The sequence below is a fragment of the Hypanus sabinus genome, chromosome 16, assembly GCF_030144855.1.
Source record: "Hypanus sabinus isolate sHypSab1 chromosome 16, sHypSab1.hap1, whole genome shotgun sequence".
Lineage (NCBI taxonomy): Eukaryota > Metazoa > Chordata > Chondrichthyes > Myliobatiformes > Dasyatidae > Hypanus > Hypanus sabinus.
In genome coordinates, this window is record NC_082721.1 from 1,238,564 (window position 1) to 1,526,921 (window position 288,358).

General features: G+C 45.4%; 1 protein-coding gene across 1 annotated transcript; it reads right to left on the bottom strand.

Annotated features, from left to right (window-relative positions):
* Positions 1-3,026: 3,026 nt before the first annotated feature.
* Positions 3,027-235,158, bottom strand: ncanb (neurocan b). The gene is made up of 14 exons (XM_059992388.1): positions 235,086-235,158; positions 230,034-230,438; positions 201,874-202,048; positions 186,281-186,408; positions 183,702-183,995; positions 142,252-142,914; positions 101,514-103,391; positions 58,101-58,217; positions 48,231-48,344; positions 46,736-46,894; positions 36,454-36,536; positions 25,326-25,470; positions 6,171-6,353; positions 3,027-3,142 (listed from the first exon to the last, which is right to left on the bottom strand). The coding sequence occupies exons 1-14, from the start codon at positions 235,156-235,158 to the stop codon at positions 3,027-3,029; spliced, it is 4,533 nt and encodes a 1,510-aa protein (XP_059848371.1).
* Between the last annotated feature and the right edge of the window lie 53,200 nt (positions 235,159-288,358).

A 288,358-nucleotide genomic window follows, 5' to 3' on the forward strand; every position in this document is an offset into this window, starting at 1 on the left:
GGAAAAGTATCGAGGACTTGATTGAAAGTTACAAGATCCTAAGAGATGTATCCCTTTGAAGAAGAACCTAGAAGTTATTTTCTCAGTAGGCCATGAGTCTTTGAAACTCTCATTCTCAGTGGTAGAAGCAACAGTTCTGAGTATCTTCAAAGAAGAGATGAATAGATACTTAATCAGTGACAGGTGAAAGGTTACTGCAGGTGCAGTTGAATCAGCCATGATCTTGTTGATAGTAGAGCAGGTTAATGAGATAAAGGGTTGAAGTCATGCTTAAGGTCAAAACCAGCAGGCTTAGGACATCAGGAGGGACAGGTTCTGCTGGAAGCTGGTGACCACTGACCAGTGGAGTGTGAGGACACACATCTCCTGCTTTTTTAAAAATCTTTATGTTTTGGCCACATTCAGGTGCTGTCTGGTCAGCGATATATTTTTACCCACACTGATAATTCCTGGTGCCATGGGATAGATTGCATACTTCATAGATACCTGCCATAACCCCAAACCCATGACTTGAATACACCCCTCAATCTCAAAAGCAATATCTCAGACACCAATAATCACAACTCCAATATCTACCTTTCCTTGTGTCGCTGATTGTATCCTCACTGATGTCAATTCAGCTCCCTGTAAGATGGTGCTACCGAAGACATGCGAAAGCTTACTGGTAGTTCGAAAGCAAAGGAATTTTATTTAAAACATTATTAAATTCACACTTTTAAAGTAAATTTTGGGAAACTATCACTGCAAACAATGAAGAGGGGAGCGAGGCAAAGTGAACTTGCAAGGTATGCTCTGCTGGTAGGCTGCAAAATTGACACAATTGGAGTTGGAGCTATGCTGGTTGGACTGAATGATTCAGAGGGGAGAAGATGGAACAGAGGAGTTCTACTGCCCATCCAGCTGGCCCGGGTGTGAGACTGGATCGATCTAAGCACAAAGCCAATTTGGAGAGGTCTTTGGCAGCGAAATCCAGGCTCAAATTGAATCCCTGGGTGGTGTGTTCTTGGCCTGTAGTGAGGTCCAGGTCCTAATGCGAGGTACAATACGCAGTTTGGACAATCTAAACACTGGCCCAGATGGACTGGAAAGCAGGATGTTGAAAGATAAAACTAGATTGGAACCCTCTAGGCATGATTTGTTTTGTGTTTTCTCTCTTTTTCTGTGGGTATCTGGGATTGGTCTTATTTTTTTAATTGGGTTCTTTCCGGTTCCTTGCTTTGTGACTGCCTGTAAGCAAATAAATCTCAAGGCTGTATAATTTATACCTTCATTGATTATAAATGCACATTGAATCTTTGACTCTCATGCCATACCTCAGTAATCCCCTCCCCCAGCACCCTTTCTCACTAACTGTATCCCACTGACATAAATCCAAATCTCTCTCCCACGATCCCTCAATAACCCTTTTCACCCAGCACCCTGTGTAACTGACTGTATCCTCAATGACATTAATCAACTCTTTCACACTGTCATTCAATAGCCTCTCTCCCCCCCAGGCCCTTTGTTTCTGATAGCTCCCTGCAAGTTCCTGTGCTCTCACTGGGGTCACGTAATCAGAGATGTGCATCCCAAAGCCTCAATTAGTACATTATGAACCCTGTAAATCATTTAGCCTCAGTGACTGAGCAGACTATTGTTCATCCTACAATGAAATTTATCAGTCATTCCATGACACCTCTAGACTGAGGAGAGCTTATTGCTTTTGTATAAAGCATTTCAGAAAATTTCCTTCCAATTCCCTTGATAAAAATATGCTCTGACCTGGTAAAGAAGGGAGTTTAACTACCCCTGTCCAAAATGAACGGATACCTCTGACCATTCCTCAGAGACCAGGGACACTTTTTTTCTCTGTGGCTAATAATTCTTTTCTTTCAGGAACCTGGACATTCGTCAGATTAAGTTTATTGGCATGTGTACAGGAAGAGAGTTACAGGTAAAATGATCAGTATTATTGACCATTCCTAACTCTGCTTGAAAGTCTGCTTAGTCTCAGAGTCTCATCCCTAAATGATGTCAATGTATTCACACATCAGCCTTTTCCTGACACTTACAGTCCAGGTTTATGAAATTAATTAAGGGTAAATTCCCTAGTCCCTCCAGTGGGATTTGAATTCCTCTTCCTGGATCATTGTAACACAGCAAAACTCTACAGATGTTGGAAATAAGCAAAAACCCAGAGTTAATATTCCACTGGACCAATGGTCACTGATGTGAAACAGTAACTAGTTGTAACCTGAGTTTCTAGGCACCAGAGTAGTCCAACATTGTGAACTATCACATGACAGGAACCCAGCTGGAATTACCACCGCTCTACTCAATCAGGGAAATCCCTGCACTAGTTCTTGGATTTAGCTGAGTTAGCATACCTGGACAAAGAAAGAGTCCACACAGAGAATCTCACTGAGAAGAAAGTGCTGGGCATTAATTAAGGGTTTGCTTGTAATTCATTCCAATCCAAAGACCGGGAAGCCTTGCTGAACTGTGACAAATTCCTTGGGGCTTCACTGAAACTAAACTGGGCAATGTAACAGGAGCAACACTCATTAAAGGCATTCCCACAATAATGTGTTAACCTGTTTTCAATTAATTGTTTTAATGAGTTCAGAAACAATGCATTAACTCATCTGTTATTGGTAGGACAGGGAATCTGTTAAGGAGTGATATGAGGGGTCTTACAGGAACTAATCAATCCAGCACCTATTTTTAAACCAACCTCATCTATAATCAGTTTTTCAAAATTAATATGTGTGCCTTTTTGAAAGGATTATTGGCTAATCGTTCACCCACGTTGCGTACTGAACACGAGTAGCCCAGGGACATTCGCCTGGGTACTGATTCTCAATCAATACTTTCACCTTTAGGTTCCACAATTATTTTTTTTAGAAAAATACGTGACGTAACTCTTGCAAACTAAAAACAACCCTTCCAGCCGCCCCAAGGGTGGTTTTCAAACAAAACATCTTGCAGGATTTCAGTGTCATGTACTTGTGCTGGGCACCTGCTTTTGCACGACAGGACACCCCTGCTCAGTAGAAACGTTTCATCTCCATCCGAAGTGACTCAAGATGCTTTTTGTGCTTTCGCTTCTCCTTCCTGCTGCCTTTGTGCTGGTGCCTTGGCGACCTGCGATTTCCAGATGCTCCTGGACAGTGAAACAGGCACTATTGTCAACACTTTTGGGCCCCAAATCTCAGAAAGGATATGTCGTCATTGGAGAGTCCAGAGGAGGATCATAGGGATCACTCCGGGAATGACTGGATTAACATATGATGAGTGTTTGGCAGTTTGGGCCTGTACTCAATGGGATTTAGAAGGATGCAGGGAGGGGGGAATCTCTTTGAAACCTACCGAATGTTGAAAGGACTAGGTAGGGTGGATGTGGAGAAGATGTTTCCTTTGGTGGGGTATCCAGAACTAGAGGGCACAGCCTCAAAATTGAGAAGTGATCCTTTAGAACAGAGAGTCATGAAGCTGTGGTATGTTCTGCCTTGAGTATATTCAAGGCAGAAGTTTATCGTTTTCTGATCGGTCAGGGCATCAAAGGATATGGTAAGAAGGCAGGTGCATGGGGTTCAGTGGGATCTGGGATCAGCTATGATGGAATGGTGGAGCAGACTTGATGGGCTGAGTGGCCTAATTTTGCTTCTATGTGTTTTGGTCAAGACAGAAAAAATGAAAAAAAAAGGCAGGGAACCAGTGAGGCTGGAACCATGTGAGGGTGAAAGTTCAACCCCAGAGATGGAGGTACTGGAATCCAGAGCAACACTCACAAAACTGGAGGAACTCAATGAATCAGGCAGCATCTGTGGATGGGGGGGGGGGGGGGGGGGCGGGGATGGACAGTCAACATTTCAACAACAGACTGAGGAGCTCAACACAAAATGTTGAGTGCCATCTCCCCACACAGAGGCTGCCTGACACATTGTTCCTCCAGCAATTTGTGTGTTGGTGTACATTCTCCACAATCTGCCATTTCTAGTGTGTCCATGGATAGAGATCGGTCAATCGGAGGATTGTGGGAGGGTGGTGGGGGGGGTCATTGGTGAGTGTGAGTGTTGGTAGGTTTGGAGTTTGGTCAGTCGACGAAAGTTGGCAAATCAAGGGGTGGGTTAGGACAGGAGCGTACAGAAAGTACGAAGGATCTTCCCCTAGTTTTACCCTCCCTCAATACAACCCTTATCTCTGTACATCCTCTCCCTCAGTGTGACTCTCCCTTACTACCTCCACTCTCCCAGTGTGATTCTCCCTCCTCAGTGGGCTGAGGAGAGCAAGAAGGGGGCATAAGAAGGCCTTGGCGAGTAGGGTAAAGGAAAACCCCAAGGCATTCTTCAATTATGTGAAGACCAAAAGGATGACAGGAGTGAAGATAGGACCGATTAGAGATAAAGGTGGGAAGATGTACCTGGAGGCTGTGGAAGTGAACGAGGTCCTCAATGAATACTTCTCTTCGGTATTCACCAATGAGAAGGAACTTGATGGTGAGGACAATATGAGTGAGGTTGAAGTTCTGGAGCATGTTGATATTAAGGGAGAACAGGTGTTGGAGTTGTTAAAATACATTAGGACAGATAAGTCCCCTGGCCTGACAGAATATTCCCAGGCTGCTGCACGAGGTGAGGGAAGAGATTGCTGAGCCTCTGGCTAGGATCTTTATGTCCTCATTGTCCACAGGAATGGTACCGGAGGATTGGAGCGAGCCAATGGTGTCCCCTTGTTCAAAAAAGGTAGTAGGGATAGTTCGGGTAATTATAGACCAGTGAGCCTTACATCTGTGGTGGGAAAGCTGTTGGAAAAGATTCTTAGAGATAGGATCTATGGGCATTTAGAGAATCATGGTCTGATCAGGGACAGTCAGCATTGCTTTGTGAAGGGCAGATCGTGTCTAACAAGCCTGATAGAGTTCTCTGAGGAGGTGACCAGGCATATAGATGAGGGTAATGCAGTGGATGAGATCTACATGGATTTTAGTAAGGCATTTGATAAGGTTCCACATGGTAGGCTTATTCAGAAAGTCAGAAGGCATGGGATCCAGGAAAGTTTGGCCAGGTGGATTCAGAATTGCCTGCAGAAAGCAGAGGGTTGTGGTGGAGGGAGTACATTCTGATTGGAGGGTTGGAACTAGTGGTGTCCCACACGGATCGGTTCTGGGACCCCTACTTTTCATGCTTTTTATTAATGACCTGGATGTGGGGGTAGAAGGGTGGGTTGGCAAGTTTGCAGATGACACAAAGGTTGGTGGTGTTATGGGTAGTGTTGAGGATTGTCAAAGATTGCAGAGAGACATTGATAGGATGCAGAAGTAGGCTGAGAAGGGGCAGATGGAGTTCAACCCGGAGAAGTGTGAGGTGGTACACTTTGGAAGAACAAACTCCAAGGCAGAGTACAAGGTAAATGGCAGGATACTTGGTAGTGTGGAGGAGCAGAGGGATCTGGGGGTACATGTCTACAGATCCCTGAAAGTTGCCTCACAGGTAGACAGGGTTGTTAAGAAAGCTTATGGGGTGTTAGCTTTCATAAGTTGAGGGATAGAGTTTAAGCGTCATGAGGTAATGATGCAGCTCTATAAAACTCTGGTTAGGCCACACTTGGAGTACTGTGTCCAGTTCTAGTCACCTCACTATAGGAAGGATGTGGAAGCATTGGAAAGTGTACAGAGGAGATTTACCAGGATGCTGCCTGGTTTAGAGAGTATGGATTATGATCAGAGATTAAGGGAGCTAGGGCTTTACTCTTTGGAGAGGAGGAGGATGAGAGAAGACATGATAGAGGTGTACAAGATATTAAGAGGAATAGACAGAGTGGACAGTCAGCACCTCTTCCCCAGGGCACCACTGCTCAATACAGAGGACGTGGCTTTAAGGTAAGGGGTGGGAAGTTCAAGGGGGATATTAGAGGAAGAGAGTGGTTGGTGTGTGGAATGCACTGCCTGAGTCAGTGGTGGAGGCAGATACACTAGTGAAATTTAAGAGAGTACTAGACAGGTATATGGAGGAATTTAAGATGGGGGGTTAAATGGGAGGCAGGGTTTAAGGGTCGGCACAATATTGTGGGCCGAAGGGCCTGTACTGTGCTGTATTATTCTATGTTCTATGTACCCGTCCCTCAGTGTGACCCTCCCTCGGAACCACTCCTCCCTCAGTAACAACCCCTCCCCTCGCACGTGTACTCACGGCTCAGACAGACGACCCTAGGCCGGTCCCACTTGCCACTGCTGTGACACCGGACAGTGGGGATGTGCCTCTGGGTGAAGCCGTCCTGGCATTGGTATCGAACCAGCGAGTGGATCTCGTAGCGGGCCTTCCGGCGCCCCATCACTATGGCGTTTTGCACTGGGGGTGGGGGGCCACACAGGACTGCCGGGGAGGGAGACAATTACTTCAGGTATCCTTAGAGTAGCTGCTGCACGTGTGCCCACCCACCCCCAACCTGAGACCACCCCCACGATAAGAGACCCAGGAACCATCTACCCCCAACCCAGGGCAATCCCCTTCAATCACCCCTAGGGACCCAGGATCATCTTATCTACCACCCCCACCCTCACCTCCACCCCCAGAGAGCTGGCCATCCTGCCCACCTCTCACCCTCACCTCTACCCCAGAACCCAGGACCACCTTGTCTGTCCTCCCCCCCCCATCACAAAACAGACCCCTTTCAATCATTTCCCCCTCCACTGTGTGACCCAGGACCACCCTATCTGTTCTCCCCCCGCCCGGTCACAAAACAGACCACCCCTTTCAATTACCTCCCCCTCCACTGTGTGATCCAGGGCCACCCTGTACACCCATCCCCCTCACAGTCATTCAGGACTACCCTATCTGTCCCAACTCAGAACTACCCCTCTCAATCACCTCCCCTTCCACAGTCTGACCATTAACCACTATGTCCACTTCTCACTGTCTCCTCCACTCCCAAAGACCCAGGACCACCCTGTCTGTCCTACCCCTCCCAAGTCAAGAGTACTCCTCTCATATACAGAGAGACCCAGACCCAGGACTAATACTCCATCAATTCCACCCCAACCCACCCCAGAGATCTAGGAACACATTGTCTGATCTTCACTGCACACTCAAAGTAGTTATTGCTCTGGGAAGACCATTCGGCCCAGACAGACATTCAACATATATCATTCCCTTCCCACCTGACCATGGCAGTATAATCCACTAAGTACAGCTTTAGGTGCCTACGTTATAGTCTACATTGAGAGAATTCATTCCCCATGTGCAGAGGGATCCGTCCCCATGTACAGGTGGATCCGTTCTCGTGTGCAGTGGGATCTGTCCCCGTGTGCAGGTGGATCCATCCCCGTGTGCAGGTGGATCTGTCCCCGTGTGCAGGTGGATCCATCCCTGTGTGCAGGTGGATCCGTCCCCGTGTGCAGGTGGATCTGTCCCCGTGTGCAGGTGGATCCGTCCCTGTGTGCAGGTGGATCTGTTCTCGTGTGCAAGTGGATCCATCCCCGTGTGCAGGTGGATCCGTTCTCGTGTGCAGGTGGATCTGTCCCTGTGTGCAGGTGGATCCGTCCCTGTGTGCAGGTGGATCTGTTCTCGTGTGCAAGTGGATCCATCCCCGTGTGCAGGTGGATCTGTTCTCGTGCGCAGTGGGATCTGTCCCCGTGTGCAGAGGGATCTGTTCCCGTGTACAGGTGGATCTGTTCCCGTGTACAGGTGGATCCATCCCTGTGTGCAGGTGGATCTGTCCGTGTGCAGGTGGATCTGTTCTCGTGTGCAGTGGGATCTGTTCCCGTGTACAGGTGGATCTGACCCCGTGTGCAGGTGGATCCGTCCCCGTGTGCAGGTGGATCCGTCCCCGTGTGCAGAGGGAACTGTTCTCGTGTGCAGAGGGATCCGTCCCCGTGTGCAGAGGGATCCGTCCCCGTGTGCAGTGGGATCTGTCCCTGTGTGCAGGTGGATCTGTCCCCGTGTGCAGGTGGATCCATCCCCGTGTACAGGTGGATCTGTCCCCGTGTGCAAAGGGATCTGTCCCTGTGTGCAGAGCGATCTGCCCCGTGTACAGGTGGATCCGTCCCCGTGTGCAGGTGGATCTGTCCCCGTGTGCAGGTGGATCCGTCCCCGTGTGCAGGTGGATCTGTCCCCGTGTGCAGGTGGATCTGTCCCCGTGTGCAGGTGGATCCATCCCCGTGTACAGGTGGATCTGTCCCCATGTGCAAAGGGATCTGTCCCTGTGTGCAGAGCGATCTGCCCCGTGTGCAGGTGGATCAGTCCCCATGTGCAGGTAGATCCGTTCTCGTGTGCAGTGGGATCTGTCCCCGTGTGCAGTGGGATCTGTCCCCGTGTGCAGTGGGATCTGTCCCCGTGAGCAGGTGGATCCGTCCCTGTGTGCAGGTGGATCTGTTCCCGTGTACAGGTCGATCTGTTCCCTTGTACAAGTGGATCCATCCCTGTGTGCAGGTGGATCTGTCCCCGTGAGCAGGTGGATCCGTCCCTGTGTGCAGGTGGATCTGTTCCCGTGTACAGGTCGATCTGTTCCCTTGTACAAGTGGATCCGTCCCTGTGTGCAGGTGGATCTGTTCCCGTGTACAGGTTGATCTGTTCCCGTGTACAGGTGGATCCATCCGTGTGCAGGTGGATCTGTTCTCGTGTGCAGGTGGATCCGTCCCTGTGTGCAGGTGGATCTGTTTTCGTGTGCAGTGGGATCTGTCCCCATGTGCAGAGGGATCTGTTCCCTTGTACAGGTGGATCCGTCCCTGTGTGCAGGTGGATCCATCCGTGTGCAGGTGGATCTGTTCTCGTGTGCAGATGGATCCGTCCCTGTGTGCAGGTGGATCTGTTCCCGTGTACAGGTCGATCTGTTCCCGTGTACAAGTGGATCCGTCCGTGTGCAGGTGGATCTGTACTCGTGTGCAGGTGGATCCGTCCCCGTGTGCAGGTGGATCTGTCCTCGTGTGCAGTCGGATCTGTTCCCGTGTACAGGTGGATCTGACCCCGTGTGCAGAGGGATCCGTCCCCGTGTGCAGTTGGATCCGTCCCCGTGTGCAGGTGGATCTGTCCCCGTGTGCAGTCGGATCTGTTCCCGTGTACAGGTGGATCTGACCCCGTGTGCAGTCGGATCTGTTCCCGTGTACAGGTGGATCTGACCCCGTGTGCAGAGGGATCCGTCCCCGTGTGCAGTTGGATCCGTCCCCGTGTGCAGGTGGATCTGTCCCCGTGTGCAGGTGGATCTGTCCCCGTGTGCAGGTGGATCCATCCTCGTGTACAGGTGGATCTGTCCCCGTGTGCAAAGGGATCTGTCCCTGTGTGCAGAGCGATCTGCCCCGTGTGCAGGTGGATCCGTCCCCATGTGCAGGTAGATCCGTTCTCGTGTGCAGTGGGATCTGTCCCCACGTACAGGTAGATCTGTTCTCGTGTGCAGGTGGATCTGCCCCGTGTACAGGTGGATCTGTCCCCATGTACCGAGGGATCTGTCCCCGTGTACAGGTGGATCTGTCCCCGTGTGCTGAGCGATCTGCCCCATGTACAGGTGGATCTGTCCTTGTGTGCAGGTGGATCTGCCCTGTGTACAGGTGGATCTGTCCCCGTGTACCGAGGGATCTGTCCCCGTGTACAGGTGGATCTGTCCCCGTGTGCAGAGCGATCTGCCCCGTGTACAGGTGGATCTGTCCTCGTGTACAGAGGGATCTGTCCCCGTGTACCGAGGGATCTGTCCCTGTGTGCAGGTGGATCTGTCCCCATGTACCAAGGGATCTGTCCCCGTGTGCAGGTGGATCTGTCCCCGTGTGCAGTCGGATCTGTTCCCGTGTACAGGTGGATCTGACCCCGTGTGCAGTCGGATCTGTTCCCGTGTACAGGTGGATCTGACCCCGTGTGCAGAGGGATCCGTCCCCGTGTGCAGTTGGATCCGTCCCCGTGTGCAAAGGGATCTGTCCCTGTGTGCAGAGCGATCTGCCCCGTGTGCAGGTGGATCCGTCCCCATGTGCAGGTAGATCCGTTCTCGTGTGCAGTGGGATCTGTCCCCACGTACAGGTAGATCTGTTCTCGTGTGCAGGTGGATCTGCCCCGTGTACAGGTGGATCTGTCCCCATGTACCGAGGGATCTGTCCCCGTGTACAGGTGGATCTGTCCCCGTGTGCTGAGCGATCTGCCCCATGTACAGGTGGATCTGTCCTTGTGTGCAGGTGGATCTGCCCTGTGTACAGGTGGATCTGTCCCCGTGTACCGAGGGATCTGTCCCCGTGTACAGGTGGATCTGTCCCCGTGTGCAGAGCGATCTGCCCCGTGTACAGGTGGATCTGTCCTCGTGTACAGAGGGATCTGTCCCCGTGTACCGAGGGATCTGTCCCTGTGTGCAGGTGGATCTGTCCCCATGTACCAAGGGATCTGTCCCTGTGTGCAGGTGGATCTGTTATCGTGTGCAGTGGGATCTGTCCCCGTGTGCAGGTGGATCCATCCCCGTGTGCAGGTGGATCCGTCCCCGTGTGCAGGTGGATCTGTTCTCGTGTGCAGTGGGATCTGTCCCCCGTGTACAGGTGGATCTGTCCCCGGGTGCAGGTGGATCTGCCCCGTGTACAGGTGGATCTGTCCCCGGGTGCAGGTGGATCTGCCCCGTGTACAGGTGGATCTGTCCCCGTGTACAGATGGATCTGTCCCCGTGTGCAGGTGGATCTGCCCCGTGTACAGGTGGATCTGTCCCCATGTACCGAGGGATCTGTCCCCATGTGCAGAGCGATCTGCCCCTGTGTACAGGTGGATCTGTCCCTGTGTGCAGGTGGATCTGTCCCCATGTACCAAGGGATCTGTCCCCGTGTGCAGGTGGATCCGTCCCCGTGTGCAGGTGGATCTGTTCTCATGTGCAGTGGGATCTGTCCCCCGTGTACAGGTGGATCTGTCCCTGGGTGCAGGTGGATCTGCCCCGTGTACAGGTGGATCTGTCCCCGGGTGCAGGTGGATCTGCCCCGTGTACAGGTGGATCTGTCCCCGTGTACAGATGGATCTGTCCCCGTGTGCAGGTGGATCTGCCCCGTGTACAGGTGGATCTGTCCCCATGTACCGAGGGATCTGTCCCCATGTGCAGAGCGATCTGCCCCATGTACAGGTGGATCTGTCCCTGTGTGCAGGTGGATCTGTCCCCATGTACCAAGGGATCTGTCCCCGTGTACAGGTGGATCTGTCCCCATGTACCGAGGGATCTGTTCTCGTGTACAAAGGGATCTGTCCCCGTGTGCAGGTGGATCTGTCCTTGTGTGCAGGTGGATCTGCCCCGTGTGCAGGTGGATCTGTCCCCATGTGCAAAGGCATCTGTCCCCGTGTGCAGAGCGATCTGCCCCGTGTACAGGTGGATCTGTCCCCGTGTGCAGGTGGATCTGTCCCCGTGTGCAGGTGGATCCGTCCCCATGTGCAGTGGGATCCGTCCCCGTGTACAGGTGGATCTGTCCCTTTGTGCAGGTGGATCTGTCCCCATGTACCAAGGGATCTGTCCCCGTGTACAGGTGGATCTGTCCCCGTATACAGGTGGATCTGTCCCCGTGTACAGGTGGATCTGTCCCTGTGTGCAGGTGGTTCTGTCCCCGTGTACAGGTGGATCTGTCCCCATGTACCAAGGTATCTGTCCCCGTGTACAGGTGGATCTGTCCCCGTCTACAGGTGGATCCATCCCTGTGTGCAGGTGGATCCGTCCCCGTGTGCAGTGGGATGATATTTCTAGATAGTCTGCACTAGGGAATACTTCAGATTTGGGATAATTGGATTCTCTTCCAGGAGCCTTTATAGAGAGACAGTTTGCACCTGAACTGGAAGGAAACTAACATGATAAAGCAGGAGGGATTGAAGGGGGAAGGGTGACATTACTAGTCAAGGAAAACGTCACGGCAGTGCTCAGACAGGACATACCAGAGAGCTCAGCTAGGAAATATGGGTAGAACTGAGGAATAAGAAAGGTATGACCACATTAATGGGATTATATTACAGACCACCTAACAGCCTGTGGGATTTAGAGGAGGAAATATTGTAGACAGATTGCAGACTGTTGCAAGAAACTTAAGGTTGTAATCATGGGTGATCTTGACTGGGACTCACATGCTGTAAATGGGCTGGTTGGAAAATGTGTTCAGGAAAGTTTCCTTAATCCTGATGGGAATTATATACGGAGTGCTAAACAGTAGTAAGGATGTGGTCTACAATTTACAATGGAAGATAGAAAATGCATGCCAAAAGGGCAATGTTACAATATGTTTAAAGGGATTTCAATATGCAGGTAAACTGAGAGAATCAGGTTGGTGCTGGATTCCAGGAATTTATAGAGTGCCTACAAGATGGCTTTTTAGAGCAGCTTGTGGTTGAGCCCACTAGAGGACCAGCCATTCTAAATTGGGTGTTGTGGAATGAACCAGACTTGATTAGAGAGCTTAAGGTAAAAGAACACTGAGGGAAAGTGATCATAACATGATCAAATTCACCATGAAGTTTGAGTAGGTGAAGCTAAATTCAGATGTATCAGTATTACATTGGAGTAAAGGGAATTACAGAGGCATGAGAAAGGATTTAGCCAGCATTGATTGGGAAAAAAACACTGGCAAGGATGACAGCAGAATAGCTATGGATGGAATTTCTGGAAGTAATTGGGAAGGCACAGAATATATACATCCCAAAGAGGAAGAGGTATTCTAAAGACAAGATAACACAACCTTGGCTAACAAGAAAAGTCAAACCCAACATAAAAACCAAAGAGAGGGCATATAATAGAGCAAAAATTCATAGAATTTGGAGGATTGGGAAGCTTTTAAAAACCAACAGAAGGCAACTAAAAAAGTCATTAAGAAGATAAAGATGGAATACAGAATTAAACTAGCCAATAATATTAAAGATAACAAAAGTTTCTTCAGATATCTAAAAGTGTAAAAGAGAGGCGAGAGTGGATATCAGACCACTGGAAAATGATGCTACAGAGGTAGTCATGGGGGACAACGAAACGGTGGGTGAACTGAATAAGCATTTTGGATCAGGTTTCACTGTGGTGGACACTAGGAGTATGGTAAAAGTTCCAGGTGTCAGGGGGCATGAAGTGTGTGAAGTTACCAGAACTAGAGAGAAGGTTCTTGGGAAACTGAACAGTCTGAAGGTAGATAAGTCAGCTGGACCAGACGGTGTACACCCCAGGGTTCTGAAAGAGGTGGCTGAAAGATCATGAAGGCATTAGTAATGATCTTTCAAGAATCACTAGATTCTGGAATGGTTCCAAAATACAGCAAAATTGCAAATGTCCCTCCACTCTTCTGGAAGGGAGAGAGGCAGAAGAAATGAAACTATAGGTCAGTTAGTCTGACCTCAGTGGTTGGGAAGATGTTGGAGTCAATTATTAAGGATGAGGTCTCTAGGGATTGGGAGGCACATGGCAAAATAGGATGTGGTCAGCATGGTTTCCTCAAGGGAAAATCTTGCCTGACAAATATGTTGGAATTTTGTGAAGAAATAACAAGCAGGGACAGACAAGGGAGAATCAGCTGATATTGTGTACTTGGATTTCCAGAAGGCCTTTAACAGATGCCACACATGAGGCTGCTTAACAAGCTATAAACCCATGGTTTTACAGGAAAGATTCTAGTATGGATAAAGCAGTGGCTGATTGGCAGGCAAAGAGCAGGAATGAAGGGAGCCTTTTCTGGCTGACCGGCAGTGACTAGTGGTGTTCTATAGGGGTCTGTGTTGGAACCAATTATATGTCAATGATTTGGATGATGGAATTGATGACTTTGTTGCAAAGTTTGCAGAGGATATGAAGATAGGTGGAGGGCAGGTAGTTTTGAGGATATAGAGAAGATACAGAAGGATTTCGACAAAATAGGAGAATGGACAAAGAAGTGGTAGATGGAATACAGTATTGGGAAGTGTATGGTCATGCACTTTGGTAGAAGAAATGAAAGGGTTGACTAATGGAGAGAAAATACAAGAAAATACAAGGGGCACAAATGGACTTGGGAGTTCTTTTGCAGAACACCCTAAAGTGGTGATTCATTTCAAGTGGACTAGAATCTGAAGGCAAGGATGTAACACTGAGACTTTATAAAGCACTGGTAAGGCTTCACTTGGGATATTGTGAACAGTTTTGGGCTCCTTATCTTAGAAAGGATGTGCTGAAACTAGAAAAGGTTCAAAGGAGGTTCACAAAAACAATTCATATGAAGAGCATTTGATGGCTCTGGGCCTGTATTCGCTTGAGTTCAGAAGAATGAGGAGTCGCTTCATTAAAATCTATCGAATGGTGAAAAGACTTGATAGAGTGGATGTGGTGAGGATTGTTTCCTATGGTGAGAGAGTCTAAGACCAGAGGACACAACCTCAGAATAGTGGGGCATCCTTTTAGAATGCAGAAGAAGAGGAATTTCCTTAGCCAGACAGTAATAAATCTGTGGAATTCTTTGCCACAGGCAGATATGGAGGTCAAGTCTTTTTGAATGTAAAGCCAGCAGAACTTGATAGATTCTTAATTGGTCAGGGCATGAAGAGGTACAGTGAGAAGGCAAGAGATTGGGACTGAGAGGAAAATTGGATCAACCATGTTGAAATGGTATAGACTCGATGGGCTAAATTCTGCTCCTATATCTTATAGTCTTATGGTCTTAATCAGTACATAGAAGTCCCAACTAGAGAGAGTGCAATACTTCATCTCCTATTAGGGAATGAGACAGGGAAAGTGACAGAAAATTTTGCAGGGAGTCATTTTGTATCTAATGATTATAATGCTATCAGTTTTTAAGGTATTTATGGAAAAGGATAGGTCTGGTCCTCAGGTTGAGTGTCTAAATTGGAGAAAGGCTAATTTTGATGGTATCAGAAAGGATATGGCAAGTGTGGACTGGGACAGGTTTTTTTCTGGCAAAGGTGTACTTGGTAAGTGGGAGGCCTTCAAAAGTGAAATTTTGAGAGTACAGAGTTGGTATGTTCCTGTCAGAATAAAAGGCATGGGTAACAAATTGAGAGAACCTTGCTTTTTAAGGTTAAGAAAAAGAAGGTACATAGTAGGTATAAGCAGGCAGGAAAAAATGAGATACTTGAGGAGTATAAGAAATGCAAGTGAACACCTGAGAAGGAAATCAAGAGGGAGAAAAGAAGACATGAGGTTGGTCTAACAGACAACGTAAAGGAGAATATTAATGTCTTCTACAGATACATTAAGAGCGAAAGGATAGCAAGGGATGAAATTGGTCCTCTCGGAAGATCAGAGTCGAAGTCTACACATGGAGCCAAAAGAGACAGTGGAAATCTTCAGTGGATTTTTTTTTCATTTGTATTTACTCATGAGATGGATATGGAGTCTATAGAAGGGAGGCAAAGCAGCAGTGAGGTCATGGACAGATTACAGAGGAGGAGATGTTTGCTGTGCCAAGGCAAATCAGGGTGGATAAATCCCCAGGCAGACAAGGTGTTTCCTTGGATCTGTGAGAGGCTGGTACAGAAATTGCAGGGGACTGAGCAGAGATATTTAAAACATGGGTAAGGTGTTGGAGGATTGGAGGATAGCCAATATTGTTCTGTTATTTAAGAAAGACTAAGAATAAGCCAGGAAATTGTAGCCAGTGAGCCTGACATCAACAGTAGCAAAGTTATTGGAATGTAGTCAAAGGGACTGGATGTAAATATTTGGAGAGAAAGTAACTGATCGGGGATAGTCAGTAACCAATGAATTTATAGAGCAAGGCAGAAAGCTGAGAAGCAGGACTTCCAGGGTAATAATTTCTGCATTGCTGCCTGTGCCACACACCAATGAGGGTAGAAACAGCATGATTTGGCAGATATATGCATGGCTGACAAGCTGGTACAGGGGCAGGGCTACAGATTCTTGGATCATTGGGAGCTCTTCTGGAGGAGGTATGACCTATTCAAAAGTAATGGGCTGCACTTGGACCAAAGGGGGACCAGTATTCTCACAGACAGGTTATTAGTGATGTTGGGGAGCGTTTAAGCTAATTTGGCAGGGGAGTGGGAACCAGAGTGAAGGATAGGATAGATGGTAAAAAGGCAAATATAGTTTGCAGGAAGGGCAGATAAATGATAGGGCAAAATTGCAGCCAGCAGGGTGAGTATCAACGTAATAATGCTGCAGAATCAAAAAGGGTAGCAAATACAATACTCAAAGTGTTGTATTTCAATGCACAAAATATAAAAAATAAGATGGATGATTTTGTTGCACAATTACAGATTGTCAGGTATATTGTGGCCATTGAATCATAGTTGTAGTTGGGAGCTGAATGTGCAAGGTTACATGCTATATCGGAAGGATAGGAAGGTAGGTAGAAGGGGAGGCATGGCTCTACTGGTGAGGATGGCATCAAATTAGTAGAAAGATGTGACATAGGATCAGAAGATGTTGAATCCTTGTGGGTTGCGTTAAGAAACTGCAAGGTTAAAAGGACATTGATGGGCAGTTATATACAGGCCTCTCAGTAGTGGCTGGGATGTGGACCACAGATCACAACAGGAAATAGAAAAGACGAGTCAAAAGGGCAATGTTACGGTAGTCATGGGAGATTTTAACATGCAGGTCGATTGGGAAAATCAGGTTGGTAATGGATCTCAAGAGAATGAGTTCGTTGAATGCTAAGGACATAGCCTTTTAGAGCAGTTTATCATTGAGCCTATGAGGGGATCGGCTATACTGGATTAGGTGTTATATAATGAACTGGGGGTGGTTGAGATGTTTAAGGTAAAAGAACCCTTAGGAGCTAATGATCACAATATAATTGAATTCAGCTTGAAATTTGATATGGAGAAAGTAAAGTCTGACAGAGCAGTATGTCAGTGGAGTAAGGGAAATTGCAGTGGTATGAGAGAGGAGTTGGCCAAAGTAAGTTGGAAGGAGATGCTGGCAGGGATGACGACAGAACAGTAATGGCATGAGTTTCTGGGAAAAATGAAGAAGGTGCAGGAAAGATGTATTCCAAAAGCAAAGAAATACTCAAATGGCAAAATAGTGCAACTGTGGCTAAGGAGAGGGGGCATACAACAAAACAAAAAATAGTAGGAAGACAGAGGATTGGGAAACTTTTACAAACCTACAGAGAACAACTAAAAGAGTCATTGGGGGGGGAAGCTATAATATGAAAGCAAACTAGTGAATAATATTGAAGTGGGGGTGTGGCACTATTGATCAGAGATAGTGTCACGGCTACAGAAAAGGAAAAAATCATCGAGGGGTAGTCTATGGAGTCTCTATGGGTGGAAGTTAGGAACAGGAAGGGGTCAATAACTCTATTGGGTGTTTTTTTATAGACCACTCAATAGTAACATGGACATCGAGGAGCAGGTAGGGAGACAGATTCTGGAAATGAGTAATAATAATAGGGTTGTTGTGGTGGGAGATTTTAATTTCCCAAATATTGATTGGCATCTCCCTAGAGTGAGGGGCTCAGATGGGGTGGAATTCGTTAGGAGTGTTCAGGAAGGTTTCTTAACACAGGATATAGATAAGCCTACAAGAGGAGAAGCTGCACTTGATCTGGTATTGGGAAATGAACCTGGTCAGGTGTCAGGTCTCTCATAGGAGAGCATTTTGGAGATAGTGCTCACAATTCTATCTCCTTCACTATAGCTTTGGAGAGGGATAGGAACAGACAAGTTAGGGAAACATTTAATTGGAGTAAGGGGAACTATGAGTCTATCAGGCAGGAACTTGGAAGCATAAATTGGAATCAGATGTTCTCAGGGAAACATACTGAAGAAATGTGGCAAATGTTCAGGGGATATTTGTGTGGGGTTCTGAGTAGGTACTTTCCTATGAGACATGGAAGGGATGGTAGGGTACAAGATCCATGGTGTACAAAGACTGTTGTAAATCTAGTCAAGAAGAAGAGTTTACAGAAGGTTCAAAAAAACTAGGTAATAATATGAATCTATAAGATTATAAAGCTAGCAAGAATGAAATTTGGAGAGCAAGAAGGGGCCATGAGAAGGCCTTGGCAAACAGGATTAAGGAAAACCCCAAGGCATTCCACAAGTATGTGAACAAGCAAGAGGATAAGGTGTGAGAGAATAGGACCAATCAAGTGTGACAATGGAGAAGTGTGTATGGAACCGGTGGAAATAGCGGAGGTACTTAATGAATACTTTGCTTCAGTATTCACTACCGAAAGGATCTTGGTGATAGTAGTGATGTCTTGCAATGGACTGAAAAGCTTGAGAATGTAGATGTTAAGAAAAAGAATGTGCTGGAACATTTGGAAAGCATCAAGTTGGATAAGTCACCAGGACCGGATGGGACGTACCCCAGGCTACTGTGAGAAGCTAGATAGGAGATTGCTGAGCCTCTGGCAATCATCTTTGTATCATCAATGAGGATGAGAGAAGTTCTGGAGGATTGGTGGGTTGCAGATGTTGCTCCATTATTCAAGAAAGGGAGTAGGGATAGCCCAGGAAATTATAGGCCAGTGAGTCTTACTTCAGTGGTTGGTAAGTTGATGGAGAAGATCCTGAGAGGCAAGATTTATGAACATTTGGAGAGGCATAATATGATTAGGAATAGTAAGCATGGCTTTGTCAAAGGTAGGTCATGCCTTACAAGGCTCAATGAATTTTTTGAGGATGTGACTAAGCTCATTGATGAAGGTAGAGCCGTAGATGTTGTGTATGTGGATTTTAGCAAAGCATTTGATAAGGCACTCCTTGCAAGGCTTATTGAGAAAGTAAGGAGGCATGGGATCCAAGTAGACATTCCTTAGTGGATCCAGAACTGGCTTGCCCACAGTAGGCAAAGAGTGGTTGTAGACGAGTCATATTTCTACTTGGAGGCCAGTAACCAGTGGTGTGCCTCAGAGATCTGTTCTGGAACCCTACTCCTGATTTGAACCCCTGATTTTTATAAATGATCTGGATGAGGAAGTGGAGGGATGGGTTAGTAAATTTGCTGATGACACAAAGGTTGGGGGTGTTGTGGATAGTGTGGAGGGCTGTCAGAGGTTACAATGGAACATTGATAGGATGCAAAACTGGGCTGAGAAGTGGCAGATGGAGTTCAACTCAGATAAGTGTGAGGTGGTTCATTTTGGTAAGTTGAATATGATGGCAGAATATAGCATTAAGGGTAAGATTCTTGGCAGTGTGGAGGATCAGAGGGATCTTGGGGTCCGAGTCCATAGGATACTCAAAGCTGCTACAACAGGTTGACTCTGTGGTTAAGAAGGCATACGGTGCATTGGCCTTCATCAATTGTGGGATTGAGTTTAAGAGCCGAGAGGTAATGTTGCAGCTATATAGGACCCAGGTCAGACCCCACTTGGAATACTGTGCTCAGTTCTGGTCACCTCACTACAAGAAGGACGTGGAAACCATAGAAAGGGTGCAGAGGAGATTTACAAGGATGTTGCCTGTATTGAGGAGCATGCCTTATGAGAATAGGTTGAGTGAACTCGGCCTTTTCTCCTTGGAGTGATGGAGGACGAGAGGTGATCAGAGGCTTTTTCCCAGGGCTGAAATGGCTAACATGAAAGGGCACAGTTTTAAGGTGCTTGGAAGTAGGTACAAAGGAGATGTCAGGGTAAGCTTTTTACGCAGAGAGTGGTGAGTGCATGGAATGGGCTGCCGGCGACAGTGGTCAAGTCAAGTCACTTTTATTGTCATTTCGACCATAACCGCTGGTACAGTACATAGTAAAAATAAGACAACGTTTTTCAGGACCATGATGTTACATGACACAGTACAAAAACTAGACTGAACTACATAAAAAAAACACAGAGAAAGCTACACTAGACTACAGACCTACACAGGACTACATAAAGTACACAAAAATAGTGCAGGCATTACAATAAATAATAAACAGGACAATAGGGCAAGGTGTCAGTCCAGGCTTAGGGTATTGAGGAGTCTGATAGCTTGGGGGAAGAAACTGTTACATAGTCTGGCCGTGAGAGCCCGAATGCTTCAGTGCCTTTTCCCAGACGGCAGGAGGGAGAAGAGATTGTATGAGGGGTGCATGGGGTCCTTCATAATGCTGTTTCCTTTGCGGATGTAGTGTGTAGTGTAAATGTCCGTGATGGCGGGAAGAGAGACCCCTATGATCTTCTCAGCTGACCTCACTATCAGGTGGAGGCAGATATGATAGGGTCTTTTAAGAGACTCCTGGATGGGTACATGGAGCTTAGAAAAATAGAGTGCTATGGCTAAAGCCTAGGTAGTTCTAAGGTAGGCACAGCTTTGTGGGCTGAAGGGCCAGTATTTGCTGTATTTCTATGTTTCTATGGATAACAAAAGCTTTTTCAAGTGTATAAAAAATAAAAAAGAGAGATAAGAGTGGATATAGGACCGTTAGAAAATGAGGCTGGAGAAATAATAATGGGGAACAGGGAGATGGCAGATGAACTAAATGAATATTTTGTATTAGGCTTCACTGTGGAAAACACTAGCAATGTGCCAAATGCTGAAAGGTGTGAGGGAAGAAAAGCAAGTTCAGTTACTATCACAAGGGAGAAAGTGCTCAAAAAGCTGAAAGACCTAAGGGTGCATAAGTCACCCAAACCAGATGAACTATATCCTAGGGTTCTGAAAGACGTGGTGGTAGAGATTGTGGAGACATTAGTAATGATCTTTCAAAATTCATTGGACTCTGACATGGTGTTAGAGGACTGGAAAATTGAAAATATCACTCTACTCTTTAAGAAAGGAAGAAGACAGCAGAAAACAAACTATAGACCAGTTAGCTTGACCTAAAATGGTTGGGAAGGTGTTCAAGTCAATTGTTAGGGATAAGGTGATGGAGTACTTGGTAACACAGGACAAAATAGTACAAAGTTGGCATGGTTTCCTTAAGAAAAGTCCTGCCTGACGAATTTGTTGGAATTCTTTGAGTGAATTACAAGTAGGATAGATAAAGGGGATTCAGTGGATCCCCTTCAGTTCAACTTTCAAAAGACCTTTGACAAGGTGCCACACATTAGGCTGCTTACCAAGTTAAAAGCCCATGGTATTACAGAAAAGTTACTGGCATGGTTAGAGCAATGGCTGATTGGCAGTGAGTGGGAATAAAAAGTTGTGGAGGAGCAGGTAGTGTTGACAAAACAGGTAGGCTGCAGAAGGACTTAGACACATTAGGAGAATGAGCAAGAAAGTGGCAAATGAAATACAATGTTTGAAATGCATGGCCATGGACTTTGGTAGAAGAAATAAATGTACAGATTATTTTCTAAGTGGGAAGAAAATCCAAAAATCTGAGATGCAAAGAGACTGGGAGTCCTTGTGCAGAACAAGCTAAAGATTTACTTGCAGGTAGAGCTGGTGGTGAGGAAGGCAATTGCAATGTTAGAAGTCATTTCAAGCATCCTACAATACAAGAGCAGGGATGTGATGTTGAGGCTTTATCAGGCACTGGTGAGGCTTAACCTTGAATATTGTGAACAGTTTTGGGCTACTCATCTAAGAAAAGATGTGACGGCTTTGCAGAGATTTCAGAGGAGGTTCACAAGGATGACTCTGGGAATGAAAGGGTTATCATACAAGGAATGTTTGATGGCTCTGGGTCTGTACTTGCTGGAACTTAGAAGGATGAGGGAGGATCTCATCGAAAAGTTTCGAATGTTGAAAGGCCTAGACGGAGTAGATGTGGAAAGAATGTTTCCCATGGTGGGGAGTTTAGGACAAGAGGGCACAGCTTCAGGAGAGAGATGAGGAAAATTTCTTTAGCCAGAGGGTGGGGAACTTGTGGGATTTATTATCACAGGCAGCTGTGAAGGTCATTGGGTGTATTTAAGAAAGAATTTAATAGGTTCTTGATTGGACATGGCATCAAAGGTTACAGGGAGAAAGCTGGGGACTAGGGCTAAGCAGCAGGAAAAAGGATCAGCCAAGAGTGAATGTGACAGTGGAAAAGTGTGTATGGAACCGCAGGAGATAGCAGAGGTACTTCATGAGTACTTTGCTTCAGTATTCACTATGGAAAATGATCTTGGCGATTGTAGGGATGACTTACAGTGGATTGAAAAGCTTGAGCATGTCGATGTTAAGGAAGAGGATTTGCTGGAGTTTTTGGAAAGCATCTAGTTGGATGAGTCACCAGCAGCAGACAAGATGTACCCCAGGCTACTGTGGGAGGTGAGGGAGGAGATTGCTGAGCCCTTGGCAATGATCTTTGCATCATTAATGGGGATGGGAGAGGTTCCAGACGATTGGAGGGTTGCGTATGTTGTTCAAGAAAGGGAGTAGAGATAGCCCAGGAAATTATAGACCAGTGAGTCTTACTTCAGTGGTTGATAAGTCGATGGAGAAGATTCTGAGAGGCAGGACTTAAGAACATTTGGAGAGGCATAATATGATTAGGAATAGTCACCAAGGCTTTGTGAAAGGCAGGTAGTGCCTTATGAGCCTGATGGAATTTTTTGAGGATGTGACTAAACACGTTGATGAAGGTAGAGTAGTAGATGTAGTGTATATGAATTTCTGCAAGGCATTTGACAAGGTACCCCATGTAAAGTCTATTGTGAAAGTAAGGAGGCATAGGATCCAAGGGGACATTGCTTTGAGGATCCAGAACTGGCTTGCCCACAGAAGGCAAAGAGTGGTTGTAGACGGGTCATATTCTGCATGAAGGTCAGTCACCAGCGGTGTGCCTCAGGGATTTTTCTGGGACCCCAACTCTTCCTGATTTGTATAAATGACCTGGATGAAGAAGTGGAGAGATGGGTTAGTAAATTTGCTGATGACACAAAGGTTGGGGGTGTTGTGGATAGTGTGGAGGGCTGTCAGAGGTTACAGCGGGACATTGATAGGATGCAAAATTGAGCTGAGAAGTGCCAGATGGAATTCAACCCAGATAAGGGTGAAGTGGTTTGTTTTTGTAGGTCAAATATGATGGTAGAATATAGTATTAATGGTAGGACTCTTGGCAGTGTGGAGGATCAGAGGGGTCTTGGGGTGCGAGTCTTATGATCAACATGCCTTTGAGTGTGGTAAATCATATAACCAATCTTATAGAAATTTTTGAGGAAATTTCTAGGGAAGTTTATGAAGGCAAAGCAGTGGATGTCTACATGGACAACAAGGCCTTGGACAAGGTCCCCCTTAGGAGTTTGGTAAAGAAAGTTCAGTCGCTCAGCATTTAAATGAGGTAGTAAATTGTATTACACACTGGCTTTGTGGGAAAAGACAGAGAGCGGTACTAGTTGGTTGCCTCGCTATCTGGAGACCTGTGACTAGAGGAGGGCCACAGGGATCAGTGCTGGGACTGTTGTCTGTCATCTATATCAATGATCTAGATGATAACAGGGTTATCTGGATCCAAGAATTTGCGGATGACACCAGGGTTGAGGGTGTGCCGGACAGCGAGGAAGACCATCAAAGCTTCCAGAGGGATAAGAGCCAGCTGGAAAAATGGCAATTGGAATTTTAATGTTGAACTTCAGTAGGACTAATCACAATAGGTCTCACACGGTCAGCAGTAGGGCACTAAGAAAAGTGACAGAAAGGAGGGATGTGGGAATACAGATCCATAATTCCTTTAAAGTGTTAGAGTCATAGAGAAAGCTTTTGGCACATTGGGTTTCATAAATCAATTTATTAAGCACAGGAGTTTAAAGGTTGTGTTAAAATTGTATAAGACATTGGTGAGGCATACTTTGGAGTACTGTGTGCAGTTTGCTCATCTACCTACAGGATAGGTGTTAGACCATAAGACCTTGAGACATAGAAGTGGAATCCTATGATAACCCTTTAATTCCTGGAATCATCCTTGTGAACCTCCTTTCAACCCTCTCCAATGACATCTCTTCTTTGATGAAAAGCCCAAAACTGTTCACAATACTTAAGGTGAGGCCTCACCAGTGCCTTATAAAGCCTCAGAATCACATCCCTGCTGTTGTATTCTAGACCTCTTGAAGTGAACACTAACATTGCATTTGCCTTCCTCACCACCAAGTTAACCTTCAGCATGGTCTGTGCAAGGACTCCCAAGTCCCTTTGCATCTCAGATTTTTGGTTTTTCATCCTGTTTAGAAAATATTCTGCATTTTTTTTTATTCTACAACAATGCATTTGCCACTTACTTGCCCGTTCTCTTAATCTGTCTAAGTTCTTCTGAAGCTTTCCTGGTTCCTCAACATTACCTGCCCCTCCACCAATCTTTGTATCATCTGCAGACTAAGCAACAAAGCCATCTATTCTATCATCTAAATTATTGATTTACAGCATAAAAGGAAGTGGTCCCAACACCAATCCTTGCACTAGTCACTGGCAGCCAACCAGAAAAGAATCCTTTTATTCCCACTCGCTACCTCCCATCAATCGGCCAATGCTCTAACCATGCTAGTAACTTTCCTGTAATACCATGGGTTCTTAACTCGATAAACAGCCTTATGTGTGGCACTTTGTCAAAGGCCTTCTGAAAATCCAAATATTCAATATCCACTGCATCCCCCTTATCTATCTTATCTGTAATCTCAAAGAATTCCAATAGGTTTGTAAGGCAAGATTATCCCTTCAGGAAACCATGCTAACTTTGTTTTATCTGTGTCAATATGTGAAGAAAGTTGAAACAGTATGAAAAAAATTACAAGGATGTTGCTGGGACAGGAGGACCTGAGTTATAGGGAAATGTTAAATAGGTTTGGACTTTATTCCCTATAATGCAGTAGATTGAGGTTATATATGATGTAAAATTCTGATGGGTAGAGATAGTGTAATTGCAAGCAGGCTTTTCCCACTGAGGTTGGGTGAGATGACAACAAGAGGTCATGGGTGAAGGGTGAACTGTTTAATGGAAACATGAGGGGAATCAGGTTCAATCTCATCATTTAAGAGAAATTTGGATAGGTACCTGGATGGGAGAGGTATGGAGGGCTATGGTCTATGTGGAGGGGTATGGTTCAGGTGCAGGGCAATGGGACTAGGCAAATTAATGGTTCACCTCTCTGACTCCGTCCACTCAGATGATGACTGCTGTGACAATGGCCACTGTGCTTGCCCATGCGTTCCTTTAATTGGCTCTTTTATCATTTAATTTTCTTTTTTTATCATTTAAGAAGCTGATGGAGAGGTGTGGTGTAAAGGAATATAGCCGAAACTGGGACTGTCTGGCTGGGTACTGTGGGCAGCATGGACTGGCTGAGCTGAAGGGCTTGTACCTATGTCGTATTACTCTATAAATCTATGACCTAATGTGCCCAAGTGTAAGGGGGTCTGTCCCTAATTGAAGAGCGATCTATCACGGTGGCCAATGGATCCAATGTCTAATGTGCTTGCCTGTGTCTACAATGAACAGTCCATTCTCAGAAGATGACATCTTGTTGGTCTAGAGCCTGGACTAGAACTGCAAGGTGCTCTGATTGGTTGATGTGAGTGCGACCCTGTCACCCTGCAGCCAATGAGAAGAGGAAGAGCAACTGCTGACCCCAGGTTTACCTGTGCCTTTCTTACAGATGTAGGGCAGGTTGTAATTACAGGGAACATCATTCCACTTCCCGTTCTCGTGTTTGATGGAGACCACGCAGTCCTCACCTCCTGCGAAGAAGCTGTCAGGTTGGTTTATCCGCCAGTTCTCATATTGCTGAGTGGGAAACAAAAATCAGGGGTTCACACCTTCCCGCTGAACTCCAACAGTAGTTACTGTTGTGTCCCTGTGTCCCATTAGGCAAAAGGTGGTGTCAGAGCTGTCCACATTCAGCTCAGATTCACAGTTACCCTAAGTACATTGAAACATACTGTGAAATGCAATATTTGCATTAGTAACCAACAAACCCAAGAATGTGCTGGGGGCAGCCCGCAAGTGTCACCATAGAGTCCAGCACCAAACACAGTCAGTGTGACTTGTACCACGATCAAAGCCTTGTCCAGACCTCCATCCACAGCATTTCGTGGTCAGGAAGTCCGGAACTGGGATCCCTCATGTTGTTACATGAACACAACACACTTCAGGCCCATCAGCTCACAACATTGTGCCAATCTTTTAACCTACTACAAGATCAAACTAACCTTTCTCAAGTACATAGCCTTCCATTTTCTTTCATTCATGTGCCTAAGAGGCTCTTAAATGCCCCTATATATCTACTTATACCACCACCTGAGCAGTGTGTTCCACAGACTCACCATTCTTAGTGTAGAAAACCTGCCTTTGCCATCCTCCCCCCCATACTTTCCTCCAATCATCTTACAATTATTTATTTTGGATGATCCACACATCAGAATTGCATAAAAAAGGCTAACTTTTAATCAGGAGCAATCAAGATTTTAAAGGCAGAGTTTTGCACCAGTTTCTCTGATTAAGGAGTGACCAATCAGCAAGAGGGATTCATTGGAAAAGGCCAATAAAAATACTCAAGTAGCAATGGAGTAGCCATTCTTTATGCAGTGTGCTAGTCTTTTCACTGGCTTTGGTTCATCAGGCTCAGGTGAGATCTGGCTTGGGTGGGGTAAATTGTCTTGTAGGTTACTTCCTCTCTGTTCACTCCTCATCTATTAGGGCATAGTAGTGTAGTGAAAATGGCTCTGGGAGCAGTGTTTTGTTTCTGTGGGGGATGTGGGAAGTCTGGGAGACCTCCAGTCTCCAGATATACACATCAGCACCAGGTGCACTGAGTTGCAGCTCCTGCAAGAAGGTATTGAGGAACTGGAGCTGCAGCTTGTATGGGAGAACAAGCAGGTAATAGACAGGAGCTACATGGAGGTTGTCACCCCTAGTATGTAGGAGAAAGGTAACTGGGTGACTGTCAGGAGAAGGAGGGGAAATACATAACCAGTACAGTGCATACCTGTGGCCATTCACCTCAATAATAATATGACCTTAGGTACTGGGGTGGGGGGGGGGGTGGTTGACCTAGCAGGTGGGAGCCAAAGTGACCTGCTCTCTGGCATTGAGCCTGGTGCTGTGGCACAGAAGAGCAGAAGGATGAAGAGGAATGCAGCGTTGACAGGAGATTCCTTAGACAAAGGGACACAGATTAGGTAATGTGGGTGTGATAGACACACCCAGATGGTATGTTGCCTCCATGGTGCTAGGATCAGGATGTTTTGGATTGTGAGCATGGAATTCTCGAGGGTGAGGGTGTGCAACCAGAGGTCTTGGTAAATATTGGCACCGATGATGTAGGTAGACAAGGTGATGCGATCCTGAAGAGAGACTTTAAGAACTTGTGTAGAAAGCTGAGAAACGGGACTTCCAGGGTGGTAATCTCTGGATTGCTGCATGCGCCAGTGAGGAAAGAATAGGATGATTTAGCAGATGAAAGTGTGGCTGAGGAACTGGTGCAGAGGTAGGGGTTCAGATTTATGGATCATTAGGATCGTTTTGGGGGAAGGTATGACCCATATAAAAGGGTTGATTTACACCTAAACCCAAGGGTTCCAATATCCTTGTGGGCAGGGTGGCCAGAGTTGTTCAGATGATACTTAAACCATTTTGGCAGGGGTGTGAAAACTGTAGTGATAATGCTGAGGGTGAGGTAAATGGTCTACAAAGAGAAGCAATGTCAGTGAGATTGCTAACAAGGAGGGGCCACTGATAGGAAAAACTTGGAGTCAGCACAATGAGTTGCAACATAAAAGGGGTGAATACAGGACTGAAGGTGTTATACACACAAATGCTGGAAGAACTCAGCAGGTCTGGCAAATCTATGGAATAGAGTACATTCAATATTTCAAGCCGAGACCCTTCGGCAGAATTGGAGCAAAAATGCTGAGGAGTAGATTTAAAAGGGGGGGGAGGGGAGAGAGAACCACAAGGTGATAGGTGAAACCTGGAGGGGGAGGGATGAAGAAAAAGCTGGGAAGTTGATTAGAGAAAGAGACAGAAGACTATGGAAGTAAGAAAAGTGGGGAGGAGAACCAGAGGGAGGCAATAGGCAAGCAAGGAGATAAGGGGATGGGAAATGATGAAGGGGGGGCATTACTGTAAGTTTGAGAAATCGATGTTCATGCCATCAGGCTGGAGGCTACCCAAACGGAATATAAGGTGTTGTTCCTGCAACCTGGGTGTGGCCTCATCATGACAGTGGACATATTGGAATGAGAAGTGGAATTAAAATGGGTGGCTACTGGGAGATCTTACTTTTTTTCCAGCAGACAGCATAGGTACTTCGTAAAGCGGTCTCCCAATCTACCTCAGGTCTCACCAACATACAGGAGGCCACACCAGGAGCACCGAACACAGTATATGAGCTCAACAGACTCTCAGGTGAAATATCAACTCACCTGGAAGGACAGTTTAGGGCCTGGAATGGTAGTGAGGGAGGAGATGTAGAGGCAGATGTAGCACTTGTTCTGCTTGCAAGGATATGTGCCAGGAGGGAGATCAGTGGGGAGAGGTGAATGGCCAAGGGAGTAGCAAAGGGAGCGATCCCTATGGAAAGCAGAAAGTGGAGGGGGGGGGAGAGAGGGAGAGATGTGCTTGGTGGTGGGATCCTGTTGGAGATGGTGGAGGTTTCAGAAAATTATGTGCTAGATGCAGAGGCTGGTGGGGCGGTAAGTGAAGACGAGGAATCCTATCCCTGCTAGAGTGGCAGGAGGATGGGGTAACAGCAGATGTGCATGAAATGGAAGAGATGTGGTGGAGGAAGGGAATCCTCTTTCTTTGAAAAAGGGGAACATCTCCTTTGTTCTAGAATGAAAAGCCTCATCCTGAGCTCAATTCCTCTGTCTCTGCCACATCTCCTCTGAAGATGAGTCTTTTCATTCTAGAATGATGGAGAAGCTCGGTTAATAATAAAAAAAAAATGAAACAATCATTAGAAAGAGGTGACTTCTGGTCGGAAGGTGTTGAATCATTGTGGATAAAGCTAAGGAATTGCAAGAGTAAAAAGACCTTGATGGGAGTTGTATGCAGATCCCCTAACAGTAGTAAGGATGTAGTCTACGAGGTACAACAGAGTTAGAATATGCATGCCAATAGGGCAATGTCACAATAGTCATGGGGGATTTCAATATGAACATAGATTGGGAAAATCGGGTTGGGGGTGAATTCCGGGGGTGGGGGGGGTTTATAGAATGCAGACAAGATGTCTTTTTAGAGCAGCTCATGGTTGTGCCCACTAGAGGATCAGCTATTCTCAACTGGGTGTTGTGGAATGACCAAGAATTGATTAGAGATCTTAAGGAAGAAGAACCCTTAGGGGCAAGTGATCATAATATGTTTGAATTCACACTGAGATTTGAGAAGAAGCTAAAGTCGGATGTGTTAGTATTATAGTGGAGTAAGGAAATTCAAGAGGCTTGAGAGAGGAGATGGCCAAAATAGATTGAAAATGAACACCGGCAGGATTGATGTCAGATCAGCAATGCCTGGAATTTCTGGAAGCATTTTGGAAGGCACAGGACATACACATCCCATAGAGGAAGAAGTATTCTAAAGGCAAGATGATCCAACCATGGCTAACAAGAGAAGTTAAAGCCAACAGGAGGGCATACTATAGAACAAAAATTAGTGGGAACAAAGAGGATTGGGAAGCTTTTAAATACTACAGAAGGAAATTTAAAGTCATTAAGATAAAGATGGAATACAAAAGTAAGCTAACCAATAATTTTAGAGGTGTTACGAATGAGCCACAACTCTGAGGGGCTGGAGGGTACAAAGTCGCCCCCTCCTTTGTGAGAATCGCAAGATCACTATTAATTCGGGTCTGGGACCCAGGAAATGAGAGAGAATCCTCAAGGTTTTGGAATGTGTCCTGTCCTCAGCAAGACAAAGCCACGGATAACAGCCATTGTCTCTTGGAGACGGAATTGTGTATTGAGTACTGTACTATTCATTGAAGCCCCTCAGGGGACGACCAGAGTGGGCTGGTTGAGGGATTGCATCATCCCAACCTGATTGACATCTGAGACCCCGTGAGTAAGGATAAGAGGGTCTGGGAGAACAACCCCTTCAGACGCACCAGGAGAAACACTAGAAATCCTGTGACAGCGTTTAATAGCGACAGCTGGTGGGGGGCTCGCGTGCGGTATTTCCCTTTGCCTGGGATTGGGGCCTTACCACAGAATAATGGCTTAGCTAAGGGAGAGGCCACAAGTGACTGACCACACCAACGGAACTCTCGAAGGATCCAAATCATGAAGGAAAAGCTGGTAAGTTTCTAAAAATCTCTCTTGACTCCAACCAAAGGCTGCAGCCTGAATGAACTGAGTGACTTTTATATTTCCATTGGACAGTACATTATCCCCTAGACAACGATAGAGCTTATTTCTTACTGATTATTATTACACCCGCACTTTTAGATTTAGTATTGACGATGTATATTATCTGTATGTTTGCAAATACATTTTTGTGTATTTTTACTAATAAATACTGTTAAAAATAGTACCATCAGACTTCAACGGACCTCTCTATCTTTGCTGGTAAGTGACCCAGTTACTGGGTTCGTAACAGAGGATACCAAAAGTTTCTTCAGATACAAAGTGTAAAAGAGACGAGTGGACATCAGGCCACTGTAAAACAATGCTGAAGAGGTAGTCATGGCGGAACTGAAGGGGAGCAGACAAACTGAATAAGTATTTTGCATCAGTCTTCACTGGAAGACACTAGCAGTATGATGGACATTACAGGTGTTAGGGGTCATGAAGTGTGTGAAGTTACTATTGCTCGGAAACTGAAAGGTCTGAAGGTGGTTAAGTCACATGGGCCAGATTATGTACACAGGTTTCTGAAAGAGGTGGCTGAAGAGATTATGAAGGCATTAGTAATAATCTTCCAAGAATCACAGATTCCTGAATGGTTCCAGATGACTGGAAATTGCAAATGTCACCCCACTCTTCAAGAAGGTTGAGAAACAGAAGAAGGAAATTATAGGCCAGTTTGACCTCAGTGGTTGGGAAAATGTTGGGGTCAGTTGTTGACTTAGTGGTTTCAGGGTACTTGGAGGTGCATGATAAAATAAGCCATAGTCAGATGGTTTCCTCAAGGGAATATCTTGTCTGATAAATCTATTAGAATTCCTTGAAGAAATAAGCAGGATAGATAAAGGAGAATCAGTGGATTTTGTGTACTTGGATTGTCAGAAGGCCTGTGACAAGGCGCCACATATGAGGCTGCTTAATAAGTTACAAGCCTATAGCATTACAGGAAAGATTCTAGCATGGATAAAACAGAGGCTGATTGGCAGAAGGAAATGAGTGGAAATAAAGGGAGCCTTTTCTAGTTGGCTGCTGGTGACTAGTGGTGTTCCACAGGGATGTGTGTTAGAACTGATTCTTTTTGCATTATATATCAATGATTTGGATGTTGTGATTGATGGATTTGTTGCAAAGTTTGCAGATGATACAAAGATAGGTGGTGGGGCAGGTAGTTTTGAGGAAGTAGAGAGGCTACAGAATGATTTGGAGAATGGGCAAAGAAATGGCAGATGGAATACAGTTTTGGGAATCATATGGTCATGCTTTTTCGGTTGACTACTTTCTAAATAGAGAGAAAATACAAAAATCTAAGGCACAAAGGGACTTGGGAGTCCTTGTGCAGGATTCCCTGAAGGTTAACTTGCAGACTGAGTCTGGTGAGGAAGGCAAATGCAATGTTAACATTCATTTCAAGAGAATGAGAATGTACAATACCTATAAAAAGTATTCACCTACCACCCCCCCAGAATTTTTCATGTTTTATTGTTTTACAGCATTGAATCATGATGGATTTAATTTGGCTTTTTTTGCCACTGATCAAAGAAAAAGACTCTTTCATGTCAGACTGACTTAAATTAATTACAAATATAAAACACAAAATAACTGATTGCATAAGGATTCACCCCTCTTTAATGTGACACACCAAATCATCACTGGTGCAGCCAATTGGTTTTGGAAGTCACATCATTAGTTAAAAAGAGATCATATGTGTACAGTCAAGGTGTTTCAATTGATTGTACTAAAAAAAACCCTAATTTGGAAGATCCAATTGCTGCTGAGTCAGTAACCTGGCAAAAACTACACTCTTAAATTAAGAGAACACTCAAGGGAATTCTGCAAAAAGGTTATTGAAAATCATGTCAGGAGATGGATATGTGAAAATTTCCAAGTCACTGAATATCCCTTGTAGTACAGTTAAGTCAATCATCAAAAAAATGGAAAGAATATGGCACGCTGTAGATCTGCCTAGAGCAGGCTGTTCTCAAAATCTGAATGACCATGCAAGAAGGGGACTAGTGAAGGAAGCTCACCAAAAGACCCATGTCAACTCTGGAGTAGTTACAAGCTTCAGTGACTGAGATGGGAGAGAAAATGCACAAACAACAACTGTTGCCTGTGTGCTTCACCAGTCACAGCTTTATAGGACAGTAACAAAGAGAAAGCTGCTGTTGAAAGAAACTCACATGAAATCTTGGTTAGAGTTTCCCAGAATCTGTGTAAAAGCAGCAATGGAGAGCAAGTCTTATATATATATATACACACACACACACAAGGCAGACTTTAATAGATTCTTGATCAGTCAGGGCATGATGGAATACGGTGTGGTGGGGGGGAAGCATGAGTCTCGGGCTGAGAGGGAAAGTGGATCAGTCATGATGAAATGGTGGAGCAGACAATGGGCTAAATGGCCTAATTTAGCTCCTATTTCTTGTGGTCTTATTTTATCTACAGATACAATGCGGAACAGACCTTTCCAGCGCAATGAGCCATACTGCCCAGCAACCTACCTGTTTAACCTTCACCTAATCACAGGACAATTTACTAGAGCTGTTGGGAGAGGTTTGAACTAATGGCAGAAAGATGAGAACCAGGATAATAGAGCTGAGGATGTACCAGCAGGTTTACAAGTAGATGATGGATGTAACATGAATGTAAGGAAGGATAAGCCAATGATTGAGTACAAATGCAGACAGAACAAAGAGTTAAAATGTACCACAAAGGCAAAATTCAAAAGGGCTGAAGGTGCTGTATTTAAATACATGTAGCATTCAGAATAAGCTGGATGAACTTGTGGTGTAATTATAGATTGATCGGTATGATGTTGTGGGTATCACTGAGTCATGGCTGAAAGGGCATGGATGAGAGCTTATCATCAAAGCCTATACTTTGTATTGAAAAGATAGGCAGGTTGGCATAAGCAGTGCTGTGACTAAGTTGGTAAGAGATGGAATTACATCTTTCAAAAGAGGTGACACAGGGTCAGAATATTGAAGCTTTGTGGGTGGAGCTGAGAAATTGCAAAGGGTAAAGAAACCATTATGGGAATCATGTATAGGCCTCCAAACAGTGGCCATGATGTGGGGTTGAGTTTGCATAGGGACCTGGAAAAGACATGTAATTACACAATTGTAATGGGGGATTTCAACATGCAAGGGATTATTGAGGCAAGAGAGAGGAGCTTGCCCAGGTAGGTTGAAGGAGGAGACTGGTGGGGATGATAGCAGAGCAGAGTTGGCTGAGGTTTCTGGGAATAGTTCACAAGGCACAAAGTAGATATGTACCATAGAAGAAGTAGTTTTCAAATGGCAGGGGTAGGCAACCATGGCTGATGAGGGAAGTTAAGGAATGCATAAAAGCCAAGGAAAGGGCATATAAGGTATATAAAAGTGAGTGGGAAGTTAGATGATTGGGAAGCTTTTAAAATTCAACAAAATGCAAATTAAAAAAGCTATAAGAAGGGAAGAGGTGAAATATGAGGGCAAACTAGCCAATGATATAAAGCAGATTACCAAAAGTTATATTCAGTTATATCAAGAGTAAGAGGGAGGTGAGAGTTGATTTTGGACCGTTGGAAAATGATGCCGGTGAGGTGGTAATTGGGGACAAAGAAATGGTAGATGAACTTGATGGCTACTTAGCTTCAGTCTTTACTGCAGAAGGCACTAGCAGTGTGCCAGAAGTCAGTGAGTGTCAAGGAGCAGGAGTGAGAGCCATTGCTATTACAAAGGAAAAAGTGTGAGGCAAACTCAAAGGTCTTAGGGTGGTTAAGTTGCCTGGGCCAAATGGACTACATCCCAGAGTCCTGAGAGAAGTTGCTGAAGAGATAACAGATGCATTGGCTATGATCTTTCAAGATTCACTTGATTCTGGCATGGTCCCGGAGGACTGGAAATTCCACTCTTTAAGAAGAGAGGAAGGCAAAAGAAAGGTTACAGGACAGTTAGCCTAACCTCAGTGATTAGGAAAGTGTTGGAGTCTATTATTAAGGGAGGTTTCAGGGTATTTGGAGACTAATGATAAAATAGGTCAAACTCAGCATGGTTTCTGTAAAGGGAAATCATGCTTGACAAATCTGTTAGTTCTTTGAGGAAGTAACAAGCAGAGTGGACAAAGGAGAGGCAGTGGATGTCATTTACTAGGATTTTCAGAAGGCATTCGATAAGGTGCCAGGCTGCTTAACAAGATAAATTCCCATGGCATTACAGGAAAGATACGAGCATGGATAGAGGAATGGCTGATAGACAGGAGGCAGTGAGTGGAAATAAAAGGGGCCTTTTCTGATTGGTTGCCAGAGGCTAGTGGTGTTCCTCAGGGGTCAGTATTGGGACTGCTACTTTTCACATTGTTCACCAATGATTTGGTTAATGGAGGGGTAGATAGTGCTAAGGAAGCAGGACTTGAACACATTGGAAGAATGGGCATTACAGTGACAGATAGAGTACCGTGTTGGGGAATGTACGATAATGCATTCTGGTCAAAAGAACAATAGTGTGGACTGTTATCTAAAAGGGGAGATGGTTCAAATGTCAGGGGTGCAGAGGGACTTGGGAGTCCTCAAGCAAGACTCCCAGAAGGTTAATGTACTGGTTAAGTCCGTGGTAAAGAAGGCAAATGTAATGCTGGAATTTGTTTCAAGGAGAATAGAATATAAAAGTAAGGAGATAATGCTGAGGCTTTATGAGACATTAGTCAGGCCACACTTGGAGTATTGTCAACAGTTTTGGGCCCCATATCTCAAAAAGGATATGTTGTTATTGGAGAGAGTCCAGAGGAGGTTCACAAGGATCATTTCAGGAATGAAGGGGCTAACGTACGAGGAATGTTTAGCAGCTTTGGGCCTGTACTCAACGGAATTTAAAAGAATGCGGGGGTGATCTCATTGAAACCTACCGAATATTGAAAGGACTAGATAAGATGGATGTGGTGAAGATGCTTCCTGTGGTGCAAGTGCCCAGAACTAGCATTCAGAGCCTCAAAATTGAAGGCGACCTTTTAAAATGCAGGTAAGGAGGAACTTTTTTAGCCAAAGAGTAGTGAATCTGTGCAATGCTCTGCCACAGATGGTGGTTGAGGCCAAGTCCGTGGGTGTACTTAAGGTGGAAGTTGATCATTTCCTGATCAGTCAGGACATCAAAAGATATGGCGAGAAGGCAGGTGTATGGGGTTGAATGGCATCCGGAATCAGCCATGATGCAATGGCGGAGCAGACTTGATGGGCTTAATGGCCTAATTCTGCTCCTGTGTCTATGGTCTTATGGAGTTATGGACCAATTGAACTAATAACCAGGACACCTATGGAAACCAGAGCAGCTGGGGGAAATTCACATGGCCAAGGGGAGAACGTACAAACTCCTTACCAGTGGTGCTGGAATTGAAATTCAAACTCCAATGCCTGAACTATAATAGTATCACACTAACCACTAAACCACCATGGCAAGCCACAGTATGCCCCCTGGTATTCGCTATTTCTGCACTGCGAAAGTCCCTGGCTGTCCACTCTGCTGTGTCTCTTATCATCTTGTACACCACAATCTAGCCACTTCTCATCCTCCTTCACTCCAAAGAGAGGACCCTTAGCTCACTCAACCTTTCCTCAATAAGATATGTTGTTAACGGACCGATTCTAACAGGTGAACGCGGACTGATAACATTGGCAAATGCTGGCAGCCAGAGAATGGGTGAGGAATGGGTCGGCGGGTTACAGAATGGTTCAGTGGGGTACAGAATGGGCTGGTGGATTATGGAATGGGCCAGCAGGGAACAGAATGGGCCAGCAGGTAGGAAATGGTTACAGAATGGTTCGACGGGTTACGGAATAGTTCGGCAGGTTATGGAATGGTTCAGCGGGTTACAGAATGGGCCAATGGGTTATGAAATGGTTACAGAATGGGCCAGTGGGGTACATAATGGGCCAATGGGTTACGGAATGAGTCAGTGAGTAGGAAATGGTTACAGAACGGGCCAGCATGTATAAAATGGGTCGGTGGGTACTGAATGTCACAGAGCACTCCTTCAGAGTAAAGGAGATCTGACCTTGTATTGTGTCCTGTTGGAAGAAAGGAAGCGGTGGCTGTTCAGGATCTTGGTCCCAGGAGAACATAGAATAATAATATTTCTATTTAATAATGTACTGAGTACAACCTCAGAGCATCTAGAATTTTCTGGATGGGACAGCCTATCCATGCAGAGCAGGATCTTACACACCACAATCAGCAGCTCATTGTGTCTGGGACTTGCTGAGGGGCAGACACAAGATGCCAGGTTCCTGCAGCCTCAAAACCAATGCCCCCCGACCACCACCTCATCATTCACCACAGCTCAGTCCAGACCTCGGGTTTCTTTGGCTGTGCTTGAACAACAAGATGGGATGAATTCTAATTTAAGTCCTTATGGCCACGAAGAATTCATGGACTGCCTGATCCAAACTCACCAAAGGGGTGCCGTCTGTCCACTGGAAGTCATCCTCGATAGTCCTGTCATTCAGACCGATCCAGACGTACTCCCGACTCAGTCCTATTCCCAGAACAAACAGAAGTCGAGCAACCAACATTTCAAATTCCCCAGTTCATCATATGAGTAACTTTTGCTATCATTTCTGACTTCTCTTCCCCTCTCAAGCGCTTGAATGTAGCTCAGACTGGGAGAGTGGGTCAGCATGGACTGGATGGCTGAAAGGCACTCAATGTGGACATGAGAAATGGCAAATAGGCGCATTCCAGGCTGCACAGAATGCCGCCCCACTCACACACCGATAATCCCTTGGTTTGAAAAAGTCTCTTTGACCTGAAACATTTCCTTCTTCAGAGGCTAACTGAGCTGCAGGGCTTTCCTGATTTAATTAATTTATAAATGTAGCGTGGATCCCATCCTGGAGCATCCAGAGGAAATCCACATGCACACAGGAAGAAGTGTACAAATATGCTTACAGAGGATGCCAGAAACAAACTCCAAACTCCAATGACTCCATCTCACTAACCACCATGCTATGATGGTGCCCCATTCTTCTTAGTTCAGATGTTACTCTCCCTCTCTGCTTCTTGCATAGACTAGTCTTCCCTGAATCTGTCCGCAGATGTGAGCACATTGATTCTCACCACTGGCCACATCTGGTGAATCTCTGAAGCAGTGACTCTCCTTATAGCTGCTGTTCTCCCTCAACATCGCAAAAACAAAGGAGCTGGTTGTGGACTACAGGGAGACAGGCTAGCCCCTATTGACATCAATGGATCTGGGGTTCAGCAGGTGAATAGCTTTGAGTTCCTTGGCATAAACGTCACTGAGAATCTCACGAGGTCTGTACATACTGATTGTGTGGTGGAAAAGGGACAACAATGCCACTTTCACCTCAGACAGTTGAGGAAGTTTGGTATGGGCCCCCCATCTTCGAAGAACTTTCTATAGGGGCCCAATTGAGAGCATTCTGACTGGCTGTATCACTGCCTGGTATGGGAACTGTACTTCTCTCAATCATAGGACTCTGCAGAAAGTGGTGTGAACAGCCCAGCGCATCTGCAGATGTGAACTTCCCACTATTCAGGACATTTACAGCAACAGGTGTACTAAAAGGGCCTGAAGGATCATTGGAGACCCAAGTCACCCCAACCATTTGTTGTCACAAGTGGCTGAGGAGGCCAAGTCAGTGAGTGCATTTAAGGCAGAAATAGATAGGTTATTGATTAGCCAGAGTATCAGAGGGCATAGGGAGAAGGCAAGGTAGTGGGGATGACTGATAGAATTGTATCAGACCATGATTGAATGACGGAGCAGACTTGATGGGCTAAGTGGCCTACTTCTGCTCCCATATCTTATGGTCTTCCATCACTACTCTGTATCTCCCCAATAACCACACCCCTCTGTTTCTCTCCCCAATAACCCCACACCCCTCTGTTTCTCTCCCCAATCAATCACCCTGTTTGTCTCTCCCCAATAACTCCACACTCCCTCAGTGTTCCCACTGCCAGGGAGGAGCATCCTCAAGATGCATAACTTCAGCTCCACTATTTCCAGAGCAGGATCGTGTCAGATGGAAGCCAAAGTTCTGGAGAGTTTGGATTAATCAGGAGTCTACCCAGGGCAAGTATTAACAAAGGAGCCAAATGGCCCCCTCCTGCCACAGGTCCCTCACACAGCAAGTTGCAATTTTGTGTGGGAGGTGGGATAGAGGTGGAGTAGTGGTAAGGCTGGTGAGGGGCAGGCAGATGAGTGTATGAATAAAGGTGATGGTTGGGGAGGATGGATGCTGGGGCAGATGTGGTAGGAGTGGTATGAGGGGTTGCTGGATGACAGTAGGAGTGGGTGTTGCAGTGGATGGGGTTATAGGTAGCATGGATGGCAGTTGGGGTGGGGTTGGTGGTTCGGATGATGGGTGGGTGGATGGGGAGGTGTTTGCTTGACTTGGGAAGATAAACTTCCGGAAACAATCAGCATGTCATGCCCCATCCCTATAAACACACACCAAGTGCTGGGGAACTCACCAGATCATGTCCCTATTCCTACAAACACACACCAAGTGCTGGGGAACTCACCAGATCGTGTCCCTATCCCTACAAACACACACCAAGTGCTGGGGAACTCACCAGATCGTGTCCCTATCCCTACAAACACACACCAAGTGCTGGGGAACTCATTAGGTCATGTCCCCGTCTATATAAACACACACCAAGTGCTGAGGAACTCATTAGACAATAGGTGCAGAATTAGACCATTCAGCCCTTCGAGCCTGCACCACCATTCTGAGATCATGGCTGATCACCTACTATCAATACCCGGTTCCTGCCTTGTCCCCATATCCCTTGATTCCCCTATCCATAAGATACCTATCTAGCTCCTTCTTGAAAGCATCCAGAGAATTGGCCTCCACTGCCTTCTGAGGCAGTGCATTCCACACCCCCACAACTCTCTGGGAGAAGAAGTTTTTCCTTAACTCTGTCCTAAATGACCTACCCCTCATTCTTAAACCATGCCCTCTGGTACTGGACTCTCCCAGCATCTGGAACATATTTCCTGCCTCTATCTTGTCCAATCCCTTTATAATCTTAGATGTTGCAATTAGATCCCCTCTCAATCTCCTCAATTCCAGCATGTACAAGCCCAGTCTCTCTAACCTCTCTGCGTAAGACAGTCCGGACATCCCAGGAATTAACCTTGTGAAACTACGCTGCTCTTCCTCTATAGCCAGGATGTCCTTCCTTAACCCTGGAGACCAAAACTGTACACAATACTCCAGGTGTGGTCTCACCAGGGCCCTGTACAAATGCAAAAGGATTTCCTTGCTCTTGTACTCAATTCCCTTTGTAATAAAGGTCAACATTCCATTAGCCTTCTTCACTGCCTGCTGCACTTGCTCATTCACCTTCAGTGACTGATGAACAAGGACTCCTAGATCTCTTTGTATTTCTCCCTTACCTAACTCTACACCATTCAGATAATAATCTGCCTTCCTGTTCTTACTCCCAAAGTGGATAACCTCACACTTATTCACATTAAACGTCATCTGCCAAGTATCTGCCCACTCACCCAGCCTATCCAAGTCACCCTGAATTCTCCTAACATCCTCATCACATGTCACACTGCCATCCAGCTTAATATCATCAGCAAACTTGCTGATGTTATTCTCAATGCCTTCATCTAAATCGTTGATGTAAATCGTAAACAGCTGTGGTCCCAATACCGAGCCCTGTGGCACCCCACTAGTCACCACCTGCCATTCTGAGAAACACCCATTCACCGTTACCCTTTGCTTTCTATCTGCCAACCAGTTTTCTATCCATGTCAATATCTTCCCCCCAATGCCATGAGCTTTGATTTTACCCACCAATCTCCTATGTATGACCTTATCAAATGCCTTCTGAAAATCGAGTTACACTACATCCACTGGATCTCCCTTGTCTAACTTCCTGGTTACATCCTTGAAAAACTCCAATAGATCAGTCAAGCAGAGTGACTTCTGATCCGGGGAGTTCAGTGTCACTGTGATCTGGGGAGTTCAGTGTCACTGTGATCTGGGGAGTTCAGTGTCACTGTGATCTGGGGAGTTCAGTGTCACTGTGATCTGGGGAGTTCAGTGTCACTGTGATCTGGGGAGTTCAGTGTCACTGTGATCTGGGGAGTTCAGTGTCACTGTGATCTGGGGAGTTCAGTGTAACTGTGATCCGGGGAGTCCTGTTAACTGTGATCCGGGGAGTCCTGTTAACTGTGATCCGGGGAGTCCTGTTAACTGTGATCCGGGGAGTCCTGTTAACTGTGATCCGGGGAGTCCTGTTAACTGTGATCCGGGGAGTCCTGTTAACTGTGATCCGGGGAGTCCTGTTAACTGTGATCCGGGGAGTCCTGTTAACTGTGATCCGGGGAGTCCTGTTAACTGTGATCCGGGGAGTCCTGTTAACTGTGATCCGGGGAGTCCTGTTAACTGTGATCCGGGGAGTCCTGTTAACTGTGATCCGGGGAGTCCTGTTAACTGTGATCCGGGGAGTCCTGTTAACTGTGATCCGGGGAGTCCTGTTAACTGTGATCCGGGGAGTCCTGTTAACTGTGATCCGGGGAGTCCTGTTAACTGTGATCCGGGGAGTCCTGTTAACTGTGATCCGGGGAGTCCTGTTAACTGTGATCCGGGGAGTCCTGTTAACTGTGATCCGGGGAGTCCTGTTAACTGTGATCCGGGGAGTTCAGTTAACTGTGATCCGGGGAGTCCTGTTAACTGTGATCCGGGGAGTCCTGTTAACTGTGATCCGGGGAGTCCTGTTAACTGTGATCCGGGGAGTTCAGTGTCACTGTGATCCGGGGAGTCCTTTTAACTGTGATCCAGGGAGTCCTGTTAACTGTGATCCAGGGAGTCCTGTTAACTATGATCCAGGGAGTTCAGTGTCACTGTGATCCGGGGAGTCCTGTTAACTGTGATCCGGGGAGTTCAGTGTCACTGTGATCCGGGGAGTCCTGTTAACTGTGATCCGGGGAGTTCAGTGTCACTGTGATCCGGGGAGTCCTGTTAACTATGATCCGGGGAGTTCAGTGTCACTGTGATCCGGGGAGTCCTGTTAACTGTGATCCGGGGAGTTCAGTGTCACTGTGATCCGGGGAGTTCAGTGTCACTGTGATCCGGGGAGTTCAGTGTCACTGTGATCCGGGGAGTTCAGTGTCACTGTGATCCGGGGAGTTCAGTGTCACTGTGATCCGGGGAGTCCTGTTAACTGTGATCCGGGGAGTCCTGTTAACTGTGATCCGGGGAGTTCAGTGTCACTGTGATCCGGGGAGTTCAGTGTCACTGTGATCCGGGGAGTTCAGTGTCACTGTGATCCGGGGAGTCCTGTTAACTGTGATCCGGGGAGTTCAGTGTCACTGTGATCCGGGGAGTTCAGTGTCACTGTGATCCGGGGAGTTCAGTGTCACTGTGATCCGGGGAGTTCAGTGTCACTGTGATCCGGGGAGTTCAGTGTCACTGTGATCCGGGGAGTCCTGTTAACTGTGATCCGGGGAGTCCTGTTAACTGTGATCCGGGGAGTCCTGTTAACTGTGATCCGGGGAGTCCTGTTAACTGTGATCCGGGGAGTTCAGTGTCACTGTGATCCGGGGAGTTCAGTGTCACTGTGATCCGGGGAGTCCTGTTAACTGTGATCCGGGGAGTTCAGTGTCACTGTGATCCGGGGAGTCCTGTTAACTGTGATCCGGGGAGTCCTGTTAACTGTGATCCGGGGAGTCCTGTTAACTGTGATCCGGGGAGTCCTGTTAACTGTGATCCGGGGAGTCCTGTTAACTGTGATCCGGGGAGTCCTGTTAACTGTGATCCGGGGAGTCCTGTTAACTGTGATCCGGGGAGTCCTGTTAACTGTGATCCGGGGAGTCCTGTTAACTGTGATCCGGGGAGTCCTGTTAACTGTGATCCGGGGAGTCCTGTTAACTGTGATCCGGGGAGTCCTGTTAACTGTGATCCGGGGAGTTCAGTGTAACTGTGATCCGGGGAGTTCAGTGTAACTGTGATCCGGGGAGTTCAGTGTAACTGTGATCCGGGGAGTTCAGTGTCACTGTGATCCGGGGAGTTCAGTGTCACTGTGATCCGGGGAGTTCAGTGTCACTGTGATCCGGGGAGTTCAGTGTGACTCTGTGATCCGGAGAGTGCAGTGTTAATCTGTGATCCGGGGAGGGCAGTGTGACTCTGTGATCCGGGGAGTGCAGTGTTAATCTGTGATCCGGAGAGTGCAGTGTTAATCTGTGATCCGGGGAGGGCAGTGTGACTCTGTGATCCGGGGAGAGCAGTGTGACTCTGTGATCCGGAGGGTGCAGTGTGACTCTGTGATCCGGGGAGTTCAGTGTCACTGTGATCCGGGGAGTTCAGTGTCACTGTGATCCGGGGAGTTCAGTGTCACTGTGATCCGGGGAGTTCAGTGTCACTGTGATCCGGGGAGTCCTGTTAACTGTGATCCGGGGAGTCCTGTTAACTGTGATCCGGGGAGTCCTGTTAACTGTGATCCGGGGAGTTCAGTGTCACTGTGATCCGGGGAGTTCAGTGTCACTGTGATCCGGGGAGTCCTGTTAACTGTGATCCGGGGAGTTCAGTGTCACTGTGATCCGGGGAGTCCTGTTAACTGTGATCCGGGGAGTCCTGTTAACTGTGATCCGGGGAGTCCTGTTAACTGTGATCCGGGGAGTCCTGTTAACTGTGATCCGGGGAGTCCTGTTAACTGTGATCCGGGGAGTCCTGTTAACTGTGATCCGGGGAGTCCTGTTAACTGTGATCCGGGGAGTCCTGTTAACTGTGATCCGGGGAGTCCTGTTAACTGTGATCCGGGGAGTCCTGTTAACTGTGATCCGGGGAGTCCTGTTAACTGTGATCCGGGGAGTCCTGTTAACTGTGATCCGGGGAGTTCAGTGTAACTGTGATCCGGGGAGTTCAGTGTAACTGTGATCCGGGGAGTTCAGTGTCACTGTGATCCGGGGAGTTCAGTGTCACTGTGATCCGGGGAGTTCAGTGTCACTGTGATCCGGGGAGTTCAGTGTCACTGTGATCCGGGGAGTGCAGTGTGACTCTGTGATCCGGAGAGTGCAGTGTTAATCTGTGATCCGGGGAGGGCAGTGTGACTCTGTGATCCGGGGAGTGCAGTGTTAATCTGTGATCCGGAGAGTGCAGTGTTAATCTGTGATCCGGGGAGGGCAGTGTGACTCTGTGATCCGGGGAGAGCAGTGTGACTCTGTGATCCGGAGGGTGCAGTGTGACTCTGTGATCCGGGGAGGGCAGTGTGACTCTGTGATCCGGAGAGTGCAGTGAGACTCTGTGATCCGGGGAGAGCAGTGTGACTCTGTGATCCGGAGAGTGCAGTGTGACTCTGTGATCCGGAGAGTGCAGTGTGACTCTGTGATCCGGAGAGTGCAGTGTGACTCTGTGATCCGGGGAGTGCAGTGTTAATCTGTGATCCGGGGAGGGCAGTGTGACTCTGTGATCCGGGGAGTGCAGTGTTAATCTGTGATCCGGAGAGTGCAGTGTTAATCTGTGATCCGGGGAGGGCAGTGTGACTCTGTGATCCGGGGAGAGCAGTGTGACTCTGTGATCCGGAGAGTGCAGTGTGACTCTGTGATCCGGAGAGTGCAGTGTGACTCTGTGATCCGGAGAGTGCAGTGTGACTCTGTGATCCGGAGAGTGCAGTGTGACTCTGTGATCCGGAGAGTGCAGTGTGACTCTGTGATCCGGAGAGTGCAGTGTGACTCTGTGATCCGGAGAGTGCAGTGTGACTCTGTGATCCGGAGAGTGCAGTGTGACTCTGTGATCCGGAGAGTGCAGTGTGACTCTGTGATCCGGAGAGTGCAGTGTGACTCTGTGATCCGGAGAGTGCAGTGTGACTCTGTGATCCGGAGAGTGCAGTGTGACTCTGTGATCCGGAGAGTGCAGTGTGACTCTGTGATCCGGAGAGTGCAGTGTGACTCTGTGATCCGGAGAGTGCAGTGTGACTCTGTGATCCGGAGAGTGCAGTGTGACTCTGTGATCCGGAGAGTGCAGTGTGACTCTGTGATCCGGAGAGTGCAGTGTGACTCTGTGATCCGGAGAGTGCAGTGTGACTCTGTGATCCGGAGAGTGCAGTGTGACTCTGTGATCCGGAGAGTGCAGTGTGACTCTGTGATCCGGATGTGACTCTGTGATCCGGATGTGACTCTGTGATCCGGATGTGACTCTGTGATCCGGAGAGTGCAGTGTGACTCTGTGATCCGGATGTGACTCTGTGATCCGGATGTGACTCTGTGATCCGGATGTGACTCTGTGATCCGGATGTGACTCTGTGATCCGGATGTGACTCTGTGATCCGGATGTGACTCTGTGATCCGGATGTGACTCTGCGATCCGGAGAGTGCAGTGTGACTCTGCGATCCGGAGAGTGCAGTGTGACTCTGCGATCCGGAGAGTGCAGTGTGACTCTGCGATCCGGAGAGTGCAGTGTGACTCTGCGATCCGGAGGGTGCAGTGTGACTCTGCGATCCGGAGGGTGCAGTGTGACCCTGCGATCCAGGGAGTGCAGTGAGACTCTGCGATCCGGAGAGTGCAGTGTGACTCTGCGATCCGTAGTGTGTGGGCTCTGTGATCCGGAGGGTGCAGTGTGACTCTGTGATCCCTAGAGTGCAGTGTGACTCTCTGATCCGGAGAGTGCAGTGTGACTCTCTGATCCGGAGAGTGCAGTGTGACTCTCTGATCCGGAGAGTGCAGTGTGACTCTCTGATCCGGGGAGGGCAGTGAGACTCTGTGATCCGGAGAGTGCAGTGTGACTCTGTGATCCGTAGTGTGTGGGCTCTGTGATCCGGAGAGTGCAGTGTGACTCTGTGATCCGGAGAGTGCAGTGAGACTCTGTGATCCTGAGAGTGCTGTGTTAATCTGTGATCCGGGGAGTGCAGTGTGACTGTGATCCGGAGAGGGCAGTGTGACTCTGTGATTCGGAGAGTGCAGTGTGACTCTGTGATCCGGAGAGTGCAGACAATAGACAATAGGTGCAGAAGTAGACTATTTGGCCCTTCGAGCCTGCTCTGCCATTCGGAGATCATGGCTGATCATCTACTATCAATACCCGATTCCTGCCTTGTCCCCATATCCCTTGATTCCCCTATCCATCAGATACCTATCTAGCTCCTTCTTGAAAGCATCCAGAGAATTGACCTCCACTGCCTTCCTAGGCAGTGCATTCCAGACCCCCACAACTCTCTGGGAGAAGAAGTTTTTCCTTAACTCTGTCCTAAATGACCTACCCCTTATTCTCAAACCATGCCCTCTGGTACTGGACTCTCCCAGCATCTGGAACATATTTCCTGCCTCTATCTTGTCCAATCCCTTAATAATCTTATATGTTGCACTTAGATCCCCTCTCAATCTCCTCAATTCCAACGTGTACAAGCCCAGTCTCTCTAACCTCTCTGCGTAAGACAGTCCGGACATCCCAGGAATTAACCTCGTGAATCTACGCTGCACTTCCTCTATAGCCAGGATGTCCTTCCTTAACCCTGGAGACCAAAACTGTACACAATACTCCAGGTGTGGTCTCACCAGGGTCCTGTACAAATGCAAAAGAATTTCCTTGCTCTTGTATTCAATTCCCTTTATAATAAAGGTCAACATTCCATTAGCCTTCTTCACTGCCTGTTGCACTTACTCAGTCACGTCAGTGACTGATGAACAAGTACTCCTAGATCTCTTTGTATTTCTCCCTTACCTAACTCTACACAATTCAGATAATAATCTGCCTACCTGTTCTTACTCCCAAAGTGGATAACCTCACACTTATTCACATTAAATGTCATCTGCCAAGTATCTGCCCACTCACTCAGCCTATCCAAGTCACCCTGAATTCTCCTAACATCCTCATCACATGTCACACTGCCACCCAGCTTAGTATCATCAGCAAACTTGCTGATGTTATTCTCAATGCCTTCATCTAAATTGTTTATGTAAATCGTAAACAGCTGTGGTCCCAATACCGCGCCCTGTGGCACCCCACTAGTCACCACCTTCCATTCCAAGAAACACCCATTCACCGCTACCTTTTGCTTTCTATCTGCCAACCAGTTTTCTATCCATGTCAATATCTTCCCCCCAATGCCATGAGCTCTGATTTTACCCACCAATCTCCTATGTGGGACCTTATCAAATGCCTTCTGAAAATCAAGGTACACTACATCCACTGGATCTCCCTTGTCTAACTTAGATTAGTCAAGCATGATTTGCCCTTGGTAAATCCATGCTGGTTCGGCCCAATCCTATCACTGCTATCTAGATATGCCACTATTTCATCTTTAATAATGGACTCTAGCATCTTCCCCACTGCTGATGTTAGGTCATGTCCATGTCTGTATAAACACACACCAAGTGCTGGGGATCTCATTAGGTCATGTCCTCGTCCCTACAAACACACACCAAGTGCTGGGGAACTCACCAGATCATGTCCCCAACCCTCTAGTTGTTGTTCCGAACAACAGAAACCAGGATGTACCCTTTTTCTTTCTGCTCCATTACTCACAAGGGTTATGAACAGACAGACTCCCGTCTGCCCCTCCTGGACCACACTTTGTCATTTGAAGCATTAGAAGTGTGAAGCAGAAACCACCAGCTATATAAAGCAACAACTCATGAGGGTCATGAGAATGAATGATATGGTCTGGGGACAGTGCGTAGTGCTAGCAGGCTGGTGGCCACAATGACAAAAAGTTATCTAATACAACCACAGCAAAGAAACGCTGGGAATTCTCACCATTTAGGAATTCCTTCTCCTCAACAGAGTGAATGCTGACCAGGTGAGCTCCATGACTGCGACAGTCCTTCTCTGCATTTTCCCACAGTCGTCGGTGAGAGAAGTACCGGTAACAATGTCCCAGGAATTTCTGCCAGTTGTGATCACAGCCCTCCGTATCTGGGGGGCAAGGGAGAGTTCAGTTATTCCACTGGGAAAATACATAGATACTTTATTGATCCCGAAGGAAACTACAGTGTCACAATAGCATTACATGTGTACAGATATAAATATTAAAAGAGAAGCAAGATAGAAATAAAAAATAAGTTATTGTAAACAGTCTAACAGGAGGGGTTCATCACTTCCCCGGCTATAGGTTGACTCATTATAAAGCCTAATGACCAAGGGTAAGAATGACCTCATATAGCACTCTTTGGAACAGCGCCGTGTTCTTAGTCTATTACTAAAAGTGCTCTTCTACTCAGCCAAAGTAGCATACAGAGGGTGAGAAACAATATCTAGAATTGCTAGGATTTTCCGTAGGGTCCTTTGTTCTACCACAGCCTCCGGTGTGTCCAATTTGACTCCTATAACAGAGCCAGCCTTTCTAATCAATTTATTGAGCCTGTTGGCATCACCCCTGTTGATGCCATTGCCCCAGCACATCACCACATAGAAGATTGCACTGACAACAACAGACTGGTCGAACATATGCAGTTGAGGCCAGCATACTCCAAAGGACCTCCGTCTCCTCAGGGAGTAGAAGCAACTCTGGCCCTTCTTGTACACAGCTTCTGGGTTGGTGCTCCACTCAAGTCAATCATCCAGGTGCACCCCCAGGTCCTTGTAGGTCCTCACCACATCAATGTCCTAGTAATAGTAACAGGGAGCAGTGAAGGCTTAATCTTCCCAAAGTCCACCACCATCTCTTTTATCTTACAGATGTTGAGCTGCAGATGATTCAGCTTGAACCATTTGACAATGTCCTCCACCAAGGCCCTGTATTCATCCTCCCGTCTTCCCTTTATACACCCAACTATCACTGAGTCATCAGAGTATTTCTGCAGATACCATGACTCAGTGTTGTATCTAAAGACCAAGGTATAGAGGGTAAATGGGAAGGGAGCCAATACAGGCCCCTGTAGAGCCCCAGTGCTGATATAGCCATGTCTTGACACAAAGCCCTAAAACCTTAAACACATGAGGTTCTGCAGATGCTGCTCATCCAGAGCATCACACACAAACTACTGAAGGATGTTCTGAGATGTAATGGGATGTGACGGGATGAGGTGGCATGAGTTGGGATGGACTGCGATGAGTTGGGATGAGTTAGGATGTGCTGTGACTAGGTGAAGTGAGTTGGAGTGTGCTGGTAAGTGTCAGATGAGCTGGGATGTGCTGAGATATGCTGGGTGAACTGGTTGAGTTGTATTGTGCTGGGATGGGGCTGGTGAGCTGGATGAGTTGGAATGTGCTGGGACGTGCTGAGATGGGATAAGGGGATGAGCTCCCTTACCTTCTTCGCACAGGCTGCCAGTATAACTGGGCAAACAGAGGCAGGTGAAGGAATTGGTTCCGTCTACACAGGTCGCTCCATTCTCACACGGGCTGGAGTGGCATTCATCAATATCTGAGGCAGAAATCAATGCAGAATCTTCATCAATCGATCGGTAAAAGACAAAATACATGGCTGTCTAAATCATTCTTTCAGAGAGAAAAGATAAATCAATGCTAGGCTTTCCAACAGATATACAAATACTAGAAGAGAAGTAAGAAAGAATAAAAAAGTAAGTTACCTTCAACAGTCTAACAGGAAGAGCCATCACTTCCCCAGCTGTAGGTTGACTCATTATAGAGCCCCTTAAAGGCCAGACCGTATTTATCACCTCCTTCAGCCCCAGCCCTCCCTGTCCCTGCACTCCCACAATCCCAACCCAGCCATCATCTGTGTTTTCCACTGGTTCACTCCAACAACCAAGCCCTCTGCACGGTCTCTAAAGTTTCCACATCCTCTGTATAATGAGACAAACAAAAGTGAACACAATATTCTAAGTGTGGTCTCGTCAGGATTTTATAGAGCTCCAACATTATCTCGTGATTATTGAACATTTCTTTTGAAGTTTATAGATAGATAGATATTTTATTGATTCCAAAGGAAATTACAGTATCACAGTAGCATTACAAGTACACAGATATAAATATTAGAAGAGAAGTAGAAAGAATAAAAAAATAAGTTATCTCAAACAGTCTAACAGGAGGGGGTCATCACTTCCTGTGCTATAGGTTGACTCATTATAGAGCCTAATGGCCGAGGGTAAGAATGGCCTCATACAGCGCTCTTTGGAGTAGCTCAGTTGTGTTAGTATTCACACCTAATTATAATGCAGTGCAGAATATATAAATAAAAATATGTTATAAGTAGATTATTAACTGAGCCAAGATATAACAGAAAATTATAAATTGACAGTTGGAAAACATTTTCTAATTTAAGGAAGTAAGTAATGTTGGAGATAACAGACAGGTAATGTGTTGTGACTACAGTGTGTGTGACCCGTGACACCACATCTGTACCTCCAGGAATGAGCTGCAGCCTGAGATGGGCACAGCATCAGAGAGGGAGAACATTCCATACACAAGGGCGTGGTTCCAACTGAGGAAGGTACGAGGGAACAGGAGGTAACAATGGCTGTTCTTGTTAATCTGGTCCGAGACTCCTGCAACCAGTGTGCAGAGAGAAGCAGAGACAGCGAGCAAACTGAGCAAGACCCACAGTAGATGGGGAGTGAAAGAGGAAAGCAGAACAAGAGTGGGTCTGGGGTTCAGATGTCTGTCAGTGCCAGGATAATGGACATTTCCTAGGAGCTGGAGAGGAATTTGGAATGGGAGGAAAAAGACCCAACTGGTGTCCACATGAGAACCAGTGATATGGAGAGGACAAACAAGTCTTTGTTAAAGGAGTAATGGTGTCACAGTGCACATTATAAAGCATATCTCATATCTCTATCAATGACTATCAGCTAAACCATGGCTACTGGCATTAGGCCAACAGAATAGACAGCTGAATGTGCTCAGACGTTGGTGTGGGAGAAATTGGCTTCGGTCCATGGGGCAACAGGACAAATGATGGAGAAAGAGGACACTTCAAATGAACAAGCTTCACTTGAATAGTACTGGGACCATTACTGTGGAAAACCAGATGAATAGGGTCTAGAGAGGGCTTTAAACTCAGAGACTGGGGGTAAGAGGGTTCTGGTCAGGAGAAATTCAAAGTTCGAAGTAAATTTATTATCAAAGTACGTATACGTCACCATATACAATCCTGAAATTCATTTTCTTGCAGGCATACTCAATAAATCCAATAATCATGATAGAATCAATGAAACAGCACATCAATAGGGTGGACAACCAGTATGCAAAAGACAACAAACTGTGCAAATACAAATAATAATAATAATAATAATAATAATAAATAAATAAATAATAAATATTGAGATGAGATGAAGAGACCTCAAAATTGCATCTATAGGTTATTGGAACAGCTTGGTGATTTGGCAAGTGAAGTTGAGTGAAGTTATCCGTTTTGGTTCAGGAGCCTGATGTTTGAGCATGAACCTGGTGGTGTGTGTCCTGAGGATCAGGATAGAAGGACCAGGCAAACATGAATATTATGGAGACAGGCAACAGTGTAGCAGGAAAGGACAATGAATTCTCACCAGAAAGAGTCAGAGCAAGGAAGGAGGGGAAATTAAAGGCCCTTTATCCAAATACCCAGAGAATTCAGAAGAAGAGTGCAGAAACAGAATGAGATGGGTTAGAATCAGAGATAAGGTATTGAGGTGACCACATCTGGAGACAAAATATTCCTGGGACATTAACATTTCCTTGTGGAAGGAGAGCCAGGAGAAAAATGGAAATGGAGGTGGGATATCTAAGCCTGGTGGTGTCAGGTTTCGATCTGTGGTGTGGGATTTCAACTTGGGGCATGGGGGCTTGATCTAGGGTGTGGAGTGTTTCTATTATTGCACAATGTGGTCAGCAATGCTGAGTAAAGACCTTGACTCAGAAGGTGGAGACGTCAAAAGACTTGTGTGGTGAAAAAACAGGAAGAGAATTAAATTTCTTGTGGGCAGTGATGAGGGAAATGTCTATTTCACAGTGATGGTGATGTAGGACATGGATGAAGACATGCTGTCCTGTCTCTGTGAATAGTAAAATCATGGGTTCAGAAGGTGCTTTTGGAGTAGCCTGGGCAAGGAACTGCAGTGAATCTTGTAGGTAATGACACTACAGCCATAGTCATAAATGTTCCTGAACCTGGTGCAGTGTGCCCTGAGGGAATGATTGTTCAGGAAGAGTCAGTAAGTCTAAAGGAATGCTTTTTCTCAGTGCTTTGTTCTCCCTGCAAGTTGTTGGAACTGATGCCCTCCAGACCAGCAAAACCAGCAGGTTAATGGGCCAGCTGGTTCTGGGGTGGCAGGTCCCATCCTGAGCAGTCTGCAGTCAGCTTACACTCTGCACTTCCCTTCTGTGATAGTGAGCGTCCCCCACTCCCGTTGCCCTGGTTCCTCACAATTGATATGCTGATACATTGATTGACATAGAGTCAGAATATTACAGTACAGAAACAGGTCTGTCAGCTCCTAGCAATCGGTGGCGAACCCTGTAAATAAACTCCCTGTAGTGGAGGTGAAAGACACAGCAACCTGGGGAGTTGATGAGCTTGTGTGAGAGAATAGTACAGAAACAAAAGGAGAGGGGGAATCAGCCTGATAGAATTGGTCTGCTTGACTCAATGGGCCTAGCAAAAACTCCAATCAACTTAAAGTTATGCACTCCCGTATTTAGCCATTTCCGCCCTGGGAAAAAATCTTCGGCTGTTGATTTATGTCCTTTATCATCATGTACACCTCTAGCAAGTCACGCCTCATCCTCCTTCAGTTCAGAAAAGGCTTAGCTTGCTCAACCCATCCTTATAAGATACGCTCTCTAATCTGGGGAACATCCTGGTAAATCTCCCCTGCACCCTCTCTAAAGCTTTCACATCATGCCTATAATGAGGCAACCTGAAAAGGTCTGAGCAAAAGCTGAATGAAACATTGGTGAGCAGGTTATTGGTGAGTGAATGCTGTTTAAAAGCAGAGTCAATGGCACCTTGCAACTCTTTACTGAAGGATCTTCTGCAAAAGAGTTATCACAACACTGAAGAATTTAATATTGAGTTGAACGTGATAAGGGTCTGAAACTCATATTAAATAAAGCTCATCATTAAGATATGAAGGCAGTTTTGTCTACAGTGATCTGGGAAATCTGATTAACAAAGCACACAGTTGATAAGCACAGGCAGATGTTTCCAAAAGTTTCTCAGAATTCCCAACCAAGGCATGCTATTTCAGAATTAAAAATTCTCCAACCATGGCTATTTACGGATGCTTTATATTGGAAGCCTAGGAACATGTTAAAACTAACAAGGGATTATTAAAAAAATAAAGAGGACACACACACACACACACACACACACACACACACACCTACACCTGAATACCACTCCTCCCTTTGCAATTTTTGCTCATTTTTTCTCAATTCCTGCTAAAACATTGTTTACATTTACATCATTTACTATTATATTGTAATTTGCCCTTACTGTGCCTATTGACTTGTTTATTAATTATTGTACTGTCTTGCACTGTTTTGTGCACTTTATGTAGTCCTGAGTAGGTCTGTAGCCTAATGTAGTTTTGTGTCATTTCACATAGTCTGGTATAGTTTTGTGTTGTACTATACCGTTGTATGTACTGTACCAGCAATTAAGGTTGAAATGACAGTAAAAGCAACTTGACTTGAGAATGTGAGACTTGATAGTGAACATAAAAACAGAGAGCAAGAGTAGGATGCCAAGATAAAAGTTGGTTTCTTGGAGGAAGAGACTGGGGAAGTTGCATTAGCAAATAGGAAATAACAAAGAATTAGAACAAACATTTTAGACCAGAAGACACAGGAAAAGGATTAGGTCATTCAGCCCATTGAGTATACTCTGCCATTCTATCATGGCTGATTTATTATTCCTCTCAACATCATTCTCCTGCCTTCTCCCCATAATCGTTGATGCCTTTATTAATCAAGAATCTATCAACCACCACTTTAAATATACCAAAAAACTTATGACAATGAATTCCACAGATTCACCTTCCTTTGGCTAAAGAAATTCCTCCTCAGCTCTGTTCTAAATGGACATCCTTGTATTTTGTACTTGTCTGCATGGTTAAAAAAAATAGTAAAAGCATCTTCAACAGCAGAAGGTGTGTGGACAATGGGGCATTTAAATGATAGGACATAGAACAAAACAACACAGTACAGGCTTTTCAGCTCCGATGTTGTGCTGACTTTCTAACCTACTCCAAGATCAATCTAATCCTTATAAGCACAGACAGGGTGAAAGCAATGGATGTAAGTACAAGTCCGCAGGCCCTGATGTTTGTCTGCGGGTCACGTGAGAAGAGTCTGCAGAAACACTGGATGCATTTGTTGACTTTGCCCAAAATTCTTCAGGTTCAGGAAGGTGCCAGTAGGATGGAAAACAGTTCAATGGGATAGGAATTATTGATAAAGGATTTAGAGTGTTAGCTCTGTAAGAAGTTATAGAGATGGGAAACTGGGATTTTATCAATTGCGGTGAATAGAAGGGGTTTGTTTTACTGAGATAATGTGAATGAATAATGGGTTTGTCCAGTTAAGTAATGGGAAGGATTGGGAAGAGCATCGGTCCATGGAGTTAATTGGGAATGAATGGGGTGCAGTTTGGGGCACTGGGTTGAACTATAAGTTCAAAGGGTTATGTTTAGGATCAGGGTTCAATAAAAGTTTGGGTTGGAGTTATTATCAGAGTCAGGGTTCAGTAAATACTGGAAACACGAGCCCATCTGTGGAAAGAGAAACAGAATGTTAGAAGTTTAAATTTCTTCTTCAGAATAAGAAGCAGTTAAGTGCACTGGGTTACTGGCGATGAATTGGGGGTGTTGGGTAATTGGCAGTGAATGGGGGTGCACTGGGTAACTGGCAGAGAATGGAGGCACACTGGGTAACTGGCTGTAATTGGGGGTGCACTGGGTAACTGGCTGTAATTGGGGGTACACTGGGTAACTGATGGTGATGGGATGCACTGAGTAACTGGCAGGGAATGGAACGCACTGGGTAACTGGTTGTAAAATGTGGGTGCATTGTGTAACTGGTAGAGAATGAGGGACATTGGTGCACTGTGTAATGGCTATGAATCCCACTTCCCATTCCCATTCTGACATGTTGGTCCATGGCCTCCTCTACTGCCATGATGAAGCCATACTCAGGTTGGAGGAACAACATCTCATATTATTACAACCTGATGGCATGGGTATCTTACAACCTGATGGCATGAACACAGATTTCTCTAACTTACAATAATTTTTCCATCTCCCACTTCTCTTTTCTCCCTCCCGACCCAGCCCCCCCCCCCTTACCCCTTCTCTTCTCCTCACTTGCCCACCACCTCCCTCTGGTTCCCCTTCACCTTCCCTTTCCCCCCTGAGCCACTTTTGTCTCCTATCAGATTCCTGCTTCTGCAACACTTTACCTTTTTCACCAATCAGCTCCCAGCTTCTTACTTCATCCTGCCTCCCCTACCTACCTGGCATCACCTGTCACCTTCCTGTTTCCCCCCACCCACCCCCACTATCTTATTCTGGCTTCTTTTCCCTTCCAGTCTTGACAAAGTGTCTCAGCCCGAAATGTTGGCTGCACCTCTGCAGATGCTTCCTGACCTGTTAAGTTCCTCCAGCATTTTGTGTGTATTGCTCTGGAATTCTAGCATCTTCAAAACCTCTAGTTTGTGATTTTGAGGATCATACCAACAAGACAAGGTCATTTAGCCTCTCAAGCTTATTTTTGCCATTCATAGAAACATAGAAAACCTACAGCACCATACAGGCCCTTCGGCCCAAAAGCTGTGCCGAACATGTACTTACTTTAGAAATTACTAGGGTTACCCAAAGCCCACTATTTTTCTAAGCTCTATCCAAAAGCCTCTTAAAAGACCCTATCGTATCTGCCTCCACCACCATTGCTGGCAGCCCATTCCACGCACACACCACTCTCTGTGTGTGTTAAAAAAAAAAAAAAATACCCCTGACATCTCCTCCGTACCAACTCCCAAGCACCTTAACCCTGTGCCCTCTTGTGGCAGCCATTTCAGCCCTGGGAAAAAGCTTCTGACGATCCACACGATCAATGCCTCTTATTATCTTATACAATAATATCATGATTAATCTTCCAATCCAAATCTGTTCCCATGCACTATCCCCGTGTCCTTCATTCACAGGAACGTAGAAACATAGAAAACCTACAGCACAATACAGGCCCTTCGGCCCACAAAGTTGTGCTGAACATGTCCCTACCTTAGAAATTACTAGGCTTACCCATAGCCCTCTATTTATTTAAGCTCCATGTACCTATCCAAAAGTCTCTTGACAGACCCTAAAAATACAAAATGCTGGCAGAACTCAGCAGGACAGACAGCATCTATGAGAGGAGGTGGTGACGACGTTTCAGGCTGAAACCCTTCATCAGGAGGTTTCGGCCCGAAACGTCATCACTAACTCCTCCTATAGATGCTGCCTGGCCTGCTGAGTTCTGCCAGCATTTTGTGTTTTTATTTATTTCCAGCATCTGCAGATTCACGTGTTGCCTCTTAACAGACCCTCTTGTATCCAGCTCCACCACCATTGCCAGCAGCCTATTCCATGCACTCACTACTCTCTGAGTGAAAGACTTACCCCTGACATTACCCCTGTGCCTACTCCCAGCACCTTAAACCTGTGTCCTCCTGTGGCAACCATTTCAGCCCTGGGAAAAAGCCTCTGACTATCCACATGATCAATGCCTCTCATCATCTTATACACCTCTACCAGGTCAACACTCATTCTCCGTCGCTCAACCTGTTTTCATAAGGCATGGTCCCCAATCCAGGCAACATCCTTGTAAATCTCTTCTGCACCCTTTCTATGGCTTCCACATCCTTCCTGTAGTGAGGTGGCAAGAACTGAACACAGTACTCCAAGTGGGGTCTGACCAGGGTCCTATGTAGCTGCAACATTATTTCTCAGCTCCTAAATTCAATTCCACAATGACCCGCCTACAACCACTCTTTGCCTTCTGTGGGCAAGCCAGTTCTGGATCCACAAAGCAATGTCCCCTTGGATCCCATGCCTCCTTACTTTCTCAATAAGCCTTCCATGGGGTACCTTATCAAATGCTTTGCTGAAATCCATATACATCTACTGCTCTTCCTTCATCAATGTGTTTAGTCATACCCTCAAAAAATACAATCAGGCACTTAAGGCACTACCTGCCCTTGACAAAGCCATGCTGACTCTTCCTAATCACATGATACCTCTCCAAATGTTCATAAATCCTGCCTCTCAGGATCTTCACCATCAACTTAACAACCACTGAAGTAAGACTCACTGGTCTATAATTTTATTAACCCCTTCCTGTTCCTAACCTCCGCCCACAGAGACTCCGTAGACAATCTCTCCATGACGTCCACCTTTCCTGCAGCTGTAACACTATCTCTGATCAACAGTGCCACATCTCCACCTCTTTTGCCTCCCTCCCTGTCCTTTCTGAAACATCTAAAACTAGCACTTAAAGTAACTATTCCTGTCCCTGAGCCATCCAAGTTATTGTAATGGCCACCACATCATAGCTCCAAGTACTGATCCACGCTCTAAGCTCATCAGCTTTGTTCACAAGACTCCTTGTGCTAAAATAGACGCATCTCAAACCGTCCATCTGAGCGCGTCCCTTCTCTATCACCTGCCTATCCTCCCTCACACACTGTCTCCAAGCTTTCTCTATTTGTGAGCCAACCGCCTCTTCCCCAGTCTCTTCAGTTCGGTTCCCACCCCCCAACAATTCTAGTTTAAACTCTCTGAACTAGCCTTAACAAACATCTCTGTCAGGATGTTGGTCCCCCTGGGATTCAAGTGCAACCTGTCCTTCTTGTACAGGTCACACCTGCCCCAAAAGAGGTCCCAATGATGCAGAAATCTGAATCCCTGCCCCCGCTCCAATCCCTCAGCCACGCATTTATCCTCCACCTCACTCTATTCCTACACTCACTGTCACGTGACACAGGCAGTAATCCCAAGATTTTTACCTTTGCGGTCCTACTTCTCAACTCCCTTCCTAACTCCCTGTAGTCTTTTTTCAGGAGCTCTTCCCTTTTCATATGTCATTGGTACCAATATGTATAACGACCTCTGGCTGTTCTCCCTTCCACTGCAGGGTATCTTAGACGTGATTTGAAACATCCCGGATCCTGGCACCTGGGAGGCAAACTACCATCTGAGTTTCTTTCCTGCGTCCACAGAATCACCTGTCTGACCCCCTAACAATAGGATCCCCATATCACTACTGCCTTCCTCTTCCTTTCTCTACCCTCCTGAGCCACAGGGCTGGACTCTGTGCCAGAGGCACAGCCCCGTTGCTTCCCCCAGATAGGCTGTGCCCTCCCCAACAGTACTTAAACAGGAGTACTTATCGTCAAGAGGTACAGCCACAGGGGTACTCTCTAGTACCTGACTCTTCCCCTTCCCCCTCCTGACTGTTAACCACTTGACTGTTTCCCGCAGCCCTGGTGTGACCACCTGCCTATAACTCCTCTCTATCACCTCCTCAGTCTCCCTGAGTAGGCAAAGGTCATCGAGCTGCATCTCCAGTTGCCTAATGTGGTCCCTTAGGAGCTGCAGCTCAACACACTGGGTGCAGATATGGCCATCCAGGATGCTGGGAGACTCCAGGACCTCCTACATCTGACACCGAGCACAGAGAACCGGCCTCACACACATACTACTTCCTTTCTGCAATTAACACAGGTAGACCTACCTCGCATTGTTACCACCTAAGCCCGTTGAGCCAATGCCCTATCACTCTGCTATGCCTCACTCCGCTGCCTGCTGGATATGACAGTCTTTTTAAACTTTTCCTGCTGTACTGGCTGACGTCACAAGCCTGCGCAGTCTTGCCTCTCTTTTACCCTGAGCAGTAAAACTGTCTTCGCTCCAGAAATCCTTAGCTGTTCATCCGCAGCCTTCTTCTTCCAAATCAAAGAACCTGAATACCCATAAATATCTGTCTGGAATGATGCTGCAGACTGAGAATTCCACAGATCCACCAACCACCAAGTGAAGGGTGTTGCTTCACTCAGGTGGGTGATGGGAAGAACCACCAATGATTTTCTAACTTCTTGCATCACATCAAGCTCTTGCGGTGCCTCCACAAATGATGGTTCAGGCAGAAGAGTCAGTAATTCCTGCGATACTGAAGTTGCAAATAATAATCCAGTTTGGCACTTTACCAATTTCACAGTTCTCTCCAGTGAAGCCAGCCGCGCAGTCGCAGGTGTACATGGTGCTGTTAGACAAGCAGGTTCCCTCATGGAGGCAGGGGTTTGTCTGGCAAGGGTCTGGTTCATCTGTACGGAAGCAAACACAGGAAAACTAGACAGTGTAAGGGCCATAAGACCATAAGAAATAGGAGCAGAATTAGGCCATTCATTCTATCAAGTCTGCTCCACCATTGCAACAGGTGTGATGTTATCCCTCTCAACCCCATTGTCCTGTCTTCTCCTTGTAACATTTGACACACTGACTAATCAAGAACCTGTAATGCCTTGGTAAAGGTTTCACTGTTAACATTGTAGGGTATTTCATGTAATAGTCTTTCTGTAGAAGCAGTATTTGGGTTCTGTTTAGAGATAATGGGTGCTTTGGTATGTGAGCCGTCCAATCAGGGGAGCAGAGATTTATTTTGTGCGCCTGATACTGGTGTGAGCTTTTGTCTTTGTTCGGTGGGAGATAAAAAGAGAAGATGCTAGAGATAACCGGTCATAGGACTCGATGGGGACCATGATTTGATGGAACAAGGTGTGGGAGTCTACTGAGGATCGGTGAATATGAATTTTAGAAGAGTTGAGCTCCAACTTGTGCATATTTGACTGTTTAATTATAATGGGCCCTTTTTGTTTTTTCCTTTCTTTTCCTTACTAACCCTTTAGTTAAGTTAATATTCATAAATATACTTCCTTAATTATATGCAGTGTGCAATCTGTTATTTCCTGGCAACGTGGTAACAGGGCAGCAAACCTCACAGCATTCACACAAACTGGGCTTGGGTGAGAGAGACAGCCCAATCTCACGGATTTGATGGGACTGGAGTGTGCATTCCCTAGACGTGCGTGGCTTGAGAACAGTGGGTCTTTTAACGCAGTGTTGGGAGACTGCCAGTGAGGGCTAACAAGCTGTTTCCAGAGACACCCAAGAAGAAAGGGGTTTCATACCTATCATCTTCTGCTTTAAATATACTCAACCTTGACCTTCACAGCCACCTGTGGAACAAATTCTACAGATTCACCACCCTCCAGATAAAGAAATTCCTCCTCATCTCTATTCTAAAAGGACATCAATCCATCCTGACACTGCATCCTCTGGTCCTAAACTCCTCCTCTATCGGAAACATCCTTTCCACATTCACTCTCTCTAGGCCTTTCAATATTCAGTAGGTTTCAATTAGATCCCACCTCATTCTTCTAAACTCCAGTGAGTACAGGCCCAGAGCCATCAAATGCTCCTCATATGTTAACCCTTTCATTTGCAGAAGTCATGGGAAGCTGTAAAACCATAAGAACATAAGGTGTAGGAACAGAATTAGGCTATTGGCCCATCAAGTCTGCTATACCCTTATGCTATAACCCTTCATGCCCCGACCAATCAAGAATCTATCAACCTCTGTTTTTGAATATAGATAAAGACTTGGCCTCCAGAGCTTCCACAGATTCACCACTCTCTGGTTAAACAAATTCCTCCTCATCTCCGTTCTAAAAGGATGTCCCTCTATCCTGAGGCTGCATCCATTAGACTCTTCCATCAAAGGAAACATCCTCTCCACATCCACTCTCTCAAGGCTTTCATCAATCGATAGGTTTCAATAAGTTCAACCCTCATTCTTCTGAATTCTAGTGAAAACATGCCTAGAGCTATCAAACACACTTCATATGACAAGCCATTCAATCCTGGAATCATTTTCATTAACCACCTTTGAATGCCCCCAGTTTCAGCACATCCTTTCTAAGATAAGGGCCTACTACAGCTCACAATACTTCAAAATATTGCAGAATATTAGTAGCTTGGGTTGGCTATTTGGAAGTCTGGTTCATTGCGAAGCGTGGCCACAATGTTTACAAACACTTTGCCAAATTCAGCAATCAACCAAAATTCTAACTCACAATACTCCAAGTGAGGCCTCACCAGTGCTTTATAGTCTTAACATTACATGCTTGCTTTTATATTCTCGTCCTCTTGAAATGAATGCTAACATTGCATCGGCCTTCCTCACCACAGACTCAATCTGCAAATTAACCTTTAGGGAATTCTGCACAAGGGCTGCCAAGTCCCTTTGCACTTCAGTTTTGTGTACTTTCTCTGCATTTAGGAAGTAGTCAACCCTTTCATTTCTTCTACCAAAGAAATCACTTCCAAATTATTGAATGTAACAGAAAATGATTCAGTCCCATCACAGACCCCTATGGAACACAAATAGTCACCAGCAGAAACCAGAAGAGGCTCCATTTATTCCCACTCTTTGACTCCTGCCAATCAGCCACTGCTTTATCCATGCTAAAATTTTTCCTGTAATACCATGTGCTCGTAGCTTGTTAAGTAACCTCATGTATGACACCTTGTCAAAGGCCGTCTGAAAATCCAACCACAAAACATCAAGCAATTCTCCTTTGTCTATCCTGCTTGTTGTGTATTCAAAGAATTCCAACAGATTTTCCCTCGAGGAAACCATGCTGAGTATGGCCTACATTATCTCTGGTTCCCATCCCAATGCAACTTTAATTTAAACCCCACTGTGTAGCATTTACAAACATTCCCACTTGGATATTAGTTCCTCTCCAGGTCATGTGCAAACCGTCCCTTACTGTACAGGTCCACCTTCCCTGGAAGAGAGCCCAATGATCCTCCTAAGAGCCCTTATGCCCTCATCCTACAGCAACTCCTTAGCCATGTATTAAAGTGTATAATTCTCTTAGTTCCAGCCTCACTAGCATATATCATGGGTAGCAATCCTGAGATCACAACCCTAGAAGTCCTGCCCTTTAACTTAGCACCTAACTCCATGAACTCCCTATGCAGAACCTCATCACTCGTCCTATCCACGTCACTGGTATCTACATGGACCACAACTTCTGACTGATCACCCTCCCACTTAAGAATACGGAAGATTTGATCCAAGTGTGTTGCCTTTATGGCATTTGTTTAGTTTATAATATTTTTGCTTTAGTAATTCGTTTATTAGCATTTTCTAGTTAAAGTTAAGATTGTTTAAAGTAAATTCGTTGTCTGTGATGTATCGCGGCATGCGATGACGTCACACCCGGTTTCGCCGCGTCTTGTGGGAAGATACCAGTTTGGAGAAACAGGAAGAAGGGGCTCACATGTGCAAGATCAGCGCAAGAGAAGTTTTCTTTCTACGCACTAGAAACATCAGTGAAGCAACGCCGTAAGTTCATGAGATAATCGATGTGTTGAATTAAAAATGTTAACGCTGATTCTGTTAAAAGTAATGACGGTTGATAAGGTTTATGTTTTCGTTAGTTAAAGAGTTGCGGATAGTTTGTGTTGAAGTGTATTTAAAGCAGTCAATGGCATAGGTAGATTCTGACTGTATGCTGCACTTTAATGTAATGTAGTTGTAGTTTTACTTTTGCAAGTATTTATGATATAAATGTGATATCAAGAAGGAAACAAATACTGTATACATTTTGTATTGTTTTATCAACAGTTTTCACCATAAGTTAATGTGGAAGAGTAAACAGTAAACGGTTAATCTTACTGTGATCCTGTTTTCATTGACTATGGTTTACCTCGGTGTTTAGTTCAGCGTTCTCTTACACCCGAGCAAGAACACTACAGTGAAAAGGCGGCATTATCAGGTGTTTCAAGTGCTGCAATGACAACTCAATCCAGCATCAAGTCGTTGCCATCCAGCGACAGGGGCAGTAGGGCATCATCAAGTAAGGCTGCCCATGCAAGAGCTAAGGCAGAAGCCACCAAGGTGCAAGCGTTCTACGCCGAACAAGAAGCAAAATTGAAAATGGAAGCGGCTGCCAGAGAAGCCGAAAACCGGAAGGAAGTGGCTGCCAGAAAAGCCGAAAATCGGAAGGAAGCGGCTGCCAGTGAAATGGAAGCGGCTGCCAGAGAAGCCAAAAATTGGAAGGAAGCAGCTGCCAGAGAAGCCGAAAACCGGAAGGAAGCGGCTGCCAGAGAAGCCAAAAACCAGTTGGAAAGGGTAAGGATAGCGTCAGAGTTAGAAGTGCTGACGCTACACCGAGAAGCAGAAGCTGCCAGGGTGGAAGCAGAGTTAATAGAAAATGCTGAAGAAATGCATGATTTGGTTGACGTGAAATCTACTTCAGAAAAGATCAGATTGGAACGCACAAGCGACTATGTCTGATCTCAAATAGACCTGAAGATTCGTTCTTCCTCTCCATACTTATACGCTAACGCCCCATTTCATGAGGAGCCTCAGAGAGGCCCAATTGCATCACATTCATCCGAGGAAGACAATTTACCCTTGCAACTCCGCGATGAATTCAAGAATGAAAGGGCTGACAACAAATACTTCTCGACACCAAACTTACCAGATTTGGCGAGAAGAGAGGCAAAGGCTGAATTCAGAACAGCAAATTCCATAACAGAGGTACGCCCTCGGTCATATACCCGCCGACATATTCCCCCAGGCCGCATGCCACTTGCAGTTGAACCCATGGCACAGTATTTAGCATGATGAGATCTCGTCACTTCAGGACTATACCAGTTTGACGATAAACCTGAAAATTACCGTGCATGGTACTCCACATTCACCAACGCTATCCACGGAGTCCAGCTCAGAGCAACCCAAGAGTTAGATCTTATGGCGAAATGGCTGGGAAAAGAATCATGCGAACAAGTGAGACGCATACGTTCAGTGTACATCAACAACCCTGAGCTAGCCTTACACAAAGCATGGCAGAGACTTCGGGAGGGCTATGCGGCCCCCGAAATTATTGAAGCGGCACTATACCGATGTCTGGAAAATTTTCCTAAGGTGTCAGCCAAGGACCACATTAAGTTAAGGGAGCTCGGAGATTTACTCATGGAGATTCAAGGCGCCAAAGAAGATGGCTACTCAACTGGTCTATTATACCTAAATACTCCATACGGGATTAGACAAATCATGGACAAACTTCCATTTGGACTGCAGGAAAGGTGGGTGTCCGTTGGCGCAGAGTACAAGGAAGAGAACAATGGTCGATTTCCTCCCTTTGAGTATTTCACTAGGTTTGTGTGCAAGGAGGCGAAGAAGCGAAAAGACCCTAGCCTCATGGGTCCAGGAAGCAGTACAATTTACACCAAGCCAGATAAATCCACTTCGAATAATTTCAACATTAATAAACCTGTCTCAGTGCTTAAGACTGAAGCCTTAACAACTACCAACGACCCTAGCAAGAATTGTCCATTGCATAACAAACCCCACCCCCTCAAAAAATGCAGAACATCTAGGGAAAAACCCCTTGAAGAAAGGATGGCCCTTCGCTAGGAGAAAAAAAAATGTTTTAAATGCTGTTACTCTACCTCTCACCTTGCTGGAGAGTGTACGATCGCCGTGAAGTGCCCGGAATGTAATAGGACTAATCACGATGGGGCCATGCATCCCGGCCCGTTACCGCAAACCGACAAAGCTCCTTCACCCCCACAACAGGACGGCGGGGAGGGAGAGGCTCACTCCAGGACAACAGTTGTCAGCACGAACTGTACAGAAGTTTGCAGTCAAGCTCAGTCAAACCGTTCTTGTTCAAAGATCTGCCTCACTAAGGTGTACCTTAAGGGAGCCAAAGACAAGGCCATCAAAGCCTATGTAATTCTGGATGATCAGAGCAATCGCTCACTAGTCAGTCCAGAGTTCTTTAACTTGTTCAACATTGAGAGTAATCAGTTCCCATACTAGAACTTGCTCAGACAGCGTGGAAACTTATGGAAGGAAGGCAGAAGGCTTCCAGCTCGAGTCCCTGGATGGTAAAGTCGTCATCTGTCTCCCTCCACTCTTAGAGTGCAATGAAATTTTGAAGAACCGCACTGAGATCCCGACGCCAAGTGCAGTGCTACACCAGCCATATCTCCACCACATCGCCAAACACATCCCAGAACTGGATCCAAAAGCAGAAATACTCCTGCTATTAGGAAGAGATGTTCTCGGGTGCACAAGGTTAGGCAGCAGGTCAATGGACCACACGATGCCCCCTTTGCGCAACGCCTGGATCTGGGCTGGGTGGTGATAGGAGAGGTGTGCTTTGGCAATGTACACAAACCGACGGTTAGCACACTCAAGACCAATGTGCTAGAGAGTGGCCGCCATACAATTTTTCAACCCCGCACAAGTTTCATGTGTATAAAGGAGAACATAAAAGGCAAAAACAAGAAAAAGAAGAAGAAAGGCAAAAGTGCAAAATGTGATAGTGAAATTTCTGGTGAGTGTACCATAGATCTAAGCACATAGGAGAAGTTGGGTAATGCTTTTCATAATGAGTTCCATCATGAGAAAACCAAAGAGTTGCAACTCATTAGAGAAAGATGGTCAATAGCCAGTATGGGTAACACAAATTCTGTCAGAAAATCATTTTTCACAGTCTTCACAAATTCCAACGCCCTGTCTGCCAGACTGTGGAAGAGGAACAAAAACCCTGAAAAGGAAACCGGAGATGCAGCAACGCACCTGATTGACCCACGAGGTACTGTGCACACTAATGGCAGAGGTCACAGCCATTATAAATGCACGACCACTCCTACCTGTGTCTTCTGACCTGGAAAACCCCTTCATACTCTCGCCATCAATGGTCCTTATGCAGAAGGCAGGAGCCCCCCCCCCCTCCACCAGGGGACTTCTCTGATAAGGATTTGTACACAAAGCAATAGAGACAGGTCCAGGCTCTGGCAAATCGGTTCTGGTCTCGTTGGAGACAGAAATATCTACCTTTGTTGCAACACAGATAAAAGTGGACAGAACCCCGCAGGAATCTTCAAGTTGGAGATTTAGTCCTGCTCAGGGACAAGCAAATCACCCGTAACAGCTGGCCAATGGCCAGAATCACCGCCACATTCCCTATTAGGGATGGACATGTCAGGAAGGTTGAGTTGAAAACTACCAACCAAGGTGATGTGAAAATTTACCAAAGGCCAGTTACAGAAGTCATTCTACTTTTACCTAAGGACTGATTTAGAGACTGAAGTTTTCTATTATGTTCATTGTGACATTACGAAGGTCAAGCGGGGAGTGTATTGCCTTTATGGCATTTGTTTAGTTTATAATATTTTCGCTTTAGTAATTCATTTGTTAGCATTTTCTAGTTAAAGTTAAGATTGTTTAAAGTAAATTCGTTGTCTGTGATATATTGCGGCTTGCGATGACGTCACACCCGGTTTTGCCGCGTCTTGTGGGAAAATACCAGTTTGGAGAAACAGGAAGAAGGGGCTCACATGTGCAGGATCAGCACAAGAAAAGTTTTCTTTCTACACACTAGAAACATCAGTGAAGCAACGCCGTAAGTTCATGAGATAATCGATGTGTTGAATTAAAAATGTTAACGCTGATTCTGTTAAAAGTAATGACGGTTGATAAGTTTTATGTTTTCATTAGTTAAAGAGTTGCGGATAGTTTGTGTTGAAGTGTATTTAAAGCAGTCAATGGTGTAGGTAGATTCTGACTGTATGCTGCACTTTAATGTAATGTAGTTGTAGTTTTACTTTTGCAAGTATTTACGATGTAAATGTGATATCAAGAAGGAAACAAATACTGTATACATTTTGTATTGTTTTATCAACAGTTTTCACCATACGTTAATGTGGAAGAGTGAACAGTAAACGGTTAATCTTACTGAGATCCTGTTTTCATTGACTACAGTTTACCTCGGTGTTTAGTTCAGCGTTCTCTTACATCTGAGCGAGAACACTACACCAAGATATCCCGGACCTTGCACCTGGGAAGCAACAAACCACCCCGGCATCTCATTCTTGCCCACTGAATCTCCTATCTGTCCCCCACAGTAACAAATCTCCTATCACCACAGTGTGCCTTTTCTCTCCTCTTCCCTTCTATAATTTTTTTAATGAATTTTCAAATAGGTTACAGAAGGAAAAAAATTATGAAAAAAAATTATCAACCCTTCCTCCCTCCCCCCAACATATCCCTATAGAAAGAGAAAAAAAAGAGAGAAGAAAAAAGAAAGAAAGAATGCCTGGATATCAGAAGATCCCCACATGCTCCATGGAGTTCATAATAGCTTTAGTATATATATTTATTTCTTTCCCCAGATAACCAATAATTTTATCTTCAGAGCACCTATATATTTAATCCTATCTTTTGTAAATAAAGGCGCCAAATTTTCATAAATATTTCATATTTATCTCTTAAATTATAAGTAATTTTTTCAAGTGGAATGCAGCTAAAAATTTCATTCTTCCAACGATCTATACTTAAATATGAATCTGATTTCCAAGTAACTGCAAAAGCTTTTTTGTCTACTGCCAATGCTATTCTTATGAATTCTTTCTGATATTTATTCAGTTTGGATTTCAGTTTTATCCCTTCAATATCGCCTAGTAAAAATAATGTTGGATTATGTGGAAGTTGTGTTCCAATAATTTATTCCAATAAAATTCTTAAATTTGTCCAAAAAGGTTGAATTTTAAAACAAGACCAAGTAGAGTGTAAAAAAGTACCAATTTCTTGATTACATTGGAAACATTGATCAGATAAATTTGGGTTTAATTTATTTATTTTTTGTGGTGTAGTATATAATTGATGTGAAAAATTATACTGCACTAATCTTAACTGGACATTTGTTGTATTTGTCATACTGTCAAGACATAGTCTTGACCAACTTGTTTCTTCAATTTTAATATTCAAATCAGTTTCCCATTTTTGTCTTGACTTATGGATTCCTTGTTTAATTGCCTGTTTTTGAATCAAACTATACATACAAGAAATAATTTTTTTAATTTTTCCTTTTTGAATTAAAGTTTCTATTTCATTAGGTTTCGGCAATAACATTGTTTGACCCAGTTTATCTCTTAAATAAGCCCTTAATTGGAAATAACAAAAAAGAGTGTTGTTTGATATTTTGTATTTATTCTTTAATTGATCAAATGACATTAATATACCTCCTTCAAAACAATCTCCTATATATCTAATCCCTTTTTGAAACCAATTGTATAAAAGTTGGTTATCCATTGTAAAAGGAATAAGTTTATTTTGAATTAAAGGTCTCTTTGCTAATAAAGATTTCTTTATCTCATCATCAACGTTTAACTTATCCCATAAATCAATCAAATGTTTTAATATAGGAGATTCTTTCTTTTCCCGTATCCATTTAGATTCCCACTTATATATAAAATCTTCTGGTATATTTTCTCCCATTTTATCTAATTCTATTCTAATCCATGCCGGTTTATCTTCATCAAAAAAATGCAATAAATCTAAGTTGATTTGCTTTACAATAATTCTTAAAGTTTGGAAGTTGTAACCCCTCCTAGGTCAAATTTCCATGTCAGCTTTTCCAACGATATTTCATGATATCTTACCTTTCCAAAGGAACTTCCTCACACATTTATTTATCTCTTAAAAAAACTTCTGTGGTAATTGTATTGGTCGTGTTTGGAATAAATATTGTAATCTAGGGAATATATTCATTTTTACAGCATTTACTCTGCCTACTAATGTTATTGGTAACATCATCCATTTATCAAGATCTTCTTGAATTTTTTTCAATAATGGTAAATAATTTAATTTATATAAATTCTTTATATCATTATCAACTCTTATACCTAAATATTTATCCCATTTATCAGCCATCTAAATTGAGTTATTAGTTGACATTGACTGTAATCTCCTTTAGTAAGGGGAAGAATTTCACTTTTATCCCAATTTATTTTGTAGCCTGATATTTTCCCATATTCTTCCAATCTAGAAGATAATCTACACAGCAAATACAATGGGTTTGTTAAATAAAGCAAAACATCGTCAGCAAATAAATTAATGTTATATTCTTCCTGGTTAACTCTGAAACCCATAATATCTGGGTCCGTTCTAATTAATTCAGCTAATGGTTCTATCGTCAACACAAATAAAGCAGGTGATAATGGACAACCTTGTCTAGTTGACCTTGCTAACTGAAATGATGTTGAAATTTGACCATTTGTCACTACTTTAGCTTTGGGATTAGTATTTAAGGTTTTAATCCATTTTATAAAAGATACTCCTAATCCATATTTTTCCAATACCTTAAATAAAAAATCCCATTCCATCAAATGCTTTATCTGCATCTAAGGCAACTGCCACACTCATTTCCTCCCTCTTTTGTGCCAAATGAATTATGCTAAGTAACTGAGTTACATTATCTGCCGATTGTCTATCTGAACGGTGTAGAGTTAGGTAAGGGAGAAATACAAAGAGATCTAGGAGTCCTTGTTCATCAGTCACTGAAGGTGAATGAGCAAGTGCAGCAGGCAGAGAAGAAGGCTAATGGAATGTTGGCCTTTATTACAAAGGGAATTGAATACAAGAGCAAGGAAATCCTCTTGCATTTGTACAGAGCCCTGGTGAGACCACACCTGGAGTATTGTGTACAGTTTTGGTCTCCAGGGTTAAGGATGGACATCCTGGCTGTAGAGGAAGTGCAGCATAGATTCACAAGGTTAATTCCTGGGATGTCTGGACTGTCTTATGCAGAGAGGTTAGAGAGACTGGGCTTGTACACGCTGGAATTAAGGAGATTGAGAGAGGATCTGATTGAAACATATAAGATTATTAAGGGATTGGACAAAATAGAGGCAGGAAATATGTTCCAGGTGCTGAGAGAGTCCAGTATCAGAGGGCATGGTTTGAGAATAAGGGGTAGGTCATTTAGGACAGAGTTAAGGAAAAACTTCTTCTCCCAGAGAGTTGTGGGGGTCTGGAATGCACTGCCTCGGAAAGTAGTGGAGGCCAATTCTCTGGATGCTTTCAAGAAGGAGCTAGATAGGTATCTTATGGATTGGGGAATCAAGGGATTATGGGGACAAGGCAGGAACCGGGTATTGATAGTAGATGATCAGCCATGACCTCAAAATGGCAGTGCAGGCTCGAAGGGCCGAATGGTCTACTTCTGCACCTATTGTCTATTGATAAATCCTGTTTGATCCTTATGTATTAATTTTGGTAAGTATTTAGATAATCTATTAGATAAAACTTTTACTATTATTTTATAGTCAGTATTCAACAAAGAAATAGGTCTATATGATGTTGGTTTTAAAAGATCTCTATCTTTTTTGGCAATACTATTAAAATAGCTGTCGAAAAAGATTCTGGAAGTTTATGCGTTCTTTCCGCTTGGTATATTAACTCCATAAAAGGAGGAATTAGTAAATCTTTTTATAAAATTAGTAAAACTTTTTATAAAATTCGGATGGAAAACCATCTTCTCCTGGGGATTTATTACTCTGAAGTGATCCTAGAGCTTCTTCGACCTCTTTTAATGTAAAAGGCATATCTAATCTCTTCTGTTCTTCCGAATTCAATTTTGGAAGAGATATTTGTGATAAAAACCTTTCTATCTCGACATTATCATTTTGTGATTCTGATTGATACAGTTCAGAATAAAAATTCTTAAATTCTTAAAAGATCCAAGATATTCCGGACCTTGCACCTGGGAAGCAACAAACCATCCCGGCATCTCATTCTTGCCCACTAAATCTCCTATCTGTCCCCCATAGTAACAAATCTCCTATCACCAAGTGCGCCTTTTCTCTCCTCTTCCCTTCTGAGTCACAGAGGCAGACTCAGTGCCAGAGGTCATCCCCCGCGACAGTATCAAAGTGATATACCTGTTGTTACGTAGGATGGCCACAAGGGTACTCTGCCCTGGCCCCTTAACCCCAATCCCCTTCCTGACTATCACTCAAGCTTCTGTGCCCTGCACCTTGGGTGTAACTACCTCTCCATATGTCCTACCTATCACCCTTTCAACCTTCCGAATGATCTGGGAGTTCATCCAGTTCCAACACCAACTCCTTAATGTGGATTGTTAGAAGCTGCAGCTGGATGCACTTCTTGAAGCTGTAGTCATTAGGGGTGATCTTGCATGCTTGTGTTGATGGGTGTAGTGGCGATTCATGATGCTTGTGTTGATGGGTGTAGTGGCGATTCATGATGCTTGTGTTGATGGGTGTAGTGGTGATCCATGATGTTTGTGTTGATGGGTGTAGTGGTGATCCATGATGCTTGTGTTGATGGGTGTAGTGGCGATCCATGATGCTTGTGTTGATGGGTGTAGTGGTGATCCATGATGCTTGTGTTGATGGGTGTAGTGGTGATCCATGATGCTTGTGTTGATGGGTGTAGTGGTGATCCATGATGCTTGTGTTGATGGGTGTAGTGGTGATCCATGATGCTTGTGTTGATGGGTGTAGTGGCGATCCATGATGCTTGTGTTGATGGGTGTAGTGGCGATTCATGATGCTTGTGTTGATGGGTGTAGTGGCGATCCATGATGTTTGTGTTGATGGGTGTAGTGGCGATTCATGATGCTTGTGTTGATGGGTGTAGTGGTGATCCATGATGCTTGTGTTGATGGGTGTAGTGGTGATTCATGATGCTTGTGTTGATGGGTGTAGTGGCGATTCATGATGCTTGTGTTGATGGGTGTAGTGGTGATCCATGATGCTTGTGTTGATGGGTGTAGTGGTGATTCATGATGCTTGTGTTGATGGGTGTAGTGGCGATCCATGATGCTTGTGTTGATGGGTGTAGTGGCGATCCATGATGCTTGTGTTGATGGGTGTAGTGGTGATCCATGATGCTTGTGTTGATGGGTGTAGTGGCGATTCATGATGCTTGTGTTGATGGGTGTAGTGGTGATCCATGATGTTTGAGTTGATGGGTGTAGTGGCGATTCATGATGCTTGTGTTGATGGGTGTAGTGGTGATCCATGATGCTTGTGTTGATGGGTGTAGTGGTGATCCATGATGCTTGTGTTGATGGGTGTAGTGGCAATCCATGATGCTTGTGTTGATGGGTGTAGTGGTGATCCATGATGCTTGTGTTGATGGGTGTAGTGGTGATCCATGATGCTTGTGTTGATGGGTGTAGTGGCGATCCATGATGCTTGTGTTGATGGGTGTAGTGGCGATCCATGATGCTTGTGTTGATGGGTGTAGTGGCGATTCATGATGCTTGTGTTGATGGGTGTAGTGGCGATTCATGATGCTTGTGTTGATGGGTGTAGTGGCGATTCATGATGCTTGTGTTGATGGGTGTAGTGGTGATCCATGATGCTTGTGTTGATGGGTGTAGTGGTGATCCATGATGCTTGTGTTGATGGGTGTAGTGGCGATCCATGATGCTTGTGTTGATGGGTGTAGTGGCGATCCATGATGCTTGTGTTGATGGGTGTAGTGGTGATTCATGATGCTTGTGTTGATGGGTGTAGTGGCGATTCATGATGCTTGTGTTGATGGGTGTAGTGGCGATTCATGATGCTTGTGTTGATGGGTGTAGTGGTGATCCATGATGCTTGTGTTGATGGGTGTAGTGGTGATCCATGATGTTTGTGTTGATGGGTGTAGTGGTGATCCATGATGCTTGTGTTGATGGGTGTAGTGGCGATTCATGATGCTTGTGTTGATGGGTGTAGTGGTGATCCATGATGCTTGTGTTGATGGGTGTAGTGGTGATCCATGATGCTTGAGTTGATGGGTGTAGTGGCAATCCATGATGCTTGTGTTGATTGGTGCATAATGCAGATATGAGCTGCTGGAACCAGATCTCAGAGCGAGATGCCAGCTGCTTGGAATTTTCTCCCGGGACCTCACCATCCCACCCCACCCAGGTAATGTTGCAGCTCTATAAAACCCTGGTTAGAACACACTTGAAATATTGTGTTCAGTTCTGGTCGCACAGCTACAGGATGTGATTAAGCTGGAAACAGCAGAGAAAGATGCTGCTGGGACTGGAGAACTTGAGATATGAGGAAGGATTGGACAGGCTGAGACTGTTTTCCCTGGAGTGAAGGAGGCTGAGCGGTGACCTGGTAATTCAATGTGAAAGGGGCCCAGGCAGCAATTTTTTTCCACACAGTGCTGGGGGTATATCATATGTGCAGCCAAAGAAGTGAAGGCAGGTACAATTACAGAGTTTAAATGGCATTTACAGTTACAACATGGGAAACAGAGCAGAGGTTCCCAATCTTTTTTATGCCATGGACCCCTATCGTTAACTGAGACATCCGTGGATTCCCAAGTTGGGAACCCCTGGCTAAGAACAATATAGGCCAAATGCAGGAAAATGGGATTAACATAGGCAATTTGATCACATGGATAAGTTGGACTGTAGAGTTTGTTCCCATGCTATGTGGCTCTGACACAAAGAGGTGGCTGGAGTTGGGAATTTCTCTGCCTGGAGAAAGCAGGCACTCACACAATGTTTGGATGGTCTTAAATTATCAAGCCAAATAGGGGTAAATGGGTTTTGCTCAGCATGGTACAGTAGTTAGCATCGACAGGGTGGCCGAATGGCCTATTTCTGTAATGTCCAATGGTTAGCATTGACAGGGTGGCCAAATGGCCTGTTTCTGTGTTAAGACTGTAAAGCTGCCTGACAGGTGAAATGGCTGCAATGGTCTGGTTTATTTCATAGTTGATTTGCAACTTCACACTCTCTGGGCCTTGTGATACTCCAGGCTGGGTAAGGTTGGGATTGGAAGCTCTGTGTAGGGGAGAGGTCAAGGCCTCCAAAGACTGTTGAGGAAACAGAAGATGAAAGCTGCAGATGTAACAACGGGAAACCAAAGATACTCAGTGACAAATCTGCATAGCGTCTCTGATCAGGAATAAATTCATGAAATAAACACTCAAATGGCCCCAAATGATGTGGAATTTATGCAGCTCAAACATTAATTAATCCAACTGAACACTAAATGATTAAATGTAAAGAATTCAGTATTGATTAAAATAGAAAACAATCAACTGCTGATGAAGAAAACTTCACCAAAGGAACAATTAACCATATTATTATCAGATCATGGCAACTGTAATTAATACCTTGGTACTTTGAACACAGTTAGAAGTTAAACAGAGAGAAGAGGCTTCCTATTCAATGAATTCACCTCATTGAACACACTTCTTTTCTGGAGCTTAATGAATACAAAGTGATCACAGTTTATTTAAAGCCATCATAGCCTCACCCTTACGTGTCTCTGACGTTTTCCAGCCCTACAATCTGTGCTCCACATTCAGATGACTGGTTCCAGGCTCCAGAATTCCTTTGTAATGCCCTCTCCCTTTCCCCTGCTTAATACCTCTGAATGAAGTTTTGGTTAAAGTGCCTTTCTGAGGATCAGATTTGCTGGGCACCATGGCTGCAATGCACTTTGGGACACTGTAATACAGAAATGAACTCTGCTCTTGAAGGGCTCATCTCAAGCAACTTTAGCTTTACCAACCTCCAGCATACAATGTGAGGGACTCTGCTTTTGGGGAGAGATGGTGATTAACTGAGGAGAGACCATGGTAATGTTATTTGTTTCTGTCGGCTGAGTGTAATAAAGCCATCGAGCAATACAGCACGGAATCAGGCCCTTGAGCCAACGGGTTCATGTCGTCCATGGTGCTGGTCTGGTCCCAAGTGAATGCCAGTTGGTCCACATTGCTCCAAAACCCTCCTATCCATGTATTTGCCCAAATATCTTCAGAAATAGAAATGGAAATGGATGATTCACACCATAATTTGTTAAGGTTAGCTTTATTTGTCACATGTACATCGAAATATAGAGTGAAATGCACCACCTTGTGTCAACAATCAACACTAAAGGATGTGCAGTATTCTTCAGGGTCCCTACCACCCATTCCACAATCTCTTTGACACACTACTGTCAGGAGGGAGGTACAGGAGCATCAGGACTAGGGCTATCAGACTGGGTAACAGGTTCTTCCCTCAGACTATGAGACTAATGAAAATCCTGTCACCACTGAGGTCTTGTTATCAAACAGGAAGCTACTTACTGTACTATTTACCTGTGCTGTGTACTACATGCATTTTAAATTATTTCTTGTTACCTTATGTATGGTAATATTTTGGTTTATATGCTGTGTGTGAGTGCATCTTGGTCCGGATGAACATTGTTTCTGTGTATAGTCAGATGACAATAAACTTGAACTTAGCTTGACTTGAACATAGTCAAACTATATGCTGAGGGTAACCCACAAGTATTGTGATGCCTCCAACACACCATGTCCTAACCTGTATGCTTTTGCAGCCTGGGAGGAAACTGGAGCATCTGGAGAAAACCTATGTGGTCATGGGGAGAAGGTACAATGGCCGGAATTGAACCCTGATCTTCCAGTCGGTGCTGTAAAGTAGTGCTACGCTATCGAACCACCTGTCTGAGCAGAACTGGAGGTTCAATCTCTCCTTTTCCACACCAGCACACTCCAACAGCACTTGCAAACCTGTGATTTCTAAATTATGAATGACAAAGGCAGCAAGTGTAGGGGAACACCACCACCTTCAGGTTCACCTTCATCATTACTGGATCTAAATCCCGGAATTCCCTCCTCCGCAGCTCTGCGGGGCAACTTCACTAGAAAGACTTGTATGGTTTAAACCGGCACCTTCTCAAGGGAAGTTAGGAACAGGTGATAAAGCTCACAAGCTGGCTAGGTCCACACCCTAGAAAGACACTTGGAAATTTCTACAGATGTACTGTGGAGAGCTCTGTAACTGGTTACATCACTGCCTGGTATGGAGCCACTACACAGGATCGGGAAAAGCTGCAGAAAGTTGGAGGTGGCAGTGGGGATTCTTTCTGCCCTCTGCCTTCTGCTGCAGTAAGTTTGCCATTTGCATTTGATCTCTCCTTTGGGTTAAGGAGAATCAGCCCTCGGACACCGACACAAGGAGGCCAAAGATGCCATTAGACATTCCACTGAGTGCTTGACATTCAGGGACTTGGGCTAGATTATTATTTATATTTTTGTAACTGAATGTTTCTCTGCCATCGTAATTGTATGATCTATAAGAGCTTTGTGTTGTGTGTCACTGTTGGTTCTGTGTTTTGCAACTTGGCCCAGAGAAGTGCTGTTTCATTTGGTGTATTCATGTGTAATTCAACTTGAACATAAACTTGATTCAGCCAGCAGCCACTGGAATTAGTGAACACCACATATCTGCAGATGTTGGGAATCTGCAATAAAACAGAAAATGCAGGGAGATGGAGACCCTGCGGTTCAGGTAGTATCTGGGCAGAGAGAAATGGAGCTAATGTTTCTGGTTGATGGGCCAATGGTCCAACTCCTCTCCAACAGTATGTCTTCTAGGCTGATGCCGTGAGAGTGATCCCTGTTGTAGATCATTCAGCTGAAATGTTGACTCTCTCTCCATCTCCATAGATACTGCATGACCAGTAAGGCATTCACTGTTTCCATTTCCTAGCCACTGGAATTAGACACACCTCTGATGTCATTTGGAGTTTCTGTGAAGACAGTGTTTTAGCCATATAAATTATTTGAGCAGAGAACTCAGCTATGGACCGTGGGAATCACCAACACTTTTCTGGTTAACACATCGTGGAGGGACAGACCATTGACCTTGGCACTGCGGATAGCTCCAACCCTTCTGTGAAGAGCTTTATGGATCCTTTCAGGTTTAATTGAAGGCTAGACAGAACCTTGATTTAACATCTCACCCAGAAGGCAGCACCTCCAGCAGTTAGCACTCTCACAAACATCAGCCCAGATTGTTTGCTAAAGTCTCAGGAGCCTTTCGAGACTTTTTAGCTGGCTATGATCATAATGATCTCAGCATTTGTCAATGAAAAGAAGTGGGATGTACTGTAAGCTGGTGTTGGAGTGTTCCAGGAACTCTGCAGGCCAGGCAGCATCTGCAGAAAAGAGTATACTCAATGTTTTGGGCCAAGATCCTTCAGCAGGATTTCGGCAAAATAGATTCTTGACTAGTCAGGATGTCAAAGATTATGGGGAGAAGGCAGAAGAATGGGGGTCAGATGGAAAATAAAACAGCCATGATGAAATGGCAGAGCAAACTCAATAGACTGAGAAGCCTAATTCTGCTCCTTTGACTTATGGTCTTATGGAATGGCCAGTGTTGGCGTGGTCATCCTTGGGCTCAACAGGCTTAAGTGAGAACAGGCGCAGACTAGAACTTCAGCTTGGGAAGTATAGCAAGGGAGAGGCATAACAAGTGTAAGTAGGATAGAAGTTCGGGCAGTGAAATGCTCCTTCTATCAGATGTGGGATCTCAGGGTATCTCACAGTCTTCTGACGATTAATCTGCAGGAAGTGAACCCAATTTCAGTTACTGACTGACAAGATCAACGAACTGCAGCTGGAGCTGCATGCACTCAGAACCATCCAGGAGACTGAAAATTGTATAGATGAGACTTTTACTGAGGTGGCCACACCCAGTTAGCAGATGGTGACCACCAGGAGAGGTAAGGGGAGTAAGCACTTTGTGCAGGGTTACCCTGTGGATATTTCCCTCAGCCACAAGTACACTCTTTGCATAAAAGCTGGGGCAACATCGTCTGTCTGGGAAAATAAGCTGGACAGCGTGACCTGTCAGGGTAAGGCAGCAGCAGCCAGGCCCATGGCACTGTGGCCAGCTCTGAGGCTCAACATGGTGTTACGAACGTGCCGCAACTCTGAGGGGCCAAAGGATACAAAGTCGGCCCCACCTTTTTGAGAATCACAAGATCGCTATTAATTCGGGTCTGGGACCCAGGAAATGAGAGAGAGACATGCAGACTCCACAAGGTTTGGAATGTGTCCTGGCCTCAGCAAAAACAAAACCATTGATAACGGCTATTGTCTCTTGGAGACAGAATTGTGTATTGAGTACTGTACTATTCATTGAAGCCCTCGGGGATGACCAGAGTGGGCTGGTTGAGAGATTGCATCATCCCAACCTGATTGACATCTGAGACCCCGTGAGTAAGGATAAAAGAGGGTCTGGGGAACAACCCCTTCAGACGCACCAGGAGAAACGCTAGAAATCCCGTGACAGCGTTTAATAGTGACAGCCGGTGGGGGCTCGTGTGCATCCTTCCCTTGCCTGGGTTTGGCGGGCTCACCACAGAAGAACGGCTTTAGCTAAAGGAGAGGCCACAAGTGAACGGCCACACCAACGAGACTCCGACAGATCGGAATCATAAAAGGAAAAGCGGCAAGTCTTTCTCCCAAAAATCGTTCTCTCTCTCCCACCATTGCAACACAGCAGTCCCCAAAGGCTGCAGCCTGCATGAACTGAGTGAACTTTATATTTCCATTGGACAATACATTATCCCCTATACAACGATAGGGCTTATTTCTTATTGATTATTATTATACCCGCACTTTTAGATTTAGTATTGATGATGTATATTATCTGTATATTTGCATTGCTATTATTTTTGTGTATTTTTACTAATAAATACTGTTAAAAATCGTATCATCAGACTTCAACGGACCTCTCTATCTTTGCTGGTAAGTGACCCAGTTACGGGGTTCGTAACAATAGAAGAGTAAAGTCAGGCAGAGTAATATGAAATGAGACTAGGATAGGAAGAGGTCCTGCACAATATGTATACAAGTTAGGAAAAACCACAAGATAATCAGGGCAGGATGATAGTACAGATGAAACAGTGGCTGAGGAACTGGTGCAGGGGACAGGGTTTCAGATTTCTGGATCATTGAGATCTCTTCTAGGGAATGTATGACCTGTACAAAAAGGACAGGTTACATCTGACCCTGAGGGACACCAATATCCTTGTAGGGAGATTTGTTAGAGCTGTTGGGGAAGGTTTAAACTAACTTGGCAGGGGATTAGAACTGGACTGTTAGGCTGAGGATGGTAATTATTATACATTGCACACAACTGGTTCATGATGCATTCTGTGAGGGTGAACAGGCAGATGAAAGGCCAAAAGTGTAGTCAGTGGGATGAGTTGAAGTATAAAGTGGGGGAAAAATTGAAAAGGGTGATGAATGCAGGAACAAATGTTATATTTGAATGCACACAGTATATGGAATAATGTAGATGATCTTGTAGTGCAATTACACATTAACAGGTATGACATTGTGGGCTTCACTGAATCATGGGCGAAAGAAGATTATAGCTGGGAGCTTAATGTCCAAGGACACACATGGTTTTGAAAGGACAGGCAGGTAGGCAGAGGGGATGAAGTAGCTCTGTTGGCAAAAAATGAAATCAAATCCTTAGAAATAGGTGACATAGGACTGGAAGATGTAAAGTACTTGTGAGAAAAGGTAAGAAACTGCAAGGGTAAAGAAAACCCTGATGGGAATTATAAATGACAAACAACAAAGGGCCCAGCACCAAATGGCACTCCCAGAAAGTGTAAATAAGTTTGAAAGAATATAGAGAAATTTTACCAGAACTTTGCCAGGTCTGGAGGTCCCGAGTTATAAAGGAAAGATTGAATAGCTTAGGACTTTATTCCATGGAACATAGAAGATTGAGAGGAGATTTGATAGAGGATTACAAAATTATAAAGGGTATAGATAGTGTAAATACAAGCAGGCATTTTCCACTGAGATTGGGTGACACTACAACCAGAGGCCATGGGTTAAAGGTGAAAGGTGAAAAGTTTAAGGGAACATGAGGAGAAACTTCTTCATTCAGAGGGTGATAAATTTCTTCATTCAGAGGGTCATGAGAGTGTAGAATGAGCTGTCATCACATTAAGATAGAAACATAGAAAACCTACAGCACAACACAGGCCATTTGGCCCTCAAAGTTGTGCTGCACATGTCCCTAACTTAGAAATTACTAGACTTACCCATAGCCCACTATTTTTCTAAGCTCCATGTACCTAACCAAAAGTCTCTTAAAAGACCCTATTGTATCCGCCTCAACCATCATTGCCTACAGCCCATTCTACGCACTCACCACTCTCTGAGTAAAAAACTTACCCCTGACATCTGCTCTGTACCTACTCTCCAGCACTTTAAGCCTGTGTCCTCTTGTAGCAACCATTTCAGCCCTGGGAAAAAGTCTTTGACTATCCACATGATCAATGCCTCTCATCATCTTATACACCTCTATCAGGTCACCTCTCATCCTCTGTCGCTCCAAGGAGAAAATGCCAAGTTCACTCAACTTATTCTCATAAGACATGCTCCCCAATCCAGGCAACATCCTTGTAAATCTCCTCTGCACCCTTTCTATAGCTTCCACATCCTTCCTGTAGTGAGGCGACAAGAATTGAGCACAGTACTTCAAGTGGGGTCTGACCAGGTTCCTATATAGTTGCAACCTTACCTCTCGGCTCCTAAATTCAATTCCACAATTGATGAAGGCCAATACACTGTACACCTTCTTAACCACAGAGTCAATCTGCACAGCTGCTTTGAGTGTCCTATGGACTTGGTCCCCAAGATCCCTCTGATCCTCCACGCTGCCAAGAGTCTTACCATTAATACTATATTCCGCCACATTGTGCATATAGATTCAATTTCAAAGTATAAGAGAAGTTTGGGTAGGTACATGAATGGTAGGGGTATGGGCTGCTTTGGTCCTGATGCAGGTCAATGGAAGTAGGCAGTTTAAATGGTTCGTCACAGACTATATGGGCCAAAGCACCTGTTTCTATGCTGTACTTTTCTCTGACTGTATGCTTCTAAAGGAGCCATGATGGAACGGTGGATCAGACTCGAATCTCCAATTGGCCCAATTCTGTTCCTATGTCTTATGGTCTTCTGGTAACTTACTCCTTTTGGTGGGCCAGGTCCTTGGCTCTGAGCTGATATTTCAGCAGAGTGGGATATTCATAGACAGGTGTGAAGGGCTTACGGGTTAAAAACAACACAGCAGTTAAAGCGATCCCTGGAGCAAGGTGATGTTAGGGCAGTGAGGGGAGATTCTGTATTCTGTGCCAGGAAGGTGGCATAGATACCAAGGGCTTTAGTCAGCATTTGCCAGTTACTACAGATCCAGTTACAGCAGGAGGAACAAAAGAATATTTTTAAATTTATGAAATGATTTGTTGGCATTTTATTTCAGCAAAGAGATCTGTGCAGTGTGATGATTTATAATTACTGAAGCTTGTGAAGTCATCTCAAGCACCACCATCTGCATTTCATTTTCAGACAATTAGTCACAACTTATTAGTTGGAAATGATTGTGTTACAAAGCCATCTGTTACTCAAGTGACAGGCTGCTCTCGGCAGGCAAGCTCCAAGATCCTTGCAACACCTAGAAATGTTGATCCCGAGGGCTGACCCAGGATTTCACTACCTGCAGAGTGTGGCAGCACACAGGAAGCAACAATTGGCCAGGGGAGAGAAACCAGAGCAATGAGCTGGCGACAACGTTGATATGGTCCATCATTCTCAGTCCATTGTCATGAACACACAGAGGTACAGGCTGGGAGAAAGGAGTTACTTGCACATGAAGACCCAAGATGAATGGGAGGCCAGAGGACTGGGAAACTTTTAAAAAGCAACAGAAGATTACTAAAAAGGCAATACGGGGAGAAAAGATGAGGTATGAAGGTAAGCTAGCCAAGAATATAAAGGAGGATAGTAAAAGCTTCTTTAGGCATGTGAAGAGGAAAAAATTAGTTAAGACCAAAGTTGGGCCCTTGAGGACAGAAACGGGTGAATTTATTATGGCGAACAAGGAAATGGCAGACATGTTGAACAAGTACTTTGGATCTGTCTTCACTAGGGGAGACACAAACAATCTCCCAGATGTAATAGTGGCCAGAGGACCTAGGGTAATGGAGGAACTGAAGGAAATTCACATTAGGCAGAAAATGGTGTTGGGTAGACCGATGGGACTGAAGGCTGATAAGTCCCCAGGGCCTGATGGTCTGCATCCCAGGGTACTTAAGGAGGTGGCTCTAGAAATCGTGGTCACATTGATAATCATTTCCTAATATTCTACAGATTCAGGATCAGTTCCTGAGGATTGGAGGGTAGCGAATGTTATCCCACTTTTTAAGAAAGGAGGGAGAGAGAAAACAGGGAACTATAGACCAGTTAGCCTGACATCAGTGGTGGGGAAGATGCTGGAGTCAATTATAAAAGATGAAATAGCGGCACATTTGGATAGCAGTAACAGGATCGGTCCCAGTCAACATGGATTTACGAAGGGAAAATCATGCTTGACTAATCTTCTGGAATTTTTTGAAGATGTAACTATGAAAATGGACAAGAGAGGGCCAGTAGATGTAGTGTACCTGGGCTCAGAACCCCTTTGATAAGGTGCCACATAGGAGATTAGTGGGCAAAATTAGAGCACATGGTATCGGGGTAGAGTACTGACATGGATAGAAAATTGGTCGGCAGACAGGAAACAAAGAGTAGGGATTAACGGGTCCTTTTCAGAATGGCAGGCAGTGACTATGGGGTACCGCAAGGCTTAGTGCTGGGACCGCAGCTATTCATAATATACATTAATGATTTAGATTTAGATAAAGGGATTAAAAGTAACATTAGCAAATTTGCAGATGACACAAAGCTGAGTGGCAGTGTGAAATGTCAGGAGGATGTTATGAGAATGCAGGGTGACTTGGACAGGTTGGGTGAGTGGGCAGATGCAGTTTAATGTGGATAAATGTGAGGTTATCCACTTTGGTGGCAAGAACAGGAAGGCAGATTACTATCTGAATGATGTCAAGTTAGGAAAAGGGGAAGTACAACGAGATCTGGGTGTCATTGTTCATCAGTCACTGAAAGTAAGCATGCAGGTACAGCAGGCAGTGAAGAAAGCTAATGGCACGTTGGCCTTCATAACAAGGGGAGTTGAGTATAGGAACAAAGAGGACCTTCTGCAGCTGTACAGGGCCCTGGTGAGACCCCACCTGGAGTATTGGGTGCAGTTTAGGTCTCCAAATTTGAGGAAGGACATTCTTGCTGTTGTAGGTTCACGAGGTTAATTCTGAGATGGCGGGACTGTCATATGTTTTAAGATTGGAGCTACTGGGCTTGTATACACTGGAATTTAGAAGGATAAGAGGAGATCTGATTGAAACGCATAAGATTATTAACAGATTGGACATGCTGGAGGCAGGCAACATGTTCTCGATGTTGGGGGAGTTCAGAACCAGAGACCACAGTTTAAGAATAAGGGGTAGGCCATTTAGAATGGAGTTGATGAAAAACTTTTTCACCCAGAGAGTTGTGGATCTATGGAAAGCTCTGCCTCAGAAGTCAGTGGAGGCCAATTCTCTGGATGCCTTCAAGAAAGAGTTAGATAGAGCTCTTAAAGATAGCGGAGTCAAGGCATATAGGGAAAAGGCAGGAACGGGGTACTGATTGGAGATGATCAGCCATGATCACAGTGAATGGCAGTGCTGGTTCAAAGGGCCGAATGAACTACTCCTGCACCTGTTGTCTATTGACTCTGTGATCCGGGAACAGCAGTGTGACTCTCCGATCCAGGGAGGGCAGTGTGACTCTGATCAGGAGAGGGCAGTGTGACTCTGTGATCCGGAGAGTGCAGTGTGACTCTGTGATCCGGGGAGTGCAGTGTTAATCTGTGATCCGGAGATGGCAGTTTGACTCTGTGATCCGGGGAGTGCAGTGTGACTCTGTGATCCGGAGAGTGCAGTGTGACTCTGTGATCTGGAGAGTGCAGTGTGACTCTGTGATCCGGAGAGGGCAGTTTGACTCTGTGATCTGGAGAGTGCAGTGTGGCTCTGTGATCCGGAGAGTGCAGTGTGACTCTGTGATCAGGAGAGGGCAGTGTGACTCTGTGATCCGGGGAGGGCAGTGTTAATCTGCGATCCAGGGAGTGCAGTGAGACTCTGTGATCCGGAGAGTGCAGTGTGATTCTATGATCCGGAGAGTGCAGTGTGACTCTGTGATCCAGAGAGTGCAGTGTGACTCTCCGATCTGGAGAGTGCAGTGTGACTCTGTGATCCGTAGAGTGCAGTGTGACTCTCCGATCTGGAGAGTGCAGTGTGACTCTGTGATCCGTAGAGTGCAGTGTGACTCTCTGATCCGGAGAGTGCAGTATTACTCTGTGATCCGGGGAGGGCAGTGTTAATCTGCGATCCGGAGAGTGCAGTGTTAATCTGTGATCCGGGGAGGGCAGTGTGACTCTGTGATCCGGGGAGAGCAGTGTGACTCTGTGATCCGGAGGGTGCAGTGTGACTCTGTGATCCGGGGAGGGCAGTGTGACTCTGTGATCTGGAGAGTGCAGTGAGACTCTGTGATCCGGGGAGAGCAGTGTGACTCTGTGATCTGGAGAGTGCAGTGTGACTCTGTGATCTGGAGAGTGCAGTGTGACTCTGTGATCCGGGGAGAGCAGTGTGACTCTGTGATCTGGAGAGTGCAGTGTGACTCTGTGATCTGGAGAGTGCAGTGTGACTCTGTGATCCGGAGAGTGCAGTGTGACTCTGTGATCCGGATGTGACTCTGTGATCCGTAGAGTGCAGTGTGACTCTGTGATCCGTAGAGTGCAGTGTGACTCTGTGATCCGGAGAGTGCAGTGTGACTCTGTGATCCGGAGAGTGCAGTGTGACTCTCCGATCCGGAGAGTGCAGTGTGACTCTGTGATCCGTAGTGTGTGGGCTCTGTGATCCGGAGGGTGCAGTGTTACTCTGTCATCCGGAGAGTGCAGTGTGACCCTGTGATCCGGGGAGTGCAGTGTTAATCTGCGATCCAGGGAGTGCAGTGAGACTCTGTGATCCGGAGAGTGCAGTGTGACTCTGTGATCCGTAGTGTGTGGGCTCTGTGATCCGGAGGGTGCAGTGTGACTCTGTGATCCGTAGAGTGCAGTGTGACTCTCTGATCCGGAGAGTGCAGTGTGACTCTCTGATCCGGAGAGTGCAGTGTGACTCTGTGATCCGGGGAGGGCAGTGTTAATCTGCAATCCAGGGAGTGCATTGAGACTCTGTGATCCGGAGAGTGCAGTGTGACTCTGTGATCCGTAGTGTGTGGGCTCTGTGATCCGGAGAGTGCAGTGTGACTCTGTGATCCGGAGAGTGCAGTGTGACTCTGTGATCCGGAGAGTGCAGTGTGACTCTGTGATCTGGAGAGTGCAGTGAGACTCTGTGATCCTGAGAGTGCTGTGTTAATCTGTGATCCGGGGAGTGCAGTGTGACTGTGATCTGGAGAGGGCAGTGTGACTCTGTGATTCGGAGAGTGCAGTGTGACTCTGTGATCCGGAGAGTGCATGTGACTCTGTGATCTGGAGAGTGCAGACAATAGACAATAGGTGCAGAAGTAGACTATTTGGCCCTTCGAGCCTGCTCTGCCATTCGGAGATCATGGCTGATCATCTACTATCAATACCCGATTCCTGCCTTGTCCCCATATCCCTTGATTCCCCTATCCATCAGATACCTATCTAGCTCCTTCTTGAAAGCATCCAGAGAATTGACCTCCACTGCCTTCCTAGGCAGTGCATTCCAGACCCCCACAACTCTCTGGGAGAAGAAGTTTTTCCTTAACTCTGTCCTAAATGACCTACCCCTTATTCTCAAACCATGCCCTCTGGTACTGGACTCTCCCAGCATCTGGAACATATTTCCTGCCTCTATCTTGTCCAATCCCTTAATAATCTTATATGTTGCACTTAGATCCCCTCTCAATCTCCTCAATTCCAACGTGTACAAGCCCAGTCTCTCTAACCTCTCTGCGTAAGACAGTCCGGACATCCCAGGAATTAACCTCGTGAATCTACGCTGCACTTCCTCTATAGCCAGGATGTCCTTCCTTAACCCTGGAGACCAAAACTGTACACAATACTCCAGGTGTGGTCTCACCAGGGCCCTGTACAAATGCAAAAGAATTTCCTTGCTCTTGTATTCAATTCCCTTTATAATAAAGGTCAACATTCCATTAGCCTTCTTCACTGCCTGTTGCACTTACTCAGTCACGTCAGTGACTGATGAACAAGTACTCCTAGATCTCTTTGTATTTCTCCCTTACCTAACTCTACACAATTCAGATAATAATCTGCCTACCTGTTCTTACTCCCAAAGTGGATAACCTCACACTTATTCACATTAAATGTCATCTGCCAAGTATCTGCCCACTCACTCAGCCTATCCAAGTCACCCTGAATTCTCCTAACATCCTCATCACATGTCACACTGCCACCCAGCTTAGTATCATCAGCAAACTTGCTGATGTTATTCTCAATGCCTTCATCTAAATTGTTTATGTAAATCGTAAACAGCTGTGGTCCCAATACCGCGCCCTGTGGCACCCCACTAGTCACTACCTTCCATTCCAAGAAACACCCATTCACCGTTACCCTTTGCTTTCTATCTGCCAACCAGTTTTCTATCCATGTCAATATCTTCCCCCCAATGCCATGAGCTTTGATTTTACCCACCAATCTCCTATGTATGACCTTATCAAATGCCTTCTGAAAATCGAGTTACACTACATCCACTGGATCTCCCTTGTCTAACTTCCTGGTTACATCCTTGAAAAACTCCAATAGATCAGTCAAGCAGAGTGACTTCTGATCCGGGGAGTTCAGTGTCACTGTGATCTGGGGAGTTCAGTGTCACTGTGATCTGGGGAGTTCAGTGTAACTGTGATCCGGGGAGACCTGTTAACTGTGATCCGGGGAGTTCTGTTAACTGTGATCCGGGGAGTTCAGTGTCACTGTGATCCGGGGAGTTCAGTGTAACTGTGATCCGGGGAGTCCTGTTAACTGTGATCCGGGGAGTTCAGTGTCACTGTGATCCGGGGAGTCCTTTTAACTGTGATCCAGGGAGTCCTGTTAACTGTGATCCAGGGAGTCCTGTTAACTATGATCCAGGGAGTTCAGTGTCACTGTGATCCGGGGAGTTCTGTTAACTGTGATCCGGGGAGTTCAGTGTCACTGTGATCCGGGGAGTTCTGTTAACTGTGATCCGGGGAGTTCAGTGTCACTGTGATCCGGGGAGTCCTGTTAACTGTGATCCGGGGAGTTCAGTGTCACTGTGATCCGGGGAGTCCTGTTAACTATGATCCAGGGAGTTCAGTGTCACTGTGATCCAGGGAGTCCTGTTAACTGTGATCCGGGGAGTTCAGTGTCACTGTGATCCAGGGAGTCCTGTTAACTGTGATCCAGGGAGTTCAGTGTCACTGTGATCCGGCGAGTCCTGTTAACTGTGATCCGGGGAGTTCAGTGTCACTGTGATCCGGGGAGTTCAGTGTCACTGTGATCCGGGGAGTCCTGTTAACTGTGATCCGGGGAGTCCTGTTAACTGTGATCCGGGGAGTTCAGTGTAACTGTGATCCGGGGAGTTCAGTGTCACTGTGATCCGGGGAGTCCTTTTAACTGTGATCCAGGGAGTCCTGTTAACTGTGATCCGGGGAGTCCTGTTAACTGTGATCCGGGGAGTTCAGTGTCACTGTGATCCGGGGAGTCCTGTTAACTGTGATCCGGGGAGTCCTGTTAACTGTGATCCGGGGAGTCCTGTTAACTGTGATCCGGGGAGTTCAGTGTAACTGTGATCCGGGGAGTTCAGTGTCACTGTGATCCGGGGAGTTCAGTGTCACTGTGATCCGGGGAGTTCAGTGTCACTGTGATCCGGGGAGTCCTGTTAACTGTGATCCAGGGAGTCCTGTTAACTGTGATCCGGGGAGTCCTGTTAACTGTGATCCGGGGAGTTCTGTTAACTGTGATCCAGGGAGTCCTGTTAACTGTGATCCGGGGAGTCCTGTTAACTGTGATCCGGGGAGTTCAGTGTCACTGTGATCCGGGGAGTCCTGTTAACTGTGATCTGGGGAGTCCTGTTAACTGTGATCCGGGGAGTTCAGTGTCACTGTGATCCGGGGAGTTGTGTGTCACTGTGATCCGGGGAGTGCTGTTATCTGTGATCCGGGGAGTCCTGTTAACTGTGATGCAGTGAATGCTGTACTCTCTGATCCTGCGAGTTCTGGGTAACTCTGTGATCTGGGGTGGACATTGGTGGGCAGAGCAAGTGAAAGTGAGAGAGAGAGAAAGTGTGCTGGAAAGTGGTTAGAATAGCGGACGGAAAGTGGAGGAGGGAAGAGGGCAGAGGGAGAGGTGGTGAGAGAGAGGGAAATGGAGAAGGAGGAGAGTGAGAGAGGTATGCAGAGTAAGAGTGGTAGAAGTAAATATAGAGGTAGAGAGGGAGGGACAGGGGGAGGTAGATGGGGAGGTAGATGGGGAGGGAGAGGGGGAGGTAGATGGGAAGGGGTAGGTGAAGGGGGAGAAGGAGTGGGAGGGGGAGAAGGAGTGGGAGGGACTGAGGGAGCTATTACACTATATATTTTACAACATACAGTCCTTTGTGTCAGGGACAATAGACCTGATTCTGATTAGTGCATGGAACACATTGCCAGGGATGGTGGTAGAAACAAATTCATTAGCGATATTTGGATCGGCACATGGTTGTAATAAAAATGGAGGGTTATGGGCTGTGTAGGAGGGAAGGGTTAGATTAATCATGGAATATTATTGCAGTCGGCAGAACATTGTGAGCTGAAGGGCCTATACTGTGCTGTACTGTTCTATGTTTTATGCTGTAATAAAACTTTTAATCCTCCAGAGCTGTGCTTTAATTTGAGCTTATCTCATCAGTCCAGGGCTCTGACTAATATCCATTGGCAGCTGTGATGCCATCATACACCATGGCACAGGATGTAACAGCAATTGTCCTACACACATGTAAATACACACATCCAGTGAAGGCTCACTGCACACAGCAACGCTCTCCGTAACATTTCCCCAGGACATACAGGCTGTCCCCAGGACAAAAGGGGCTGTTCTGCAGATGTAACCCTCACTTTGTTGTTTGTACATCCAATCTTCTGAGTGTGGCCAATCGGTACACCAATGACTGAATGGCTGGGCACAGCTCAAATGCCACCTGTAAATTTGCCGATGACATGAGTATTGTTGGCAGAATTTCAGATGGTGTCAAGGAGCTGTACTGGAGTGAGATCAATCAGCTGGCTAAGTGGTGTCTCTCAACAACAACCTGACACTCAATGTCAGCAAGACCAAGGAATTGATAGTGATTTTTTTATAATTATGTTTTGTGTACACTATATGTCACAGAGTCATAGAGAAGTACAGCACAGAAACAGGGCTATCAGCCCATCTAATACATGTCAAAACCATTTAAACTGCCTACTTCAATCGACCTGCATCAGAACCATAGCCCTCCATACACCTACTATCCATGTACCTTTTCAAACTTCCCTTAATCACTGAAATCGAGCTCACAGCTCATTCCACAGTCTCAGCACCTCCTGAGTGAAGAGGTTTCCCCCTTGTTGATGCGGTATTTCATTTATTCGATTATGGATTTATTGAGTATGCCTGCAAGAAAATTAATCTCAAGGTTGTATATAATATATGTATTTTGATAATAAATGCACCTTGAACTTTTTTTGCATTGTACTGCTGTTGCAAAACAACAAATTTCATGACATATGCCAGTGATATTAAACCTGATTCTGATTCTAATTCTATAATTCAGATCTGCTTTGTGTTAAACAACTCTCTATGGCTGTCATGAACTTGAATAAAAGTGAAATATCACATCTTTAATAAATCTTTAACATTTCGTAAGGAAAAACAGGATATTTTCGGTAGACTTCCATTCCATATAGTCTTGTTTTGCAAGGTTATGAACATTATATTGAAGCTTGGTTTTATGCTGGTGACATGGTGATCGGCTGATCCGCAGCCATGAAGAGAGAGAGGAATTTCAATCATCCCTAGGAATAGCGAAAAATGTCCCAAACCTCAGCCCTCTCCTCAAATCTACATTCACTGTATAGAGCCAGGGAGCAAGGAGGAGGGGGAGCAAGTACAATGTCCCTTGCTGCTTTCATTCACCATCAGTACCACCCCTCCCACATTACAGAAGGAGCATTAGATTGTGCAAGTGGCAGCCCCAAGGATAAGTCATACTGGGAGGTTCACACTTTTGGAGCCCTTTCTCCTAAAGTTGAAAATTTCACTTTGGAGACTACCAGAAGTCTTTGGGAGTGTGCAGTATCATCTCAGCAGTGGACTGAAACAGCTTCCTTTCCTAGAAGGATTCTGTTCGGTGAAGTTTTTGATCCATGTCTCTTTGGCACTGAGCAGCAGATTGCCAAAGTTTCGAGTCTAACTTTGCTGGGAGCAGGAAAGGATTTATTCCATTTGTAACAGTGGAAAAACTTGTCTTGTTTGGAGTGCCTAGACCAGGGCGGCTGGATGAAGAGGACTTTGGACTGAGTGGCCAACAGAAGAACGGACTGGTTTGGGGAGACACCTTCAATGTTCGAGCCGCACAGATGGCACTGAGATTCTTAACACTGCACAGACTTCCCTAACTATCCACTTCTTTTTCCCCTCCAGCCCCATCTCATCTCTGAATTGTTCCTTTTTGACTGTTTACTGATGTTCTGCTGGGTGTAGACCGTGTAGTTTCCCAGCGGTGGTATTGAACTTCTGAATTCTGACTGCAGGGTGCAGCTCCAAGATGTCCACACTGAAGTCGTATGCAGAAGCTGCAGGCCCAGGAGTTACAGCTCGTTAAGAGGACCACCCATTCAAATGATTGACTTTAAAGAATGCTGTAAAATGTACTGAACCTACTTCAGTCAGTAGGAATGCCACTATAAAAGCCGCAGCAGAGACTGTTGAAGGCCATGAGGGCATTGCTGTGTCAGCAGTTTTGAATGAGAAGACTATTTTCTTTTTGAAGTCAGCAAAGGGTTAGGGTTAGGGTTTTGGCCCTGCGTCAGGGGCTAAGGGTGGAGAGTGTTTTCATGCAGGTGGAGCTGGTGTTGTGTGAATGGTAATACTCAGGCCTCTGCCCCCATATCCCTGACATGGCTCTCTTTCCCTACCTGCTCTCCATAGGCGAGGTGCCACCCAAAATAACCCCAATACGGTACAGTGGTCATCTAGCCAGTCAACACCACCCAGGGCTAACCCTTGGTAAGTGCTCCCACAGAGCTCTGCATGCACCCTCATTGCATGGGTCTTGTGAGAATACAACATCATAAAAGGAATGAACTTCCGCAAAAACTCTCTCTGGATCCACAATGGAAGAGCCGGAAGAGATCAGAAGGGTGAGTCATGGTCCAGATTCTGCGGCATCTTCACTTGGGCACCTGGGGACCTCTCAAGCTGCAGGCACCTCAGCACTTCCTTCTTCCTCTGGTACCCATCCTAGAGGGGCGGATTTCAAATGGTCGGCCCCAGACAGGACTCCAAGTTGATTAGCTCCTTCTCAAGCCAATCAATCCCAGACACCCCCGATTGGTTGACCTATGTGAATACTCCTGGCAGAACTATGGGATGTGAGCCTTGCCCACATCCCACCAGAGCCTTCAAGGAGAGGAAGCTCCCCTGTTCTTCCCGCCAGGTCCTCCAAAAGTGATAGAATCGAGCATCTTCCAGCAGCCAGTTGTTGAAATGCCAGTACGTGGAGCTCACCTGTGCAGGCAGCACATACAGCTCTCCCCACACCAGGTGGTGGTCTGAGCACTCAATCAGCCACATGGAGACTGCCAGCACTAGGGAGATGTGCACCCTGGAGAAGTACATGAGATAAATCAGCAAGTCTCCACCCTCTCCAGACTTTCTTGAGAAAGAGCAGGAGTCAGGGTGAAGATTCTTCCAGATATCAACCAAGTCAAAGGAAACGATTAGCACCCTTTACTTCCATACTGCTGCTCGACTACTCTGGGGACCAGAGTGATCCCCCTCCTCAAGAGTGCAACAGAAGTCATGTCCCAGGATGACGCACTCGCAATGAGCAATGAAACCCAGCAAAGCAAACAGGAGAGCCTGTATTGGGTATGTCTCAGGGGCATACACATTTATAAAATGCATTGGGATGCCATCCTTGCACATGGTGAGGTGAAACAGAAGGCCTGCCACAAATGTTCAATGTCTTTGGCTGGAAAAAAGAAGCCAACAAAATGGCCACCATGCTCAAAATGGAGCTGAAGTAAATCATGTGGACCAACCACCACCACCCCCCCCCCCCCCCACTCACCATTCCAGTATCCAGGTAGATACATCTCCTGAAATAGAGTAGGCGTCCTGCAAGCAACTCACTGCATACCTCCCAACCCTGAAAACTGAGGGATGATAGAATCTGTGGAGAACTCCCCGGCCACCAGTGATGTTAACACTACCAAAGTTTCGTGAAGCGCCTGACAATGACCCCTCACCAGTGTGCAGTATCAGTGTTGGACAGGAGAGTGAGTGTGCAATATCAGTGTCAGAGAGGAGTGAGTGTGTAATATCGGTGTTGGAGAGGAGAATGAGTGTGCTATATCAGTGTCACTGTGAAGGTCGAGTGTGGTATGTCAGTGTCAGGGAGAAGGATGTGTATGCATTATCAATGGGAGGAACTTGATGAAAAAGGAAATACACCAGGGTTCAACGTTTCCCATTCCAGATGTCACATATCCCAGGAAGTGATAGATGTGGGTACGACTACAATGTTTGACAGACATTGAATCATTGGACTATATGACATCGGAGCAGAGTGAGGCCATTCAGTCCATTGGGTCTGCTCGGCCATTCCATCATGGCTGATTTATTATTCTTGTTGACCTCATTTTTCAATCTTCTCCCCATAACCTATCAACCTCCACTTTAAAAAGATTGGATTCCAGTTAATTCGCACATCTTGGCCCAATTAAGCAGCTGCCCCAATTTACCAAAATTTCATGGAAATAGTTAAAAAGGTATAATAAGGCAAATTAGGTAACAAATTATGAATTTAAATTAAATGCTGAACAAATTAGAGCACTGCAAATACTACTGCAGTACTTTAGACTTTGTATTAGTTCTTCATACCTAAGCAATGGAGAAATTCATCACATCACACTCTTTTGACTGTAAATGAACAAATTCATCACAGACACCTAGCGCAGGTAACGGACTGCGTTCATACAATACTGTTGACAACTTCATCCCCCAAATCTTCATTTCTAATGTAACATTCAAGATGTATGTTGACACCTTCAAATTATTTGTAGTTTCTAATTTGTTAAAGTAGTGAAATTGTCTCTTTTCACTCTTGGCCATTTCTGGCAGAAATTGAATTGAATTGAATTAACTTTATTTCTTACATCCTTCACATACATGAGGAGTAAAAATCTTTACGTTGCATCTCTATCTGAATGCGCAATGTGCAATTCATAGTAATTTGTAATAAATAGTATGTACAACAGAATAGTCAATGTACCTTAGAGAATACAATTGCGTCAGGATGATTAATCAGTCTGATGGCCTGGTGGAAGAAGCTGAATCGGAGCCTGTTGATCAAGGCTTTTATGCTGCGGTACTGTTTTCCGAATGGTAGCAGCAGGAACAGTTTGTGGTTGGGGTTACTCGGGTCCCTAGTGATCCTTTGGGTCCTTTTTACACACCTGTCACTGTAAATATCCTGAATTGTGGGGAGTTCACATCCACAGATCCACTGGGCTGTCCACACCGCTCTCTGCAGAATCCTGCAGTTGAGGGAAGTACAGTTCCCATACCAGGCAGTGATACAGCCAGTCTGAATGATCTCAATTATGCCCCTGTAGAAAGTCCTTAGGGTTTGGGGACTCATGCCGAACGTCTTCAACCACCTGAGGTGAAAGAGGCGCTGTTGTGCTTTTTTCACCATACAGCTGGTATGTACAGACCAAATGAGGTCCTTGGTGATGTGTGTAACAAGGAACTTGAAGACGTTCACCCTCTCAACCCCAGATCCTTTGATGTCAATAGGGGTGAGCCTGTCTCCATTCCTCCTGTAATCCACAACCAGCTCCTTTGTTTTTGCAACATTGAAGGAGAGGTTGTTTTCTTGGCACTACTGTGTCAGGGTGATGACTTCTTCCCTGTAGGCTGCCTCATTATTATTTGAGATAAGGCCAATCAATGTAGTGCTGTCAGCAAATTTAATTAGCAGATTGGAACTGTGGGTAGTGACACAGTCATGGGAATACAGAGAGTAAAGGAGGGGGTTTAAGACACAGACCCAAAGAGCTCCTGTGTTGAGGGTCAGAGGGGTGAAGGTGAGGGAGCCCACTCTTACCACTGCCAGCAATCTAACAGGAAATCCAGGATCCATCTACACAAGGCAGGGTGAAGGCCGAGGTCCCTGAGCTTCTTGTCAAGCCTGGAGGGAATTATGGTGTTGAATGCTGAACTGTAGTCCAAGAACAGCATTCTCACATAAGCATCCCTCTCCTCCAGATGTGTAAGGATAATGTGTAAACTCTGGCTATTGCGTCATCTGTCGATCAGTTGTGTCAGTAGGCAAATTGTAGGGGGTCCAGTATGGGTGGTAGCATGCTGCAGATGTAGTCCTTCACTAGCCTTTCAAAACATTTGCTTACTATTGAGGTGAGTGTGACAGGATGCCAGTCATTCAGACATGTTACCTTGGTCTTTTTAGGTACAGGGACGGGGGTGGAGTTTCAAGATGGCGACGTAAACATCTGCCTTTTAGGCGCTCTTCATTTTTTTAACTATAATCACCCTTTAATCAAATCTTTTCGAATTTAATCATATGAGTTGATACTTTCGATTGACTTTTTTTTCCTAAAACTATATTTGATCTAATTCTGTCGAACTTAAAATGGCTACAAGCAAGAAATCGTCTAAGGAGCCTTTATCTATTGACGCAATTTCTAATCTTCTGGATGCTAAACTTGAAAGTTTGGAAAGCAAGCTGGAAAGTAAAATGGAAAGTAAAGCAACAAGTTTGGAAAGTAAATTGGCAAGTTTGGAAAACAAGCTTACCACGAAAATGTCTGAACTTGAAGGAGTTGTTAGATCGCTTGATAATAAGCTTCAATCGCAGGCATCGGATATTCAGTGGCATGAAGATAAGTTTGCGACTCTTGAAAAATTAATTGTTGAAAAAGTACGTACAATTGAAGCATTGGATAAGAAGATACAATCGACTGTTAAAACAGTAGATCAGTATAAGTTTAAAATTACTGATCTCGAAAACCGATCTCGCAGACAGAACTTGCGAATCATCGGGTTTCCCGAAAAAGTTGAGTCCGGTGATTTAACTGAATTTTTCTCTAAATTACTGTGGGAAATTTTTGGTGGTGAAGGTTTACAAACTAAACCTGTTATCGACCGCGCTCATAGAGTTGCGAGGTTTTCGTCTACGACTGGTAAACCACGAGCGGTGATTGTTCGCCTTCATTATCCTCGTGAGAAAGAGCTTTTAATTCAATTAGCTCGTAAAAAAGGTATGATTTCTCACAATGACAACACATTTCGAATTGTTGAGGATTATTCATATGAAGTAATGAGAGCGAGAATCGCTTTTAAACCAGTAATGGCAGAGATTCACTTGATCGGACTTAAACAAGCTTTAATGTATCCAGCGAAGCTTAGAATTACGCTGAACGACAACAGTCAGCAATTTTTCAACACTCCGGAAGAAGCGAAGAAATTTGTTGAAGAATTTCGATCTTCTAGTGCAACTTGAACTATGTGTTATGTTAAAGATTTTTTGGAGAGAGGATACCATTTCACTTTAAGTTTTAACCTATGAAGCTGGGTTATAACTTCTTATCCTGATCTACGAGTCTGGTTTTTTTTACTATCATCATTGTTTATAGATGCTCTTTTTAATTTTTATAATATCTTTTTTTTCTTTTTTTGTTTCGGACATATACGTTTATATTTTGTAATAATGATTTACTTTTTTTTCAAGATGTCGTTTCTTTTTCCCGTAAGATTCTGTTTTCTGTAAGCATTTATTTGTTTGCCTGTACTTAGAAATGGGACGAATGTTTTGGATTTTTTGGTCTTTTTTTATTATATATTGTAATGTTTATTACATCCCTTTTTTAATCCTATTTTGATAACTTTTTTTTATTAAATTTCTTTTAATAGATTGCTGAATTTACATTTGTATTTAGTAATATGGCTTTTTCAAAATGGCGTTTCTTCTTCCCATAAGTCTTTGCTTCTGAAACGTCATCTTTCTTGTATTTGAACATGGAATTTTTTTTAAAGGTATATTACACTTTCAAATTTTAATGTTTATACTTTTTTTTATTAATGATTGTTTGTTTTATTATATTAGTTTTTTCATTCTGATTGATATATATTTTCTTTTTGCAACCCTATATCTTAATCTGGGTGTTATATAGTTCTCTTTTAATCTTTTTATAGAGCTGCCATCTTGAAATGGGGGTAATGTTAGTATTAGATTTTGCGCCTGCCGCTTGGCTTTCTTTCGAAGGGTGGGGGGAGGGGGTAGGGATCTTTTTTCACGCTTTTGCTCTTTATTTTTTTGCTTTTAGTTTATGGGCCGACTTTAAATTATTAATATTGTTGAGGTGTCATGTTCTCCGGTTGCTTCTGAATCAATTTTCCTTCTTCCTGAATTATGGGTTATGTGTCTTTTTAACCTTTTATGATACACACAACTAATATTGGCATGATGGATAAATCTATTAACTTTATCTCTTGGAATACTAATGGTTTAAATCATCCGATTAAACGTAAAAAAATATTTAAAGTATTCCATAGATTGAACGCTAATATTATCTTTGCACAGGAAACCCATATTAGGAGGGAGGATAATCAACATTTTTTTAGGTTCTGGAAGGGTCAACAATTTCACTCGAATTGTACCGCCAAAATCAGGGGTGTGTCTATTTTTATAGACCCCTCAATATCGTTTACACATCATGAAATTACTTCTGATCCACAGGGCAGATTCTTGTTGATAACTGGCTCACTTTTTAATCGAAAAGTTGTTCTAGTTAATATTTATGCTCCAAACGTTGACTGCCCTGAATTTTTTAAACATTTATTTACTTCCCTTCCTAATCTAAATGAATATATGTTGATAATGGGTGGAGATTTTAATTGTTGTTTGAATCCTTCGATGGATAGATCTAAACCTATCCGTACTCTTCCGAATAGATCAGCCCTACTTATTAATTCTTTTATGGTTGATTCGGGAATCACAGAAATATGGCGGTTTTTGAACCCTAAAGATAAAGAATTTTCATTTTTTTCACATGTATATCATAGCTATTCTAGAATTGACTATTTTCTTATTGATCATCGGTTATTAACGGATGTTATTGATTGTAAATATGATTCTATTACTATTTCGGATCATGCACCTTTGAAGTTATCTATTAAGATTTCAGACTTTTCCAATAATATTAGATCTTGGAGACTTAACGCTACTTTGCTTCAAGACCCAGAATTTATCACCTACATAAAACAGCAAATTGACTTGTTTTTCTCAACAAACTACACTGAAGAAATCGACAGAGGAATACTTTGGGACTCTTTTAAGGCTTTTATCTGTGGACAAATTATCTCATATTCAGTTGGTAAAAGAAAACAAAGATATTTAGATATTGCTTTATTAGTGGATAAAATTAAGGAAATTGATAAGATTTATTCCGTGACTCCTACCAAAGAACTTTATAAGAAGAGAGTTGAGCTTCAAATGGAACATAGTTTACTATTATCTTCTTCAATTGAAAATCAATTAATTAGGACCAGGGCTCAATTCTATATTCACAGTGATCGAACTGGTAAACTGTTAGCTAATCAATTAAAAGCTATTTCGACTAAGCGACAAATTATTAAAATTTGTAAACAAGACGGTAATTTAACTACTGATCATAGAGAAATCAATAATACTTTTCAAGATTTTTATAAATCTTTATATCAATCAGAATTTGATGGTGACCTGTTCATGATGGATAATTTTTTTAACAATCTGAATATTCCTAAACTGATAGATGAAGATCATAGCTTGTTAGATGCTCCTATCTCTATGGTCGAAATAGGAGAGGCTATCTCATCAATGAATTCAGGGAAAGCTCCTGGTCCTGATGGTTATATTGTAGAATTTTTTAAAACTTTTTCTTCTTTGCTTTCCCCTTGGTTATGTGAAATTTTTAATGATGCGTTTGCTAAGAAGAGATTACCTCAATCTTTTTATGAAGCTAATATCTCTCTAATTCTTAAAAAAGATAAAGATCCTACTTTATGTGCATCTTATCGCCCTATATCATTATTAAATGTAGATTCTAAGATTCTTACAAAAATTTTAGCCATTAGATTAGAAAAAGTACTATCACAGATTATTTCAGAAGATCAAACTGGTTTCATTAGGAATCGGTATTCCTTTTTTAATGTTAGAAAATTGATTAATATAATTTATACTTCACCACCCACAATCTCAGAATGTGTTATCTCATTAGATGCTGAAAAAGCTTTTGATAGAGTTGAATGGACATACTTATTTAATACATTGAGAAATTTTAATTTTAGTCCCAACTTCATATCATGGATTAAATTAATATATTATAAACCTGTTGCTTCTGTTCTTACAAATAATTATAGATCCTCTTTTTTTCAATTATCTCGTGGTACGAGACAAGGCTGTCCCTTAAGTCCTTTATTATTTAATATCGCATTAGAACCTTTAGCCATTGCTATTTGTGAATCTCCTAATATTTTTGGTATTACCCGTAATGAGAAGTTATACAAATTATCACTTTATGCTGATGACTTGCTGTTATATATTTCTGACTCTGACAGGTCTATTCCCACTATTTTATCCTTGTTGGCTCAATTTGGTAGTTTTTCTGGTTATAAACTAAACTTGGATAAGAGTGAATTATTTCCCTTAAACGCACAAACTTTATTGAATGACAGGATACCATTTAAAGTTGTTACTGATAACTTTACCTATTTAGGTATAAAAATTACCAAGAAATATAAAGATTTATTTAGACTGAATTTTTTACCTATGCTTCATCAAATTCAACAACTTACTACAAGATGGTCTCCCTTATTTTTATCATTAATTGGTCGGATTAATGCTATTAAAATGATGATTTTACCGAAATTTTTATACTTATTTCAAGCCTTACCAATTTTTATTCCTAAATCTTTTTTCGATAACATTGATTCAAAAATTTCCTCATTTGTGTGGCAAAATAAAAACCCTAGGTTAAGTAAAAGGCAATTACAAAAATCTAAAAAAGATGGTGGTTTAGCTTTACCTAACTTTAGATTTTATTATTGGGCAAATAATATTCGTAACTTAATGTATTGGAAATTAGATTTGGATTCACCATTGTGCCCACAGTGGGTAAATTTGGAATGTAATGAGGTAAAGGGATATTCTCTATTCTCTGTTCTTGGTTCTTTTCTTCCTGCTGATTTAGTTAAATTTAATAAACAAATATCTAATCCTGTTATCAAACATACATTACAAATTTGGTTTCAATTTCGTAAGTTTTTTACTCTGAAAAACTTTGTTCTTGATAGCCCTATCTTACTTAATTTTTTTTTCAAACCTTCCTGGACAGATCAAGCTTTTAACATATGGAAAAGGAAAGGTATAAAATGTTTTCGTGATCTTTTTTTTGAAGATACTTTGATGTCCTTTGACCAACTTTCCAACAAATTTAAATTACCTAAATCTAATTTTTTCAGATATCTACAAATCAGAAATTTCTTACATAAAGTTCTACCATCTTTTCCTAATTCAACTTCAGTGGATTTTTCAGATTTGATTTTTACCTTAAACCCTTGTCAGAAGGGATTAGTAGCTTTTATTTATAATATGATTATGAAGATACAACCAGAAATATCAGATAGAATTAAACAAGAATGGGAAAAAGAACTTCGATATAATATTTCAACAGATAAATGGGAAAAAATTTTACAAATGGTTAATTCCTCTTCTATATGTGCTAAACATGCTTTAATACAATTTAAAATTGTACATAGAGCTTATATGTCTAAAGATAAGCTTGCTCGATTTTACTCTTATATTAACCCTTAATGTGACAGGTGTCATCTAGATGTGGCTTCATTGACCCACATGTTTTGGTCATGTCCCACTTTACATAACTATTGGAAGGACATATTTGTTACAATTTCTTCAATTTGGAATATTGATTTACAACCTCATTTTATTACTGCAATTTTTGGTATACCAAATGAGGATGATATTCAGTTTTCCCCTTCAATCAAACGAATGATTGCTTTTGTAACATTAATGGCCAGAAGGTCTATATTACAAAACTGGAAAGAAGTAAATCCTCCTACCATGTCTCAGTGGCTTTCTCAAACTATTTCATATCTAAGTTTGGAAAAAATTAGAAGCACTATTTTTGACTCATCAGTCAAATTTGAGGAAACTTGGGGACCGTTTATTCGGCATTTTCATATGAATTAATCTGACCTTTTCTAGACCTTCTTTCTGCTTATTCTTGTTCAGGTATGGAGTTCCGGAGTTTTTTTTCTGACACTATCACATACTTATAAACTGTTACTATTGCCCATGTTAGTTTAGTTTAGTGTTTTTTTTTATCAACATACATTTTCTTTCACTTATTTTCAATTTTTTTTTCTTTTTTGACGATTATTTTTGTTTTCTTTTCATATATAGTTATATAGACTTGATTGATTAAGGTACTTGTTTCTATTGATGTTTTAATAGGATATTATTATCAATGTAATTTCAAGTCCATTGTATTCATAACCTATTCATTATTATGTTATGTTTTTTTTATATATATGAAACTTAATAAAAAGATTGAAAAAGAAAGAAAGGTACAGGGACAATGATGGATGTTTTGAAACAGGAGGGCACTCTACACTGGGGGGAGAGAGAGAGCTTAAAAATGTCTGCAAACACACCAGCCAGTTGAGCTGCGCACACTCTGAGTATCCGCCCTGGGACGCTGTCCGGTCTCGCAGCCTTGCGGCTGTCCAGTCATTGGAAACACCAGCATACTTCAACCTCAGATGACCAAGGTGCATGTTGCTTCCGTGGCTTTCTTCAGGAGCTGCTCAGTGTTAATGCCATCATAAAAAATTTAGCTCATCTGGGAGAGAGGCAACGATATTGGAAACACCACTGCGTTTAGCTTTGAACTCTGTGATGGTGTGCAGACCATGCCATAAGCTGTGTGTGTTGTTGGTGGAGAGTTGTGTCTGGATCTTGTCCCTGTATTGTTGTTTCACTGCCTCTCCGAGTCTGAGTGCTTGAAACCACAGAGACCAAGACAGTTCTGAATTGTCTAATTGTCACCAACTATCAATAACAAACATCACTGGTTTTTGGACACAAACACATGCAACTGACACTATTTAAAAGTTCTTTGCTCGAAGCCCAGTCTTGTACCTAATGGCCATACAAGTGCATGTGACTAATGCTATTTAGAACCTGTTCAGCAACAGTATTCTGTCCAAATTGAGTGGCATATAATCCCAAATAAAGAAAGTTAATCCTGGCTATCTTCTCGATTTGGTTTGGTTCTTTAAGAGTTGTCCCAAATAAGTGGCTGCCTCAATTAATCAATGGCCCAATTACCTGGAATTCACTGTATACTCAAATGACGGCCTCCAAAGTGGTCTCTGCCAATGAATTACAGAGATCAACCACCCTCTGGCTAAAGAGATTCCTTCTCATCTCTGTTCTAAATGGACGTCCCTCTATTCTGAGGCTGTGCCCTCTGGTCTCGGACTTCCCACACTACAGGAAACATACTCTCCACATACACTCTATGTAGGCCTTTCAGTGAGATTCCACCCCCACTTCCCATAATCTCATTCTTCTAAACTCCATATAACCATATAACAATCACAGCACGGAAACAGGCCATCTCGGCCCTCCTAGTCTGTGTTGAACTCTTAATCTCACCTAGTCCCACCTACCCGCACTCAGCCCATAACCCTCCACTCCTTTCCTGTCCATATACCTATCAAGTGATAGGTATCCAGTGAACACAGACACAGAGCCATCAAACACTCCTCATCTCAAGAATCATCCTCACAAACCATCTCTGAGCCCTCTCTAATGCCAGCACATCTTTTTACTCCATAAGAGGCCCATACCTGAAGTAAATGTTCAGGGTAAATGGGGATAGGAAAGGGTTAATGTGGGGTTATCCTGGCACAGAATCAATGGACCGAATAGTCTATTCACTCACCTCAACACTGAACTGATTCCACAAACTATGTCCTGACAAAGGGTCTCAGCCCAAAACGTCGACAGCGCTTCTTCCTATAGATGCTGCCTGGCCTGCTGTGTTCCACCAGCATTTTGTGTGTGTTGTTTGAATTTCCAGCATCTGCAGATTTCCTCCTGTTTGCTCCACAAACTATGGACTCACTTTCAAGAACTCTTCAACTCATGTTCTCAGTATTAATTAATTGATTGATTGATTGATTGATTGACTAATTAATTAATTGTGGATTTTTTTGTATTTGCAGTTTGTCTTTTGCAATTTGTCAGTCTTTGTGTGCAGTTTTTCGCTGATTCTATTGCATATCTTTGCATTTGCTGTGAATGCTTGCACGAAAGTGGATCTCAGGGTGGAACGCGATGACATATACGCACTTTGTTTAATGAGGGGCTGTCCTGGCACAGATACAATGTGCTGAACGACCTCTTCAGTATGGCACATTGCAGCTACTTTACAAAACCCACACACAATTGCCAATCATTCACCAGTGAGCCCATCTGTGTAGTAAATCCCCATGGATTTATCCCCTTCTCTCTGAAAGGATCCCCATATAGGAAGCCCTGTCCATTGTATAGAATCTGCCCACACTGAACTCCCAAGGCCTGGACACACTTCACACAGTGCAGTGCCAATACCTGTGCCTAGACTTCCAGCCAGGGTCTAATGTGCCCAAACATTAAGCGATCTCATGGTAGCCACTCACCTGGTCCAACATAGAATGAATCCTCATCAGAACCGCTGACATTCGCGTTTCCAGGTGTGACTGTCCAGACCTCTGCAACTTGCCCCGAAGCAGAGTTGAGAAGATCCTTGATGGTCAGTGTCTGTTCTAGCATGGTAGAGCCCTCGCCTGTATCATCTGCTGATACCTGTCTGGCTTCAGAAGTCTGCGCCTGGATCTGCTGTGGTGCTGATCCCACCACAGGCTCTCTGGTTTCATGGTGAGTGGACTCTTGCTGGTAGGATAAGATGGGAAATGGCATAGACGTGAAGATCTCAGGGCCTTCTTGGAAAGCAGAGCCCTCATCAGCAGCATTCAGCCTCCCCACACTTATTAACCCACCCTCCTCTTCCACTGTGCCCAGCCTTGTTGCTACAGGTAATAGCTCTGCTGGATTGACCAACATAGATGGGGATTCTGACTGTGTAGTAATGGGCTCTGTTGTGATTGGCTGATTCATTCCCTTTGCTTCTTTGACAATGTGAGCTTCCAACTTGGCTGCTGGATTCATACCAGAGGTTTCCCCAGTGTCCATTTGCTCCATTACTCCTTCTGCATTTGTCAGGGTTGGCCAAACATTTCTCCTCGTGGCCAAGGTTGGTCCCGGGACTAACAACATAGACCCATTACCTGAAGACAAAGTTAGCAGCTCTGAGGGATCTGTGGGTCCACCAGGGGCTGTGATAAGGTCCTTGGCAAGTTGCTCTGTGTGTGGCAATAATCCTGCATCTGAGCTGCCCGTGGTAGATATTTGACTGCTCCTACCTCTGATAGAGGCTTCAGTCATTACCTGCATGCTTTCAGCTGAAGCCTGCAGTGAGCCCATGTGGGACAAATAACCTGCTTCGTGTTCCATCTCACCCGAAGGGATCGCAACCAGGGACTGAAGGCTGATGGTCGACACATCTGGAATATCCTTCATGTCAGGCTGGCTTCCAGCCAGCTCCTCCAGGGTCTCCGACTCCTGCTCTAACTGCATCAAGTATGTCTGCTCCAATTTCACTCTCACCCTTTGCTGCCTCTCACCTGGTGCTGGGGTAACACCTCCCCCTGAGAACAGAGGACGCAGTATCAAACTCTCAGTCTTCTCCTCTGCTGCCAGTGTGGTGACATGAAGTCCTTCCTCGGAAGCTGGGAGTGGTGCCAGGGTCCTCGTGAAGGTTGACACAACCTCAGCTTGTGAGTGGCTTCCCTCCTGGATAGACAAAGCCTGGCTATGCTCCTCCTGCACACTGCCTCCTTCCTCATCACTTCCACCCAGATCCAGAGTTACTGTGGACACACTTACTGCCTCTGGAGGGTGATGTGTCAATGTAGACTGCCCAGTCGGAGAGAACAAGATGTCAGTGAGCTCCCCACTGGTATAGCTGACACTGTCTGGAGATGGAAGGTAAGACAGAGATAAGATCTTCCTCTCATCATCAGCCGAGCTGTGATTCTCATCACCAAGGTTTGGAAATGGGAACAGACTGGTGCTCTGCCTCTCCACTGCCCCTGTACCAAGGCTGATTGACTGATGAGAACCTTCCCTTCCTTTGTTACTGCCAATCTCAGCTCCCTGGTTTAGTGCTGAAAGATATTCTAGATCCTCTCTGAAAGTTGTCTCCCCGGAAGCTTCCACGCCAATTTCTATGGGTGTACTGGATGTGAGCACTGAGCCACGGTTTTGGGGAGTGACATCGGCACCAGTCAGTGAGACCTCACTCCCAGTGATGGTTCCCACCGTCGCCAGTGACTGTAGTAGCTTTATGCTTCCACCCCTCCAGTCCTCCTCACCGGCCCGTTTAATTTTTGCAGCGTCCATTTTCTCATCACTGGTTTCTTCGTCAGCTTCTGCAGACACGTTCTCCATTCTTCTTGCTGGGGGTGTGGGGAGTGGGAGAGACACAGACCAGAACGTTAGAATCTCAGGGTGAGACAGACATGTCTGACTGCATTAGCTCGGTGTCTGAGACCGCAGCACTGCCAACATCACAACACAGCCAGAAACACCGCAGAAATAGTCAGAAAGCTAATACACTTACCGAGAGCCAGACGACAACCCTTCTAACCCCATCACTGAGCTGTTCACACAAACTATCAACTCACTTTCAAGGACTCTTCATCTCCTGTTGTGGATATTTATTTATTATGATTAGTTCCTTTTGGTTTCTTTTGCATTTGCACATTTTGTTATCTTTTGCATGTTGGCTGTTTGTCCATCCTGCTAGGTGTGGTCTTTCATTCATTCTAGTGTGCTCCTGGATTTACTGTGAATGCCCACAAGAGACTGAATGTCATGGCTGTATATGGTGATATATATGTACTTCTAACTTTGAAGCACCTCCTCACCAGGAAGTGCATCAGCGTCACTCCCCAACGCAATGACAGCATAGCATTACCCTCCACACCCCATCAGTACAGACCATCAGGAGTCAGGAGTCAGCTCCAAATTCCACAGGTTCATGAGAACATCATATAGTGGAGGTAGTGAGAGCTGTGGGGGGTGGGGGGGTGAAGTAGTGAGATCCAGAGGGATGGGAAGAAGTGAGATCTGTGAGGGATGTAGTGAGATTTGGAGAGGGGGTGATCAAAGGGCCACCATTTCCTTACCCAAGACATACATTTTGGGTTCATGATCAATCCATCATTTTACCCCTTACCCCCCCCCCACCCTCACCCTGACATCTAACTGAATCCTATCCTCACTCACCCCCTTCATCCCACCTTCACCCATCTGCTCCCCCAACTCACAGCCAGTATGTCTCTGCAAAGAGGAGTTTTTCCTCAGAGGAAAACCACAAATCCACTTGTGAAAGGACGTCCCAGTTGTACAAGTGTTGCTGCCAGAGACCTCACATACACCAAATTTAGAGAAATCCCATTCCAGATAACATTCTGGCATTCCAAATGAACAGGTAAAAAAGGGGAAAAAGGATGTGATATGTTTATCAGTCAGATTTGTGCTGAGCAGTGATGTGGAGTAAGTTTGGGATTGTTATTTTTGTGTAATTCATTATTAGATTTTATCCTTGCTTTCATAAGTTATCATGTATGTGTGATATGTGTACTACCGTGCTTGACACCCTAATTCAAATAAACATTGTCTGGTTTCTATATACATCATCTGGTTATATACATTATATACACATATGTAGTTAAATGATAATACACTTGACGTCAATGGGTAGGATTAATAAAAGATACTGTGGTTAAGGATCCCTGAGAGAGTAGTCACCACAGGATGCTAGAACATGCTTGGACCTGAACCAGTGTCCTCAGCTTAAATATACACAACAGGACACCATGGAAACCAGCCTCCCCTCCATGGACTATGTGTTTATATCTCACTGCCTCAGTAAAGCAGCTAGTATAATCAAAGACCCCACCGACCCCAGACATTCTCTCTTCTCCCCCTCCTCCTATTGGGCAGAAGCTACAAAACCCTGAAAGCACATACCACCAGGCTCAAAGACATCTTCTACCCCATTTTATGAGATTATGGTGCCCTAGGATGGTCAGTCATAGTCATAGGACACTACAGCACAGAAACAGGCCCTTCGGCCCAGCTAGTCCATGCTGAACCATTAATCTGCCTCATCCAATCGACCTGTACGTGGGCCATAACCCTCCACATCCCCCCCCCCCCATCCATGTACTAATCCAGATTTCTTGTAAGTGTTGAAACTGAATCTGTATCCACCACTTGCACTGGCAATTCATTACACACTCTCACTACGCTCTGATTGACAAAGCTCCCCCTCATGTTCCCCTTCAAAATTTCATCTTTCACTTCTAGTACTAGTCTCACACAACCTCAACACAGGTTAAAAGCATATTTGTATTTAACCTATCTATGCTACTCATAATTTTAGATAACATAACAAATCTCCCCTCATTCTTCTGCACTCTAGGGAATTAAGACCTAACCTATTCAACCTTTCCCTATAACTCTGGTACTCAAGTCCTGATGACATCTTCTAAATTTTCTCTGCACTCTTTCAATCTTATTTACAACTTTCCTATGGGTAGGTGACCAAAATAGTACACAATACTCCAAATTAGGGCTCAGCAACATCTTATACAATTTTAAAATAACACACCAACTCCTTGGCCTCACAATCTAACTTGTCAAGGCCCTTTCCTGCACTCCACTTTCTCTGTAGTTGTGACCCTTTATTCTGCCCTCTTTTACTGTTTTAACTCATACTTTTTCAATGCACCGTGTAATGAAATTATCTGTATGGATGTTATGCAAAGCCACGTTTCTCACTCTTCCTCGGGGCACATGACAATAACCAACCAGTTGACCAGTTACAAAGGTGTGAAGGTGGAGAACTCAGTTCAAGGACAGATCAAAGGCAGATGGCCCATAACATTCAGCAAGAGAGATTCCATGAGAAAGAAGACAATCCGTGGTTAACAAAGAAGGTCCAGGTAAAGTAACATCATGTACAAGAGCATGCAACGTGATCAGGTCTGGAGGTGGACCAGACAACTGGGGAGTTTGACAGACACTGAGACACTACAGAGACTGATGGTAGACACGAAGGTAGATATGACCACCACAGGGACTGGTAGTAGACCAGACAGCTGGAATTTTACCTCAACTAGCAGTAAGAGACTAAAATGTTAATAAGGGACAAAACTGATTATGGGAAAACTGGCAAGTGACATCAAACCAGACAGCGAGGGCTTCTCTGAATCCATGGAAAAGAAGAGGATGGCTACGGCAAATGGTGACTCTGGAGAACAAGGCCAGGGAAATAATAACAGGAAATAAGCAAATGACAGAAATGTTAAATCAATAGCTAAAGACCATAAGACATATGAACCGAATTAGGCCATTTGACAGATTTATTATTCCCCTCAACCCCTTTCTCCTGCCTTCTCTCTGTAACACATAACAACCTTACTAATTTTTCAAACTCCACCTTAAATATACCCAGTGACTTGACTTGCACACTATCTGTAGAAATGAATTCCACAGCTTCGCCACCCTCTGGCTAAATAAATTTTTCTCATCTCTGTTCTGAAGGGACATCCTTGCATTCTGAGGCTATGCCCTCTGGTCTTAGACTCACCCACTAAGGGAATATCTTCTCCACATATAAGCCTTTCAATATTCAATAGGTTTCAATGAGATACCCCCTCATTCTTCTAAACTGCAGCAAATACAAGTGCAGAGCCATCAAACACTCCTCATATGTTAACCTTTTAATTCCTGGGAACATTCTCATAAACCTGCTCTAAATGTACTGCAACACAACACAACTTTTCTTTGATAAGTGGCCCAAAACTGCTCATAATACCCCAAATGTGATCTGACCAATGCCTTATAAAAGCTTAACATTATACCTTTGCTTTTGTATTCTAGTCCTCTCAAAATCAATGCTAACATTGCATTTGCCTTCCTTAGTACTGACTCAATCAGCAAATTAACCTTTAGGGAATAATGCATGAGGGGCCAGCTTTCCTTCATATTTAATCTTTTCTCTCTTTTGCTGCTTTTTAAATGCTTCCAATCCTCAACTTTCCCAATATTTTTTGCTTCATTATATGCCCTGGTTTTCGCTTTTATGCTGTCTTTCACTTCCCTTGTTAGCAATGGTTACCTCATTCTCCCTTCAGAATACTTCTTCATTTTTGGGATATACCTTTCCTGTGTCTTCTGAATTTCTCCCAGGAACTCCAGCCATTGTTGTTCTGCCATCATCCCTGCTAGTGTCCCCTTCCAATCAACTTTGGCTCTTTCATGCCCCTGTAGTTCCCTTTACTCCATTAGCACCTTGTGTCAGTCTTTCCCATGGAAACTGCAAATATCCCAGTGATAGTTTCAAACACAGTGGAAGAACTTGTAACAAACATTATTGTGAGTTTTTATTATTTCAAGATCCTGGGATTATTTCAGAGATTATTTCAACATCTCTAAGGATTCATACTGGGCCCAACATATTGATGCAATTACAAAGAAGGCACAACAGCAGCTACATTTCATTTGGAGGTTGAGGAGACTTGGTATAAAGCCAAAATCTTTTGCAGATTTCTACAGATGTACCATGGAAAGCATTCTTACTGGTTGCATTACCATCTATTATGGAGGGGCCACTACAAAGTACTGATCCAGAGAGTGCAGAGAGTTCTAAACTCAGCCAGCTCCATCATGGGCACTAGCCTTCCAGCATTGAAGACACCTTCAAAAGAATTACTTCCATCGAGGAGGTGGTACAGGAGCCTGAAGATCCACACATTTTAGGAACAGTTTCTTCCCCTCTACCATTAGATTTCGGAATGGACAATGAACTAACCCCTCCCCACCAATTTTTTGCTCTCTTTTTGTACTACTAGTTTAAATTTTTATGTATATATTTTACTTTAATTTATAGTTTTTTTAGTTGTACCGCTCCTGCAAAACAACAAATTTCATGACATATGCCAGTGATATTAAACCTGATTCTGATTGAGGGGCAAGATACTGAAGAAACAAATGGAACTAAAGGCTGACAACTCACCATGTCTCAATGATCTATATCCAAATAAATAAAGAAAAGTGGTTGCAGGGACTATCAAGTTATGGGTTCAGGATTTCAAAAAACAAACCAAGTTTTAGCAATGTACCAGCAAACTAGAAAACCACAAATGTGAACCCATTGTTCAAGAAGGGTGGAAGACAATAGTTGGCGAAGGCAGTAGGCATTTTAGGACAGCTAGCTTATTAGCTACTGTTGGAAATTTGCTGGAATTGGCAATCGGGAAAAAAATAGTCACTTCCAGAAGTTTAATATAATCAAACCAAATCAATGTTGCTTACTTGGAGTAAATCATGTTTGACAAATCTGCTAGAATTCTTCAAGTATATTACAAGCAAAGTTGATCGAGAGGAACCTCTAAGAAACGTGTATTTCCAGAAAGTATTTGACAAGGTGCCACGTAAAACACAGGTGCACAGACAACAGCTCAAACATACAAAGGACAGAAAGAAGGGAGTTGGAATCCAGTGGTTGTTTTCAGGTTGGAAGGACATAACCCATGCCACAGGGGACAGTTGTAGAGGTCATGAAGTTGTACAATACAGAACCAATCCTTACATCCATGCTGAATATTTTGCCCATCCACACAAGTCACTTTTACCCTACCTCTATGCCTTGCCTGCTTGATAGAACGATAGAACCATAGAACACTACAGCACAGAAAACAGGCCATTCGGCCCTTCTAGTCTGTGCCGAAACTTTATTCCGCTAGTCCCATTGACCTGCACCCAAGTCCATAACTCTCCAGACCTCTCCCATCCATGTACCTATCCAATTTATTCTTAAAACTTAAGAGTGAGCGTGCATTTACCACATCAGATGGCAGCTCGTTCCACACTCCCACCACTCTCTGAGTGAAGAAGTTCCCCCTAATGTTCCCCCTAAACCTTTCCCCTTTCACCCTAAAGGCATGTCCTCTTGTATTTATCTCTCCTAATCTAAGTGGAAAAAGCCTACTTGCACTTACTCTGTCTATACCCCTCATATTTTGTAAACCTCTATCAAATCCCCCCTCATTCTTCTACGCTCCGAGGAGTAAAGTCCTAACCTGTTCAATCTTTCCCTGTAACTCAACTCCTGAAGACCCGGCAACATCCTAGTAAATCTTCTCTGCATTCTTTCAATCTTCACCATAACATCCCAACTCCTATACTTAATACTTTGATCTATGAATGCCCAGATGCCAAAAGCCTTCTTTACAACTCTGTCTACCTGTGACACCACTTTCAGGGAATTATGTATCTGAACTCCCAGATCCCTTTGTTCCTCTGCACTACCATTTATGGTGTATGTCCTACTTTGAATTGTCTTTCCAAAATGCAACACCTCACACTTGTCTGCATTAAATTCCATCTGCCATTTTCTGGCCCATTTTTCCAGTTGGTCCAGATCCCTCTGCAAGCTTTGAAAGCCTTCCTTGCTGTCCACAACGCCTCCAATCTTAGTGTCATCAGCAAACTTGCTGATCCAATTTACCATATTATCATCTAGATCATTGATATAGACAACAAACAACAGTGGTCCCAGCACAGATCCCTGAGGCACACCACTAGTCATGGACCTCCAGTCTGGGAAGCAATCATCCACTACCACTCTCTATCTTCCCCCACACAGCCAATTTCTAGTCCAGTTTACAACCTTTCCATGGATACCTAGTGTCTGAACCTTCTGAACTAACCTCCCATGTGGGACCTTGTCAAAGGCTTAACTAAAGTCCACGTAGACAACATCCACAACATCTTCATCTACTTTCTTGGTAACCTCCTCAAAAAACTCTACAAGATTCATTAAACATGATCTACTACTCACAAAGCCATGCTGACTATCCTTAATCAGCCCTTGGCTGTCCAAATACTTGTATATCCGATCTTTCAGAACATCTTCCAATAATTTACTACTACTGATGTCAGGCTCACCTGGTTTACTTTTGGAGCCTTTTTTAAACAACGGAACAACATGAGCTACCCTCCAATCCTCCGGCACCGCACCCGTGGCTAAGGACATTTTAAATATTTCTGCCAGGGCCCCTGTATCTTCCTTTCCAGTCCTGAGAAAGTATCTCAGTCTGAAACGTTAACTGTTTATTCCCCTCCATTGATGCTGCCTGACGTGCTGAGTTGCTCCAGCATTTTGGGTGTTCCTCTCATATGCTTCCTGTTTTCCCTGATCAACCCTTCAATAACCTTTGTTATCCAAGGTTCCCTAAACTTGTTACCTACTTCTGGGACAAAGGGACCCTCCATAGCAGCTGAATGTATAAGGTGTGTCCTCCCCAGCCTAACACTTCACACCAAGTAATTCACACAAAAGAGTTGCAGGGAGCAGCCAATTTTCACAGAATCATAGAATCAACCAGCTCAGAAACTGGCCCAGTAGCCCACCTCGTCCATGCTAACTGAGATGTTTATCTGTGATGCCTATCTGCATGGAATCAGTGACTCAACCAACTCAGAAACGGGTCTAGTGGCCCATCGTGTCCATTCTGAGAAACGCCAATCTGCACTAATCCCATCTGCCCACATTCTTCTACTCCTTTCTGTCCAAGGTCCTTTTCAATGTTGTAATGGTTGTAAAGGACTCATCAAAGAACACTGAGGCTGTCTACAAGAAGGGTCAAAGCCGTCTCTATTTCCTGAGGAGACTGAGGTCCTTTAACATCTGCTGGACGATACTGAGGATGTTCTACTAGCCTGTGGTGGCCAGTGCTATCATGTTTGCTGTTGTGTGCTGGGGCAGCAGGCTGAGGGTAGCAGACACCAACAGAATCAACAAACTCATTCGTAAGGCCAGTGATGTTGTGGGGGTGGAACTGGGCTCTCTGACGGTGGTGTCGGAAAAGAGGATGCTGTCCAAGTTGCATGCCATCTTGGACAATGTCTCCAATCTACTCTTTAATGTACTGGTTAGGCACAGGAGTACATTCAGCCAGAGACTCATTCCACCGAGATGCAACACTGAGTGTCATAGGAAGTCATTCCTGCCTGTAGCCATCAAACTTTACAACTCCTCCCTTGGAGTGTCAGACACCCTGCGCCAATAGGCTGGTCCTGGACTTATTTCTACTTGGCATAATTTACTTATTATTATTATTCAATTATTTATGGTTTTATATTGCTATATTTCTACACTATTCTTGGTTGGTCCGACTGTAACAAAACCCAATTTCCCTCGGGATGAATAAAAGTATGTCTATCTGTCTGTTTCTCATTTCTGAGTTGGCAGGTTGCCATCCCCTGTGGGCAAAATTCTCAGCTCCAGTCTGAGTTATCTTTCAATTATCTTGTTCAAATGAATTCTTCTGACAAAGAATGTCTGTCTGTCATGTGGAAAGGACCCCCTCCTGTAGTCTGGGAAGGTACAAACATCCAATTCCACACATGCCAGTTGTCTGGATGTGTGCTCAGTGTCAACCTGAACTAATTCCACATCTTCAGTCCTGAAGAAGGGTCTCAGCCCAAAACGGCGACTGTTTACTCCCGTCCATTGACACTGCCTGACCTGCTGAGTTCCTCCACAATTTTGAGAGTGTTGCATTGGATTTCCAGCATCTGCAGAACTTCTCATTTTTCTGATTCCACATCACCCTCCAGCCCCTCTATATCACAGCTCCCTGCTCTGCGAGCTGCCCTCTGGAATAATATACAACCAGGAACATGGAGCACCCAATCCCTCCCACTACATCTCTGTCATTGGTATTTACATCACACTCCTATGCCACTGTGCTATTGACTCAGCTCCAGTGTGGAAGGATTGTGTTTGTATACTGCTGTCCTGGTACTAGGGTGTCAGAGGGAGTAGGGGTGCGGTACACAGGTGGATGGATGGTACTGTTTCCCTGTCCTCCCTCTCCCCCACAAGACGACATCCTATTTTGAAATGTAGACTCAGGACAGAGTTAGTTCAATTTCAAGTTTAATTGTCTTTCAACATACAATGAGGTAGGGAGCATACACGAGGAAATCTGCAGGTGCTGGTAATTCAAACAACACACACAAAATGCTGGTGGAACACAGCAGGCCAGGCAGCATCTATAGGAAGAAGCACTGTCAATGAAGGGACTTGGCCCAAGACGTCATCAGTGCTTCTTCCTATAGATGCTGCCTGGCCTGCTGTGTTCCACCAACATTTTGTGAATGAGGTAGGCACATGTTCAGCACAGCTTTGTGGGCCAAAGGGCCTGTATTGTGCTGTAGGTTTTATATGTTTCTATGAATACAGCTAAACAAAATTGTTTGTCTGGGGCCAAGATACAGAACGCATCACCACCACAAAGCCCTGGCTTTGACATAATCGAGGCTGTCTGGGATAATCTGGAGACATAGAAGAAAGCAATACAGTCAAAGTCGAAAGAACTGTGGCAAGTTCTCCAAGATGCATGGAACAACCTACCAGCTGATTTTCTTATAAAACTGCACAACAGTATACCTAAGAAAACTGATGCAGTTTTAAACACAAAGGGTGATCACACCAAATTTTGATTTGATTGTTTTACTGTTTACTACTTCTTATCATAATTTTTTTGATATTTAGAAACTTTTCATTTCATTATTTTTGAAAGCATCTTTACTTTACAGATCTTTTTACGTGTCAAGGATGTTTTGCACAGTATTGTGTGTATGTATTGCCCAAATCCCTGAGTGTCGTGTTCTTAAGTTGATAGTACAGCAGTCCTTAACTGGAGACCAGCACCAGCAGTGAGGAGGAGTTCAGTCCCCAACCCAGCTTGGACTCCAAAACTCTCCCACACCAATTCAGCGTCTCCTTGCTGGGGTGGCTGCAACAGGGAGCCCAGCACCCCGAAGGGGATGTCTGCGCTAAAACCAAGGCCATGTGGCTCCCCCACTGTCAATCTCACCAATGAAACAGTGAAATCAAATTAAAGCATTCTAAATGACAAGTGTCCAAAAGGGTCTTGCAATCACAAGAAATATGTCAAGTCAATCCTTTGCACTATTTGTTGGTTTGCGCAGTCACTACACACCTCCTCTGGGATCTTCCTCCTAGGGTGGGCAACAAATCCAGCTCCACTGCTGTCGAGCAACTCGCCTGTGGGACAGACCTGCAGTACTTGATGCTCTCAATATCCAACAGTGCCTTACAATCCCACAAAAGATGCTAAACAATAATTGTTTTGAACCAGAAGGGTCTGCGACCAAGCATGCTGCCATCCTACTTTAGTAACTGTGACCAGCTCCTGGAACAAACCTCTGCCACATGAGAGAACAAGCTGTTTCAGATCAGTAGTCAGTACAATACCCAGGTGCACACTCACCTCAGAGCCAGACTCACTCAGTGGCCCACACTCACCAACAGCCCCCAAAACACTCTGCCACATTACAGTATAAACTGTCTTAGATCAGTAGTAAACACAACACCCGGGAGCACACTCACCCAGAGGCCACAATCACCCAGGGACAGACACACCCAGGGGCCAAAATCACCCAGGGGACACGCACACCAGGGGGACACACGCACCAGGGACACACTCACCCAGTGGGAAAAACACTCTCAGGGCACACACTCACCCAGCTGGACACTCTCACCTGGTGGGACACACACCCAGGGGACACACTCATGCAAGGGCACCCAGGGACACACACACCCAAGGACACACACTCACCAAGGGACACACACACACCCAGGGGAACACACTCAACCCAGGGACATACTCACTCAGGAGCCACAAACACCCAGGGAATGAACACACACACACAAACATGCACACACACACACACACACACACACACACACACACACACACACACACACACACACACACACACCAGGGACACACCCAGGGGACATGCACACCCAGAGAAAAAACTAACCGAGTGAGACACACTCACACAGGGACAGACACACCTAAAGGCCACAATCACCCAGGGACAGTCTCACCCAGAAGACACTCACCCAGGGACACTCTCACCCAGGGAGAGTCTCACACAGGGACACTCACCCAGGAGACACTCTAACCCAGTAGACACTCTCACGCAGGAGACTCACTCACCCAGGGACAACTCACCCAGGTACATTCTCACCCAGGAGACACTCACACCCAAGGACACGCTCACCCAAGGACACTCTCACTCAGAAGACTCTCACCCAGGGATAGTCTCAACCAGGAGACGCTCACCCTCGATACAATCTCACCCAGGAGACACTCTCGCCCAGGGACATTCACACCCAGGGACACTCTCACCCAGGAGACTCTCACACTCACCCAGGAGACACTCTCACCCAGGGACACTCACACCCAGGGATACTTTCACCCAGGAGACACCCTCACCCAATAGACACTCTCACCCAATAGACACTCTCACCCAGGAGACGCTCACCCAGGAGACGCTCACCCAGGAGACGCTCACCCAGGAGACACTCACACCCAGGGACACTCACACCCAGGGACACTCTCACCCAGGGGCCACTCTCACCCCGGAGTCCCTCATCCAGGGACACTCTCACCCAAGGACATTCTCACCCAGGAGACACTCACCCAGGAGCCACTCTCACCCAGGAGCCACTGTCACCCAGGGACACTGTCACCCAGGAACATTTTCACCCAGTGACACTCACACCCAGGGACAAAATCACCCAGGGACAATCTCACCCAGGAGACATTCACCCAGGAGACACTCACACCCAGGGACACACTCACCCAGGGACACTCACACCCAGGAGCCACTCTCACCCAGAGACACTGTCACCCAGGGACACTCTCACCCAGGGACACTCTCACCCAGGGACACTCTCACCCAGGAAACACTCACCCAGGAGACACTCTCACCCAGGAGACACTCTCACCCAGAGACACTCTCACCCAGGAGACGCTCACCCAGGAGACACTCTCACCCAGGGACACTCTCACCCAGGAAACACTCACCCAGGAGACACTCACCCAGGAGACACTCACCCAGGAGACACTCACCCAGGGACAATCATCCAGGGCCACTCTCACCCAGGAGACACTCTCACCCAGGAGATGCTCACCCAGGAGACACTCTCTCCCAGGGACACTCTCACCCAGGGGACTCTCACCCAGGAGACTCTCACCCAGGGACACTCTCACCCAGGAGACTCTCACCCTGGAGACTCTCACCCAGGAGACACTCTCACCCAGGGACACTCTCACCCAGGGACACTCTCACCCAGGGACACTCTCACCCAGGAAACACACTCACGCAGGGACACTCTCACCCAGGGACACCGTCACCCAGGGATACTCTCACCCAGGAGACCCTCACACCCAGGAGACCCTCACACCCAGGGACACTGTCACCCAGGGACACTCTCACCCATGAAACACACTCACGCAGGGACACTCTCACCCAGGGACACCGTCACCCAGGGATACTCTCACCCAGGAGACCCTCACACCCAGGGACACACTCACGCAGGGATTTTCTCACCCAGGAGACACACTCACCCTGGAAACACACTCACTCAGTGAATCACTCACTCAGGAGACACTCACCCAGGAGACACTCACCCAGGAGACACTCACCCAGGAGACACTCTCACCCAGGAGACACTCTCACCCAGGGACACTGTCACCCAGGAGACACTCTCACCCAGGAGACACTCTCACACAGGAGACACACTCACCCAGGAGACACACTCACCCAGGAGACACACTCACCCAGGGACACTCTCACCCAGGAGACACACTCACCCAGGAGACACACTCACCCAGGAGACACTCTCACCCAGGAGACACACTCACCCAGGGACACTCTCACCCAGGAAACACTCACCCAGGAGACACTCACCCAGGAGACACTCACCCAGGGACAATCATCCAGGGCCACTCTCACCCAGGAGACACTCTCACCCAGGAGATGCTCACCCAGGAGACACTCTCACCCAGGGACACTCTCACCCAGAGACACTCTCACCCAGGAGACACTCTCACCCAGGAGACACTCTCACCCAGGAGACACTCTCACCCAGAGACACTCTCACCCAGGAGACACTCACCCAGGAGACACTCTCACCCAGAGACACTCTCACCCAGGAGACACTCACCCAGGAGACACTCTCACCCAGGAGACACTCTCACCCAGGAGACACTCACCCAGGAGACACTCTCACCCAGGAGACACTCTCACCCAGGAGACAGTCTCACCCAGGAGACACTCTCACCCAGGGACACTGTCACCCAGGAGACACTCTCACCCAGGAGACACTCTCACACAGGAGACACACTCACCCAGGAGACACACTCACCCAGGAGACACACTCACCCAGGGACACTCTCACCCAGGAGACACACTCACCCAGGAGACACACTCACCCAGGAGACACTCTCACCCAGGAGACACACTCACCCAGGGACACTCTCACCCAGGAAACACTCACCCAGGAGACACTCACCCAGGAGACACTCACCCAGGGACAATCATCCAGGGCCACTCTCACCCAGGAGACACTCTCACCCAGGAGATGCTCACCCAGGAGACACTCTCACCCAGGGACACTCTCACCCAGAGACACTCTCACCCAGGAGACACTCTCACCCAGAGACACTCTCACCCAGGAGACACTCACCCAGGAGACACTCTCACCCAGAGACACTCTCACCCAGGAGACACTCACCCAGGAGACACTCTCACCCAGGGACACTGTCACCCAGGAGACACTCTCACCCAGGGACACTGTCACCCAGGAGACACTCACCCAGGAGACACTCTCACCCAGGAGACACTCTCACCCAGGAGACACTCTCACCCAGGGACACTGTCACCCAGGAGACACTCACCCAGGGACACTCTCACCCAGGGACACTCTCACCCAGGGACACTGTCACCCAGGGACACTCTCACCCAGGGACACTCACACCCAGGAAACACACTCACGCAGGGACACTCTCACCCAGGGACACCGTCACCCAGGAGACACTCTCACCCAGAGACACTCTCACCCAGGAGACACTCTCACCCAGAGACACTCTCACCCAGGGACACTCTCACCCAGGAGACACTCACCCAGGAGACTCACCCAGGAGACACTCACCCAGGAGACACTCTCACCCAGGAGACACTCTCACCCAGCGACACTCTCACCCAGGGACACTCTCACCCAGGGAGACTCTCACCCAGGAGACACTCTCACCCAGGAGACACTCACCCAGGAGACACTCTCACCCAGGGACACTCTCACCCAGGGACACTCTCTCCCAGGGACACTCTCTCCCAGGGACACTCTCACCCAGGAGACACTCTCACCCAGGGACACTCTCACCCAGGAGACTCTCACCCAGGAGACTCTCACCCAGGAGACTCTCACCCAGGAGACACTCTCACCCAGGGACACTCTCTCCCAGGGACACTCTCACCCAGGGGACTCTCACCCAGGAGACTCTCACCCAGGAGACACTCTCTCCCAGGGACACTCTCACCCAGGGGACTCTCACCCAGGAGACTCTCACCCAGGGACACTCTCACCCAGGAGACTCTCACCCAGGAGACTCTCACCCAGGAGACACTCTCACCCAGGGACACTCTCACCCAGGGACACTCTCACCCAGGAAACACACTCACGCAGGGACACTCTCACCCAGGGACACCGTCACCCAGGGATACACTCACCCAGGAGACCCTCACACCCAGGAGACCCTCACACCCAGGGACACTGTCACCCAGGGACACTCTCACCCAGGAAACACACTCACGCAGGGACACTCTCACCCAGGGACACCGTCACCCAGGGATACTCTCACCCAGGAGACCGTCACACCCAGGGACACTGTCACCCAGGAACACTCTCACCCAGGGACACTGTCACCCAGGGACACACTCACGCAGGGACTTTCTCACCCAGGAGACACACTCACCCTGGAAACACACTCACTCAGTGAATCACTCACTCAGGAGACACTCACCCAGGAGACACTCACCCAGGAGACACTCACCCAGGAGACACTCACCCAGGAGACACTCTCACCCAGGAGACACTCTCACCCAGGGACACTGTCACCCAGGAGACACTCTCACCCAGGAGACACTGTCACCCAGGAGACACTCTCACACAGGAGACACACTCACCCAGGAGACACACTCACCCAGGAGACACACTCACCCAGGGACACTCTCACCCAGGAGACACACTCACCCAGGAGACACACTCACCCAGGAGACACTCTCACCCAGGGACACTGTCACCCAGGAGACACACTCACCCAGGAGACACTCACCCAGAGACACTCTCACCCAGGAGACACTCACCCAGGAGACACTCTCACCCAGGAGACACTCTCACCCAGGAGACACTCTCACCCAGGACACACTCACCCAGGAGACACTCTCACCCAGGAGACACACTCACCCAGGGACACTCACCCAGGAAACACTCACCCAGGAGACACTCACCCAGGAGACACTCACCCAGGAGACACTCACCCAGGGACAATCATCCAGGGCCACTCTCACCCAGGAGACACTCTCACCCAGGAGATGCTCACCCAGGAGACACTCTCTCCCAGGGACACTCTCACCCAGGGGACTCTCACCCAGGAGACTCTCACCCAGGGACACTCTCACCCAGGAGACTCTCACCCTGGAGACTCTCACCCAGGAGACACTCTCACCCAGGGACACTCTCACCCAGGGACACTCTCACCCAGGGACACTCTCACCCAGGAAACACACTCACGCAGGGACACTCTCACCCAGGGACACCGTCACCCAGGGATACTCTCACCCAGGAGACCCTCACACCCAGGAGACCCTCACACCCAGGGACACTGTCACCCAGGGACACTCTCACCCATGAAACACACTCACGCAGGGACACTCTCACCCAGGGACACCGTCACCCAGGGATACTCTCACCCAGGAGACCCTCACACCCAGGGACACACTCACGCAGGGATTTTCTCACCCAGGAGACACACTCACCCTGGAAACACACTCACTCAGTGAATCACTCACTCAGGAGACACTCACCCAGGAGACACTCACCCAGGAGACACTCACCCAGGAGACACTCTCACCCAGGAGACACTCTCACCCAGGGACACTGTCACCCAGGAGACACTCTCACCCAGGAGACACTCTCACACAGGAGACACACTCACCCAGGAGACACACTCACCCAGGAGACACACTCACCCAGGGACACTCTCACCCAGGAGACACACTCACCCAGGAGACACACTCACCCAGGAGACACTCTCACCCAGGAGACACACTCACCCAGGGACACTCTCACCCAGGAAACACTCACCCAGGAGACACTCACCCAGGAGACACTCACCCAGGGACAATCATCCAGGGCCACTCTCACCCAGGAGACACTCTCACCCAGGAGATGCTCACCCAGGAGACACTCTCACCCAGGGACACTCTCACCCAGAGACACTCTCACCCAGGAGACACTCTCACCCAGAGACACTCTCACCCAGGAGACACTCACCCAGGAGACACTCTCACCCAGAGACACTCTCACCCAGGAGACACTCACCCAGGAGACACTCTCACCCAGGAGACACTCTCACCCAGGAGACACTCACCCAGGAGACACTCTCACCCAGGAGACACTCTCACCCAGGAGACAGTCTCACCCAGGAGACACTCTCACCCAGGGACACTCTCACCCAGGGACACTCTCACCCAGGGACACTCTCTCCCAGGGACACTCTCACCCAGGGACACTCTCACCCAGGAGACACTCTCACCCAGGAGACTCTCACCCAGGAGACTCTCACCCAGGAGACACTCTCACCCAGGAGACACTCTCACCCAGGGACACTCACACCCAGGAGACACACTCACCCTGGAGACACACTCACTCAGTGAATCACTCACTCAGGAGGCACTCTCACCCAGGGACACTCTCACCCAGGAGACTCTCACCCAGGAGACTCTCACCCAGGAGACTCTCACCCAGGAGACTCTCACCCAGGAGACACTCTCACCCAGGGACACTCTCACCCAGGGACACTCTCACCCAGGGACACTCTCTCCCAGGGACACTCTCTCCCAGGGACACTCTCACCCAGGGGACTCTCACCCAGGAGACTCTCACCCAGGGACACTCTCACCCAGGAGACTCTCACCCAGGAGACTCTCACCCAGGAGACTCTCACCCAGGAGACACTCTCACCCAGGGACACTCTCACCCAGGGACACTCTCACCCAGGAGACACTCACCCAGGGACACTCTCACCCAGGAGACTCTCACCCAGGAGACTCTCACCCAGGAGACTCTCACCCAGGGACACTCTCACCCAGGGACACTCTCACCCAGGAGACTCTCACCCAGGAGACTCTCACCCAGGAGACACTGTCACCCAGGAGACACTCACCCAGGAGACACTCACCCAGGGACACTCTCACCCAGGAAACACACTCACGCAGGGACACTCTCACCCAGGGACACCGTCACCCAGGGATACTCTCACCCAGGAGACCCTCACACCCAGGAGACCCTCACACCCAGGGACACTGTCACCCAGGGACACTCTCACCCAGGGACACTGTCACCCAGGGACACACTCACCCTGGAGACACTCACCCAGGGACACTCTCACCCAGGAAACACACTCACGCAGGGACACTCTCACCCAGGGACACCGTCACCCAGGGATACTCTCACCCAGGAGACCCTCACACCCAGGAGACCCTCACACCCAGGGACACTGTCACCCAGGGACACTCTCACCCAGGGACACTGTCACCCAGGGACACACTCACCCTGGAAACACACTCACTCAGTGAATCACTCACTCAGGAGACACTCACCCAGGAGACACTCACCCAGGAGACACTCACCCAGGAGACACTCTCACCCAGGAGACACTCACACCCAGGAGACACTCACCCAGTAGACACTCTCACCCAGGGACACTGTCACCCAGGAGACACTCTCACCCAGGAGACACTCACCCAGGAGACACTCTCACCCAGGAGACACTCACCCAGGAGACACACTCACCCAGGGACACTCTCACCCAGGGACACTGTCACCCAGGAGACTCTCACCCAGGGACACTCACACCCAGGGATACTGTCACCCAGGACACACTCACCCAGGACACACTCACCCGGGAGTCTCTCACCCGGGAGACACACACCCAGGGACACTCTCACCCTAGAGACACTCACACCCAGGAGACACTCTTACCCAAGTACACTCTCACCCAGGGACACACTCACGCAGGGGCACTCTCACCCAGGAGACCCTCACACCCAGGGACACACTCACCCAGGGACACTCTCACCCAGGGACACTCTCACCCAGGAGACACACTCACCCAGGAAACACACTCACCCAGGGACACTCTCACCCAGGGACACTCTCACCCAGGGACACTCTCACCCAGGAGACACTCTCACCCAGAGACACACTCACCCAGGAGACACACTCACCCAGGAGACACTCACCCAGGAGACACACTCACCCAGGAGACACTCTCACCCAGGGACACTCTCACCCAGGAGACACTCTCACCCAGGAGACACTCTCACCCAGGAGACAGTCTCACCCAGGAGACACACTCATCCAGGGACACTGTCACCCAGGGACACTGTCACCCAGGGACACTGTCACCCAGGAGACACTCTCACCCAGGTGCCACAGTCAATCAGTAGGCCATATTCACCCAGGGGGCCACACACTGGCAACACAGGCAGGAGCTCCCAGCACAAACCTTTGCTACATTAGCGTACAAACTGTCTCAATTCAGTTGTGAATACTACACCCAGGGGCCACATTCACCAATAGTTCAGGTAGGAGCTTGCCGGAGATTAGTATAGCACACATTCATGGAAGAAGCCAGAGTTGGCCAGTAGATGTTTGTCTCTCTGGCTGGAGGCCTGTGACGAGAGGGTGCCACAGGGATCGGTGCTGGGTCTGCTGTTTGTTGTCATCTAAATCAATGATCTGGATGATAATGTGTTTAACTGGATCAGCAAATCTGTGGATGATACTGAGAATGAGGGTGTAGTGAACAGTGAGGAAAACTATCATGGCTTATTGTGGGTTCTGGAACAGATGGAAAAATAGGCTCAAAAATGGCAGATGGAATTTCATGCAGGTAAGTGTGAGGTGTTGCACTTCTAGAGGAACAAAGGTAGGTCACACTGTGAACAGTAGGTCAGAATGATCTAGGAATACAGGCCCACAATTCCTTGAAAGAGGCATCATAGGTAGACAGGCTCATAAAGAAAGCTTTTGGCATATTCACCTTCAGAAATCAAGGTACTGAGTGCAGGAGCTGGATTGTTATGTTTAAATTATATAAGAGGTTGGTGAGGCCTAATTTGGAGTATTGGGTGCAGTTTTGGTCACCTGCCCACAGGTCAACCAGATTGAAAGAGTCCAAAGAAAATTTATGAGCATGTTGCTGGTACTTGAGGACCTTAGTTATACGGAAAGGTTGCAAAGGTTAGGACTTTATTTATTGGAACGTAGAAGATTGAGGGGAGATTTGATGGAAGTATACAAAATTATGGGAGATATAGATAGGATAAATGCAAGCAGGCTTTTTCCATGAGGATGAGTGGAACTACAGCTACAGGTCATGGGTTAAGGATGAAAGGTGAAATGTTTAAGGGGAACATGTGATTGTTGGCAACCAATCAACAGAGTGCGAGTGCGTAAAAAGAACTACCTTTTCAATTAGGTTCCTGATCAAGATTTAAAACACAGAGTTCCACTGCAGTTTCTCTGAGTTGTGCAATGACCAGTCATTAGAAAGGGTGAATAAAAACAATGAAAGTGCAAACAGAGCAGCTGTTCTTTGAGTGGCCATTCGTTTGAGTGTGTTCATCTTTAGAGTGGTTTTGACGGGATCAGGCTTGGGTGAGATAAAGTTTCTGGTGAATTTCTATTCTTTACTCTATTTCTTCATTTCTCATCAGTTAGGGCATAGTAGTGTAGTGAGAATAGCTCCGGGGCAGCGTTTTATACTGTGTGGGATGTGGGAAGTCGGGGAGACCTCCGGTCTCCCAGATAAAGACATCCACATCAGGTGCATTAAGCTGCAGCTTCTGAGAGAATGTATCAAGGATCTGGAGTGGCAGCTCAATGACTTTCAACTCATACAGGAGTATGAGGAGGTGATAGATGGACCTACAGGAAGGTCGTCACCCTGAGGTTGCAAGAGACGGGTAACTGAGTGACTGTCAAAGGAAGGAAGGGAAATGCACAGCCAGTGCAGAGTATACCTGTGGCCATTCCCCTCAATAATAAGTATACAACTTTAGATACTGTTGAGGAGGACAACCTTTCGGGGGGAGGTGGGGGGGGGGGGGGGGGAGGCATGGTGACCGGGTTTCTGGCATGGGGTCTGCTGCTGTGACGCAGAAGAGCAGAGAAGTTGGAGAGGGCTGCAGAGGGACAGAGACAATGTTCTATGGGTCAATAGAGACACCCGGATGGTATGTTGCCTCCCAGGTGCCAGGGTCAGGGTTATCTCAGATCATACCTATGGCATTCCCAAGGGCAAGTGTGAGCAGCCAGAAATCTTGGTACATATTGGCAGCAATGATATAGGTAACAAGGTGAGGAGGTCCTGAAGAGAGATTCTAGGGAGCTCAGTAGAAAGCTGAAAAACAGGACCTCCAGGGTAGTAATCTCTGGATTGCTGCCTATGCCACGTGCCAGTGAAGGTAAAAATAGGATGATTTGGTTGGTGAAAGTGTGGCTGAAGAACTGGTGCAGGAGGCAGGGGTTCAGATTTATGGATCATTGGGACATCTTCTGGGGAAGGTATGACCTGTACAGAAGGGACGGGTTACAGAGCCCAATATCCTTACACGCAGGTTTGCTAGAGTGTTCAGGGTGGTTTTAACTGATTCGGCAGCGGGATGGGAACTGGACTCATAGCGCTGAGGATGAGGGAGTGTGTTTACAAACACAGGGAATCTGCAATGATACTGCTAACAAGAAGAGGCTGATGATAGGGCAAATATACAGTCAACAAGATGAACTTCAATGTGAAAGGCAGACAAAAATGAAAAGGGTGAATACAGGAGTGGAAGTGTGACGTTTGCATTTGTGCAGTATATGGAATAAGCTAGATGAACTTCTGGCACAGTTACAGATTAACATGTACAATGTTGTGCGCATCACTGAATCATGGCTGAATGAAGATTATACAAGATTAACCATAAGACAATAGGACAAAGGAACAGAATTAGGCCATTCAGCCCATCGAGTCTGCTCTGCTATTCCATCACTGCTGATCCCAGATACCACTCAACCCCATACACCAGCCTTCTCGCCACATCCTTTGATGCCTGAACTGATCAGGAAATGATCAGCTTCTGCCCTAAATATTTGCACAGTTTGGCCTCTGCCACAGTCTGTGGCAGAGAATTTCACAGATTTACTACTCCCTAGCTAAAAAAAACTGTTGACAATACTACAAGTGTGGCCTGACTAATGTCTTATAAAAGCTCAGCATTATCTCCTTGCTTTTATATTCTATTCCCCTTGAAATAAATGCCAACATTGCATTTGCTTTCTTTACCATGACTCAACCCGTAAATTAATCTTCTGGGAGTCTTACACAATGAATCCTATATTTGATATACCTCTGATATTTGAACCTTCTCCCCATTTAAATAATAGTCCACACTATCATTCCTATTACCAAAATGCATTATCATACATTTCCCAACACTTTACTCCATCTGCCACTTTTTTGCCCATTCTTCCAATTTGTCCTGCTGCAAACACTTCGCTTCCTTGGCACTATCTACTCCTCCACCTATCTTTGTATCATCTGCAACTTTTCCCACGAAGCCATCAATTCCATTATCCAAACCACTGACAAACAATATGAAAAGTAGCGGTCCCAATACTGACCCTTGAGGAACACCATTAGTTACTGGCAGCCAACCCGAAAAGGCCCCTTTTATTCTCACTTGCTGCCTCCTCCTCTATCCATGCCAGTGTCTTTCCTGTAACACCACAGGAATTTTTCTTGTTAAGCAGCCTCATGTGTGACATCCTAGCAAATGCCTTCTGAAAATCCAAGTAAATGACATCCACTGCCTTTCCTTTGTCCACCCTGCATGTTACTTCCTCAAAAAACTCTAATAGATTTGTCAGGCAAGATTTCACTTTACAGAAACCATGCTGACTTTGGCTTATTTTATCATTAGTCTCCAAGTACCCTGAAACTGCATCCTCAATAATAGAATCCAACACTTTCCCATCTGCTGAAGTTAGGCTAACTGGCTATAATTTCCTCTTTTTTGCCTTCCTCCCTTCTTAAAGAGTGGAGTCACATTTGCAAACTTACAGTCCTCCAGGACCATGCCAGAATCAAATGATTTTTGAAAGATCATGACCATTGCATCCATTATCTCTTCAGCGACCTCTCTCAGGACTCTGGGGAAGTCCATCCGGTCCAGGTGACTTATCCACCTGTAGAAATTTGAGTTTGCCTAATACTTTTCCTTTTATAATAGCAATGGCACTCACTCCTGCTCCCTGACACTCATGGACCTCTGGCATACTGTTAATACCTTCCACAGTGAAGACAGATGCAAAGTACCCATTAAGTTCATTTGCCATTTCTTTGTTCCCCATTACTATCATACCAACATCATTTTCCAGTGGCCCAATATCAACTCTCACCTCCCTTTTACTCTTTGTATAACTAAAAAAACCTTTGGTCTCCTGCTTTATATCATTGGCTAGTTTTCCCTCATATTTCATGTTTTCCCTTCTTATAGCATTTCAATTCCCTTTTGTTGGACTTTTAAAGCTTCCCAATCATCTAACTTCCCACCGACTTCTGCTACCTTATATGCCCTTTCTTTGGCTTTTATGCAATCCTTAACTTCCCTTGTCAGCCACCGTTGCCTACCCCAGCCATTTGAGAACTTTTCTTCTGTGGGACATATCTATTGTAAACTATTCCCAGTAACTTCAGCCATCTCTGCCCTGCCATCATCCTCATGGATACACATGTATCACAATCCTCATGTATTGAAAGGACAAGCAGCTAGGCAGAGGGAATGACATGGCTCTGTTGATATAGTATAAAATCAAACAATTAGAAAGAAATGACATAGGGTTGGAAGGTGTTGAATCATTGTGGGTAGAGCTAAAGAATTGCAATAGTAAAAAATCCTGATCGAAGTAACATACAGACCCCCAAACAGTAGAATGGGTGGTCGACAAATTACAACAGGACAGAGAAAATGCATGACAAAAGGGCAAAGTTACAATCCTCATGGAGGATTTCAATACCCAAGAGGGGTATTTTCTGGAATGCTTATGAGATGGCTTTTTAGAGCAGCTAGTGCCGAACCCACTAAAGCATCAGCTACTTTTGATTGGGTTTTGTGCAATGAACTACAATTGATAAGAGAGCTGAAGGTAAAAGAACTTTTAGAGTTAAGTGATCATAACATGATGGAATTCACCATCAAATATGAGAAGGAGATGATGGAGTCAGATGAATCAGTATTACAGTGCAGTAAAGGGAATTACTTATACATGAGAGAGGAGTTGGCCAAAGTTGATTGGGAAAGAACACTGGCAGTGATGACAGCAGAGCAACAGTGACTGAAATTTCTGGAAGCAATTCAGAAGGCACAGGATATATACATCCTTTTTTTTACACTTTAAAGAGTTCATCCTAAAAAAAAAATTCTAAAGGAAAGATGACACAATTGTGGGTAACAAGAGAAGTCAAAGCCAACACAACAGCCAAAGAGAGGGCATATAATAGAGCAAAAATTAGTTGGAAGTTAGAGGATCAGGAAGCTTTAAAAACCAACAGAAGGTAACTAAAGAAGTCATTAAGAAGGAAAAGATGGAATATGAAAGTAAGTTACTCAATAATATTAAAGAAGATACCAGAAATTTTTTCAGATACATAAAGTGTAGAAGAGAGGTGAGAGTGGATATCAGACCACTGGAAAGCGATGCTGGAGAGGTAGTAATGGTGGACAAGCTAAATAAGTATTTTGCATCAATCTTCACTGTGAAAGACACTAGCAGTATGGTGGAAGTTCCAGGTGTCAGGGGTCATGAAGTGTGTGAAGTTACAATAACTAGAGAGAAGGTTCTTGGGAAACTGAAAGGTCTGAAGGTAGGTGAACCACTGGGACCACATATACACGCCAGGGCTCTGAAAGAGGTGGCTGAAGAGCTTGTGGAGGCATTAGTAATGATTGCTCAAGAATCACTAGATTCTGGAATGGTTCCGGAAGACTGGAAAATTGCAAATGTCACTCCACTCTTCAAGAAGAGAGAAAGGCAGAAGAAAGGAAATCGTAGGTCAGTTAGTCTGATCTCAGTGGTTGGGAAGATGTTTGAATCTATTGTTAAGGATGTGGTTTTAGGACACTTGGAGGCACGTGGTAGTCAGTGTGGTTTCCTCAAGGGAAAATCTAGCCCAACAAATCTGTTGGAATTCTTTGCAGAAATAACAAGCAGCATAGACAAAGGAGAACCAGTGGATGTTGTGTACTTGGATTTTCAGAAAGACTATGACAAGGTGCCACACATGAGGCTGCTTAAAAAGTTAAGAAGGCATGGTATTACAGGAAAGATACTTGAATGCAATATGTGTGACTGATTGGAGGAGGTAAAGGGTGGAAGTAAAGGGAGCCTCTTCTGGTTGGCTGCCGGTGACTAGTGGTGTTCCACAGGGGCCAGTGTTGGGACTGCTTCTTTTTATGCCATATGTCAATGACTTGGATAACTGAACTGAAAGCTTTGTAGTGAAATTTGCAGATGATATGAAGACAGGTGGAGGGGCAGATCCCCAGAGCTGATAAGGTTGGTGACCTGGTGACAGTGGCCTGGTGCTCCTTAGTGGGGTCATGATCAAGGGGTAAATAAGAGGAGGTATCAGAGAGAGTTGTCGCTGTGCCTTGGCTAGGTAGAGGTCAGTTCACCAGACTACAACATCTCCCCCTTATCAGCGGATTTTATAGTAAGGTTGGGATTGGTGCAGAGAGCAGAGCGTTCTGAAGGAGTGAGGTTGGAATTAGAACATGGTGTGGTGAAGTCGAGACGGTTGATGTCCCGTCGGCAATTAGCAATAAAGAGATCCAGAGCAGGCAGAAGACCAGAGCGTGTTGTCCATGAAGAGGAGGAGGGTTGAAGACGGGAAAAGGGGTCACTGGTGGGGATAGGAGAGACCTTGCCAAAGTAGTAAGCTCAGAGATGGAGCCGGCGGAAGAAGAGTTCGGCATCATGGTGTACGCGGAACTTGCTGAGGTGTTGGCGAAGGGGGACAAAGGCCCTGACTGGAGACAGAGGGCTCGGCCTCAGAGAGTTGAAGGTCGGAGAGAATGGTAAAGACCTGGCACGGATGAGAGATGGGGTCAGAGGGGGGAGGGAGGCTGGTGTTATCGGTGGAGAGAGGAGGGTTGGGGTGAGAGGAAGATGGAGCCTCTGAGGGCCCAGGAGCTGAGGGAGAGGGGATTGCAGAGTTGTGGTGGGGGAAGGGGAGACGGGAGTCACAATCGCAGCATGTGAAGACCCGGCCTGGAGTTCGAGGCTGGAGTCGCAGTCGGTGGTTGCGCAATCACTTTGAAGCTGTCCATGGTCGTTGGAACATGAGGTGATGGTGCTGGAGTCCGGATTGTGAACATGCCCTGGGTAGCCGGGCCCGGGGCCGTGATACGAAGTCCACGCTCTAGAGTCTGCCAGTGGAAGATTTTGCAATCCTTGCAGAGGACGTGATAAAGTCAAAGAAACGGTGATTGCACACCTGGATCTGACGGAGGATGAAATAACGGACAGGTCCATTGCAAACAGAGAAAAAGGTGTCCCGGAGGCGTGGAAGGGATTGTGATAGGAGGAACAACACCTTATATACCGGCTGGGTAGCATCCAACCTGATGGCATGAACTTTGACTGCTCTAACTTCCGTTAATGCCCCTCCCCTTCTTAACCCATCCCTGATATATTCAGTTTTTTTTCCTCTCTCTGCCCATCACTCTGCCTGTTCTCCAACTCCCTCTGGTGCTCCCCTCCCCCTTTCTTTCTCCCTAGGCCTCCCATCCCATGATCCGTTCCCTTCTCTAGCTCTGTATCCCTTTTGCCAATCACCTTTATGGCTCTCAGCTTCACCCCACCCCCTCAGGTCTTCTCCTATCATTTCACATTTTCCCCTCCCCCTCCTACTTTCAACTCTCTTACCATCTTTCCTTTCAGTTAGTCCTGACGAAGGGTCTCGGCCTGAAACGTCGACAGCGCTTCTCCCTATAGATGCTGCCTGGCCTGCTGTGTTCAACCAGCATTTTGTGTGTGTTGCTTGAATTTCCAGCATCTGCAGATTTTCTCGTGTTTGCCGGTCAAATGGGATGTTGTCTTAGATAGTGTATTTCAGTTATAGAGAGAGGATGGTTTTGATTTCCCTAGAGCGGAAGAGACTGAGGTGGGATCTGAGTGGTATGTGGGATTATGACAAGTGGGAGTACTGATGGCAGGAAAGGTACCCATTACAGAGGTGTGTATAACCAGAGGGCAGAGGTTTAGAGGCGCTCTGGCAAAGGAACGATGCCCTCCCTGGTGGTATGGTGGCTGAAGGTGGTGCAGTATCATGATGCAGAAGGCTATGGACAAGGAGCTGATAAATGGAGACTTGATGGTTAGTATGATCTTTGTGGTCTGAAGGGACTGTTTATCTGCAGTATGACTGGGCAATACTTGGACGATCCGCATTGTGGCTGATTTCTGTCAGTGTGAGATTTCTCAAGGCAGTTGTCTGTGGTTTTGAAATTCATTTCAAACTTTATCTGAGGGATTTACAATCCCCATACAGTTTGTAATTGTACCTGTGTACGTCATTATTCACTCACAAAACACAGCATAACAGTTTCAGGGAGCTATGCTCACAGAATCCAGACTGATTCCATTGTCTGATTCTCAAGGAGCTGAGAATCCCAGGAGTTCCGCAGGTTTTCTCCAGATACTCACAGAGGGAATTGCCGGTGTTGTCAGTCTCCAGGTGTAAGAGCAGCTTACATCAACCCATCTACAGCAAGAAGAACAGTTCACTCACTCAGACCTACTCAGCAGTTTAATGGGTGCTGCTACTGGTGGTCTCATTGGGGATAGTCATAGCACAGAAAAAGGCCCTTCTGCCCACCTTATCTGTGCCGAACTATTAAGCTGCCTATTCTCATTGGCCTGCACTGGGACTATAGCCCTCCATACACTCTCATCCATGTACATATCCAAACCTCTTAAAGCTTAAAATCAACCCAGTATCCACCATTTATATACTGACAGCTTGCTCCACACTCTCACCACACTCTGAGTGATGAAGTTCACCCCCTCATAAGGTCAAAAGACCCTAAGATATACTAGTGGAGTTAGGCCAGTGATCCATCGTCTGCTCTGTCATTTTATCGTGGCTGATCCATTATTTCTCTCAGCCCCAATTTCCTGCCATCTCCCCGTATCCCTTCATGCCCTACCAATCAAGAATCTATCAACCTTGGCCTTAAATATACGAAAGATTTGGCGTCCACAGCTGCCTGTGGCAAGGAATTGCACAGGTTCATCACTTCCTGGCTAAAGAAATTCCTTCTCATCTCCATTCTAAAAGGACATCCCTCTATTCTGAGCCCTGTGTACTCTCGTCTTAGCCTCTCCCATCATGGGAAACATCCTCTTCACATCCACTCTATCAAGGCCCTTTACTATTTGATAGGTTTCAATGACGTCACTGCACATTTTTCTGAATTCTAGTGAATACAGGCCCAAGAGCCATGAAACGTTCTTCACGTGACAACCATTCAATCCTGGAATCATTTTTGTGAACATGCTTCAAATTTTCTCCAGTTTCAGCACATTATTTGTAAGATAAGGGGCCCAAAACTTCTCACAAAACTCCAAGCGAAGACTCACCAGTGCTTTATAGTCTCAACATTACACCCTTGCTTTTACATTCTAGACCTCTTGAAATGAATGAAAACATTGCATTTCTCTTCCTCACCACAGACACAAACTTCAAATTAACCTTTAGGGAATGCTGCACAAGGACTCCCAAATCCCTTTGAACCTCAATTTTTTATATTTTCTCTCCATTTAGAAAATAGTAATCTCTTTCATTTCTTCTAGCAAAGTGCATGACCATACACTTCTCAACAATGTATTCCATCTGCCATTTCTTTGCCTATTCTCCTAATCTGTCCAAGTCCTTCTGTAGCCTCTCTACTTCCTCAAAACTACCCACCCCTCCACCTATCTACATATTGTCTGCAAACTTTACAACAAAGGCATCAATTTTATCATCCAAATCATTGAAATATAACATATTAAAAAAATTGGTCCCATACACAGACCTCTGTGGAACACCGCTAGTCACCAACAACCAATCGGAAAAGGCTCCCCTTATTCCCACTCTTTACCTCCTGCCAATCAGCCATGGTTTTATCCATGCTACTATCTTTCCTGTAATACTATGGGCTCGTAGCTTGTAAAGCAGCCTTGAGTGGTACCTTGCCAAAGACCTTCTGAAAACCTAAGTACACAATCAATTCTCCTTTGTCCTGCTTGTTATTTCTTCAAAGAGCTGCAACAGATTTTCCAGGCAATATCTTCCCTTGAGGAAACCATGCTATGGCCTATTTTATCATGTACTTCTAAGTACCCTAAAATCACATCCTTAACAATCGACTCCCAACATCTTCCCTGAGGTCAGACTAACTGCCCTATAGTTTCTTTTCTTCTGCCTCTCTCCCTTCTTGAAGAGTGGAGTGACATTTGCAATTCTCCAGTCTTTTGGAATCATTCCAGAATCTAGTGATTCTTGAACAATCATTACTCATGCCTCCACAATCTCTTCAGCCACCTCTTACAGAACCCTGTGGTGTACACCATCTGGTCCAAGAGATTTATCTACCTTCAGACCTTTCACTTTCTCAAGAATCTACTCTCTAGTAATGGTAACTTCACACACTTCATGGACCCTGACACCTGGAACTTCCACCATACTGCTATTCAGAATCTGAATCTGAATCAGGTTTATTATCACTGGCATGTGCCATGAAATTTGTTAACTTAGCAGCAGCAGTTCAATGCAATACATAATATAGAAGAAAAAAACAAAATGAAGTAATAATAATAATAATAAATAAATCCACAGTAAATACTGATGCAGAATACTTATTCAGTTTATCCACAATTTTATTGTCATCCATTACTGCCTCTCCAGAGTTACTTTCCATGGTCTAATATCCACTCTTTCTTGTCTTTTACACTTTATGTATCTGAAGAAACCTTTGGTAGCCTCTTTAATATTATTGCCTAACTTACTTTCATATTCTATCTTTACCTTCTTAATGACGTTTTAGTTGCCTTCTGTTGGTTTTTAAAAGCTTCTAACTTCCCACTAATTTGTGCTTTATACATACCCTCTATTTGATTTTTACATTGGCTTTAGCTTCTCTTGTTAGCCACAGTTGTGTTATTTTTCCTTCAGAATACTTCTTCCTCTATGGGATGTATACATTCTGTGCCTTCCGAATTCCTACCAGAAACTTTGGACATTGCAGCTCTGCCGTCAACCCTGCCAGTGTTCTTTCCCAATCAAGTCTGGCCAATTCCCCTCTCATGCCTCTGCAGTTTCCATTACTCCACTATAATACTGATATATTTTCCTTCTCAAATTTCAATCATATTATGAACACTTGCCCCAAAAGTTTTTTTTTACACCTTAAGCTCTCTAATCAAATCTGGTTCATTACACATCATGCAATTCAGAATAGCTGATCGTCTAGTGGGCTCAAGCACAAACTGCTCTAAAAAGCTATCTCATAGACACTCTAGAAATTCCCCCTCCTGTAATCCAGCACCAACTTGATTTTCCCAATCCACCTGCATATTGATGTCCTGCATACCATTGTAACATTGTCCTTTTGGCATGGATTTTCTATTTCCCTTGTAAGCTCTTCGAGGCTTCAGCGAAGTGAGCCTTCACTCAGAGAAAGCAAAGGAAAGAAAAGATGAAGTTTTTTTTTCCCTTTTTATATCTGCTCAGCTAGCAGAGTAGGGATGACAGGGAGGATAGTGAAATGCTCCTCTTGCGGGATGTGGGAAGGCAGGGAGACCTTTAGTGTCCCTGACGACTACAACTATGAGTAGTGCACCCACCTGCAGCTTCTAACAAAAAAGTTGGAGGAACTGGATAAACTCTGGATCATTTGGGAGGCTGAAGGAGTGATATACAGGACATGTAGAGAGGTAGTTACACGCTAGGTGCAGGACACAGGAAACTGGGTGACAGTCAGGAAGGGGAAAGGGGGATAAGGAGCCAGTGCAGAGTACCCTTATGGTCTTCCCCCTCAACAACAGGTTTATCACTTTGAAAACTGTCAGGGGGAATGACCTAACAGAGAAAAGTCACAGTGGTCAGGTCTCTGGCACTGAGTCTGCCTCTGAGACTCAGAATGGAAGGAAGAAGAAGAGATACGCTGTGGTGATAGGGGATTCATTAATTAGGGGAACAGACAGGAGGTACTGTGGGTGAGAACGAAATTCCTGAATGGTATGTTGCCAGCGTCCAGGATATCTCAGATCAAGTCTTCAGCATTCTCAAGTAGGAGGGTGAACAGCCAGAGGTCATGGTCCACGTTGGTACCAATAACAGGGGTAGGATGTGAAGAGGTTCTGCATAGGGTATTCAGGAAGTTAGGTGCTAAGTTAAAGGGCAGGACCTCCAGGGTTGTGATCTCCGGATTTTTACCAATGCCACATGCTAGTGAGGCCAGAACTAGGAAGATTATGCAGTTTAATACCTAGCTAAGGAGTTAATGTAGGAGAGTGGGCATATGATTTTTGGATCATTGGGCTCTCTTCCAGGGAACGTAGGACCTGTACAAAAGAGATAGCTTGCATCTGAAATGGAGGGAGACTAATATCCTAGTGGGAAGGTTTGCTAATACTAAATGGTGGGGTTTAAACTAGAGTTGCAAAGGAATGGGAACCAGACTGCCAGAACAGTTAGTGGAGAGGTTGTGCAGGCAGATGCTGGTAAGATCTCAGACAAAGTTAGGAATTAAAAGGGGCATGGTGTGACTGGTGTCCTGAGCTGCCTATATTTCAGTGCAAGAAGCATTGTAGGAAAGGCAGATGATAGTACTGAAAATGAGGCAGCAGGCTTACAAAAGAGGCAATGTGTAGTGAGGAGAGTTATTTATTTAAATCTTATATCCATCCCACAATGTAAGGGAGTAAAAATATTTGCATTATGATTCCATCATAATGTACAGACATCTGAATTTAAAAGTCTAATGGCTTGTAGAAAGAAGCTGTCCCGTAGCCTGTTGAAGCCTGGCTTTAATGCTGCGATTCTGTCTGCCAGAGATGCTGTTGATAGAGGAAAATTGTAGTCAACAGGATGAGTTGCAATGCAAAAAGGTAGACAAGATCAAAAAGGGTGAATACAGGACTGAAGGTGTATCTGAATGTGCACAGTATACAGAATAAGATCGATGAACTTGCAGTACAGTTGCAGATTGGCAACATAACATCAATTATGATGTTGTAGGCATCACTGAATGATGGCTGAGAGATTATTGCTGGGAGATTATTGTCCAATGCAACCCTATTGCATTGAAAGGATAGGCAGGAAGGCAGAGGGGGCGGTGGTGCTCTGTTGGTAAAAAATGAAATCAAATCAATAGGAAGAGGTGACATAGGGTCAGAAGGTGTTGAATCATTACGGATGGAGCTAAGAAACTGCAAGGGTAAAAAGACTCTGATGAGAGTTGCATACAGACCCCCAAACAGCTGTAAAAGTGTGGCCTACAGATTACAATGGGAGATAGAAAATGTATGTCAAAAGGGCAAAAGGACAATAGTCATGGGGAATTTAAAATGCATATAGACTGGGAAAAGCAGGTTGGTGCTGGATTACAGCAAGGGGAATTTCTAGAGTTCTAGATGGCTTTTTCAAGCAGCGCATTGTTGAGCCCACTAGGGATCAGCTATTCTGAATTGGTTGTTGTTCAATTAATCAGAATTGACTAGAGAGCTTAAGGTACAGGAACCCATAGGAAGAAGTGATCATAATACGATCAAATTCGCCCTGAAATTTAAAAAGGAGAAGCTAAATTCAGATGTATTGATATTACAGTGGAGTAAAGGGAATTACAGAGGCATGAGAGAAGAGTTGGCCAGTATTGATTGGAAAAGAATACTGGCAAGGATGATGACAGAGCAGCAATGACTGCAACCTCTGAAGCAATTTGAAAGGCACAGTATCTATACATCCCAAAGAGGAAGTATTCTAAAGGAAAGATGACATAACCGTGGCTAACAACAGAAGCCAAAACCAGCATAAAAGCCAAAAAAAGAGCAAAAAATAGCAGGAAGATAGTGGATTGGGTATTTAAAAACCATCAGAAGGCAACTAAAAAAGTCATTAAGAAGGGAAAGATAGAATATAAAAGTAAGCTAGCCAATAATATTGAAGAGGATACCAAATATTTCCACAGATGCATAAAGTGTAAAGGAGCGGTGATATTGGAGCAGAGGGCAGGGATTCAGATTTCTGGATCATTGGGACCTCTTTTGGGGCAGGTGTGACCTGTACAAAAAGGACAAGTTGCACATGAATCCCAGGGGGACAAATATTCTGGCAGTGAGGTTTGCTAAGGCTTCTGGGGAGAGCTTAAAATAGAATTGTTGGGGGCTGGGAACCGAACTGAAAAGACTGGGGAATAGGGGGTTGGCTCACAAATAGAGAAAGCTTGCAGACAGAGCAAGAGGGAGGATAGGCAGGAGATATAGAAAGGATGTGCTCAGTCCAAAGGTTTGAGATGTGTCTATTTTAACACAAGGAGTATTGTGAACATAGCGGATGAGCTGAGAGCGTGGATCAGTACATACTTGGAGTTATGATGTGGTGGCCATTACAGAGACTTGGATGGTTCAAGGACAGGAATGGTTACTTCAAGTGCCAGATTTTAAATGCCTTAGAAAGGACAGGGAGGGAGGCTAAAGAGGTGGGGATGTGGCACTGTTGATCAGAGATAGTGCCATGGCTGCAGAAAAGGTGGACTCCGTGGAGGGATTGTCTACAGAGTCTCTGTGGGTGGTGGTTAGGAACAGGAAGGGGTCAATAACTTTACTGAGTGTTTTTTTATAGGCTGTCCAATAGTAACAGGGATATCGAGGAGCAGATAGGGAAATAGATCCTGAAAAGGTGAAGGTTCTCGGAATGGGAGATTTTTATTTCCCAAATATTGACTGGCATCTCCCTAGAGCAAGGGATATAGATGGGGTGGAATTTGTTAGGAGTGTTCAGGAAGGTTTCTTGACACAATATTGTAGATAAACCTACAAGAGGAGAGGCTGTACTTGATTTGGTATTGGGAAATGAAGCTGGTCAGGTGTCAGATCTCTCAGTGGGAGAGCATTGTGGAGATCGTGATCATAATTCTATTTTCTTTAGCATTGGAGAGAGATAGGAACAGACAAGTTAGAAAAGCACTTAATTGGAGTAAGGGGAATTATGAGGCTATCAGGCAGGAAATTGGAAGCTTAAATTGTAAAGAGATGCTCTCAGGGAAAAGTACACAAGAAATGTGGCAAATGTTCAGGGGATTATTGTGTGGAGCTCTGCATAGGTACATTCCAATGAGACAGAAAAGTTATGGTAGGGTACAGGAACCATGGTGTACAAAAGCTGTAATAAATCTAGTCAACAAGAAAAGAAAAGCTTACAAAAGGTTCAGTGAGATAGGTAATGTTAAAGATCTAGAAGATTATAAGGCTAACAGGAAGGAGCATAACAAGCAAATTAGGAGAGCCAGAAGGGGCCATGAGAAGACCTTGGCGGGCAGGATTAAGGAAAACCCTAAGGCATTCTACAAGTATGTAAAGAGCAAAAGGATAAAACGTGAAAGAATAGGCCCTTTCATGTGTGACAGTGGGAAAGTGTGTATGGAACCGAAGGAAATAGCAGAGGTACTTCATGAATATTTTACTTCAGTATTCACTATGGAAAAGGATCTTGGTGATTGTAGTGATGACTTGCAGCAGACTGAAAAGCTTGAGCATGTAGATATTAAGGAAGAAGATGTGCTGGAGCTTTTGGAAAGCATCAAGTTGGATAAGTTTCCAGGACCGGATGAGATGTACCCCAGGCTACTGTGGGAGGTAATTGCTGAGCCTCTGGAGATAATTTTTGCATCATCAATGAGGACGGGAGAGATTCCAGAGGATTGGAGGGTTGTGGATGTTGTTCCTTTATTCAAGAAAGGGGGTAGAGATAGCCCAGGAAATTATAGACCAGTGAGTCTTACTTCAGTGGTTGGTAAGTTGATGGAGAAGATCCTGAGAGGCAGGATTTATGAACATTCGGAGAGGTATAATATGATTAGGAATAGTCAGCATGGCTTTGTCAAGGGCAGGTCCTGCCTTATGAGTCTGACTGAATTTTTTGAGGATGTGATTAAACACATTAATGTAGGAAGAGCAGTAGATGTAGTGTATATGGATTTCAGCAAGGCATTTGATAAGGTACCCCATGCAAGGCTTATTGTGAAAGTAAGGAGGCCTGGGATCCAAGGGGACATTCCTTTGTGGATCCAGAACTGGCTTGCCCACAGAAGGCTGAATGGTTGTGGACAGGTCATATTCTGCATGGAGGTCGGTGACCAGTGGTGTGCCTCAGGGATCTGTTCTGGGACTCTTACTCTTCCTGATTTATATAAATGACCTGGATGAGAAAGTGGAGGGATGGGTTAGTAAGTTTGCAGATGACTCAAAGGCTGGAGGTGTTGTAGATAGTGTGGAGGGCTGTCATAGGTTACAGCAGAACATTGATAGGATGCAAAATTGGGTTGAGGAGTGGCAGATGGAGTTCAACCCAGATAAGTGTGAAGTGGTTCATTTTGGTAGGTCAAATATGATGGCAGCATAAAGTATTAATGGTAAGACATTAGTGGCAGTGTGGAGGATCTGAGGGATCTTAGGGTCTGAGTCCATAGGACACTCAAAGCAGCTGCACAGGTTGACTCTGTGGTTAAGAAGGCATATGGTGTATTGGCCTTCATCAATCATGTAATTGAATTTAGGAACTGAGAGGTAATGTTGCAGGTATATAGGACCCTGCTCAGATCCCACTTGGAATACTGTGCTCAATTCTGGTCATATAACCATATAACAATTACAGCACGGAAACAGGCCATCTTGGCCCTTCTAGTCCGTGCCGAACGCTTACTGTCACCTAGTCCCACTGACCCGCACTCAGCCCATAACCCTCCATTCCTTTCCTGTCCATATACCTATCCAATTTTGCTTTAAATGTCAATACTGAACCTGCCTCTACCACTTCTACTGGAAGCTCATTCCACACAGCTACCACTCTCTGAGTAAAGAAATTCCCCCTCATGTTACCCTTAAACTTTTGCCCCCTAAGTCTCAACTCTTGTCCTCTTGTTTGAATCTCCCCTACTCTCAATGGAAAAAGCCTATCCACGTCAACTTTATCTATCTCCCTCATAATTTTAAATACCTCTATCAAGTCCCCCCTCAACCTTCTACACTCTAAAGAATAAAGACCTAACTTGTTCAATCCTTCCCTGTAACTTAGGTACTGAAATCCAAGTAACATTCTAGTAAACCTTTTCTGTACTCTCTCTATTTTGTTGACATCTTTCCTATAATTTGGTGACCAGAACTGTACACAATACTCCAAATTTGGCCTTACCAATGCCTTGTACAATTTTAACATTACATCCCAACTCCTGTACTCAATGCTGTGATTTATATAGGCCAACATACCAAAAGCTTTCTTCACCACCCTATTCACATGAGATTCCACCTTCAGGGAACTATGCACCGTTATTCCTAGATCACTCTGTTCTACTGCATTCTTCAATGCCCTACCATTTACCGTGTATGTCCTATTTGGATTATTCCTACCAAAATGTAGCATCTCACTACAGGAAGCATGTGGAAGCCATAGAAAGGGTGCCGAGGAGATTTACAAGGATGTTGTCTGGATTGGCGAACATGCCTTATGAAAACAGGTTGAGCGAACTCAGCCTTTTCTCCTTGGAGCAACGGAGGATGAGAGGTGATCTGATTGAGGTCTATAAGATGATGAGAGGCATTGATCATGTGGATAGTCAGAGGCTTTTTCCCAGGGCTGAAATGGTTGCCACAAGAGGACACAGGTTTAAGGTGCTGGTGAGTAGGTACAGAGGAGATGTCAGGGGTAAGTCTTTTACTCAGAGAGTGGTGAATTCATGGAATGGGCTGCCTGCAATGGTGGCGGAGGCGGATACGATATTGTCTTTTAAGAGACTTTTGGATAGATACATGGAGCTTAGTAAAATAGAGGGCTATGGGTAAGCCTACTGATTTCTAAGGTTGGGACATGTCTGGCACAACTTTGCGGGCTGAAGGGCCTGTATTGTGGTGAAGGTTTTATATGTTTCTATAAACTTCTGGAAAACAATGCTGGAGAGGTAGTAATGGGGAAATAATGAAATAGCGGATGAACTGAATAAGTATTTTGCATCAGTCTTCACTGTGGAAGACACTAGCAGTGTGGTAGAAGTTCCAGGTGTCGGGGGTATGAGGTATGTGTAGTTACCATAACTAAAGAGAATGGTCTTAGGAAACTGAAAGGTCTGAAGGTAGATAAGTCAGCTGGTCCAAATGGTGTATACCCGAGTTCTGAAAGAAGTGGCTGGAAGAGCTCGTAGAGGCATTAGTAATGATGTTTCAAGAATCACTAGGTTCTGAAATGGTTTGAAGACTAGAAAATTACAACTCTCACTCCACTCTTAAAGAAGTGAGAGAGGCAGAAGAAAGGAAACTATAGACCAGTTAGTCTGACCTCAGTGGTTGGGAAGATGCTGGAGCCAATTATTAGGGATTAGGTCTCAGCGTTCTCGGATGCACATGATAAAATAGGACGTGGTCAGCATGGTTTCCTCAAGGTAAAATCTTGCTTGACAATCTGTGGAAATTTTGTGAAGAAGTAACAAGCAGGATAGACAAAGGAGATTGGTTGATGGTGTGTACTTGGATTTTCAGAAGGCCTTTGACAAAGCCACACAAGCTACTTAGCTGCTTAACAAGCTACCAGCCCATGGTATTACAGGAAAGATTCTAGTATGGATAAGGCAGTGACTGACTAGCAGGAGGCAAAAAGCAGGAATGAAGGCAGCCTTTTATGGTTGGCTCCCGGTGACCAGTGGTCTTCCACAGGGGTCTGTGCTGGGGCCACTTCCTTTTACATTATATGTCAATGATTTGGATGATGGAATCAATGGCATTTTTGCAAAGTTTTCAGACAATATGAAGGCAGGTTGAGGGAAAGGTAATTTTGAGGAAGTGGAGATGGACAGATAGATTAGGAGAATGGGCAAAGAAATGGCATTTTAGAAATGAGATATTAGTCCCCCTTCAGTTCAAATGCAAACTGTCTCTTCTGTGCAGTTCCCACTTTCCCTGGAAGAGTGCCCAATGATTCAAAAATCTTATACCCTTCATCCTACACAATATCCTTAGCCATATATTAAACTGTATAATCTTCCTAGTGCTGGCCTCACTAGCACGTGGTGCAGGTAACAAACCTGAGATCACAAACCTGGAGGTTCTGCCCTTTAACTTAGCACCTAACTCTCTGAACTGCCTATGCAGAACCTCATCACTTGTTCTACCCATGTCATTGTTACCTACATGGACCACGACTTCTGGCTGTTTACTCTTCCACTTAAGAATGCTGGGGAATCAATCTGAAATATCCAAGATCCTGGCACCTGGGAGGCAACATATCATCCAGCATTCTTGTTCTCACCTACAGAACCTCCTATCTATTCCCCTAACAAATCCCCTATCACCAGAACATGCCTCTTCATCTCCCTTCCCTTCGGAGTCACAGAGGCAATAGAGGCACAGATTTACTGGGAACCATTGCAGATTTGCATCATCTGACTGCAGCAAAAATTAGTATGAGGCCCTTTATTCAGGAGAGGATGTGGACCATCTTTGGCTAGTATAGCCCAAGGATTAGGTGACTTTTGCATGCTGGTTATCTATCCTGTTGGTGTGGTCCTTTATCGGTTCCATTGTGGTTATTGGATTTATTGAGTATGCCTGCAAGGAAATGAATCTCAGGGTGATATATGGTGACATATACAGTATGTACTTTGATAATAAATTTACTTTGAACAGACTATCCCATCTATACCACTCATCTGTGGAACAGAGTGATCTAGGAATAATGGTGCATAGTTCCCTGAAGGTGGAATTTCATGTGGATAGGGTGGTGAAAAAAGCTTTTGGTGTGCTGGCCTTTATAAATCAGAGCATCGAGTATAGGAGTTGGGATGTAATGTTAAAATTCTACAAGGCATTGGTAAGGCCAAATTTGGAGTATTGTGTACAATTCTGGTTACCGAATTATAGGAAAGATATCAACGAAATAGACAGAGTACAGAGAAGATTTACTAGAATGTTACCTGGGTTTCAGCACCTAAGTTACAGGGAAAGGTTGAACAAGTTAGGTCTTTATTCTTTGGAGTGTAGAAGGTTGAGGGGGGACTTGATAGAGGTATTTAAAATAATAAGGGAGATAGATCGAGTTGACGTGGATAGGCTTTTTTCATTGTGAGTCGGGGAGATTTGAACAAGAGGACATGATTTCAGAGTTAAGGGGCAAAAGTTTAAGGGTAACATGAGGGGGAATTTCTTTACTCAAGAGAGTGGTAGCTGTGTGGAATGAGCTTCCAGTAGAAGTGGTAGAGGCAGGTTCAGTATTGTCATTTAAAGTAAAATTGGATAGGTATATGGACAGGAAAGGAATGGAGGGTTATGGGTTGCGTGTGGGCCAGTGAGACTAGGTGAGTGTAAGCGTCAGCATGGACTAGAAGGGCCGAGATGCCCTGTTTCCATGCTGTAATTTTTATATGGTTATATGGTTTGTAAAACATTCACAATATCATTTGTCAGCCTCTGATAGAATAACCCAGTCTATCCAATCTCTCCTTATAACTACAGCCCTCCACTCTAGGCATCACCATGGTGAATCTCTGCACCCTCCCCACTGGTAGCACATCCTTAATGTTACGCGAAGACCAGAACTATCCACAATTCTCCAAGTGTGACCTGTTGAACATTAGTGGTGAAATGGAATGAAGAGGAGGGGGTGGATGAGGAGAAGGGGAAGAAAGGTGAGGGATGGAGGTGAGAGAAGGTGTGAGGAGAAGGTGTGAGGAAAAGGGAGGGGAAGGGGACAGGACAAGGTGGAAGAGGAAGCCTACCTTTAGTAGTAACTGGCTCCATGGATGTTGGCCTACCCGGTCTCTCCCCTGCCCAGTCTTTTGTAGTCAGTCGTCCTGTGGCAAGGCTGCTGGTCTCAGTTGGGATCGGTGGCAGCTGATGGAGCAGTCCAGTGGGGGTTGGTGGTGGCTCACGGAACTGTCTGGTGGGGGTCACTGTCTCTGTTCTGGCTACCACAACACTTCCCAGCACCTGCTCCTTCCCTGTGTCAGGCCATTGCTCTAACTGAGGTAGCTTGTTTGACTCCTTGAGGTCCAACAATGCCACGGGATGAGTCTCCATTGGCCGTGGGTCAGCTGTCCGGTCAGACCAGGAGGCAGAAGCTACAGGGCCCGGCATCTCCAGAGTCGGCAGTGCCCAGGTATGATGCTTCGATCCTGGGGCTGTGGGCAGTGGCCCGGGGCTGGACCGGTCATTCCGATCCTCTTCCTCAGAGCTGTGGAATTGCCTGGAGTGGCTTGGCCTCACTGGAGGAGGCTGCCTGCTGCCCAGATGTTGTTGCATGGGGGTTTTCAGCGTGAAGCCCCGGGGCATGGACAGGGCCAACTCTGGGTCCCCTCCACTGCCTTCCTCTGCCACAGCCCACTGCTCTTGGCTCCCTGCCGAGTGATTCCTCACACCACTGGATGGCTGGACACCAGCAGCTGTGAACAGAAAGAACAGCTGGATTTAATAACTGGCTTTGATGGCTGGAACAGAACTAAGAAAAGCAGGAGGTGGCTACTCCTGCTCCACTATTCAAATACAACCTGCAGGCCTCCTTCAGCCCCACTGGTCACTATTTCCATAACTCTTGATAAGTTAAGATTCTAATATCTCTCAGTCTGTAGCTTAAATATTCCAGAGACTCAGCTTGTTGGGTCAAGAATTCCAAAGGTTCATTTGTGATATTCTACAGAAAGGCCAACTCGACATCAGCCCCTTGAGCTCAACATGAGTTTGTGTTTCATTGCGATCACTTTTCATTTGATTTTAAAGACATAGCATGGAACAGGTCCTTATTGTGCCAAGCAGCACCAAACAAGCCCTTCCGGCCTAGTAACCCACCCATTTAACCCTGGCCTAATCACAATTCCCTTCTAATCCGGACGCCTTTGGGCTTTGGATGGAAATGTATGTGGTCATCACGACTTTCTTACAGAGGATACCAGAATTGAACTTTGAACTGTGATGCCCCAACAATAATAACGTTGTGTGTATGAGTGGCACCCTAACTCTTCTCGACTCATGGGTCCATAGCTCAGTCTGTTCAATCACTCATCATGACAAACCACTTCTACACTCCCCCTTACATCAGGAAACCAGACCCAGCCACAAGGTCCAAGGAGAGACTTTGGCTGGCATCTATGTAGTTATGTAACATATAACAATCACAGTACGGAAACGGGCCATCTCGGCCCTCCTAGTCCGTGCCGAACTCTTAATCTCACCTAGTCCCACCTACCCGCACTCAGCCCAAAACCCTCCACTCCTTTCCTGTCCATATACCTATCCAATTTTACCTTAAATGACACAACTGAACTGGCCTCTACTACTTCTACAGGAAGCTCATTCCACACAGCTATCACTCTCTGAGTAAAGAAATACCCCCTTGTGTTTCCCTTAAACTTCTGCCCCCTAACTCTCAAATCATGTCCTCTTGTTTGAATCTCCCCTACTCTCAATGGAAACAGCCTATTCACGTCAACTCTATCTATCCCTCTCAAAATTTTAAATACCTCGATCAAATCCCCCCTCAACCTTCTACGCTCCAATGAATAGAGACCTAACTTGTTCAACCTTTCTCTGCAACTTAAGTGCTGAAACCCAGGTAACATCCTAGTAAATCATCTCTGCACTCTCTCTAATTTATTGATATCTTTCCTATAATTCGGTGACCAGAACTGCACACAATATTCTAAATTTGGCCTTACCAATGCCTTGTACAATTTTAACATTACATTCCAACTTCTGTACTCAATGCTTTGATTTATAAAGCCCAGCGTTCCAAAAGCCTTCTTCATCACCCTATCTACATGAGACTCCACCTTCAGGGAAATATGCACTGTTATTCCTAGATCTCTCTGTTCCTCAATGCTCTACCATTTACCCTGTATGTTCTATTTGGATTATTCCTGCCAAAATGTAGAACCTCACACTTCTCAGCATTAAACTCCATCTGCCAACGTTCAGCCCATTCTTCTAACCGGCATAAATCTCCCTGCAAGCTTTGAAAACCCACCACATTATCGACAACACCTCCTACCTTAGTATCATCGGCATACTTACTAATCCAATTTACCACCCCATCATCAGTTGGAGCAGTAAAGGTTGAGATTCTGTACAAGGAAGATTAGAGAGACTGTGTGTACCTTATATAGTAGAAACAGAAGGCTTGGTGTGCTCACCAAGTCAAGGAGCATCTGTGGAGTTAAAAACGTAAGATCAATGTCTCGGGTTGAGACCACGCATCACGACTCAGAAGGACGTAATGCTGAGGTTTTATAAAGCAAGGGTAAAATGGAATGTTAGGTATTGTCAGCAGTTATGGGTTCCTTATCTATGAAAAGACGTGTTGGCACTTGAGAGGTGTGCAGAGGAGCTTCACAAGAATGATCCTGGGAATGAAATGGTTAATGCATGAGGAACATTTGATGGCTCTGGGTCTGTACACACTGAAGTTTAGAAGAATGAGGATAAACATATCGAATATTGAAAGGCGTAGATAGAGTGGATGTGGAGAGGATGCTTCTTATAGAGGCTGATTCTAGGACCAGAGAGCACAGCCTCACAATAGAAGGACATCCGTTTAGAACAGAAATTAGGAGGAACTTACTTAGCCAGAGGGTGGTGAATCAATGAATCTATGAAATTCATTGCCACAGACAGCTGTGGAGGACAAGTCAGTGGGTATATTTAAGGTGGAGGTTGATAGATTCTTGATCAGTCAGGCCATCAAAGGTTATGGGAAGAAGGCAAGAGAAAGAGGTTATAAATGAACCATGATGAAATCGTACAGCGGGCTCGATGGGCTGAATGGAACAGATTGCCAGTATATAAAAATGGTGGGATAGAGACTAATAGGTGACCAATGGGAGGGGATAATGGACAGATGGAAACAGGTGGTGGAGAGGGGATGGAATGGAGGACAAAGGGAGAAGAAATCTAGGTGGCCAGATGAGCGTGTGGGAGACAGCATTGTGGTGTGCGGTCACCTAAAACTGGAAAATTCAACATTCATATCGAGTGGTAAGCAACCCAAGCAGAATATGAGATGCTGAAGACACTACAGAAACACTCACATCACCAAGTACACCAACATCTTTCAATCTCTTATCAGTTAAAAATATCATCATCATCAGGTGCCATGCCCAGTTTATGCTTTGACTGCCATGGCCCACACACTCCTGTTCCGGGTCAAGTGGATCAATTTATTGGTATTCATTTCCAGTTCTCTGGCTGCTATCTCCATCATCATTTGTCTTTGCCTTTCTCTTGCTTTCTTCCCTTCAATCTTTCCCATGATTACCGTGCATTCTAACTCCTCTTTCCTAATCACATGTCCAATGAAGTTACGTTGCCTTTTCATGATCTCATACATTATCTCTCTTCTTGTGCTTGCTCTGTTCATGCCATCCTCATTATATATTCATTTTGTCCATGATATTCTTTGCATCCTCCTCAAAAACCACGTCTGCTACTTGAATTCATTTCCTCATGTTACTAGATATTGTCCAATATTCTGAGCCATATAACATAACATAACATAACTGGATAAGCATAACGTTTCAGTACTCTGAGGTGGGTTGTCATGCCTAGTTTAGTGCTTGATATTTGAAAGCAAAGGACAGTACCATTATCATGGAAAAAGATGAGATTATGAACAGATGGACTGAGAACATTCAGAAATTGTTTGAAGACAATTGAGGCGAAAAACCAGAAATTAAAAAGAGCATTGAAGGTCCAAGTTAAAAATATACGTCATCTTAATCCAGTTCTTTCCCATTGACATTGCACCTGCCACATCTTGGTGGAATCAACTGGGCACAAATCTCAACACAGATTCATACCATTGGGAAACCTGGAAACCTATATTTCTACCTTTATAAAAATGACATGGAAAGACATGAAGGTGCGGTGGTTAAATCTCCAGATGACACAAAGGTGGGTAGAAGAGTAAATTGTAAAGAGGCTAGGAGCAGATGGAAATGTGTATTTTTACTGTGGAAATATTAAAAAACAAATGGCCTAAGTAGAGAGAGTTTACTGAGATCCAGAGTCCAGAGGGGCCTCAATGTACCAAATTGCTTGAATGGAGAGTTTACAGAGATCCAGAGTGCAGGGGGATCTCATGTGTCCCAGGGCATGACTGCAAGAGACAAGCATCAAATATAACAAGTAATTAGGAGCACTAACAGAGCATTAATATTTATTGTGATGGGAAATTAATACAAATGTAGGGATGTTCTGCTTCCGTGAAACAGGCAAATCTCAACAAATCTGTACAATATCGGTCTACTCACCGGCAAGACACATCTCGACAATTATTTACAATATCGGTCTGTCATTTGGTGAGATCACATCCTACACATCGGTACAATATCGGTCTACTTAATATCGGTCTGCTCGTTTGTGATATCGCTTCTCAACACATCTGTACAATATCGGACTTTTCTTTGGTGAGATCACATCTTGACGCATCTGTACAATATCAGTCTAATCAATATCAGTCTACTCATTGGTGAGATACATCTCAACAGATCTGTACAATAGCGGTCTACTCATCATTGAAATCACATCTGACACATATGTACAATATCGGTCTTTTCATTGGTGAGATATCATCTTGACCGAGTTTTGCACTATCATCCTGGTAGCAGTGTTTCCTTCCACTCAGGCCAACTTCAAATAGGCTCTAGAGGAGCTGATTAAAGTGATCAGGCACAAAACTGAGCACCCTGATGCCTTCCCATTCATTGTGGGGGATTTCAACCTGGCCAGCTTGAAGAAGTCTCTGAACAACTACCAACAATATATGACGTGTGGAACCAAATGAGTCAACATGCTTGGCCACTGTTATACCACCACCAATAATGCTTACTGTGACATCTCATGCCCACATTTTGGAAAGTCCAATCACCTGGCTGTACCTCTACTCCCAGCACATAGGCAGAGACTAAAGACCACAGCACCAGTGGTGAGGTCAAAGAAGGTATGGCCAAGGGAGCCTACAGGACTGCTTTGAGTCAACGGACAGGACAATATTCAGGAATTCATTTTCAAGTCTGAAGAAATACACTACAATTATCACCAACTTCATCAAAACCTGTGCGGATGAGTGTGTGCCTTTAAGAATTTACTTGGCATACCCACAGGAGATTTGTAGTCTTCTAAGGGCTCTATCAGTGACATTCAAGACTGGTGAACTGAATGTGGCTTCATCTTGACAGTAGAGGAGGCCATGGATACACTCCATGACAGTAGAGGAGGCTATGCCACACTCAGGTTGGAGGAACAACACCTTATATTCCATCTGGGTAGCCTCCAACCTGATGGCATGAACATTGATTATGTTAATACCCCTGCTCCCCTTCTTACCCCATCCCTGATTTATTTATTTCTTCCCCCTTCCTTTTTTTTCTCTCTCTGACCATCACTCTTTGCCTGTTCTCCATTTCCCTCTGGTGCTCCCCTCTCCATTTCTTTCTCCCTAGGCCTCCCATCCCATGATCCTTTCCCCTCTCCAGCTCTGTATCTCTTTTGCCAATCACCTTTCCAGCTCTTAGCTTCACCTCACCCCCTCCTGTCTTCTCCTATCATTTCAGATTTCCCCCTTACCATCCTACTTTCAAATCTCTTACTATCTTTTCTTTCAGCTAGTCCTGACGAAGGGTCTTGGCCCGAAATGTCGACAGTGTTTCTTCCTGTAGATGCTGCCTGGCCTGCTGCGTACCACTAGCATTTTGTGTGTGATGCTAGAATTTCCAGCATCTGCAGATATCCTCATGTCAACCAACTAGTGGGTAGTGGGAGTGTTCAAGGACATCTTCAATCTCTCCTCACTGCAGTAAGAGGTTCCCACCCAATTCAAAAAGGCAACAGTGTCCAATAAGAGCAGGGTGAAAGGCCTCACCAAATATCACCCAGTTACACTCACATCTGCAGTGATGAAGTGCTTTGAGGGGTTGGTCATGGCTAGAAGCAACCGCTGCCTAAACAAAGACCTAGACCTGCTGCAATTTGCCTATTACCACCATAGGTCTACAGTGGATGCAATCTCACTGGAGCTCCAGACTGCTCTTTATCAACCACAGCTCAGCATTCAACACAACTACACATTCAATTCTAATCAAAAACCTCCAAAACCTGGGCTTCTGTAATCCCCTCTGCAGCTGGATCCTTGACTTCCTCACCAGAAGGTGAGGATCAGAAATAATATCTCCTGATCACTGACAATCAACATTAGCGCACCTTAATGTTGCGTGCTTAGCCCACTGCTTCTCTCTCTCTCTCTCTCCTCCCCCCCACCCCCCACAACTGTGTGGCTAGGCACAGTTTAAATGCCATCTATGAATTTGCTGAAGACACAACTATTGTTGGCAGAATTTCAGATTGTGACAAGGAGGTGTACAAGAGTGAGATCGATCAGCTGGTTGAGTGGCATTTCAACAACAACCTTGCATTTAACATCAGTAAGACTAGGGAATTGATTGCAGACTTGCATCTCTGAGGATCTATACTGGGCCCAACATATTGATGTAATTACAAAGAAGGCACGACAGCAGCTATATTTCATTAGGAGTTTGAGGAGAATTGGTATGTCACCGAAGACACTCGCAAATTTCTACAGATATACCATGGAGTGCATTCTAACTGGTTGCATCACTGTCTGGAATTGGTGGGGGGGGGGGCAATGCACAGGATCAAAAAGAGTTACAGAAAGTTGTAAACTCAGTCAGCTTCATCATGGGGCTAGGCCTCCCCAGTATCAAAGACTCCTTCAAAAGTGACACATCAAAAATCATTAAGGATCCCCCATCATCCAGCACATGCCCTGAAGGCACACTCAACAATCCAGGAACAGCTTCTTCCACTCCGCCATCAGATTTCTGAATGAACAATAAACCCAGGAACACTACCTCACTATTTCACACCCCCTCTTTTTGCACAATTCATTTAATTTAATTTATATATATGATATTATAATTTAGTTATTATTCCACATTGCAATGTACTGCTGCCACAAATTCCATGACATATGCCAGTGATGTGGATTCTGATAATGGATGCTGCTTTCATCCTTTTCTTTGGAAAAGTTGATGTAATAGTTCCCTGATGAACTCCAAAACACCGGAGCCCCAAGTGCCAGCACAGAGAAGAGGAGGGTTGGAAGTGAGGATCAGAGTGGGGCGAGGATCAGAGCGGGACCTCGGTGTGAGGATCGGAGTGGTTGGAGTCTGCATTCATTATCACTTCAATCAGTTAGTTGACAGGTTTCACTCCACATGCTTATAGGCAAGTTCAATCAAAGGCATTGCTAATTCAAGCAACTGATCTTTCTGCCAGCCTAATCTCTAATCAAAGCAGATTTCTTTTACCCAGAGGTAAATAGGATTACGAGTGACAGAAGATTTCTCTCCATGATGCTTGAAGTACTGTCAATTGAGTCATAGGTTGGGCTGGCTGTTCACTTTTGCGATGAGATATAGTCCTTTCCCCATCCCCATTGCTCATGTCCCAAAAATATTCCAACGGATGTCGGATCCCAGTTGAATTGAATTGACTTTATTACTTACATCCTTTGTATACATGAGGAGAAAAAATCTTTACATTACGTCTCCCTCTAAATGTGCAATGTGCAATTTATAGTAGTTCATAATAAATAGTATGTACAACAGGATAGTTAATATAACATAGAAATACAATTGTATCAGCATGAAACAACTAGTCTGATAGCCTAGTGGAAGAAGCTGCCCCAGAGCTTGTTGGTCCTGGTTTTTATGCTGCAGTACCATTTCACGGATTGTAGCAGCTGGAACAGTTTGTGGTGGGGGTCACTCAGGTCCCCAATGATTCTTCAGGCCTTTTTATACACCTGTCACTGTAAATGTCCTGAATAGTGAGGAGTTCACATCCACAGAAGCGCTGAGCTGTCCGTAACGCTCTTTGCAGAGGCCTACGACTGAGGGAAGTACAGTTCCCATACCAGGCAGTGATGCAGTCAGTCAGGATGCTCTCAATTGTGCCCCTGTAGAAAGTTCTTAGGATTTGGGGGCTCGCCTGAAGTGAAAGAGGCCTGTTGTGCCTTTTTCACCACACAGCTCCTCGTTTATGTACAGACCAAGTAAGATCCTCGGTGATCTGTATGCCAAGGAACTTAAACCCTCTCAACCTCAGAAGATCCATTGATGTCAATAAGGTTTACCCTGTTTCCATTCTGTGGTAACTTCTACTTTACAAAAAGTCCACTCGATAACTTGATGGCCAAAAGAGCATCTTTATCTGGGATGGCAAATGATATTTACAATACCGGGGCTTCCAGGTAGCTCGTGTGGCATGGGTGGAGGAACTGTATACAATGCATACTGGGAGTGAAAAGAGCGTAAGTAAAAACCCCACCAACCCCGGTAGTATTAACTTACTTTTAATAATACTCACATTACAACACTTCTCCCCCTTTAAAATCCAACATTCCCCAAATATAGAAGAACTGGGATAAAAACAGTGGTATCATTAGCAACAGGTTACCAATATAAAAACACCTAAAAAAAAACATGGCAAATTCAACATTCAATCTAACAACAAAAGAAACTATCCAATCAAAGATTCAGTCTGTCAGGAGGTTTGTGAGGGCGCTGTGATCTACGCAGTATCCCCGGTGACCCAGCAGGCACCGTTGGTGAGGATGCTTTGGGTGGATCTAGTGTTGGGGACACGAGAGGGGTCTGTACATCCGTGTGAGAATGTCCATCCTCTTCAGGGGACTCTGCCCCCTCTGCCAGTGTCTCTCCCTCCAGCAAAGTCACTGGTGGATGTGTTTCCCTAGTCTGGTTCACCATTGGAAACTCCGTGGAACTGTTTACCTCTGAGCTGGAATCATGACACAGGCGCACATGGTCCTAATGTCTGTGGAAAACACACCCATCAGTCAGCTTAACAACATAGGAGACTGGACCACACTGCTTAAGAATAACAACAGGTAGCCTTTGCTGATTGTTTCTCACATAGACATTGTTATCTGGTTCTGTCTGTCTCGTGCATGTTGATCATCTCCCTCCTTCTGCTTTTCTTGCTTTCTCTCCACTTTTGCCTTCATGTCCGGACACAGCAGGTCCAATCTTGACTTGGGCCTACACCCCATCAGCATCTCTGCTGGAGTGCGTGCAGTTGTAGTCTGTGGAGTGAGGCAGTACTTAAACAGGAAACGAGAAAGCCGGGTACTAAGAGAGTCCCGTGTCATCCGCTTCAGGCCTTCCTTCACTGTCTGAATAGCCCACTCAGCCAAACCATTTGAGGCTGAGTGGAAAGGGGCTGTCCGAATGTGACTAATGCCATTCTGCCGCATGAACTCACCAAACAGCTCACTGGTGAATTATCAGTGACCAGAGTGTCAGGCAACCCGTGGACTGCAAAAACTTGCCTGAGTTTGTCTATGATTGAGGGGGCTGTGATGTTGCTCATGATGTGAGCTTCGATCCATTTGGAATGTGCATCTACCATTACAAGAAACATCTGTCCCATAAAGGGGCCAGCAAAGTCCAAATGTAGACTAGACCAGGGGTAGACTGGCCACTCCCATGGGTACAAAAGAGCTGGTGGTGGCATGTTCTGATTGGTCTGACATTGTGTGCATGATTTTACCTTGTTCTCCAGATCCTGATCCATTCTTGGCCACCAGACGTAGGATCTTGCAAGGCTTTTCATCCAAGACACCCCTGGATGAGTCTCATGAATTTCCTCCACAATCTGTGAACGGCCAGGGGGAGGCACGATGACCCTCCCCCCCCCCCCCCCAGAAAATGCAGCCATCCTGCAGACTCAGTTCGGTCTTGCATTTGGCATAAGGCCTCAGTTCCTCTCCTTCCACCACTCTGGGCCAACCTTGTAAAGGAAAAGTCTTGACTTGAGACAGGACTGGGTCCCACTCTGTCCATTGCTTGATCTGGGTCACCTATACAGGTGTCACGGACAGCCTCTCCAATGAAAACACAGTCTCTGGAGGCACATATGTAGTAACAGGCATCTCAGGTAAAGGGAGTCGACTCAGCTCATTGGCATTTGCATTATCCCCACCTGCTCTGTACGTGATAGTACACTGGTAGGCTGACAATGTGAGAGCCTGACGCTGTATCCTGGCAGAGGCTAGCGGTGGGATGCATCTGGTCTCCCTAAAAAGGCTCATCAGTGCTTTATGGTCTGTATAAATTGTGAATGCACATCCATAGAGGTACTGATGAAAACGTTTGACCCCAAAAACAATGGCCAGACCTTCTTTGTCTAACTGTGAATATCCCTTCTCAGCAGCCGTCAGGGTACATGAAGCAAAACCAATAGGCTTCTCTGAACGGTCCTCCATTACGTGTGAGAGAACTGCCCCAACTCCATAGGGCGAAGAGTTGCATGAAAGGGTGATCTCCTTGTCTGGGTCATAGTGAACGAGCAGCTTCGCTGAGTGCAGGAGTTCTTTCACTTTCTTGAAAGCTTCCTCCTGCTCTTCATCCCACCATCATTTAGTGTCATTGTGAAGCAGTTTATACAGTGGGGCCAAAACCTTTGAGAGGTCTGGAAGAAACTTGCCATAATAATTCACCATGCCCAAAAATGATCTGAGTTCAGTGACACGCTTGGGGCTTGGAGCCTCCTTAATAGCTCTCACTTTGTCCTCCACTGGGCCAAGCCCCTCAGCTGTAATCTTGTATCCCAGGTAGGTCACACTCGGAGCCAGGAACACACATTTTCCGCGTTTCAATCACAGCCCTGCGTCTGAGAGTCTCTTCAGCACCTGTTCTAAATTAACCAGATGCTTCCCCTCCATGGCTCCCGAGATCAAAATATCATCAAGATACACTGTTACATGCGGAATCCCCTGCAGCAAAGAGTCCATTGTTCTTTGGAAAATGGCAGAGCTAGACGCCACTCTAAACACCAAGCAATTGTATTTGAATAATCCCTTGTGCATATTGATGGTGGCATACTCCTTTGAATCTCGTCCAGCAGCAGCTGTTGGTAGGTGTGACTCATGTCCAGCTTTGTGAACAGCTTACCCACTGACAGGGTCGCAAACAGGTCATCCACCCGTGGCAATGGGTACTCCTCCAGCTTAGAGACCTGATTCACCATAAACTTGTAGTCCTCACATATCCTCACCGTTTTATCTGCCTTCAAAACTGGAACAATAGGAGCCACCCACCTTGAAAACAGGACGGGCTCAATGATGCCCAGCCCCTGTAAACGTACCAGCTCTGCCTCAACTTTGCCTTTCATGGCATAAGGCACCGACCTGGGCTTAAAAAAACGTGGTGTGGCCTCAGGGTCGACATGGAGTTTTACAGTCACGCCCTTCAGTGTGCCCAGCTCGTCCCTGAAAAAGTCACTGTAACGCTGCAGAATGTGCTCCGTCATGCGTGCATACTTAATTTCATGCCAGTTGAGCCAGATTTTGCGAAGCCAATCGCGGCCCAAAATACTGGGCCCACTGCCCTTAGCTATCACAAGCCTGGCTTCAGCCTTCTGACCCTCGGCCGAAACATCCACATATAACACCCCTAAATGAGGTATGGACTGCACCATATAGGTCCTGAGTTGGAGCTTAGATGGTCTGATGAGAGGCAGATTGGATCCCCATGTCCTCCTGTAGGTCTCTTCACTAACGACCGGTGCAGTAGTCCCAAATCAATCTCGAACTTAATGTCCTTTCCCTTGACAGTGACTGTGACATAATATGGTTGAGGTGGTCCCTCATCCATTTCCACCCCAAACATGTTGTGGGCACATGCTGCCTCTCTGTCTGCTTCTCCTAGGTAGTGTGTGGCTGCCTGAGTCTGTTGAGCTTTCCCCTGCCCAGGCTTAACCTTACCCTTTATGCTCCTGCACTTTTTAACTAAATGTCCCTTTTTGCTACAAGCATGGCAGACAGTATCTTTAAATTTACAAACATTTGCATAGTGCGTACATTCCTCCACACCGAAAACGTTTCACCCGCTTTACCTGTTTACCAGTCTCCCTCCTGACGTGGAGCACTGCCGTCGACTGCAACCCCCCCATATCCTTTCTGTATATCTTTGGCATTATTAGCAGCCAACTCCATGCCTTGAGCAATCTCTAGGGCTGTCTTGAAAGTCAACAGTGGGGTTTCTCCCAACAAATGGTGTTGTACGGTGGCATTATTAATGCCCCATACTAATCTGTCACAGAGCATGTCATCCGACACGGCTCAGAAGTCGCAATGCTCCGACAGCTGCCGAAGCTCGGCCACAAAATCGCCACAGACTGATCTGGCTTCTGGACATGGCTGTGAAACTTGGACCACTGAGCTATCACCGAAGGCTTCGGATTGTGGTGGTTCCCCACGAGCTTGACCAGTTCATCGTATGGAATTTCTCCCGGTTTCCGCGGTGTAGCTAAGTTCCATATCAGCTTGTACATCCTTGCCCCACACACACTCAGGAGAACAGAGTGCTTCTTAGCTTCCTCAGTAATTCCATTAGCACAGAAAAAGTGGCCCAACCTTTCCTTGTACTCCGGCCACTCCTCAATTTGCTCGTCGAACACACCGACCATTCTGATTACAGCTGTCCGAACAGAGGCTCCTCACCCACTCACAGCTCCTGATCGAAAATGGGGCTGATCCGTCTACAAAACCAGTTTACCTCATCGTCAAAAATATGTGGTAACTTCTACTTTACAAAAAGACCACTCGACAACTTGATGGCCAAAAGAGCATCTTTGTCTGGGACAGCAAATGATATTTACAATACAGAGGCTTCCAGGTAGCTCGTGTGGCATGGGTGGAGGAACTATATACAATGCATACTGGGAGTAGAAAGAGCGGAAGTAAAGACCCCACCAACCCCGGTAGTATTAACTTACTTTTAATAATACTCACATTACAACACATTCCATTCCTCCTGTAGTCCAGAACCAGCTTGTTTGTTTTTGCTCCCATTGGGAGGAGATACAGGGGCCTAAAGACACTGTGGTGAACTACATATACCTGTCTGGACACGCCCCCCCCCCCACCCCTGCCGCTGCGATTGGACGCACTGCTCCTCCCTCAGTCTCCAGGATGTTGTGTGGTGGTCTCTTGCTGCTGACGGTGCTTTCTTCCAGCCAATGAAAGCCTACTTTGACTCCCATCTCCAAGAGTTATTAATGGTGCATCAATTTTATTGGCTGGAAATTTTAAAACATGGAAAGTATTTTACGTCCGGAAAAATTGGACATTGCTCCTCAAGCCACAGAAGCAGCTATTGCCTTTGAACTCTGGCTTGCATGCTTCCAATCATACTTGGAAGAGATTCCCGTGACTGAACCTGCTATCATGCACAAAATCCTCCTTTCCAGAGTTAGTCCGAAGGTATTACTCCCTTAACAGGGACCTGCCGACCTACCAAGGGACACTGGACGCCCTCAAAAGACAGTACCTGCAGCCCGTGAACACCGTCTACGCGAGACATCGCTTAGCGACACGGCGGCAGCGGGCCGGAGAGTTGAGCGCTGAGTTTGTCCGGGCCCTACAGACACTCATGCGGCCCTGCGACTGCAGGGGACAGACGGTGGAACAGCATGCGGAGCTCCTGGTACGAGACGCCTTCGTTACGGGGATCAGGTCAGTGTATGTGCCCCAGCGGCTGCTGGAAAATGCCGATCTTACCTTACGCTCGGTGATCGAGATGGCCGACATGCTGGAGGCTGCTCTGCACAACGCTAACACTGTCCAGCCGCACAATCTCCTGCTGGCCCTGTGGACGCCGCAGACACCACCACCCGCAGGGTGAATCGACCTCAGCTGCTGCCAGTTGCGAGTCCGTGCACTCCCAGCAATCGACCACAGCTGCTGCTAGTCGCAAGCCCGTGCAGTGTTACTTCTGCAGACACAAAAAGCACCCCCGAAATCGCTGCCCAACCTGAGAAGCTGCGGAAAGAGGGGCCATTTCGCCAAGGTCTGTAAGTCTAAACCACGAGCGGGGTCGAGCAGTGCCACGTGCAAGGCATGGGGGCCGCCATCATGGTCGCTGCCATCTTGCCTGCCTGCCTCATGTGAGAAATGGGGGCGGCCATCTTTGTCGGCGCCACCTCGCCCCGCCTCCAACCCATGGGTGCTTACCGGGCACCAAGACGGCGATTCAACTGTAACCCCCTGGGTCGCCTCAGGCTCGCTCAGCTCGTTCTCGTCTAGGGGGAGCAGCCTTCGGCCCCGCCAAACTGGGTAATCAGCTGGTGTGGATGCTGTGTGATGTCCCCGCCTCGCCCAAAAACAGACAGTACACCATATGCGATTAAATGAGTACAATTTATAAAGGTTACTATAACTAAGTGATTAATAACGATACAGTATATATGAAGAGAAAATTAAAGAAAAGGCGCCAAACTTATCAAAGTCCAAACCACTTCGTGCACAACCGTTGGAGCTCAATTACTGAAGTCTTCTGGCCACCATTCGCTCCCCTCCGAACTCCTCGACTCTCCAAACAGCTCAGGACCCTCCGAGCGGTCAACCAAGCACATCTAGCTTCATCCCCTCCCCCCTCGGAGAATCTCCCGGCCTCGGACCCCCCTTTGGGGTCCGATCCTCGCCCAGCTTAGAGCATTGCGTCCTCTCTCTCGACCCCCTCGCGCCGATCTGCCCAAAAACCCATCAACAAAAGCTTACAGACTCAGAAGAAAGAACATTAATCCCCATTTGGTTTACAAAGGAATACCATTCTCGTTATCAGTAAATTAGCATTCCTGCTAGTTAATAAAAAGAAGAAACCCTCTTTACACAACTCTGGCCTCCGTAACCCTCGACCAAAGCGCCCCACACTAGCTTGCAAGGTCACTGATGGACATCCTGGTGGAGGGGCACAGGACTAGCTGCCTGTTTGACACTGGCAGCACTGAGAGTTTTATTCACGGTGCAACGCTGCGGACTCGTGACACAGCCGGTAAGCCAGAGGGTTACCATGGCTTCTGGGTCGCATTCCACAGATATCCGGGGGGGGGGGGGGGGGGGGGTTGTGTAGCGACATTGGTGGTGCAGGGCACAGAATATCGGGACTTTGTGCTACTGGTCATGCCTCAACTGTGTGCGCCTGTGCTATTGGGGCTGGACTTTCAGAGCCACCTGAAAAGTGTGACTATGGCGTATGACGGGCCCCTCCCACCATTCACTGTCAGGAATCCTCAGTTTTGTGAGAATTCGTCATATACCCCGCTACTGACCACACACACACCGACCCGCACATCCCACCCAACACCATGCCGACAGCTGCATTACTGACACCACTTGCAGCCTCTCCACCCTCAAGATCCCTCCCCCACCGCTGTTCGCCAACCTGACCCCCAACTGTAAACCTGTGGCAAATAAAAGCAGGAGGTACAGTGCAGGGGACAGGGCCTTCATTCAGTCGGAGGTGCAGCAGCTGCTCAGGGAGGGGATCATTGAGCCAAGCACAAGTCCTTGGAGGGCCCAGGTGGCTGTTGTTCGGACCAGGCAAAAAAATAGGATGGTCGTGGACCATAGCCAGACCATCAATAGGTTCACGCAGCTTGACGCGTACCCCCTACCCCGCATCACAGATATGGTCAACCAGGTAGCTCAGTACAAAGTGTACTCGACCATAGATTTGAAATCCACTTACCACCAGCTCCCCATCAGCCCAGAGGACCACCCCTACATCGCCTTCGAGGCGGGCAGCAGGCTCTATCATTTACTGCGCATCCCCTTTGGTGTCACGAATGGTGTCTCTGTCTTCCAGAGGGAAATGGACCGGATGGTGGACCAGTGCCAACTGAAGGCCACATTTCCATATCTGGATAACATCACCATCTGCGGTCACGACTGGCCGGATCACAACACCAACCTCCAATGATTTTTCCAAGTGGCCAAAGCTCTGAACCTTACCTATAACAGGGACAAGTGTGTGTTCGGAACCACCCGTCTCGCTATCTTTGGGTATGTCGTGGAGAACGGGGTCATTGGCCCTGATCCCGACCGTATGCGCCCCCTGTTGGAACTCCCTCTTCCCACCACCCTCAGAGCCCTCAGACGGTGCCTGGGCTTCTTTTCCTATTAAGCCCAATGGGTCCCTCATTACGCAGACAAGGCCCACCCCCTGGTCAAGTCCACCACATTTCCCCTCTCTGCTGAGGCCCGCGCGGCCTTCAGCCGCATTAAAGGGGACATTGCCAAAGCAATGATACATGCAGTGGACGAGACCATTCCCTTCCAAGTAGAGAGTGACGCCTCCAACTTCGTGCTGGCTGCTACCCTCAATCAGGCAGGCAGGCCAGTAGCATTCTTCTCTCGTACCCTTCAAGGCCCTGAAATTAGGCACTCCGCAGTGGAGAAAGAAGCCCAGGCCATAGTGGAAGCTATTAGGCACTGGAGGCACTATCTCGCCAGCAAAAGGTTCACCTTGCTGACCGACCAGCGCTCAGTTGTGTTCATGTTCAGCAACCAACACCGGGGCAAAATCAAAAATGATAAAATTTTGCGGTAGAGAATAGAACTCTTCACCTACAACTATGATATCCTGTACTGGCCTGGAAGGCTCAATGAGCCCCCTAATGCCCTATCACGGTGAGTGTGTGCCAGCGCGCAGCTCGACCAGCTATACGCCCTCCATGCAGATCTTTGCCACCCGGGGGTCACCCGACTCTACCATTTCGTGAAAGCCCAGAACCTGCCTTACTCCCTTGAGGATATCAGGACGATGACCAGGGACTGCCAAGTCTGCGCTGAGTGCAAACCGCACTTCTAACGTCCTGAGAAGGCGCAACTTATCAAGGCCACCCGCCCATTTGAGCATCTGATTGTTGACTTTAAGGGCCCCCTTCCCTCCACCGACCGCAATGTCTACTTTCTCAACATTATCGATGAGTACTTGTGGTTCCCCTTTGCCATCCCCTGCCCCGATACCACTGCCAAGTCCGTCATAAAAGCCCTGCACCAGCTTTTCACTCTGTTCGGATATCCCTGCTATATCGACAGTGATAGAGGGTCCTCCTTTATGAGTGACGAGCTTCCCCAGTACATTCTGGCTAGGGGCATTGCTACTAGTAGGACCACGAGCTGTAATCCCAGGGGAAATGGACAGGTGGAGAGGGAGAATGCCACAGTGTGGAAGGCCACACTTTTAGCCCTTGTCAAAGGGGTTGCTGGTCTCTCGATGGCAGGAGGTCCTCCCCAAGGCACTTCACTCCATCTGCTCTCTGTTATGTACGCCAACCAATGCCACCCCTCATGAGCGCCTCTTTTCTTTTCCCAGGAAGTCTGCCACCGGGACCACCCTACCGGCTTGGCTGACGTCCCCAGGGCCAGTGCTGCTCCGGAAACATGCCAGGAGCAATAAATACTCCCCGCTGGTCGAGAGGGTTCATCTACTACATGCAAACCCCCAGTATGCCTACGTGGTCTTACCTGATGGGGGGGGGGGGGGGAGGACACAGTCTCCATCCACGACCTGGCGCCCGCAGGAGCAGCAGACCACTACCCCGAACACTCCACGGTAACTATGAACCCTGTACTCACTGAGGTGTATACCCACCTGACACCGTGCACACCAAGCCCTACACAGACTCCTCACGACACTCCCATACTGGGCGCCTCGCACATGCATGAGTGATCACTGACGCCTAATGGGCTGACACCTCAAGTCGGGCCGGAACCAGCACAACCACTGTCTCCGGTGCAATCACCGCTGGTGCTACGTAGATCGCAGCGACAGATTCGACCACCTGATAGACTTAACCTGTAAATCTACTTGTAAGAAACTTTGCGCCATGGGGCTCTCTTTTAAAACAAAGGGGGGGTGAATGTGGTGAACTACATATATCTGTCTGGACATGCCCCCCCCCCCACCGGCTGACTGCTCCTGTGGCTCCTCCCACAGACCCCTGTATAAAGGCGATTGTAGGCACTGCTCCTCCCTCAGTCTCCAGGATGTTGTGTGGTGGTCTCTTGCTGCTGACGGTGCTTTCTTCCAGCCAATAAAAGCCTGCCTTGACTCACATCTCCAAGAATTATTGATGGTGCATCAGACACACACTCAGCTTTTCAGGAACAGTTTCTTCCCCTCTACCACCAGATTTCTGAAAGGCCCATCAATCAATGTACTCTACTTCACCATTTCCCTTTTACAATTTTTATTTTACTGTAATTTTAGTAATTTGTTTTGTCTGCACTATATTCTTGCCACAGAAGAACAAATTTCACGGCTGATGTAAGTGGCAATAAGCCTGGTTCTGATTCTCAGGAGATAATTAAATCACAATAATTGCAACAAAGAAAAGCACAGATTGGCCACACTATCTCTGTGTACTGGCATTGGCATTGGCTGCAGGATAGAGGGTAGAGTTTACAAATACTAGTGTCTGACACATCTGCAAGGCCACAGATTAACCTCTCACTCGGATAACAGACCAGCCTTCTGCAGCCTCCCCCGGGCATAGAACATAGATCATACAGCCAGAAATAGGCCCTTCAGCCCACAATACTGTGCCAAACCTATTGTTAGTAATCAAAAGGCTAACTAAACTAATCCCTTCTGCCTACACAATGTCCATATCCTTTTCCCTCACATTTATGTGCCTATCTAAACATCTCTTTAAAATCCCTAATGTATCTGAATTTACTCCCCCCCAGGCAGCACATTCCAGGCACACACCACTCTGTGCAAGAAACTTGCCCTTCACATTGCTTTTGAAATTTTCCCTTCTCAGCTTAAATACATGTCCTCTGGCATTAGACATTTCAACCCTGGGAACAAGATACTGTCTGTCTACTCTATCTATGCCTCTCATCATCTTATAAGCCTCTATCCGATCTCTCCTCAGCCTCCAGCATTCCAGAGGAAACAACCCACATTTGGCCCATCTCACGGTGACACACAAAATTCTAGAGGAACTCAGCAGGCCAGGCAGCATCTATAGAAAAAAGTACAGTTGATGTTTTGGGCTGAGACCCTTTGGCAGGACTGGAGAAAAAAAGATGAGAAGTAGATTTAAAAGGCGGGGGAGGGGAGGGAGAGACACGGAGTGATAGGTGAAACCAGGAGGGGGAGGGATGAAGTAAAGAGCTGGGAAGTTGATTGGTGAAAGACAATAGACAATAGACAGTAGGTGCAGGAGTAGGCCATTTGGCCCTGCTAGCCAGCACCACCATTCACTGTGATCATAGCTGATCATACACAATCAGTACCCCGTTCCTGCCCTCTCCCTATATCCCTTGACCCCGCTATCTATAAGAGCTCTATCTAACTCTCTCTTGAATGCATCCAGAGACTTGGCCTCTACTGCCTTCTGGGGCAGAGCATTCCACATATCCACCACTCTCTGGGTGAAAAAGTTTTTCCGTATCTCTGTTCTAAATGGCCTACCCCTTACTCTTAAACTGTGGCCTCTAGTTCTGGACTCACCCATCAGCGGGAACATGCTTCCTGCCTCCAGCATGTCCAATCCCTTAATAATCTTATATGTTTCAATCAGATCCCATCTCATCCTTCTAAATTCCAGTGTATACAAGCCCAGTCGCTCCAATCTTTCAACATATGACAGTCCCGCCATTCCGGGAATTAATCTTGTGAACCTACGCTGCACTCCCTCAATAGCAAGAATGTCCTTCCTCAAATTTGGAGACCAAAACTGCACACAATACTCCAGGTGTGGTCTCACCAGGGCCCTGTACAGCTGCAGAAGGACCTCTTTACTCCTATACTCAATTCCTCTTGTTATAAAGGCCAGCATGCCATTAGCTTTCTTCACTGCCTGCTGTACCTGCATGTTTGCTTTCATGGACTGATGTACAAGAACACCTAGATCTCGTTGTACTTCCCTTTTTCCTAACTTGACACCATTCAGATAGTAATCTGACTTTCTGTTCTTGCCACCAAAGTGGATAACCTCACATTTATCCACATTAAACTGTATCTGCCATACATTTGCCCACTCACCCAACCTGTCCAAGTCACCCTGCATTCTCGTAACACCCTCCCGACATTTCACACTGCCACCCAGCTTTGTGTCATTGGCAAATTTGCTAATGTTACTTTTAATCCCTTCATCTAAATCATTAATGTATATTGTAAACAGCTGCAGTCCCAGCACCGAACCTTGCAGTACCCCACTGGTCACAGCCTGCCATTCCGAAAGGGACCTGTTAATCACTACTCTTCGTTTCCTGTCAGCCAGCCAATCTTCAATCCATGTCAGTACTCTGCCCCCAATACCATATGCCCTAATTTTGCCTACTAATCTCCTATGTGGGACTTTATCAAAAGCTTTCTGGAAGTCCAGGTACACTACATCCACTGGCTCTCCCTTGTCCATTTTCATAGTTACATCCTCAAAAAATTGCAGAAGATTAGTCAAGCATGATTTTCCCTTCATAAATCCCTGCTGACTCGGACTGATCCTTCTACTGCTATCCAAATGTGTCGTAATTTCCTCTTTTATAATTGACTCCAGCATCTTTCCCACCACTGACATCAGGCTAACCGGTCTATAATTCCCTGTTTTCTCTCTTCCTCCTTTCTTGAAAAGTGGGACAACATTAGCCACCCTCCAATCAGCAGGAACTGTTCCTGAATCTATAGAACATTGGAAAATGATTACCAATGCATCCACAATTTCTAGAGCCACCTCTTTAAGTACCCTGGGATGCAGACCATCAGGTCTCGGGGACTTATCAGCCTTCAGACTCAACAGTCTATCCAACACCGTTTCTTGCCTAACATAAATTTCCTTCAGTTCATCCTTTACCCTAGATCCTTTGGCCATTATTACATCTGGGAGATTGTTTGTGTCTTCCCTAGTGAAGGCAGATCCAAAGTACCTGTTCAACTCGTCTGCCATTTCCTTGTTCCCCATAATAAATTCACCCGTTTCTGTCTTCAACGGCCAAATTTTGGTCTTATCTATTTTTTTGCTATTCACATACCTAAAGAAGCTTTTACTAACCTCCCTTATATTCTTGGCTAGTTTACCTTCGTACCTCATTTTTTCTTGGCGTATTGCCTTTTTTGTTATCTTCTGTTGCTCTTTAAAAGGTTCCCAGTCCTCCAGTTTCCTGCTCATCTTTGTTATGTTATACTTCTTCTCTTTTATTTTGACACTGCCCTTTACTTCCCTCGTCAACCACGGCCACCCCTTACTCCCCTTAGGATCCTTCTTCCTCTTTGGAATGAACCGATCCTGCACCTTCTGCATTATTCCCAGAAATACTTGCCATTGTTGTTCCACTGTCTTCCCTGCTAGGGTATTGTTCCATTGAACTTTGGCCAGCTCCTCCCTCATAGCTCCATAGTTTCCTTTGTTCAACTGTAATACTGACACATCCGATTTTCCCTTCTCCTTCTCAAATTGTAGGTTAAAACATATCATATTATGGCCACTATCCCCTAATGGTTCCTTTACCTCGAGGTCCCTGATCAAATCTGGTTCATTGCACAACACTAAATCTAGAATTGCCTTCTCCCTGGTAGGCTCCAGTACAAGCTGTTCTAAGAATCCATCTTGGAGGCACTCCACAAACTCCCTTTCTTGGGGTCTAGTACCATTCTGATTCTCCCAGTCTACCTGCATGTTGAAATCCCCCATGACAACTGTATCATTACCTTTGTGACATGTCAATTTTAACTCTTCATTCAACTTACACCCTACATCCAGACTGCTGTTTGGGGGCCCATAGATAACTCCCATTAGGGTCTTTCTACCCTTAGAATTTCTCAGTTCTATCCATACTGATTCTACATCCCCTGATTCTATGTCCCCCCTCACAAGGGACTGAATATCATTCCTCACCAACAGAGCCACCCCACCCCCTCTGCCAGTCAGTCTGTCCTTTCGTTAAGATGTATATCCTTGAATATTCATTTCTCAGGCCCTGTCCGCTTGAAGCCATGTCTCTGTTATTTCCACAACATCGTACTTGCCAATTTCCAACTGAGCCTCAAGCTCATCTACTTTATTCCTTATACTTCGCGCATTCATATATAATACTTTTAATTCGGTATTCCCCTCTCCTTTCATATCAATTCCTATTTCACTTGGCCATACTGTATGATCTCTTCTTGAGCTTTCTACTCCATTGAATCTGTTGTCCTTTTTAACTTTTCTTATTTTCACTTTCCCTTTAACTCCATCCTTATATTTCCAGTTCATCCCCTCCCCCCAACTACTTAGTTTAAACACATCCGTGTTGCAGTGGCAAACCTGTCTGCCAGAATGCTGGTCCCCCACCTATTAAGGTGCAACCCGTCCCTTTTGTACAATTCATCCCTACCCCAAAACAGATCCCAGTGGTCCAAGAATGTAAATCCTTGCTTCCTGCACCAGTTCCTCAGCCACACATTCAGATCCATTATCTCCCTGTTCCTGCTCTCTCCAGTGCAAGGAACTGGAAGCAAACCAGAGACAACCACCCTGGAAGTCCTGCTTTTCAGCCTTCTTCCGAGTTCTCTGAAGCCCCGCTGCAGAATGTCCTTCTTCTTCTTTCCGATGTCATTTGTGCCAACATGCACTACCACTTCCGGCTGTTCACCTTCACCCTTGAGGATTCCCTGCAATCGGTCCGTGATGTCCTGGATCCTAGCACCAGGGAGGCAACACACCATCCTTAAGTCTCGCCTGTTGCCGCAGAAACCCCTTTCCGTACCTCTTACTATGGAGTCCCCTACTACCACGGCTCTTCCTGATGTCTGACTCCTCGGCTCTGCTTCTGCACCAATTTTCAGCTCGCAGACCTGTCCTTCTCTCAGACTGACAGTAACTTCTGTCCTGTCAGCTTCCAAGAAGGTGAACCTGTTTACGAGAGGTACATCCCCTGGGGTCTCCTGTACTTCAAGCATCCTTTCTTTCCTCATCATCGCCCCCTTTCTCTCTTCTGGTATCCTCGGTGGAATGACCTCACTGTAGGTCCTGTCCAGAAAACCCTCGTTTTTGCGGATAAACCTGAGGTCATCCAGTTCTTTCTTCAGTGCTGCAACATGCTCCTTCAGAAGCTGAATCTGGACACACTTTCCACAGCTGTAGCAGCCGGGGGCACCATCAGTGTCCATGACCTCCCACATCATGCACGTAGCACACTGAATCAGCTTAGCGGTCATGTCTTCACCCTCTCCAATTGAGCCTGGTGTAGTCTCCTCCTTCAGCCTCCTCACCGAAGACTCTCAAGCCAAAGACTAGCACTTTTCACACCAGGCACTTCCCTCAACCAGGCCGCTTCCCAACAGGTTGGAGAAGAAGGAGTCTGATAGGAGAGGACAGAAGGCCATGGAAGAAAGAAAAGGGGAGAGGAGCACCAGAGGGAGGTGATGGGTAGGCAAGGAAATAAGGTGAGAGAGGGAAAAGGGGATGGGAACTGGTGAATGGAGGGGGGAGCGCGACTGAAAGCTCAAGAAATTGATGTTCATGCCATCAATTTGGAGGCTACCCAGACAAAATCTAAGGTGTTCCTCCAACCTGAGCGTGGTCTCACCAGCCTCTAAGTCCAGTTCCAGAACTTCCGCTATATCCAATAGGATCCCACCACCAAGCACATCTTTCCCCCTCCCCCACTTTCTGCTTTCCACAGGGATCGCTCCCTATGCAACTCCCCTGTCCATTCGTCCCTCCCCACTGATCTTGCTCCTGGCACTTATCCTTGCAAGTGGAACAACAGTTACACCTACCCCTACACCTCCTCCCTCACTACCATTCAGGGCCCCAAACAGTCCTTCTAAGTGAGGCAACACCACCTGTGAATCTGTTGGAGTCATATATTGTGTCCGGTGCTCCTGGTGTGGTCTCCGGTATATTGGTGAGACCCGACATAGACTGGGAAACTGCTTCTCTGAGCACCCACGCTCCATCCTTTAGAAGAAGCGAGATCTCCCAATGGCCACCCATTTTAATTCCACTTCCCACTCCCATTCCGGTATGTTCATCCATGGCCTCCTTTACTGTTGCAATGAGACCAACGTAGGTTGGAGAAAAAACACCTTATATTCCATCTGGGTCGCTTCATCTTTTTTTCCAGTTCTGCTGAAAAATCTCTGCTCAAAATGTCAACTCTACTTTTTCCCATAGATGCTGCCTGGCCTGCTGAGTTCCTCCAGCATTTTGTGTGTGTTGTTCAGATTTCCAGCACCTGCAGATTTTCTCTTGTTTGTCCAAACTCTCATTATGTCCCTGTACCTTACGTACAGGCATATCTCCTCAATGGAGCTTGAACTCACAGCTTCTGCTCAGAGCACTACCTACTGAGTCTCAGCTAACACCAGATCATCATTCGGTTATTTCTCACCCATGTTAATGGCTTTTCTGTCTGAATGCTGGAAGGTACAGAGTGGTGAAAATTAAACAGAAGGAAGGAGGTACTTCAGGACAATTTGACTTTCATGCACAATAACCATGATATTTTATGTAAATTTTAATATTTTTCAGCAGTTTCAAATCAAGTGTGAAATATTTCATATCAGTATGTTCCATTTAATCTACCCATCCAAATTAAAGACTTCTGAAACACTGCAGTGAGAATTTAATGGAGATACTTAATGGGAACCAGAGTCAGAATCAGATTTAATATCAAATCAGGAGCAAAGCAAATAGAGCCCAGCCAATGAATCTTTATGCTCTGGCACATCTGAATGCACTGTAGTGAAGAAGAGTCCCAAGGCGGAGAGTCACGGCTCTTTGAAATGGACGTCCACATGGTTAAAGAGCAGGTGGGGAGAAGTTTAGATGAAATGGGAAAGAGTTAATATCAAAACTGCTGCTGCGGGTTTGGATTTTAAACAGTAAAGCTTCCCTTCCTCAGGAAGTTGGAAGTGTAGGAATTCATAGCCAGGTCTTTCACAGGAGTACAACTAGCACAGTCCAAGGTGATAAGGCAGTGTAAGCATAAGCACAAACATGTCAACGCTCAGGAGTCCAAGACCCTGTGGTCATTCCGATCAATAATAAATATACTGTTTTGGATACTATTGTGGAGAGATGATCTCCCAGGGGAATGCCACAGAGACCAGAATACTGGCACTGGTGCAGAAGGGAAGGAGGGAAAAGAGGGGAGAAGTAATGATAGGGGACCCAATAGTCAGAGGAACAGACAGGAGTTTCTGTCGATGTGAACGGAACACCCGGATGATATGTTGCCTCCCAGATGCCAGGGTCAGGGACGTCTCTGGTGGTAAAGAGAGGATGTTTCCCATGGTGGAGGATTCTAGGACAAGAGGGCTCAGCCTCAGTATAAAGGGGCATCCATTTAAAACAGAGATGCAGAGAAATTTCTTTAGCCAGAGGGTGGTGAGTTTGTGGAATTTGTTACCACAGATAGCTGCGGGGAACAGGTCATTGCATGTACTTAAGGCAGAGCTTGATCAGTTCTTGATTGCATCAAAGGTTACAGGGAGAAAGGCAGGTAGTGGGGTTGAGGCGAGGAGAAAAGGATCAACCATGATTGAATGGCAGAGCAGACTCGATGCACCAAATGGTCTAATTCTGCTCCACTTTTTTATGGTCACGGATCGTGTCCACAGCATTTTGGAGGGGCAGGGAGAGCAGCCAGATCTGTTGGTACATATTGGTACCAATGATATAGGAAGGAAAAACAAAGAGGTCCTGAAGACAGAATTTAGAGAGCTAGGCAGAAAGCTGAGAGGCAAGACCTCCAGAGCAGTAATTTCTGGATTGCTGCCTGTGCCACGTGCCAGTAAGGGCAGAAGCAGTTTGATTTGGCAGATTCATCCATGGCTGAGAAGCTGGTGCAGGGAGCAGGGCTTCAGGTTCTTGGACATTGGGATCTCTTCTGGGGGAGGTATGACCTGTACGAAAGTGATGGGTTGCACCGGAACCTGAGGGGGAGCAATATTCTTGAGGGCAGGTTTGTTAGAGTTGTTGGGGAGGGTTTAAGCTAATTTGGCAGGGTGAATGGAACTGGAATGAAGGGACTCTGGATAGAACAGATGGTCGAAAAGCAAAGATAGTGTGCAGGAACGGCAGGCAAATGATAGGACAAAATTGCAGCCAGCAGGGTGAATATTCTGCATTAGGGATGCAGAAACAAATTGGGTAGCAAATGCATAACTCAAATTGTTCTATCTCAGTGCACAGGGTATATAAGAAATAAGGTGGATGATCTAGTTGCATTTTTACTGATTTTCAGGTGTGATGTTGTGGCCATCACTGAATTGTGGCTGAAGGATGGTTGTAGTTGGGAGCTAAAAGTCCAAGATTACACTTTGTATTGGAGCGATAGGAAGGTCAGCAGAGGAGGTGGCATGGGTCTGCTGGTAAAGAATGGCATCAAAATATTAGAAAGGTGTGACATAGAATCGTAAGATGTTGAGTTAAGAAACTGCAAGGGTAAAAGGACCCCGCTGACAGCTATATACAGACCTTCACGCAGTAGTTAGGATGTGGACTACAGGTTACAATGGGAAATACAAAAGGCGTGTCAAAAAGGCAATTTCATGGGAAATTTTAACATGCTAGTAGGTGGGAAAATCAGGTTGGTATACTGGATTGGGTGTTATGTAATGATCCAGAGTTGATTATGGAGCTTAAAGTAAAGGAACTTTTAGAAGGCAGTGATCACAATATGATTGAGTTCAACTTGAAATCTGATAGAGAGAAAGTAAAATCTCATGTAGCAGTGTATCAATAGAGTAAAGGAAATCACAGTGGTATGAGAGAGTTGTTGGCCAAAGTAAACTGGAATGAGATGCTGGCAGGGATGACAGCAGAACAGTGATGGCTTGAGTTTCTGGGAAAAATGAGGAAGGTGCAGGATAGATGTATTCCAAAAACAAAGAAATACTCAAATGGCACAACCGTGGTTGACAAAGGAAGTCAAGGATAATGTAAAAACAAATGAGAGGGCATGCAACAAAACAAAAATTAGCAGGAAGATTGAGGATTGGGAAGCTTTTAAAAAACCAAAGAGTGCAACTGAAAAAAATCATTAGAAGGGAAAAGATGAAATATTAAAGCAAGATAGCAAACAATATAATGGTAGATAGTAAAAGCTTTCTCAAATTTGTAAAAAAATAAAAGAGAGCTGAGAATGGATATGGGACCACTAGAAAATGAGGCTGGTAAAATAATAACAGGGGTCAAGGAGATGCAGATGAACTAAATGAGTATATTCCATCAGTGTTTATTCAACATATTCAACAGTGCTTCTCCTTATAGATGATGCCTGGCCTGCTGTGTTCCACCAGCATTTTGTGTGTGTTGTTTGATATTCCATCAGTCTTCACTGTGGAAGACACTAGAAGTATGTCAGATGTTGAAGGGTGTGAGGGAAGAGAAGAAAGTGCAGTTACCATTACAAGGGAGAAGTTGCTCAAAAAAGCTGAAAGACCTAAAGGTGCATAAGCCACCCAAACCAGATGAACTACACGCTAGGATTCTGAAAGAGGTAGCAGTGGAGACTTTGGAGGCATTTGTAATGATCTTTCAAGAATTATCAAACTCTGGCATGGTTCTGGAGGACTGGAAAATTCAAAATGACACTCCACTCTTCAAGAAAGGAGGGAGGCAGCAGAAAGGAAATTATAGACCAGTTAGCCTGACCTCAGTGGTTGGGAAGATGTTGGAATAAATTGCTAAGGATGAGGTTATGGAGTGCTTGGTGGCACAGGATAAGATAGTACAAAGTCAGCATGGTTTTCTTCAGGGAAAATCTTGCCTGACCAAACTGCTGGAATTCTTTGATGGAATTAGACGTAGGATAGATAAAGCTGATACAGTGGATATTGTACATTTGGATTTCCAGAAGGCCTTTGACAAGGTGCCGCATGTGTGGCTGCTTACCAAGTTAAGAGCCCATGGTATTACAGGTAAATTACTAAGATGGTTAGAGCATTGGCTGATTGATAGGAGGCAGCGAGTGGGAGTAAAAGGATCTTTTTCTGCTTGGCTGGCAATGATTAGTGGTGTTCCGTAGGGGTCGGTGTTGGGACCACTTCTTTTTATGCTGTATATCAATGATTTAGAAGATGAAATAGATGGTTTTGTTGTCAAGTGTTCAGATGATACGAAGATTGGAGGAGGGGCAGGTAGTGTTGAGGAAACAGGTATGGTGCATAAGAACTTAGACAGATTAGGAGAATGGGCAAGAAAGTGGCAAATGAAAGTGTTGGAAAGTGACTGGTTGTGCACTTTAGTAGGAGAAATAAATGTGCAGAATATTTTCTAAACAGGGTGAAAAACCAAAAATCTGAGATGCAAAGAAACTTGGGAGTCCTTGTGCAGAACATCCTGAAGTTAACTTGCAGGTTTAGTCAGTAGTGAGGAATGCAAATGCAATATTAGCATTCATTTCAAGAGGTCTACAATACAAGAGCAGGGATGTGATGATGAGACTTTATAAGGGACTGCTGAGGCCTCACCTTGAGTACTGTGAACAGCTTTGGGATCCTCATCTAAGAAAAAGAAGCTCACAAAGGTGACTCCAGAATGAAAGGGTTACCGTATGAGGAATGTTTGATGCTCTGGGCCCGTCTGGAATTTAGATGTATGAGGGGGGATCTCACTGAAAACTTTTGAATGTTGAAAGGTCTGGACAGAGTAGATGTGGAAAGGATGCTTCCCATGGTGGGGGAGTCTAGAACAAGAGGGCTCAGCCTCAGGACAAGAGGGGAATCCACTTAAAACAAAAATGCAGAGAAATTTCGTTAGCCCGAGGGTGGTAAACTTGTGGAATATGTTACTATAGGCAGAATAGGAGGCCAGGTCATTGGGTGTATTTAAGGCAGAGATTGATCGGTTCTTGATTAGTCACAGCATCAAAGGTTACGGGGAGAAGGCCAGGTAGTGGAGCGGGAGAAGATGGATCAGCCATGATTGAATGGTGAAGCAGACTCAATGGGAAAAATGGCCTAATCCTGCTCCTGTGGCTTATGGTCTATTAGACACAGCAGCAAAATTAGGGCAACACGTACAAACAAGCTGGATGAACTCAGCAGGTCAGGCAGCATCCGTTGAAATGAGCAGTCAATGTTTCAGGCCGAGACCCTTCGTCAACAAAATTAGGGCATTCAGCCCATTGAGTCTACTCTGTCAATTCATCATGGCTGATTTATTACCCCTCTCAACCCTCTTCTCTTATCTTCTCCCTACAATCTTTGACATTTTGACTAATGAACAACTTCTCAATCTCCACTTTAAATATACCAATGATCTGTCCTCCACAGCTGTCTGTGGCAACGAATTACACAGATTCATTACCCTTGGCTAAAGAAATTCCTCATCTCTTTTAAATGGACATCCCTCTATTATGAACCTGTTTGCTCTGCTCCTAAACTCCATCACCATAAGAAGCATCCTCTCCATAGTCACTCTATCTTGGCCTTTCAATACTCATTAGGTTTCAATGAGATTCTTCCCTCATTCTTCTGAACTCCAGTACAGGCCCAAAACCATCAAACACTCCTTGTACGTTAATCTTTTCATTCTAGGGATCATTCTTGTGAACACCCAGTGAAATTTCTCCTATACCAACACACCTTTTCCTAGATAAGCGGCCCAAAACTGCTCACAATACTCCAAGTGTGATCTCATCAATGACTTATAAAGCTTCAGTATTATGCTCTTGCTTTTGTAATCGAGTCCTCTCGAAATGAATGATAACATTGCATTCACCTTCCTCACTGACTCAACCTGCAAGTTAACCTTAAGGGTTAACCTCTGAAGTCCTTTTGCACCTTTGATTTTTGAATTTTCTCCCCATTTAGAAAATAGTCTACGCCTTTATTCCTTTTACCAAAATGCATAACCATGCAATTCCTGACACTATGTCATCTGCCCCTTTTTTGCCCATTGTCCTAATCTATCCAAATCCTTTTGCAGACTTCCTGCTTCCTCAACACTACCTGCCCCTCCATCTACCTTCATATTGTCCACAAACTTAGCCACAAAGCCATAAATTTCTTCATCTAAATCAATGATCTATAACATGAAAAGAAGTGGTCTCAACACTGACCCCCGTGGAACAGTACAAGTCACCAACAGCCAACCATTTATTCCTACTCTTTGTCTCCTCTCAGTCAGCCAATCTTCTATCCATGAGGATATCTTTCCTGTAATATAATGGGCTCTTATCTTGTTAAGGAGCCTCACATGTGATACCTTCCTCAAGGCCTTCTGAAAATCCAAGTCAACAACATCCACTGACTGTCTATCCTGCTTGTTATTTCCTCTAAGAATTCCAATGTATTTGTCAGGCAAGATTTACCCTTCAGGAAACTCTGCTGCTTTGGCCTATGTGCCTCCAAATACCCTAAAACCTCATCCTTAAAAATGGACTCCAACATTTTTCCCATTACTGAAGTCAGGCTAACCGGCCTATAATTTCAATTCTTCTGCCTCCCTACCTTCTTAAAGAGTGGAGCGGCACTCAAGGTTCAAAGTAAATTTAGTATTAAATTACCTATATGTCATCATATACAACCTGAAGGTTCATTTCCTTGCAGCCATACTCAATAAATTCAAGAAGCATAATAGAATTAATGAAAGACTGGAGCCAAACAAACAATGTGGAAAAGACAACTGCAAAATGCAAAAGAAAAAAATAATAATGATAATAAATATGCAATCAATTTCAAGAACATGAGATGAAGAGTCCTTGAAAGTGAGTGCATAGGCTGTGGAAAGAGTTCAATGATGGGGTGAGTGAAATTGAATGATGTTATCCCCTCTGGTTCAAGAGCCTGATGGTGCTGTGGGTTCTAAGGCTCCTGTACCTTCTTCCTAATGGCAGCAGCATGAAGAGAGCATGTCCTGGGTGATGGGGAACTTGATGATAGATGCTTCTTTTCTGCAATATCACTCTGTTTCCATGAGCAACTGTGGAGGCCAAATCATTGGGTGCATTTAAGGCAGAGATAGATAGGTTCCTGATTATCCAGGGCATCAAAGGGTATGGGGAGAAAGCAGGGAAGTGGGGATGACTGGAAAAATCAGCCCATGAGTGAATGGCAGAGTAGACTCAATGGGCCAAATGGCCTACTTCTGCTCTTATATCTTATGGTCTTATGGTCACTCTTTGTTGATGTATTCAATGGTGAGGAGGGCTATACCTGTAAGGACTGGCATACATTCATAACTTTTTGTAGGATGTTCCATTCAAGGGCATTCGTGGTTCCTTACCAGGCCATGACGAAACCGGTCAATATACTCTCCACCACATATCTAAAGAAGATTGTCAAAGTTTTAGATGTCATGCCGAATCATTGCAAACTTCTAAGGAAGTAGAGGTGCTGCTGTGCTTTCTTCGTAATTGAACTTACATGCTGGGCCGAGGAGCAGCCCTCTGAAATGATAATCTGATGAATTTAAAATTTCTGACCCTCTCCACCTCTGATCCCTCAGTGTGGACTTCCTCATGGACCTCTGGTTTCCTCCTTCTGAAGTCAAAAATCAGCCCTTTGGTCTTGCTGTCAACGTGAGAGGCTGTTGTGGCACCAATACTCACACAGATTTTTAATCTCCTTCCTATATGCTGATCCATCACCACCTTTGATTCGGGCAATGAGAGTGGTGTCATCAGCAAACTTGAATGTGGCACTGGAGTAGTGCTTAGCCACACAGTCATAAGTACAGCAAGTAGAGCGGGGGCTAAGCAAACAGCCTTGCGTTGCCCTTGTGCTGATGGAGATCTTGGAGCAGATGTTGTTGCCAATCCAATCTAACCAGGGTCTGGAAGTGAGGAAATCCAGCATCCAGTTGCACATTGAGGTATTGAGGCCAAGGTCTAGAAGTTTATTGATTAGTTTTGAGGGGATGATAGTATTGAATGCTGAGTTGTAACCGATAAAGAACATCCTGATGTATGAATCTTCACTGTCCAGATGTTCCAGGGTTAAGTGAAGAGCCCATTAACTGGCATCTGCTGTGGACTGTTGTGTCGATAGGCAAATTGGAGCAGATCCAAGTCACTTCTCAGGAAAGAGCTGATATGTTTCATCACCAACCTAAAAGCATTTCATCACAGTGGCTGTAATTGCAACTGGACGATAATCATTTACAATTTTCCATTCCTCCAGAACTATTCCAGAATCTAGTGATTCTTAAAATATGATTAATAATGCCTCATTAATATCTTCAGCCCCCTCTTTCAGAACTCTGGGGTGTAGGTCATTTGGTCCAGGTGACTTATCTACCTTCAGACCTTTCAGTTTCCCAACCACTTTCTCTTTAGTAATGGCAACTAAGCTAATTTCTGCCCCCCCTGATATTCTCAAATTGCTGGCATTCTGCTAGTATCTTTCACAATGAAGACTGACACAAAAGTTAATCCCCCATTTGTTTCTCCCCAATTACTACCTCTCTGGCATCATTTTTCAAATGGTCCAATATCCATTCTCACCTGACTTTGAGTCTTTATATATCAGAAAAAAAGCTTTTGATATCCTCTATTTTTATTATTGGCTGGCTTACCTTTATATTTCATCATTTCTCTCTTTATGGCTGTTTTTAAAAGTTTCCCAATCAGCTAACTTCCTCTTAAATTCTATATTATATATTATGTATGTTGTCTATATCATATGCTCTCTTTTTTGCTTTTGAGTAGAGGGAAGTACAGCAGAGGTGGGTTGAGGAATTAAATTACAGATCACAAGAGGGTCTGGCAGCTGATGGTGCCATGAATGCTTTGTGGGATACATAGGATGTTACAGATCAGGGTGTGAAGAGTGATTTGGCACGAGAGGGAGGGAGAAAACATAGAGGGTTCTGAAAAACATGAGAAATTGTAGTGCTGATGAAAGATCTGAGCCTGAAACCTTCACTGTTTATTCCCCTACATAGATGCTATCTGACCTGCTGAGTTCCTCCAGCATTTTATGTGTGCTGCTCTGGATTTCCAGCATCTGCAGAATCTCTTGTGTCAGGAAAAAAAGCTCATGCATGATTGTGCATGACGGCATAAATGTTTTACTCTTTATGAGTGCTGAACGCCCTTACCTCAGTACCAAGATACAGTTGCATTTCTACCCCACCAGTTTTGAGTGAGAGTGAGAGAGAAAGAGTGAGAGTGAGAGAGAGGGAGAGCGCATGCACCAAGGAAGTGTCCCACAGTAGCAAGGAATGTGATGGCAGGTTATGCAGGGAGAGGAATTTCCACTGTGACACTGGGCAGGGAATGGTCACTGGTAAAACTGTTATGTGAAACAGTGATCTTAAAATAACGAGGTTGTTCTACAGTGACAACAAAACTGATTCTGATTCACCTGCAGGGCTGAGAAAGGTTTAGAAGATTCAGACCAGACACTGGCAAATGGGGCACCTTGGTCAGCATGGACCAGATGGACTGAAGGGCCTGATTCCATGTTGTATATCTCAGAAACAAGAAAGGTTTGTGCCACGGATAAGAGGAGCTGACTCTTCTTCTGGTTTGAGTGTGTGTAAGAGACACTTCCTCACTATCCCTGTGTGATAGGGCAGTGGGCTGTTGAGGGGCACCACGGTAGGGTACTGTTTAGCGCAACACTATTACACCTCAGAGCATCTGGGTTCAGAATTCAATTCTGAGGTTATCTGTAAGGACTCTATGTCTTACGCATGGAAGGTTTAGGTTTTCTACGGGTGCCCCGGTTTCCTCCCACAAGACGAAGACATGCCAGTTAGTCGGTTAATTGGTCTTTGTAAATTGTCCTATAATTAGGCTACAGTTAAATCAGGGGTTGCTTGGTGGCACAGCTCAAAGGGCTGAAAGGGCCTATTGTGCACTGTATCTCAATAAATAAATCTCCACAAGAAGGGATTTGAAAGCAGGCAATAGATAAAACACAATGACTACTGGAGAAGATATTCTCACCAGGTCTGACATACTGCAACAGTGGCTGAGGCAAAGTCATTGTGATCATCAATGAGGCCAAGTGATGGTAACAGAGCCTGGAGATGTACCCGGTGGGGACGAGAGGGGCCACCAGTGTCACCCCACTCTCCAGCACTTCCTTTAAGCTGGCCAGCCTTTGCACAGCTCATTAGAACATGAATAGCCTCCTAATCACCAAAATGGACCTGTTTTATAACATCTGCAATATTATGATCAGTAATGAATGCTAATTTATGATGAAAGGATCACCTGACCTATATCCTTTTTCATTTTCTCCCTCAGTCACTCACAGCTGCTCACTGAGATATTCAATTCCTGGACAGCCCAGGGCAATGAGGAATCTGGCACCTCTCTCTCAGGGGGTGGGGGATGGAGGAAGTGTATCATTCTCCAAAACATTTTTTCTGGCTCGGCTGTCATTTCATAACAGAGGGTGAAGGCATTTTTTAAGGAGATGATGTTCAGTCAGCAATCTCCCAGCTCAACCATTACCATATAGCCACTGTTATGACTTCTTCGCAGCTGCAGTGATATGTTGAGCCCAGGATACATCCTCAGAGATGTTGATACCCAGGCATTTGAAATTACTCATCCTTTCTACTTCTGATCCCAGTATGAGGACTGGTGTGTGTTCCCTCATCTTACTCTTTCTGAAGACTACAATCAGTTTTTTGGTCTTATTGATTCTGAATGCAAGGTTGTTGCTGCAACACCATTGATGCACCATCAATAACTCTCGGAGACGGGAGGCAAAAGATAGGCTTTTATTAGCTGCAAACGTGACCACAACATCTTGGAGACTGAGGCAGGAGCAGTGCCTCCAATTGCCTTTCTACAGGGGTCTGTGGGAGGAGCCACAGGAGCAGTCAGCAGAGGGGCGTGCCCAGACAGGTATACACATAGCTTACCACATTCACCCCCCCCCCTTTGTTTTAAAAGAGAGTCCCCACGGGGCAAAGTTTCTTACAAGTATATTTACAGGTTAAGTCTATCAGGTGGTCGGAGTCTGTCGTTGCGATCTACGTAGCACCGGTGGTGATTGCACTGGTGACGGTGGTTGTGCTGGCTCCGGCCTGACTTGAGGTGCCAGCCCATTAGGAGTCAGTAATCCCTCATGCGTGTGCCTGGCACACAGTATGGGAGTGTCGTGAGGAGTCTGCGTGGAGGAGTGCGCGTGGGCCTCGGCTGAGAGGGTAGTGTGCGCGGGGTCTCGTGGGTATATATATATATACACACACACACACACACACACACACATCGGTGAGTATGGGGTTCATAGTCACCGTGGAGTGTTCGGGGTAGGGGTCTGGTGCTCCTGTGGGCACCAGGTCGTGGACGGAGACCATGTCCTCCGGCCTATCAGGTAAGACCACGTAGGCATACTGGGGGTTCGCATGAAGTAGGTGAACACTCTCGACCATCGGGGAGTACTTATTGTTCCTCGCATGTTTCCAGAGCAGCATTGGCCCTGGGGATGTCAGCCAAGCCAGTAGGGTGGTGCCAGTGGCAGACTTCCTGGGAAAAGAAAAGAGTCGCTCATGAGGGGTGGCATTGGTGGACGTGCATAACAAGGAGTGGATGGAGTGGAGCGCCTCTGGGAGGACCTCCTGCTAGCGAGAGACCGGCAGACCCTTTGACCTAAGGGCTAAGAGTGTGGCCTTCCACACAGTGGCATTCTCCCTCTCCATCTGTCCATTCCCCCGGGGATTATAGCTCGTGGTCCTACTAGTAGCAATACCCTTAGCCAGCAAGTACTGGCGCAGCTCGTCACTCATAAACGAGGACCCTCTATCACTGTGCATATAGCAGGGATATCCGAACAGAGTGAAGAGCTGGCGCAGGGCTTTTATGATGGATGTGGCAGTGGTATCGGGGCAGGGGATGGCAAAGGGGAACCGCGAGTACTCATCGATTACATTGAGAAAGTAGACATTGCGGTCGGTGGAGGGAAGGGGGCCCTTAAAGTCAACAATCAGTCGCTCAAAGCGGCGGGTGGCCTTGATAAGGTGTGCCTTTTCAGGATAGTAGAAGTGCGGTTTGCACTCAGCGCAGACTTGACAGTCCCTGGTCATCATCCTGATTTCCTCAAGGGAGTAAGGCAGGTTCCGGGCTTTCACGAAATGGTAGAGTCGAGTGACCCCCAGGAGTCAAAGATCTGCATGGAGGGCATATAGCTGGTCGAGCTACACGCTGGCACACACTCCCCGGGATAGGGCATCAGGGGACTCATTGAGCCTTCCAGGTCGGTACAGGATATCATAGTTGTAGGTGGAGAGTTCTATTCTCCACCTCAAAATTTTATCATTTTTGATTTTGCCCCGCTGTTGGTTGCTGAACATGAACGCAACTGAGTGCTGGTCGGTCAGCAAGGTGAACCTTCTGCCGGTGAGATAGTGCCTCCAGTGCCTAATAACTTCCACTGTGGCCTGGGCTTCTTTCTCCACCGCGGAGTGCCGAATTTCAGGGCCCTGGAGGGTACAAGAGAAGAATGCTACCGGCCTTCCTGCCTGATTCAGGGTAGCAGCCAGCGCTGAGGCGTCATTCTCTACTTGGAAGGGAATGGTCTCATCCACCGCATGCATCATTGCTTTGGCAATGTCCCCTTTAATGCGGCTGAAGGCCGCGCGGGTCTCGGCTGAGGGTGGAAATGCGGTGGACGACCAGGGGGCGAGCCTTGTCTGCGTAGTAGGGGACCCATTGGGCGTCAAAGGAAAAGAAGCCCAGGCACCATTTGAGGGCTCTGAGGGTGGTGGGGAGAGGGAGTTCCAATAGGTCGGGGTCAGGGTCAATGACCCCATTCTCCACAACATACCCAAGGATAGCAAGTCGGGTGGTTCCGAACACACACCTGTCCCTATTACAGGTGAGGTTAAGAGCTTTGGCCACTTGGAAAAATTGTTCAAGATTGGTATCGTGATCCTGCCAGTCGTGACCGCAGATGGTGATGTTATCCAAATATGGGAATGTGGCCTTCAGTTGGCACTGGTCCACCATCTGGTCCATTTCCCTCTGGAAGACAGAGACACCATTCGTGACACCGAAGGGGACGCGCAGTAAGTGATAGAGCCTGCCACCCACCTCGAAGGCGGTGTAGGGGCAGTCCTCCGGGCGGGTGGGGAGCTGATGGTAAGCGGATTTCAGGTCTATGGTCGAGTACACCTTGTACTGGGCTATCTGATTGACCATATCCGCGGTGCGGGGTAGGGGGTACGTGTCAAGCTGCGTGAACCTATTGATGGTCTGGCTATAGTCCACGACCATCCTATTTTTCTGCCCGGTCCAAATGATGACCACCTGGGCCCTCCAAGGACTTGTGCTTGGCTCAATGATCCCCTCCCTGAGCAGCCGCTGCACCTCCGACTTAATAAAGGCACTGTCTCCTGTGTTGTACCTCCTGCTTTAAGTTGCCACAGGTTTACAGTCAGGGGTCAGGTTGGCAAAAAACGGTGGGGGAGGGATCTTGAGGGTGGAGAGGCTGCAAGTGGTGTCAGTAGCACGGCCGTTGGCATGGTGTTGGGTGGGATGTGTGGGTGGGTGTGTGTGTGTGGTCAGTAGTGGGGTATATGATGAAGTCCCACAAAACTTAGGATTTCTGACAGTGATTGGTGGGAGGGGCCTGTCGTACTCCATTGTCACACTTTTCAGGTGGCTCTGGAAGTCGAGCCCCAACAGCACAGGGGCACACAGTTGAGGCATGACCAGTAATGCAAAGTTCTGATATTCTGTGCCCTGCACCACCAATGTTGCTACACAACCCCCCGGATGTCTGTGGAATGCGATCCAGAAGGCATGGTGACCCTCTGACTTACCGGCCGTGTCACGAGTCCACAGCATTGCACTGTGTCCGGGTGAATAAAACTCTCAGTGCTGCCCGTGTCAAACAGGCAGCTAGTCCTGTGCCCCTCCACCAGGATGTCCATCTTCGACCTTGAGAGCTGGTGTGGAGCGCTTTGGTTGAGGGTTACGGAGGCCAGAGTTGAATCGCTGTAAAGATGGCCGCCCCCATGTCTCGCACAAGGCAGGCAGGCAAGATGGCGGTGACCAAGATGGCGATCCCCATGTCTCGCACACGGCACTGCTCGACCCCACTCGTGGTTTAGACTTACAGGCCTTGGCAAAGTGACCCTTCTTTCCACAGCTGGAGCAGGTAGCTTTTCAGGCCAGACAGCGATTTCAGGGGTGCTTTTCGAGTCCACAGTAGTAACACTGCGCGGTCTTGCGACTGGCAGCAGCCATGGTCGACCCACTGGTGGGTTGCGGGACTTCACGGGCTCGCAACTGGCAGCAGCTGAGGCTGATTGGCTGGGTGGCAGGGTCTGCAGCGTCCATGGGACCAGCGGGAGATTGCGCGGCTAGACAGCGTCAGCGTTGTGAAGAGCACTCTCTAGCGTACCGGCCAGCTCGATCGCCGAATGTAAGGTAAGATCGGCATTTTCCAGCAGCCGCTGGTGCACGTACACTGACCTGATCCCCTGTAACGAAGGCATCTCATACCAGGAGCTCTGCATGCTGTTCCGCCGTCAGTCCCCTGCAGTCGCAGGCCCGCACGAGTGTCTGCAGGGCCCGGACAAACTCAGCGCTCGACTCTCCGGCCCGCTGCCGCCGTGTCACTAAGCGATGTCTCGCGTAGATGGTGTTCACCGGCCGCAGGTACTGTCTTTTGAGGGCGTCCAGTGCCCCTTGGTAGGTCGGCAGGTCTCTGATAAGGGAGTATACCCACGGACTGACCCTGGAGAGGAGAACTTTGAATGATAGCAGGCTCAGTCACGGGAATCACTTTCAGGTATGATTGGAAGCATGCAAGCCAGAGTTCAAAGGCAATAGCTGCTTCGGGAGCTTGAGGATCAATGTCCAATCTGTCAGGCAAACGATAGGCTTTTATTAGCTGCAAACGTGACCACAACATCTTGGAGACTGAGGCAGGAGCAGTGCCTCCAATCGCCTTTATACAGGGGTCTGTGGGAGAAGCCACAGGAGCAGTCAGCAGAGGGGCTTGTCCAGACAGGTATACACATAGTTTACCACAACCATTCAACTAGCTGATCTATCTCACTCCTGTATGCCCTCTCATCACCATCTGAGATTCTGCCAACTATAGTTGCGTTGTCTACAAATTTATAGATGGCATTTGAACTGTACCTAACCACACAGTCGTCGGTGTAAAGAGAGTCGAGCAGTGGACTAAGCACACATCCCTGAGCTGTCTTAGTGCTGATTGTCAGAAAGGTGCAGATGTTATTTCCGATCCCTACAGATCGTGGTCTTCTTGTGAAGAAGTCAATGATCCAGTTGCAGAGAGAGGTACAGAGGCCCAAGTCTGTAGCTTCTCGATCAGAACTGGAGGGATGTTGGTGTTAAACACTGCACTGTAGTCGATAAATAGCATCCTGGCAAAGGTATTTGTATTGTCCAGGTGATCCAAGGCCACATGAAGAGCCAATGAGATCAGGTCTGCCATTAACCTATGGTGGCGATAGGCAAATTGCGGTGATCCATGTCCTTGCTGAGACAGGAGTTAATTCTAACCATAATCAATCTCTCAAAGCATTTCATCACCGTAGATGTGAGTGCTACTGAACTATAGTCATTAAGGCAGCTCACCCTGCCCTTCTTGGGCACTGGAATGGCTGTTGCCCTTTTGAAGCAGGTGGGAACTTCCAAGTGTAGCAATGAGAGATTCAAAGTATCTTCGAACACCCCTGCCAATTGGTTGGCATAGGTTTTCAGAGCCCTACCAGATACTGCATCAGGGCCTGTAACCTTGCAAGAATTCACATTCTTGAAAGACCCCCGATGTGAATGTTCCTGCGAATGGTCATTGCAGAGGGTGATAGCCAGACAGCTGTGTGTGACAGTAAGGACTGACGGACAGCTTGGTGTACTAAGTGAAGGGATGCAGTTGTCCAATGGCTGCTAACTACACATTGATTCTGAGGAGGCTAAAGGGAACTAGACCATGCAGATCCATACTCAAGTCATTCTACAAATGCACAGAAAGGTTCAAAAGTTCTAAGTAAATTTATTATCAAAGTACATATCTATATCCATATTCAAACATGAGATTTATTTTCTTGCAGGCACTCTCAATAAATGCCTAAGAAAATAATAGCCATAACACAATCAATGAAAGACCTCATCAACTAGGCTTTCAACCAGTCTGCAAAAGACAACAAACTGTGCAAATACAAAAAAGAAATAAATAATAATAATAATAAATAAATCAGCAATAAATATTGAGAACATGAAATGAAGAGTCCTTGAAATTGAGTCCATAGGTTATGGGAACAGTTCAGTGATGGGGCACATGAATTTATCCCCTTTGGTTCAATAGCCTGATGGTTGAGTGGTAATAACTGTACCTGAACCTGGAGGTGTGAGTCCTGAGACTCCTGTACCTCCCTTCTGGTGGTAGCAGCAAGAAGAGAGCATGACCTGGGTGGTGAGATTCCTGATGATGGATGCTGCTTTTCCTCCGACAACACTCTGTGTAGATGTTCTCAATGGTTGGGAGGGCTTTACTCATGACGGGCCTGGCCGTATCCACTACATATTGTACGATTTTCCATTCAGTAGAGAACATCCTAACAATCTGCATCACTGCTCAGTACAGAAACAGCACTGTGGTGGGCAGGAAGGCTCGACAACTGGTAGTCAAAATTGCCCAATGCATCACCGGCACCAGCCTACCCAGCATCAAGGACCTATACAGAAAGGTGCTGGAGAAGGGCCAGTAACATCATGAAGGATCCCACCCGCCCTGCTCATGGACTGTTTGTCCCACTCCCATCGGGGAGGAAGCTACGTAGCAACCACACCAGGACCACTAATCAACACCTCCACACTTTTTATTATTATTTTTCTTTCTTTTTTGTAGTTTTATTTTGTGCTGTATCAGATCCAAAGTAACAATTATTTCATTCTCTTTTGCGCTTGTATACTGGAAATGAGATTAGACAAATCTTGAATAATAGAATATGTTGCCCAGTGTATTTTGCAGGCAGTGCCACAGTGCACCGGTGGTGGAGTGGATCAGCGTTTAGAGGGAATGGGTGAGCAGTGAATATGAAACATTAGAACTGCCTAATCCAGGTCATGGGAAGTCAAGAAGTGACATTCAAGGGAACTGTGTCACCACAGTTCACCTGGCTGAGTTCTTGATCTGTGATGAAGAAGTTATTTATTTCTTCCACGCTTCATGCACAGGGTGTGAGGTGGGATTTGTGGATCTGAAGCACAGTCTCTCTCACCAATATTATCTTCATTTAACTAACAACACATGGGTTATTGAAAAACACACACAAGTCAGATCAGGACTCTGTGACTCTGTGGTCCTGTGTAACAACACTGGTATTCAGTCACATCACCCACGCTCCCTGTACCCCACAGTTTGTAAAACCACACTCCAGTGGACACAGCACCACACTGAGATCTTACCTTGGAAACAGTAGGCATCATACTTGGAACCAGGGTCGGGGAAGCCTGTCCTGTTTGGGAGTTGATAAATTGTCCTTACTCCTGGCGCATCCCCACCACAATTCCTCCGGGGAATGTTGATAGGATAACGGACGCTCCCATCAGCCAGCCAGCCTGCATCACAACGATCCAAGCCTTGGCTCCACGCCAGGTACAGCTGGCCAGCGGTGGCTAACTCTGCCCCTTTGATCAGGCACTGGTGCATTGCCTCCGTGAAGTTCAACTTCTGAGGGGCTGATTCATGAAACACAGAGCCTGTGAAGAAAGAAATCTAACTCTCAGTCACTATCACAGGCATGAGGTGACTTCTCTCAATTACTCTGTGTCCCCTCTCTCCTTTTGACCAACAAGGTCCAACCTCAGCCGACAGCCCTGGAGTCTGAAGTTGGACCCCTTATTGTTTCTGTGCCCCAGTGGCTCCAATGAATACAGACTGGTGGCATTGACCTCCCACATCATGAAGACCCTAGATAGACTTGTTCTAGAGCAGCTCTGGCCTATGGTTAGGCCACACTTAGACCCCCCTCCAGTTCGCCTATCAGCCCCGACTAGGAGTTGAGGACGCCATCATCTACCTGCTGAACCGTGTCTACGCCCACCTGGACAAGCTGGCGAGCACTGTGAGGGTCATGTTTTTTGACTTCTCCAGTGCGTTCAACACCATCCACCCTGCTCTGCTGGGTGAGAAGCTGACAGTGATGCAGGTGGATGCTTCCCTGGTGTCATGGATTATTGATTACCTGACTGGCAGACCACAGTACGTGTGCTTGCAACACTGTGTGTCAGACAGAGTGGTCAGCAGCACTGGGGCTCCACAGGGGACTGTCCTGTCTCCCTTTCTCTTCACCATCTACACCTCGGACTTCAACTACTGCACAGAGTCTTGCTATCTTCAGAATTTTTCTGATGACTCTGCCATAGTTGGATGCATCAGCAAGGCAGATGAGGCTGAGTACAGGGCTACGGTGGGAAACTTTGTCACATGGTGCGAGCAGAATCATCTGCAGCTTAATGTGAAAAAGACTAAGGAGCTGGTGGTGGTAGACCTGAGGAGGGCTAGGACACCAGTGACCCCTGTTTCCATCCAAGGAGTCAGTGTGGACATTGGAGGATTACAAATACCTGGGGATACGAATGGACAATAAACTGGACTGGTCAAAGAACACTGAGGCTGTCTACAAGAAGAGTCAGAGCTGTCTCTATTTCCTGAGGAGACTGAGGTACTTTAACATCTGCCAGACAATGCTGAGGATGTTCTATGAGGCTGTGGTGGCCAGTGCTATCATGTTTGCTGTTGTGTGCTGGGGCAGCAGGCTGAGGGTAGCAAACACCAACAGAATCAACAAACTCAAAGCCAGTGATGTTGTATGGGTGGAACTGGACTCTCTGACGGTGGTGTCTGAAAAGAGGATGCTGTCCCAAGTTGCATGCTATCTTGGACAATGACTCCTATCCACTCCATAATGTACTAGTTAGGCACAGGATTACATTCAGCCAGAGACTCATTCCACCAAGATGTAACACCGAGTGTCATAGGAAGTCATTCCTACCTGTGGCCATCAAACTTTACAACTCCTCTCTCAGAGTGTCAGACACCCTGAGCCAATAGGCTGGTCCTGGACTTATTTCCACTTGGCATGATTAACTTATTATTATTTAATTATTTATGGTTTTATATTGCTATATTTCTTCACGATTCTTGGTTGGTGTGGCTGTAACAAATCTCAATTGCCCTCGGGATCAATAAAGTACGTCTGTCTGTTGTTGTTTCTCAAGTTCAAGAGAACAAGAGAAGCCCCCACCTTCACTCACTAACCACAGTCCTGGTTTGTCATTTATCCCCACAATCTCCCACCATCCCTGCAGCCAGACATCTTCAGAACAGGGTCCCAGACCTGAAATGTTGACTGTGTCTCTTCCAAGAGATGCAGCCTGACCCACTGAGTGAAGCATTCTGAGTGATTGCATCATAGCCTGGTAAACAAATTCCAATATACAGGCATCAGGGAGTGGTGGACCTAACCAGTTCCATCACAGTTACAGCTCTCCCCCCTCCCCCATTGCTAACATCAGCAAGAGGCAATGTCTCAGGAAGGCAACTTCCATCATCAGGAACCCCACCATTCAGGCCATGCCCGCTTCTCAATGCTGCCATCAGGCAGGAGGAACAGGAGCCTGAAGACCCACACCCCAAGGTTCAACAACAGCTTCATCTTCACGTCCATCTGGTTCTTGAATCAGCCTGAAAAACCCTTACACTGCCTCAGACTGTATATATCTCGCTCTCTATATCTCTCTCTCTCTCTCACATACACACTGCTGTCATTGTGTTTATTTTCAATGCTTATAAGTTGTATAAGTTATGTATGTTAATTTAAATTGATATTAACTTATTTTTCTACTTGTCTTGTAATGTTCTACACTGCTGCTGCAGAAAACTAACTTTTGAGACATTTATACCTAAACAAATGTATGTCCATGACAATAAATGAATTTGAAGCCAACCCCTGCCCTCCACCCCACCCCCCCCCCCCACTTACCTTTCAGTTCCTTGATATAACAGTAGACATCGTACCGCTCACCCGGATCCCGAACCCCATAGGTTCTGATGCCAGGATATTCAAATTTATCGCCATAGCAACCAGGTCTTGGTGTCTTGATTGGATACCTGTCAAAAATAACCATTCCTATGGTCATAAGGTCACAGAACACTGCAGCACAGAAACTTATTTTCAACTCATCTAATGACCCCCTCAGTCAAATATTTACTGGTTTTTATCTACAGTTCATTTCCTTAATATTCATCAGCTTGTACAAGAGTCTTCACAAGATTTTTCACCCACACTGAGCCCAGTCTGTGGAGAATGCCTCCTGTTCTGCACCTTCTTATGGGGTCCCTCCGGAAGTGGAAGAGTCTTGAGAATGCACAGCAGCTTCCTACAGGAAATTCCCTTCCACCATCGTCTATCTCGATAAGCCCTGTTTGGGAATATCCAGGAACCCAGAGAGACTGGTGGGTGCAGGGACCCCATGTTAAGTGTTGATAGGATGGTCCATTTGGAGAAATCAGATCCCAGAGAGAGAGGCAGACACAGAGACCTCATGGTAGGTGTTGATTGAAGAGTTCAGTTGGAGAACCCGAACATTTCTCTGCACCATAGTCCAACCAAATGCCTAGTTTACAAATCACAAAAACACCCACATCAGGGGACTTCCCACATCACTCTGGTGCATTTCTATTATGTGGAGACTCCATTCTTTAAGAACAACTTCTTCCTCTCCCCACCATCAGATTTCTGAATGGACAATGAATCCATGTACACTACCTCATTACTTAGTTAATTTTTATATATTTTTGTCAGTATGTATACAGTATATATCTTACTTTATAGCTTTTTATTATTATGTATTGCAGTGTACTGCTGGCACAAAACAACAATTTCACGATATTTGCCAGTGATATTAAACCTAATTCTGAGTAACCTGTAGAGAGAATTAGGAATCCTGTATGTCTCCTCCTTGCCATCTGAGATTTAGCTGAGATCTGCTGTCTCCACCTGAGAGAGACAATCTCAGTGCAGCCCTCACCCTCAGTGATATACACCATCAGGGCAGCCCCTCACCCTCAGTGCCGCACACCGTCAGGGCAGCCCCTCACCCTCAGTGCCGCACACCGTCAGGGCAGCCCCTCACCCTCAGTGACATATACAGTCAGTGCACCCCTCACCCTCAATGCACCCCTCACCCTCAGTGCCACACACCCTCAGTGCACCCCTCACTCTCAGTGACACAGTGCGGCAGTAAGAACCTGGCATGAGTCTTTGCCTTGGGAAAAGCTGACAACAGTAAAAAAGTGGGAGAATCTGATATGCCAGGACAGATCCCTAGGAAGCATTTCACCTTTGAAACAAGAAATGTCAGGAGAATTATTAATGTACAAAGGGAAACAGCTTCACTGACTGAGTAACTGCTCAGGGGAGGGAGATGTATTCACAAGAATTACATGGATTTACAATGAAATGAAATTATCTGACCATTCAAATCCCAATGCTCCTATTAATTTTCCGTAATCAGTTCTTCAAAAGAGATCAGTATTTTGAAGGAAATATTGAGACGAAAGTCTCAGAGAAACTAAATGTAGATGAAATTCCTTCCTCAAAAAGGTGAACTTCAATGCACGGCACATTTCTTGGAAACTTTTGGTTAATAGTCCTCACTTCCAGGCTGACCTCTGCCACACCAACCAGTCCATTGCTGCCTGGGATTCTCCAGCCTCTGAATGGTGCCAATCCTCTCTGCAACATTCTTTCGTTGTTCTCTCTTTACCACCTCCTACAAAGCTGCTCTCCATAAATTTCACAATCCTCTGCTTGTATCTCACTCTCTAATAAGACCATATGACACAGGAGCAGGACTAGGCCATTTGGCCCATCAAGTTTGTTCCACCATTCCATCATGGCTGATCCATTTCCCGCTCAGCCACCATCTCTTGACTTATCCCCATACCCCTTCATGCCCTGACTAATCGAGAACCTATCAATCTCTGCCTTAAATAAAGCCAATGACTTGGCCTCCACAGCCAACTGTGGCAATAAATTCCACAGATTCACCACTCTCCAGCTAAAAAAATTCATCCTCATCGCCATTCTAAACCAGAGGGGCTGTCCCCTACTATAGAAAACATCACCTCCACATCCACTCTATTGAGGCCTTTCAACATTTGATACATTTCACTGAGATCCGCCCTCCCCCCAATTCTCCTGAATTCTAGTGAATACAGGCCCAGAGCCATCAAATGCTCTTCATACGACAAGCTGTCAAATCCTGGAATCATTTTCATGAACCTCATTTGAACCCTCTCCAGCACGCTCTGTCTAAGATAAGGGGCCCAAAACTGCTCACAATGCTCCAAGTAAGGCCTTTCCGGTGCCTTACAAAGCCTCAACATTACATCCTTGCTTTTGTATTCTAGTCCTGTCAAAATGAATGCTAACATTGCATTTGCCTTCCTCATGACATACTCAACCTGCAAATTAACCTTTAGGGAATCCTGCACAAGGACGCCCAAGTGCCTTTGCACCTCAGATTTTTACATTTTCTCCCCATTTTGAAAATAGTCTCTGCTTTTATTTCTTCTACCACAATGCATGTCCATACATTTCCTTACTGTATTCCATCTGCCCCTTCTTTGCCCATTCTCCTCATCTGTCCAAGTCCTTCAGCAGACTCCCTGCTTCCTAAATGCTATCTGCCCCTCTACCTAGCTTTGCATTGTCCACAAACCTGGCTACAAAGCTATTAATTCCATCATCCAAATTATTGACATATAATGTAAAAAAAAATGCAGTTCCAACATAGACCCCTGTGGACTCTTACTATCTTTCTTTTTGGTTAGTCCTGACGAAGGGTCTCGGCCCGAAACGTCCTCATCGCTTCTCCCTATAGATGCTGCCTAGCCTGTTATGTTCTACCAGCATTTTGTGTGTGTTGTTGTTTGAATTCCCAGCATCTGCAGATTCCCTCATGTTTTCCCTGTGGAACCCCAATTGTCACCGCCAGCCAGTCAGAAAAGGTTCCCTTTATTCCACTCTTTGCCTCCTGCCAATCAGCCACTGCTTTATCCATGCCAGTATCTTTCCTGTAATACCATTGGCTCTTATCTTATTAAAGGAGCCTCATGTGCTGCACCTTGGCAAAGATATCCTGAAAATCCAAGCACACAACATCCACTGATTCTCCTTTGTCTGTCCTGCTTGTTATTTCTTCAAAGAATTCCAACAGATATGTCAGGCAAAATTTTCCCTTGATAAACCTCAGCCTATTTTATCATTTGCCTCCAATACCCCGAAATCCACATCCTTAACAATCAACTTCAACATCTTCCCACCCAAAGGTCAGAGTAACAGGTCTATAATTTCTTCCCTTCTGTCTCTCTCTTTTCTTGAAGAGTGGAGTGATATTTGCAATTTTCCAGTCGTTTGGAACCATTCCAGAATCTATTGATTCTTGAAGGATATTACTAATTCCTCCACAATCTCTTCAGCTACCTCTTTCAAAACCTTGGATCATCTCATCCAAGTGACTTATATACATACAGACCTTCAATTTCCCAAGCACCTTCTCCCTAGTAAAGGCAACTTCACTCATTTCTGCCCCCTGACACTCTCAAACATCTGGCATACTGCTAGAGAAGGCTGATGCAAAATACTTATTCATTCCTTCACCTTTTCCCTTGTCCCCCATTACTACCTCTCCAGCATAATTTTCCAGCAGTCCTCTATCTACTCTCGCCTCTCTTTTTATGTATCTGAAGAAGCTTTTGGTACCTTCTTTAATACTATTGTCTAGTTTACCATTGTATACCATCTTTTCCCTCTTTATGACTTTTTTAGTTGCCTTCTGTTGGTTTTTAAAAGCTTCCCAATCTTCTAACTTCCCATTAATTTTTGCTCTATTAAATGCCCTCTCTTTAGCTTTTGAGGTGGCTTTGACTCTCTTGTCAGTCACGGGTGCATCATCCTGCCTTTAGAATATTTCTTCTTCTTTGGGATGTATCTAATCAATTGCAGTTCATTGCACAACACTCAATCTGGAATAGATAGGGTATTTTGCCATATTGGCCTTCATAAATCTATATATTGAATACAGGCAATAGGATGTTATATTGAAGTTGTATAACACAGTAGTAAGGCCTAATTTGGAGTATTGTGTGCAGTTTTGGTCACCCACCTACTGGAAAGATATAAACAGGGTTGAAAGAACATGGAGAAAATTTACAAGGGTGTTACTCAGTCTGGAAGACCTGATTTATAAGGAAAGGTTGAATAGGTTATGACTGTATTCCTTAGAACATCAAAAATTGTGAGGAGATTTGGTAGAGATAAAATTGTGAGGGCTATAGATAGGGTAAATGCAAGCAGTGTTTTTACTGAGGTTAGGTGGGAAGATAACGAGGTCACAGGTTAAGGGTGAAAGATGAAAAGTCTAAGAGGAACATAAGGAGGAAACTTCTTCACTCTGAGAGTGGTGAGAGTGTGAAATAAGTTGCAAGCACAAGTGGTGCATGCAAGTTTGATTTCAAGTTTGGAATGGTATTAGGGGTGGAGAGCTTTGGTTCAGGTGCAGGTCAATGGGAGTAGACAGTTTAAATGGTTTCAGCATGGACTAGATGGGCCAAAGGGCCTGCTTCTGTGCTGTATTTCTCTATGATTCTAATAGTTGATCCCCTACTGGGCGAAACAACAAGATGCTCTAAAAAAGTCTCATAGACATTCTACAACTTCCTCCTCCTGGTATCCAGTACCAGCCTGGTTTTTCCAATCTCACTACATGTCCCCTTCCACCCATCTACCAGTGAGCTGTAAAACCTAATCCCACGGAAGCCCCTGCTTCATCCTAGTTGCCCTATCCACCCCTCCCCTACCCATCCAAAACTTTGGACTTTGTTCTGTCTTTGGTCCAGTTCTGAGCAACAGTCTGGACATGGAACATTTCCCTTCGTCAACCAGCTGAGTGTAGCCAGCACCTCCAGCTTTTTATAACAGGTCAACAGTGATGTGGGGAGAGAGTAAGTGTGGGGATATGGGAGGGAAGGAGAGAGCTGGGGGGGGAGAGAGAACTGGGAAAGGAGAGAGCTGTGGGGGGAGAGAGCTGTTGGGGGGGTGGGAGAGCTGTTGGGGGGGGGGGGGAGAGAGCCGGGGGGATAGAGCTGTGGTTGAGAGAGAGTTGGGAGAATAGCGTCGGGAAAACATAGAGTGAGGATAATAATCAAATCACTTTAAACACAACCTGAATAAATAAATCAACTTTAGACCAAGCAATTGACAAGAAATGCAGATAGGGTCAAAATAACAGGCAGAGAATCAGTTGGAAAATAGAGAAGCAGCTCCTGACTGGATTTCGTGAAAGAGTGAATTTCTATTCTGCTGTCAATTAGCTCTATTAAGTAGGGCACTGTGTGGAGTTTATATTTAATTGAAATTCACAAACAGTTGTGGCTCCCTTAGGATACTCCAGCTCACGGAACTGGAGCAGAAACCGGAGACTGAGTTCCCAATCCTGGCACATTGTGGACTGAGCATAACCCAGTCTTGTGCCTCATTCACATGGCATCTGATCTGCACTTGAACTCCCCATCCCTCACCTTTCCAAAATCCATCCGTCCATAACTCAGTATCCCCAGCCCTCAGCTGGATCCCAGCCTTCTAGCATCATCTTGGTCACCCTCTCAGACTGAAGCTATGCCTCAGCTCTAGTGTCAGAGGTGAAGAGCCCATGTTTGACCTCATGACGGAAGGTAGGTCACAGTGGAGCAGGTTGGGCCCAGCAATGCCCTGAGGACCTCCTGTACCAGAGTTTTGTAGGAAGAATGAGGGGCTTGTCAACAGCTGGGAGCAGATTGATTGGGCAGTGGTCAGCCAGTCCACTGACCACTGCCAGAGTCAGCTCGAGGGAGCATCCCTCACCATGGTCAGTAAGGCAGCCACATCTCTCTGGGTGATGAACATTCAGTTGCCACACCATGAGATGTCTGGAGCAATACACAAAATGCTGAAGGATCTCTGCAGATCGGGCAGCATCCTTAGGTGGGAATAACCAGTTCACATCTTAGGCAAAGCAGCTTCATCAAGACCAGAAAGGAAGGGAGCAAAAGCCAGAATTGTATAATGTCTGTGCTGGAGGGGAACAAACAAGTATGAATCTTTATGGGGGTGTCTTTCAGACATGGGAGTAGAATAAGACCATTCAGTCCATCAAGTCTGCTCTGCTATTCCATCATGGCTGATATATTATCCTTCTCAAACTGCCTTCTCCTTGTAACATTTGTTGCCCTGACTAATCAAGAACCTAATGACTTGACCTTCACAACTGTCTTTGGCAATAAATTCCATTGATTCACTACCCTCTGGCTAAAGAAATTCCTCACCATCTCTGTTGTAAAGGGACACCCCACTATTCTGAGGCTGTGCCCTCTGGTCCTAGACTCACCCACAATAGGAAACATCCTCTTCATCTTCACTCTATCTAGGCCTTTCAATATTCAGAAGTTTCAGTGAGATCCCCCTCATTCTTCTTAACCCCAGCGAGTACAGACCCAGAGCTATAAAACACTTCTCATCTCTGCATGTATATGTATGTCTGTACCTGAGTGTGTGTGTCTGTGTGTGTGTGTGTGTGTGTGTGTGTGTGTGTGTGTGTGTGTGTGTGTGTGTGTGTGTGTGTGTATGTGTGTGTGTGTGTGTGTGTGTGTGTGTGTGTGTGTGTGTGTGTGTGTGAAGCGTCTAGTGCAGTAGTGTAGTAGTGCTTGCAGTTAGTGCATGTTGTATGCTGTATGCTGCTTAGCACTCTCTGCTTTTGCTACTCTCCACTTACAGCTATTGCTGCTGGCTAGCCTTCTCAACAGAGGGTGAAAAGAGGAGTCAAGTCTGTGAGCTTCCTCCTGCCAGTACAGAGACTGTCCACCACCAAGGCTCCTGCAGTGCCTCCTCGGGGCCACACAGGAAACTGGTATTTTACGGTCCTAGGCTAAACTACAAGGGATCTCGGAGCAGCAGTGGGCCCCAGAGACATGGCAAGCAGGCCCACCACTGTGTAGATATGCCCTGGCGCCCATCAACCACTGTCCCAGCTATGGGTAAATAGCCCCACTGCCTTGTGGTAAGTCTGTTGAGACAAGGCTAAGGGAGCACACCCTGACAGAAAAGCAATGCGCTTGCGGCGCACAACAGGTGGGCGTTAACAGACCAAGGACCCAACAGCCTCCTGCAGCCAAGATGTGAGACCGGTTGTCCTGGGTTCACCCTTGTCACCGGGATTTACCCCATCATGGTGAAGATAGTGTTACTGGGAATGGTGCACCCCCTGTGGCACTTTAATATCTTCCTTGCACAGGTCTCCACCTCTGACCACAGTGAACAGTACCTGGACCTTACGTATGGTTGAAGTCTGACAGTGATGGGGCATCTGGCAACGGAAGCAGGTACAAATGGATTGGAAGCTTCTAGTCAGAACCCTGCATGGCAGCAGCACAGGCTATTTGGTCGCTAGCTGCTGGGACTGAGCGGCAGCTGTTTTCGGCAGACCCCTGTGCAACTGAACAGCCCAATTTAGGGACCCACTGCTCACCCCAATTGGGGAAGGGCCTAAAAATTGTCCATTCAATCACCCACCTGGATAGGTTACCACGCCTATCGGGCTATTCCACTAATGCAGTCAAAATAAGAAACAATACAACCTAAAGCTGGCAACATGGAATGTAAGGACTCTCCTGGACTCTTTTGCCATCTCTGACTGACCTCACTGGAGAACAGCCTTGATCGCTGCTGAGCTGAGGCGCTACAATATTGACATTGCTGCCCTGAGTGAGACCAGGCTCCTGGATGAAGGCTCTTTAACAGAGAAAGGGATGGGTCACACCTTCTTCTGGAAAGGTTTCCCCCAGGTGGACAACATCTCCTTGGAGTAGGATTGGCCATCAAGAACACCTTTCTACCAAGTTTCACAGAAACACCTTTTGGCATTGGTAAAAGACTAATGACCCTCCGTAACCCCCAGCAAAGAAACGTTATGCCATGCTTCTCAGTGCCTATGCACCAACTTTGCCATCTGAGAATGAGGCCAAGCAATGCTTTTATCATACATTGAATGAAGCTCTTTGCCAGATCCTAAGAATGATCAGATCCTTTTGCTTGGGGACTTCAACGCTAGGGTGGGGCAGAACAACAGGATATGGAGTGGAGTGCTAGGTAGGCATGGTATTGGCAAGGTCAATGGAAATGGCATGAAGCTACTTACTCTTTGCTCTGAGTATAACCTTACCATAACCAACACCATCTTCCAGCAGAAGGCAAAATATAAGACCTCGTGGATGCACCCTTGCTTTAAATATTGGCACATGATTGACTTCATCATTGTGAGACATAGTGACATCAAGGATGTTCTCATCACCCGTGCCATAAGAGGCGCAGAGTGCTGGACTGACCATCGTATGATTGTGGCCAAGTTCCAAATGAAAGTGCATCCCCCACTTATGGCTGCAAAAACCCAATAAAAAGCGGCTAAATTGCAACCACCTGAGAAACACAGAAGCAAAAAGTGAGTTTCGATGCATCCTAGCTGAGAAACTAAAGGAGCAGGAACCTTGTCTGAGTTCAGAAAATACCATGGAACAACAGTAGACCTATATCAGCTCTGCACTTTATGAGGCAGCAGCCCAATCCATCGGCCATAAGAGTAGAAACCACCAAGACTGGTTTGACGATAACTCAGATACCATCCACAACTTGCTTAAGACCATAAGACAAAGGAGCAGAAGTCAGCCATTCGGCCCATCGAGTCTGCTCCACCATTTCATCATCTGATCCAATCTACCCTTTAGTCCCATTCCCCCACTTTCTCACCATAACCTTTGTTGCCCTGACTACTCAGATACCTATCAATCTCTGCCTTAAATATACCCAATGACTTGGCTTCCACTATCACACATGGCAGCAAATTCCATAGATTCACCACCCTCTGGCTAAAAAAATTTTTTCACATCTCTGTTCTGAATGGGCGCCCTGCAATCCTCAAGTCATGTCCTCTCGTACTAGACTCCCCCACCATGGGAAACAACTTTGCCACATCCACTCTGTCCATGCCTTTCAATATTCAAAATGTTAAAGTCCATCATAAAGTCCAGTGCCTTATAGAGCCTCAACATCACATCCCTGTTCCTATACTCTATTCCTCTAGAAATAAATGCCAACATTGCATTCGCCTTCTTCACCACCAACTCAACCTGGAGATTAACCTTAAGGGTATCCTGCATGAGGACTCCCAAGTCCCATTGCATCTCAGAACTTTGAATTCTCTCCCCATTTAAATAATAGTCTGCCCATTTATTTCTTCTACCAAAGTGCATGACTGTACACTTTCCAACATTGTAATTCATTTGCCACTTCTTTGCCCATTCCCCCAATCTATCCAAGTCTCTCTGCAGACTCTTTGTTTCCTCAGCACTACCGGCCCTTCCACCTATCTTTGTTTCATCAGCAAACTTAGCCACAAAGCCATCTATTCGATAAAACTCTAGTTAGGCCACACTTGGAGTACTGTGTCCAGTTCTGGTCGCCTCACTATAGGAAGGATGTGGAAGCATTGGAAAGGGTACAGAGGAGATTTACCAGGATGCTGCCTGGTTTAGAGAGTATGGATTATGATCAGAGATTAAGGGAGCTAGGGCTTTACTTTGGAGAGGAGACATGATAGAGGTGTACAAGATATTAAGAGGAATAGACAGAGTGAACAGCCAGCACCTCTTCCCCAGGGCTCCACTGCTCAATACAAGAGGACATGGCTTTAAGGTAAGGGGAGGGAAGTTCAAGGGGGATATTAGAGGAAGGTTTTTCACTCAGAGAGTGGTTGGTGCGTGGAATGCACTGCCTGAGTCAGTGGTGGAGGCAGATACACTAGTGAAATTTAAGAGATTACTAGACAGGTATATGGAAGAATTTAAGGTGGGGGGTTATATGAGAGGCAGGGTTTGAGGGTCGGCACAGCAACATGGGCCAAAGGGCCTGTAATGTGCTGTACTATTCTATAATCCAAATCGTTGATATACAACATAAAAAAATGCAGCCCCAACATGGACCCCTGTGGAACGCCACTGGTAACCGGCAGCCAACCAGAATAGGATCCCTTTATTCCCACTCTCCGTTTCCTGCCAATCAACCAACACTCTATCCACGTATATAACTTTTCTGTAATTCCATGGGCTCTTATCTTGTTTAGCAGCCTTCATGTGCAGTGCCTTGTCAAAGGCCTTCTGAAAATCCAAATACACAACATCCACTACATCTCCCTTGTCTAGCCTACTTGTAATTTCCTCAAAAAATTGCACTAGGTTTGTCAGGCAGGATTTTCCTTTAAGGAAACCATGCTGAGTTCTGCCTATCTTGTCATATGCCTCCAGGTACCCCGTAACCTCATCCTTGACAATCGACTCCAACAACTTCCCAACCATCGATGTCAAGCTAACAGGTCTATAATTTCCTTTTTGCTTCCTTGCCCCCTTCTTAAAAAGCAGAGTGACATTTGCAATCTTCCAGTCCTCTGGAACCAGGCCAGAATCTATTGACTTTTGAAAGATCATTGCTAAAGCCTCCACAATCTCCACAGCTACTTCCTTCAGAACACGAGGATGCATTTCATCTGGTCCAGGAAATTTATCTACCCTTAGACTATTCAACTTTCTGAGTACTTTATCTGTCATAATTGTTACTGCGCATATTTCTCTTCCCTGACACCCTTGAATGTCCGGTATATTGCTGATGTCTTCCTCAGTGAAGACTGATGCAAAATACTCATTCAGTTCCTCCACCATCTCTTTATCTCCCATTACAATTTCTCCAGCATCATTTTCTATCAGTCCTATATCTACTCTCACCTGTCTTTTACTTTTTATATATTTGAAAAAGCTTTTAGTATCCTCTTTGATATTATTTGCTAGCTTCCTTTCATAGTTCATCTTTTCCCTCTTAATGACCTTCTTAGTTTCCTTTTGTAAGCTTTTTAAAAACTTTCCAATCCTCTGTCTTCTCACTAATTTTTGCTTCCTTGTATGTCCTCTGCTTTGCTTTTACTTTAGCTTTGATTTCTCTTGTCAGCCACGACTGCATCCTTTTTCCATTTGAAAATTTCTTCTTCTTTGGAATATATCTGCCTTGCACCTTCCCCACTTCTCACATAAACTCCAGCTACTGCTGCTCTGCCATCCTTCCCACTAGTGTCCCTTTCCAGTCAACCTTGGCCAGTTCCTCTCTCATGCCACTGGAATTTCCTTTACTCCACTGAAATACCGACACATCGGATTTCGGCTTCTCTTTCTCAAATTTCACTGTGAACTCAATCATGTTGTGATCACTGTCTCCTAATGGTTCCTTCACCTCCATCTCTCTTATCACCTCTAGTTCATTACACAATACCCAATCCAGTACAGCTGATCCTCTTGTGGGCTCAATAACAAGCTGTACTAAAGAGCCATCTCGTAGACATTCTACAAATTCTCTCTCTTGAGATCCTGTGCCAACCTGATTTTCCCAATCCATTCGCATGTTAAAATCCCCTACAATTATCATAACAATGCCCTTCTGGCAAACCTTTTCTATTTCCTGTTGTAATTTGTAGTCCACATCACTACAGCTGTTTAGAGGCCTGTAGATAACTGCCATCAGGCATCACCCCTGCGATTTCTTAGCTCAACCCATAAAGATTCTATACCTTCCGATCGTATGTCAACTCTTTCTAATGATTAATATAATTTCTTACCATTAAAGCCATGCCACCCCCTCTACCTACCTGCCTATCCTTCCGATACACTGTGTATCCTTGGACGTTCAGCTCCCAGAAACATGCATCCTTTAGCCACGTCTCAGTGATGGCCACAATATCATACCTGCCAATCTGTAACTGTACAACAAGATCATCCACCTTATTCCTTATGCTGTATGCATTTAAGTCCATAAATAACACCTTAAGTCCAGTATTTGGTATTTTTTGCATTGATTGCACTGCAACTCATCCCAATGGCTGCAAATTTGCTTCATCACCTGCCTGTCCTTCCTGACATCCTTACTGCTCACTACCTTAGATCTATTTCTGTTTTCCCTCTCCTCCGCTCCATCATTCAGGTTCCTATCCCCCTACCAAATTAGATTAAGCTCTCCCAAGCAGCTCTACTAAACCTTCCTGCCAGGATATTGGTCCCCCTAGGATTCTAGTGTAACCTGTCCTTTTTGTACAGGTCACACCTGCTCCAAAAGAGGTCCTAATGATTCAGAAACTTGAATCCCTGCCCCCTGCTCCAATCCCTCAGCCACGCACTTATCCTCTACCTCATTCCATTCCTACTCTCACTGCCGCGTGGCACAGGCAGTAATCCCAAGATTACTACCATTGCGGTCCTTCTTCTCAACTGCCTTCCTAACTCCCTATATTCTGCTTTCAGGACCTCTTCCCGTTTCCTACCTATGTCATTGGTACCTATATGTACCACAACCTCTGGCTCCTCACCCTCCCACTTCAGGATATCTTGGACATGATCAGAAACATCCCGGACCTGGCACCAGGGAGGCAAACTACCATCCAGGTCTCCTGATTGTGTCCACAGAATCGCCTATCTGACCCCCTAACTATCGAGTCCCCTATTACTGCTGCCTTTCTCTTCCTTTCCCTACCCTTCTGAGCTACAGGGCCAGACTCGGTGCCGGAGGCACGGCCACTGTTGCTTCCCCCAGGTAGGCTGTCCCCCCCCCCCCAACAGAACTCAAACAGGAGTACTTATTGTCAAGGGGTACAGCCACTGGGGTACTCTCTAGTACCCCTTTCCCCTCCTAACCGTGACCCACCTGTCTGCCTCCCGTGGCCCCGGTGTGACCACCCGCCTGTAACTCCTCTCTATCAACTCCTCACTCTCCCTGACCAAACAAAGGTCATCGAGCTGCAGCTCCAGTTCCCTAACTCGGTCCCTTAGGAGCTGCAGCTCAGTGCACCTGGCGCAGATGTGGACATCCGGGAGGCTAGGAGACTCCAGGACCTCCCACATCCGACACAGAGAACAACAAGCTGCCCTCACACTCATACTTCCCCCTTTCCTCAAATAACAAGAAAAACTGAAACCTAAACCTACCTTGCCTCGCCCGCTTCCGCCTAAACCCATTGAGCCAACGCCCTTAAGCTTACACTCTGCTCCTAGCTCACTCCTCTGCCCGTAAACGACGGTGTGCGCTGTATAAGGCTGTGTCCTTTTTAAATCTTCCCCGCTTCACTGCCTGATGTTACACGGCTGCGCAGTCCCGCCTCTCTTAACTCCAATGAGAATATGAAAAAAATTAAAATGGCTCCTGCCGCACTCCTGTTCTGATCCTCCGACTTCCTTCTCCAAAAGGACATGCACAAAGCACACCAGGCAACTTTAGCTAACCCTTCATCCATCAGTATCAGACAGCATTGGCAGGCAGCTCAGAGGAAAGTAGAAAAGACAAAATGGGCCATACAAAATGAGTGGTGGACTGAAAAGGCACATGAAATCCAGTCCTTTGCCGATAATAATGACATGCATGATTTTTACAATACTGTCAAAACCATCTACGGCCCAATAAATCAATGCATTACTACCCTGAAAACAGCAGATGGTCAAACACTTCTGAAGAATCAGAATAATATTCTGCTGAGGTGGGCTGAGTATTTTAACACCCTGCTTAATCAGGACTATGATGCACACCCCACCATCCTGGATGAACTGCCTGAACTTCCTCCTATTCACGACCTCAGTCTACCATCAACCTTCCAGGAGATTCTATCAGCTGTCCATTCGCTTAAGAACAATAAGTTCCCTGGCACTGACAATATCCCTGCTGGGTTACTGAAGAACGGAGGGTACATATGTATGTGCACCCTCTACCAGTACATCACCAAGGCCTGGACTAACGAGAACATCCCACAGCAATGGAGAAATGCAAACATTGTTGTCATTGATAAGAACAAGGGTGACAAGTCCATCTGCGACAATAGTAGGGGCATATCTCTCCTTTCTGTTGCTGGAAAGGTCCTGGCTAAGGTGATGCTTCAGAAGCTCATCAGCAACATCACCGAGTCAATGCTGCCTGAATCGCTGTGTGGATTTAGGAAGAACAGGAGCACGTTCGACATGATCTTCACAGCCCGGCAGCTTCAGGAAAAGTGCCAGGAGCAATATCAAGACCTGTTTATGGCCTTTGTCGACCTCTCCAAAGCATTTGACACTGTGCAAAGAGAGCTCTTATGTTCTCCTCAGATTTGGCTGTCCCAATAAATTTGCTAACATCCTCCACCAGTTCCACAATGGGATGACTGCTCGGGTGACCATAGGAGGACAAGAGTCCGAGCCCTTCCTTGTACACACAGGGATGAGGCAGGGTCATGTGCTAGCACCAGTGCTCTTTAACATCTTCCTCTCGTGTGTTACCAAGCTTCTCCACAATGAGATTGAGGACAGCAGCGGTGTGGCAGTGGACGTCAGATTAGATGGCAACCTCTTTAACATGAGCAGGCTCCACACAACCACCAAACTCCATAGAGAATGGGTCCTGGAGCAGCAGTATGCAGACGACTGTGCTCTTGTGGCCCATACTCTGGAGGATCTTCAGACTGTCCTTGCTGTAGCGGTCGGAGCATACAGCAGGGTGGGGCTGACTGTCAATACCACCAAGACAGAAGCGGTTTGCCAATGGAGTGCCACTGTCCCACCCACCCTACCTGCCTTCATTATTGGTGATGAAAAGCTGTCAATAGTGCCATGTTTCAAAAATCTGGGGAGCATTCTCTCTGAGAATAGCAGCATTGACATCCACAGCTGCATTAAACAGGCATCAGCTGCCTTTGGGAAACTTCGGCATAGAGTCTTTCAGAACAGGAGCCTTCGTCCCTCCACAAAAGGTCGCCGTATACCAAGCGGTCTGTGTCACCACCCTCCTTTATAGCTGTGAAGCTTGGGTAACCTACAGCCGTCACATCAAGTCCTTGGAACGCTTCCACATAAGCTGCCTTCAGTGCATCTTGGGAATTACTTGGTGTGAGCGGGTGCCTCACACTGAAATACTTGTAAAGACCAACTGCAGAAGTATTGAGGCCATGATCACCCAGCGTCAGTTGCAGTGTCTGGAGCACATGATAAGGATGCCCCAATGTCGGCTGCCCCGCAGAGTGTTATACGGCCAGCTACATCATGGTCAATGCTCAGCTGGAGGGCCGAAGAAGCGCTATAAGGATCAGATGAAGAATGCTTTAAGGAAGCGCAAGATCAGACCTGTGGACCTGGAGGATGTTGCTGCTGACCGTATCACTTGGCGACAGCTGTGTAGGGATGGAGTTTGTATTCTGGAGATGGAAAGAACAACCAGAAGACAGCAGAAGAGAGCCAGGAGAGATGCAGCCATGGTTGCCATCACTACAACCACTACCACATATACATGTCCCATCTGCAGTAGAACTTGTAGGCCCAGGATAGGACTGTATAGTCATCAAAGATCTCACCGTTAAAGGAATGGACGTCGTCATCAGATTCCAATGGACAACTGAAGAAGTGGGGGGGGGGGTGTATTTACATATGACTCACCGTACAGTCTGGTCAGAGAGCCAGCCAGCATCACAGTGGTTGAACCCATCCTGGAAGGCAGCCAGGAGGTGCTGGGGTGAGGCCATTGTGGCCGAATTCTGCTGACAGATCTGTGTAGCTTCCTTGAAGGTTAATGCATACCTGTTGTTGCTGGAGCGATAGTGGAACACCGTCCCTGAAACAGGAGAAACCAAAGGTAAGTGCACAGCTCCTCCTCCCTCGGAACTGGAGAGTGTGTGGGATCAGCCTGTATCCCCTGAGGTTGTGGACAGTTCCCTTAGGTAAATACCCCAATTCTAGCAGCGTAGAGCTATGCCTGCAGACCGACAACACACTGCCCCTAATGTGCTGCTCCTTCTTTGCACACTGCTTGCCTCAGCAGGTTGCTCACCTTCTCCATCCCAATCCCCCCTCTCCACGCTGATCTCACCCCTGCACACTGATCTCCACTCTCCATGCTGATCTCCACTCTGATCTCTCCTCTCCACGCTGATCTCACCCCTGCACACTGATCTCCACTCTCCATGCTGATCTCCACTCTGATCCCCCCTCTCCACGCTGATCTCACCCCTGCACACTGATCTCCACTCTCCACGCTGATCTCCACTCTGATCTCTCCTCTCCACGCTGCTTTCCACTCTGCATGCTGATCCCCCCTCTCCACGCTGATCTCACCCCTGCACACTGATCTCCACTCTCCATGCTGATCTCCACTCTGATCTCTCCTCTCCACGCTGATCTCCACTCTGATCTCTCCTCTCCACGCTGCTTTCCACTCTGCATGCTGATCTCCACTCTCCATGCTGATCTCACCCCGCACACTGCCCACACCCCCTTCCCTGTGATGCACTTGTGGTTTCTGCTTCCCATATCCCCTGCATCCCACTCCTCCTTAGTGTCATTGAAAGTACAACACAGAAACACACTCTTCAGTCCATCTAATCCATGCTGAAACCATTAAACTGCCTTCTCCCATCGACCTGCACCAGGACCATAGTCTTCTATATTCCTGCCACCCATATACCTATCCAAACTTCTGTTAAACATTGAAATCAAGCTTGCATAAGACAGTAAGATATAGGAGCGGAATTAGCTCATTTGTCCTGTCAAGTCTGTTCCATCATTTCATCATAACTAATCTATTTTCACTCTCAACTGCAACCTCCTGCCTTCTCCCCATATCCTTTCATGTCCTGACCAATCAAAAATTGATTAACCACTGCCTTAACTATTCATAAAGACATGGTCTCCACAGCCACCTGTGGTGACAAATTCCAGATTCACCACTCTCTGGCTAAAGTAATTCCTCTTCATCTCCAATCTAAAAGGACGCCCCTGTATTCTGAAGCTGTCCTCTGATCCTCAACTCTCCTACCATAGGAAACATCCTCTCCACATCCACTCTATCAAGGCCTTTCTCCGTTCGATAGATTTCAATAGGGTCACCCTTCATTCTTCTGGATTCTAGTGAATACAGGTCCAGAGCCATTAAACACTTTTCATATGACAAGCCGTTCAATCCTGGAATCATTTTCATTAATCTCCTTTGAACCCGCTCAAGTTTCAGCATATCTTTTCTATGATAAGGTGCCCAAAACTGCACACAATACTTCATGTGGCCTCACCAGTGCTTTATAAAGCCTTAACTTAACATCCTTGCTTTTATCTTCAAGTCCTCTCGAAACAAATACTAACATCACATTTGCCTTCCTCACCACAGACTCAACCTGCATATTAACCTTCAGGGCATCTTGCACAAGGATTTCAAAATCCCTTTGTGCCTCAGACTTTCGAATTCTCTCTCCATTTCAAAAATAATCTACCATTTTATTTCTTTTACCAAAGTGCATGACCATACACTTCCTGATGCAATATTCTATCTACCACTTCTTTGCCCATTCTCCTAATCTGTCTAGGTCCTTCTGTAGCCTCTGTAATTCCTCAGAACTACCTGCCCCTTCATCTGCCTTCGTATCATTCGCAAACTTTGCAACAAAGCCATCAATTCCATCATCCAAGTCAGTGACATATAATGTAAAAAGTGGTCACAACACAGACCCCTGTGGAACACCACCAGTCACCAGTAGCCAAAGAGAAAAGGTTCCCTTTATTCCCACTCTTTCCCTCCTGCCAATCAGCCACACTTTATCCATGGTAATATCTTTCCTGTAATACCATAGGCTCTTGGTTGTTAAGCAGCCTCATGTGTGGGACCTTGTCAAGGGTCTTCTGAAAATGCAGGAACCACTTGTGCTGGCAGCTTCTCCCACACTATCACAACCCCCTAAATGAAGAAGATTCTCCTCATTTTCCAATTAAACTTTTCCCCTTTCACCCTGAACCCATGACCTCTGGTTGTCATACTACCTAACCTCAATGGGAAAAGCCTTCTTGCATTTACCCTATCTCTACCTTTCATAATTTTGTATACCTCTATCAAATCTCCCAATCTTCTATGTTCAAAGGAATAAAGTCCTAACCAATTCAATCTTTCCATATAGCTCAGGTTCTCCAGACCTCACAACATCCTTTTCCTGTACATTTAGCCAACATCTTACCCACAGGAAGGAGGCTTTCCTGAATTGCCAACTTGATTTATCAGAGGGTGTCTTTGATGATGGTTCAAAACTGGCCCACACTTGAAGTCACACCCATGTCCAGACTCCTCTCCCTTTCTGACCATCAGAACCATCTCCCTGGTCACCCCTCAGATATGTTCCCTGGGTCTCAGTCTCCACAGAACCAGAGAGATCCTCCCATACTCATCTACCAGTCCTTATCAAACCCTGCGTAAACACAGGCAATAGCTGGATCATGTGTGAAAACCAAATAAACAGAAACACAGACACACAACACATGAGCTGTTGCGGTGAAGAGGGAAGACACAGATGAACCAGATCTCCACCATTTCTGTCCCAGTGATGGTCTTACTAAATGTAGACTTTCCCCCCACCAGGACAGTGTTAAGCTAAAGCACTCCCCAGTGATCTTGAGACCAGGGCGCCCAACCTTGTTGCTGGGTTACTACACCCATTACTGAACAACAGAACAGAAACGTCCACTCACACCTCGTGACTGCACATCTGTGGCCCACCCGGTCACAGCTGCTGTTGTTCATCCACCAGGTGAGAGGTTTAGTGGAATACCCACCCCATCCACCCTCCTCCTGTCACAGTCCTGGTGGGTTTGCATCACAAGTTCTCTACTTCACTGGACAGGAACCACCAGCAGCATGGTCAACTGCAGAGCCATAATAAATGTTCCTGTCCCAAGACATGTACATACATTTCCGCACACAGTGGTGTACACAGGTTCACATGCATAGACACACAAACATCAATTCTGTCTACATGGGCAGTTGGACCCTGAATTGCTGGTCCCCACACAAAAACAGTGTCCACTGGAACTGATCCAGCCTCAGCTCAGCCGGGCGCCAGTGCTGAGGGGGTAAACAAGGCTTTCACCGTTCCCACAACATGTCTGTATTCAGTGCAGTCCAGTTCACTGTTCCCAAGTGAGATTGATGAATGGCTGTTGGCTGACTCACTGTCTTCCTGGAGATGGGAAACAGAACTGGAAATGAACCAAAGGTGATGAAACCCTTTGGCAGAAGCAGAGTAGGGAGTGGACCTTTTGGCCCATCAACAACCCAGTCAACGCCACCTCCTCTCAGTCGTCAGCCAAGCTGGGCAAGTGGTGAAGAACATTCTGCCAAATCAGGTCTGTAACAGGTCGTGTGAACCAACATCGGCGGGGGGGGGGGTTACCGACTGACTTCGCTCTTTATGCTCCACCTGTCGTAGACATATCAGTCTATGATGACTGCACAATTTCTCTCTGCACAACCTTCGTCACATCACATGGGGTGGAACAGATTTTATGTGGCAGCAAAGCCGGGCATCCATGAGGAAGTGTGGAACACAAGACTAAAAGACATAGGAGCAGAATTGGGCCATTCAGCCCATCAGGTTTGCTCCACCATTCCATTATGGCTGATGAATTATCCTTCTCAAACCCATCACCAGCCTTTTCGCTATAACCTTTGATGCCCTGACTACTAAACAATCTACCACTCTATCTGAAGGAGGAGTAACGTGCTGTCCACAATTCCATGGCTAGCCTATCCTACACCTGCCAACCTTCCAAGGCCAGTGATCCCACTGGTCCAGTGACCACAGGACATGCCTGGAGCAGAACCAGGCACACCCAGCATAGATGGGCCCAATTAGTAATCGATAATAGGTGATCACCAGGCACAAACAAAAGAAAATCTGCAGATGCTGGAAATCCAAGCAACACACACAAAATGCTAGAGGAACTCAGCAAGCCAGGCAGCATCTACAGAAACGTTTTAAGCTGAGACCCTTCAGGTGAAGGTCTTGGCCAGAAATATGAACTATGATCACCATGCACACCTGGAAAACAAAAGCAAGTGATCACACGGATGTTAAAACAACACAATCAACAACCAATAGGCAAAGTAACTCGCACTGTGCATAAATATTGATTTCTCTAACTTGAAGTAATTTTTCATAACTTCTTCCATTCCCCATACTGGCTCCCCGATCACCTCTTCTCTTACTCTCACCTGCCTGTTACCTCCCTTCCCCTTTTCCTAAGGACCACTCTCCTTTCCTGTCAGATTCTCTGTTCAGCCCTTTACCTTTTCCACCTCCTAACTGCTCCCACACCTACAGACTGGGCATTTCATAAACAGGGTGATACAGAGACCAGACACTTCACAGGCAGTGTGATACACGGACAGGACGCTCACAGATAGTGTGATACAAAGATTGGACATTTCACAGACTGGATATTCCACGGACAGGGTGATATACAGACTGGACAATTCACAGGCAGTGTGATACACAAACCGAACATTACAGAGACAGAGTGAGGCACAGACCGGACATTTCAGAGACAGTGTGAAATGTAGGCTGGACATTTCAGATTCAGTGTAATATCACAGCCAGTGTGATACACAGACCAGACATTTCAGAGGAAGATAATCCATGGACAGGGTGATACTCAGGCTTGACTTTTCAGAGACAGTGTGATACACAGTTTAGATATTTAACTGACAGTGTGATATACAAACCGGACATTTCACAGACGGATAGATTCACACACTGGACATTTCACTGACAGTGTAATGCATGGACCAGATATTTTAGAAACAGTGTGATACACAGACCAGATATTTCACAGACAGAATAATACACAAACCGGATATTTCACAGACAGTGTGATACACAAACTGGATATTTCACAGACAGTGTAACACACAGGCAGGTCATTTCAAAGGCTGGGTGATATAAAGATCTGACATTTCAGAGACAACGTGATGCACAGACCAAAAATTTCACAGGCAGTGTGATACACATTTCACATATAGTGTGATATGCAGACCAGATATTTCTAAGACTGTGTGACACACACAGCACACATTTCATAGCCTGTGTGACACACGGACCAGATATCTTGCAAGCAGTGTGATACACAGACAGGTCATTTCACAGGCAGTGTGATACACAGCCTGGACATTTCACAGACAGTGTGACACGCAGACCAGACATTGTGCAGGCAATTTGATACATTGACCAGACATTTCACAGTGTGATCAATGGAGCAGACATTTCACAGACTGAGTGATACAGACCTGATATTTCACAGACAGTGTGACACATGGACTGGACATTTCACAAACTGGACATAACACAGACAGTGCAATACATGGAACAGACATATCCAGACAGTGTGTTACACAGGTTGGACAGTTCACATACAGTCTGATACACAGACCGGACAATTTACTGACAGTGTGAGACATGATCAGGATATTTCACTGACAATGTGATACACAGATCGGACATTTCACAGACAGTGGGATACACGTACTGGACATTTCACAAAGGATCTGATTCACAGTGTAGACATTTCACCGACAGTGTGATACACAGACAGTGTGACACACAGACTGGACATTTCATAAACAAGGACATTTACAAACAGGACATAACACAGACAGTGCAATACGTGGAACAGACATTTCGCAGGCAGTGTAATATACAGACTGGACAATTCAGAGCCAGTGTGATACACAGACCAGACTCTTCACAAACAGTGTGATACACAGACTAGTTATTTCACAGACAGTGTGACACACAGACTGGACAATTTACTGACAGTGTGAAACACAGACCAGGCATTTCTCAGACACTGTGATACACAGGCTGGACATTTCACATATAGTGCACCTTAAAACTGTGCCCTCTCATGTTAGTCATTTCAGCCCAGGGAAAAAGCCTCTGTCCTGTAGGCTTGGACCCCAAGATCCCTCCGATCCTCCACACTGTCAAGAGACTTACAATTAATATGATACTCTGCCATCATATTTGTCCTACCAAAATGAACCACTTGACACTTATCTAGGTTGAACTCCATCTGCGACATCTCAGCCCAGTTTTGCATCCTATCAATGCCCTGCTGTAACCTCTGACAGCCCTCCACATTATTTACAACACCCCCAACCTTTGGATCATCAGTAAATTTACTAACCCATTCCTCCACTTCCTCATCCAGGACATTTATAAAAATCACAGAGAGAAGGGGTCCTAAAACAGATCCCTGAGACACATCACTGGTCACCAACATTTTACAGACAGTGTGATTGACAGAACAGACATTTCACAGACAGTATGATACACAGACCGGCTTCCCCAACCTTTGGGTCATCAGCAAATTTACTAGCACATTCCGCCACTTCCTCATCCAGGACATTTATAAAAATCACAAAGAGAAAGATTCCCAGAACATATCCCTGAGGCACCTCACTGGTCACCAACATTTCACAGAGGAAATTAGATTTATGGACCAGACATTTCACAAAGCCTATGACAAAGGGACCAGACATTTCACAGACAGTGTGATGCTGCACACACTGGAGTTTTCACAGACAGTGTGACACATGGATTGGATATTTCACAAACAAGGTGATTCAAAGTCTGGACAAGCCACAGACAGTATGATACACGTGAAGGACAGTTCGCAGGCAGTATGATATATGGACAGGGCAATTCAGAGCCAGTGTGATACACAGACCAGTCATTTCACAAAAAGTGTGACTAACAGACCGGACATTTCACAGACACTGAATCGCGGACGGGACATTTCACAGGCAGTGGGATAAACAGACCAGACATTTCACAGGTAATGTGACACTCAATCCAGACATTGCACAGAAAGTGTAATACACAGTCCAACCATTTCACAGACACTGTGATACATGGACCAGACATTTCCAGGCAGTGGGATAAACAGACTGGTTATTTCAGAGACAGTGTGACACATGGACCGGACATTTCACAAACAATCTGATACACAGACCAGACATTTCACAGACAGTCTGAAACACAGACTGGACATTTCAAAGACAGTATGATACACAGGCCCGACATTTCACGACAGTGTGATACACAGACTGGTCACTTCACAGATAATTAAAGATATAGACCACACATCTCAAAGACCATGTGATAGAGAGACTGGACTTTTCATAGACATTGTCATACACAGATCAAACATATCACAGACAGTCTGATGCACAGACTCATCATTTCAGAGACTGTGTGATAAATAGACTGGGCATTTCACAGACAGTAAATACACAGACCTGATATTTCACAGACAGTGTGAAATAACAGTCTGGACATTTCACAGACAGTACGATACACATACCAGACATTTCACAGACTTCTGTGATACACAGTCTGGACATTTCAGACACAGAGTGATATGAACTGGGCATTTCATAGACAGTGTGATACAGAACCAGACAAATCACAGGCAGTGAGATACACAGACTGAACAATTCACAGACAATGTGATACACAGATGAGACATTTCACAGACACGTGTGATACGCAGATCAGATATTTCACAGACAGTGTTGTATCAGACTGGGCATTTCATAGATAGTGAGATACACAGACTGAACAATTCACAGACAGTGTAATACACAGATGAGACATTTCACAGACGGTATGGTACACAGACCGGATATCTCATAGACTGTGTGAAACACAGAGTGGACGATTCACAGACAGTGTGATACACAGATCAGATATTTCACAGACAGTGTTGTAACAGACTGGGCATTTCATAGACAGTGTGATGCACAGACCAGACATTTCACAGGTGGTGTGGTACGGACCAGACATTTCACAGAAAGTTTAAGACAAACAGAGGACATTTTACAGAGACAGTGTGATACACAAACAGGACATTTCATGGACTGTGTGAAACAGAGTGGACACAGTGTTATACACAGAGCCAATATTTTGCAGACAGTGTAATACACAGTGCAGTCATTTCACAGCCAGTGTGATACACCAACAGGACATTTCACAGACAGCATGATACACAGACCTGATATTTCAAAGATGGTGGGAAACATTAACCGGACATTTCACAGACAGTGCAATACACAGACAGGACATTTCACACACAGTGTGATACAAGAACCGGACATATCGCAGGGTGTGTGAAATGGATACCAGACATTTCACAAACAGTGAAACCCATACATTAGACATTTCAGACTGTGTAATACACAGACAGTGTGCTTTATGGACCAGACTTTTCACAGACTGTGTGGTACACAGACAAGACATTTCACAGACAGTGTGAACCACAGTCTAGTCATTTCACAGCTAGTGTGATGCACAAACAAGTCATTTCACAGATAGTGTAATACACAGACAAGATATTTCACAGACAGTGCGATACACACACCGGACATTTCACAGGAAGTGTCATACATCAACCGGATATTTCACAGACAATGTGATACACAGTCCAGACATTTCACAGACAGTATGGTAAACAGACCAGACATTTCACTTACAGTGAGGTACACAGTCCATCCATTTCACAGGCAGTGTGATAAATGGACCAGACATTTCACAGACAGTGTAAAACATAGAATATTTAATAGACCATATGATTCAGAGACTGGAGATTTCAAAGACGGTGTCATACACAGACCAGAAATCCACAGGCAGTGAAATACGCAGACTGGACATTTCACGGACAGTGTGATACACAGACCAGACATTTCACAAACAGTGTGATATTCAGACCAGCCATTTCACAGTCCGTGTGATATGCAGACAGGACATGCCACAGAAACTGCCGTACACAGACCAGACATTTCACAGACCATGTAAGACATAGACCGGACATCTCACAGACAGTGTGATACAGAGACTGGACGTTTCATAGACAGTGTCAAACACAGATGAGACATTTCACAGTGTGATACACAGACCAGATATTCCACAAACAGTGTGATATACGGACTATTCATTTCACAGTCCATGTGATGAACAGCCCCGACATGCCACAATCGATGTGAAACACAGTCTGGACATTTCACAGACAGAGTGATAAACAAACCGGACATTTCATAAACAGTGTGATACACGGACCATTCATTTCACAGACAGTGTGATACACTGTACAGACATTTCTCACAGACCGGACATTTCATAGACTGTGTCATACATAGACTGGGCATATCACAGACAGTGTAAGACACAGACCGGACATTTCACAGACACGTGATACAGAGACCAGACATATCACAGTGTCATACAGAGCCCAGACATTTCCCAGGCAGTGTGATAAATGGATGGGACATTTCAAAGACAATATGATTGACAGACAGGACATTTCACTGACAGTGTAATACACACACCAGTCATTTCACAGACAATGTGATTCATATTACAGACATTTCACAGACAGTGTGATGCATAGACTGGGTATTTCACAGACAGTGTGAGTCACAGATCGGACATTTCGCAGACCATGTGAGACCCTGATCAGGCATATCACAAACAATGTCATACAGAGACCAGACATTTCAGAGGCAGTATCATACATGGACTGGACATTTCACAGACAATGTGATTGACAGACAGGACATTTCACAGAGACAGTGTAATACTGACCGGACATTTCATAGACTGTGAAACAGACTGGACAAATCTCAGACAGCGTGATACTTAGACAGGATATTTCACAGACTGGACATTTCACAGACAGTGTGAAGCACAGTCCAGCTATTTAACAGCCAGTACAATACACCAACAAAACATGTCACAGACAGTGTGATACACAGACAAGACATTTCACAGACAGTGTGATAAACTGACCAGACATGTCACAGACAGTGTGATACACTGACCAGACATGTCACAGACAGTGTGATACACTGACCAGACATGTCACAGACAGTGTGATACACTGACCAGACATGTCACAGACAGTGTGATACACTGACCAGACATTTCACAGACAGTGTGATACACGGACTGGGTGTTTCGCAGACAGTGTGTTACACACACCAGACAGGACATATTCAAGACTATGTGATACACAGACCAGACATTTCACAGACAGCGTGATACACAGATTGGATAGTTCACAGACAGTTTAAAACATAGACACAACATTTAACAGACCATGTGATACAGAGACCAGACATTTGACAGACAGTGTGATACACAGACTGGGTGTTTCGCAGACAGTGTGTTACACACACCAGACAGGACATATTCAAGACTATGTGATACACAGACCAGACATTTCACAGACAGCGTGATACACAGATTGGATAGTTCACAGACAGTTTAAAACATAGATAGAACATTTAACAGACCATGTGATACAGAGACCAGACATTTCACAGACAGTGTGATACACAGACTGCACATTTCTCAGACAGTGTGGTACCCCGGATCAGATATTTAACACACTGTGTGATACAGGGACCACATATTTTATAGACTGTGTGGCACACTGACCGAACATTTCACAGACACTGATACACCGCCCTGACATTTCACAGACAGTGTGATACACCGAACAGACATTTCACAGACAGTGAGATACACCGCCCTGACATTTCACAGATAGTGTGATACACCGAACAGACATTTCACAGACATTGAGATACACAGACCGGTCAATTCACAGTCAGTATGATACACAGACCGAATAATTTAGAAGCAGTGTGATACACGCACCAGACATTTCACAGGCAGTGCGATGCACAGAGTGCACGTTTGACAGGCAGTGTGATGCCGACACCAGAACATTCTCAGACAGTGTGATATACACACCAGACATTTCACAGACAGTGTGATACATAAAGCAAACATTTCACAGTCAGTGCTTTACACATGCCAGATATTTGAGAGACTGTGTGATACACAGACTGGACAATTCACAGACAGCATGATACACAGATCGGATATTTCACAGACAGTGTGATACATTGACGGGACGTTTCACAGACAGTGTGATGCACAGACTGGACGTTTCTCAGAGAGTGTGCTACACAGTGTTACCCATAACCCATTATTTTTCAGGCTCCATGTACTTATCAACGCATCTCTTAAAAGATCCCATTGTATCCGCCTCCACCACCATCGCCGGCAGCCCATTCCATGCACTCACCAATCTCTGTGTAAAAAACTTACCCCTGACATCTCCTCTGTACCTCCTTCCAAGCACCTTAAAACTGTGTCCTCTTGTGGCAGCCATTTCAGCCCTGGGGAAAAGCCTCTGACTATCCACATGATCAATGCCTCTCATCATCTTATAGTGCAGTGACCAGAAATGAGCACAGTACTCCAAATGGGCTCTGACCAGGATCCTATACAGTTGTAACATTTACCTCTTGATGCTTGAGCTCAATCCTGTGTTGGAGGAGGTCAATGCACTATATGCCTTCTTAAACACATGGTCAACCTGCACAGCTGCTTTAAGGGTCCTGTGGACTCGAACCCCTCTGATCCTCCACACTGCCAAAAGTCTTACCATTAATATGATTTTCTGCCATCATTTGTAAGCTACCAAAATGAACCACCTCACACTTAAACAACACACACAAAATGCTGGTGCAACGCAGCATCTATAGGGAGAAGCACTGTTGACGTTTTGGGCCGAGACCCTTCGTCAGGACTAACTGAAAGGAAAGATACTAAGAGATTTGAAAATAGTGGGGGGAGGGGTAAATGTGAAATGATAGGAGAAGACCGGAGGGGGTGGAATGAAGCTAAGAGTTGGAAAGGTGATTGGCAAAAGGGATACAGAGCTGGAGAAGGGAAAGGATCATGGGATGGGGGGCCTCGGGAGAAAGAAAGGGGGAGGGGAGCACCAGAGGGAGATGAAGAACAGGCAGAGTGATGGGCAGAGAGAGAAAAAAAAACCAAACAACTAAATATGTCAGGGATGGGGTAAGAAGGGGAGGAGGGGCATTAACGGAAGTTAGAGAAGTCAATGTTCATGCCATCAGGTTGGAGGCTACCCAGCTAGTATATAAGGTGTTGTTCCTCCAACCTGAGTGTGGTTTCATCTTAACAGTAGAAGAGGCTATGGATAGACATATCAAAATGGGAATGGGACGTGGAATTAAAATGTGTGGCCACTGGGAGATCCTGCTTTCTCTGGCAGACCGAGTGTAGGTGTTCAGATAGGTCTCCCAGTCTGCGTCGGGTCACCTATCTGGGTTGAACTCCGGCTGCCAATTCTCAGCTCAATTTTGCATCCTATCAATGTCCCACTGTAACCTCTGACAGCCTTCCACCTTATTCACAACACCCCCAACCTTTGTGTCATCAGCAAACTTACTAACCCATTCCACCATTTCCTCATCAAGGACATTTATAAAAAACATGAAGAGAAGGGGTCCCAGAACAGATTCCAGAGGCACACCACTGGTCAACAACATTTCACAGACAGTGCGATATTCCGACTGTAAATTCCACAGAACATGTGATACAGAGACCGGGCATTTCACTGACAGTGCCATACAGACACCGGATATTTAACCGACAGTGTCATACATGGACCAGACATTTCACAGACCGTGTGATACAGACTGGACATTTCATAAACCATATGATACACAGATCAGACATTTTACAGACCGTGTAGTACATAGACCAGACCTTTCACAAACCGTGTGATACACAGACTGGTCCTTTCACAGACCATGTGATACACAGACTGGGCATTTCACAGACCGTGTGATACACAGACTGGGCATTTCACAGACAGTGTGATACACAGTCCGGACATTTCACAGACTGTGTAAAACATAGAACAAACAATTCACAGACAATGTGGCACATAGACCAGACATTTCACAGACCGTGTGATACACAGACCAGGCATTCCACAGACTGCTTGATACACAGATTGGACTTTTCACAGACCATGTGATACACGTCAGTATCATACACAGAACAGCCAGACATTTCACAGGCAGTGTGATACATGGACCAGACATTTCACTGAGAGTGGGATACACAGACTGGACTATTCACAGGCAGTGCGATACACAGACCGGGCAGTATGCAGGCAGTGTGGTACACAGACCGGTCAGTACACTGGCAGTGTAATATATGGACCAGACGTTGTAGGCCATGTGATACAAAGACCAGACATTCCACAGACTGTTTGATACTTGGACCAGATAGATGTAGCCAGTGTGATACACAGACCGGACAGTACACAGTCATATACAGTTGAAGGTAATGCCAGTAACAAGGCAGACTTTTGTCAATCTGGTGTAATGATATAGACACAGACAATGTAAGTTGCTGATATTACTGTTATCAGACAGCACTGTACACAAACAATGGTATACGCAGACAGAATTGTATACAAATAGTAACTCAAACCTGTAGTCAATACAAAGCATAGAGGGGTTGTACGTAGGCAGTAATAGATGTGGATAAACTGCATTAATGCCTGGGTGTACTCAGGCTGAAGTATGTGCAGACCAGGGCATGGGCAGACCACATTGCTCAGAGGCCAGCACATTTACAGGCTGGTGTGTGCGTAAGCCAGGCGTGTGTTCTAAGTGTTTGTTTCCATCTCTCCACATGTAACACATGCACAGGTTGCTGCCATTGTCCTGTTAATCATGCATGGGTTAAACCTCGTAGAGCTGCAAGATTGAGCTTATTACCAGTCAGGTCACAATGTGTGCAGACCATGGAGAGATTGTATTTCACCACTACTCCTGACGCAGAAGGCAGTGAAAAGTACAAATATGCCTGTGGGGGCATCATACACCCAGGGGCATATTTCAGACCCTCCCCCTCCCTATCATCTCCCCTAATTTTTACTCAAAACACTCATTCTCTACACAAAAGTGGACCAGATCCTTGTTACAGGTTGCTGTTACTGGTTACCATGGTTACCAGAGAATAATTTAACCCCTTAGGTTATCAATCTCCACAGCATGTGGTTTTGGGAATGTTTGTGATCTATTTCACACTTACAGAAACCTGTTTCACAGCCATATCAGAACAGCAGCCATCCTCTGGGATGGAGGGAGTAGGTTGGCCAGAGGGAAGTGGGTGTAGAGAGAGAGGTGGGGAGCTTGAGGGAGGAGGAGATGGGGTAGAGGCAGAGGGAAGGGGAGAGATGGGGGGTGGGGAGACAGGGAAAAATTTTTGAATATTGAAAGGTCTAGATAGATCGGGCATGAAAAGGATGTTTCCCATAGTGGGGGAATCTAAAACCAGAGCAACAACCTCAGAAGAGACAGACATCCCTATAGAACAAGAATGTTAAGGAATTTTTAAGCCACAGGGGATCAGATGCCATAGAGTACTGTCAAAGCCTAATCATGGGGTGTGTGTAAGGCAGACATTGATAGGTTCTTGATTGATAGGGGGGGTTAAGGGTTATGGGGAGCAGATGGGAGAATGGTGTTGGAAAATAAATCAGTCATGAGCAGATGGACAGAATGGCCTAACTCTGTTCCTGTATCTCATTGTCCTCTGATGAAGGCAGGCAAAGCTGTGCCTGGACCCCCATTCACAATAGGATCAGCTGTTTGAACCTAGGGTAAAAGACTGCCCTCCAGTGTGGGTGGGTATTAGGTTTGGAAGGCAGATAGGATGTTTTCAGGGTGGGATCTTGGCTGTGGGATCCTCCTCACAACAAAATACAAACGGTACACAGAGAGAATCAATATTCTGCCTATGCTGACCCAGGCATTCCCCACTCCAACATCACTGACCGTGTCCTATCAGCACAAACACGATGTTGTCAACCAATCCTGCTCAGGTGATACTGTACAACATGACAACAGGTCCATCATCACATCTCTGAACTGTCAGAGGTCCTCAGCAGGTGAGACACTGAAACGTTGTGGGTGTGAAAGCTTTGCCGCTCCACGAGGGACATCTAAAGTGCTCATCCTCTTGTTCTGGTTAGTAGTTAACCTACACGGTTGAATCAGTTTGAGATGCCGAGGGTTTGGGAGTTCATTGGGTCTCCTGATGATACCATCACTTGGCCATGAGATGCGGGATGTGAGGGGTGTTAATGAAATACAGGCTCTCTTGTTCAGTAGAAATAGAACAGTAAAGCACAGGAACACGTTCCTTAGCCCATGGTGTTGTTCTGACTAATCATACCAATGACATCTAAACCCTAAACCTCCATTCTCTATCTAACAGCCTTTAAACTCTCTCCTTATACACTTCAATTCCCCATCAAGAAGGCCTCAAAGCCCTTCGCTACTTTCTTGACAATAGACCTCACCAGTTCCCCCACACCACCACACTCCTCCGGTTGGCGGAACTGGTACTCACACTTAATAACTTCTCTTTTGGCTCTTCCCACTTTCTTCAGACCAAGGGTGTAGCTATGGGCACTCACATGCGCCCCAGCTATGCCTGCCTCTTCATGGGTTATGTGGAACAGTCTATGTTTCAAATCTATACTGGTACTGCTCCACAACTTTTCCTCCGCTACATTGACAACTACATTGGTGCTGCTTCCTGCAACCATGCTAAGCTCGTCAATTTCATCGACTTTGCTTCTAACTTTCACCCAGCCCTCAAATTCACTTGGTCCACTTCTCTCCCCTTTCTCAATCTCTGGAGATAGACTGTCCACTGACATCGTCTATAAACCCACTGACTCTCATAACTACCTTGACTATACCTCTTCACACCCTGCCAAATGTAAAAATGCCATTCCCTATTCCCAGTTCCTCTGTCTCCACCGCATCTGTTCCCAGGATGAGGCTTTCAGTTCCAGGACATCCCAAATGTCTTCTTTCTTTAAGAACCATAGTTTCCCTTCTGCCGTAATCAACGATGCCCTCAACCCGCATCTCCTCCATTTCCTGCACTTTGGCCCTAACCCCACCCTACCCCCACCTTCTTTATGGGGCCCCTGCCCCCTCCTTCAGTCCTGACGAAGGGTCTCAGCCCGAAACGTTGACTGCTCATTTCAACGGATGCTGACCGACCTGCTGAGTTCATCCAGCTTGTTTGTATGTGTAGATTTAAACTCGTGCCTGCCTCTGCTACCACCCCAGGCACCCACCAGCATATCTCCTTGAACTTTCCTCTTTGTTGTCTTCGCTCACCTAGAACTACTGCTGAGACCAGAGGCCTGGAGGGAGGACAAAGCCAGAACACAAGCTTATCCTTTCTTCATTACAAAAATCTCAGCTCTGGAGGAGGAACCCACAGCCATGACCCCACCCACCTCCCAACCCCCAAAATACGCTGTTTAAATTGTTTACCCAAGAATGTTAGGAACAATGACCAATCAGTGAAAGTCAGTTTGGGAATAGTTTTCAGCTGACCAATTGGTTGTGTTGGCTCTCCATAATTCAAAGTACTGCACATTGACTGTCAAAGCACGTATACATTTATACAACATTAAGATTCGTCCCCTAACAGGCAGCCAGGAAACAAAGAAACCCCAAAACAAAAACATTTAAAAAAGAGAAAACGGCTGATCAGCCAATGACCAATGAGAAAAACTAACAAAGGGCGCAAACACGAACCGCCTGAACTGGAGTCCGCAGTCTGTGGAAGAAAGGGCTTAAATCTGAGGATTAGGAGGGTTGGCAGAATCATAGGGAGAGCATGATAAAAAAAACAGAACGGGTTTTCTGTGAACTAACAATAATTCATATGATCAATGAGGAACCAATTGTACAGGTGCTAACCATCTGAGAAGCAACGTGATTAACGATTGTTTGGAACTCTGAGCGACGTGGAACCGATTGTATTGTTGCTAATGTATAAATTGCGGAAACAGTGCCTGGAGACCGGCTGACCTAATGTGATTAGATTTACTGTATAAATGTAAATTGTATACGCGTTGACAGAGGTCACCCATGAATTCACTAAATAAAGGCGTTAAATAGCTTTGAGGTTGTTGCCTACCTTGTGTTTGATTGGCACAAAATTTTCTGACTATCTACGACGAGGATGGAATTCCGTATCATAGCGAACCCACCCGAGAAACTTGCTTATTGTTAAACTCGGACCAGGATACTCAAACGTGAGAGTTGTTTGAAAGATAAAAGTCAAGGCCAGGTTATGGAGCGGAGCTGCCGCACACCAGCAGGTGACCACCCCCGAATTCGGACTAAGAGCAAGACGGGCTTTGGGAACTCTGATTAAAAAACGGTATTAAAATGAAGCTAATTAAACCCTCGAGATTAGAACCTGCCCCATTGGCCAATGGAAAAAGGGTAAGGGGAATATATCGAGTATAAGATTGTATGTTTTTGAGTGTGTACACTCTCGGTATATCTTAAGTCCTTTGTAGAGAACAATTAACAGGGAGGTTAAATGGATAACGGGAATAGTAAGCCCCAGAAAGAGAAACGGAAAATCAAGCAACACACACAAAGTGCTGGTGGAACACAGCAGGCCAGGCAGCATCTATAAGGAGAAGTACAGTCAACGTTTCGGGCCGAGACCCTTCGTCAGGACTAACTGAAAGAAGAGATAGTAAGAGATATGAAAGTGGGAGGGGGAGGGGGAGGGGGAGGGGGAAATCCCAAATGATAGAAGACAGAAGGGGAAGGGATGAAGCTAAGAGCTGGAAAATTGATTGGCAAAAGGGATACACAGCTGGAGAAGGGAAAGGATCATGAAACGGGAGGCCTAGGGAGATAAAAAGAGGGCGGGGAGCACCAGAGGGAGATGGAGAACGGGCAAGGAGTGATTGTAAGAGGGCCAGAGAGAGAAAAGAAAAAAGGGGGTAATAAATAAATCAAAGATGGGGTAAGAAGGGGAGGAGGGACATTAACAGAAGTTAGAGAAATCAATGTTCATGCCATCAGGTTGGAGGCTACCCAGACGGAATATAAAGTGTTGTTCCTCCAACCTGAGTGTGGCTTCATCTTGACAGTAGAGGAGGCCATGGATAGACATATCAGAATGGGAATGGGACGTGGAATTAAAATGTGTGGCCACTGGGAGATACTGCTTTCTCTGGTGGACAGAGTGTAGGTGTTCAGAGAAATGGTCTCCCAGTCTGCGTCGGGTCTCACCAATATATAGAAGGCTGCACCGGGAGCACCGGACGCAGTATATCACACCAGCCGACTCACAGGTGAAGTATCGACTCACCTGGAAGGACTGTCTGAATCAACACTGCACGCCAGGACTCGGCCTGCTGATCCCCTAACGACAGCACCCATGAACAATAACACGCGAAAGAAGATTGAAAACTACAGAAAGACGAAACAGCTTTTAGGGGAGCCATTGGCTCCCTCGGAGTCGACCGCGCACAAGGTGTGGTTCGCAACGAGAGATAGCAAGAGTCATCTGTTGCATACGGCGTGGCCTCTTCTACATCGGTGAGACCCGAGGCAGATTGAGGGACTGCTTCATCGAGCACCTCCGCTCCGTCCGCCACAAAAGACAGGATCTCCCGATTGCCTCCCGCTTCAGCTCTGTTTCACTCCCATTCGGATATGTACATACATGGCCTCCTCTACTGCCATGATGAGGCCAAACTCGGACTGGAGGAGCAACACCTCATATACCATCTGGGTAGTTTCCAGCCCCTTGGCATGAGCTTTATATTCACCAACTTCTGATAATTCCCTTCCCCCCCATCCCAGTTTCCCTCTGCCTCCTCCTCCAGCTGCCTAACACCTCCCTCATGGTTCTGCCTCCTTCTACTATCCATTGTGCTTTCTCCTTACATTCCTTCTTCACCTTTCCTGCCTATCCCCTTTTTGTTTCCTCTCCCCCACCCATTGATCTTTCCTCTTACTGTTTTTTCACCTGGCACCTACCAGCCTCCTCCTTCCCACCCTCCCCCCCCCCCACCTTCTTTAAAGGGCCCCTGCCCCCTCCCTCTTCAGTCCTGACGAAGGGTCTCGGCTCTAAACGTTGACTGCTCGTTTCCACGAATGCTGCTCGACTTGCTGAGTTCCTCCAGTGTGTTGAGCAGGTATCTGTAACTTCAAGGGATCTCTATGGGTGGAGTTGTGGACATTGGCTTCATGCGGATCCTTTGATCTAAAGAGAGATTCAGCCCACAGACATTAGCCGGTTCCGTAGGGGAGCGGGGATCGGGATAACACGACCCCGGGACGAATGGGGTAGAACCAGATTCACAGACCGGGTCAAGAGATGGACCTGTGACAAAATCACAAACACGTGGGAGGCGAGCCGGAGGTGGGGGGGCGAATAGCTTAGACTCCCTGCTCCAGGCTCCTCGCCGAATGGTAGGGGAACACGATTAGCGAAGCCTCCAAGCCATTATGCAAACTAATAGCCGTCCTGCCTAGCCTGCTGTGTTCTACCAGCATTTTGTGCGTGTTGTTTGAATTTCCAGCATCTGCAGATTTCCTCGTGTTAGCTGGTCCAGACTTGCCAAATTTTAATTCATTTCCTGGAGATGTCGAGGCATTGCTTAAGGTATCCTGGAACTTCCTTGTCAGGAGTTCGAACGGGATTTCTCAATGGAGGGGAATGGTGATGGGGGTCCTACTGACGGAATGAATGATTGGCTGAACAGAGTAAAATATGCCATTCTTGCAGGAATCAGGCAACACAGTTACTTTGGAGGAATACCTAGATGTCAGCAGAAGAAGGGAAGACTTACTGATGTTATTGCCTGTTTAAAGATACTTGGGAATCTAGCGCAGGGATACCCCCGGCAGGAAATGACCCACTGGCAGTGCAAAGCTTTATAAATTGTCTCCAATTTTTTTTTAATTGACCGATCTGGAATGGCAAAACAAAAATTGGGAGGATGCCATAACATTCCTCATTAACATGGATAGGAATGGGCTATTTACAAATCAGGAAGAAAAGGAACGGTGGTGCAACAAAGAAGAGGAGATGAGTTGAGAGAAAGGCCGAAGCACAGGGATAAGAGATAGGATGTATGCAGGCAGTGTTGGAAGAAAAGATTCTGGCCAGATCGAATGTAAAGAGAAGAGACCCTGATAAAGACAAGAGGGGAAATTGAGAGAAACCTGCTTTACCATGCATGAGCCCTTTAATCGTAACACCTTTAACCAACAATAGGTGGACACGAAGGGTGGGTGATACAGGCAGCAATGATCAGGCTCTCAAGAACCGCCCTCCCAGAGAACCCCATATTAAACGCATTGATAGTTAGTAGGAGAATACAAGTCCTGGTCGATTCAGACGCTAAAGTATTGTCCATACACCTTTCTGTTGTATTACCTAAAGGCAGTAAAAGTATTCAAAAGTATAAATTATTAGGAATAGTCAGAGTTCCTCTGATAGAACCCTGCTGGAGCCATTTGAAATAACAATAAAGAACAAGTTGATTATAGCTGAAAACTCACCTGTTAATTTGCTTGGACGCTAAGCACGCTGTAAATTAAATGCCGTTATTCATTGCATCTCCAAAGAATTGTATCTTGAAATCCCTGAAAACAGACTGGCTGAGCTCCATGGTACAATGCTACAAAAACTGAACAATAAGGGGACCCGGCTGCTCTCTATAGCTGGAGCATTGGGGAAAATCCCCGGGGAAATTGGCTATGGCAGAAAATTGAAGCTGACATTAAAGCAAGGGGATTTCTGGACAATTTAATTGGAACTTGTAAAGTAGTTACTGCACTATATTGTCCTGCAGCATTCCGGGATTTAGATCTCAAATACAATTATAGAAACCGAGCAAATCAACATAAAGGTAAGAGGGGGCTAATATTCTTATTGGGTAGGGTAAATTTTGAGTGAATAGCAGCTGAGATTCAGCTGATAACAGGAGGAACTCTTCCTCGGGGGCACATGTTCATTCCCCCATGTCCCACTGGTGTGAAACCCCCTTTTAAGCCTAAAGATTTGGGAACTATGGAGAGACGGTTGTGGTAATACAGATCACCACCTAACCAAAGAGGGGTGACTTACTATGGACCAGATACAGGGGTAACAGTTGTAACTGTGAATTCCATAGACAGAGCCCCCTCCTGCACCCTAATTGAGCAATCCACAAGATTTTCGCAGGGTGGATCCCGTATTGTGGACACAGCATAAGAATCATGTAGGATTAGTGAGATCCGTAGCTCACCATCAGGTCACTCTTTAATCAAACGCCCGACTACCCTCCATCAGGCAGTATTGTATCGTCTATCTCCAAGGACCGTCAGCGGTATTGAACCCGCTTTAGGGACGCTAATGCAACAAGGCGTTCTGCGACTAACTCAAAGCCCTTGCAATACGCTGAAATTATCCATCCCCAAGCCAGGGAGACCGGATGAATGGCGGTTTGTTCAGGATTTGTGGGCTATAAAACAGGTAGTCCAGCTCATTTCACCGGTGGTTCCAGACACCAATGTGATATTGGCCTCTATCTCTTCGGAGTCCTGTAGGTATACGGTGATTGATTGGTAATCTGCCTTTTTCTCGATAAGACTGCATGAGAACAGTCAGCATCTGTTCGTTTTTACATATAATAGACAGCAATACACGTGGACAAAATTACTGCAAGGCTATATCAGGAAGTCCGGATGTATTGCCCGGAGACATCATGATTTTACAATATGCAGACGAGTTAGTGTTGTCAGACACTGGCTGACTGTAGAGAAGACTCCGTGCCATTACTGAATCATTTGGCTGCCTGAGGACAGTCAGACTCCCTGTCAAAATTACAACTCTGCCAACTTACAATAACATATCTAGGGCACAAGAGAATCCGTCAATTAGGGACAGAGCATGTGACTGCCATTGTGCAGGCTCCCAGACCTGCTACCAAAACAAAACAGACGAAGACTTTCCCGGGAATGACGAATGGCTGTCGACATTGGCTACCTGAATTCCGAGACTATGACGCTGCCCTCCGAGATGCAGCAGCCCAGGCTGCACCTGATCCCATATAATGGACTGAGGATATGCAACAGGCTTACGAGTTACTAAAAGGTGCCCCAGTATAGGCCCGATTACAGCAGACCATGCCAGATATATGTGAATGAAAAGGAGGGTTTCACAAGCGCAATATTAACCCAAGAACATGGTGGCTTAGGAGGACCAGCGGCGTATTCCACCCTATGGTCTCCAGTGGTTAGAGGAATGCCAGGATGTTTAAGGGCGGTGGCAACGTCAGCAGTAATGTTCGAAAGGGCTGCCCCGTTAATACTAGAGCATGCCGGTCCGGTACTGACACCTCATGCTGTAACGCTGCTCCTCAACTCAACTGCTACGATGAGAAATGAAGTCGTGTTACTTAACAAGTCGAATTTAACTTCTAAAAGAGCACCCGCACTCAACCCGGCTACGCTGATCCGTATGACCGAGTCCTCAGAACCCCATGACAGTTAGGTCCTCATGACCTGACTGTACCCCTTGATAACCCCGATTTAATACTCTTTATGGACGGCTCCTCTTGCAAGCCTAATGACCACGCCGTACCGGCAGCTTATGCAACAGTGACTCTGGTAGGAACCCTTCCCCAAGGGCCATCTTCTCGGACAGCTGAGCTTTTTGCTCTAACACGAACCTATATTTTAGCCGAAGGATACCCAGTAAACATCTAAACAGACTCTAGGTATGCCTTAGGGTGGTACATGATTTTGGGTGACTTTGGCAACATCGAAGGTTCATTATGTTCGTGGGTAAACCCATCCGACGTGCATATTTCGTTAAAAATCTGCTACAAGCAGTGCAGTTGCCAGACCGAATTGCTGTCATTACGTGCGAAGCTCACACTAGTGCCTCAAACCCCATAACTAAAGGAGATCCTGCCGCTGACGCGGCCGCTGGTGCGGGAAAAGCTAAGCTGGTACGTATGCGGGTACCATGTACCCCTGTAACCCCTACCCCAAACTTGCAAGATTTAATTTCTGCCCAAGACGGACCCGGAAAAGGAAAAAGGACTTGGAAGGAAAGCAGTGTTTTATGGACCATGGGGGGAGGGGGTGTGGAGACATCCGGATAATCGCCATATGTGTCCCAGGAATCTCATAGGCGCCCTTGTTCGACTAGTACCTGGGAAGGGTCATGTAGGAAAGGGGGGGCAGATTACACATCAGACACAACAACAATTGTTTGCACCAGGGTTAACAGTCATTGCAGGACAGGTTGTGCGAAGCTGTGAGATTTGCCAGAGAAACAGTAGGGTAAGTCACCTGTTAAATTTGTCCATTTGTCACCTGCGGAGGCACTATTTGCCAAATTACAGATAAACTGTGTGCATGTGCCAGCCAGTGGGGTTATAAATACCCATGAGTAGTAGTGGGCATCTTCTCCAAATGGGTGGGACAACTCCCACTAGAAAAGATGATACACGAACTGTGGTTACATTAATAAAGGAAATTATTCACAGATTTGGGGTTTCATACACATTTAACAGTGAGAGAGGGACACATTTTACAGGTAAATTAATTAAGGAATTGGGTCAGGGGTTAGGATTTACTTGGGAATATCACCTTCCATATCAGCTCCAGTCCTCAGGACCAGTAGAATGAATGGAGTATTAAAAGATACATTGGCTAAGGTATGTCAGGAAATGGGACTGAAATGGCCAGAGGTTCTTCCCATAGCATTATGCACTCTAAAAAAATCAGGTCAGTTGGACAACTAAACTATTCCCTTCAGTCCTGACGAAGGGTCTCGGCCCGAAATGTCGACTGTACTTCTTCCTATAGATGCTGCCTGGCCTGCTGCGTTCCACCAACATTTTGTATCTGTTACTCCCTTCGAGGTGTTAATGGGAAAGCCGAAACCAGCAGGGACTCAGCCCCTTTGACAAGTGTATAGACGTGCCTGGTCTGGACCGATGAGAAAACCATAGAAATCATTAAAGCCCTTGGTGAAGCAATAAGAGCAAACTGCGGACAGGTAGCTGCTGCCTTACCTCAGCCAGGGGAAGGAAACACTCATCCTTTTAAACCTGGAGACCATGTAAAGACACTCAAGACTCTCTTTCTCCTGGGTGGAAAGAGCCCTAACACAGGATCCAGGTGACAAGGGTTGCTGTGAAAGTCCAGGGGAAAGTACATGGCACTGTGCAACTGCGAGTTATCTTCAGAAGGGAAGATGGAAAATGAAGATGCTTGCTTAAACATGCAGCCCCAACCCCCAGATTATGAACCCCCCATATCTGGACAATGAGGAGGAGTAGGGTTGACCGATTGATCTAAAAGGAGGGGACTGTAGAAGAAATGGGTTAAGTTTGAGGACTGGGGGGGGGGGGGGGTTAGCAGACTCATGGGGAGAGGATGATATTTAAAAAACAGGATAGGTCTATCTTCCTTGTCCTAACAATAGATCATGTCATCAATGTAGAGATGTTAATCATCTGAGAGGCAGATTAATGGATTGTTTGGACCTCTGAGCAATGTGGAACCAATTGTATTGGTGCTCATGTTGTATAGATTGTGGAATCAGTGTCTGGACATGACTGACCCAGTGTGATTAGATTTATTGTATAAATTTGAAATGTAACCTTGCATCAGCAGAGATTTGTGGAATGGCTCTCCTTGAATTCAGAAAATAAAGGCAGTAATTAGTTTTTTTCACACTGTTTTAGACCATAAGACCGTAAGACATAGGAGCAGAATTAGGCCATTCAGCCCATTGAGTCTGCTCCATTATTTCATCATGGTTGATCCCAGATCCCACTCAACCCCATACAGCTGCCTTCTTGCCATATCCTTTGATGTCCTGACCAATCAGGAAACTATCAACTTCCATTTTAAGTATACCCATGGACTTGGCCTCCACTGCAGTCTGTGGCAGAGCATTCCACAGATTTAATACTCTCTGGCAAAAAAAAATCCTCCTTACCTCTGTTCTAACCTCTCAATTTTGAGGCTGTGCCCTCTAGTTCAGGATACCCACACCATAACAAACATCCTCTCCATTTCCACCTTATTTAATTCTTTCAACATTCAGTAGGTTTCAATGAAATACCCCTGCGTTCTTCTGAATTCTAGTGAGCACAGGCCCAAAGCTGCCAAACACTCCTCATATGTTAACCCCTTCATTCCCAGCATTATCCTTGTGAACATCTACTGGGCTCTCCAATGACAACACTTCCTTTCTGAAATATGGGGCCCAAAACTGCTGACAACACTCAAAGTGCAGCCTGACTAATGTCTTATAAAGACTCATAATTATCTCTTTGCTTTTATATTCTACTCCCCTTGAAATAAATGCTAATGTTGCATTTGCCTTCTTTACCACAGATTTAGCCTGTAAATTAACCTTCTGGGAGTCTTGCACAAGACTCCTAAATCCGTCTGCACCTCTGATGTTTGAATATTCTCCCTATTTAGATAATAGTCCACGCTATTGTTCCTTCTACCAAAATGCATTATCATACATTGTATTCCATCTGCCACATTTTTGCCCATTTTTCCAATCTGTCTAAGTCCTGCTGCAATCACATTGCTTCCTCAGCACTACCTACCCCTCCACCTATCTTCATATCATCTGCCAACTTTGCCACAAAGGCATCAATTCCATTCTCCAAATCGTTGACAAACATTGTGAAAATAGCAGTCCCAATACTGACCCCTGAGGAACACCACTAATCACTGGCAGCCAACCAGAAAAGGACCCATTTATTCCTAATCGCCTCCTCCTGCCTGTCAGCCATTCCTCTGCCCATGCCTGTATCTTTCCTGCAACACCATAGGATTTTATTTTGTTAAGCAGCCTCATGTGTGGCACCTTATCAAATGCATTCTGAAAATCTAAGTAAATGACATCCACTGTCTCCTTTGTCCACCCTGCTTGTTACTTCCTCGAAGAACTCTAACAGATTTGTCAGGCAAGATTTCCCTTTACAGAAACCATGCTGACTTTGACTTAATTTATTATTAGACTCCAAGTACCCTGAAAACTCATTTTTAAAAATATACTCCCAACACTTTCCCAACCTAACTGGCCTATAATTTCCTTTCTTTTGCGTTCCTCTTTTTTAAAAAGGTGGAGTAACATTTGCAGTCTTCTGGGACCATGTCAAAATCAAGTGATTCTTGAAAGATCATGACAAGTGCTTCCATTATCTCTTCAGCAACCTCTCACAGTACTCCAGGATGTAACCCATCTCGTCCAGGTGACTTATCCACCTTAAGGCCTTTGAGTTTGCCTAACACTTTTTCTTTTGTAATAGTAATGGCACTCACTCTGCTGCCTGACACTCACATACCTCTGGCACACCGCTAGTGTCTTCCACAGGGAAGAATGTTGCAAAGTACTCATTAAGTTCATCTGCCATTTCTTTGTCCCCCATTACCACCTCACCAGCATCATTTTCCAATGGTCCGATACCTCCTCACCTCCTTTTTACTCTTTACATAACTGAAAAAACTTTTAGTATCCTGCTTTACATTATTGGTTAGTTTGCCCTCTTTTCCCTTTCTATAGCTTTTTTAGCTGTCTTTTGTCAGATTTTAAAAGCTTCCCAATCATCCAACTTCCCACTCACTTTTGCTACTTTATATGCCCTTTCCTTGGTTTTTAAGCAGTCCTTAACTTCCCTTATGTGTGGCGCGTGGCCAAGTGGTTAAGGCATTGGACTAGCGATCTGAAAGTCAGGAGTTCAAGACTCAGCCGAGGAAGCGTGCGTGCTGTGTCCTTGAGCAAGGCACTTAACCACACATCGCTCCAGTCCACCCAGCTGAAAATGGGTACCGACAAAATGCTGGGGGTTAACCTCGCGATAGACTGGCATCCTATCCGGGGGGGGGGGGGGGGTTTCATACTCACAGTCGCTTCACGCCACGGAAACTGGCATAAGCACCGGCCTGATGAGCCTATAAGCCTTGGGACAGACTTTAATTCTTTAACTTCCCTTATCAGCCATGGTTGCATAACCCTGCCATTTGAGAACTACTTCATCTGTGAGACATATCTATCCTGTTCTTGAAACTGTTCAAGAAACTTCAGCAACCTCTGGTCTGCCATCATCCCCTCCAAAATCCTCCTCCTATCCACCTGGGCAAGCTCCTCTCTCAGCCTCTGTAATTCCCTTTATTCCATTGCAATACTGAATCATGTGACTTACACTTCTCCCTCTCAAATTCCAGTATGAATTCAATCATATTATGATCAGTGCCTCCTAAGGGTTCCTTTACATTAAGCTCTGTAAAAAGATCTAGGTTATTACACAACTCATAATCTAAGATAGCCTTTCCCTGAGTTGGCTCAAGCACAAGCTACTCTGAAAAGCCACCTCAGAGACTATACTTTCTCTCTCACGATCTAACACCAACCTGATTTTCCCAATCCCCTTGCATATTGAAATTTCCCCTTACAATTGTGTCATTACCCTTATTACATGTCTTTTCCAGCTCCCTTTGCAATCGCAACCCCACATTTTGGCTACTATTTGGAGGCCTATATATGATTATCATAATTTCTTTACCCTTGCAGCTTCTTAATTCCATCCACTAAGATTCAACATTCTCTGATCCTATGTCATCTCTTTCTAAACATGTAGAGAGCCACACCACTGCCTATGCCTCCCTGCCTGTCCTTTCAATACAGAGTACATCCTTTGATGTTAACTATGGCCTTCTTTCAGCCATGACTCAGAGATAGATGCTCACAACATCATACTGACTTCAAGGTCTTTGCCTAGTTTGTGTTTGATTGGTACTAAATTCTCTAATACGTCTGCACAGAGCTGAGCAGCGTGGCAAACTGGTCCATCCCTCGCCTCAGGTTCTGGCATCCTGACCTTTTTAATCTACACCTAAATCGTCATCCAAACACCCCTCTCACTTTAACCTCAAGCCCTCTGATATCAGTCATTTTGACAGTGGGAAAAGACATTCTGAGGTCACCTCCCACCTCCACTCAACCCCAGAAACTCACCGATAACCTGCAGTGGCACGGTATCCTGCTCATCATCCATTCCCACGACCACTTCACACTGATAGACACCCGCATCACTTGCTCGCAGAGAAACGATCTGCAGGCTGGCGTTGTAGTGGAAGGGGCCATAGCCAGGCAGGCTGGCCCTGCCCTTGTAGGCTGGGTTCAGCTTCACCGTGTTGTTCTTGGCTACCAGAATAAGAACTTCCTTACTGTTCCCACCTTCGAGTGACACTTTGGTCCATTTGATCCGAGGAGGGTCATGAAGCAGCAAGGGGTCAGTGGTTGAACTGGGGAGCACAGAGAAAATGCAGGGTAGCAAGGCAGAGTCAGCTAATCCCCGGACAACTGGCTGGTGTTGGACCTTCTTTATGTTCACCGCCTTCTCGTACCTGTTATCTGTTGCTGGGGGAGGGAGGGACAAACACAGGGTGAGCAATTGAACTTGTCACACTCTCTCATGAGCTCCTTCCTTGTCAGCCCCTCCCATGTACCCCAGAACATTCTCTTGTCTTTTCAGATACAGTAACAGCAGTGCCAAAACTTGCTATAAAAGCTACACTGTCGGCTCTGGGATTCTCCTGCACACCATTTCCGGACCTGGCCTGGGGCTGCCCCTCTCTACAATTCCCAGTGTTTCAGTTCCTTGAAAGTGATGTTACAGGTAGGTAGGGTTCTAAAGAGAGTTTTTAGCACATTGACCTCCATAAATCAACGTATGGAGGATATGAGTTGAGATGTAATGTTAAAATTGAAAAGACATTGTTAAGGCTTAATTTGGAATATTGTGTGTAGTTTTGGTCACCTACTTACAGGAAAGATATCAATAAGATTGACAGAGTGCAGAGAAAGTTTACAAGGATGTTACCAGGACCAGATTATCTGAGTTACAAGGAAAGGTTGAATAAGTTAGGACTTTATTTTCTGGAGTGTAGAAGGATGAGGGGAGATTTGATGGAGGTATACAAAATTATGAGGGGTATAGATAGGTTAAATGCAAGCAGGCTTTTTCCACTGAGGTTGGTTAAGGCTAGAATTAGAAATCATAGGATAAGGTTGAAAGGTGAAATGCTTAAGGGGAACTTGAGGGGGAGCTTCTTCAGTCAAAGGTGGTGTGAGTGTGGAACAAGCTGCCAGTGAAAGTGGATGTTGGTTCGATTCCAGCAGTTAGAAATTCAGATAAGTACATGGATGGGAGAGGGATGGTCCAGGTGCAGGTGCAGGTCAATTGGACTGAACAGAATGACAGTTCAGCATGGACTAGATAGGCTGTAGTGCTCTGTGACTCTATGCCTTCCTGCACTCACTAACAGGCTTCACTTATGTGGCACCTGGCTAAGAGGACAATCTGTGAGGATTGGTTAGTAAGCGGCAGGCTCAATGGGTCAGGAGCCAGCTGGAGTTTGAACTGTTGGGAGCTGGGATAACTTATCATGGGGACAGGAGGTGAGCAAATTCAGCAAGGTTTCAATTATAAAGGACAAGATCCACACTATAGTAACAGTGGCTGCTGGCTGCCAGCTCATTAGAATCACTCTCACATTTTAGTGTGTTACAAACACCAGTTTCACTGAAAGGTCAGACTGATTCCAATTTAATGGGAAACTTACGTAGCCAAATTATTGCCTTTAATACCAACTTCATTCTTCCATGGAGTGAATTGTTATGTTGTGTACATGCTGTGTGGCTGGGAATAATTACTCCAGCACCTAGAGCTTATGACAGTTACTATGAGTGCATAGACTACCAGGCCGAATCCAATGTTGGTGAAATGAGCAGTGGGGTATGTGAGCAATGGTGATTGGAGATACCTACAACGGAAGCAATCTGCATTCCCATGGCACCCTCGCCACTACAGACCCTTCACAAGGCCATGCCACAAGGTTGTATCCATGATGAACAACCCCCCACCACCCATTATATGCCCTCTTCTCATCACTACCATTGAGAACGAGGTACAGGAGCCTGAAGACACACATTCTTTTCACATACGTGAAAAGAAAAAGATTGGTCAGGACAAGTGTAGGTCCTTTACAGTCAGAAACAGGTGAATTGATCATAGGGAACAAAGACATGGCAGACCAATTGAATAACTACTTTGGTTCTGTCTTCACTAAGGAGGACATAAATAATCTTCCGGAAATAGTAAGGGACCGAGGGTCTAGTGAGATGGAGGAACTGAGGGAAATACATGTTAGTAGGGAAGTGGTGTTAGGTAATTTGAAGGAATTAAAGGCAGATAAATCCCCAGGGCCAGATGGTCTGCATCCCAGAGTGCTTAAGGAAGTAGCCCAAGAAATAGTGGATGCATTAGTGATAATTTTTCAAAACTCCTTAGATTCTGGATTAGTTCCTGAGGATTGGAAGGTGGCTAATGTAACCCCACTTTTTAAAAAAGGAGGGACAGAGAAACCAGGGAATTATAGACCGGATAGTCTGACATTGGTGGTGGGGAAAATGCTAGAGTCGGTTATCAAAGATATGATAACAGCACATTTGGAAAGAGGTGAAATCATCGGACAAAGTCAGCATGGATTTGTGAAAGGAAACTCATGTCTGACGAATCTTATAGAATTTTTTGAAGATGTAACTAGTAGAGTGGATAGGGGGGAGCCAGTGGATGTGGTATATTTAGATTTTCAAAAGGCTTTTGACAAGATCCCACACAGCATATTAGTGTGCAAACTTAAAGCACAAGGTATTGGGGGTATGGTATTGATGTGGATAGAGAATTGGTTGGCAGACAGGAAAAAAAGAGTGGAAGTAAACGAGACCTTTTCAGAATGGCAGGCAGTGACTAGTGGGGTACCACAAGGCTCAGTGCTGGGACCCCAGTTGTTTACAATATATGTTAATGATTTAGACGAGGGAATTAAATGCAGTATCTCCAAGTTTGCGGATGACACGAAGCTGGGCGGCGGTGTTAGCTGTGAAAATGATACTAAGAGGATGCAGGGTGACTTGGATAGGTTAGGTGAGTGGGCAAATTCATGGCAGATGCAATTTAATGTGGATAAATGTGAGGTTATCCACTTTGGTTGCAAGAACAGGAAAACAGATTATTATCTGAACGGTGGCCGATTAGGAAAAGGGGAGATGCAACGAGACCTGGGTGTCATTGTACACCAGTCATTGAAGGTGGGCATACAGGTACAGCAGGTGGTGAAAAAGGCAAATGGTATGTTGGCATTCATAGCAAAAGGATTTGAGTACAGGAGCAGGGAGGTTCTACTGCAGTTGTACAAGGCCTTGGTGAGACCGCACCTAGAATATTGTGTGCAGCTTTGGTCCCCTAATCTGAGGAAAGACATTCTTGCCATAGAGGGAGTACAGAGAAGGTTCACCAGATTGATTCCTGGGATGGCAAGACTTTCATATGAAGAAAGACTGGATCGACTAGGCTTATACTCACTGGAATTTAGAAGATTGAGGGGGGATCTTAATGAAATGTATAAAATTCTACAGGGATTGGACAGGCTAAATGCAGGAAGATTGTTTCCGATGTTGGGGAAGTCCAGAACGACAGGTCACAATTTAAGGATAAAGGGGAAGCCTTTTAGGACCGAGATGAGGAAAAACTTCTTCGCACAGAGAGTGGTGAATCTGTGGAATTCTCTGCCACAGGAAACAGTTGAGGCCGGTTCATTGGCTATATTTAAGAGTAAATTGGACATGGCCCTTGTGGCTAAAGGGATCAGGGGGTATGGAGAGAAAGCAGGTACAGGGTTCTGAGTTGGATGATCAGCCATGATCAAACTGAATGGCGGTGCAGGCTCGAAGGGCTGAATGGCCTACTCCTGCACCTATTTTCTATGTTTCTATGTTTTTATGTTTATTCAATGTTTTAGGAACAGCTTCTTCCCCTCTGCCAGCAGATTTTTGAATGGTCCATGAACCTATGAACAGCACTTCTTTGGGGATAATTTGCTCTTCTTTTGTACTATATTCTTAATGTAATTTATAGTACAACTGCTGGAAAACAGATATCCTGACAGCGAGTTTGTGAAATGCTCCGACTACTCTTGCAGAAACATGGCATGAATCTACAGACCATGGTGCTCAGGGACTTGGACTAGATTATTATTTATATTTTGTAACTGAATGTTTCTCTGCCATTGTAATTATGTGCTATATGAGCTTTGTGTTGTGTGTCACTGTTGGTTCTGTGTTTTTGCACCTTGGACCCAGAGGAGTACTGTTTAATTTGCCTGTATTCATGTGTATTTCATTTGAACTTGAACTTGATTATGATTGACCTTTACAGCCAGTTCAGGAGTTTGTGAACTGACCTTCGTAGCCAGTTCAGGAGTTCAAGACTTCATGGCCAATTCAGGGGTTTTTGAAGTATAGTAAGTGCAGAAGATAAGGCAGATAATTTGTGCACAGCAAGACTGCACATAGTGGGATGAAATAAAAGATTCAAAAACTTGTATCAAGATTTGCTCAAAGGTACCACAGATGACTTGAAAAAGTTTCTTTGCTCTTTTCAATAAATGCCATGGATCTTTTATATTCCACAAAAGCAGACGGTGTCTTGTTCTGTTATCTTAGCCAGAGAACCACAACAGTCATGTGGTACTATCCCTGGGACTGTTGGCGTGGCCCCTGAGTCATCACTGGAGGAAGGAGTGAGCTCAAACACCCCTTTCAGTTGGTGTAAGATCCCATGACACTCTTCCCTAAGTCTTGGTGGATATCTATCCTCAGATATCATACCTGAGGCTGCCCATGGTCTTGTTATCATTGGGGAATTGCTCTGTGTGGAGCTGCCCTGCTTCCACAGATTGGAGCAGGGTGATGATACAGGCAGATCAGTCCTTGTTAAAGCTGCTGTCAACATATTGGGCTCATTGCAAACCAGGCCGAGAAGGAGATTAGTTAACTCACAGAGGGGCTCACTGAAGAGTTTATTGTGGGGGTCACTGTGAGATCTACAGTGTGGGTGCACTCTGGGATCCACAGCTCATTTCTCTACAGGGTACAGCGGGATGCACAACACATACCTCCTCACAGATTCCATTACCCTCTGCAGTGTGCACGCTGACAACATACCTGCCTCTTGTGGAATGGCAGCAGATCCCAGGCAGATGCAGATCCACCCGATGTGAAGATAGGCATTCAACATGCTCTATTCCTGGAACAAGATAAAGAGAATTCCTCAGAAGGTTTAATGAGTCGCCTGTAAGACCTCAGTGAATTGCCCTTCCCCCACCTTCCGATCTTCCACCTCAATCTTGCCCAGCTCCCAAATGAAACAGCAGACACCAAACAATGAATATTTTACAGCTGACAGCATTGGAAATACTTAAATCTGCAAACACCATGGAGAATGTGGCTAGTTCCATTACAGACAGCTCCCCACAGCTTGCCCAGAAGTACATCCTTTGTGTGAGTCGTCAATGCAAACAATGCATTTTGCTGTATGTTTCAATGTTTCGATGTACATGTGACAAATAAAGCTAATCTTTATCTTTATCACTCTCCAAGACCAGCAGCCTCCCTGTGACTAGCTGAATAACTAGTCCAGCAGCCCCACTCCCTGATTCTGGGTTATGGTCTACATTATTGGATCAGTAGTCAATCGCACTGCCACAGATACACACAGACAACACAGCAAAGGCCTCCTTCCCATGAGTTGTTATGAAAAAGACTAGCACACGATTACATCTGGAGATGCTGGAACAGGGGAGTAAGGCTCAGTCTAAGAAATGGGGGAAGGGGGTGTTAAGCAGCGACAAGAGTAGGGAGAGAATTCTAGAAGCCAGAATCTAGGCAACAGCACAACACTGTAAAGGGTACTGATGACCTGATGAATGGTCCCAGCTCGAAACATTATCTGCTTATTCCTCTCAATAGATGCTGCCATGAAGCTATTTGAAGGCCCTCACCTCTGGTTCACTGACATCCTCTGGAGGAGAATCAGTTTGACTGCAGAGGGTTAGCGACTTTAAATTACTCATTTTAGAGGACCTGTCCTCAGCCCAGCTTGTAAGTGCAATTATGAAGAAGACACAGCAACGCCTCTACTTCCATAGACATTTGAGAAGATTCGGCATTACATCTAAAACTTTGACAAACTTCTATAGATGTGTAGTGATGAGTATATTTTGGCTGCATCACAGCCTGGTGTGGAAACACCAATGCCCTTGAATGGAAAATCCTACAAAAAGTAGTGGATATGGTCCAGTCCATCCCAGATAAAGCCCTCCCTATCATTGGGCACACGTACGTGGAGCATTGCCGCAGGAAATCAGCATCCATTATTAGCTTCAGGAACAGTTATTACCACTTAACCATTAGGCTCTTGAACCAAGATGGATAACCTTTCCTCACCTTGATGACAATTGCTTCATTCTGAGACTGTTCCAGCCACAAAACCAAAGGGAACATCCTCCCTGAATCTACCCCAGCAAGCACCATTGGAACATTGAATGCTTTGATAAGACCATCTGTTCATCTTCACAAGGGTATTTCCACCCTGCCTGAGAAATCTCTCCTCACAGGACAGTGCTCATCTGAACAGTATAGTTGGTGAACTTTCATGGAAGTGCCCTGATCACAGAGATGGTGGGGAGACCAGACCAGCACACTCAAGTCTGTACCCCAGCAGTACCAATGAATGGAAAATCCTACAAAAAATAATGGATTTGGCTCATTACATCGTGGGTAAAGCCCCCTCAACCATTGAGCACATTTACATGAAACACTGTTGTAGGAAAGGAGCACTCATCATCAGAGATCCCCATCACCCAGGTCATGCTCTCTTCTCACTGTTGCCATGAGGTAGAAGGTACAAGAGGCTCAGGACTCGCACCACCAGGTTCAAGCACAGTTCCTACCCCTCAATCATTGATTTCTTGAATAAAAAGAGAGAACTTCACTCAACTTCATCATCATTGAAATGTTCCCACAGCTAATAGATTCACTTTCATGGACTCTTCATCCCATGTTCTCATTATTTATTGCTATTTATTTATATTTACATTTACAGAGTTTGTTGTCTTCTGCACTCTGGTTAAATATCCTAGCTGGGTGGTCTTTCATTGATTTTTATTATAGTTATTATTAGACATGTTAAGTGTGCCCACAAAAAAATGAATCTCAGGGTTGTATATGAAGACATATATGTACTTTGATAATAAAAGTTACTTTGAACTTTGACCCTTGATAACTCCAATAAGATGGTCTTTATTCTTCTACTGAAATCTCCCAAGCTCAAGGACAGCTTCTACACCACTGTTATGACTATTAAATAGCTCTATAACATAACATCATAATCTATCTTGTTACGATCTCACAACCTATTGACGGCCTGCATCTACTTTCTCTGTAGCGTAACACGTTATTCTGCATTCTGTTATTGTTTTCCCTTCTTTACCACAATGCACTGTAAGATAATTTGATCTGAATGAACAGTATGGAAGGCAAGTTTTTCACTGTATCTCAGTATATCCTTCTTGCAATAAAAGCCAATATACATTGACCTGGCCAGTCCCTATATGTTCAGAGATTCATGCACATACACTTCCTTCCCAACATCCTTCCACCTCTCACCATTTCAACGATATGGCATCTCGTAGATTTCTACAAAGTTGATGATCAACATGGTGTGCCCACTCCTCCATGGTCAACCCTCGCAACAACTCCTCCTTCAAATTAGACCTGTTGGCTTTCATAATTTTCTATAATGACACATGGAATGACACACCACCCACATTGGACTCCCTACAATTCACCTACTGACACAACCGATCGACAGCTGACGCAATAGCCACAGCTCTACACACCATCTTTCCACATCCAGAGAAGAAGGATGCTTATGTGAGAATGCTGTTCTTGGACGACAGTTCAACATTCAACACCATAGTTCCATCCAGGCTCGACAAGAAGCTCAGAGACATAGAAACATAGAAAACTTACAGCACAATACAGGCCATTCAGCCCTCAAAGAACTACCTAGGCTTACCCATAGCCCTCTAGTTTTCTAAGCTCCATGTACCTCTCTAGGAGTCTCTTAAAAGACCCTATCCTTTTGGCCTCCACCACCACAGCCCATTCCACGCACTCACCACTCTCTGCATAAAAAAATTACCCCTAACATCTCCTCTGTACCTACATCAAAGCACCTTAAAACTGCCCTCTCATGCTAGCCATTTCAGCTTTGGAGAAAAGCCTTTGACTATCCACACGATCAATGCCTCTCATTATCTATACACTTCTATCAGGTCACCTCTCATCCTCCGTCGCTCCAAGGAGAAAAGGCCAAGTTCACTCAACCTATTCTCATATGGCATGCTCCCCAATCCAGGCAACATCCTTGTAAATCTCCTCTGCACCCTTTCTATGGTTTCCATTCCACATCCTTCCTGTACGTGAGGCGACCAGAACTGAGCACAGTACTCCAGGTGGGGTCTGACCAGGGTCCTATATAGCTGCAACGTTACCTGTCAACAAGACCTTGGTCTTGACCCTGCCTTGTGCAGCTGGATCCTGGACTTCCTGTCAGATCACCAGCAGGTGGCAAGAGTGGGCTCCCTCACCTCTACTACTTGGATCCTCAACACAGGTATCCCCCTGGGCTGTGTCCTTAACTCTCTGTATACCTATGACTGTGTCGCCACCCACAGCTCCAATCTGCTAATTAAATTTACTGGTGATACTACATTGATTGGCCTTATCTCAAATAATAACGAGGCAGTCTATAGAGAAGAAGTCATCACCCTGACACAGTGGTGTCAAGAAAACAACCCTCAATTTCACAAAAACAAAGGAGCTGGTTGTGGACTACAGGAAGAATAGAGACAGGATAAACGCTGTTGACATCAACGGATCTGGGGTTGAGAGGGTGAACAGCTTTAAATTCCTCAGCATGCACATCACCAAGCATCTCATATGGTCTGTACATACCAGCTGTGTGGTGAAAAATACACAACAGTGCCTCTTTCACCTCAGACAGTTGAAGAAGCTTGGTAAGGGTCCCCAGATCCTAAGAATTTTCTACAGGGGCACAATTGAGAGCATCCTGACAGGCTATATCACTGTCTGGTATGGGAACTGTACTTCCCTCAATGACAGGACTCTGCAGAGAGTGATGCAGATAGCCCAGTGAATCTGTAGATGTGAACTTCCCACTATTCAGGACATTTACAAAGACAGATATGTGAAAAGGGCCCGAAGGATCATTAGGGACCTGAGTCACACCAAACACAAACTGTTCCAGCTGCTACCATGCAGGAAGTGGTACCACAGCATAAAAGCCAGGACCAACAGGCTCTAGGACAGCTTGTTCCACCAGGCCATCAGACCAATTAAATCATACTGATACAATTATATTTCTGTGCTATAATGACTGTCCAGTTGTACATACTATTTATTATAAATTACTATCAAATGCACATTGCACATTTAGACGGAGATGTAATGTAAAGATTTTTACTCCTCATGTATGTGAAGGATGTCAGTAAAAAAGTTAATTCAGTTCAAGAATACTCGACAAAGTCCTCAGCCATTTCCTTATTTCCAAATAAAAGTTCTCCTGTCTGGCTTTGGCTGGAAGCAGGGATGGACATTAACCTTTCAATATTAATCCAGCATTCAAAAAGATCATGACAGATCCAACTGTAACTTGACCACATTCCTGAGTGGTCTCTGCTAACCTTTCATCACTGCCTTATCAAGAATCTACCTCTTGCTGAATTAAGGCCAAACAGCACATCTTCTACCCATCTTGGAGGAAGTCAGTTCCAAAGACTCACACCCTGTGTGAGAAAAATAGTGACCTGCCCTGTCATAAATGTGAAAGCCTTTGCTTTGAAATAGTAACCCCAGTTCTATTTTCTCCCACAAGAGGAAGCATCCACTCCGCATCCACCACTATTCTTCCTATAGTGGGGGAGTCTAGGACCAGAGGGCACATGATGACCCTTTAGAACAGAGATGAGGAGTAATTTCTTTTGCCAGAGGGTTGTGAATCTGTGGAATTCATTGTCAAGGATGGCCTTGGATGCCAAGTCATTGCATATATTTAAAGCAGAGGTTGATGGGTTCTTGGTTAGTCAGGGTGTCAAAGGTTATGGGGAGAAGGCAGGAGGGTAGGGTTGAAAGAGTTAATAAATCAGCCATGATGAAATGGTGGAGCAGATTCAATTGGCTATATGGCTTAATTCTGCTGTTCTATCTTATGGATCAAAGCCGTTCAGGCCCCTCTCACTCTCTAATCTCCAGTGGATAAAAGCCTGTTGACCTTCACCCCATTAGACAACTCACCCACTTCAGGTCTCTGCACATTATCACTCTTCCCCGCAAAATAACAGAACTCCAGATGTGGTGAGCTCACTGCCCTAGACTCACCCCAACACACTGACTACCCATTTGCCCCGTCAGATGGTGCTGTCTCTGTCTCTTAGGCTCAGCAACCTCATGCCATCTAATGAAGCATTGAATAAAATAGGAGGAAAGATTTAGGATAAGGATGTGAGATTTAGAGGTGAACCCTAATGACTACAGTTTATTAACATGATGATCACTTTGCACTAAAATTGTCTTGTGTTTTCTCTTGCAAAAATTGTGCATGATAAATGTTTATAGTTTTCTTTGATTGTTGTTTATATGGTGCTACAAGCCTGCGATGCTGCTGAAAGATTTTCATTGCACCTCTTATACAAAGGAAAAGCAACACAACTATACCATGTCTTCATCTCCTCCACCACAGGGAGAAAAGAACCTAGTCTCTGCAGTTTAACTTTGTTTCTCCTTCTATGGATTCCGCCTGACTGCAGGGTATTTGCGGCATCTTCTGTTCCCTGCCCTGTATACTGAGTAAAAAACTGGATAAATGTTTTGTATCCCTCAATTCCTTACCCTGTTCACTTGTCTGTCCAAATACCTCATAAACAGTGCGTCACTTCTGCTTCTACCACAACCCCCTCCCTCCCAGCAGCACACTCCAGGCACCCACCACTCTCTGTGTAAAAGAACCTGCCTCATTCATTCCCTCTAAACTTTCAACTCTGATCACAAAGCAATGTACACTGATTCAAATCATCTCCACCCTGGAAAAAACATAGGGCTGGTGACAGAGGCAGGTACAGTACATTAGGGACATTTAAGAGACTCTTAGATAGGCACATGGATGATAGAAAAATGGAGGGTCATGCAGTGGGGGAAGGGTTAGATTGATCTTGGAGTAGGATAAAAGATCTGCACATCAAGGCATAACTGCACAGGCGTGAGTTAGATAGTGGAAAGAATTTAAATAGAAGACAGCTTTATAGAGCAGACATCTGAGTAGAGGGAGTCAAAGTAGGAGGGCTTTTGCTCAATGGGTCACAGCAAGGAAAATTATTTGTGAAGAATAGGAATAGGAAGTATATCTGTGAGGCCGGTGTTCTGTATTGGGTGTCAGATGTGGGATGTCCGGGAGACTCCCAGCCTCCCGGATGAACACATCTGCACCAGTTGTATCAAGCTGCAGCTCCTTACGGACTGTGTTAGGGAACTGGAGATGCAGCTCGATGACCTGTATCTAGTCAGGGAAAGTGAGGAGGTAATACAGAGGAGTTATAGGCAAGTCAATACACCGGAGCCTTGGGAGACAGGTAAGTGGGTAACAGTCAGGAGAGGGAAAGGCAAGAGTCAGATATTAGAGAGTACCCTTGGGGCTGTCCCCCTTAACAATAAGTACTCCAGTTTGAGTACTGTTGGGGGGGAAAACCTACCCGGGGGAAGCAACAGTGGCCACGCCTCTGGCACAGAGTTTGGCCCTGTGGCTCAGAAGGGTAGGGAAAGGAAGAGGATGGCAGTAGTGATAGGGGACTCCGTAGTTAGGGGGCAGACAGACAATTCAAGACAGACATACATGGACGCAGGAAAGAAACATGAATAGTAGTTTGCCTCCCAGGGTCCAGGATGTTTCTGACCACATCCACGATATCCTGAAGTGGGAAGGTGAACAGCCAGAGGCACCAACGACATAGGAAGGAAAAGGGAGGAGGTCCTGAAAATAAACTACAGGGAGTTAGAAAGGAAGTTCGGAAGCAGGACCTCAAAGGTAGCAATCTCATGAATACTGCCTGTGCCACGCGTCAGTGAGTATAGGAATAGAACGAGGTAGAGGATAAATGCATGGCTGAGGGATTGGAGCAGGGGCAGGGATTCAGATTTCTGAATCATTGGGACCTCTTTTAGGGCAGTCGTGACTTGTATGAAAAGGACAGGTTGCACTTGAATCAGAAGGGGACCAATATCCTGGCAGGGAGGTTTGCTACACTAGAAATTGCTGGGGGGTGGAAACCGAACTGAAGAGACAGAGGAAGAGGCAGTTGGCTCACAAATAGAGAAAACTTGTAGACAGTGTGTGAGGGAGGATAGGCAGGTGAGAGAGAAAGGATGTGCTCAGATTGATGGTTTGAGATGTGTCTATTTTAATGCAAAGAGTATCATGAACAAAGCAGATGTGCTTAGAGCGTGTATCAGTCCTTGGAGCTATGATGTTGTGGCCATTACAGAGACTTGGATATCTCAGGGGCAGGAATGGTTACTTAGAGTGCCAGGCTTTAGATTTTTCAGAAAGGACAGGGATGGAGGCAAAAGAGGTGGGGGCGTGGCACTGGTGATCAGAGGTAGTGTTGCAGCTGCAGAAAAGGAGGTAGTCATGGAGGGATTGTCTACTGAGTCTCTGTGGGTGGAAGATAGAAAAAGGAAGGGGTCAATAACTCTACTGGGTGTTTTTTATAGACCACCCAACAGTAACAGGGAAATCAAGGAGCAGATAGGGAGACAGATTCTGGAAAGGTGTAATAAAAACTGAGTTGCCATGATGGGAGATTTTAATTTCCCAAATATTGATTGACATTTCCCTAGGGTAAGGGGTTTAGATGGGGTGGAATTTGTTAGGTGTGTTCAGGAAGGTTTTCTGACACAATATGTAGATAGGCCCACAAGAGGAGAGGCTGTACTTGATCTGGTATTGGGAAATGAACCTGGTCAGGTGTCAGATCTCTCAGTGGGAGAGCATTTTGGAGATAGTGATCACAATTCTATCTCTTTTACCATAGCATTGGAGAGGGATAGGAACAGACAAGTTAGAAAAGCATTTAATTGGAGTAATGGGAAATATGAAGCTATCAGGCAGGAACTTGGAAGCATAAATTGGGAATGGAATTTCTCAGGGAAATGTACGGCTGAAATGTGGCAAATATTCAGGTGATATTTGCATGGCGATCTGCATAGGTACATTCAAATAAGACAGGGAAAGGATGGTAGGGTACAGGACACATGGTGTACAAAGGCTATTGAAAATCTAGTCAAGAAGAAAAGAAAGGTTTACGAAAGGTTCAAAAACTAGATAATGATAGAGATCTAGGAGATTATAATACTAGCAGAAAGGTGTTTAAGAATTAAATTAGGAAAGACAGAAAGGGCTATGAGGAGCCCTTGACGAGCAGGATTAAGGAAAACCCCAAGGCATTCTACAAGTATGTGAAGAGCAAGAGGATAAGATGTGATAGAATAGGACCAAGTTTAAGAGTGGAAAGGCGTGTATGGAACCAGAGGAGATAGTGGAGGTACTTAATGAATACTTTGCTTCAGTATTCAGTATGGAAAAGGATTCTGGCGACTGTAGAGATGACTTACAGCGGACTTAAAAGATTGAGCACATAGACATTAAGAAAGAGAATGTGCTGGAGCTTTGGGAAGAATCAAGTTAAATAAGTCACCAGGACCGGACGATATGTACCCCAGGCTACTGTGGGAGGTGAGGAAGGAGATTGCTGAGCCTCTGGCAATGATCTTTGTATCATCATTGGGGACAGGAGAGGTTCCAGAGGATTGGATGGTTGCAAATCTTTTTCCTTTATTCAAGAAATGGAGTAGAGATAGTCCAGGAAATTATAGATCAGTGAGTCTTACTTCAGTGATTGGTAAGTTGATGGAGAAGATCCTGAGAGGCAGGATTTATGAACATTTGGAGAGCCATAATATGATTAGGAATAGTCAGCATGGCTTTGTCAAAGGCAGGTCATGCCTGATGAGCCTGATTGAATCTTTTGAGGATGTGACTAAACACATTGATGAAGGTTGAGCTGTAGATGTAGTGTATATGGCTTTCAGCAACACACTTGACAAGGTACCCCATGCAAGGCTTATTGAGAAAGTAAGGAGGGATGAGATCCAAGGGGATCTTGCTTTGTGAATCCAGAATTGGCTTGCCCACAGAAAGCAAAAAGTGGTTTTAGATGGGCCATATTCTACATGGAGGTTGGTGACCAGTGGTGTACCTCAGGGATCTGTTTTGGGACCCCTTCTCTTCGTGATTTTTATAAATGACCTGGATGAGGAAGTGGAGGGATGGGTTAGTAAATTTGCTGATGACACAAAGGTTGGGGGTGTTGTGGATCGTGTGGAGGGTTGTCAGTGGTTAGAATGGGACATTGATAAGATGCCAAACTGGGCTGAGAAGTGGCAGATGGAGTTCAACCCAGATAAGTGTGAGGTGGTTCATTTTGGTAGGTCAAATATGATAGCAGAATATAGTATTGATAGTAAGGCTCTTGGCAGCGTGGAGGATCAGAGGGATCTTGGGGTCCGAATCTATAGGACACTCAAAGCTGCTGTGCAGGTTGACTGTGTGGTTCAGAAGGCATACGGTGCATTGGCCTTCATCAACTGTGGGATTGAGTTTAGGAGCCGAGAGGTAATGTTGCAGCTAGGACCCTGGTCAGACCCCACTTGGAGTACTGTGCTCAGTTCTGGTCACCTCACTACAAGAAGGATATGGAAACTATAGAAAGGGTGCAGAGGAGATTTACAAGAATGTTGCCTGGATTGGGGAGCATGCCGTATGAGAATAGGTTGAGCAAACTTGGCCTTTTCTCCTTGGAGTGACAGAGGATTAGATGTGACCTAACAGATGTGTATAATATGATGAGAGGCATTGATCATGTGGATAGTCAGAGGCTTTTTCCCAGGGGTGAAATGGCTAACACAAGGGGGCACAGTTTTAAGGTGCTTGGAAGTAGGTACAGAGGAGATGCCAGAGTAAGATATATTAAGCAGAGAGTGGTGAGTGCGTGGAATGAGCTGTGTGGTGATGGTGGTGGAGGCAGATACGACAGGGTCTTCTAAGAGACTCCTGGATAGGTACTTGAAGTTTAGAAAAATAGAGGGCTATGGATAACCCTAGGTGATTTCTAAAATAAGTACATGTTCGACACAACATTGAGGGCTGAAGGGCCTGTATTGTGCTGTGGGTTTTCTGCCATCATGGGTCAAGGTGCCTAAACTGTGCTGTAATGTTCAGTGTTCTATGTTTAAATTTATAGAAGTACTTAAATACTTACAACAAGAAAAATCTATAAGTTCATCTGACTATGAACCCACTTTATCTCTTGCTTTTTTAATTGACTGAACTCTCCATTTCAAGCTTCTTTCAACCATTCAGTCCTTGAATTAACTGATCCAGCACAATACAGGTGCTTCAGCCGACGATGTTGTGCCAACCTTTTAACCTACTCTAAGATCAATCTAACCTTTCCCTCCTACATAACTCTCCATTTTTCTACCATCCATGTGCCTATCTAAGAGTCTCTAATGTATCAGCCTCTACCACCACACCAGCAGGGTGTTCCACACATCCACCACTCTCTGACACCTCCCCTATGCTTTTCTTCAGTCACCTTAAAACTATGCCCCCTGCTATTAGTCGTTTCTGCCAGGGGCATATCTACAGAAAATTGCACCTATGGCAAGCACTGAAAGTGCACCCCTGTCCAAACATCTGACACCCATCTTTTAGATAACTTTACCATAATATCAGCTCAAAAATACAAGTCAAGTTCGTTAATCTTTTAATTAAAAAATTATGGCACTACTTGAAAATTATAACTGCACCTTTCTAGTTTTCACTGATGCAAATTGGTCTATGATGTTATCAAAATCATTTTTTTCAGTTTCTTCTCTTTCTACACTCAGTAGAGCAAGAGCAAGTCTGCCTTGGCCCATGGAGGCTCTCAATTACAAAAGTATTAGTTTTAACTTGCTGATTAATCTTTCACAGCTGGCGATGGAAACTACAATGCATTATCTGAATAGCAATGCGAAGATTGGGGAAGACCAGGGGCATATCTACGGAAAGTAGCGCCTATGGCAAGCACACCTTTTGGCCCATCAAGTCTGTGCACATAATCTGATCCCACATTCTCCATCAACTCCTTCCAGATACCCCTGCTCCCCATACCAGTGAATATCTACCTCCAGACCACCAGTCAGATCTTCTCCCATACTGTAGGAGGAGATCAGAACAGCCATTTACAGTAGGAACATGCAAACTCTACACAGACAGCATTGCAAGTCAGGACTGAACCCAGTTGACGTGTGAGACAGCAGATCTACTGTCCTGCTCTAATAGAGTGGAGTGTGTGTGTGTGTGTGTGTGTGTGTGTGTGTGTGTGTGTGTGTGTGTGTGTGTGTGTGTGTGTGTGTGTGTGTGTGTGTGTGTGTGTGTGTGTGTGTGTGTGTGTGTGTGTGTGTGCGCATGCACATGCAGTGGATGAACTATGTGGTTTGAGCTGATGGTTGAGTGAGGAGGGAGAAGACGGTGGGGTACAGCAAGTATGAAGGGGCACACCGCGACACACACTCTGCCATTTGTACCCACAGTTCCAGCCTGGGACCAAGCTCCTGGCTGTGGGGAACTGACAGCTACCACTTCACTATGAAAGAACATGTGAACAATTTAACAATGATTGTATTTCAGGAGAACTGTGATGTATCGTTGTGAAAGAGGGCAGCGAGAGGAGACTCATAACTAGCTGGAGGCAAGGTGCTCCTGGAAACATTGTTGGATAAATTCTGCCCAATTAACTTCTGCAATTCCAGATGCAAAGAGGCAAAGAGCAATTAAAGCCATCTGCACACCAGCAAAACCAATTTACAATCTTTGTTGACTGCTATTAATTTTAAATATTTCACAGCACATTACCAGCATTGGCAATGATCAGTACCTCAGCACATCCTCACATGGTCTCAGAACGGACAAATGCTGTACAGAATCACAGGCCCACACTGGTCACACGGCAACAGAGCACAGTACAGGCCATTCAGCCCACCAGCTCAATAGTGACCATCGATCATCAGCCTGTGCTCACTCTATTTTCCAGCATTTGTTATACAGCCGTGAATCAAAGTTTGACTCTGCTAGTTTTTAAGATACGGGCATCACCAGCAAGGTTATTGCTTATTGTTCCAAAGGTCATGTTCTCTTGTTTCAGAATGCATATGGTCACCCCTCTGGACACAGTAATCCTATCAGGAGGTTTCAAGGCCGGCTATTTTTAGGGCACCTCCTCCAATCCCTTCCCTGAGAGGGGTGAGCAGAGTGGATCCTAATTGTGCCTGCTCAGTTGTGGGTACAGCTGTTGAATGACTCCTTCTGTCTCAGTCCAAGAGCTCAGTGCCAACCAAATGTTCTCAAAGTTCAAAGTAAATTTATTATCAAAGTGCATCTGTGTCACCATATATAATCCTGAGATTTGTTTTCTTGTGGGCATACTCAGTAAGTCCATAATAGAATAATAATCATAACAGAATCAATAAAAGACCTCATAAACTGAGTAGTTAAACAGTGTGCAAAGGACAACAAGTGCGCAAATATACAAATAAATAAATAATAATAATGACAATAATAATAATTAATAAATAAGCAATAAATATCAAGAACATGAGATGAAGAGTCCTTGAAACTGAGTCCATAGGCTGTGGGAATATTTCAGTGATGGGGCACAGTGAAGTTAGCCCCTCTGGTTCAAGAGCCTGATGGTTGAAGGGTAATAACTATTTCTGAACCTGGTGGTGGGTGTCCTCAAGCTCTTGTACTTTCTTCCTGATGGCAGAAGTGTAAAGAGAGCATGACCTGGGTGGTGGGGGATTCTGATGATGGGGCTGCTTTCCTGCGACAGCATTTCGCATAGATGTGCTCAGTGGTGGGGAGGGCTTTACCTGTGATGGACTGGGATGATTCCAGTGCATTTAGTAGAATTTTCCATGCATTGGTGTTTCCATACTAGGCAGTGATGCAGCCAGTCAATATACTCTCCACTGCACATTTATAGAAGTTTGTCAAAGTTTTGGGTGTCATGCCAAATCTTCATAAATCATGCCGTGCTTTATATGTAATTGCACTTACGTGCTGGGCCCAGGACAGGTCCTCTAAAATGATAACACCAACGAATTTGAAGTTGACCCTCTCCACCTCTGATCCTTTGATGAAGACTGGCTCATGGAGCTCTGGCTTCCTCCTCCTGAATCAGACTAATCAGCACTTTAGCCTTGCTGACATTGAGTGAGAGGTTGTTGCTATGACACCACTCAGCCAAATTTTCAATCTCCCTCCTATGTGCTGATTCATTGAATAAGAACATAAGAAATAGGAGCAGGAGTAGGCCATCTGGCCCATTAAGCCTGCTCCGCCATTCGATAAGGTCACGGCTGATCCGATTTACCACCTTTGATTCCGTCTATGATAGTCATGTCATCGGCAAAGTTGAATATGGATTGGAGCTGTGCTTAGCCACACAGTCATAAGTGTAAAGTGAGTAGAGCAGGGGGCAAAGCACACATTCTTGTGATGCATCTGTGCTGATGGAGATGTTGTTGCCAATCAGAACTGACTGAGGTCTATGTGAGGAATTTGAGGAGCTAATTGCACAAGGAGGTATTGAGGCCAAGGTCTTGGAGCTTATTGATTAGTTTTGTGGGGATGATGATATTGAACGCTGAGCTGTAGTTAATAAAGAGCATTCTGATGTATGCATCTTTGCTGTCCAGATATTCCAGAATTGAGTGAAGAGCCGAAGAGATGGTATCTGCTGTGGACCTGTTGCTCTAGTGGGCAAATTGGAGTGATCCAAGTTGCTTCTCAGGCAGGAGTGTAAATGTTTCATCACCAATCTCTCAAAACACTTCTTCACTGTGGATGTAAATGCTACTGGACAATAGTCATTGAGACGGGTTACAACGTTCTTCTTTGACACCGGTATAATTGAAGCCTGCTTGAAGCAGGTGAGTACCTCAGACTGCAGAAATGAAAGGTTAAATATCTCAGTGAACATTCCAGCCAGTTGATAAGCATGGGCCTTCAGTAATTAGCCAGATAATCTGTCTGGGCCAAATGTATTTTGTGGGTTCACTCGCCTGAAGGATGCTTGCACATCGAGTTCAGAGACTGAAACCACAAGATCCCCAGAGGCTGTGGGAGTTCCTCCATATTTTGACAGTCAAAGCGAGCATAGAAGGCATTGAGCTCATCTGGAAGTGAACCTCATTATTGCCTATGTTGCTTGATCTAACTGTATAGAAGTGATTATATTCAAGCCCTGCACAACTGTCAAGCATCCTTCTGTGCAACTCGTGACTTAGTGCTTCCAGACCTCACAATCCTGCCCACTCTCCACTTGCTAATCACCACAGGATTATCCAAGATGTGAGTGTGGATCCCCTTATGCCTACCCATACCTGCCCTTCAGAAAATGGGTGTGAGCTGCTTTCTTGACTGCTGGTGTTTCCAGTGAAGCTGCTGATGGTTCTGGTGAAGTTGCTCCTGTGGTGCTGATGTTTCTGGTGAAGTTGCTCCAACAGTGCTGATGGGGATTTATCAGGTTTATTATTTGTCACATGCACAACAAAACAACAAAGCATGCTGTGAAATGTTTCATTTGTATCAAATCAAATAAGTAAGCAATGTGCCGGAGAAGTCCACAATTGTTGCCATGCTTCCAGCACCAACACAGTACGCCCACAGCTCACTAATGCTAACCCGTACATCTTTGGAATGTAGTTAGATCCAGTGATAACGAAGAAACAGTCTGTGATTTGGTGCTATTCCCCTGCACAAACTGTTCTATATAGTGGTGGTGCAGTGGTTTCCACCCTGGGGTCCATGGACCTCTGGGTTAAAGGTAGGGGTCCAAGGTTGGGAACCCCTGTGTTAGAGGGAGTAGGTTTGAGAAGACCTTTCAGGGTACTGTTGCTTCTCATGGACTGTCTCATGGACTCATACTGTGAGTCAGTGGGGGAGGGGCAGAATGGTTAGGGAGGTTGCTGAAGTGTCAGCCAACTGCTTTTTGATGTCAGTGTGTGTGTGTGTGTGTGTGTGTGTGTGTGTGTGTGTGTGTGTGTGTGTGTGTGTGTGTGTGTGTGTGAGAGAGAGAAAGGGGCTTCTTTTGCTGATGTTGTTCTGCTGAACAATGGACATGTTATGTCACAGTGGAAAGTGTGGTGACACTTGCAGGTTGCCCCCAGCAGTGTTATTAATGCAAACGACACATTCCATTGTATGTTTCAATGTACATGTGATAAATAAGTGAATCTGATCCAAGACCGCTCTTTCTCCACCAGCCCGAGGCCATGATTTCCCATTCCTCTCTTCAGGTAGTCATCCATTAAACAGGATGTTATTACACTAACACTGCTGCCCAACACACTCACACATTCTCGGAAAATGCAGAGCAACCTCTCACGTGGAGAACAAAAAAACAAATAATAGGGCAGGTCTGCTTCACTAACAATTTATAAATTGATATAATCGTGTTTTTACTTCACCCCAATTATTGCTGGAACTCCCTGACAGTGAGAAGGTTTTGGGAGATAATAACTCATCTGCCTGGAACAGCGAGCACTGGCAGCATCTCATTTGCCATCCTAGCAGGAAAGCGAATATTTCTACAGTGCACTCCTTGCTGTGCAGCTTGTTGTGGGAAGTACACAGAGACGGACTGTGTCGGGCCAGAGAGGGAGTGTTGCTGATTTATCACTCTCTCCTGAACACCCTCTAGCTCCCCATGCCAAAGGAGATTTGCTTTATCTAACACTAAAGCTGGGCACAGTCACTGCAAGGAAAGATTAGGCAAGATCTCCTTAAATTCCATAAAACCATAAAACATAGGAACAGAATTAGGCCATTCAGCTCATCAAGTCTGCTCCACATTCAATCATGGCCAATTTATTATTTATTATTCCTCACAACCTCAACCTCCTATAATCTTATCCCCATAAACTTTGATGCCCTTACTGACATAGAACATATCAACCTCCACTTTAAATATGCCCTATTACTTGGCAGTCCATGACAATGAATTCCACAGATTCACCACTCTCTGGCTAAAGAAATTCCTCTGAAGGGGTGCCCTTCTATTCTGAGGTGGTGCCCTCTGGGCCTAGACTCCCCCCACTAGAGGAAATATCCTTTCCAACATCCACTCTGTCTAGGTCTTTCAATATTTAATGGGTTTCAATGAGATCACTCTCTCATTCTTTTAAGCTTCAGCGAGTACAAGCCCAGAGTTATCAAATGCATGTCAGACTACATCCAGTACAGCAGCTATCCAGGGTATGTGGGGAGCACAAACTTGACCAAGCTCAGCAACCATAGAGACACCACCCTTGAACGTTCCCCAACAAGAGGCATGTTCTCACCGGTTCCTGTCTCTCCCACCCTCAGTACCCCTTGAACTCACTGCCAACATGCTGATGATGGTTTGATTCTGTCCCACCCACACAGACAGGGATGGGGGAACGGGGGAGTAACTGCTGAGAAAATGGACTTTGAAAGTTTGGCGTTGAGAGGTAGAGGTTACTGATTCTGACAGATCACTTGACCTGACCCACCTAGTCCAACCACTTCATTATCAGTCATTAAATAACTAATCATGAAAATATTCAAAGAGCTTTTAGTCTGAAGCCATAATTCTTGCATTGCTCCACAGTTTCACTGCTGAAATTGTATGGTAGTGGAAAGCAGGAAGTGGTTTGTTATTCTTCTGTAGACACCAGAGACGATGGCAACCCTTGGAGTGTATTCACAGAACACAGAATTTTTGAATGACAGAAGATTGCAGGGGATGTGAATCAAGTCTATTCACCCTACACCACACCCCACCCCAAGTGCTGCCTGTTGGCTGGTAAATCAATCATTCAACGTCCTGACTATTCCAGGTATAAAATATGTTGCTTCAAGAAAAACATTAGACATTAACTGACATTCACTGACCTCTTAAAGTGAATCCTTCAATGTAACCAATTCTAGGTGTCCAGTTCTTAATGGCAGTTGACAAAATTGACTTAAGAATGTGCATTAAAATTAAATTCCCTTGAAGTTATTTAAGAATCTTGTCCAGGTCACCAGGAGGGCTCCCGTGCATTGAGGTAGAGTTACACATACTTTGTTCTGTGTGCATTGAGACAGGCGGATGGGACCACTGCCCTCATGTTAAACACATCCTCTGGCACCTTCTTGTAACATTTGATGCACTTAGAACCAAGGCAAGGAAACGTTTCCTTCACTGCGCTATACACTTCATTATTTATTCAGGAATCTCCACACAGCAAAGGTCTCCTCAGCCCTATCACCATACCATCAGACCATAAGATATAGGAGCAGAAGTAGGCCATTCAGCCCAACAAGTCTGCTCTACCATTCAATCATGGGCTGATTCAATTCTTCCAGTCATCCCCACTCCCCTGCCTACTCCCCATACCCTTTGATGCCCTGGCTAATCAAGAACCTATCTATCTCTGCCTTAAATACACCCAATGACTTGACCACCACAGCCACTCATGGCAAAAAATTCCACAGAGTTACCACCCTCTGACTAAAGTAATTTCTCCGCATCTCTGTTCTAAATGGACGTCCTTCAAACCTTAAGTTGTGTCCTTTCATCCTGGAATCCCATAACCTGGGAAATCACTTTGCCTTATCTAATCTGTTCAGGCCTTTTAACATTCGGAATGTTTCTATGAGATCCCCCCTCATTCTCCTGAACTCCAGGGAATACAGCCCAAGAGCTGCCGGATGTTCCACATATAGTAACCCTTTCATTCCTGGAATCATTCTTGTGAATTTTCTCTGAACCCTCTCCAATGTCAATATATCCTTTCTAAAATAAGGAGCCCAAAACTGCACACAATACTCCAAGAGTGGTTTCACTAGTGCCTTATAGAGCCTCAACATCACGTCCCTGCTCTTATATTCTATACCTCTAGAAATGAATGCCAACATTGCATTCGCTTTCTTCACAATCGACTCAACCTGGAGGTTAACCTTTAGGGTATCTTGCACAAGGACTCCCAAGTCCCTTTGCATCTCTGCATTTTGAATTCTCTCCCCATCTAAATAACAGTCTGCCCATTTATTTCTTCCACCAAAGTGCATGACCATACACTTTCCAACATTGTATTTCATTTGCCACTTCTTTGCCCATTCCCCTAAACTATCTAAGTCTCTCTGCAGGCTCTCTGTTTCCTCAACACTGCCTGGTCTTCCACATATCTTTGTACCATTGGCAAATTTAGCCACAGATCCATTAATACCATAGCCCAAATCATTGACATACATCGTAAAAAGCAGTGTTCCCAACACCGACCCCTGTGGAACTCCACTAGTAACCAGCAGCCAACCAGAGTAGGATCTCTTTTTCCCTCTCTCTGTTTTCTGCTGACCAGCCAATGCTCCACCCATGCTAGTAACTTCCCTGTAATTCCATGGGCTCTTATCTTGCTAAGCAGCCTCATGTGTGGCACCTTGCAAAAGGCCTTCTGAAAATCCAAGCACACCACGTCTACTGCAACTCCTTTGTCTACCCTGCTTGTAATTTCCTCAAAGAATTGCAGTAGTTTTGTCAGGCAGGATTTTCCTTTCAGGAAACCATGCTGGCTTTGGCCTTTGTCATGTGCCTCCAGGTACTATATAATCTCATCCCTAACAATCGATTACAACAACTTCCCAACCACTGATGTCAGGCTAACAGATCTATAATTTCCTGTCTGCTGCCTCCCACCTTTTTTAAATAGCGGATTAACGTTTGCAATTTTCCAGTCATCCGGTAGAATGCCAGAATCTATTGATTGGTGACATTTACTGTGATTTGGTGGGGATCAGTGACATTGACTGTATTGGTGGGGATTGGTGATATTGACTGTATCGGTGGGGATCAATGACATTGACTGTATTGGTGGGGTTTGGAAACATTGACAGTATATCATTGAGGAATGATGACATTGTGTATTGGTGGGGATTGGTGACATTGACTAAGGATCGATGAAGATTAGTGACACTGACTGTGTGCCTATGGATCAGTGACATTGACTGTATCAGTGTGAAACAGTGATATTAACTGTATCGGTGGGGATTGGTGACATTGACTGTATCGGTGGGGATCAGTGACATTGTGTATCAGAGAGGATCAGTGACATTGACTGTATCAGTGGGAATTGGTGATGTTGACTATGCATCGGTGGGGATCAGTGACATTGACTGTGTATCGGTGCAGATTGGTGACTGACTGAATCGGTGGGGATCAGTGACATTAACTGTATCGGAGGCAATCAGTGGCCTTGCCTGCATCAGTGGCGATTGATGGTATTGACTGTGCATCAGTCAGGATCCGTGACATTGATTGTATCAGTGGGGACTGGTGACAGCTGACAGTATCAGTGGGCTTTGGTGACACTGACTGTATCAGTGGGGATCAGAGTAATTGACTGTATCTCATCGGGATCAGTGACATTGACTGTATCGGTGGGGATTGGTGACTGACTGTATCGGTGGGGATTGATGACATTAACCGTATTGGTGGGGATCAGTAACATTGTGTATCAGTTGGGATCAGTGAAATTGACTGTATCTCGTTGTGATTGATGACATTGACTGTATCGGAGGGGATTATTGACATTGACCATATCAGTGGGGATCAGTGACAATGATTGTATCTCATTGTGATTGGTGACATTGACTGTATATTAGTGGGTTTCAGTGACATTGACTGTATCAGAGGGGATCGTTGACATTGACCATATCAGAGGGGATCGTTGACATTGACTGTATCAGAGGGGATCAGTAACATTGACCTTATCAGTAGGGATCGGTGACATTGATGTATTGGTGGGGTTCAGTGACATTGAAGTTGGAGCCTCTGTGTTATTATCTCTATGTTTCAGTATTTAGGATTTTGTCCCAACAATGTCTCCTGCACATTGTGGAAAGGAAAGGACATCTGTACAAACAACCTATTGTGAACCAACTGAACATTTCAAAGCTGATTCATAGCTGCTGAGGAAACGTTTTATCAAAGCACTTCCACCCACACGAAGCATCATATCTCAAAGCCCTTTATACAATCGTCATCAGAGAGTCATAGATCACGATAGCACAGAAAAAAGCCCTTGGGCCCACCTAGTCTGTGCCAAACCATTAAACTGTTTAGTTCCATCAACCTGCAGCCAGACCTGAGCCTTCCATACCCCTACCATCCATGGAGCTATCCAAATTTCTCTTAAAAGTCAAAATCAACCCCACATTCACTACTGGCATCTTTTCCACAGTTTCACCACCGTCTGCCTGAAAAAGTTCTCCCTCAATGCTCCGCTGTTTTTCACCTTTCACCCTTAAGCCATGACCTCTGGTTGTAGTCTCACCCGACCTCTGTGGCAAAACCCTGCTTGTATTTACCCTATCTATATCCCTCATAATTTTGTAAACCTTTATCAAATTTCTTCTCAGTCTTCTATGTCATCAGGAATAAGGTCCAAATCAGTTCAACTTTTTCCCTGGAACTCAGGTCCTCAGGTCCTCAGGTCCTTGCAACATCCTTATAAGTTTGCTCTGCACTCATTCAGTTTTATTTATATCTTTCCTGTAGGAAGGTGTCTAAAACTGGACACCATACCCCAAATTAGGCCTCACTAACATCTTATTCAATTTCAATATAACATCCCAACTCCTGTACTCAGTACCTTGATTTATGAAGGCCAATGTGCAAGTGCTTTTTATCACCCTATCTACCTGTGATGCCATTCTAAAGGAATTATAGATCTGTATTCCCAGATCCCTCTGTTCTACTGCACTCCTCAGTGTCCGACTGCTGACCACGTAAGATTTATGCTGGTTGGTCCTCCCAAAGTCACACTTGTCTGCATAAATTCCATCTGCCATTTTTCAGCCCATTGTTTTCCTGCTGCAAGCTTTGATAATCTACCTCACAGTCCACTACACCTTCAACCTTGGTGTCATCCACAAATTTGCTGATCCAGTGTACCAAATTAGCATCCAGATCATTGACATAAATGACAAACAACCACAGACCCAGCACCAACCCCTATGGCACAGCCCAGCCAGAGAGTCACTTATCTACTATCACTCTCTGGCAAGTGTGAAGGGGAAGGATTCAGTTCCTCAACATGAAGAATCATTGGTAAAACTGACTGAATAAATCAAGCAGAGGTAACAGACATTGCCACCTTTCTTTGACGTCCCCATTTACTTGATCATACATTTTCTTTTTCCTCAGTTCCACCATAACACCTCACTAGATGTTAGTTTTGTCTGAGCACAGCCATGACATTTTTCCTGCTAGTCATACCACCTCTTTCCCTTAAATCCCTCCTGCTCTATCATACCTAAAACAACTGAGCCCTAGTACCTGTCAGTCGATGAATGGAACAAGAACTAGGAACAGAACTTGCCAGTCCTGCAGCCAAGTCTCACCAATAGCTACATGTCATAATTCCATGTGCTGATCCGTGCCCAAGCGCACCTGCCTTTCCTACAATACATATACACAGCTCAGACCATTAGTCCCACCATGCTTGACCTTTTGATTCCTGACTTTGGCTTAACAACAGCTTTTGCCACAACCACTCCATCATCTTATGTAGTACTCTTCTTCCCACCCCCTACAACTCTAGCTTAAATCCACAACCCATCCCCACCCCGTGCAACACTAGCAAACCTTCCTGAATGATATTAATCCCCTTCCAATTCAGGTGCAAACCATCCCTTCTGTACAGGTCCCACATTCCTTGGAAGAGAGGACAATGATCTAAAAATCTGATGTCCTCCCTCCTGTACCATCTCCTTAGCCACATGTAAAACTGTGTAATCTTCCTCTTTCTCTCTTCACTAGTACATGGCACAGATAGCAATCCTGAGATCACAACCTGTCCTTTAACTTAGCATCTAACTACCTAAACTCATATTGCAAGACCCATGTCATTGGTACTGATGTGGACCATGATCTCTGTCTGCTGAGAGTGAGAGTGAGAGAGGGAGAGGGAGAGGGACAGATTGAGAAAGAGAGAAATTGAGAGGCTGGAGACACAGGAGATGCCAGATGCTGATATATTGAGCAGATCAAACAGCTAGATGAATCCAGTAGGTCATGTCACACTCTCTATCCCTTTATAGACTCTCATGTTCTCTGGAACCTCCCATCATCCTGTCACCTTTCTGAAAGAAAGAACTCCAACAGATTTTAAAAAGCAGATCAGAGACATGACCCTACATCACCCCCTCTCCTCCTGGATACAGACGGGTCTGTTGTACATTTCCAGCACAGAGCTTTTTCAGGATCTAGTGCTGAGTCACGTTGCTTTCTACAGCTTGCATAGGGTGAACACTTCCCACTCTGTAACCTGCTCTCTCCAGATTCTGTTTGTGCTATGCTCCATTAGTGTCAGTCTCACAAATAAAAATTATGTCAAACAACAACCTCCTTGTACTTGGAAATCACATTGTCACCTGCCTGCTACTATCTCTAACTTCAACCACTCAGAGGGCGCACTCTCAGATACACACGTCTCTCCACATTGATGTTTGAAGTAGCTGAAGAAGACGTGTATAATTAATTAAAAGTCAATCTGCAGCTTTGAATACGTTCAACCAATGTCAGCTGAGTTTATCATCCACAATGGGAACAACAAAGATAGGCAGTGATCTCTGTTCTCTCTGTTTGATTTCTGCATTTAAAATTTCCAAGGATTTGTCATGTTGAGGAATTGAATCCTTCCCCTCCACACAGGCCAGACTCCATCCCAGGACATGAACAGAAACAGATTAAAGTTCCCTCCACAATAAGGCTCCCTCCACACTGAATAAAGTTCCCTCCACACTGAACAAAGTTCCTTCCACAATGTATAAAACTCCCTCAACACTAGTCAGACTCCACTCATGGACAGAAGAGGTTAGAAGCAGAATAAAGCTCCCTCCATTCTGGTCCAACATGCACTCCAGGACAGGTTAAACAGTGAGATTTCTGTATGGACAATCAACCCATGAACACTACCTCACTATTTTTTCCTCTCTTTTTGCACTATTCATTCAATTTTATATATTTCTTATTGTAATTGGTAGATTTTTTATCATTATGTATTGCATTGTACTGCTGCCACAATACAACAAATTTCACAACATGTACCAGTGATATTAAACATGATTTGGATTCACATTTTAACCTAACAATGTTGTGAATATTGAAAATGCAGGAATAAAGTTCTTATTTAAGACAACAGCAGGTCTCCATGGAAACTGCCAGAGTCCAGGGCCCTGCTGCCACTTCACACAGATCAATTGCATTTTGTGTTAAAGTCCACAAACACTCCCACTGCTGTTTGTAAGGAGTTTGTTCATCTTCCACATGACCATGTGGGTTTCCTCCAGGTGTCCCAGTTTCCTCCTACATCTCAAAGACATACTGTATCATAGTGGTTAGCACAGTGCTTTACAGAACCAGCAACCAGGGTTCAATTCCTGCGTTGCCTGTCAGGTTTTGTATGATCTCCCCCGCCCACATAGGTTTCCTCCCACAGTCCAAAGGCATTCAGATTGGTAGGTTAATTGATCATTGTAAATTGCCCCATGATTCGGCTAGGATTCATTCGGGGGATTGCTGGGCAGCATGGCTCGAAGGGCCAGAAGGGTCTATTCCGTACTGATTCTCAATAAATCAATCAATAAATAAATAAATAATAGTAGGTTCATTGATCACATGTGTGTCATTGGGCGGTGCAGGCTTGTTCTCTCTAAGCAAAAATGAAAACTCCCGTGATGATTCACATTGTCACCACTGTGCATCTCTGGTGTACAGTGGGTGATGTTAGATGATGCTTGATGCTAGAACTCACCAGATGAAGGCTAATGACTGAGAGAGTGGGTTAGGCAAGAAGGGAAAGGTCCAGGAATATCATCGGAAGAGAAGCCTCTCAGTGTAAGTGTCCACTGCCCTTCTGATAGTGCATTGGAAGGAAGGGTACTACATAGATGGACATGTTGTGTGCCAGAGGAGCATAGGGGTGGCCAGTGGAGAGCTGGTTAGAAACAAGAGGAGAAGTCACATCTGCAACAGTCCAAACAAAGCTATAACCATAGCTCCCGGGATCATTGCTGCCACTTCCCTGAGATCCATTCAAAATTATGCCTCAAATTCTTAAAAGAGTCTGGAGCAACAGAAGTCCAAAATCTCTAACAACCCGAAAAGCACAAAATTACAGCCTTTATGCAAAGCAATTTCAGACGGGAAATTGCTGCAAATGTTTCTGCAGTTCCATTATGCTTAAAGAACCTCCTGACCATATATCTTCAATTAAAAAAATACATCTGTATTGAATGTGGTTTCAATCAGTCTCACCTTGTGATGAATACTGAGCTCATTAACTAAATATCCCAATGGTATTGAAACTGCTCGGAATTAAGCTGTGTGCGCAGATGAATATCTATCTATTAATTCAGGTCAGCCTCCCAGTATCAGACCACAATGGGGAGCCCTGGTGGAACAGTTCCAAACCTGACTGGCCTTTAAACTCTCAGTCAGGGCTCTGTGACACCACCACAAGATCCTCTAACATCCATATCACAGAGATCGCCTTGGAACCAATTTTCTGCTATAGCCTCAGCCAGTGAGGACCTTCCAACAACAAAATCATTATTGGAAAGGCAGCAGTCACCATTACAGAGTGAAGTCCCTCATCAGACATGGGATTCTGAGCAGGCAACTGCAGAATGAATTGTCCAAGCCAACTACACGTTTCCACTCTGAAATAAGGAAAAGTTGTATTCACCTGAGCTAGGACACAATGGCACAAAATCTCACATAAACAACGGTATTTCTGCCAGTGAAGTGTTACCTGTAACTGATGAGTTTCCTCCAGATGCTCCAGTTTCCTCCCACATTCCAAAGATGTACAGACTAGGATTAGTAAATCGTGGAAATGCTATTTTGATGCTAGATGTGTAATGACATTTCTGGGCTGACCACTTCACTAATTTGGTGCAAACGATGAATTTCACTGTATGTTTTGGTATGCAAATAACAAAAAAATCTTTGAATTTAACCTTTAAAAAATCCTTTCTGTCATCAGGCATCGCTACTCAATCTATAAATGTTTGGAAAATGAGAAGCAGTGGGACATCAGATCAGAGTGTCTGAGATCGACTGAGCGACAGTGATCATCAAACAAGGTTTGTCTGGCTCTTGTCTGAGATCTACTTGGCGACAGTGAGAATCGGACAAGCTCTGTCCAGCTCGTGTCTGAGGTTGACTGAGCGACAGTGATCATCGGACAAGGTTTGTCCAGCTCGTGTCTGAGATCAACTGAGTAACAGTGAGAATCGGACAAGCTCTGTCTGGCTCGTGTCTGAGATCGACTGAGCGACTGATCACTGGACAAACTCTGTCCGGCTCGTGTCTGAGATCAACTGAGCGACAGTGATCATCGGACAAGCTCTGTCCGACTTGTGTCTGAGATCGACTGAGCGACAGTGACGATTGAACAAGCTCTGTCTGACTTGTGTCTGAGATCGACTGAGCGACAGTGATGATTGAACAAGCTCTGTCCGACTTGTGTCTGAGATCGACTGAGCGACAGTGACGATTGAACAAGCTCTGTCTGACTTGTGTCTGAGATCGACTGAGCGACAGTGACGATTGAACAAGCTCTGTCTGACTTGTGTCTGAGATCGACTGAGCGACAGTGACGATTGAACAAGCTCTGTCTGACTTGTGTCTGAGATCGACTGAGCGACAGTGACGATTGAACAAGCTCTGTCTGACTTGTGTCTGAGATCGACTGAGCGACAGTGACGATTGAACAAGCTCTGTCCGGCTCATGTCTGAGATCGACTGAGCGACAGTGATCACCGTCAAGGTTTGTGCAGCACTTGTGTTCAACACTCAGTGAGTGTCCAAGACTTCAAGAAGCACACTGTGGCAAAGACAAACAGCTGGCCTTTCAGTCCTGTGCTCCACACATATGGGCACCTGTACTGAGTAGACGGGTCACTTGGTAGAAGGCAGACTTGCTCCTGGGCCTGGCCAAGATGGCCATTCATGGGTCTAAGCAGCAGAACGTCAAGGGCTCTGCTAGGACCGACTGCCTGCCCCTCTTCTGAGGATAGGTTTGTGCCCAGCTGTTCATGGAGTGGGAGCACACGGTCACTATGAGTACAGTGGGGATTTCCCAGAGTGGTAGGCTGCCCAGGATTATTAACTGTTTTATAGCTAGCAATAATAATATTTTAATCTAAATTTATTCACTGTCTTGTAAATACTGAATGTTTGTACTTTGTGTATCACTGTCACTCAGTCAGTCTCAGAGGGGTATTTGGCGTTTCTGTTCAGAGTGTGATGCACCATCAATAACTCTCTGAGACCTGAGGCAAGATATAGGCTTTTATTGGCTAGAAGAAAGAACAAGCAGCAATTGACCACCATACTACATCCTGGAGACTGAAGGCAGGGCCCAGGCTCCAGTCGCCTTTTTACCAGGGTCTGTGGGAGGAGCCACGGTCAGTGGGAGGAGCCACAGGAGCAGTCAGCGGGGGTGGGGGGGGGGGTCCAGACAGGTATATGTAGTTCACCATGGAGTGGTATTCGATGTTTCTGCTCAGAGGGGTAATCGATGTTTCTGGTTGGAGGGGTAATCGAAGTTTCTGCTCAGAGGGTTAATCGACGATTCTGCTCAGGGGGGGTATTTGACGTTTCTGCTCAGAGGAATGGTCAATATTCCTCTGACCTCTGCTTCTCCATCTTCAACCTTCTTCTTCTTCCTGGACAACCCACTCTAGTCTTCTGCCTGCTCTGGCTCTTTTTATCACTAACTGCCAACAAGATATCAACCGTCTTGACTTGAACACTCCTGTCTCCAATTCTAATCGCACTCACTCCGAGCACTCTGCTTTCCACTTTCTATGCCTTTGGAAAGGGAAAGCAGAACTACAGCTGTGAAGATTCCTGCTGTAATGTCTGTCTCAGAGGCCGATGTTAGGCTGTCTTTAAAGAGAGTGAACCCTCGCAAGGTGGATGGTCCTGATGGAGTAGCTGGTAAGGCTCTGAAAACCTGTGCCAACCAACTAGCGAGGGTATTCAAGGACATTTTCAAACTCTCACTGATATGGGCGGAAGTTCCCACTTGCTTCAAAAAGGCAACAATTATATCAGTGCCAAAGAAGAATAATGTGAGCTGCCTTAATGACTATCACCAGGTAGCACCCACATCAACAGTGATGAAATGCTTTGAGAGGTTGGTCATGACTCGACTGAACTCCTGCCTCAGCAAGGACCCGGACCCATTGCAATTTGCCTATTGCCACAATAGGTCAACAGCAGCCGCGATCTCAATGGCTCTCCACACGGCTTTAGACCACCTGGACAACACAAACACCTACATCAGGATGCTGTTCATTAACTATAGCTCAGCATTTAATACCATCATTCCCACAGTCCTGATTGAGTATTTGTAGAACCTGGGCCTCTATAACTCCTATCTGCAATTGGATCCTTGACTTCCTAACCGGAAGACTGCAATCTGTACGGATTGGTGATAACATATCCTCCTTGCTGGCGATCAACACTGGTGCACCTCAGGTATGTGTGCTTAGCCCACTGATCTACTCTACATACACATGACTGTGTGCCTAGGCATAGCTCAAATTCCATCTATAAATTTGCTGACGATACAACCATTGTTGGTAGAATCTCAGGTGGTGACGAGAGGCTGTACAGGAGTGGGATATGCCAACTAGATTCAGGAACAGCTTCTTCCCCTCTGCTATCCGATTCCTAAATGGACATTAAACCCTCGGACACTAACTCACTTTTTTAAATACTATATACAACATTTTTGTTTTTTGCACATTTTTTAATCTATTCAATACAAGTAATTGATTTACTTGTTTATTTATTGTTATTTTGTTATTTATTATTTTCTCTCTCTCTGCTGGATTATGTATTGCATTGAATTGCTGCTGCAAAGTTAACAAATTTTATGTCACATGCCAGTGATAATAAACCTGATTCTGATTCTGATTCTCCACACTAATCCTAACCTCACCATCAAACCCGCAGATAAGAAGGGTGCTGTAGTAGTCTGGTGAACTGACCCCTTCCTTGCTGAGGCCATATGGCAACTCTCAGCCACCTCCTCATACTTACCCTTTGAATGAGACCCCACTAAGGAGCACCAGATTATTGTCTCCCACACCATCACCAACCTTACTGACTCTGGGCATCTCCCATCCACTGCTACCAACCTCAATGTTCCCTTACCCCACACCTCCTGTTTCAACTTCCTAACCAAGATCCATAAACCTGCCTATCCAGGTAGACCCATTGTTTCTGCCTCACTGAACTTAGTCTGCATGTCTTGACTCTGTTTTATCCCCCTGGTTCAGTCCTTTCCAACCTACATCAGTGACACTTCACACACTCTTGATCTTTTCAATGACTTTAAATTCCTTTGGACCAGATAGTCTCATTTACCCTATGGATCTCCATCACTATACACCTTCATCCCCCATCAGGAGGATCTTAAAGCTTCATTCTGATCAACAGACCTCACTAGTTCCCCTCCACCACCACTCTCCTCTATCTGGCAGAACTGGTCCTCACCCTCAATAATTTGTCTTTCGGCTCCTCCTACTTCATTCAAACCAAAGGTGTAGCCTTGCGTACTTGGGGAGACCCGCTGCGGACTGGGAGACCATTTTGCTGAACACTGGCACTCAGTCCTCCAGCAATGGCGGGATCTCCCTGTGGCCACACACTTCAATTCCACAGACCACTCCCACTCCAACATGTCTGTCCATGGCCTCCTCTACGTCAAGATGAGGCCGCGCGCAGGTCGATGGAGCAATACCTTATCTCCCGCCTGGGTAGCCTCCTACCTGCCAGCATGAACATCCAATTCACAGACCTCCATTGATACCCCTGCCCCCCTTACCCCATCCCCATCTATTATTTCAGTCTGGTTCTCTTTCTCTCTCTTTCTCCCCCCTCACTATAATCTCTCCCCAGCCCTACCTTTCTTTCTCTTTTACTTCCCATAATTCTCCACCTTCCCCTAACCCATTTCCCTCCAACCTATCACTTCCTAGCCCTCTACTTTATCCCTCCCTCCCTCCCCACCACTTCTTATTCCCCCCCCCTGAATATCCCATGTTACTTCACTCCTAATGAAGGGTTTCAGCCCGAAACGTCGTCACTACCCCCTTCCATAGATGCTGTCTGGCCTGCTGAGTTCTGCCAGCATTTTGTGTTTTTATTTATTTCCAGCATCTGCAAATTCACTCATGTTGCCTTGCGTACTTGCATGGGTCCCAGCTATGCCTTCCTTTTTTGTCTATGTTCCAAGCCTTTACTGGTGTCATTCCCAACTATTCCTACGCTACATCAACGATTGCACTGGTGCTTCCTGCACCCATGCCGAGCTCATCGACTTTTTCAATTTTGCCTCCAACTCCTACCATCCTCTCAAATTTACTTGATCCATTTCTGACACCTCCCTCCCCTTTCTCATAGAAACATAGAAAACCTACAGCGCAATACAGGCCATTCGGCCCTCAAAGTTGTGCCGAACATGTCCCTACCATAGAAATTTACTAGGCTTACCCAAAGCCCTCAATTCTTCTAAGCTCCACATACCTATCCAAAAGTCTCTTAAAAGACCCTATCATATCTGCCTCCACCACCGTTGCCGGCAGCCCATTCCACACACTCACCACTCTCTGAGTAAAAAACTTACCCCTGATATCTCCTCTGTACCTACTCCCCAGCACCTTAAACCTGTGTCCTCTTGTGGCAACCATTTCAGCCCTGGGAAAAAGCCTCTGACTATCCACATGATCAATGCCTCTCATCATCTTGTATACCTCTATCAGGTCACCTCTTATCCTCCGTCGCTCCAAGGAGAAAAAGCCGAGTTCACTCAACCTGTTTTCATAATGCATGCTCCCCAAACCAGGCAACATCCTTGCAAATCTCCTCTGCACCCTTTCTATGGTTTCCACATCCATCCTGTACTGAGGCGACCAGAACAGAGCACAATACTCCAAGTGGGGTCTGACCAGGGTCCTATATAGCTGCAACATTACCTCTCGGCTCCTAAGTTCAATTCCACAGTTGTTGAAGGCCCATACACCGTACACCTTCTTAACCACAGAATCAACCTGTGCAGCTGCTTTGAGCGTCCTATGGACTCAGACCCCAAGATCCCTTTGATCCTCCACACTGCCAAGAGTCTTACCATTAATACTATATTCTGCCATCATATTTGACCTACCAAAATTAAGCACCTCACATTTAACTGGGTTGAACTCCACCTGCCACTTCTCAGCTCAGTTTTACTTCCTATTAATGTCCCAGTGTAACCTTTGACAGCCCTCCACACTATCCACAACACTCCAACCTTTTTGTCATCAGCAAACTTACTAACCCATCCCTCCACTTCCTCATCCAGGTCATTTATAAAAATCACAAAGAGTAAGGGTCCCAGAACAGATCCCTGAGGCACACCACTGGTCACTGACCTCCAGGCAGAATATGACCCATCTACAACCACACTTTGCCTTCTGTGGGCATGCCGGCTCTGGATTCACAAAGCAATGTCCCCTTGAATCCCATGCCTCCTTACTTCTCAATAAGCCTTGCATGGGGTACCTTATCAAGCGCCTTGCTGAAGTCCATATACACTAAATCTACTGCTCTTCCTTCATCAACATGTTTAGTCACATCCTCAAAAAATTCAATCAGGCTCGTAAGGCATGACCTGCCCTAGACAAAGCCATACTGACTATTCTTAATCTTATTATAGCACTCCAAATGTTCATAAATTCTGCCTCTCAAGATCTTCTCTATCAACTTACCAACCATTGTAGTAAGACTCACTGGTCTATAATTTCCAGGGCTATCTCTACTCCCTTTCTTGAATAAAGGAACATCCACAACCCTCCAATCCTTCGGAACCTCTCCCATCTCCATTGATGATTCAAAGATCATCGCCAGAGGCTTCCCACAGTAGCTTGGGGTACATCTCATCTGGTCCCAACAACTTATCCAACTTGATGCTTTCCAAAATCTCCAGCACATCCTCTTTCTTAATATCTAAATGCTCAAGCTTTTCATTCTCGATCTCTCTGGAGACAGTCTATCTACTGATATCTTTTATAAACCTACTGGTTCTCACAAGTGCTCTCAGGGTGTGGATTTTCATTTCAGGATTAAAGGGATGTCCTCCTTCTTCAAAGAAAGGGGCTTCCCTTCCTCACTATCAACACTGCCCTCACCCATATCTCTTCCATTTCAAACACATCTATCCTCGCTCCATCCTCTTGCAGCCACACCAGGAACAGGGTTCCTCTTGTCCTCACCTGCCACCCCACCAACCTCCACATCCAGCACGTAATTCTCCATAACTTCCATCATCTCTGGTGGGATCCCACCACTATGCACATCTTTCCCTTTCCCCACTTTCCACTTCCCACAGGGATTGTCACTCCCCATGTGACTCCCTTGTCCACTCGCTCTCCCCACTGATCTCCCTCCTGGTATTTATCCTTGCAAACAGAACAAGTGCCACAATTGCCCCTACACCTCCTCCCTCACTACTATTCAAGGCCCCAAACTGTTCTTCCAGGTGAGGAAACACTTCACTGATGAGTCTGTTGGGGTCATCTACTGCATCCAGAGCTCCCCAGTGAGGCCTCCTGTATATCAGTGAAACCTGACAAAGATTGGCAGACTGCTTCACTGAGCACCTTCTCTCTGTTCACCACAAAAATCAGGATCTCCCTGTGACCACCCATTTTAATTCTACTTCCCAGTCCCGTTCCAACATGTCTGTCCATGCCCTTCTCTACTGCCATGATGAGGCCCCACTGAGGATGGAGGAGTAACACGTTATATTCTGTTTGGATAGCCTCGAACCTGATGGCATGAATATCGATTTCTCCTACTTCCAGAATTGTCCCCCACCTCTCCTTCACCATTCCCCATTCCTGTTTCTCTCTCTCATCTCCTTACCTGCTCTTTGGTGTTGCTCTCCCTACATGGTTTTCTGTCCACTCCTATTAAATTCCCTCTTTTCTTTCCCTTTATCTTTTTCTCCAATCAACTTCCTAGCTCTTTACTTCACCCCTTCAACCTCTCCCAGTTCTACCTATCACCTACCACCTTGTATTTCTTCCTCCCCTCCCCCCACCACCATATTCTGACTTCTCCTCTTCCTTTCCAATTGTGATGAAGGATCTCGGCCCAAAACGTTTGATAGATGACTAGCCTGCTGAGTCCCTCCAGCATTTTGTATGCATTACTTTTCAGTCAGAGAGATGTTCAACATTTCAGGTCAGGGGGTGGTCAACATTTCCTTTCTGAACGATAGTCAGTATCATTGGTCAGCAGAATAGTCAGAGTCACGGTCAGTGTTTCCGGTCAGAGTGATGGTCAGTGTTTCTGCTCAGTGGGATGGTCGATGTTTCCAGTCAGAGGGACCAGAGAGATGGTCAGCATTTCCGGTCAGAGGGATAGTCGACGTTTTCAGTCAGAGCAATCAGAGGGATGGTTGATATTTCCAGTCAGAATGATTGTTGACCAGTAAGAACTTCAGTCTATAAATCAGTGAATTCAAGTGAATCAAGGACAATGGAAAGAGACAGACTAATTGTCTTTGTTCTTGCTACTTGCTTGGGGATGGAGGCTGCCATTTTGTGAAGACACTCTATTCTCCAATTTGTGAGCTTGATATGCTTGGCTTCATCAATATTTTAAAGAAGACACAATGATCAAGGGACAACTGCACAAGCCCGTGGACATCAGCGAGTTATCCCAACAGGAAGATTTTTAAAAGAAGACAGCTTTATAGAGTGGGCATCAGGGTAGAGAAAGTCAGAGTAGGAGGATGTTAGCTCAATGGGGCTTCGGCGATAAAAGGTCGAAGCGGAAAGTTACCTGTGAAGAATAGGAACAGGAACTATAGCTGTGAGGCCGGTGTTCTGTACTGGGTGTCAGATGTGGGATGTCCAAGAGACTCCCAGCCTCCCAGAAGGCCACATCTGCACCAGGTGCGTCAAGCTGCTGTTCCTTTGGGACCAGATTAGGGAACTGGAGATGCAGCTTGATGACCTTCGTCTGGTCAGGGAAAGTGATGAGGTGATAGAGAGGAGCTATAGGTAAGTAATCACACCGGGGCCTCAGGAGGCAGATAAGTGGGTAACAGACGGAAGGGGAAGGGCAAGAGTCAGATACTAGAGTGTACCCCAATAGCTCAAGATGTACAAAAAAGCTGGATGAACTCAGCAGGTCGGGCAGCATCCGTTGAAAGAAGCAATCAATGTTTCGGGTCGAGACCCTTCATCAGGACTAATGAAGGAGGGGGCAGGGGCCCTATAAAGCAGGTGGGGGGAGGGTAGAAAACCAGTCAGAGGAAAGATCAAGGGGTGGGGGAGGGGAAGCAGGAGGGATAAGGAGGAGAGGTGAAGAAGGAATCTAAGGGGAAAGCACTATGGGTAGTAGAAGAAGACAGAGTCATAAGAGGTGATAGGTAGCTAGAAGAGGAGATGGAATGAAGGTGGGATGGGGGAAGGGAGAGGGAGGGAATTACCCGAAGTTGGAGAATTCGATGTTCATACCAAGGGGCTGGAGAGTACCTAGATGGTATATGAGATGTTGTTCCTCCAACCAAAGTTTGGCCTCATCGTGGCAGTAGAGGAGGCCATGTATGGACATATCCGAATGGGAATATGAAGGAGAGTTGAAGTGAGTGGCAACCGGGAGATCCTGTCTGTTGTGGCGGATGGAGCGTAGGTGCTCGACAAAGTGATCCCCCAATCTGCGTCGGGTCTCGCCAAAGTAGAGGATTCCTTCTTCACCTCTCCTGCCTATCCCCTCCCTGCTTCCCCTCTCCCACCCCTTGATCTTTCTTCTGACTGGTTTTCCACCCTCCCCCCACCTTCTTTATAGGGCCCCTGCCCCCTCCTTCTTTAGCCCTGACGAAGGGTCTCAACCCGCAACATTGACTGCTTCTTTCAACGGATGCTGCCCGACCTGCTGAGTTCATCAAGCTTTTTTGTACATCTTGATTTGACCACAGCATCTGCAGTGTACTTTGTGTTTACCCCAATAGCTGTCCCCCTTAACAATAAGTACTCCTGTTAGAGTACTGTTGGGGGCAGCAGCCTACCTGGGGGAAGCAACAGTGGCCTCGCCTCTGGCACAGAGTCTGGCCCTGTGGCTGAGAAGGGTAGGGAAAGGAAGAAGGCAGCAGTGATAAGGGACTCTATAGTTAGGGGTTCAGAAAGGCAATTCTGTGGACACAGGAAAGAAACACAGATGGTAGTTTGCCGCCCAGGTGCTAGAGTCCAGGATGTTTCTGATCACGCCCACGATATCCTGAAGTGGGAAGGTGAACAGCCAGAGCTTATGATACATATTGGTACCAATGACGTAAGTAGGAAAAGGGAGGAGGTCCTGAAAACAGACTACAGGGGTTTAGGAAGGAAATTGAGAAGCAGGAATTCAAAGGTAGTAATCACGGGATTACTGCCTGTGCCATGCGATAGTGAATACAGGAATAGAGTGAGTTGGGGGATAAATGCATGGCTGAGGGATTGGAGCAGGAGGCAGGGATTCAGATTTCTGGATCATTGGGACCTCTTTTAGGGCAGATGTGACCTATACAAAAAGGATGGGTTGCACTGGATTCTGAGGGGTACCAATATTCTGGCAGGGAGGTTTGCTAAGGCTACTGGGGAGAGTTTAAACTAGAATTGTTGGGGGGTGGGAAACAAACTGAAGAGGAAGGGGCAGTTGGTTCACAAATAGAGAAAGCTTGGAGACAATGTGACAGGGAAGATAGGCAGGTGATAGAGAAGGGATACACTCAGACCGAAGGTTTGAGATGTGTCTATTTTAATGCAAGAAACGTTATGAACAAAGCGGACGAGCTTAGAGCAGGCATGGGCAAACTACGGCCCGGGGGCCATATGCAGCCCGTTAAGCTTTTTAATCCAGCCCGCAGAACTTGAAGAAATTATATTAATAAACCTTGTTAACGTTTTTTCCCCGCAATTCTGGCGTTTTCCCAACAGATGACGCACTCTATATACATTTGTGGCGACCCATTTCCTGGCACATCCGAACCGGCTCACAATTAGCCAGCATTCCGGCTAAGGGAGATAGCTTGCGGGGATTTGCGAGCACAGAGCTTTGGAGCCTCTGCGCCATGGGGGGCAGGTTGAGGGAGGCTTAAAAGTGAGGCTGGGGATTTCGAAAAAAGTTTTTTTCTTCGACTGCAGTTACCGACTCCATGTCGTAATTTTAGCGCTGCATGTAGCACACTGCTACATAGTGACCTTTGTTGAGGTGCAGCGTATTACTCCACATTTGCGCTTTACTCTTTGTTCGGCTCGACCTATTTGTGTGAACAGGCGTTCAGCGTCATGAACATCAAAGATCCAAGTCAACTGATCAACACCTCAGATCCATCCTGAGAATTGCCACAACAAAATTAAATCCAGACTTTGATGCGCTGGCTAAAAAGGGAGACCAACAACACTGTTCCCACTGAAATTAAAAATAAGTTTCTTCGTTGTGTTATGTAAAAAATGCATTTGAAAATATTTTTTCAATAAGCCTTACATGTTACATGTCATTTCTGTTAAGTGATGGACATGAGTAGTGCGCAGGTGCTCGTAGGTTCTCAAAATAAAAAATGCGCTCCAGATCAAATAACGCGCTCCGCATACTGGCGCGCTGTCACTGTTCTCTCCTTGTGCTGGTCGTTGTTGAGTTTTGGCACAGGGGACAATTGAATAAGAAGGAGCAGGACAAGTAGACCTGCATCTCCTACATTTTTGAAATAAAGACAGGCAGGAGGAGAGTGATGATGATAATATCTTGAAGGATAACAGAATTTTCAATGCTTTAAAATAATAACGGTTACTATTAAAAAAGCTGTATTTTATTAATTTAATTTTCAGTGTTTTAAAAGTCATTTCAATAAATAGCTATATACCATGGGACTTCAAAGACAGATATTTTGTTGTAATGCATTTGTTCATTTTCAATTGAAATTAAAGCACATGTTTTCTACATATGCTATTTTTCTACACATGATATTTTATTTTCTCTTATGAGGTGTATTACCAAAACACTCCATCCATCTGCTCCTGGTCCGGCCCCCCTGTCAAATTTTAGAACCCTTTATGGCCCACAAGTCAAAAAGTTTGCCCACCCCGGCTTAGAGTGTGGATCAGTACTTGGAGTTATGATGTTGTGGCCGTTACAGAGACTTGGATGACTCAGGGGTAGGAATGGTTACTTAGAGTGCCAGGCTTTATATGTTTCAGAAAGGACAGGGAGGGAGGCAAAAGAGGTGGGGGTGTGGCACTGCTGATCAGAGATAGCATCACGGCTGCAGAAAAGGAGGAAGTCATAGAGGGATCGTCTACTGAGTCTTTATGGGTGGAAGTTAAAAACAGAAAGGGGTCAATAACTCTACTGGGTGCTTTTTATAGACCATCCAATAGTAACAAGGACATCAAGGAGCAGAGAGAGAAAAAGATTCTGGAAAGGTGTAATAATAACAGGATTGTCATGGCGCAAGATTTTATTTCCCAAATATTGATTGGCATCTCCTTCGAGCAAGGGGTTTAGATGGGGTAGAGTTTGTTAGGTGTGTTCAGGAAGGTTTCCTAACACAATATGTAGATAAGCCTACAAGAGGAAAGGCTCTACTTGATCTGGTATTGGGAAATGAGCCTGGTCAGGTGTCAGGTCTCTCATTGGGAGAGCATTGTGGAGATGGTGATCACAATTCTATCTCCTTTACCATAGCATTGGAAAAATATAGGAACAGACAAGTTAGGAAAGCATTTAAGTGGAGCATTTAATTGGGAAATACAAAGCTATCAGACAGGAACTTGGAAGCATAAAATTGGGAACAGATGTTCTTGGGAAAACGTTCAGCAGAACTGTGGCAAATGTTCAGAGGATATTTGCATGGTATTCTGCATAGGTACACTCCAATGAGACAGGGAAAGGATGGTAGGGTACAGGAACTGTAATGAAAGTTTCAAAAATCTAGGTAATGATAAGAAGATTACAAGGCTAGCAGGAAGGAGCTTCAGAATGAAATTAGGAGAGACAGAATGTGCCATGAGAAGGCCTTGACAAGCAGGATTAAGGAAAACCCCAAGGCATTCTACAAGCATGTGAAGAGCAAGAGGGTAAGATGTGAGAGAATAGGACCAATCAAATGTGACAGTGGGAAAGTGTGTATGGAACCGGAGGAAATAGCAGAGGTACTTAATGAATACTTTGCTTCAGTATTCACTATGGAAAAGGATCTTGGTGATTGTAGTGATGACTTGCAGCAGACTGAAAAGCTCAAGCATGTAGATATTAAGAAAGAGGATGTGCTGGAGCTTTTGGAAAGCATCAAGTTGGATAAGTCTCCGGGACCAGATGAAATGTACCCCAGCGTACTGTGAGAGGGGAGGGAGGAGATTGCTGAGCCTCTGGCAATGATCTTTGCATCATTAATGGGGATGGGAGAGGTTCCAAAGGATTGGAAGGTTGCAGATGTTGTTCCCTTATTCAAGAAAGGGAGTAGAGAGAGCCAGGAAATTATACTGTGTCTTATTTCAGTGGTTCAGTAAGTTGATGGAAAAGAACCTGAGAGGCAGGATTTTTGAGCATTTGAAGAGGCATAATATGATTAGGAATAGTCAGCATGGCTTTGTCAAAGGCAGGTTGTGCCCTTCGAGCCTGATTGTATTTTTTGAGGCTGTGACTAAACACATTGATGAAGGTAGAGCATTAGATACAGTGTATATGGATTTCAGCAATCCCCGTGCAAGGCTTATTGAGAAAGTAAGGAGGCATGGGATCCAAGAAGACATTGCTTTGTGAATCCAGAATTGGCTTGCTCACAGAAGGCAAAGTGTGGTTGTAGATAGTTCATATTCTGCATGGAGTTGGTAACCAGTGGTGTGCTTCAGGGATCTGTTCTGGGACCCCTTCAATTTTATGAATGACCTGGATAGGAAGTGGAGGGATGGGTTAGTAAATTTTCTGATGACACAAAAGTTGGGGGTGCTGTGGACATCGTGGCGAGCTGTCAGAGGTTACAGCAGGACATCGATAGGGTGTAAAACTGGGCTGAGAAGTCGCAGATGGAATTCAACTCAGATTACTGTGAGGTGGTTCATTTTGGTAGGTCAAATATGATATCAGAATATCGTATTAATGGTAAGAATCTTGGCAGTGTGGAGGATCAGAGGGATCTTGGAGCCCAAGTCCATAGGACACACAAAGCTGCTGCGCAGGTTGACTCTGTGGTTAAGAAGGCATACGGTGTATTGGCCTTCATCAACCATAAGAGGTAATGTTACAGCTATTTTGGACTCTGGTCAGACCCCACTTGGAGTACTGTGTTCAGTTCTGGTCACCTCACTACAGGAAGGAGGTGGATACTATAGAGAAAGTGCAGAGGAGATTTACAAGGATGTTGCCTGGATTGGAATGCATGCCCTATGAGAATAAGGTTGAGTGAACTCGGCCTTTTCTCCTTGGAGCGACAGAGGATGAGAGGTACCCTGATAGAGGTGTATAATATGATGAGAAGCATTGATCATGTGGATAGTGGGAGGCTTTTTCCCAGGGCTGAAATGGGTAACATGAGAACAGTTTTAAGGTGCTTGGAAGTAGGTACAGAGGAGATGTCAGGGGTAAGTTTTTTACGCAGAAAGTGACGAGTGCGTGGAATGGGCTGCTGGCGATGGTGGTGGAGGCGTATATGATAGGGTCTTTTAAGAGACTCCTGGATAGGTATATGGCACTTAGAAAAACAGAAGACTATGGGTAACCCTAAGTAATTTCTAAAGTAAGTACATGTTCGGCACAGCATTGTGGGCCGAAGGGCCTGTAGAGTGCTGTGGGTTTTCTATGTTTCTATGTTTCTGTCTCTCTACTTCAGGTAATCTGCTGGACTGGAGATCATTTCCAAATAAGAAGTTATTTGTGAGATGTTCCTTGGTTGGCTATATATAACATGCAGGTTTGTGAATGTTGGGGTTGTGCCTGCCTGGAATGATTCAAGCTCGTTGCTGATTGAGAACAAAGAGCCATAAATTATCGACTGTCATTTGATGGGAAGAGGGCAATAAGTGGATGCTAACTTGGAGCAGAGCCAAGAACAAGGTATTAAAGGCCAGACCTATGGCCAATGACACTGGAATGCATTATTTGAATTGATAAGGAATGGATATAAAAGTGGATGTTTCGTGTGTGCTGACAGTGGTAACTTTGAAGAATAACCATCGCAGATACAAGCCTGAGTGACCTTGTGTGTTATACAAGGCAAGAGAATCAGGACAACGAGGAATGCCTGGTCAGCTTAGACTCCTTTGCCCGGGTAATACCTTTACCATTCTTTGACTGTTCAAGAGAGTCAGGGATACACCAGGTGTGCACACAAGGTATTTAGTGTATAAATTCACGTACTTGTTAGTTTAAACAATGAAGGTACTTATCAGTAAATACAAATCTCTCTATGATTCACAGATCATTGTCATAAGAAGTAATTCTTACAACAGTATGGATCATGTTTCTTGTCAGAGGGGTGGTCAATGTTTCTGGTCAGAGGGATGGTCGGCATTTCCAGTCAGAGAGGTTTTCTGGTCTGAGTGATGGGCAGTGTTTTCTGTCAAGGAATAGTCAAGACTTTCAGGTCAGAGAGATGGTCGACCACAGTTGTCACCAACTTCATTAAAACCTCTGTGGATAAGTGTGTGTCGAAGAAAACTTATTGTACATTCCCAAGCCAAAAGCCATGAATGAACTTGGAGGTTAAAAGTCTGCTGAAGGCTAGATCTATGTTATTTAAGTCTGGTGGCTCAGGTCTATATAAGGAAACCAGGTATGACTTGCAGAGGGGTATTTCAGGAGCCAAGAAGCAATTCTGAGAGAGATTGGACATGACATCGGATGCATGTCAACTCTGACAAGGTTTGCAGGACAGTACTTTCTGCAAGGCAAAACCCAACTTCATGAATGGCAGCGATGCTTCACTACCAGATGAGCTTAATGCCTTTTATGTTCATTTTGGAAGGGAGAATAAAACCATAGCTATGAGCATCCCCATGGCATCCAGTGACTGTGATCTCTGTCTCAGAGACTGATATCAGGCTGTCTTTCAAGAGGATGAATCCTCGCAAAGGCAGCAGGGCCCGATGGTAAGGCTCTGAACACTTGTGCCAACCATCTCACCGGGGTACTCAAAGACATTTTCAACCTTTCAATGCTGCTTTCAAAGTTCCCACCTGCTTCAAAAAGGCAATACCAGTGCCCAGGAAGAGCAGGGTGAGCTGCCTTAATGATTGTCGTCCAGTAGCACTCACATCTACAGTGATGAAATGTTTTGAGAGGTTGATCATGGCTGGAATCAACTGTTGAAATCAGCAAAGACCTGGACCCACTGTAATTTGCCTATCGCCACAATAGGTCTGCAGCAGACATGATCTCAATGGCCCTCCACACATCTTGGATCACCTGGACAACACAAACACCTGTGTCAGGATGCTGTTTATCCACTATAGCTCAGCATTTAATACCATCATTCCCACGATCCCGATTGAGAAGTTGCAGAACCTGAGCCTCTGTACTTCCCTCTGTAACTGGATCCTCGACTTCCTAACTTGAAAACCACCATCTGTGCAGATTAGTAATAACACCTCCTGCTTGCTGACAATCAACACTGGTGCACCTCAGGGGTGTGTGCTTAGTCCATTGCTCTACTCTCTCTATATACATGACTGTGTGGCTAGGCATAGTGCAAATACCATCTCCAAATTGCTGATGATACAACCATTGTTGGCAGAATCTCAGATGGTGATTAAAGGGTGTACTGGAACAAGATATACATACCAGTTAGTTTCATGGTGTCACAGCAACAACCTGGCACTCACTGTCAGCAAAACCAAAGTGCTGATTGTGGACTTCTGGAAGGGTAAGATGAGGGAACACAAACCAATCCTCATAGAGGGATCAGAAGTGGAGAGAGTGAGCAATTTCAAGTTCCTGGTGTCAAGATCTCTGAGGAGCTCACCTGGACACAACATAATTGATGCAACTATTGAGAAGGCAAGACAGTGGCTATGTTTCACTATGAGTTTGAGGAGATTTGGTTTATCAACCAAAACACTGCGGAAATGTACAGTGAAGAGCATTCTGACTGGTTGTATCACCATCTGGTATGGAGGAGCTATTGCACAAGATCGAAATAAGCTGCAGAAACTTGTAAGATTAGTCAGCACAATCATGGGTACCAGCCTCCATAGCATCCAAGATGTCTTCAAGCAGCGCTACCTTAGGAAGGTGATGTCCACCATTAATGATCTCCAACACCCAGGACATACCCTCTTCTCATTGTTACCATCAGGAAGGTGGTACATGAGCCTAAAGACACACACTCAGCAATTCAGGAACAACTGCTTCCCCTCTGCAATCTGATTCCTGAATGGACATTAATTCCAGGAACACTATCTCACTACTTTTTATTTTTTATTTTTTTCCACTACTTATTTGAATTTAACTAAAAGATAAATAAGTACTTACTGTAATTCGGGTTTTTTTCCTCCACATTATTTATCATGTATTTCATTGTACTGCTGCCATAAAGTTTACAAATTTCACAACATATGCTGGTAATATTAAACCAGAATCTGATTCTGATCTGGTTGAATTGGAAAAGGAGTAAAGAGGAGAGGGTTACGTGAAGGGGTTAGGAAAAGAGACAGGGGAGTGGGTTATCTAATGAGAGAGGAGGATAGAGATGTGGGTTATCTGATGGGAGAAGAAAAGAACATGGGAAGTGGGTTACCTGGTGGAATTGGGAAATGAGGACAGGAAGTGGGTTACCTGGTGGAATTGGGAAATGAGGACGGGAAGTAGGTTACCTGGTGGAATTGGGAAATGGGTTACCTGGTGGAACTGGGAAATGAGGACAGGAAGTGGGTTACCTGGTGGAATTGGGAGAGAAGGACTGGGAAGTGGGTTATCTGGTGGGATCAAGAGAGCACAGGGGAGTGGGATATTTGGTACGAGGGGAAAAGAATGGCAGGGGATTGGGTTATTTGGTTAGAGAAGGAGTGGGCAGGATAGGGGAGTGGGTTGTCTGGTGGGAAAAGATGGCCTGGGATTGGGTTATTTGGTGGGAGAGGGAGAGGACAGGAAAGGGGAGTAGGTTATTTGGTGAGATTGGGAGATGAGGACAGGAAGTGGGTTACCTGGTGGAATTGGGAAATGAGGACTGGAAGTGGGTTACCTGGTGGAATTGGGAAATGAGGACGGGAAGTGGGTTACCTGGTGGAATTGGGAAATGGGTTATCTGGTGGAACTGGGAAATGAGGACAGGAAGTGGGTTACCTGGTGGAATTGGGAAATGAGGACATGAAGTGGGTTAACTGCTGGGATTGGGAGAGAAGGACTGGGAAGTGGGTTATCTGGTGGGATCAAGAGAGCACAGGGGAGTGGGATATTTGGTACGAGGGGAAAAGAATGGCAGGGGATTGGGTTATTTGGTTAGAGAAGGAGAGGGCAGGATAGGGGAGTGGGTTGTCTGGTGGGAAAGGATGGCCTGGGATTGGGTTATTTGGTGGGAGAGGGAGAGGATAGGAAAGGGGAGTAGGTTATTTGGTGAGATTGGGAGATGAGGACAGGAAGTGGGTTAACTGGTTGGATTTGGAAAGGAGGACAGGGAGTGGGTTATCTGGTGGGATTGGCAAATGAGGACAGGAGAGTGAGCTATCTGGAACTGCTCTGCAGAATGGTGGCCTTCTCTGCACACACTTGCTTTCACTAGAGCAGAGGAGGTTACACTGGGAGCACCAAATACAGTAAAGGGAGCTGGAGTAGGCACCCCTGAATCTCTGCCTCACCTGGAAGAACAGTTTGGTTGGTAGTGAGGGGGAAGGTGTAGGGACCAGAGCTGCAAGGAATATACAACACTGGAGCCAGGGATGGACAGTGGGGAGGAATGAATGGATCACGTTGTCAGGAAAGAGTGATACCTGCGGAAATCAGAGACAGGGAGTGAGAGGAAGTCTGACTGGGGCTGGATCTCATGGGAACTGGTGGGAATTGCAAAGGAAAATATGTTGGATGTGGAGGCTGCCGAGTGAAAGATTGGTAGAATGGGCAAATAAATGGAAAATTAGCAATTTATGCACATTGATAGAAGGAATAGAGACATAGACTATTTACTCAAAGGGGCTTGGGAGTCCTTGTGCAGGATTCGCCAAAGGTTAACTTGCTGGTTTAGTTGATGGCAAGGAAAGTATATGCAATGTTAGCATTCATTTCACAAGGACTATACTATAAGAGCAAGAGTGTGATGCTGAGGGTTTATAAGGCATTGGTCAGAATACACTTTAAGTATTGTGAGCAGTTTTGGACCCCTTATCTAAGAAAGGATATGCTGGCTTTGGAGAGGGCCCAGAGGAGATTCACAAGAATGATTCTAGGAGTGAAAGGGTTCATGTATGATGATCATTTGATGGCTTTGGGCATGTATTTGCTGGAGTTTTGAAAAACAAGGGACGATATTTTTAATACCTAACGAATATTGAAAGACCTCAACAGTGGATGTGGAGAGAATGTTTCCTGTAATGGGTGAGCCTATGACCAGAGAGTACAGCCTCATAATAGAGGGACACCTGTTTATAGCAGAGATGAGGAGGAATTTCTTTAGCCTGAAGGTGGTGAATCTGTGGAATTCGTTGCCACAGATGATTGTGGAGGCCAAGTCATTTGGTATATTTAAAACAGAAGTTGATGGGTTCTTGATTAGTCAGGGTGTCAAAGGTTACAGGAAGAAAGCAGGAGAATGGGGTTAAAAGGGATCATAAATCAGCCATGATAGAATGGCAGAGGAAACTCAATGGGCCAAGTGGCCTAATTCTGCTTTTTTTTTACAATACAACAGAAGTTTATTTACACAGAAAATACACAAAGTACAAACATTAAGTATTTAAGAGAGTGAATAATTTCAAATTAAAATATGATTATTACTGTCTATAAAATAGTCATTTCCTTGGTCCTAAGTCTTATGGTCTAATGATGAAGCTGTTAATGGACACAGGAACAAGCCCAGCTACTTTTAGACTGAATAATTGTTTAACAATGGATGATGAGATTTAGCTGAGATGTACTCCATATGGATAACATGTCAGAGAATTCCTTCATATTATGAAAACAGTCATACAGTTTTAATTCCCAACTCAGGTAACCCAGTTTTACTGAAAGATATTGCCAATTAGTGACCAGTCACATGGGACTGATTATTTTAAGAAGGCTTCTGTCTGGAGAGAGTGGGGGTGAGAACACGGACTGAGACACAGCCACAACTGCTGTACCAATCCCCTGGGCGGTGTGACAGTGCTGTACAACAAACAGAGATAAAACTAACCATGCCTCTGATTAAGTTATATCAATTAGTCCTGAGTGCAGTGGTGGAGTCATATTCAGACTGCAGCTACAACACACAAACCAATTAACAAAGACAACAATATCCACTGTGATTTTCTCAGCCTCACTCCAACACTGACTTCTCTTCACCCAAGTACAGGGGTTCCTTCTCAATCACCTCTGTTTCTTTCTTCCTCTCTGAATCCCGCCCCTCCCCCCACCAACCACACTACCACACTTCCTCCACTGGTCCAATTTTGTCTCACTTTGTTCATCTTCAATGCCTTGGGAGATATTTCTGGAGCATTGCCAGGCCACAGAGGAGGGAATACAGCAGATCCATTCTCAGATCTCTCACCATACGTCACTCCTGTCCACTGCACCCAACCCCCCCCCCCCCAACATCATAATCTCCTCCACCCCACTTTTGCACCAATCCTGGGCCCACCACATTGATGCAGCCATGCAGAAGGCATGCTGGCAGTTCTACTGTGTTAGGAATTTCAGGAGATTTGGTACGTCACCCAATACTCCAGCGAATTTCTACAGATGGGCCATGGAAAGCATTCTGACTGGTTGCATCACTGTCTGGTATGAAGGCTGCAAAGTACAGGATTATAAAGGCTGCAGAGGGCTGTAGATTCAATTAGCTTCATCACAGGCACAAACTGTCCCCACCATTGTGGTCTTCTTCAAGAGGCAGCAACTCAAGAAGGGAGCATCTATCATCAAGGACTCTCATGATCCGGGACATGCCCTCTTCTCATTTCTACCATCAGGGAGGAGATACGGAAGACCCACAAGAACCAGCTTCTTCCCCTCCACCATCAGATTTCTGAACAGTCCATGAACCCTACCTCATTCTTTTTTTGCACTAATTTTTATTTTATAATTGTGAGATTTTTCTGTCTTTTCTTTGTACTGCTGCTGCAAAACAACAAATTTCACATCATCTAAGTCAATGATAAAAGACCTGATTCTGGCTCCAATTCCCTTCCCCTTTCTGAGTTTATCCAGTTCCCACTGAAATATTTCTCTGCTCCTCTCACTGGGAGTCTGTTACCAGTCTCACTGCTTTCTGCATGAACACCCTGCTTCAGTGATCTGCTGTGGATCTGCCTGTACGAGCGACCATGGCTTCTGCCTTCCCACTATGTTTAAACATTGAGTGACTAAGACAATGCATTTCTCACAGGAGTTTGGGGGCTGAGCTGTCACCTGAGTAAAATGGACTGAGAGGGCAGGGGGAGGGTGGAGGACAGGTAAGAAAGGTGCAGAGGATAGAAGGAAATTCTTCATTCATAGTGTTGTGAATCTCTGGAATTCCCTCTGATGGGCATCTGGGCATGTATGAACACTGATTATACTGTATACAAGGAGAAGGTCAATCAATTATTTGGCCATTTAGGGAATCAGAGGGCCTGGAGATTAGTCAGTGAAATGGAAAAGGCACAAGACTGACTGTGGTCTCACTGGGTGCTGTGATAGGTGACGGACCTCTTGTTCATTATGTCTAATTGAGCATAGATGTATGCTGACTAATCTGGTAGAGAACAGAACATTGAACAGTGCAAGCCCTTTAACTATGATGTTGTGCCAACCTTTTCACCTGCCCCAAGATCAATCTAACCCTCTATTTTTTTTCATCCAAGTGTCTATCTAAGGGTGCCTTAAATGTCCCTAAAGTATCTGCCTCCATCACCACCCTGGCATTCCACACCCCCAGCACCCTCTAAAAAACCTACCTCAGAATTCTTTCCTATACTTCCAGGTTTTATAGAGCTGCAATATTACCTCACAGCTATTGAACTCAATCCCCAACTAATGAAGGCCAACACACCATACTAATAACCCTCTCAAATTGCAAGGCAGCTTTGAGAGATCTTTGAACATGGACCCCAAGATCCCTCCATTCCTCCACACTGCTGAGATGCCTGTCATTAACCCTGTATTCTACCTTGGACCCCAAGATCCCTCTATTCCTCCACATTGCTGACATGTCTGTCATTAACCCTGTATTCAAACTTGGATCCCGAGATCCCTCTATTCCTCCACACTGCTAAAATGCCTGTCATTAGCCCTGTATTCTACCTTCAAATCCAACCTTCCAAAGTGAATCACTTCACACTTTTCCAGATTGACAGACAGACAGACATACTTTATTGATCCCAAGGGAAATTGGGTTTTGTTACAGATGCACCAACCAAGAATAGTGTAGAAATATAGCAATATAAACCCACAAATAATTAAATAATAATAAGTAAATTATGCCCAGTGGAAATAAGTCCAGGATCAGCCTATTGGCTCAGGGTGTTGGATACTCCAAGGGAGGAGTTGTAAAGTTTGATGGCCACAGGCAGGAATGATTTCCTATGATGCTCAGTGTTACATCTCGGTGGAATGAGTCTCTGGCTGAATGTACTCCTGTGCCTAACCAGTACATTATGGAGTGGATGGGAGACATTGTCCAAGATGGCATCCAACTTGGACAGCATCTTCTTTTCAGACACCACCGTCAGAGAGTCCAGTTCCACCCCCACAACATCACTGGCCTTACAAATGAGTTTGTTGATTCTGTTGGTGTCCGCTACCTTCAGCCTGCTACCCCAACACACAACAGCAAACATGATAGCACTGGCCACCACAGCCTCATAGAACATCCTCAGCATCGTCCAGCAGATGTTAAAGGACCTCAGTCTCCTCAAGAAATAGAGATGGCTCTGACCCTTCTTATAGACAGCCTCAGTGTTCTTTGACCAGTCCAGTTTATTGTCCATTCGTATCCCCAGGTATTTGTAATCCTCCACCATTTCCACACTGACCCCTTGGATGGAAACAAGGGTCACTGGTGCCTTAGCCCTCCTCAGGTCCACCACCAGCTCCTTAGTCTTTTTCACATTAAGCTGCAGATGATTCTGCTCACACCATGTGACAAAGTTTCCCACCGTAGCCCTGTACTCTGCCTCATCTCCCTTGCTGATGCATCCAACTATGGCAGAGTCATCAGAAAACTTCTGAAGATGGCAAGTTGTTGAAGTCTGAGGTGTAGATGGTGAAGAGATTAAACTCCATCTGCACACTCAGCCCAGTTCTGTATCTTATCAATGTCCTTTTGTGACCTGTGACAATCCTCTACACTATCCACAACTCCACCAAACCTTGTGTCATCTGCAAACTTACTAATCCATCTTCCCACTTCGTCAACCAACTCACTTGTAAAAATCACGAAAAGCATGGGTTGCAGAACAGATCCCCATGGAACATCACTGGTCACCAACCTCCAGTCAGAGTATACTCCATCTATAACCACCTATTCTTCTGTGGGCAAATCAATTCCAAATCCACACTGTCATAACTTTAATTACCACAGTGCTGAATGCGCTTAACCATTGTGGACTCGTTTTTGGACGACTTTGCAGTTCATGGTCCATGTGTTTCTGGTTACTCTTTTTTTTTGCTATTTGCACGATTGATTGAGACACTTTGGCGCAGAATGGGCTTTGTGGCTGAAGCCTGCAGTCATTGACACAACTCTAAACTGAACTGACTCAATGGCTATTACTTTTGAATGGTTTTGGGGACTTGGCACTTCGATGTTTAATACTCTGTGTGTTATTTCCTCGCTTTTTGCTGTTTGCATAATTTGATTTTTTTTGCATGTTGGATGTTTGATGTTTTGTTCAAACAGGTTTGTCCTGACTCCTGTTGATGGGGCACTCCTAGACACACACACACAAACACACACACTCTCTCTCTCTCTCACTCCATGGTGTTTCTTTGCTTCATGGCTGCCAGCAGAAGGACGAATCACAGGGTCGTATACTGTGTACATACTTTGATAATAGATGTCCTTTGAACTTTGAAGCAAACTTTGCTCTATCTTTCTTGATTCTATCGCTGATATTGCTTCGTGAATGTCCTGTCACACATCCTGTCCGAGACACAAAGGATGATGTCTCCTGATGATGGGACACTCCCAGGGCAGAGGCATGACATGCAGTCTATGCATGGAAACCTGGACTCCTGCTGTTTGGAAGGTCAAGGGGTGATTTCTATGTGCGGGCAGAGCAATACACGTGTTCCATGTGGACTGATGAGGATCCTCATGGGAAACTCAAATGGAAAATTAGATTATATGGGATTTAGGGGGTGCTGACTAATTGCACACATACTGGCTTGATGGTAGGAGATGAGGAGATGGTGGAAAATTGTTTTTCAGACTGGAGGCCCATAACTAGTGGTGCGCCTCAGGGGTCAGTTCTGGGCCCATTGTTGTTTGTCATGTATATTAATGATTTAGATGAAAATGTAAAAAGGTATGGTTAGTGGGTCTGCAGATGACTTGAAAAAGAAAGGTGTCATTGACAGTGAAGATGGTTATCAGGATTTACAGAGGAATCTAGATCAGCTGGGGAAGTGGGCCGAGGAATAGCAGATGAAGTTTAATTTGGATGTGCATCTTGGGATGACAATTAAGGGTAGGATTTTCACAATGAATGTGTGATTTCAAAATCCCTTATATTGACTGCAACTTCCTGAGCGCAGAAGGCTTAGATGAGGTGAAATTTGTTAGCTGTGTTCAGGAAGGATTCCTGTCAAAATATGTGCATAGGCTGACTAGAGGTGAGGGCACACTGGATCTGCTACTCAGAGATGAATCAGGTCAGGTGACAGATCTCTCACTGGGTCAGCACTTCAGAGACAGTGACCACAACTCCCCCCGCTTTACCATAGTCTCAGGCAGGGATAGGAGCAGACAGTATGGAAAGGTATTTAATTGGGAAGGGTAATTATGATGCTACTGGGAAGGAACTTGGAAGTGCAAATTGAGAATGAATATACTCTGGGAAAGGCACAACAGAAATGTGGAGGTTGTTTTGGAAGCTCTTGCATGGGGTTCTGGATAGGTTTGTCCAATGGAGGCAGAGAAAGGATGGGCTGGTGAAGAGATGGTTAACAAGAGATATGAAACATCTAGTCAAGAGGAAGAAAGAAGCTTACTTAATGGTTTAGGAAGCAAGAATCAGACAGAGTTACAAGGCAACCAGGAAGGTACGTAAGAAAGCATTTTGGAGAGTTAGGGGACATGGGAAGGCCTTGGTGAGTAGGATTAAGCAAAAACCAAAGGCATTCTACATGTATGTGAAGAACATCAGAATGAATGGAGTGAGTGTAGGACCAATCGAGAATAGAAAAGGAAGCATGTGCCAGGAGTCAGAGGAGGTAGAGGAGGTCCTTAGTGAATACTTTGCTTCAGTATTCACCAATGAGAGGGAACTTGAATGTGACGACAGTGTACAACAGGTTGATATACTGGAACATGTCGACGTTAAGAAAAAGGATGTGCTGGTACTTTGAAAAAAGTTAGGATAGATAAATCCCCAGGGCTGACAGGATATACCACAGGTTACCACCCCTATCCTACAACACATTGAAAGAGTGGTCATGAAACAGGGTACAGAGGAGTTCTGTCCAGGCAGTGCTTTAGGTGGAGAGGTGATGGGAAAGGGGGAGGGAGCTGGCTAATATTCCATAGGGAGATACTTAAAATATTTTCTTCCATCTTCTCATTAACACAACGGACCAGGTGTGATACCATTCAACCAGTTGGTCAAGTCCTCAAGATGTCTGACTCCTCTCTGATCAGCAGAACAGAACAAGGTTGGTTTTCACTTCTTCAAAACCTGTAACTAGCTTGGCCAGGCTTCTTTCGACTTAACATTCACAGTGTGTCCCACGACATGGCTGGAATTATTAAAAGCACAACTGACTCCAATCAAAGAAGCAGTTGTTCACTGAGCGGTGAAGTATGGAGATACGGAGAGATAGAACGCAAAGGCCCATTACTCAGACTAGGCTGTGACAATCTTGTTCACAAGCTCAGCCCAAAGCAATGAAAATAATTCCACAGACAGAGATTGAACACACACATGCAGAGACATACACACGTACACACACTCACACACAGACATACACTCAGAGACACAGACCTACACATACACAAACATACACGCACATGGATACACACACACAGACAGGCAAACACACATAAACACGCACGAACAGATACACACACACACACACACACACACACACACACACACACACACACACACACACACACACACACACACACACACACACACACACACACACACACACACACCATTCGGCCTGATTACAACCTTCTCCATGCCCCCATTGTACTGTCCCCCCTTCAGGGGAATATGATTCTGAGAATTAAAGAGTTAACGTATGAGGAGCATTTGATGGCCTGTACTTGCTGGGGTTTAGAAAAATGCAGGGAAATTCATTGAAACCAATTAAATATTCAAAGGCCTAGTTAGAGTGGCCATGAAAAGGATGTTTCCCATGTTGGATTAGTCTAGGACCAGAAGGCATAGCCTCAGAATAGAAGGAGATCTATTTAGAACAGAAAGAAGAGGAATCTCTTCAGCCAAAGGGTAGTGAATCTATGGAATTCATTGCCACAGATGGCTGTGGAGGCCGTCATTAAGTATATTTAAAGAGGGGGTTGATATGTTCTTGATTAGTCAGGGTGTAAAATGTTACCAGAACCAGAGGCCACAGTTTAAGAATAAGGGGTAGGCCATTTAGAACAGAGTTCAGGAAAAACTTTTTCACCCAGAGAGCTGTGGATCTATGGATTGCTCTGCCTCAGAAGGCAGTGGATGCCAGTTCTCTGGATGCTTTCAAGAAAGAGTTAGATAGAGCTCTTAAAGATAGCGGAGTCAAGGGATATGGGGAGAAGGCAGGAACGAGACATTGATTATAGATGATCAGTCATGATCACATTGAATGGTGGTGCTGACTCGAAGGGTCGAATGGCCTGCTCCTGTACCTATTGTCTATTGTTACGGTGAGAAGGCAGGAGAATGAGTTTAAGAAGGATAATAAATTAGCCATGATGGAATTGTGGAATAGACTCATGGGCCAAATGGCCTCATTCTGCTCCTATGTCCTATGGTCTAATGGTGTTCTCTTCAACCTTTCCTCCGTTCTCCCTGAACCCCAGAATGGCCTTTCTTGGGAAATCCACTCAAATTTCTATTGAAATTATTGGCTTCTGCCTATTGCCAGTTTTACTTTCTCCTGTTGGAACTCATTCTGCCCCACCATTCTATCATTATCTGTGCCCTCTGTCAGCTCCTTCACCTTTCTGCCTGCATTGTTTGGGTCCCTAAAGGTGACACTAGGGCACAGTCATTGACTGGGGACCAAGCTGGGCAGTGAGGTGCTGAGGGGGACTGGATACAGGGGAGGGCAAACAGGCTTTGAGACATGTCCTCAGTAGGTGCAGAGAGATTCCACAAGACCAAGGTCACTGGATCATGTAGCAACAGGTGGAGAACATAAAACTGTGCTGGTATGCATAAGAGTGACAGGGCTTTATCAAACTGGGACAGAGGGTTTCTCCCTTCATTCCTCCATTATTCCCAGTTGCTAGCCTGCAGGAGGACCTCAAGGTACCTTGAAAGAAGTTGCTTTGATCTTCAACTTGATAAGCATGCAGGAACTTGGCAGGTAGTCAAAAATGCCCAATGCCTCACTAGCACCAGCTGACCCACCATCAAGGGCATATATACAGAAAGGTGCCGGAAAAGGGTCAGTAACATCATGAAGGATCCCATCCAGCCTGCTCATGGACTGTTTGTCTCACTCTCATCAGGAAGGAGGCTATGTAGCATCCACACCAGGACCACCAGACTCAAAAACGGTTACTTTCACCAAACAGTAAGACTGATCAACCCCTCCACACCCCCAGCCACCACCACTTTATCATTTCCTGTCAGTGCCCTTATGTACAGGCATTCCTGTGCCCAGCGTCACTTTATGGACAGACAATCAATCTATGTATATTGGCTATCATAAGTATTTATACTTATTGTGTGTTTTGGTGCTGCATCAGATCCAGAAACAATTATTTTGCTCTCCTTTTCACTTGTGTACTGGGAATGACATTAAACAATCTTGAACACATGCTGGAAAATGAAAAAGCAACAATGGGGGCACAGGATTTCTCCCCTCTTCCCTCCATTATCCTTTGGGAGGACCTCAGGGTACCTTGGGAGAAAGGGGGAAAGAAGTTGCCCTGGTCCTCAATGTGATAAACCCCTATGGGCTCAGGCAATGAAAGGAAGACCAGACTGGGAAAGTAACTGACCACCTTGTGCAGGCAGGTCAGACCGGATGGGTTCAGCACAGGGAGATGTCCAACAACAGGGCTTGCCTGCACATGGCTGAAGTAAAGAACCTGTGCTTGAGATGAGAGAAAACTGTTTGAGTAGAGGTCAAGGCACAGACTGGGAAGGGTAGAGAGCCTTTCATTAGGCATTAGAGAGCAAAGTCTAATGTGATATAGTCTGATCCAGGGTGGTGATAGAGGCAGATACTTTAGGGACATTTAAGAGGCTCATCCATAGGCAGATGGATGAAAGAAAAACGGAGGCTATGTAAAAGGAAAAGGTAAGATTGATGTTAGAGTAGGTTGAAAGGTTGGCATGACATTGTGGGCCTAAGGGCTGTAGTGTGTTGTATTGTTCTATGTTCAGTGACTATTTGCGGACGTGTTTGTTAAGTCTGACAGTTAAGTGGGGGGGGGGGAAGACCATGGCTGAGGGCCAGTGGTCCATTTGGGATTGGGGAGGTAGCGACTGAGAGACAGGGCTGTAAGGATCCAGCAGTAGTTGGGGGGGGGGGGATGAGAGCGGGCGGTCACAGTGCGAAATGTGTTCCAACAACAGT

What these genes read in the sequence shown, in the direction of transcription:
- ncanb (XM_059992388.1), bottom strand. Translation starts at nt 235,158, where the DNA reads ATGTTGAATGCCTATCTTCACATCGGGTGGATCTGCATCTGCCTGGGA. An exon ending in CGTGCCACTGCAGGTTATCG is followed by an intron (nt 202,049 to 230,033) that starts GTGAGTTTCTGG and finishes CTCCTGTTTCAG; the next exon opens with GGACGGTGTTCCACTATCGC. An exon ending in GGACAGACGGCACCCCTTTG is followed by an intron (nt 25,471 to 36,453) that starts GTGAGTTTGGAT and finishes TTTCCCACTCAG; the next exon opens with CAATATGAGAACTGGCGGAT.